Consider the following 286,253-nt stretch of genomic DNA (forward strand, 5'->3'; position numbering starts at 1 on the left):
CAGAACATGTTAGTCTACAGGACCTTAGCTTAAAATTTGCTTTAAAAATATTTCATTAGTGTGTTGCTGCTGAAGATTACAAAATCACATCTCTAAAAAATCCTTGCATAGATTTTTAGATGCACAATCTGAGTATTCATCTTTAGCCTTAGATGCTTTGATCTTCAGACATATAGCTTTTTAAATAAATCCTTCAAAAGACCACCCTTATCTAAAATACACATGCGAGCTTGGGCTGCCATGGCATAGGGGCACCAGTTTAATAATACTGTGTAGGGCCCCACAAATCCTAAGGACGGCCCTGAACTGACCATTTCAACATGCTGGGTGAAATCCAAAACTCTCAGCAGGGCCAGGATTTCACCCAGTGTTACTCTTTGCTTGTGATCCTTCGGCCAATTTTCAGTCCATGTGACTGTCCATTTGTGCACGTAGATCTCAGGGCTCTTTCTGAACATGAGACCCTATGTCATGCCCTCTACCAAAAGTCAAATATATTACATCTACTACATAGCCTGCATCTGCTACATTTATAAATGTCTCTCTCTTTATTTGGCAAGCTTCACTCTTTATAAACCAGTGCTGCTTCTTGGTTTACAGTTCCACTATTCTCCAGGGCATTAGCAGATTTCCCCTTCCTATTTATTCCATTTCTTCACTGGGTTAGTTAATAATTCATTGGCTGGTAATTGCCAGAGTCACCCTTCTTTTGTGTTCTGATGACCCGTATCCTGAAACCTGGGGCCAGGAGAAGGAGGACGGATGTCTTTACTTTGTTCTGCTGTTGGGCATACTTTTACGCTCCTCCAGCTCAACAGTTTAAAGTACTGCATTTTATTTAGGCTAGGACAGATGGACATCCTGTTTTCCAGCTGGCTTGTTTTGGAGCCTACGCAACGCTGAGGCCTGGTCTACACTTAAAATGTAGGTCGCCATAGCGGCGGTGCTCAGGGGTATGAAAAATGCCACATCCCCCAGTGCCGTAGCTTTGCCAACTTAACCCCAGTGTAGATGTAGCTAGCAATCTTCCCCAACCCAGCTGCCACCACTCAGGGAGGCGGAGCGTCTACAGCGATGCTTTACATTGGTGTTGGCTGCATCTACACGGTGGGGTGGTGTTGTTGCCATGCTGGCCCCCGGATATTAGAGAGACAAGGCAGGTGAGATAATATATTTTATTGGACCAACTTCAGAGCTGCGGTGCTCAGCTCACTCTGATTATCACCGCCGTCTGTCTCATTATTGCTCTTTGACAACTGGCAGAGGTCTCCGAGAATGCGGGAGCCCACACCGTGCAAGTGCAGCCCCAACCCCCGCTGCTAGAGCTGGAGCGTAGCATTAACCCATTCAGTATTAAACGACACTCCACAACCACGGCGGGAGCACACCCCCCTTGATCTGAGCTGCACAGCAGGACCCCACCGGGGCAGCAGGGTTAGGCCCAGGCTGGAGAAGTGCCCATCTAGAGCGCCTGATTTAGGGGAGTAGAGTGGCACCATGAGCCTGGGATGGGGTCCACTGCAGGGCATCCCCCAGGAAGTACACAGCAAGCAGGTACATGAGCACATGGGGTGGGGTGTCCCAGCACCTGCCCCACCAAGTCAGCCGGGGACTTATGGGTGTGTCTGGGAGGACAAAGGATCAGATACGTGGGCACATCAGAAGGGTTGAAAGTCACAGACCCACCAAAGAAGCAAGATGCTTCTTTTGAGAGTGAGGATGGAGGTCTCAATCCACCCCTTCCCCTGGAGCCCATCAGTCCCTGTCACTGACCCCAGTGTGCCATTCAGCACTGCTGGCGATCCCTCCACAGACCCGAGAGGCATTCAGCTAGATGCTGTGATTCAGATCATGGGCAATTAGTAAAATACCCTAAGGATACTGAGGCTCAACCCAGATGCCTGCACAGAGCTCCAGTAAATGAGCTCTGCACAGAGGTTCTCTCTGGGTCTGGAGGGGATTGGAGCTTCACCTCACAAGCAGCCTCATCATGTACTGGGGTTTTACCACAAGACATGGTCCATCTCTGCTTTGCCTCCAAGCCTCCTGCTCCCCTCCCGGCCAACACACACCAATTCTCCCACTTTTCACTGAGCAAGAGGTACAGAGTGTGCTTAGGGCTCACAGAGGCCCTGTGTGGAGTGGGACCCAGCAGCCAGCCAGCCCCCATCTGGCTATATCCAAAAGCTAGTTTCATATTCATGTGCTGGGTGTTAGCCCTGAGGAACACATCCAGTACCCCCAACTCCCCTTCTCTCAGAGAATTTTGTCTGCTCTTCCAACACCCTTTGGGACAGCCTAGCCCGACCTAAGACTTGCACACAGAAAAGCCAGGAAGTGCGTTGTTTACTGCCCCCAGAATGGTCTTGTATTTGTGACCCTTGACCTTCCCATAGCATATACACAAGCTATTGATCAACCGGATCAAATAACAAAAAGCAGGATAAGTCAATACAGGCAATGCCCCTGTAGACAGTCCCCAGCACCACCCAACAGCTGTAGCAGCTGCAGCACTATGGCATGTGCCTAAGACCCCCAGGACCACCAGCATGAGCCTGCCCACCCTGGCTTCAGGCGCCACGAATGCCCGTCTCACCTAGTACCAAACCCACCACAAAGGAGGTTTCGTAGCACACAGAAGAAGACTGCTTATCGCACATGGCTTGGTCCCAGCAGCTAGGCTACGTCTACACTGAGAGCAGGGACCGGAGCACCGGGGCTCAGAGCCCAGGTCAGCTGACTCGGGCTCACAGCACTTGGGCTGGGTTCTGAAACCTCAGGACCAGGGAGGGCCCCAGAATCCAGGCTTCAGGCTCCAGCCCAAGCCTGAATATCTACAGTGCAATTTTATAGCCCTGCAAGCCTGAGCCAGCAGGCCTGGGGTAGCCGTAGGAGTGTTGCTGGCCTTTTATTTCAGGGTAGACATACCCTTAGGGCAGTGCTCCCCAAACTTTTCAGGGTCACGCTCCCCACCCGCACGGAGCCGGGCATGCCCCACAGTTTGGGGGCCTCTGCCTTAGGGCCCGAGCATGCCTTGCTTGGCATGGGTCTATGGGAGCACAAGCAGACTTGCCCCACCCCTGCTCCTCCAAGCAAGGCCCAGATACAGTCTGGGTGCACATAAGAACTATGTCCTCCCTCCGCCACGCAAGGAGAAAGCACCCCAGTGGTTCAAGGAGAGGAGCCACAGCCCCACTCCTTTCTGCACTGGCCTGGGGAGCTGGCCAGCTCCATGGGGGAACATAGCGCAGTTCCAAGGGCTGGAGCAGCATGTGAATGGGGAGCTTGGCTCCTGCCAGCACAGGTCCGTGCCGTGACACAGCACAGCAGTTATGCAGCACCTGGGTGGCTTACGAGGGTCCCTAACACCAGCACGGCCATGCAGAGCCGTCACTCAGCCTTTCAGTGCCTGCGGCAAGCAAGCATATTTGTGCCCCCTAAAGGTGATGGATCGGGGGGGGGGGCACATAGGGTCATGTTCCCTCCCACCACCACCACAGCTTTCTGCCTTCCATTTAGCACAGAGATTTTCAAACTGTGGAATGCGCACACATACACACCCCGGGGATGCTCCCCACTGTTTGAAAACCATTCCTCCTGCCAGGAGCCGGTGGATTGGAAGCTGGTAGGTGGCACCCGGCCTGCTCAAGCCCCTGGCTCTCCACGCTGGGGTGAAAGTAAAGCCGAAGACTTACTGGTACAGGGGCCAGCAGTAGGGAAGAGGGGTGGGGGTGAGATTGTAGAGGGCTGGGGCTATATTTAGCACTTATGTTTTACCCAACCGTACTACTGTATCCAACACTATGTGAATAGTGGCTGCAGTGAGTTGGCCAACTGCTACGATAAACCTTTGCAAACACGCATTCAGTCTGGGAGCAGCCATTCCCTTCAGCTACGTGCATCTCCCTTCTTCTTCAGTGTTCTCAGGCCTGCAGAAATGGGTGAGTAGCTGCGTGACAGTCTGGGTATCAGCTGTTCTCCGTGGGTGAAATTCAGCTGTGTCTAGTGAGCCAGCAAGAGTCCAGAACAGATACAATCTGCAGTGGCGTTAGTAAAGCCTGTCCAAGCCCTTGAACTGCTGGGCGTATCCCAGTCACTCTGACCCCTAGGCAGTGGAGTTCAGAGAGGCAGTGAGATCACTGCTGGAGGGAGGGTTGGGGGGGAGGACTTCTTGTACCAGTAAAGTTGCATCAGTGTTAGTGTGCAGCTATGGTGTTGCATCAGCATATTCCACCACTAGGGACCTGCGCCACTTTGCCAAAGGGAATAACTACCGAGAATAACAGGGACACACACGCTATTCCACCCAGAACAGGTGAATTCTACTGGTGCAACTCTTGTGCGGAGACTAGGTCCAAGCCCCACCTAGGCAGCCCTTGTGTCCTCTGCACAGCGGTGTGTTTCATTCTATTCTACTATACTACTGCACTGGGCAGCACAGCATGGGGAGGAGGTGACCAGCCCCCTGTGGAGAAAAGTGGTTCGGGACTATTTAGAAAAGCTGGACGAGCACAAGTCCATGGGGCCGGATGCGCTGTATCCAAGGGTGCTAAAGGAGTTGGCGGATGTGATTGCAGAGCCATTGGCCATTATCTTTGAAAACTCATGGCGATTGGGGGAAGTCCTGGACAACTGGAAAAAGGCTAATGTAGTGCCCATCTTTAAAAAAGGGAAGAAGGAGGATCCTGGGAACTACAGACCAGTCGGCCTCACCTCAGTCCCTGGAAAAATCATGGAGCAGGTCCTCAAGGAATCAGTTCTGAAGCACTTAGAGGAGAGGAAAGTGATCAGGAACAGTCAGCATGGATTCAGCAAGGGCAAGTCATGCCTGACTAATCTAATTGCCTTCTATGACGAGATAACTGGCTCTGTGGATGAGGGGAAAGCAGTGGACGTGTTGTTCCTTGACTTCAGCAAAGCTTTTGACACGGTCTCCCACAGTATTCTTGCCAGCAAGCTAAAGAAGTATGGGCTGGATGAATGGACTATAAGGTGGATAGAAAGTTGGCTAAATTGTCGGGCTCAACGGGTAGTGATCAATGGCTCCATGTCTAGTTGGCAGCCAGTATCAAGTGGAGTGCCCCAAGGTTCGGTCCTGGGGTCGGTTTTGTTCAATATCTTCATAAATGATCTGGAGGATGGTGTGGATTGCACCCTCAGCAAGTTTGCAGATGACACTAAACTGGGAGGAGAGGTAGATATGCTGGAGGGCAGGGATAGGATACAGAGGACCCTAGACAAATTAGAGGATTGGGCCAAAAGAAATCTGATGAGGTTCAACAAGGACAAGTGCAGAGTCCTGCACTTAGGACGGAAGAATCCCATGCACCGTTACAGACTAGGGACCGAATGGCTCGGCAGCAGTTCTGCAGAAAAGGACCTAGGGGTTACAGTGGACAAGAAGCTGGATATGAGTCAACAGTGTGCCCTTGTTGACAAGAAGGCCAATGGCATTTTGGGATGAATATGTAGGGGCGTTGCCAGCAGATCGAGGGACGTGATTGTTCCCCTCTATTCGACATTGGTGAGGCCTCATCTGGAGTACTGTGTCCAGTTTTGGGCCCCACACTACAAGAAGAATGTGGAAAAATTGGAAAGAGGGCAACAAAGGGCAACAAAAATGATTAGGGGACTGGAACACATGACTTATGAGGAGAGGCTGAGGGAACTGGGATTGTTTAGTCTGTGGAAGAGAAGAATGAGGGGGGATTTGATAGCTGCTTTCAACTACCTGAAAGGGGATTCCAAAGAGGATGGCACTAGAATGTTCTCAGTGGTAGCAGATGACAGATGACAGGGGGAGGTTTAGGTTGGATATTAGGAAAAACTTTTTCACTAGGAGGGTGGTGAAACACTGGAATGGGTTACCTAGGGAGGTGGTGGAATCTCCTTCCTTAGATATTTTTAAGGTCAGGCTTGACAAAGCCCTGGCTGGGATGATTTAGTTGGGGATTGGTCCTGCTTTGGGCAGGGAGTTGGACTAGATGACCTCCTGAGGTCCCTTCCAACCTATGATTCATATGATTCATTCAATTCTATGATTCTCCTATAGAACATTTCACTCATTTAGTCAGGGAGCAGAGATCCCTCCTTGTGGTCAGTTGCACACCACAAATACCCCAGAACAGAAATGAAGAATTCACAAACATCTCACAGGCTGAAATGTGTTTGCATAAACTGTTTGTTGAATAATAATGAACTAGATTTGTAAAACTCCAAGCCAGTTTGTGGATAATCTGCAAACAGATAACAGGGTTGAGGTTTTCTTGGCAGCAATCTTACCTTCCATGAATAATGCAACTAGTTCTACTCAGTGCTCTTTCTCTAAAATATAGTTAACATCCCTTTTTCAATGGTTGTACTGACCTTAGAACAATCTAGCTAAACTCAGTAGACAATGAAGCCAAAGGTTCACTTGTTTTTCCGAAATATTGAGAAATTCACGGCCTTTCTGAATTGTAGTCATTGAGAATGTTTCGTTTAAAGGTTGGTTGCGAGAGTGGGTGTGAGAGTGTGTGAAAGTTGTTAAAATTGTGCAAACTTACCTTGTGATTTCCATAGGTTGTGATGTTTGTGGGCTTTGTGCCGATGTGCTCAATGGTATATTTTCTCTTGATCTGCACTTAGCAGGTTTATCTGTGACATTACCATATTCTTAGTGTTGGAATTATGTATGTTGTATAGCACCCACAATGTGGTAGGTATAGGATTTAGAGGCAGGGATGAAGAAAAGAGACAAAACTGTCAAAAGTGCCTAAGTGAATTGGGGGCCTAAGTCCCAACTATGGGACTAGGCTTAGGCTCCTATATCACTTAGGCACTTTGAAATTGTTGCCCATACTGAGGTGATCAAGAAGGTCTCCCTGAATCTGGGGGTAGTGCTGACTATCGGTATCATTTCTGGGTAGTCTGTAATCAACCCTTGTGGACAGCAGATTGTTTGCTCTGTGTGCTTCTTGCCCAGCCTTTGTCTCCTCCACTCCTCCACGCACAATACAAAAGAGGGATGGGGGTGGGATGCCACCGAATGTGGAGGGATTGTGCAAAGGAGCAAATTAATTTGTTTCTACACCAATGCTAGGACTCTGAGAAACAAGAGGAATTGGAACTGCACTTTTACTAGCGTACATTTGATCTAACTGGTATGACTGAAACCTGGTGGGATGCGTCTAGTGATTAGAATGGGACCATTGTGATCTTTTCTGACCTTCTGTATAACACAGGCCAGAGACCTGCCCTGAAATAATTCACAGAGCACATCTTTTATGAAAACACTAATCTGGATTTTAAAATTTCCAGTGATGGGGAATCTACCATGACTGTTAGTAAATTGTTCCAATGGTTAATTACTTTCATGATTAAAAATTTCCCGTATTAATCTGTCTAGCTTCAATTTCCAGTCATTGGCTCATGTTATATCTTTCTCTGCTAGACTGAGGATCCCATTATTAAATATCTAAATATAGACTGGGATCAAGTCTGTAAGTACCTACATTAACCGTCCAAACAGAGAGAGGCGAAGGAGGACAAGAAACACCACCCCTCTAAGGACAAGTCCAAATCCTTCACCAAGTGAGCTGGCACCAGAGTCACTGGTAGCGACACTTGATTATGGGACTGCAGTGTGCCCACACTGAGCTGTCAGGATCCTCCTTGCTGTGGGGAATGACACTGGTATTGTCCTCAGAGCTGGTGCAGGAGACCTTTCCGACAGGGCACAACCTGTTACAGCCAGGAGTATACCCCATCAACATGCCATCTTGGGGACCATCATCTCATGTGTCCTATAGCCAGTCCCCTTCCTGCTGATCCAGGAAGTGGGGAGCTCAAGGTCCCCAGTGTCATCACTGCCTAGACCACTGAGACCAGAGCCTGAGACCAGCATCCAGGAGCTGGGGGAAAAAACACCAAAACCCCTAGTCTCCACCATCTCTAGACAAGGCAGTCCAACCAGCCCCAGTTGTCAACAATTTCAAGGCTTGCCAGGATCTCCTAGCACATTTTCCAGACTCCTGGGATATAGTGATGATGGTCATTCAGGAGAAGTCACACAAACCCTCTCACATGCTGACCTCGTCAGTCCCTATTAGGATTGCTTTCACATCAATGAGAGCATACTGGAGCTGGCCAGAGGCCTTTGGCACACTCCAGCCACTGTTCTGCCAACTTCCAAGTGGTGGGAGAAACGTTACTAAGTGCCCCTGAAAGAATTTTAGGAACTTCTACTCCCACCCAAACACCCAGTTGTTAGTGGTTTGAGCATTGCCCTGCTAAACCCAGGGTTGTGAGTTCAATCCTTGAGGGGGCCATTTAGGGATCTGGGGCAAAAATGGGGGATTGGTACTGCTTTGAGCAGGGGGTTAGACTAGATGACCTTCTGAGGTCCTTTCCAACCCTGATATTCTATGACTCCAACACAGGAGATTGGCCCAGGTTTAAGGAACAAGCCTGTATATTAAAGACTGCAACATCCAGTGGGGTGAGAAAAACTGCTTAGTCTAGGTGCTGCCCAGTCTAATAGGGTTGCGAGTTTAGACTGCATGCTTATATTTTATTTTATTATGGTAACCACTCTAACTTGTTATGCTTTGACTTCAAATCACTGAAAGTCTACCTTTATAGTTAATAAATCTGTTCGTTTATTCTACCTGAAGCACTGTGTTTGGTTTGCAGTGTGTCAGAGATTCCCTTTGGGATAACAAGCCTGGAATTTATCAATGGCTTTGTTAAATTGACGAACTCATAGAAGCTTGCAGTGTCCAGCGGGCATAACTAGACACTGCAAGATGGAGGTTCCCAGGCTTGTGTCTGGGACCAGAGACATTGACTAGTGTCATTCTCTTGCAAGTAGCTGGGAGCAGCTTACCTGCCAGAGGCTGTGCGTGAACAGCCAAGGAGTGGGGGTTCTCACAGCAAAGCAGGGTATGTCTGGCTTCCAGAGTCGAGGATTGGAGCGGCCTAGCAGATCACTGGTCCAGACACCACCAGAGGAGAATGTCAAAGCCTCACACTGAAGATCTTCCTAGTCACTATAACGTTGGCCCCCAGGAGAGCGAGGGAGCATCCAGAGTTTATGGCTGAACCTCCCCAGACAAAATTCCCCGGGGACAAAAGGGTGCTGAGGCCTCGCCTGACGTTCATCCCCAAGGTCTCTCCGAATTCCATCAGAACCAATCTCCCAACTTCCCTGTCTTCTTCCCAGAGCCACATCTGGGACTGGAAGAAAAGAAATTGCACCCGCTGAATGTGTGGTCAGTCCTCTGCTCTATTCCATTGACAGGACTGACCCACTCAGACTGTCGCCCCCAGTGTTTCTGACTGTAGCGAGGCATCTCCTCTCAAGGATATACAGACGGGTCACACGCTGCTTCTCCTTGTGTTACCAGCTGGCTGGAGCACCTCTCCCACTGAACAGGGAGGCTCACGCCACCAGACTTCTGCCTGCTTCAGGCCCCCACCAGTATCTGAGATCTGCAAGGTGGTGACGCCATCAAGCACAGTGCCTTGGACTTAGCTGTGAGGTCAGACGCCAAGTTCTGGAAGGCAGTACTGCAATCACACTGGGACTGATGCAGCTGAAACTCCGCATTCTCACCATCCAGGCAGGATACTGCCTGCCAGTCACCTGCAGTAGAATCACACTGGCACATACATGAAGGGGACAACTGCTTGAACCTGGGTCTACAGGGTTTATAGGTGCAGCCATGCACCAACTCTCCACCCAGCAGCCTGCTGATGCTGGCTTACCCAGGACCCATGATGCCCAGCCCCAGTCTGAGGCTCTGCCCTGCAGTCCTATTGGCAGAGTCCCCGGGCAGCTGATGGCCTGCTGGCCCTACATAAGCCAGCAGCAGGAACAGGAAGTTCTCTAAACAACTGGGCTTCATCCCATTCTGAACTGCGAGCCTCTGCTTCCTGCCCCTTCTCCCCTGGCTCAATTTCCTGGCATCCTGACCTGGCATGACCCCTGGCATCTGATTCATGGTTCTGACTTCCAGTTTTGTCTCCTGCCTCTGACTTCTCACTATCCTGACCCAACTGTCTCCTGCTTTGTGACGGCAGACTCTGCCTCTGCCTGCTAGGCCCCTCCAGGGTGACCAGACATCCTGATTTTATAGGGACAGTTCAGATTTTGGGGGTCTTTTTCTTATATAGACTCCTATTACCCCCCACCTCCCTTCCCGATTTTTCACATTTGCTGTTTGGTCACCCTAGGCCCCTCTGATGCGCATTTGAATAACTGGGTGGGCCACTTGATGATAACCACAACACTAGGGGCAGGTTTGCTCACAGTAACAGGAAAGCACTGCTGCAAGTTTGTTTTCTCTAGAAAATGCGTGTGGACATGCAAATAGGTGCAGGCCAGAGTTCCTGGAGAGGAAGCTATTGTGAATTTTCGTATAAATATTGTGGGCTCTCTTGCCAGGCGCTCAGTAAGTTTCCCCCTTCCATTTCCTTGGCCCACCCCCATGCATGCATAAGAAATACATACAAGCACCTATTTAACCTTTCTGGTAACTGGATTTCACCCTCATGATTACACCACAAAGGCGCTTACTTGGCAGCAAATGTTAAGGTGTCAGAGTTTAGGCTAGCTCATTATATTTCTACTTAATGACTTTCGGGGCTGAATAATTAAAATGCATTCCTTTCCTCTGGAATGTTGGCAAGCCATGTGTGTGAAGCCAGAATCTTCCTGAAGCAAAGTATGTGCAATAATTTAGCAGCTATTTGTAATTCTTCAGAGATTGCTGAGTTCCTGAGCTTAGTTTTTTTTTTATGAGATTCAGTACTGTTGATCCTTTGGTGCTCACATGCCAGGGCAACAAATATTTTTTGGAATGTTTTGGGTAGCAGCTGTTCCTAAGATTGTAATTGTGTAAGGCTAGACATTGAAATCCCCTATTTATAAAACAGTATTTATCATCATCCCAAGGGGAAAGAAATACACTGCCCTAGACTCCTTTATGGATTATAATATGGGGTTGAGTCTATAGCAGGGGCGGGCAAACTACGGCCAGGGGCCACATCTGGCCCTTCAGATGTTTTAATCCAGCCCTTGAGCTCCCGCCGGGGAGCAGGGTCCAGGGCTTGCCCCATTTCAACACTCCAGCCAGAGAGCGGGGTCGGGGGCTTGCCCCGCTCTGCACATGCTCTTGCTCCGTGCAGCTCCTGGAAGCACCAGCATGTCCCTGCTCCAGCTCCTACACATATGGGCAGCCAGGGGGCTTCACATGCTGCCCCTACCACAAACACCGCCTCCACAGCTCCCATTGGCAAGGAACTGCAGCCAATGGGAGCTGCCTGGCCATGCCTCCATGTAGAAGCCAGAAAGGGGACACGCCGCTGCTTCCAGGAGCTGCTTGAGGTCAGTGCCAACTGGATCCTGACCCCCTCCCGCGCCCCAAAACCCTGCCCCAGCCCAGAGCCCTCTCCCACACCCTGAACTCCTCATTTCTGGCTCCATCCCAGAGCCCACCCCCCCCCAACCAGATCCCTCACCCCCTCCCACACTCCAACCCCCAATTTTGTGAGCATTCATGGCTCTCCATACAATTTCCATGCCCCAATGTGGCCCTCGGGCCGAAAAGTTTGCCCACTCCTGGTCTATAGCCTGGGTTTATAATATGGTTAAAACAGGAAAAAATCCCACGTTGATCCTGGAATCCCTGCTAGACATGCTGAAACCTGATTATTGCTACCAAAATTTGCACCATGGTGTAGGGGTCTAAAAGACTCAGGGTGTCTTGAGCAATGTCCTCTTTCACCAACATGAAATGTTTCACCCGCCCTTTTTCCTGCAATGACTGCAAACATCTCTGCTTGTGTTTTTCCGTCAATGTCCAGCTCCATCCCCACCAGGAGAAACAGTCTGTACACAGAGGAGGTATCTAGAGCCTCTTCAAGAAGAGCACTAGAACTACCAGCGACTGTGTTTTTGTGGCTGGAGTTGGATACTCCTTCCCCACTAGCCTACTGCATTCTTGATTAAATCAAAAATTTTCATTTTGGAAATACGGTATTTCCGGAAGAAAAGGTGAAACCAAACTGTGAAATGTGAACTGAAACAAAACAAAACTGTTTTGGCAAAAGTTTCATCAAATTTGCAATAGATGTAGTGAAATGTTTCAGGCCATTGGCTCAGCTGTTTTTGTTGGAATATTTCCAACCCGCCCTACTTTCCTCTCTTTTTAATTTTTTTCCCACCCTCCAGATGGTTTCTCAGCTCTTTAGACACCAGATTTCTTCCTGCCCCTCTGGGTTTCTTCCACAGTGGGCAAAAGATCCTTGGATCAGTCTCCCTGCTCTTCTGTGCTGAAGTGATTTTTATGTTTCAACTCAAAACCTGCCCCTTCTCTTTAGCCTATGACTCCTAAACATCACTTTGGCAATGAAATTCTTTCCCTTTGGACTCCCATGGCATTAGTATATTATGCCTCGACATGAACTTGAGACATAGAGTCTGGATCCTGAATTGGATCAGAGGGCAGATGGCCTCTGAATTCAGAATTGTTTGGGTAGTGTCAAGCCTGTTAGAGATAAGTTTGGATAAAATAAGAACTGGGCAGAATGTCTGCCCCAAAGTGGAGTTGAATCCAAACTCAGTAGGAGGCTTGGAAAAAATGAAGCAACTTTCTGAACATTAAAAATATTCAAATACCTTTGCAATTGCTGGGTTCAACCGGGGCTGGACTTAGGGCATGGCTACACTTGCGGATGTAGAGAGCGTTGCGTTAAACCTGCCTTTGGAGAGCGCAGTAGGGAAAGCGCTGCAGTCTGTCCACACTGTCAGCTGCAAGCGCACTGGCGTGGCCACATTTGCGGCACTTGCAGCGGCACTGGGAGCGGTGCATTATGGGCAGCTATCCCACAGGGCACCTCTTCCCATTCTGGAGCTGTGGCTTGTGGGAAGGGGGCAGAGGGGGCAGGACGTTCTGGGTCTTCCCATTCTGGCCCCGTCATGCATCAGTTTTCATCCCAGCAATCCCTGTGCTTCCGTCCACATTTGGCGCCATCTTGCAAAGTTTTTTGTACTGTGCGCTCTGTCTTCCCTTGCGGTCTGCGGTAATAGAGCCCGAACTGCTGAGGAGTATGCTGATGGGTCTTGCCAGCACGTCACAGTTGGCAGTCGAGTTATTCCTTATGATCCAAAGTGACAGTGAGGACTCCGACAATGATATCGAATCGAGTAACACATATGACACGAGTTTGCTTGTGGCATTCATTTACATGCTCACCACCATGGAATGCTGCTTTTGGGCTCGGGAAACAAGCACTGAGCGGTGCAATCACATCGTCATGCAAGTCTGGGGTGATGAGCAGTGGCTGCAAAACTTTCAGATGAGAAAAGCCACTTTCATGGGACTGTGTGAGGAGCTTGCCCACACTCTGAGGCGCAAGGACACGAGATTGGGAGCTGCCCTGATGGTAGAGAAGTGGGTGGCTATTGCAATCTGGAAGTTGGCAACTCCAGACAGCTACCGATCGGTCGCTAACCAGTTTGGCGTAGGGAAGTCGACTGTTGGAATCGTGTGGATGCAAGTTTGCAGGGCCATTAATCGCATCCTCTCAGAAGTACCGTGACTCTGGGCAACGTGCATGACACTGTGGCTGGCTTTGCACATATGGGTTTTCCTATACTGAACATAGTCCCCACATTTTCTACAGGAGTTCGTCCTGGAAGAGATCTCGCTGCTGAGGGTGACCTGGGAAGCCAGGGAGGTCTTCCGCATCTAGGCATGCATGCAGCCCTAACGCTCCTTGCCCCAAGAGCCTGCACCGAATAACTTCCTTCCCAAAATAAAAGCCACTTACCGAGCACCTCCTCTGCTGTTTGTTCTTCCCCAAGCACCATCCTTTGCGACTGGCTACTTTCCTCGTAGCTTGAAAACAGCTCCTGGCTGCATGCATCTAGGGATTCCAGGCTGTCCCCCTCCTCCTCAGCACCCTTGCTCCTGCTTTCCTCCTCCTGCCTTGTTGAACTCTGTGCTATCTCTGAAGTGTCCATGGTGGTCTTTGGAGTGGAGGTGGGGTCGCCCCCAAGTATCACGTCCAGCTCTTTGTAGAAACGGCAGGTCGCGGGGGCAGCACCGGAGCGGCTGTTTGCCTCGTGGGCTTTGTGGTGGGCATTCCACAGCTCCTTCACTTTAACCCTGCACTGCAGTGCATCCCGGTCATGGCCCCTTTCCATCATGCCCCTTGATATCTGCCCGAAGGTATCGTAATTCCTATGTCTGGAGGGCAGCTGGGACTGGACAGCTTCCTCCCCCCAAACACTGATGAGGTCCAGCACCTCGCCATTGCTCCATACTGGGAATTGCCTGGCGCGTGGAAGCATGGTCACCTGGAAAGATTCACTGAGAGCACTCCACGCCTGGCTGAGCAAACAGGAAGGGGAATTTCAAAATTCCCAGAGAATTTAAAGGGCGGGTCTGGCAGTTGATCACCTGAGGGCAGGGCAGTAGAGTTCAAAGTGATGACCAGAGTGGCTAGCACAGGCATTGTGGGACACTTCTGGAGGTCAATCACAGTGCAATAACAGACCAGGGCGTCCACACTAGTGCTGCGGCTCTCCAGCCAGGGTGCAGCAAGCATTATGCTTCTCGTCGAGGTGGATTACCAGGAGCGCTCCAGCCGCGGAGTCCGGGCACTCTACGTGCCTTGCCAGTGTGGACACCTCAGGAGTTAGGGCGCCCGGGGCTGACTTAATGCGCTCTAACTTGCAAGTGCAGCCATGCCCTTAGAGCTGTTCTTGCAGGGCCTGATTGTGGAGCCTAAATGCACACTGGTGAGTGCTTCCCAGGAGTATTGCTTTGCACTCTATGGGGCTACTCATGTGAGCAGGGCACTGCTTCAAGTGGCCTCTGCACATTCATGCTGATTGGAGGCCCCAATGGTGCAGCTGCAGAGACTGTGCAGAGTCCATCTCGAAGAACTGTGGTCACAGGCAAGTAACCATTTCCCATTTGTTGAAACTTTTATGAAGAACCCCTTTTCCCTGAAATTTCCAGCCCCCCAGATTTGGACTAGCATCCCAAAATATTGACTATCTGAACTGCACCAACGCTTTTGAAACTTGCCTATCACAAATTGTATCCTGTGGCACTCAATTTATAGTCTTATTTTGTTCTGGCTGCTCCCAGTTGCACTGATCTCCTTCCAAATGCAATTCCTCTACACATGGTTTACACATTAATTGGGTACAGAGTGCTCTCCTTTGACTTATATTTGCTATCAGCCTGAGGCTTTATAGTCTCCTAAACTCTCATATTGATCACTGCCCTCCTGTTAGGTTTTGTCCTGGGTTTGGAAGGTCAGTTAATCAATGCTATTTACTTGAGCACATGGCAATAGCTTCAGCACCTTTAATAGCACCATTGATATCTCATTGCTAAAGTCTATGTTCTGGAGAGGCAGCTCACCTCCTCAGAACAGATCCTCCTTTGTTTGTGAAGTGCCCAGTTCAGGTTATCTAATCAGAATCTCAGGACCTGCTTTCATCAGTGTCTATATGAATATTATAGATGTCTGTAAGATATGCATCTCTCCATGCAAGAGTAATCTCCATTAGAGTCCATGAGAATTGAGGGTTTGCATCAAAGGGAGAACAGATGCCCTGAGGTTTTTAGCTGGCTTTGTTTTAAGGCTTAATGAAGAAAGCTGGAGAATAGAAACAACAGTAACTGGAGAAAATATTCTCTCTCCTGCCAGAGTGAAGGGTTAGGGTGACTAACCAAGCCCTGGCTCTGGATTTGAGATGAGGGAACTCGCAACCCATCATTTAGAATCTTTCTGAATTCTCGGAGGCTCAGGAGTTCTCCAAGCCTTAGGGCACTTTAATGGTTAGGGGGTGTGACGTTACTGACATAACTTGTAAACATATAGATCATTGTTGCAATCACTTTTATATATTTGCAGAAAATATTGTACAAAGGTTGTCCAGTAAGGCACCTATGAAAAGGTTATGATTTGCTAATTATGATTACGCTATCTGTGTGTGTGTATCATTTTTGTAGTTGAAGTTATGAATATTGCTCTGTACTTGTATATCAGTGTGTTTTGATCCTGAAGTAGTCTTAGGGTATGGCTACACTTGCAGATGTAGAGCTCTGGGAGTTAAACCCACCCTCGGAGAGCGCAGTAGGGAAAGCGCTGCAGTCTGTCCACACTGACAGGAACAAGTGCACTGGCGTGGCCACATTTGCAGCACTTGCAGCGGCATTGGGAGCAGTGCATTATGGGCAGCTGTCCCACAGAGCACCTCTTCCCATTCTGGCGCTGTGGCTTGTGGGAAGGGAGTGGGGGGTGGGGGGCATTCTGGGTCCTGTCCCAATGCCCCGTGATGTATCGCTTCGCATCCCAGCAATCCCTGTGCTTCCGTCCACATTTGGTGCCATCTTGCAACGTTTTTTGTACTGCGCGCTCTGTCTTCCCTTTCGGTCTGCGGAATGGAGCCCGAACTGCTGAGGGGTCTCGTCAGCATGTCACGTTTGGCAGTCGAGATATTCCTTATGATCCAAAGTGACAGTGAGGTCTCCAACGATGATATCGACTCGAGTACGCATATGACACGAGTTTGCTTGTGGCATTCACAGACATGCTCACCACCGTGGAATGCTACTTTTGGGCTCAGGAAACAAGCACTGAGTGGTGGGATCACATCGTCATGCAAGTTTGGGATGACGAGCAGTGGCTGCAGAACTTTCGGATGAGAAAAGCCACTTTCATGGGACTGTGTGATGAGCTCACCCCAAGCCTGCGGCGCAAGGACACGAGATTGAGAGCTGTCCTCACAGTGGAGAAGTGGGTGGTTATTGCAATCTGGAAGCTGGCAACTCCAGACAGCTACCGATCAGTCGCTAACCAGTTTGGAGTGGGAAAGTCAACCGCTGGAATTGTGTTGATGCAAGTTTGCAGGGCCATTAATCACATCCTGCTTAGAAGAACCGTGACGCTGGGTAACGTGCATGACACTGTGGATGGCTTTGCACAAATGGGTTTCCGTAACTGTGGCGGGGTGATAGATGGGATGCATATTCCAGTTCTGGAACCAGCCCACCTAGCCTCCGAGTATGTTAATCGGAAGGGGTATTTCTCTGTGGTTCTCCAGGCGCTTGTGGATCACCGTGGGCGTTTCATTGACATTAATGCAGGCTGGCCCGGAAAGGTGCATGACACACGCATCTTTCAGAACACTGGCCTGTTCAGGAAGCTGCAAGCCGGGACTTTTTTCCCAGACCACCGTAGGGGAAGTCGAAATGCCCATTGTGATCCTTGGAGATCCCACTTACCCTTTAATGCCGGGGCTCATGAAATCCTACACAGGAAGCCTTGACAGCAGCAAGGAGTGGTTCAACAACAGTCTGAGCTGGTGCAGAATGCCTGTGGAGTGTGTATTTGGATGTTTAAAGGGCCTCTGGTGCTCTCTGTATGGGAAGCTGGACCTGTCTGATGACAGCATCCCCATGGTTATATCCACCTGCTGTACCCTCCAAACCATTTGTGAAGAGAGGGGTGAACGATTCAGTCAGGTATGGAACTCGGAGGTTCAACACCTGGAGGCTGAATGTGAACAGCCAGAGAGCAGGGCTATTAGAGGGGTCTAGCGCAGCGCTGCAAGGATTAGGGATGCTTTGAGGGAGCAATTTGAGGCTGAAAGCCACCAGTAATGTCTGGTGCCCTGCACGGGAGTGAAGTGCAGTGGTTCCAATGTTAGTAGGAATCTGTTTTTGCTACACTGACTTGCAGGGCCTGTTTCTTTCCTGGGCTAAGGTATCTTTTACTTTATGCAATAATAAAGAATGTTTTCAAAGCCAAAAAATCCGTTTATTGAAAAGAAAATTCATTTATTGAAAAGAAACACAACAGCTTGGGAAACAGAAAGGGCAAGGGGGAGGGGTGGGGAACGGTACAATCACAGATTTGCGTATGTCCTGTTATCATACTCAGCCTTCCTGTCTGGAGTGCTGTGCAATGAGTGCTACACTTCAGGATGGCTATACTGCATGGTGATGGGGGTTGAGTGCAGAGGGTCAGGGTCGTAGTTTTCAGGGCTGGGTGGTGAAGCTATAGGTGTTGGAGGCAGCTGGTGGCGGTAGGAATCCGGATGTTGGGGAAAGTGGGTTGGAGGTGACATGGGGCCACAAGGGAAAGGGTTTGGGACAAGGGCTGCAGGAGGGGGGGTCAGGCACGGTAGTGTTCTGCCTACATGGCTACGAGTACCTGGATCTAGTCCGCTTGGCACTCTATTATGCTCATCAGTCGATCCGTGCTTTGCTGCCAGAGCACTGTGCTTTTGTGCTGGCACTCCTCATTCTGCTGGCAGATCCTCCTTTCCCTGTCCTGCCACTCCTGCACTTTTTGATTTTCATTACTGGAATGCTGCATTACTTCATGCAACATGTCTTCCTTGCTTCTACGTGGCCTCTTTCTGATTCTTTGGAGTCTTTCAACCGGTGATAAAATGGATGGCTGAGATAGCTGAGATAGATGGCTGATGACAAAGCCCTGGCTGGGATGATTTAATTGGGGATCGGTACTGCTTTGAGCAGGGGGTTGGACTAGATGACCTCCTGAGGTCCCTTCCAACCCTGATATGCTATGATTCTATGATCTCAAGGTTGCATCTGTAAAGGCAAAATGCAACACTTAACAGAGGCAGCATTGTTCACACCAGACAGAGCAATGATTCCCCCATACTTAAGGGCAAGCACAGTCTACACAATAGCATAATTTGCCCGTCCCAAAGCGAGCGCACTTAACCCACAGGAGCCCCAAAATGGTGAGTAAGCACAGGGTCAAGCGTGACTGATTGTTTCACGGCTGTACTGTCCTCTGGGTTTCTGTGCCTTGGGGAGAGCCAACAGCGGCAGGGGGCCCCTATACTGAACACTGTCCCCACATTTTCCACAGGAGTTCATCCTGGAAGATATCTTGCTGCTGAGGGTGACCTGGGAAGCAAGGGAGGGTCTTCTACTGCAATGCAGATTCCGCCCTGGCCCATATGCAGCTTGCCTGTGTGCAGCAATGGTCCCCTCGCCCCTCACGGCACAGTTAGCCTTAGTGGGACAAGGACCACAGTGGCTCTCCTGAGAAACCTGTGCAAGCGCATTGCCCAACTTCTGCATGAGACCTTTGAAGAGACCACTGAGGCCGATTACCATGATGTGAGAGAGCACATCAACACCTTATTCCGCATCTAGGCATGCATGCATCCCTAACCTTCCTCGCCCCAAGAGCCCGCACCGAATAACTTCCTTCCCAAAATAAAAGCCGCTTACCGAGAACCTCCTCTGGTGTTTGTCCTTCCCCAAGCACCGGCCACCGCGACTGGCTACCTTCCTCCTGGCTTGAGAGCAGCTCCTGGCTGCATGCATCTAGGGATTCCAGGGTGTCTTCCTCTGCCTCAGCACCCTCGCTCCCGCTTTGCTCGTCCTCCTCCCGCCTTGTTGAACTGGGCTCTGAAGTGTCCACGGTGATACACAGAGTGGAGGTGGGGTCGGCCCCAAGTATCACGTCCAGCTCTTTGTAGAAACGGCAGGTCATGGGGGCAGCACCGGAGCGGCTGTTTGCCTCGCAGGCTTTGCGGTAGGCATTCCGCAGCTCCTTCACTTTAACCCTGCACTGCAGTGCATCCCGGTCATGGCCCCTTTCCATCATGTCCCTTGATATCTGCCCGAAGGTATCACAATTCCTACGGCTGGAGCGCAGCTGGGACTGGACAGCTTCCTCCCCACAAACACCGGTGAGGTCCAGCACCTCGCTACTGCTCCATACTGGGGATCGCCTGGAGTGTGGAGGCATGGTCACCTGGAAAGATTCACTGAGAGCACTCCACGCCTGGCTGAGCAAACAGGAAGGGGAATTTCAAAATTCCCAGAGAATTTAAAGGGCGGGTCTGATGGTTGATCACCTCAGGGCAAGGCAGTAGAGTTCAAAGTGACGACCAGAGTGGCTAGCACAGGCGTTGTGGGACACTTCTGGAGGCCGATCAGAGCGCACTATAGGACCAGGGTGTCCACACTGGCTCCGCGGTGCTCCAGCGGGGGCGCAGCAAGCGTTATTCCACTCGCCGAGGTGGAGTACCAGGAACGCTGTAGCCACGGAGTCAGTGTGCTCTACGTGCCTTGCCAGTGAGGACGGGGAGTGAGCTAGTCGCCTGGGGCTCCTTTATTGCGCTGTAACTCGCAAGTGTAGCCAAGCCCTTAGTAAAGCATTTGGTCAGCTTCTTGAGAGAGGAATGTGCAAATTAAGAAACACTTCACTGACAATGGATCTTGGAAGACTCCAGTCCACATAAGAAGTCCTCCTGGGGACATTCAAGATAGCATGCAGGCAGTGGCTGCCACCTGTAAAGAACAAAGTCATGCATGGACATGTGACTTGCCCATGTAACTCCAAACTCCATTGTGGTCATTTTCCACAGTAAGAACAAAGAGGTGTTCTTACACCTGGAAGAGACTATGAAAGGCAGCTGCCTCATCTCCATCTTGTCTTCAGTCCTGCTTTATTCCTCTGAAGGGACTTTGCTACACAGAAGCTTTGAACAAAGGACTGAATGACCCATCCCAGCTGTGGATGTTCTCCAGAGACTGGATTTGAACCTGCAGTTTATTCTAGCACTGCTACAAGCCTGAACCAAGAACTTTGCCATTACCATATGTAATTGATTCCATTTAACCAATTCTAGCTCTCATCTGTAACTTTTTCCTTTTATGAATAAACCTTTAGATTTTGGATTCTAAAGGATTGGCAACAGCAGGATTTGTGGGTAAGATCTGATTTGTGTATTGACCTGGGTCTGGGGCTTGGTCCTCTGGGATTGAGAGAACCTCTTTTCTTTTACTGGGGTATTGGTTTTCATAACCATTCGTCCCCATAATGAGTGGCACTGGAAGTGATACTGGGAAACTGGAGTGTCTAAGGGAATTGCTTGTGGAAGTTGTGGTTGGCCAGTGGGGTAAAACTGAAGTCTTCTCTGTTTGGGTGCTTTGGTTTGCCTTGTTGTGCATAGAAACCCCAGCCTTGGGCTGTAATTGCCCTGCTTTAAGCAATTTGTCCTGAATTGGCACTATTAGTTGGGTCCCACCAGAACCAGCATCATTACAGGGGGATTGTTTCAGTTTTCTGGAGGGGGAGAGAGGAAGAGAATGGTTTTTCCTTTTAAAAACATTTTGTTTTCAAAACTTAAAATTGATTCAGAAGCATTTCTCCATTTTTGGAGGGCTGTTTTTAAAGTTCTCAAGGTTTCATGAAACTGCAGATTTCCCTGCCTCATCATTTCACGCTATTCTCACTAATCATTGAGTGACCAGAAACAGGAAGCCCAAAATGCCACCCTTGCAGGGTCTCTTTTCAGAGGAGAGTCACATTTTCAGTGAGATTCACCAGTGTGGAAAGACCCAATATGAGGACTAGGCACCATTTAACTCCCAGATGAGCCCAATTTTAAAGGTTTAAGAGGGACTTAGGTGGTACTCAGGCCTTCTACAAGCCTGCCCAGGGGTACATTTCACCCTGAAGAGGCTACATTGACTACATGCTATACAGAATTCAGGCTCTATGCCTGATTTCCTGCTGTTGACAGATTTTGTGAAAAGACACCTGTCACTGTTACAAATTAAAACATTCTTTATCATTATTGGGTTGAGAATCTGGGTAGTCTTTCTCCATACAAAATTCATGGTAAAAAATTAAGTAAGATGATTTACTGAATGTGAAACACACACAACACTGCTAAGAGAGTTTCATTTGGAAGCCCATTATAGATTCTTTGAAAGACTTAGCCCAATACCTTTAAAGTAATGCATACAGATTTATGGTGTAATTCTGAGCCACTAAGTCAAAGGCAAAGCTTCCTTTGACTGCGGTAGGCGTGTGACTAGACTTTCAGTCAGTGACCCTCTTGGCAATCAAGAGTGCTGTTCCTGAAACCTCCGAGAACTCTTTGCAAATGTAGAGGCTGATGTATACCCTCTAAACACCAGTAGCCAAAAATATAGTTGTATGAACACCTTCCTCACTCAAGGTTTTGGATCCTTTGATGATAATGATACATCTGTTGCTAGGGAAACCTGACCTGTTAGGGACGAGGGACTTATTTTTGCAGCGGTGCGATTAGTGTTCAAAATGTAGTGTGCTTGTTCAAACTAGACCCAAACTCCAAACCACTGGAGATTCACCCATCATGTGCTACTCTTGAGAAGAGGCTGCCAGGAGTCCAAATTGTATGGTGACAGAGTCTAAGGAGGAGATTCTTCAGTTGTGACCTTAGTAATGGTTTGAACTCAGCTCTGCAGAGATAAAAGGGTGAGCACGTGAGCCCATGGCATCATGGCCTTAGCTCCAACTCTTCTGAGTCTAAATGATGATAGAAATAATGGTGTTCAAAAATATCATTTTGCTGGCCTGGTCATTTATGGTCATAGATGGGTGGGTTTATCCGGCCAAACTTGAATCCATTGTACTGAGGACTTCACTGGATGGTTCACATGAGCCATGTATATTTTAAGAATAACAGGCTTTGACTGTACCAAATCCTTGGGAAATGTTTTACAAGTCTGTAAGGCTAATCTCAACTGCAGATGTTAGCAGGGTTCCAGTCTGCTTGTTTGTCACACACATTTTCACCCTCCTTCCCCCTGATTCCCCAGAGGCGCCTCTGTGGGTCAGCACCCGAACACATGATTTGCAGATGGCCAGAGTGCTGCAAACTATGTTCTTCAAACATGTCACAAAAAGGGGTGGTTCCTGCTGCCTTGTTTTCTAGTCTGGTCACACCAGTTGTCATGATGATGGATAAATGTCAGGTAATTTCCTATGGCTGTGCTGATCACAGCTCATCTCCTGGATGGCTTTGGTCATGTCATTTTCTGTTTGCATTACAGCTGATGTCAGAACAGTAAGTTATCGCTCCATACAATTCCTGATAGGCTCTTAACATGGAAACTAAAATGTAACATCCCCATTCTCCTTTTCCCTACTGTCAGCTTGAGAAGCTGACACAGCCTCTCCTCACCCTGCACCCTCTCACATTCCTGCCTTGGCTCAGTCCAGGATGGATCAGCCTCCATCACCAACTTGGTCCTTCAAACTTGTTCCTTTGTGCTCTTTCCCAAACTGCCCCTCACACTCAGGAGCCGGTCCCCATAAACATCCACAAAGCAAATTCCTTCTCAGCCTTCACACTCTTCTCTGCCAAGAAGCCTCCAAAACCCTTATCACGGACCAGGCCAGGGAATCATAGAATATCAGGGTTGGAAGGGACCTCAGGAGGTCATCGAGTCCAACCCCTGCTCAAAGCAGGACCTATCCCCAATTTTTTCCCCAGATCCCTAAATGGCCCCCTCAAGGATTGAACTCACAACCCTGGGTTTAACAGGGCAATACTCAAACCACTGAGCTATCCCTCCCCCCAAGGGCAAACTATGGCCCACAGGCCAGATTCGGCCTGTCAGGGCTTTCAATCCGACCTGCATGAAAGCTCCATGCCTGCCCTGACCCTGTGCCGCTCCCGGAAGCACCACGTCTCTGCGACCCCTGCCCCACCCCACCCCATCCTCAGGAGCCGCTGCCAGATATGCTTGCCATTTCCAACAGTGGCGTGGGGCCAGGGCAGGCAGGGAGCCTGCCTTAGCCCTGCTGCACGCCACTACCACCCTGGAGCTGCTCGAGGTAAGCGGCACTGAGCTGGATCCTGCATCCTGAACCTCTCCTGCACCCCATCCCCCTGCCCTGAGCCCCCTGCCACACCCCATCTGCACCCAATCCCCTGCCCTGAGCCCCCTCCCACACTCTGCACTCCCTCCCGCACCCCAACCTCCTACCCCAGCCCTACATTCATGGCCCTGTATACAATTTCCCAACCCAGATGTGGACCTCGGGCCAAAAAGTTTGCCCACCCCTGAGCTAGACCAATGTTTCTCAGATGCGGCCAGCATGGCCGCACGCAGCCACCAGGGGCTTTTCATGTGGATACAACAGCCTCCTGGGCGGTCATGGGGGGGGAAGGATCGGCCCCTCCCACTCCCTCCCTGTTGCTCCTGGATGTGCAGTGCCCTGCACTGCCTCTGGAGCGAGGTGGAGCACAGCGCTGCAGGAGCAAGGCGCATTCTTGACCCACCTTGCGGGGAGGGGGCTTGGGCAGCAGGCTCCAGCGGTGGGACTTCAGGAGCCTGGCAGTGCGGCCCCAGGCTCCAACCATGGGGCAGTGGGTACTGACCCTCCTGCCCAGCTCTGGCCATGTGGCCTTGGCCTCCAGCTGCTGGGCTTCAGCCTCCGGCCCCAGGTTCCAGCTGAGTGGCAGCAGGTGCTGACTCCTGGCTCCAGTCCTGGGCTCTGGCTACGCAGTGGCAGGTGCTGGCCACAGGCGCCAACCCCCCAGCCCAGCCGCATGGCAGCGGGCTCCAAGCATGGGGCTTTGGCTGCCAACCCGCCTCTGGCTGCAGGGCAGCAGGTGCTGACCCCCGGCTCTCGCCATGGAGCTTCAGTCGGCCTCCAGTTCCAGCCGTGTGGTGGTGGGAGCTGGCCACAGGCTCCAGCCGAGCGGCCCCAGCCCCGGCACTGATCCCCTGCCCCAGCTGCATGGCAGCAGGTGCTGACCCACAGCTCTATTCCCGGGCTCCGGCCACGCAGTGGCAGGAGCTGGCCCCAGGTGCACTGCCAACGTCTGGCCTTGGCCGTGCAGCAGCGAGTGCTGGCTCCAGCCACGCAGCCCTGGCTCCAGCACCCGGCTCCGAGTTCTGCCATAGGGTGACAGGCACTGGCCCCGGGCGCTGACCCACAGCTCTGGCTGCACGGCAGCAAGCTCTGACCATGAAGTTCCTGTTCCCAGCTCCAGGTTCTGGCTACGGGCAGCAGACACCAGGCCCTGGCTGTGGCAACACGATAGAGGGACTCATCACCCGTCCCCATCACCCCGGCCCCTGCTGCCTCCCACAGCCCTGTATCCATCTCCCTCCCCCACACACACATCGCCCCTGGATCCCGCTGCCTCCCCCGGCCCCGCATCCATCTCACCATCGCCTCTGGCCCCTGCTGCCCCCCTTTTGCCCCCCCCATCCAGGGCTTAATGGGTCTTGGGGCTTGCTGTGAAAAGTGATACTTGTATGTTTGTTAATATCATGTATCACTTTTCATAGCCTCCCAGGTAGCTAAAGTGTGCTGTGATATTAACAAATATACAAATTAGGCTGGTCGATTAATCACAGGTAACTCATGTGATTAACTAAAAACAATTAACTGCAATTAATCGCAGTTTTAATCTCATTGTGTAAACAATAGAGTACCAATTGAAATTTATTAAATATTTTGGGTGTTTTTCTACATTTTCATATATCTTGTATTCTGTGTTGTAATTTAAATCAAAGTGTATATTATTTTTTATTACAAATATTCGCACTGTAAAATAAACAAAAGAAATAGTATTTTTCAATTCACCACATAGTACTGAAGTGCAATCTTTTTGTCATGAAAGTGCAATCTACAAATGCAGATTTTTTTTTAAACTTCAGAGGCTACAAGTCCACTCAGTCCTACTTCTTGTTCAGCCAATCGCTAAGCCAAACAAGTTTGTTTACATAGATGGGAGATAATGTTGCCCTCTTCTTATTTACGATGTCACCAGAAAGTGAGAACAGGCATTTGCATGGCACTTTTGTAGAAAGGGGGTGAAGGAGCTTGGGGGGATATTTTGGGGAAACAGGAACTCCAAGTGGTCCTTTTCCTGAATCTTTGGCTAAATCATTTGGTGGTGGCAGCAATACCATCCAAGGACAAGGAAGGTTTTGTGCCTTGGGGAAGTTTTTAACTTACGCTGGTAGAAATATGCTTAAGGGGTCTTTCATGCAGGTCCCCACATCTGTACCCTAGAGTTCAGAGTGGGGAGGGAACCCTGACAATGCTTGTTAAAAAAATAATTTGTTAATTAAATTTGTGACTGAACTCTTTGGGGGAGAATTGTATGTCTCCTGCTCTGTTTTACCCACATTCTGCCATATATTTCATGTTATAACAGTCTCAGATGATGACCCAGCACATGTTGTTCATTTTAAGAACACTTTCACTGCAGATTTCACAAAATGCAAAGAAGGTACAATGTGAGATTTCTAAAGATAGCTACAGCACTCGACCCAAGGTTTAGGAATCTGAAGTGCCTTCCAAAATCTGAGAGGGATGAGGTGTGGAGCATGCTTTCAGAAGTCTTAAAAGAGCAACACTCTGATGCAGAAACTACAGAACCTGAACCACCAAAAAAGAAAATCAACTTTCTGCTGGTGGCATCTGACTCAGGTAATGAAAATGAACATGCCTCGATCTGCACTGCTTTGGATCATTATGGAGAAGAACCCGTCATCAACATGGATGCACGTCCTCTGGAATGGTGGTTGAAGCATGAAGGGACATATGAATCTTTACTGCATCTGGCTGGCATGTAAATATCCTCTGACGCCGGCTACAACAGTGCCATGCGATTGCCAATTCCAGGTAAATAAGAAGAGGGCAGCATTATCTCCTGCACATGTAAACAAACTTGTTTGTCTGAGCAATTGGCTGAACAAGAAGTAGGACTGGGTGGACTTGCAGGCTCTAAAATTTTATATTGTTTTATTTTTGAATGCAGATTTTTTGTACATAATTCTACATTTGTAAGTTCAACGATACACTTTGTGTTCTGCATTGTAACAGAAATCAATATATCAATATATTTTAAAATGTAGAAAACATCCAAAAATATTTAAATACAGTAAGCCCTGGAGGGTGGGGGGGGGGTAAAGGTGGGGGCAGCATTATTTTTACTATTGAGTCTGCCAAAAACCCTACAAATATAAATTACACAGATTTGGATGTGTATCTGTGCTTTTTTTATTGTTTTTCCTGAATTTAATTAAGTATTTTAGGGAAAAAGTGTCAGAGCATCCACCAGTGTGAGTTGGTAGCCGCGCTCGAAGGCCACCAAAACATTTGTAGTGAGAACCCCCGAGCAAGACGGCTCTTGTGCTAAGACCACTGCCTGTCATGCTGACGACTACTGTCATGGTCCAGTTGTCACGGCCATGGGCGTGGCAAATATTGTCGGTGTTTCCGTGTGCTCCCCCATCTGCCTCTCTGGATCCAGTTGTTGGCTCTTGTCTTAGAGTGAAGGCTCTGTAGGGCAGGGACGGTCTTTGTGTTCTGTGTTTGTGCAGCACCAAGCACAGGGGGGCCTTGGCCTTTGACTGGAACTCCTAGGCTCTATGGCAATACAGATAATACCTAACAAGCCAATGTTTAAATTCTGGGTTGGTTGGTGTGCAGGGTGCTGCACAGCCATTAGCTGACCATTCCCCACACGCAGGGCAGCTGAGTTGCAATGCTTGGCCTCAGTTATGGATAGGGACTCAGGCTCTGAGATGTTAAAAATTTGCCCAGGGTCACAGAGGAGTTTGGTAGTAGAGCAAAGAACTCGGCGTTTAAGGCTCTTAGCCCCACCAGCTGACACTGCACCATCTGGGCAGGCACCATGCACACGCCCAGGGCGGTGAGTTGTATGGGCCCGTGGTGCCCGGGCTTCAGCAATATTCAAGGCCCAGGGGCCCTGTTCCACCAATGTTTGGGGCCGGCTCTCCCTCCGGCCCCTGCCTGCCGCCCCCGCCCCACCTCCCCTAGTGTCCCCCATCACTTGCTGCCCGTGCGCACCTCCCCGGGGCCCCAGAGCAGAGCGTCCCTGCCTCTCCCCTGCAGCTCCATGCTGCCTCCCTGCATCAACTGCCGCCGCAGGGTCCTAGCACCCTGCATCCACTACTGCCAGGGCAGACTGACCCTGAGCCTGCCCTTCCCCCTCAGACCCTTTCATTTTCCAGTGGGACCCTCCACCAGCACAGGGGACCCCCTCCCACCCCTGCCCGCAGTCACTGCTACTGCCCCACGCTGGACAAGGGGCAGCCGCACCCTACTGAGGCTACAGTGAGGGGCAGCAGCAGGGGAGGAGATGCACATGTAATGGCAGCCCCCGCACGGCACCCACTGCAGGGGAGGTGAGGGGGCTTCCTGGACCTGAGAGGGGGTCCTAGGAGCACGTGCAGTGACAGTGGTGCCAGGTGAGTGTGGTGCAGGGGGGAAGTTGTGACGGATTTTTGTTACCAATCTGTTGCCACGTAAGGTGATCATGTTTTTTTCATGGAACTGTCCCTTTCCATGGGCACAGGCTTTGTTTCACTACCAATTCAGGAAGGAGGGTGGGCTCCTTAACTAGCCCCCGCCCCTCCTGGTTCCTTTCCTTTCATAATCACCCACGGGGTGCTCTCCTCGTAGTTGGGGGTGCTGTACATACAACCTTCTCCCCCTTCACCCGCTGGACCTCTCCTCGGTCTGAATGAGGGCCGCTATAGGGGTGCAACAAGGTTCGGCCCAAAATTGAGGATCCTCACAAGGAGAGCTCAAAGCCCTCACAAGGGTCACCCGATTCATCCCCTGTGAGGCTCACCACCTGGACCGAACGCAGAACCAATTGACATTTTAACTATTTAATTTCCTTTTTATGGCAGGCACACTGCCGTTGCGGCGTATGCTGAACATGAATGGTCAAATCGTTGACAGGTCCTTGAAGGACCAGTACTTGCTTAGCCAGTGCTTCCAGGTGGGTGCGTTTTGCCTTTTCCGCCTGGAAGTCCTGAGTCAAGGCTTGCAACTTGCGGGCATAGGCCTGGGGTTGCCGCCTGGTTAGTGATCTGCGCTTTTAGTTGCTCAATTTCCCCCCGCAGCTGTCTGGTACACACCTCTTCCCTTCTTCCCAACTCCTCTTTCCGTCCCGGCAACATTTGATACCACATGGCGGCTGCAGTCCAAATTAATCCCACAGCTGCCCCTAGGTTTTTGCCCTTTTGCTTTTTATACTTGGTATACAGGTCTAACATATCCTTTCAAGAATGCACACTGCTCTGAAGCTCCATCACGGAACCCCAGGGATTGTATCCCACCTTGGCGAGAGCCCTCTTCAGCCGGGAGAGGTCTTCACCCCCATTTGAAAGAGGCAGCAGGGTCCCGTCCCTCTTTGCTGCCTCCCCCATGGCTTGGGCATCAGGTCCACCTGCCTCCCGTGAAGCCACCTGACCAGGCAGCCGGACTACCATGTACATCTGGCCCACTGTACATCTGGCCTTGAACCCATCGTTGATGCCATCACTCACAAAGGCAGGACTCCTGAGTTCACAGCTATACTCTTCTATTTCCTGAACATGTTGTCACAATCCGTTAGTACAACTTTTAACATCATTTAATCACTTGAAATTTTACGTTGCTTACACCTGCTCTGGGGCTAACAATGCTCTCCCTTCCCAGGCCGGAGGGAGAGATGCTAAGCCTCCCTCCGTATTACTCAGTCCAATATCACCAAGGATCCATACACCAAAACCCTTCCCGGGCAGAGCAAGACACCTTCTCTTCTCCTCTTATGCCCAGTCCTACTATGATTGGGGGTGTATGCATCAAAGATTATATGCGTGGAGTGAGATTCCCTGAGTCCTCCGCACCTCGTACCCCAGGCTGCTACAGCTGGGGGGTATACCCAACTGCACCCTATCCCCGCTAACCGGGGTGGAGAGAGGAATGCTAAACCTCTCTCCAGTTCTCAGACCTGCTACAGCTGAGAGTGGGCACACCTTTAATTATAAAATCCTTAACACTGCTGGACAACTGTAAAACCAACAGTGCTGGACAGAGCAAACATGAAATACCAAGGGCAGAACAGTTGGTGCGCTCCGCAGGACTCCCCCACTCCGCAATTCTCCACCAAAACTGTGACAGATTTCTGTTACCAATCTGCCACTGTGTCAGGTGATCAGGCTGACGTCACAGGATCGTTGGCGGGGGGGGGGGAGATGACAAAACACACCAAGTGTCTAAATTTTAAAGCTTTATTAATAAAATAACAGCAGAGAGTGCTGGGAATGCTCCCATGCATTAACACCCCAAGCCCTAACCCACTTTCATACTCACACACGCACTACCCAAGACTGGCCAGGCCTGGGTGTAATGTCAGAAGAAGCAGGGCGGGGGGGAAGGGTGGACGGGAGTGATGTCCTGGGCCCAGGTCGTCCAAGGATCCGCTGTTGATCTCCAAATTGCTCCAGGTCTCAGGAGGGTTTTAAGTCCTGGGCTCCTTGGCGGGTGGTGTTCTGTTCAGGGACCTCTGCTCCTGGTGCTCTTTGTGCCAGTCGAAACCGGCTTGCTGTGACCTCCTCGGTTTCCCAAAACACCCCGGCTCTGGAGACTTTGTTTTCCCTTCTATTGGCCTTCGCTGTCACCGTCTCATTTGCTCTCACTGTTCTTGCTGCTATCTCTGCAGCTCTGCTCAACTTAGTTCTCCTCTTCTCATGGCTGGGTAGCTGCTGATTTCTCATCGAGCCCATGACCTTGGGCCAGGGCCAACATCTTATCTTCACACGGAGCTAGCTGAAGTGTTGAGTTAACCCGTTCTCTGTTCTTCTTCTTTCTCTCCCCCCTGGCCTCTCGTATTCTGCAAAGGAAACTTCCATTCTCCACTCACACACCTTTGGCCTCCCCAAAATGCTTTGCGATGCTTGCAACAGTGTTAGCCATATACAGTGCTAATCTGCCTTCCCCAGGAACTCCCCTGAGGGAGGGGGCTGTCAGGTTGTGACAAAGTGGCGGGGGGCCCTCACCCGGAGCTCGCTGCTGCCTGCGGGGAGAGGGCTGGGGGGAATCCTCCTCTCTGGGCCTTGTCCCAGGGCAGCCTGTCTGCACCCCAAACTCCTCATGCCCAGCCCTGTCCCACCCCAGAGCCCACACCCCCAGCCAGAGCCCTCACCCCCACATCCCAACCTTCTGCCCTAGCCCTGAGCCCCTTCCAATACCCCTAAGCCCTCATCCACAGCCCTCACCCCTGCACCCCAGCCCTCTTCCTGAGCCCCTCCCACACCCCAAACCCCTCATCACCAGCCCCACCCCAGGGCCCTCACATTTTTCCATTTTAAAAAATATACAGTAACTCCTTGCTTAGTAGTTCTGTTCCTGAAAAATGCTACTTTAAGTGAAACAATGTTAATCAAATCCAATTTCCCCATAATAATGAATGTAAATAGGGGGGTTAGGTTCCAGGGAATTTTTTTTTGCCAGACAAAAGACTATATTTTATATATACACACAGTATAAGTTTTGAACAAACAATTTAATACTGTACGCAGCAATGATGATTGTGGAGCTTGGTGGAGGTGGTGGAGTCAGAGGTGGGATATATCCCAGAGAATGCCTTGCTGCTAAATGATGAACTAGCACTTGTCTGAGCCCTCAAGGGTTAACACATTGTTGTTAATGGAGCCTCAGACTCTACAAGGCAGCACGAATGGAGCAGGGGGAGCTGCGGGGCGGGGGGGGGGGGCGGGAAGCACAGCATGGAAGAGAGAGACAGAGTCACAGCATGGCAGACTTTGGGACCGCAGCTGCTGCCAGCAAGCTCCCTCCATTCTGAGCCCTGTCATGTCCCGCCCTGCTCTGTGGAGATGGGCTGTGGCTGCTGGGGAGAGACCCCCTGCTCCTTCCCAGCTTCACTTCTGTGGCTGCTTTGGCAGGGGAGAGACACCCATCCTTTCCAGCCCGAGCTCAGGGGCTGCTGTGGTGGGGGAAAGAGGGAGAGACAGTCCCCCCCACACCCCGCCCCGCCTCCTTCCCAGTCCAAGCTTGGGGGCTGCTACAGTGGGAGAGAGGGCACATCCATCGCATTAGAAAGGTAAGACTACTGATATTAAAATGAGTTGTGTGCTTTTATATGTAGAACAAAAGAAGTTAATAATTAAGATTTTTTAATATGTAAGCAGTGTCAGGATGAGCTCCACCCTGACATCTGGTGGTGAGGTGTGGCAAGTTGTGGAAAAGAACTTCAGGGGCTGATCTCATTTGCATAGGCACACCCACCCCGCCTAGAATGAGGCCATAGCTGCCCAAATGGTCACTTTGGCTGCTGTGGGATCCCCAGTCTCTCTGTTATTGGGGCAGGAAGAATAAATTGTTATTATGGGAACAATTATGATAATCCCTGATTATGGGAACTGTGCTTGGAACTGTACTTGGCCTTTTGTTATGATGGAGGGACTCACCATCAACTAAGCAGCACTCGCTAGGCAAGGGTCATGGGTTCCAAAACTATGAATAGAGAGAGGCTGGGGGCAAGTACTAATACTTGGTGGCATGGGCCCTTTGGTGAGGGCCTTACATGCTAATTGCATTTTCTCCTCTCTCCACTGTGGAATATCAGAGCTAATTTTGATTCCATTAGGAGTCTAGTTACAGGCTGTTGAGCTCACTTTGGGCTAATAGTGTACCAGCACTAAGGCTCCCCTACTACAAGCTGAATTCACCAAAGAGCTGAACTGACTAAGAGCTGAAATCACTGAGCTTTGTATTAAGTAGTGGGGGAGCCTGAAGATATATTGTGGAGCAGTTTGCGGGATGGCTGGAGTGCCTTGTGGACAGGCTGGTGGAGCAGTTCATAGGACGGCAGGAGCTGCTTGTGGGACGTGGAGCGAAGCAGTTCATAGGACGGCGGGAGTGCTTGTGGGCTGCAGAGCCGAGCGAAGCAGTTTTTGGGGCGGCTGGCGGAGCGGAGCGAAGGCCTATGGAGCTGTGGGGTGGTCAGCTTCAGATCATGTAAGGTGCCCCTTACACCTCTCTCTCTCTCCCCCCACCCCCATCTCCACCCAGGTTGGGAGGTAAAGCTCCGCAGATAAACTTTCGAACTCTGGGGCTGCCCTGACCAGGGACAGAGACTTTTGGGTCACTGGACTTTTGGGACTTTGGGGTTGCTGGATTCAAGAACCAAAGGGAAAGGGGCATGCCCCAATTTGCTTGGGGTGGGTTTTTTGCTCATGGGTTGTGTTATGAAACCTGTTGGTGGTGTTTCCCCAACATAATACCACATTGTTTCTCTCTGTTATTAAAAGGCTTTGTGCTACACTCAGACTATGTGCTTGCGAGAGGGGAAGTATTGCCTCTTGGAGGCGCCCAGCGGGGGTGGTATATATTTGTCCCAGGTCACAGGGTGGGAGCTTGAGCCGGTTTGCATTGTGTTATTGGAATGGATCCCCTAGATATTGAACCCGGACCTTGTTGCTGCCAACTCTGACCGGCAGAAGGGTTACAAATATATAGCACTCTTATCCAAAGCACTTTACAATAGTTAGCTAACAGTACAAACAACATCTGGAAAGATCATTAAGTGGTCTGCCGAGACCCTCAGCAATTTTCAAGTGGTCCGTGGGGAAAAAAGTTTGAAAGCCACTGCTCTAATTGATCAGCAACATAACAAAAAACATTAACCTGGATGATTTTAAGAGAGGAGTTATTGTATGTTGGCTTACAAGGCAGCAGGACTTGGATCTGTTCTGGGCACCACCAAAAATTATACAAACCTACCGCCCCTGTACATGCCCCATGCTGCCTGGCTCCAGTAACAGCTACTGGGCCGAACTAGGGCAGAGCGAGTGGGGAAACTGCCTGCGGCACAAAGCCAGCAGGGATGGAAAAATGGCCCAGTGGCATCAGCCTCCCCTGCAGGATTGGGCCAGCAACATTGGCCAGAGCTCAGGGTGCTCAGTGCGCTCAGTGCCACTCCTTCCCTGCAGGATTGAGCCCAGTGGCATCAGCCAGAGCAGAGGGTGCTCAGCCTCCCCCGAAGGGTGGTGACCAGCATTGTCTTCTCCCCCCCCACACACACCCAGTGACTCCAGCCAGAGCAGGCTTTCCCTGCAGTGCTAGGACGATGGCAGGCAAGGTGCTGAGTGCCGCCAGCTGCCTGTCTGTGGTCCCATGTGGAGACATGTGTCAGACGTGTCCCCTGCTGTTGTCTTCCCCCGCCCTGGCATCCTGTCCATGGTGCAAGGGGGTTGCTCTCTTCTCAGGGCCTTGGTTTTCACCCTGCCAGCAGCAGCTGCCTGCCCCAGCGCCTGGGCTGGGCTCGCTTGACCAAGCTTAGGGCTGTGTGACTCCAAGCCCCGCAGCCAAGCGGAGCAAGGGAGGGTCCACTCTGTGCACAGGGAGTGGGGGGAGAGTGACCCGGCTGCAATGGCAGGACCCCAGGGCAGTGAGCAGGGTGTGACTGGGCTGCTGAGAGGCAGGGGCCCTGGAGGATGAGTACTGCAGGGAGCACCTCGGGGAGCATCTCATGGCAGCCAGGCTCCATGGACAGGGGTGCCTCCAGGCTCTTTTGAGGCAGGAACGGGCTGGGGCACGGCTCGGAGCTCTGCTGCCCGCCCTGCCTGGGGAGCGCCAAGCCATGCGGAAGCAGCCGGCCTGGGGAGCAGTGAAGGGAGAGCTGATGTGCAACCGGCCAGCACCCCAGCCAAGGGTGAAAGCAGGCCAGTAGGGGCCATGATGTGCACAAGTCAGAAGTGGCCACCAGTACCAGCCTGTATCCAGCTGGCTTTAACGGCGCTGCCCCTTTTACCCCCACCATCACTGACCTCCTGGTACTTAATGGCAGGGCCACCGACAGGGGTACAAAAGGGGCAGCGACATTAAAGTGCTGCCACGTCCATAGCGGGGAGGGGTGTGGGGGGAGCGGAGAGGGCTGGGGCGGTAGCGGGGAGGGGTCTCTGGGGTAGCATAGAGGGCTGGGGTGGTAGCAAGAAGGGGTGTGTATGGGAGTGGAAAGGTCTAGGACTGTAACTATGAGCCGTGGCTGTGAGAGCAGAAAGGACTGGCGCCGCAGCAGGGAGGGGTGTGCAGGAGCAGAGGGTTGGGGGGGAAGCGATGATGGGGGGTGGTGCGTGAGAGCAGAGAGATCTGGGGCGGTAACAAGGAAGGTGTGTCTGAAGGCAAAGAGGACTGGGGAGGTAGCCGGGAGGGGTGCATGAGAGGGTGGAGACGGCTGGGGCGGTAGCGGGGAGTGGTTGCCGTGTGAGTGGAGGGCAAGGGCAATAATGGGGAGGGGTGTGTGAGAGCAGAGAGGGTTTAGCAGTAGTGGGGAGGGGGGGTGATAGCAAGGAGGGGTGTGTGTGGGAACAGAACTAGTGCAGTAGCTAGGAGGCATGTGTGTAAGAGCAGATAGGGCTGGGGCAGTAGCGAGGAAGGGTGTGTGGGGGCGGAGAGGGCTGGGGCCACAGCGGGGAGGGGTGTGTGGGGATTGGAGAAGGCTGGGCAGAAGCGAGCACGGGGGTCCATGGGAGCGGAGAGGTTTGGGGCGTGTGAGATGGCGGAGTGGACTGGGGCGGTAGCGGGGAGGGGTGTGTGTGAGAGCGGAGTGGGCTGGGGAGGTAGTGCAGAGGGGTCTGTGGGGGAGTGGAGTGGGCAAGAGTAGTAACGAGGAGAAGTCTGTGTGAGCGGAGAGGGTTGTGATGGTAGTGGGAAGGGTTGTGTCATAGCGGGGAGGTCTGGGGCGGTAATGAGTAGGGGAGTGAGTGCAGAGGGACCTGGAGCAGTAGCGCGAAGGTGGGTGTATGGAAGCGGAGAGGGCTGGGGCTATATTTAGTACTTATGTTTTACCATAAACGAGGCCCAACCGCACCCAGTACTACTGTATCCAACACGTCATTCACTGTTTTGTTAACAATAAAATTGGTCTAAGGTTACTTAGCTCACATTGTTTTTGTGAGGGTTCATGTATGCTCACAGAGCAGTTCATTAGGTTGCCCAAACCTACCCATCAATCTGAGGTAGAACCAGGAGTTGATCCTTGAAGGCCTGTAGGAAAGATCTCTGTACTTGCCAATGAAAAGGCTGAGGAAGGTAAAGTCTCAGAGGTGCTAAGAGGTCTGAGATACCTTTCCTACTCTCACTGACTCGCTATATAGACTTGGACATGTGATTTAATCACTCTGTGCCTGAATATTATCTTCTGTAACACAGGGATAGTAAAACATGGTTGTGACATTTAGTTGCTGTTTTTACACTAATTTGAAAATCTTTAGTATTAAGAGTTAAACCTCCCTGTAAAGTTGACGGATGGCTAGCTGCGTGGTTGTGTGGATAGATGGAGTGCTTTTTGCAGGTATTGTAGTACTCTTAACTGAGACCAAAAGTAATGTTCAGAGACTGAACAGTAGCTGCACTTCGATGGCAAAGAAATGCAGAATGAAGAGAATAGGTAACGGGGGAAAATGCAACCCCTAGTGAAAACATACAATGTCTGTTTGGTATTGGAGGGCACAAAGGTATTTACATAAGGAGGTAGGATGACAGAGAAGTGGCTAATGACATTTTAAGATATACTATGGACAACTAGTTCTGCCAAAATCTTCAAGCAAACAGAGCATTGCATCTGTCTGATCGGTCAAAGGTAAGTGAACTGAAGAGGACTGCACTGGTCTGAGGTGCAGGAAGAGAACATACACTGTAGATACTAAAGACAGAAGGGAAAGATTTTGCAGAATATAGATTTGGTCTATAGGCCTCAGAAAAGGAGATATCAAGATGTGTGGTATTTGTAGCTAACCTGCTGAGCAAAAGAGCAGGTTTAAAAGGACTTGGATCATAATCCAGGACATAAAAAGGAAGAGAGAATTACTAGATGAAGTCAATTTGAATGAGATCAAATTAGTTGCAGGAAATGTGTCAAATCAGGCTAATAAGAGCAAGCTATTAACAAATTAACATCCCTTTATAATAGCAGACAGGGGCTGTTTGTACAAATAACAGGGTTAAAGCAGAGACTAATGAACTCAGTGTTCCTGATGGTAGGCATATGGGTCTCAAGGCTTTATTCCTGTAATGCAGACTTAGATACAAAGCTTCTCTCCCCAGAACACAGAGGGTTTTTCATATCGCTCATTAGTGCGAGGGAAGCGATGGGTCTTGTAATTTGTTAAGACTGTGAGGGTTGTGGTCCCTCAGCTCCTGAGAGAAGGAATTCCACTGCTCAGAGCAGGAAGGTTCCCATTTCTGCTTGCACTAGTCTCACTCTTGGGACAGACAGTTCCACTGATCTAAAAGAACTCGGCCAGCATGGTAGGTTTTGATTGTGGTCTCTGAGATCATCTGCACCAAAATCACCATGATTCTAGAGATTAAGACCAGGATTTAATGCAATACAGGATTTGCAGAATTGGGCAGAGCATTCATGGGGTCAGCAGTCGGGAAAGTGCAGTGATGTGCTCACAAGGACTCTCTCAGGCCTCAGCAGGTCCGCTGTCTTTTGTAGTACCATCCACACCCAATTTTTAGTGTCTGTTGCTTCGCTCTTAGGTGAAAGTGTGTTCACAGGGTCTGGGCCCCTGTTTAACGGCACTGCCATCTGCCTGTGAGGCTGGAGTGAAAGATGTCAGACAAGTTATGTGCTTTTTCTTGCCCTACTGAGAGTTTGATATCTAGAATATTTGGCACTCTCCCTGGAACTCCAGGAAGCACTTGAAGTAAGTCATAAGGGGGTGGTGTGGGAGTAGGCGTCACAGCTGTATCCAGTGAAGAAAAAAAGGTCTTTAGGTGCAGAACAGATAGGGTTGGAAGTTTCTAGTAGATGATGTGGAAGGTCACCACCTTTCATTTTCTCTTCATGCTCTTCTCTTTTGTCTTCCTCTAGATCTATGGAGTTCTTCTTTTGGATCAAGGGAAATCCTTCTGAATGTGAAACTCCCCTCACAGATTGCTCCATCAGAAAGCACTGTCATCGTTTTGTAAGCGCAATTAACACATTTTCTAAGAACTTGCCTGAAAATACTTAGTTTAGGTACAGTTCAACCCATATATGGCATAACATTAACCACCCCATGTTATTAATTCAGAATAAAAGCAAACCAACACACATTTCCTGCTTACAGAGAGCATTCGTTACCTGCCACTACCTCCTGGCATCAAAGTAGGAGCACAATGCACTTCTGATCCCTTGACTATATGGGCCATTTTGCATGGGCACCTTCTCTGGCTGCCCATAATTTGGAGAATCCCTTGAATTCCTGCTCCCATCCAGCCTCCCAGATTTCTCCCTTGGTGTCTCAGATGTTGTGCAAAATATAGCAGGGACTTATTACATGAGGCACATAAAGATGAGAAATATCCAGCCCTTTCATAAGGCACCACCACCTTCCCCTCATCCTTCCAAAAGAAAACAAAACAAAAAAAACCCTACACTGCTACTGACATTCTGTAGTTACTCAGGGTCATAGAGCCATAGATTTTTAAGGCCAGAAGGGATTACAAGATAATCTAGTCTGACTTTCTATCACAGGCCAGCACCTGCACACTAAACTAAATCTCCTCTCTCTTGTCCAAGTGGCTAGTGTAAGGCTTCATAAACCAGGGAAGCTGAGTCTCCCAGAATGAATCTTAACTCCATTAACATTAACAGTGTTCTGAGGAGACGTTCTTGTGCTCAATCCAGCAGATAGTCATGAATTTCTCAAGGTCTTTCCATCGTGGACATCCCCAGACCAACACTAACATGGCAAGGAGTAGGGGGCAAAGTATATGCACGTATGTCCCACCAATAGTCTCTGTGCTCTGGTCCGTTGCCAAGCTTTATGACAGGGCATAGCAGGCACCCTCCACAAGAGCCCCAACAGCCAATCTACTAACACCAAACTGATAACAATCAGTGATGGCAACGCAGCATTATGGCAAGGATAACTCAGGGTGGTGAGCTCTGTGCAGATTTATAGCAAAGTTACCCTTGTCATCCTGAAGTTCCACATCACTACCCGGTCCCACCTATCAGTGCTAGTTGACTGAGCCAGAAGTGGTGCTCCATTAAGTAAATTTGCTCCAGTTATGTGCTCTGCAGAAGTAACTAATCAGCTCCTCCTCCTCCAATAGCTGTGTCATCATGGTCGCATAAGTCCTATGAAACTGCAGTCAACTCCATCTGCCTACATGACTCAAAATGCATGAGCATCATCTTGTTCATATGAGTGACTGCAATGATCACAATATTCAACACCGGAGTCAACTATGCTGCCTGACATCAGTTCGAAAATAATGCTGGCAAAATGAATGGATGCCAAGAATCGAATCATTGGCTTGTTAGTCTGACCCAGAATGCTGAGCAGTTAATTCGAACTAACACAGAACTGAGTGAACATGATCAACCATGAAAATACTGTAACAAAGTAGTGTGAACATACTTCAATTTGCTAGTTAGGTCGTTGCATTTTATAGCAAACAGGCTACATCACCATAACATCAATGTGTAGACATGGCCAAAGAGCAGGACCTCACTGTGCTAGGTGTTATACAAACACATAAGACAGTGCCTGTCCCAATGAGGTTTCTTTAAAACCTGGTTATAATACAGTTGGATCAAAATTGTATCAGATCTGAAACGCTGAGTGGAAAGTATAAAAAAGAAAAAAAGACAATTGACAGTAACGAAGATCCATAGGGGAGAAGTGGATTATAAGTAGAATTGAGACAAATAGCTCAAAGGAAGTTGAAAAATTCTAGAACAGAAGGATTTTACAGATATCAGAATAGTCACAATAATTTACTATTCGGAGATCTGAAGATGCAGGATAACAATGAGCAATTCTTCTGCCAGCCCTCATCCACCCGATACTCTCACAGCAAGAAAATGCCTTAGGTTTGCCTGTTTACTGAGGCCTGATAACCCTGTGCTGACCTTATTCTCACAGCAGGGCCTCACTCTCCAAACTGATGCTTGGCAACACATTCTGTTACTAAGAGTCAACAGTTGCCAATATAAATAATGAGAAAAAAATGTAGCATTGCCAAAGAATGAAGCAGGAATCTCAAAAGACTGTTTGTCTAATTTTCTGTTCATTTTTAGGTAGCTCTGAGGGCTCCTAGCACCAGAGTAGGGCATGCTAAATACACAATTTACGCTTTTTCTTCAATTGTATTAATATGTTATTATAGGATACAAAATTACTTGATCATGCTTCACCCAAACTCGCTCTGAAATAAAACTAAAACAAACACACGTTCCATGTGGGCATGGTGACTCAATGGCAATCATTCTCTTTGTATATGAAAGGTTGTAGGTATTACAAGGTTGCTATCTCAACAGTCACTAAGACTATTAATAGATTTTAAGGCCAGATGAACCATTATAGCGTCTAGTCTTACCTATCTTGCCTGGTACAGTTAACTAAATATCACTACTTCTTGTTTCTCCTATCATCCCCCTCAGTAAATTGTAAGAACATAAATATACCTCGAACAAACATTTCATATTTATTTTAAAATGATTGAGTAAATAAAAAAAATGGCACATTTCAGGTGTCTGAAAACAAGTTCTTAGGACGCAGGATATTATGAGAAAACCTGGACGAAGGATCCCTTTATCCATCTCTAAAACATATATAAAGCACTTTAATTACTGCCAGAGTACAGACACCTGACATGGCAGATGTTTAACAATTCAAAACAAGAGTACAGGTGAGGTTAAGAGAAACAAAAGGAATAATTGCTTATAGAGTACATCTACACTTCCAGCAACGTGTAGAATACAGACACCGTATGCCCACCCAGCATGGGTATAAACAACAGTGTAAACAGTGAGGCATGGTTTAGGTGGGAAGAGTGGCCTACACATCTGAACCCCCAGAGTACATATCCTTCACAGGCTCTCTACGTGCCCAAGCAACATCTCCAATGCTTACACTGCTAAGTTTAAAGCAACATAGTGTCCCGTTGCCTCCCTACTGCCAGGGCCTTTCCCTGGTGCCTCTGCCTTTCACTGCAGTGCACAGCTACACACTTCAGTGACCAGTCAGCACGCAGCCTGTTTTTAACTGTGGCATGTATTCAACACATAGAAATAGACACAGTGAAATAGTGATATGGTGATCTTCCCAAAAACACCCTCCTGGACACTATGGATGTAGAAGCCCTCTACACCAACATTCCACACAAAGATGGACTACAAGCCGTCAGGAACAGTATCCCCGGTAATGTCACGGCAAACCTGGCAGCTGAGCTTTGTGACTTTGTCCTCACCCATAACTATTTCACATTTGGGGACAATGTATACCTTTAAATCAGCGGCACTGCTATGGGTACCCGCATGGCCCCACAGTATGCCAACATTTTTATGGCTGATTTAGAGCAATGCTTCCTCAGCTCTCGTCCCCTAATGCCCCTACTCTACTTGCGCTATATTGATGACATCTTCATCATCTGGACCCATGGAAAAGAAGCCCTTGAGGAATTCCACCATGATGTCAACAATTTCCATCCCACCATCAACCTCAGCCTGGGCCAGTCCACACAAGAGATCCACTTCCTGGACACTACAGTGCTAATAAGTGATGGTCACATAAACACCACCCTATACCGGAAACCTACTGACCACTATACTTACCTACATGCTTCCAGCTTTCATCCAGACCACATCACATGATCCATTGTCTACAGCCCAGCTCTAAGATACAACCACATTGTCTCTGTCTGAGGGATTGGAGCAAAACACCTACAAGATCTCTGTCAAGTGTTCTTACAACTACAATACCCACCTGCTGAAGTGAAGAAACAGACTGACAGAGCCAGAAGAGTACCCAGAAGTCACCGACTACAGGACAGGCCCAACAACGAAAGTAACAGAACGCCACTAGCCATCACCTTCAGCCCCCAAGTAAAAGCTCTCCAGTACATCATTAAGGATCTACAACCTATCCTGAAAGACGATCCCTCACTCTCACAGATCTTGGGAGACAGGCCAGTCCTCGCTTACAGACAGCCCCCCAACCTGAAGCAAATACTCACCAGCAACCACACACCACACAACTAAAACACTAACCCAGGAACCTATCCTTGCAACAAAGGCCGTTGCCAACTCTGTCCACATATCTATTCAAGGGACACTATCATAGGACCTAATCACATCAGCCACACCATCGGAGGCTTGTTCACCTGCACATCGACCAGTGTGATATATGCCAGCAATGCCCCTCTGCCATGTACATTGGTCAAACCAGACAATCTCTTTGCAAAAGAATAAATGGACACAAATCAGATGTCAAGAATTATGACATTCAAAAACCAGTCGGAGAACACTTCAACCTCCCTGGGCACTCAATTTCAGACCTAAAAGTTGCAATTCTCCAACAAAAAACTTCAAAAACAGACTCCAATGAGAAACTACAGAATTCATTTGCAAACTGGACACCATTAAATGAGGCTTGAATAAAGACTGGGAGTGGATGGGTCATTACACAAAGTAAAAACTATTTCCCCATGCTAATCTTCCCCCTATTGTTACTCACACCTTCTTGTCAACTGTTTGAAATGGGCCATCCTGATTATCACTACAAAAGTTTTTTTTCTCCTGCTGATAGTAGCCCACCTTAATTAATTAATCTTGTTACAGTTGGTATGGCAACACCCATTTTTTCACGTTCTCTGTGTATATATATCTTCCTACTGTATTTTAAACTGCATGCATCTGATGAAGTGGGTTTTAGCCCACAAAAGCTTATGCTCAAATAAATTTGTTAGTCTCTAAGGTGCCACAAGTTCTCCTCGTTCTTTTTTTTAGTGGTATAGGGAGATCTCCAACTGACACCTAACTGCTGCAGGAAGCCACATTAGCAAGGCAGAGCTAAAAACTAAGAATGCCTGGGGATGATGTTATAGCGCTACATCAGATGCTACTTTTCACCCAGAGATAGCTGTATATCTGTGTGGATGATTTAATTCACGTGTTTCAGGCCTTGTCTGCACAAAAACTTCACTGTTTTGACTAAAGGTGAGCCTTAAACCAAGTCACTCAAGCAGTGCATTGGCACTGGTAAGGAATGTTGTGTTGGCACGACATGAGGCATACGTGCTGGGAATGGTAAACAGTGCTGAGGAAAGGAAAGGTGCTGGCACCAAGGTCAGTGGCAGAGTTGGGTTTCCAGCCCCCAACTAGGCTTTCATGTAATATGTAGGGCCACTTGCGCAGCTGAAAAGGGCCCTGAATGATATCCTTCCAAAACATCTGGATTTGAGGTGAGGAAAGCATCCTGAGGTCGAGTCAGTTGATCCTTCAAGTTCATCTCCAAAGGGATGCTTTGAAGATGCTTTGAGACAGTTCCAAACCAGAACCAGAGCAGTAGGTATGGGGTGCAGAGTCAAGCAACAAAAAAGCATACAGAGGCATAGATAGTAGCCTTGACTGGTGTCAGCTTTGCTGGGTGAGGAATTCACTCTTACTACGGAGCAGAAGAGATCCTGGCCTTGAGCCCCAGGCAGCGTTGAGGACAGAGTGGTAAAGTATGTCTTCAATCGTGTGCAAGACCCCAGCATAGAGTCTGCACTTGGTACCACTGACAGGCCCAGCATACCAGGCAGTAGGTATAGAGAAGTCAAATAAACCTGGAGTCTCAATGCTGGTCTCTTCTGGTACAAGGAATGAAGCTGTTTCAAAATGCAATTGGATGAGTTGTCTCACCGAGACAGAGGGCACCAGGAGCGCAGTCAGTCTGCAGCATAATCGCTGGTGAGAGATATACCTCTTGAAGCCCTTACCAGCCTCAGGATCCAATATAGTCCCCATAAAGGGCTAAAGGCTTCCAGGTGAAAGGAAAGGCTATTTACTCTAAACTATCCTTTACTACTCTAAGCAAACTATTTACAAAAAGCCTTAAGCTAGACTAAAGGAGGCTCCCCTAAGGACACAATGGAAAGTTGTTTCCACTTTATGGCGATGGTGAAGGAACTGAGTCAGCTGGGAGGTGCTCTTCTTTATAGGGAATAGTACAATGACAACTTCACCCAAGAATGCTTGTGCACCCTCCAATGGACACATCTTTTCAAGGTAGTTCTGCAGCTCAATGCCAGGGTGCTACATCCAGCAAGTAGGAACCTAGAGAGACCCTCAAACATCTTTGTTTTGCATTAACACAGATTTTCAGCCTTTCCCTATTTTTTGTTTTTAATTTTCAAAACCTCTTAGAGATGTTTTACAAAATTTAACTCATTTTGATTAATGAACTTCAGTATTTTGATGATTGTCTAAACTTCTCTGCTACTCTCAGCATTGCCCATCTTAGGGGATTTTATCTCCCTTTACCTTGTTTTCTTAAGACTACACTCAATTGTGTTTAAAGAGTTTTTCCATCTCTGTATTTTCTACAAAAAAGTTTTAAAAAAAGGGGTGGGGGGGATTACTACAGAAAAACTTTACAATAGCATCTACCATGATACCTAATGAGAGATTCCTCTATGTGTAGGACTCCTATGTAGTTTCCAGTCATAGTCACCAACCCCCAAGCAGTGCAACTCTCCATAAAGCTTTCAATTCCCCCAAATCTACAGCTCCTCTTATACCTCTGGCTTCTTTGGTAACTTTTTTTTCCCTAAACTGCATTTTTAAACTAGTTATCCCACAAAGTAAAGCTTTAGGATATTGAGATCCTTTCTTACATTTGTAAAATTTTCCCAGGGATTCTTTTGGTAGCTGAAGTCACTAGTTACTATTTTAGCAGATTGTGGCCTTGACCTCTCTCAGCTTTGTGCACTAGTACACTAACTTGCAAGGCAATCTAGCACATTGCTATTTATGAGTTGGGATTTATTATGTAGATATCTTTTTGTGACTCAGTTAAGTTTAATGGGTCTTAAAATGCAGTATAGCTTCCTGTTTTCCCCTCTATATGGAGGTAACCTATCAGTCTGAAATTCACACAGCCTGTTTTTATGATGTTTGAATTTTCTGTTCAGTTTGATTTCTTCTGCTAGAAAATGTTTGGAACTGGGCTCTAGCTGAAGTTTGTCTATGGCTGGTTTTTTTGTTTGTTTGGGGTTTTTTTGACTGATTTTTATAAAACTAACTAAATTGATAGAGATTAATCTGGAGTAAAACAGTTGCAATGGGTAGTATAAAATATTTAAGTTTTAAGGTCTTTTTTACCATTATTCATCACAGTTGAAAATGTATGCACCAACACGTAGCAGACAGATAAAATCTTCCATCAGGTTTTATCCTAAAATGGAGACGGTTACACGCACAGCTCATAGACTTGAAGGCCAGAAGGGACCATCATGATCATCTACTCTGACCTCCGGCACATCACAGGCCACAGAACCTCACCCCCCCACAGCTGCAGTTCGAGTCTCTCTGTCAATGGCTGCATTTCTTTAGCAGGTAAAAGCTTCCGTCAGTAGATGCAAAAAGAATCTTCTCCACTAAGGAGAAAGTCTGACAGAAAAGCACAGCTGCTGAGAGAAAAAAAATCTGTTAGCAGCTGCACTTGTGACACAGCTCTAGAACCACCACCCTCTACAGGTCCACAGCCCTCACCCAACACATAACCCTTGCATAAACATTAAAACACCCTAGAAAATTAATAACCATAACTGTTTCACGGTTACGAACTACCCACAGTGTGCCTGATATAAAACCACAAAAGCATAGAAGATTCCCCCATCAACAGGCATAGGATTAAGGTTGATATTCTGCAGAATGATAGATTCCTGCAATGCTTCCTCAAGGGAAGATCGTCAGGCACCGGGCTGCTCAGAAATTCCTGCATGTCACGAGAATGCCTGAATCCAGACAGAGATGTAATACAACCAAAGTGGGAATGGAGCTGCCCACCTTCCCAATAACTTTTCCCCATCACAGAAGATTAGAGTAATATAAATTAAAGATATTCCCAGATATTAGCATGGAGTATACTTTAAGCATTCATGCACTAGATAACAGAAAGTCAGTCAAAGTACACTCCTGTGCGTAGCTAGGTCAATGTACCAATGTCCTTTTAATTTGTTTCCCCCCTTCAAGTGTAGTAATATTTTTCAATCATTAAACATTTAATACCAATCTAAAATTTTATTGGACAACAACTCTCAGTCCATAATTACAAAAAAACCACTATTAAGCTGGTAACTTTTTTTGTTTCTGTTTGAAACATATTAGTTGTAGAGTATGGTCACCTAATTTTATCAGAAGAGCAATCTTCCAGGAGCCAGTAATATATCAGAAAAGAGCAAACTGACAATACCAGCTGAATTTTAAAAGATTATTCATATAAAAGCAAAAATCCCAACAGATACAGAACATTAGCCATAATGCAGAGCCTGTTTCAATTGATGAAGTGACAGTTAAAATACTAGAAATACCGAAGAAGTGAATGCCAATATTGCTTGTTTTTAAAGAGTGAGTTAAGTAACTTATTTTATGAATTTCTAAACTGTTTTATTAAAGGTTCATACACTTGAGTGGTAAACTAACAAACATTATCACTTGTTTCAAAATGATTGAAAAGTAACAAAAATTTAGGGTCTGCTTCTAATATAAATTACACCAAAGTAAAGCTGGAATGGCTCCATTCATTTCACTAATTAACTGAATATAAAAAGAGCCACTTCAGATTTCCAATAATGTACACAAGAGTAGAATCTGGCCATTAATGTCTGTCCCTTATTTCAAAACGTCTTTGTCATAAATGTATTTGCCAAAAACGTCAGGTCTGTGCTTAAAATAAGTGATATCAAGTTGCAACTGTCCTTTACTTATTAAACGTATAGTATAATCTGTAACTAGGCTGGGCCTCATTGGACTGGTTGCCTCACAAAAAACAGGTAAATAAAGGAACTGCAACTAGATCTAGGGAGATGCCAATGTTTGATGAGAATGTTTGCTGGGCTCAGCTTGATTTCATCATAAAAACCTTTACTATGATCCATCATATAAAAAAAAAGTTATTTCCTAAAACGTTTCCAAAAAGAGAGAACACTTTGTTTAATACGTGGAAAACCAAATATATAATTAACATTTTGTACGAAAGTCTGGCAGAACATGGAAGTCATATTTGAACACGATGTGTTCATTATTTTTACTAGCCACGTTAGTTATTTAAGGGATAAGTACATTCACTGTAATCAGATATTTTTAGAATAATAAAACTCAAAAGGTTCATAAAGGGAATAATGTAAATCAGAGGTGGGCAAAGTATGGCCCACGGGACCATCCTACCTGGCCCCTGAGCTTCCAGTCAGGGAGGCTCGCCCCTGGCCCCTCCCCCACTGTCCTCCCTCCCCTGCAGCCATGCCGCCGCACAGGCAGCGTTCTGGCCTGCCGCTCCTCTCGGGCAGCCCGGCGCCATGGCTGGCTCCAGCATAGTAAGGGGGCAGGGAGCAGGGGGGTTGGATAAGGGGCAGGGGTCCCCAGGGGACAGGGAGCAGGGGGCGGTTGGATGGGGCAGGGCACTCAGCAGACGGGGAGCAGAGGAAGTTGGATAGGGGGTGAGGTCCTGGGTGGCTGTTAGGGGTAGGGGTGTGGATAGGGGTTGTGGCAGTCAGGGGACAGGGAGCAGGGGGTGGGGAGGTTGGATAGGGGGTGGGGTCCCAGGGGATAGTTAGGGGCAGGAGATCCTGGGAGGGGGTGGTCAGGGGTCAAGGAGCAGGCAGGGTTGGATGGGTCGGGGGTTCTGAGGGGGGTGGGAAGTGGGAGGGGGTGGATGGGGGCGGGAGCCAGGCTGTTTGGAGAGGCACAGCCTTCCCTACCCGGCCCTCCATACAGTTGCGCAACCCTGATGTGGCTCTTGGGCCAAAAAGTTTGCCCACCCCTGATGTAACTTGTCAAAAGGACCAATGATATTATATAAGGTAAAAATAAATGATTACTTTCAGAAACTGATCAAAATCATCTTACAGCTTGATGTCTAAAATACCTGTAATCACACACACACACGATCTTTAAAACAAAGGTGCTCTCCTCCTGAACACTAAAAAGGAAAAGTCCTGAGATCAGATTGATTCTAGTATCTCTATTATATGAATTTAAAAAAATCAGTAATTATTTTCAGGTTTATATTGGCTTAGTATGAATATAATTCATCAAGAGTGGAAAAAAGTCCCCATCAGCTAGACAGGGATAATTTCTGAACATAGAAAGGCTAATTATGAATTCAATTAAGTATCAGCAGCTCGTTTCCTGCAAGTCTTGATTAAGGTGAATAAGCTATGAATATAGATGACAAATCGTTTGTTCTCCCAATGGCAAAAATAGTTATCTGAGTGCTCCTTTCTCTGGAATGACAAAAAATGAGTTGTTTTGATTTTCAGGACAAATAATTATAATTTCAAGTCAATTAATGCTCAAGTGCAGAGCAACTACCGAGCCAAACAAACAGAAGAAATCCTTGGCCTAATTAAAACATTATACATTTAAGTATCAGTAGAAAATGGAGTTGTATTATCAGCAAGGCCCCCCATGGAATTAAGTCTAATTTTACACTAGCAGATTTTGACATCATAGAATCATAAATTATTAGGGTTGGAAGAGACCTCAGGAGGTAATCTAGTCCAACCCCCTGCTCAAAGCAGGACCAACACCAACTAAATCATCCCAGCCATGGCTTTGTCAAGCCGGGCCTTAAAAACCTCTAAGGATGGAGATTCCACCAACACCCAAGGTAACTCATTCCAGTGCTTCACCGCCCTCCTAGTGAAATAGTATTTCCTAATATCCAACCTAGATCTCCCCTGCAACTTGAGGCCATTGCTCCTTGTTCTGTCATCTGCCACCACTGAGAACAGCCTAGCCCCATCCTCTCTGGAATCGCCCCAACAGGTAGTTGAAGGCTATCAAATCTCCCCTCGCTCTTCTTTTCTGCAGACTAAATAACCGCAGTTCCCTCAGCCTCTCCTCCTAAGTCATGTGCTCCAGCCCCCTAACCATTTTTGTTGCCCTCCGCTGAACTCTCTCTGATTTGTCCATATCCCTTATGTAGTGGGGGGACCAAAACTGGACACAATACTCTAGGTGTGGCCTTACCATTATCAAATAGAGGGGAATAATCACTTCCCTCCATCTGCTGGCAATGCTCCTGCTATTACAGCCCAATATACCGTTGGCCTTCTTGGCAACAAGGGCACACTGCTGACTCATATTCAGCTTCTCGTCCACTGTAATCCCCAGGTCCTTTGCTGCAGAACTGCTGCTTAGGCAGTCGGTCCCCAGCCTGTAGTGGTGCATGGGATTCTTCCTTCCTAAGTGCAAGACTCTGCACTTGTCCTTGTTGAACTTTATCAGATTTCTGGGGCACTCCACTTGATACCGGCTGCCAACTAGACATCGAGCCGTTGATCACTATCTGTTGAGCCCAACAATCTAGCCAGCTTTCTATCCACCTTATAGTCCATTCATCCAATCCATACTGCTTTAACTTGCTGGCAAGAATATTGTGGGAGACCCTATCAAAAGATTTGCTAAAGTCAAGATATATCACATCCACCGCTTTCCCCAAATCCACAGAGCCAGTTATCTCATCACAGAATGCAATCAGGTTGGTCAGGCATGACTTGCCCTTGGTGAATCCATGTTGACTGTTCCTGATCACCTTCCTCTCCTCCAAGTGCTTCAAAATGGATTCCTTGAGGACATGCTCCATGACTTTGCCAGGGACTGACGTGGGGCTGACCAGTCTGTAGTTCCCCAGATTCTCTTTCTTCCCTTTTTTAAATATGGGCACTATATTTGCCCCATGACTGTTTGGTACGGCTCATTACATAAATGCAGTTGGTGTTTCTTTGTCCATACAAAACAGTTTTTACAGAATATCCAAGTGACACTACAAGTATACCAAGCGGTACTTTACATTATGTTAAATATTATAAGTATTTTTACTTTACCCTTTCTTTAGAGCCCTGGTGACTGGTATGGATTAAACAACTACACTTAATCTGATTTGGAATGAGAAGAGAAGAAATAAGCGGACCCATTATCTGGAAGTACATGAAATTCTGAAGATTAAAACCTTTTTACAGACAGATTATATGTACATTAAAAAAATCAATTAATCCCAACAGCTGTATGAAAGCTTTTTATTCAATGCAGTTTTTTGACACCCAACGCTACTCAATTATTTTAGAGACAGAAACTGACAACTGTATTCCTTAAAAGACCCTCCCCTCTCCAATGCTCTAACAGCAATTAAAACAGTAAAGAATGCCCCCACCTTTCCTATCTTACATAAAAAGAGAATGCTGTCTGCTGCTATCAAATGTGCACAGTAGATAAAGCCAGTCTGATCAGGGTACTGTACAGTTCTTCTGGAAGTGCAAAGGGTAGTCAAGATGCTAAAAGCTATTGCAGCACACTGTGTTTTAAACATTACTACAACCATCCTCTTTCCTATAAGCCGGGAGAGGGAGAGGGCACACTGGCTAACCACACTTTATATTAATTATTCTACACACACACAAAAAAGAAATCTGAACATCCTGCCAGCATACTATACATCAACCTTGTATGAAAAGGTTCCAAGATGACTTACAAAAATATTATCAGCATGAAAAGTGCTGTCGCACAAGTTTTAATTAACAAGGTTCATATGCTCCCCTATTTATTTTAACAGAGATAGTTGCTTAAGGTGCTTTTAGATTTTGTATTGCAGAACTGGTGCACTGAAATGGCCACGTGATAAGATTTATTAACAATTCCTAACTTAAGTCTTCAATATTGGTCCATAATGCAGCATGTTTCGACGCCTAGTTTCTAAAACGGGGCATCTGTGGAGCAGGGGCTCCCTCTACTGGGGCAGAGGATGATACAGTCATTAGCTGCCCACCATGCATTCTCTCATTCACACGTAGCTCACATCCATCCTGAAGCATACGTATTGCTATCCGTGCAATGTTCTTAGAGTCATCAAGTCCGCTATGAGGACGCCCATCATAGTTCATTCCCAGCTTTTCAAGCATGATTGTTAGCTTGGTCTGGTTTCTGGGAACCTGAAAAAGAAAATGAACCATGTTAAAGAAATCAGATAAAAAATATCTCAGCATGAAACACTCTACATTATCCTATATAAGTTCTCATACTGCAGTGGGTCTACGACTACCTAGCACTGCTGTGCCATTTTTGGTTCATATCTCAAAGCACTCTGCACACAATCAAACCTCAGAACATCTCTGTGACCTAGCAAAGGAGTATCCACCTTTTACAGATGAGGACAAAGACACACAGAGAAGAGTATTGTCTAGATTATGGAAAGTTTTGCAGAAGTTTCCCACCACTGTCAACTCTAGTTCAGTTTTGCCAGTGGTGGCAACAGTAGGAGACATGGATAGACAGACTGCCACCAGTATTCCAAGCACTGTATTATCTGACACTGCTCAGAGCAGCAGGTAACTGACATGGAGCAGATTCTCAAAAATGCCCAAGGGAGTTAGAAGCACCATGAGGGAAGATTTTCAAAACACTGGAGACTCATCTACACTTGGGTGATCAGTAATGCTGGTGACCAGTGTTAGCAATGGTGAGAAATTTTTGCAAAGATTTCCCTAGTGTAGTCAAAGCTTAAGTGACTTGTCCAAGGCACAGGGCACACCAGCAACAGAGCCCAGAAGACCATGAGTCCTGATTCCGAGTCCTTCACTTGTCTAATTACTAGATGACACTGCTGCAGTGCAAATACATAATATTCTTAATTTTCTTTAAAACGTGAAATTTGGTCTTTAAAAAAAATCCTGCAAAGTACAGGGCACTGGAAGATAGATGCCCTTCCACTTAGCACCAGCATTATCAGTGTTCTGTGTATTTGCCAAAACCTGGCAACAAGCAACTCTGATAGTGACAGTTACATAGATAATTCCTCAAAGGGATAAAAAAAATCATACATGCAAGTTGTGGGATATTTCCCTTTCACAATGATGTAGTACTATGCCAGTTCAATTAAAAAGGTAAGATACGAGATCCAGTTGTCTCCCTGAAAATTAGAGTAAGTTACCCATTACACTTTTGACATAACATTAATTATAACATCTTTACTACCTTCTACTATTTTAGATATGTTCAAGAGGAGTTTGGAAGAGATTATAAAAAAGCTTGAAATGATCTTCAACACTGCAGCCTCTTTGGATAAGAAATTGTGTGGAAATGATAAATTAATTCCAAAATTGATTTACAGTGGCTTTTACATAATCTAGTAGTTTCACTGCCATGTCAGAATCAGATGGTAAGCCAGGCCCCATTCTGATTTGAACAGCCTAACCAGGCTGCTAAACTCAGAGCTCATTAGCTCCTCAAAGGATCAAGTATAGCAGCTTAAGCTCCATCAGGATAAAAAGCAGCAGCATGGTCTAGCAGTAAATGAGATAAATATTCCTGATTTTAATCCTAGCTCTGCATAATCTGTTGCAACTTTAGGCAAGTTTGCAATCTCTCTTTCCTCCCCACGCCCCCCGTGATACTGTGTCTCAGAAAATGGGGATAATGCTGCTTAGCTACTAAAATTCACATAGGAATTGTGAGATTAGCTCTTTGTAGTGTATGGTTTTTGAAGACGTACAGCAGTAATTACTACAGTAATACTAAACATGATCACATCTGGGTGAACTAGTTCCAGTGTGGTAGAGCTACACAGCTGTACAAAAGATTGCTTCAAGTTACAACAGTGAAAACATGAGCCACGATGTTCAAAGATAGGACACTAAAGTTAAAGTCTTATATCTTTATTTAAGCACCTAAGCAGTGGTCTCATGTTCAAGAATTCAACAGAGGCTGTGGGTGCTCAAAATTAGCATTTTGTTAAGGCCCTGTGACCTAAATAAATGCTACTGAAATTATACAAACTGGAAGGTCTTACAGCTTGACCCTGAACAGTACAAAAATAATTTTCATAAATATGTGTGCAAGACTTCACTTATTCCAACTTTAGACTGATTTTTCCCCAGAGAATCTGCAATCAATTCAAACCTTGTAGAAGTTTCCATAGGATTTGCGAATGTTGATCCACTTTTTGGCAAAAGAGGGATATTTGATACGGCTGATACGGCACTGGATATTCAGAAATTTACTCATATCCCAAGACCTTGGGGGGAAAAAGCAGGAGAGAGAGAAAAAGTAAAGACAAAACTTTAACAGCAAATCTTAAATGGGAGAAAAAGAGACAATTATATGAAACATTTTCAACATAGCAAACTTGTAGCACAAGTTTTCCTTGTCTTTTCTTTGGGACAATGGACAGGAGGGAAAAGACAGTGCATGAGAAAAATTTTATCACTCGTAATAAACAACATCAGCAAAAGAGAGGGACTTGTTGGCTACTGTCTCCAGTCAACTCCAGACATTAAAGCAAGCACTCTTTTTTTAGGACCTTATCCTCACTCATGTAGGATGTAGACATGGCCCCAGGCATTTCCAACTCTGCATTCTGAAGCCAGTCACCCTTCCAATCTCATGCACATCCATCCCAAAAAGTGTGTTTTCCACCTACACAGCTGACTGATAAGGAATCCTGTTGTATCTTCTCCCCTTGAGTGAAAGTCACTTCAGGAACACATTTGAACCTATAAAGGTTACTTTCCTGAATTAAGTAATGAAACTGATTTGATGACAGGTGACCATTCAAGATCCCAAAGTATTTTTTTAAATCAATAGGGCCAGTTCCCCAACTAAGTTCTAAATCTGTCAGATTTGTGGATGAAAAGTAAATATTCTGTTGTAGGAGCCTCCTCAGCACACACTACATTTAAAGTTAGTGAAAAACTTCCATTATGTTTCCATTCCTGTTCTTGGTTTGGAGATAAAAATAATGTTAAGTTACTGAAAAGAAGTCAACTACTGAACAAGACACTGGCACCTACTAAAATCTTAGACCCAAAATAAGCTCAGCCCTCTCTGTGACATCCTTGCACATTCTTCTAGGATAACACAGGGGGGTCTAGAAGGGGAAGGGGCTGCTACTGGGACAATTTAACTTGGAAAGAAAGATTGTGTCCCATTGAAAATTAGCATTTTTAAATATATTTTAAGGCTACCTTTATACCCAGAACAGGAAAAAGACATTGGCAGAGAAAATCATTTTGCTGACCCCATGAGAAAGGGTTCTTTACTCTTTTCTCTAAATTACATGCTTTCATAGAATACATTTATTTATCTTCTTCCGGAACAATGATACAGTGATCACAACATAAGATATACCGTTGCCTTGTTAACCCAGCCTAACTGAAAACGTTTACCAGATAAGAACATGCTCATTTTGGACACTGTGATGGTGTGTCCACCCCACGTAGGACTGAAAGGGGTTAAGATGGCCAGACAGGCCAATTAACTCCACTGGCTGCACCTGGAGGAGGAGCCAAGGAGCAGGGAACTAATTGGAAGCAAGCTCAGCTGGACAGGAACAGTTGGGGCCTATATAAAGCCAGGTAGTTGGCAGCAGAAGGAAGCTGCAGGGAAGTAGGCTGCAGTCACTCCCTGAGTGGAGGGAGTTGGGAAGTTGGCAAATCCCAAGAGGGGGAAAGCCAGGAAGGTATGTGAAGGCTCAGGGGAATAGCAGCAAGGAATAGGAGTGCAGACTTGGCTGCTAACCGGATATAGCCCAGGTTCCCCTACCAGCCACTGGGGATGCGGCAAATACCAGGCAGAGGACAGTGGACTGTCTGGGACAATTTGGTCCAGGAAAGACTTTGTTACACTCCTCTCTGGAAGAGGAAACTACATAATGAGATGGCCGGAAGGCTGAGATTCCTGGAGTGAGAGAGCCATAGGATAAGAGGAGGACATGAGACCCCCCTGCCGGAGGAAGGTGCAATGCCTGGCCAGAGCTAATCCCGAGGATAGCCAGGAGGAGGCGCCTCCAGCAGAGAGTGAACCCCATGACAGATACCATTTACCTCACTAAGGTGTGCACTATGAAGCCTGATTGGGATAATGTTAAGTTTAACATTTAAAATTGCCTGTCCTGCTTATCTCATTTAAAAAAAAAAAAAAAAAAGATTGCACAGGCAGTTAACAGAATGTTAAAATTTCACAGTTAAAAAGAGACACACAATTGACTGGATGTAGTGCCCTGGCCTGCACTGTGCGGGTCAGACAAGATGATCATAATTGTTCCTACTGGTCTCAAAATATGTGACTCCATGAGATGCAGAAGTGAAGATTCCAAGACCAATGTTATGTTGTCTACATTGCACATCTTTCTAGAAACTTATAGAGTCCTCATCACCATTGTATCTGAGCACCTCAAAATTATTAATGTATTTTATTCTCACAAAATCCTTGTGAAATAAGGAACTATCATTGCTAGGAAGCTGAGGCACAGGGTAGACTGACTAGCATAAGAACACTCCGTGCAGAGCCAGGAACTGAATGCTGGTCTCCTGAGTCCAACTCCAGTGTTCTATTCACTAGGCCACTGTTCCTAAAATGTAGTATACAGCATTTTCTATTCCTGTTTTCTAGTTAAATATAAGCACATATTACAGGTAATGGTAATGTAAAGCATAAGATGTATTATGTAACCAACATTAACATTGCTTCTAGAACATCAACTTTCATATTTTCATGACTTTTAATCTAACTACACAACCTCAATACTGCATGTTATATTTTGTATTCATATTTGTTAATTTTATTAAGGATTTGAAAAGCGTATAAAGCTTTCATTTTGGGCTCACATAAGCCAGGAGAATGCTGGAAAATAATTGGTGCCACCTAGTGGATTCAAGCTTTAGTTCCTACTCAATTTCATTTTCAGAACTATAGCCCAAATGAAAAAGTACTCTAGTGTGCTCTTAGGGCCAATGTTATATTCTAATTTTGGCAATACTGGTTACAAAAAGTAGATTAATCTAAGAATTGCTTTGCAGTTTTAAAATGCATTTGAAAGGTTACTATATAAAATTTGCACCCTGCTTTCCGAGACATACCCATCAGTCAATATGGTATAGCTATACTTGGTTCCCAGCTCTCTCTGTCTCATCCACTCTACAACATTTTGTAGAACCTGAGGAAATGCATCAGCTTTGTCTACGTGGTCCTGAGAATACATAAAAACAGAAGTCAGGTACGTTTTCTAAAAGAAAATGTGTAGTGTAAGACATTACAGTTAAACAGAAACTAACACTACATACTTCCAACAAACTAAAAACATTTAAACAAAAGAGGGGCTCACAAAACCCCTCTGAGGTGGCTACGCATTATCCCAGTTTCAGAGACAAAGAGAGCTTAAGGGCCCGATTTTCATAGGTGGTAAGTACTCACAGATCCAATTACCACCACCTATGGGGAGGGTGGGGATGAAAATCAGACCTTAGAGCCCAGATTTTTAAAGATACTGAGGCACTGCTGCACTCACTGTTAAAATGCCTAGTTGATTTAGCAGGCTAAGTCTTTTTTTAAAGTGATTTAGACACTTAGGAACCTATATCCCATTGATAGTCAATTTAGGCTCCTAAATCAGTTAGGCATTGCAACACTGAAAACAACACTGCAATACTTCTAAAAATCTGGACTTAAGTGACTTGCAGTAAGTCAAGCAGTTAGCCAGTGACAGAACTTAAACTAAAACCCAGAAGTCTGGGTCTCCTAGTCCACAACCACTACCACTCATCTTGCAACCATTTAAGATTCTTTGGGCTGGCAGGAAACTGGCAGCTATAGAGGATCCACGTCCAGCCATTAGAAAGGAATTATCACTAATGTACAATCTTTATTGTTGGAAGTAAAAACAGATACCAGAAAACTCCCTTCTTTCAAAAACCAAAACACAACTATGAGTGCAGCAAGTTTTGATGTTCATCAATGTACACACTCATGAGGTCTGAACACAGAAATCAGAAACAATACCTCAGTCTATACACCAAAGACAGACTGAGCATCTACACTGAGAACAGTCCATAGTAGTTTTAAGCTGGTTTGTAAAGTGGAGAAACTTGGCTCATTACATCATTCCTGAACTAATCCAAACTAGTCAAAATATGATGAGTTCTTGGCTTTAACATGGCTGTGTAGTCGCAGCACCAGGGCTGGGAGAGAGCACTCCCAGCGCTGTGAAAAAAAACCAACCCACCCCCATGAGGGGAGTAGCTACCAGTGCTGGTGCACTGTCTACACTGCCACTGTACAGCGCTGAAACTTGCATCGCTTGGGGGGGTGTTTTTTCACACCCCTGAGCGAGAAAGTTTCACCGCTGTAAGGTGGCAGTGTAGACAAGGCCTAAGAAAACTACTAAGGACTTTAAGGGTTTTAGGACTTAAACTGTACTTACTTTAAAAGCTGTATTATTCTTGTAAGTCTCCATTTCCAATTCCCCTAAGTATAACTCTTTTAAAAACCAATCTTCAAGCAAAAAGAGCAAAGATTTAATTCTTAACAGTCATGTAATCCTTGGGCTATCTGCACAGGTTTGCATATATTTGGACTTGGAATAAATCTGTGCTTCTCCTCTGAGCTCCCAACTTTGCTGCTTGAAGGACTGATTCAGAAAGAAATTAAGTGGTGAGACGGAGAAGGGAGGGGAAAAAAATCAGGAAAGTACCGGTAAGCCCTAAAATCAATCACTGAAACTGAAGTCTAAAAACCTTGACAAAATGTAACCTTTTCATTCATACCTGTATCTGGACTCATAGATATTGAAGATGTTACCTGAGTGATTCCTGTCAGATTGATGCAGAAGTTTGAAAGCTGGGGATTAATCTCTGGTTTCACATACTGTTGAAAGGTATCCTCCTACAAGAGGAGATAAAAAAGTCAAATGTTTTACAGTGACACGGAGAAACATACAATCACAAGTCAGATTTCATAGGATTTTAGCCTTGTGCCTGAAAAGAATGGTTAACTAGCAAACAGCCAGATAATATTCATATTTGAGCCCTCTTTATTAGCCATTGTTCATCATTTGAAGTTTATAAATAATAAATAAATAGGACTGCAATAATGCAATTAATAAATGATTACAAAAATTTTGTGATATACTGTTCCAAGGTAAAAACCATTTATCAAAAATAAAATCCACATAAATATATTTTCTTCCATGCGTCATCTTTGATAGATGACTAGGAGTTGCTTGTTTTCCTTCATCAACTGAAGTTACAGGGAAGCCATGGGCTGCACTCTGATGTGATATGATTTGATTGTTGGATGACCTCTGTTCCTAAAGCTTCCTGATATATCTATCAGCTGAGATGCATATATACGCTGGGTTTCATCATGTTGCTAACCGCATGATCCTTTCTCTTTTGCACACCATCAAATGGAAGGCCCAAAAGTTAATCTTTGGCTACAACTAACTTCTGTAGGGCCATATGAAGTAGACCACCTTACCAACGCTAGCCAGTTTTGCTGGTGTAGTTATACCAGTTAGCTATACCAAAATAGTCTTTAGTGTGGATACAATTCTCTCAGTATAAGAAAGCTCATACCAGTATAACTGAATATATATTAGAGTTTTACTGGTAGCTATGTTGTAAAAATAAATAAATAAAATACATAAATAAAATCATACCTGTAACAACATAGCTATAGCAGCTAAGGTTTTAAGTGTAGTCCAGGCCTTAGAGATTATGCACTGGGGTCCCAACAGGGTAACAAGCATTTGCCTTCACTGCAGAGTGAACCTGGGCTCTTACTCAGGTGTTACTCCTCATCCAGAGTCCATCCACACACAAAGACTTCTGACCCAAAATTAATGCTGCTTTCAACCTGAACTGGTTGTCTCATCCTGGGGTACATGCTAAAGATGGAGTGAGGATTTCATTTGGGTTTGTAACCCACCCACTTTGCAGTGAGAATGCAGGCTAAACCATTAAAACGTTGTTAATATTCCAGTGCCTTCCCCACATTCCACTTGTGTGCCCAAAAGGAAAGAAGTTCTCCCACAATTCACTGGGAAAGAATCAGATCAGCTCAACTTACTACAGCATAAAGAAAAATGGGACCCCAGTTAGTGCAGCACTAATGAAGGTATAGCTTTGAATGAAGGTGTGGCTTTGCAGTGTTGCTGCTTATACTCAGGCTAAGCTAACCTGGGTGCTGATTATCTGAGTTAACTCTGCAGTGAAGACATAACACTACTGATTAATCTCTGACCAGCGCTATAAGAAAGTCAAACTGGAGAAAACTCCATGTTTAGGAACATGCTGCCTATCTTGGAGTTGGTGTAATGAACTGAGCTCAGGGCCGGAAGCCAAGAACTCCTGGCTCCTAAACCTAGCTCTGATTGGCAGTGAGGCCTTCAGCAAGTCCCTTAATCTGTTTTAAGTATCCCTATTTTATAGATGAGGAACTATTAACTAAACTGCATACAATCCTATCAGGTAGCTAAGTGAACATCACTCTGAGGATCTAGACCACCATATACACCACCAGGTATTATTCTAGTTTTGTCTCTCTGAAGATAGAGAAGATCTTAAGGGACGTTGTCAACATGGGAAGATTTTGAGGACTCTATTCTAAATGACTGTTGGTTGAACTGGACAGAGGTATACACAAAGATACAGCAACATCTACTTAAGTCACATTTCTGCCTACAATTTTCAGCATACAATTAAGACCTCATCCATTTTAGAAAATGTGCAGTGGTGAAACTAGATTGATATTAAATTGACTTAATTACAAATAGTACAAGTTTTCTAATATAGACTAGCTCCAAGATTACCATAACTGGGTAAAGAAAAAAAAAACGATTAAGGGGAAAAAAAGAAAAAAAATTATTTTATGCATTTGAGAGCACTGTTTCTCCTGTTTCCGTGGACTTTGGAGAAAAACAGACATTTTAAAAATGGGAAACCAAACAAGGGCAGAAGAACCAAGTAGTGAATTTATTACCCAGATATAAAAATGCAAAGTATAATTGTTTAAGGAACATGGTCAACTTCAAATCTGGTCTTTTTAAAAAAAATAAAAAATAAAAAATGCAGAAGCAAATATCATTCCTGACGCTCTCTCTTTTAAATAAAGAAAAACTGGCTATATTTCAAGTTAGCTGTGTCCCTTTAAACTCCAAGTTCTGTAACTATTTAAAAACTGATCAGTTCCTACTCTTTGAAGCAATGAGCATACGAGGCAAAGCAAGTAGGTCACTTACTATTTCTAGGGTACGAGTATTTAATAAAACAATAGGAAATTCAATTATTTCATGTGTAAATTCAGGCTGATTGTCCTCTTCACAGGTTGCTTCAAAGTCAATAACACAGATGTAATCATAGTAACTGTCTCCATTAGTGGGCTCCTGCATCAGCTTCTGCTTCTTATAGTAGTTCTTCAACCTCTTTTTCAGTACATCTTTCACTCCCCTGTAAAGGAATGAGACAAGGTATTAGAACTCACATTCCAATCCAATTTTGTTCATATTAACTGCTTCATCACTCCAGAAATGAAGCCAAATCTACTTCTGCTTATTCAAAACAGAGTCATAAATGATGCACAAAGTCACTATGCAATCTAGTTTTATCTTCAAAACAGCTAAATGATCCTAAAGTAGAATGATTTACTTTTCAGTATTTTGAAAAACCTTAATGCTGTGATCCTGTACCCTTGAAGTCAGTGGCAATTTGGATAATGACAGGTTTCAGAGTAGCAGCCGTGTTAGTCTGTATCTGCAAAAAGAACAGGAGGACTTGTGGCACCTGAGAGACTAACCAATTTATCTGAGCATAAGCTTTCATGGGCTATAGCCCACTTCATCGGATGCATAGGATGGAACATATAATAAGAAGATATATATATACATACAGATAACTTGGAAGTTACCATACAAACTGTAAGAGGCTAATTAGTTAAGATGAGCTATTATCAGCAGGAGAAAAAAAACTTTTGTAGTCATAATCAAGATGGCCCATTTAGACAATTGACAAAAAGGTGTGAGGATACTTTAACGGGGGGGGGGGGGGGGGGGGGGTAGATTCAATATGTGTAATGACCCAGCCACTCCCAGTCTCTATTCAAACCCAAGTTAGTGGTATCTAGTTTGCATATTAATTCAAGCTCAGCAGTTTCTCCTTGGAGTCTGTTTTTGAAGCTTTTCTGTTGCTGATAATAGCTTATCTTAACTAATTACCCTCTCACAGTTTGTATGGTAACTTCCAACTTATCTGTATATGTGTGCGTGTATCTATCTATCTATCTTCTTACTATATGTTCCATTCTATGCATCCGATGAAGTGGGCTGTAGCCCACGAAAGCTTATGCTCTAATAAATTGGTTAGTCTCTAAGGTGCCAAAAGTACTCCTGTTCTTTTTAATTTGGATAATGTTTATAATGGCAGAAGGTTAAAAACTGGAGAGAGCTTTTATTTTCTAATAAAATTATTTTTAAAACCACTGTACGGGGAGTTGCTAGCTGAGAACTGCCATGTTACAAATCAAGAGGTCAACAGACCTGTAGGCAACGCATATGTGGTCTTGCTATTGCACCACAAACACTGTGGCTGCTATGTGTCCGAGCAGTTTCAGACGTGTATAGGCCAGTGTTTGGGGGCTGACTCTGACCTCTGAGATATGGTTTATCAGTGTTGCGAATCTGTGCTGTGGTAGGGATGCTTTGGCCTCTATGGTGTTGAGATGTGCCCCAATGAAGTCCAGCTGTCGAACAGGGATTAGGGTAGATTTTCTTTTATTTTTCTGTAGCCCTAGATCCCTGAATAGGGTGATCGTTGTCTGGACTGTGTCCAGTGCTTCTTGCCAAGTTGGGCCTTTGAGAAGCCGATGGTCCAGGTATGGGAAGAGCAATATCCCTTGTTTGCGTAGATGTGCTGCTACTACCAGGACGGTTTTCAAGAAAAGCCTTGGTGCAGCGGCTAGGCTGAATGGTAGTGCTCTGTACTGGACGTGTTCTTGTCCTACTGTGAACCGCAGGTATTCTCTGTGAGCGGGGTGTATTCTCTGTGAGCTGGCTGTATTTTAAAGAATCCTTATTGAGGTTACAGGGACGAACCATTCCGATGTGTAGAAAGAATAGTAAATATGGCAGGGGACCGGCTTGGCTTAACAGTGAAATACTTGCTAATCTTAAATACAAAAAAGAAGCTTACAAGAAGTGGAAGATTGGACAAATGACCAGGGAAGAGTATAAAAATATTGCTCGGGCATGCAGGAGTGAAATCAGGAAGGCCAAATCACACCTGGAGTTGCAGCTAGCAAGAGATGTTAAGAGTAACAAGAAAGGTTTCTTCAGGTATGTTAGCAACAAGAAGAAAGTCAAGGAAAGTATGGGCCCCTTACTGAATGAGGGAGGCAACCTAGTGACAGAGGATGTGGAAAAAGCTAAAGTACTCAATGCTTTTTTTGTCTCTGTCTTCGCGAACAAGGTCAGCTCCCAGACTACTGCACTGGGCAGCACAGCATGGGGAGGAGGTGGCCAGCCCTCTGTGAAGGAAGAAGTGGTTCGGGACTATTTAGAAAAACTGGATAAGCACAAGTCCATGGGGCCAGATGTGTTGCATCCGAGAGTGCAAAAGGAGTTGGCGGATGTGACTGCAGAGCCATTGGCCATTATCTTTGAAAACTCATGGCGATCGGGGGAGGTCCCAGAATACTGGAAAAAGGCTAATGTAGTGCCCATCTTTAAAAAAGGGAAGAAGGAGGATCTGGGGAACTACAGGCCAGTCAGTCTTACCTCAGTCCCTGGAAAAATCATGGAGCAGGTCCTCAAGGAATCAATTCTGAAGCACTTAGAGGAGAGGAAAGTGATCAGGAACAGTCAGCATGGATTCACCAAGGGCAAGTCATGCCTGACTAATCTAATTGCCTTCTATGACGAGATAACTGGCTCTATGGATGAAGGGAAAGCAGTGGACGTATTGTTCCTTGACTTTAGCAAAGCTTTTGACACGGTCTCCCACAGTATTCTTGCCAGCAAGTTAAAGAAGTATGGGCTGGATGAATGGACTATAAGGTGGATAGAAAGCTGGCTAGATTGTCAGGCTCAACGGGTAGTGATCAATGGCTCCATGTCTAGTTGGCAGCTGGTATCAAGTGGACTGCCCCAAGGGTCGGTCCTGGGGCCTCTTTTGTTCAAAATCTTCATAAATGATCTGGAGGATGGTGTGGATTGCACCCTCAGCAAGTTTGCAAATGACACTAAACTGGGAGGAGAGGTAAATACGCTGGAGGGTAGGGACAGGATACAGAGGGACCTTGACAAATTGGAGGATTGGGCCAAAAGAAATCTGATGAAGTTCAACAAGGACAAGTGCAGAGTCCTGCACTTAGGACGGAAGAATCCCATGCACCGCTACAGACTTGGGACCGAATGGCTCGGCAGCAGTTCTGCAGAAAAGGACAGAGGGGTCACAGTGGACAAGAAGCTGGATATGAGTCAACAGTGTGTCCATGTTGCCAAGAAGGCCAATGGCATTTTGGGATGTATAAGTAGGGGCATTGCCAGCAGATCGAGGGACGTGATCGTTCCCCTCTATTCGACACTGGTGAGGCCTCATCTGGAATACTGTGTCCAGTTTTGGACCCCACACTACAAGAAGGATGTGGAAAAATTAGAAAGAGTCTAGCAGAGGGCAACAAACATGATTAGGGGACTGGAACACATGACTTATGAGGAGAGGCTGAGGCAACTGGGGATGTTTAGTCTACGGAAGACAAGAATGAGGGGTGATTTGATATCTGCTTTCAACTACCTGAAAGGGGGTTCCAAAGAGGATGGCTCTAGACTGTTCTCAGTCGTAGCAGATGACAGAACAAGAAGCAATGGTCTCAAGTTGCAGTGGGGGAGGTTTAGGTTGGATATTAGGAAAAACTTTTTCACTAGGAGGGTGGTGAAACACTGGAATGCGTTACCTAGGGAGGTGGTAGAATCTCCTTCCTTAGAAGTTTTTAAGGTCAGGCTTGACAAAGCCCTGGCTGGGATGATTTAATTGGGGATCCGTCCTGCTTTGAGTAGGGGGTTGGACTAGATGACCTCCTGAGGTCCCTTCCAACCCTGATAGTCTATGATTCTATAGTAATATGAAAATAAGCATCTTGGAGGTCGAGGGCTGAAAACCAGTCACCCTTTTGCAGTGCTGGAAGTATCGTACTCAGTATGACTACCTTGAACTTTTGAGCTCGTACAAACTTGTTGAGCTTCCTGAGGTCCAGCATAGGTCTCCATCCCCTATTCTTCTTCTGGGTCAGGAAGTAGTGTAAGTAAAACCCCTTCCCCACGTATTGCGAAGGCACATGTTCTACGGCACCTAGTAGTAGAACATGATCAACTTCTTGTCGTAACAGGTGCTTGTGAGAAGGGTCCCTGAAGATGGACAGGGATGGGGGTAGGGTAGGTGGGCGGGAGGTAAAAGGGATCATAGAATCAGAGAATATCAGGGTTGGAAGGGACCTCAGGAGATCATCTAGTCCAACCCCCTGCTCAAAGCAGGACCAATCCCCAATTTTTGCCCCAGATCCCTAAATGGCCCCCTCAAGGATTGAACTCACAACCCTGGGTTTAGCAGGCCGATGCTCAACCCACTGAGCTATCCCGTCCCCAAGTGGATGGTATAGCCTGACTGAACAATCTCTAACACCCATTGGTCCGTGGTTATTGATGCACAGATATGGTAGAATGGGCGAAGGCGATGACCAAAGCATGGGGACAGATCGGGTGAAGGAGGTTGTTCAGACCCTAGACAAAAACTTCAGAATTGTTGTTTGGGTGCAGCCATTTGAGATGAAAGGGTTGAGACTGAGGTGGTCTCGGTCGCTGCCAACATTATCATCTTTGCAAAAACTGGAGCTTTTCTCTGCTCCTGTTGGCTGTGTTTCTGGGTGGCCCTCCCTCAACAGTTTTTGACTTTTGCATCTTCTCTTTGCAGGTGGAGTGTAGATCCCCAAAGTGCGAAGAGTGGCTCTCGAATCTTTCATCAAGTGGAGCACCTTATCCGTCTTGGTTTAAAATAGTTTCTCTCGGTCGAAAAGTAGGTTTTTGGCTTTGGTTTGGAGTTCTTCAGGTATGCCAAAGGATTGTAACCAGGGTGCTCACTGCATAACCATGGCTGTGGCCATGGTTATAGCTGTCGTATCTGCTATGTCCCAGGATGCTTCGAGGGCTGTTCAAGCAACAAGTTGGCTCTCATTTAGAATAACCTAAAAATGTGCTGGTTTCTCTTCTGGAAGCTCCTCAGTGAAAGAGCTCATCATATTTATCATAACCATATTTAGCTAATAAAGCAGAATAGTTGGTGACTCTGAGTTGTAAAAACAACAAGGAGTCCTTGTGGCACCTTAGAGAAATTTATTTGCTTACAGTATTTTTCACTCCATGCATCTGATGAAGTGGGTTTTAGCCCATGAAAGCTTATGCTCAAATAAATTTGTTAGTCTCTAGGGTGCCACAAGGTCACTCCTCATCGTTTTTGTTGATACAGACTAACACGGCTACCGCTCTGAAATCTAAATTGTAGCGTCACCAAGGAGTAAACTTTTTGTCTGAAGAGGTCGATCCTTGTGTGTTCCTTGTCCTGTGGGGTCGATCTAAACCTGTGATCACCAACCAGTCAATCGCACTCGACTGGTAGATCTTAGAGGATCTCCCAGTTGATCGTGATCTCCGGCAGTGTACTGCGGCTGCTGCTAAGGCAGACTCCCTGCCTACCCCGGCCCTACACTGCTCCCAAAAGTGGCCAGCACCACCCCGCAGCTGGGGTTCTCCCTCCACACACTGCTCCTGCCTGCAAGCACCGCCCCCACAGTTCCCATTGGCTGGGAGAGCTGCAGGGACAGTGCTTGCAGAGAAGGGCAGTGCACGGAGCCACGTCCCCCAGGTGCGCGTTGGCCCCTTCGGGGAGCGGTGTGGGGCCAGGGTAAGCAGGGACCCTGCCTTGGCCTTGCTGCGCCCACCACCGACCAGGAGCCGCCAGAGGTAAGTGCTGCCTGGCAGAAGGCCGCACCCCAACCTCCATCCTTGAGCCCTCTCCTGGAGCCAGCATCCCAAACCCCCTCCTGCACCCCAAATCCCACCCTGAGCCCCCTCCCAGAGGCAGCACCCCATGCCCCCTTTTGCACCCTGAACCCACTCCTGCACCCCAAGCCCCACCCCTGCAACCCTTCCCAGAGCTAGTACCCTGCCCCCCATCCTGTCCCCCAACCCCCTACCCCTGCCCTCTCCCAGAGCCAGCACCCCATACCCCCTCCTGCACTCCAACACCCTGCCCCAACCCTGACCCTCCTCCCAGAGCCAGCACCCTGTACCCTCTCCTGCACCCTAACACTGTGTCCCAGCCCGGAGCTCCCTCCTGCACCCAAACTCCCTCCTAGAGCTTGCACCCCTCACCCCCTCCTCCACCCCAGCCCCCTGCCCCAGGCTCAGCCCAGAGCCCCCTCCCACACTGCGAACCCCTCGGCCCCAGCCAAGAGCCCGCACCTGCTCCCAAACCCCAACCCCTTGCCCCAGCCTGGTGAAAGTGAGTGAGGGTGGGGGAGAGTGAGCGACCGAGGTGGAGTGGGGGGGGGGGGAGGTGGAGGGTGTGGGGCTATGGGGAAGGGGCGGGTTAGATCTTGGGTTGCCCTTAGATTCCAAAAGTGATCTTGGGCGTAAGAAGGTTGGAGACCACTGACCTAAACTGTTGTTGTTTTCCGCGTTGATTAGCGGTGTCGACCACAAAGGAATTAGGAGGTCAGTCGGAGAAGAGGAAGTCTACCCCTCTGGCAGGGACGTCGTACAGGGAATCTCAGACTTACAAAACAATTCGTTCCTCAGAATTGCGTTGTAAGTTGAAATGTAAGTCGAAACTGCTTTTCCCATAGGAATCAATGGTTTTAAAGGGGGGACTGGTTCCTGAACCAAGGGTTGATGCACTATTTTCACCACAATAACCCATAATAATGTGTACTAAATGAATTATAGATGACTAATCACATATGCTTTGACTTTCCAGAACTTTTTGAAGGGCTTTTGGCTGGGGGCTTCTCTGAAGCCTGGGCTGCAGGTTTCTCTGGAGTCTTCTTGCAGTCTTAAAGTGTCCAAGGAAGTTTGGACAGATGTTCTCCTCTTCTCCTTGTAAATTTCTCTGTAGCAGCTGTAAGTGTTGGATATGCCCCTATTCACAGATGCAATGCGTTCAATGTTGGGAGACAGGCTGGGCAGACAGCCAGGCAGGCAGCTGCTCAGAATGCCAACAACATACTATGCAGAACTGGGCTTGCTTTTTACCGAGTTGCTTGTAAATAACTTTGTGGTCATGTTATAATGAATGGAGCTGGAAGGGGGTCCCTTGCAGTCTCTTCTTGTTTGATTGGCTTCCTCGGCCAGGCTAGCTTGTTGCCAGGTAGCCTTGCCGCTTGTTTTTGATTGGCTGAGCCCGGGGACGGGAGCCAATCAGAAAGCTTGAACAGTAAAATCAGTGATTGGCTGAGGCTCAGCATGTGATGCGTGCTGTTCTCCCTGCACATTGTAGATGAAACAAGTGTCGTAGGTGGTTAGGTGGTCTGTAGTAGATCCCTACCGGGACATCACCCTTGTTTCTTCACCCCTTTTATCCTTACACAGAGACATTCAACAAGTCTGTCTCCTATTTCCATCTTAACCTCAGTCCAAGTATATACATTTTTAATATATAAGGCAACAGCTCCTCCCTTTTTTCTCCTGCCAGTCCTTCCTGAGCAAACTGTACCCTTCTATACCAATATTCCAGTCATGCATATTATCCCACCAGGTCTCTCTGATGCCAACTATGTCATAGTTGTGCGTATTTACGAAAATTTTGAGTTCTTCCTGCTTATTCCCCATACTTCTAGCATTAGTATACAGACATCTAAAATACTGATTTGATTTCCCCCCTCCCGCCCCATTCTGTCTTATCTCTCCTTTATCCCTGCTATGACAGCCCATGCTCCCCCCGAAATTCCAAACCTTCTCCTAGGTTTCACAGATCATAGATCATAAAATATCAGGGTTGGAAGGGACCTCAGAAGGTCATCTAGTCCAACCCCCTGCTCAAAGCAAGGCCAATCCCCCCCAATTTTTGCCCCAGATCCCAAATGGCCCCCTCAAGGATTGAACTCACAACCCTGGGTTTAGCAGGCCAATGCTCAAACCACTGAGCTATAGACTTACCTGTGGGCTTTGGTCACCTGACCCTTCTAACCTAGTTTAAAGCCCACCTCACTAGGTTAGCCAGTCTTTTTACTTTAGACTCATATGTCCTTTTCTTTATACCAAAGACCTTATTAATTTTTAAAGTTGTATATATTCTTCTGTTTATTGTTCTGTGTATTTCCCTGGTCATCCACACTGAGGGGGTGAGCCACTGTCACTGACAAATACCTCTAGTGTATTACTCAAAATTAAAAAAAAAAAATATATTTGTTTTGTTTCCCGAAACTTCAACTATTCCGATGAAGTGAGCTGTAGCTCACGAAAGCTTATGCTCAGATAAATTGGTTAGTCTCTAAGGTGCCACAAGTACTCCTTTTCTTTTTGCATCAACAGATTGTTCTGATTGTAGAATCTTTGTTGGTGATGCATAAGCGAGAAAAAAAAATAAACAGCTTGACTTTTAAATTCCACGTTAGTTTTGCAGAGCTGGCAGTTAGGAAAGAAATAAAAGACTACAGATGTGCGCTAGAAGCCACTGAGACCCAATGATACCACTTTCAGAAAATCACTTTTCAGAGTAGTTACTTCAATACGGATCTTCAGAGTCAAAAATTCTGCAGCGAATTTAAAAGACCCCTGAAATTGAAAGTATATATTGGAAATGCTGACACACCCTGCCGCCAATTATGTCAGATAATGCATCACTGGTTCCACATAAACAGAGATTTAAAGATAATGTGCAAAAGAAAATAATTAGTCTTGTACTTTCTTTTTTCTGGATTGTTTACAATGTTTTTCCTCCTGCTTTTTTCTTTTTAAGTTAGGAATTCAGATCTTATCTTAGCCGGAAGACTCTACAGTGTCTGAAGAACTAATTAAGTGATAAGAAAAGGAGTACTAGTGGCACCTTAGAGACTAACCAATTTATCTGAGCATAAGCTTTCGTGAGCTACAGCTCACTTCATTGGATGCATTCAGTGGAAAATACCACTAAAATTTTCCACTGAATGCATCCAATGAAGTGAGCTGTAGCTCACGAAAGCTTATGCTCAAATAAATTGGTTAGTCTCTAAGGTGCCACTAATACTCCTTTTCTTTTTGCAAATACAGACTAACACGACTCCTACTCTGAAACCTGTAATTAAGTGATGAAATCATAAGAGTCAAGAGAGTTAAAGTTCACTATTTCAGAAGGAAAGGGATTTTTTTAGTTAGACTTTAAAATTTGTTTTTTTGCATTAACACCTTTTAACGTGAATGACTAATTACTATTTGGATAATGGAATTCTTTAATTTTTTTTTTTTTTAAGATTCAGTACCTTCACCCCTTTAATTACAGTGCTAGATCTCACAGTAAATATCACTGAAATCACCTGGAGGTCCCCCAGCAAAATCAGGAAAGACAAACTTTACATTCCATAAAGAAAAGGCGTACTTGTGGCACCTTAGAGACTAACCAATTTATTTGAGCATGAGCTTTCGTGAGCTACAGCTCACTTCATGGGAGCTGTAGCTCACGAAAGCTCATGCTCAAATAAATTGGTTAGTCTCTAAGGTGCCACAAGTACGCCTTTTCTTTTTGCGAATACAGACTAACACGGCTGTTACTCTGAAAACTTTACATTCCATGTATTTCAAAAAGTAGTAAGCAAGCAGAAAACAACCCTTTAAAAAATCCTTTCAACCCTTTGTCATAAAGAAAAAAATTCAATTTAAAAAAATTTCCTTTACAAGTGATCTTTAAAATAGAAAAGCAATAAAATTAATAATACCGTCATTAACATTTTCCAGTTTTCCTGCCTTCCAAATTAAGCATACTTTATGTTTTGTACTTTTCAAGAGCCTCAAAGACCCTCTTTATGGAGTGCAATTTAAAAGATAATATCCAGGCAATATCTGTTGGCAACAACAGAAGCAAGTAGGCGCAGTAGCACCATTAGTGAGAGAGAGGTAGGGGAACCAAGCCACAGTTGGTGTTATCCCTCTCAGTACTCCCGAACCCTGAACTGTGTAGGGGAGACCTCCTCACTCCAAGATCCATGGGCCCTAACCATGTAAGACTGGGGAGCAAAAACTGTTGAGGGAGGGCCACCCAGAAACACAGCCAACAGGAGCAGAGAAAAGCAGCAGCAGCTGGGACTTTTGGACAGTAATGATTTTTTCAGAGTCTGGTTGCTTTTTTCACTTTTTACTCTAAACTTTCTCTCTCTTCAGCCTCACTCCACCTGTCTTCTGTGTTCCCCTATCACCTGTCCCTTTCACGCTTTGTTTAACTAATTCCCTTCCATCACAGCCTCATTTAAAAATCCAAACAAAAAAACCAAACATTCCCTCCCTCACCATACACACGGCACAGAACCAACAGGATGCCAGCAAAACATCACATTGTTCACTTGATTGTATGTTATATGCCTGCAACACTTTATCTTCTCTATTTAGATTATAATCTCTTCGTGGCAGGGGCTGTTTCTTAATCTGTGTTTGTTCAATGCCTAGTACAATGGGGCCTTATTATGGTTGGGATCCCTAGGTAGTATTACAATATAAATAATAAGGACATTTTAAATTAATTTTCTAAACGATGAATGTTTTGAAAGATTATTTTAGAATCCTTAAAATTACTACAGTTCTTTTTCTTTGAAAAGATGACAGAAAACATCTCTTAAGAACCTTATAATTTACATGATCTTTCTATCTAATTTATGAATAAACATCACTGATTAGGACAGCACTGTTATGGGAACAAGGGTTATTCAGCAAAATGTGCTATACCTGCCGGCTTTACACAACTATGTGTAGGTCTCACCAAGAGTCTCTTTTTTTAAAAAATGCTGTCTGATAACAGAGGTTACATTTATCACTTAGATACTATGGAGATGGGATTATAGAAAACCTTAAGATAAATATTTTTAAAATTAATATTCAGATTACAGAAGGCTTTCCCTACTTTACTACAGCAATTTTACAAATGGAATCAAGAAAATGCCATGGCAATCCTTCTCAGAAATGATTAACAGGCTTATAACTAAATCTTACCTGGTTTCAAGTTTGAATTCTGCAAGTTTAGCTCTGAGCTCATCTCTACTCATTCTATTAATGTAACCATTGGTCACAGCAATTTCTTTGTACACTGGGTCACTGTAATCACTTGAACTGGAAGTGCAATGTTGTCCATTATTTTCTTCGCCATCAAGTCTACAACGCTGCTTGCCCTAGAAGAAAAAGTCTGCAATTAGTTTAAAAAAGCTAAAATGGAAGTTAAGTAATTACAACCGTCACATACCTCCATCACCAAAACTCAATGTAGCCTCATGCAGTTTTCCTCATGGATAGTATGTATTGGTTGATATAGCTAAAAATACATCAATATGCCAACTACTGTATCAGTTTTGAAAGGCCATCCTGTCTCCTTTCCATCATATAACTTTGCAATATACAGATGGTAGAAAAAAGAAGAGACTGGGATTTAAAATTGTTTTTTGGTATGACATAGGGATGTAAAATATTAAATGTTAAACGGTAAGCATTAGACTTACCATTAACCCACCCTAACCGTTAACCCCCGGACCGACTGGAACAGCCCCAGCACCAGGTGGGCGGGCAGGCCAAAGCAGTCCCAGGCCCTCTCCCTTGAATCGATTAACCAGTTCAACGATATAATTTTAATCCTTTAAACAGTTAACTTTTTTAACGATATTTACATCCCTAGTATGACATACCAATGGGGAAAGAAAGTGGGAGCAGACATCCGTCACACTTAAGCATAATGAAAGTGCCACTCCTCCCAGAAACGTAAGCTGTCAAAGGCTTAGCTGGATAAGGGAAAATATAAGAGTTTCTATACTAGTTTTGACCAAGATTTACACATTTGCCAGCAATAGTGTATAAAGTCAATATGACAACTAAGTTTTATAGTCATTCTGTTCAGGAAAGAAGCTGCAAAATCACATTTAATTCTACCACAACTCACTTTAAATCACTGTATCTAGGTGGTCATCTATACTAAAGGCTATTTCACCCCAGAAACTATTCTGCATTTTTGTACACATGATGCATTGTAACCTTTTCTGAAGTTTTCTCTGATTGTCAAGTTTGAAAGAATCTACAAGCTGCCATCACTCCTCATTTCTACAGATGGTTCTTCCAGCTCAAGCACATGGACAGAGTAATATTTAAGCTTGCCATCCTATTTTCTGTGCCATTCTAGAGAGGATATCAGTCCTCAGAGCTGTCAGACAGGCCAGCATCTTGCATTGGCACTTAATTCATGTTACTAAGTGTTTTGATTCCCCCTGCAGGTGAAGTGTACACCCTTGGTGCATTAGCTCAGATCACATTTCTCTTTGAGGCTTTGCAGAGTTTTGATGTGAAGGATGCGTCCTTCCATATTATAATCCACCCAGCTCATCAGAAATACATCACATTGTGCAAGAGACTAACACCAACAGCAATGGATTCTACCATTTGAACTCACCACACACCAAAAGTGTTCATGAAGTTTCTGGCAGCAGTGTCAGCCCACTCGAGAAGACCTGATATTTATGTGTGGATATCCATATTTCACTGACTGGTTAATCAGAGATTATTTATCCCAAAAGATGAAATATGCTTTCAGGACAGCATCAGGACTTTCCCATCATTGGGCATAAGACAAACTTGAAAAGTTCATTTTCATCACTGCGTAAGCAGTGGAGTTTATGGAGCAGTCCTGGATTACAAATCTTCTAAAGCTATCTCCCAAAGGGCAGATTCCAGACCATGCTCAAAACGATCCTTGAGTTTCAGGTAAAACCATGAGACAACTCTCTGATTTTACTTTGGACTGTTAGCATTCATGCACATAACGTTACTGTTCTAGTAAAAAATGGCTAAGTTCACTGCAAACTTGGCCAAGAACAGTTCATCAGCCCCAACTCAATTGCATGGATCTCCATACACCCTGCAAGCTGTGCTCTCCTATTGAAAAACATTGTCTAAACCAGAACATGTTTTCAAAGGCATCCACTTCACTCCAACTCCATCATCTCCTGTGGATAAAAGACATTTCAGGAATAGGCTGGGGAATTCACCTAGGTCAGTTCACAACCCAAATCCCTGGGACAGTATGGATAGCACTCGAGAAATACACAATAAAACATTATAAAAATGACAATCACTGACTGATTTCTTTATGTAAAATATGAAATTGTTTCTAAATAGTTAGGTGACTGCTCTTCAATGAAACTTAGTGGCCTGCCAAGTACTGGGGTTAACAGGAAAGACATTTTAAACAACACAGAACCAAAGTTTGAACACATTTTACAAAAGGTAAATCAATCGTATAGAAATGAAAGCATAAAATGTTTTAGCTGAAAGAATGTGCCAGGCTTAGGGCCTGTTGAAAAAAACAGGGGAGTTGGATAAAAAAATAAAATATTTACTGCAGAATACTCAGCCCAAAACACATTAGTAACTACTCTATCGGATAAACTGCAGGATTTGGGACCACTGTTTTGGAACAATATCCATATTTTCTTGGTTGTTTTTTTTTTTTTTTTAAATATACATGCAGGTCTCTGCCTTAGCAAAGACTGTCACTAATCACACAGCACTTATGTAAAGAATTTTTTTTTTTATTTAAATACATTCTCGTCATCAACTTCCTTCAAAAAGCAAGACTAGCCTAATTTAACAAGTATCTGAGGGAATGGACGTTGACCTATATAAAAAGAAAGACTAGTTACAATAATACATATTTTTAAGAGTTTTGCAAGAGATATAAAACATTGTGCTTCGGACTTAAACTGATCTCTAACTACTAGTGATCAGGAGGTGACTTCCCTGGGAGGCAGATGATCCAACTGAAGCATTTGACCGTGGGACATTGCCAGAAACAGGATATTTCAATATTTAGACCACAGGCCTGATTCAACATGGCAATTCCCAAGTTTCCTAACTGCAGTGACAAGAAACAATGGCTGTAGGCTTAATATTTTGGCGAGCTATTCTATCAGCATGAACTCATGGACAGTTAGTTGTCCTACTCCTCTCACCATGGTATCACAGCCCAGGTGCAGACTGTGCCGTCTGAGACACTTTTTCCAGTTCCCCAAATACACCACTTAATCCAACCACTCTCCAACAGGCCTCTTGGGTTACACCTCCCATATTGCCAACTACGTCACATAGCAGGCCAACTAGACTTGGACCCTGACAAAAGTCCTCCTCCAGGGGCCTGTAGCCAGTAACAATATGCAGTGACACAGGAGTATTTTCTCCAGAACAAAATATGATACATTTTGCTCAAACAGTGCACAGATCTTAGAGAATCTGTTATTTTTAACCTACAGTACCTACAAGGACACTGTATTACTTATGGCTTTCCCCATGAGTCCCTAGGTAGACATGATTTAGCCTCAGTGGCCCCTCCCCACTCTCTCTGGGCACCAAGTTACAGCTTTGCTTGTCAGCTCACGGCCTGCTGACACTCCCTCCCACCCCCATCAACACCTGTTAACAGAGCAACCCTCCCATCAGACTTAAAGCTGAGGGGTCCCTGTTTACAGCTATAAAGCTGGCTATTGTATATGAGATGTTCTTTGTCTCGGTTAATGTTTTACCCTTCTTATTTTATTTCTTTAACAACTCTTTTTGATATAATTTCACATTCATGAAGGGTGATAATCCCAGGTACAATGAAGATCATACGTAATATATGGGCTTCTGCAATACTCACTGCCTGCAAGTCCAATCCCACACACACGCACTTTTTAGTTTGGTAAAATGAAATCAGTGGGATTTTCACATTATCTGGCTCCTACATGTGAGGGTCACAGCCTAGCTAGCAGACTGCCATTGAGCAGCATATCTGGGAAGAGAAGTAGGTTTTCCTTCACACAAAGCTCATGCTCAAATAAATTGGTTAGTCTCTAAGGTGCCACAAGGACTCCTTTTCTTTTTGCGAATACAGACTAACAAGGCTGTTACTCTGAAACCTTCACACACTGGCTCTCCAAGATCCACATATGACAGATCAACCTGACTTCCTCATCCATGTCTCTATCCAGAGTCCCAAGCACTGACATCTCCCCCAAAGGTTGATCTTTTTTTAAAAAAAAGTGTTAAATCCTGTCTTCACCAGTGTTTAAAAGCCAATAGTTGAAACAGTGATACTCAGACCCCAGTGGTTCAGGAGCCAAATTAGCAATCAGCGTTACCCAAAAGAGCCACAGTAGTGTGAATTCATTGTTTCATTTGCTATTTATATTATATATACTATTCTCACAGCAAAATAACCAAGTATTATTATTTTATCAACTACAATTAGTTAACAAAAAGTAAAAGCATCCTAACTTAGATTGGTTAATAATTAAATCACATTGCTTTAACATCATGTGCTGCGAAGAGCTGCAAGAGACACAGTAAAGAGCCACTTGCAGTTCACAAGCCTCACCCTGAGCATCACTGGGTTAAAACATGTGAGCAAATGAGTTTTTAAAAGCCAGAGAAGTGGCTTAACACTGTAATGGCATGGCTACACTTGCGGATGTAGAGCGCTTTGAGTTAAACCTGCCTTCGGAGAGCACAGTAGGGAAAGCGCTGCAGTCTGTCCACATTTGCTGCACTTGCAGCGGCATTGGGAGCAATACATTATTGGCATCTGTCCCACAGGGTACCTCTTCCCATTCTGGAGCTGTGGCTTGTGGGAAGGGGGCAGAGGGTGCAAGGCATTCCGGGTCCTGTCCCAATGCCCCATGACGCATCGGTTCGCATCCCAGCAATCCCCGTGCTTCCGCCCACATTTGGCGCTATCTTGCAACGTTTTTTATACTGCACGCTCTGTCTTCCCTTTTGGTCTGCGGGAATAGAGCCCAAACTGCTGAGGAGTATGCTGATGGGTCGAGCCAGCACGTCACGTTTGGCAGTCGAGTTATTCCTTATGATCCAAAGTGACAGTGAGGGCTCCGACAATGATATCGACTTGAGTAACGCATATGACACGAGTTTGCTTGTGGCATTCACGGAGATGCTCACCACCGTGGAATGCTGCTTTTGGGCTCGGGAAACAAGCACTGAGCGGTGCAATCACATCGTCATGCAAGTTTGGGATGATGAGCAGTGGGCTGCAAAACTTTCGGATGAGAAAAGCCACTTTCATGGGACTGTGTGAGGAGCTCACCCCAACCCTGCAGCGCAAGGACACGAGATTGGGAGCTGCCCTGACGGAGGAGAAGTGGGTGGCTATTGCAATCTGGAAGCTGGCAACTCCAGACAGCTACCGATCGGTTGCTAACCAGTTTGGCGTAGGGAAGTCGACTGTTGGAATCGTGTTGATGCAAGTTTGCAGGGCCATTAATCGCATCCTGCTTAGAAGAACCGTGACTCCGGGTAACGTGCATGACACTGTGGATGGCTTTGCACAAATGTGTTTCTCTAACTGCAGAGGGGTGATAGATGGCACACATATTCGAATTCTGGCACCAGCCCACCTAGCCTCCAAGTATGTTAATCGGAAGGGGTATTTCTCTGTGGTTCTCCAGGCGGTTGTGGATCACCGTGGGCGTTTCATGGACATTAATGCAGTCTGGTCCAGAAAGGTGCATGACGCACACATCTTTTGGAACTTTGCCTCTTCAAGAAGCACCAAGCCGGGACTTTTTTCCCAGATCACCGTAGGGGAAGTCGAAATGCCCACTGCGATCCTTGGAGACCCAGCTTGTCCTTTAATGCCGGGGCTCATGAAACCCTACACAGGGAGCCTTGACAGCAGCAAGGAGCGGTTCAGCAATAGGCTGAGCCAGTGCAGAACGATTGTGGAGTGTGCTTTTGGCCGTTTAAAGGGCCGCTAGTGCTCTTTGTATGGGAAGCTGGACCTGGCCGATGACAGCATCCCCGCAGTTATATCCACCTGCTGAACTCTCCATAACATTTGTGACGGGAAGGGTGAACAATTCACTCAAGCATGGACCTCGAAAGTTCAACACCCGGAGGCTGAATTTGAACAGCCAGAGAGGAGCTGCAAGGATTAGGGATGCATTGAGGGAGCAATTTGAGGCTGAAAGCCACCAGTAATGTCTGGTGCCCTGCACGGGAGCGAAGTGCAGTGGTTCCAATGTTAGTAGCAATCTGTGTTTGCTCTGTATGATACACTGACTTGCAGGGCCTGTTGGTTTCCTTGGCTAAAGTATCTTTTAGTTAATGCAATGATAAAGAATGTTTTCAAAGCCAAAAAATTCATTTATTGAAAAGAAACACAACAGCTTGGGAAACAGAAAGGGCAATGGGGTGGGGTGGGGAACGGTACAATCACAGATTTGCATATGTCCTGTTATCATACTCAGCCTTCCTGTCTGGAGTGCTGTGCAATGAGTGCTACACTTCAGGATGGCTATACTGCATGGTGATGGGGGTTGAGTGCAGAGGGTAAGGGTCGTAGTTTTCAGGGTTGGGTGCTGAAGCTACAGGTGTTGGAGGCAGCTGGTGGCGGTAAGAACCCAGATGTTGGGGAAAGTGGGTTGGAGGTGACATGGGGCCACAAGGGAAAGAGTTTTGGGACAAGGGCTGCAGGAGGGGGGTCAGGCACGGTAGTGTTCCGCCTACATGGCTACGAGCACCTGGATCTAGTCCACTTGGCGCTCTATTATGCTCATCAGTCGATCCGTGCTTTGCTGCTGGAGCACCGCGCTTTTGTGCCGGCACTCCTCATTCTGCTGGCGGATCCTCCTTTCACTGTCCCGCCACTCCTGCACTTTTTGATTTTCATTACTGGAATGCTGCATTACTTCATGCAACATGTCTTCCTTGCTTCTACGTGGCCTCTTTCTGATGTTTTGGAGTCTTTCAGCCGGTGATAACACGGACGGCTGAGATCTCAAGGTTGCATCTGTAAAGGCAAAATGCAACACTTAACAGAGGCAGCATTGTTCACACCAGACAGAGCAATGATTCCCCATACTTAAGGGCAAGCACAGTCTACACAATAGCATAATTTGCCCGTCCCAAAACAAGCACACATAACCCACAGGAGCCCCAAAACGGGGAGTAAGCACAGGGTCAAGCGTGACTGATTGTTTCACGGCTGTACTGTCCTCTGGGTTTCTGTGCCTTGGGGAGAGCCAACAGCGGCAGGGGGCCCCCTATACTGAACATTGTCCCCACATTTTCCACAGGAGTTCGTCCTGGAAGATATCTCTCTGCTGAGGGTGACCTGGGAAGCAAGGGAGGGTCTTCTACTGCAATGCAGATTCCGCCCTGGCCCATATGCAGCTTGCCTGTGTGCAGCAATGGTCCCCCCGCCCCTCACACAGCACAGTGGCGCGGACAAGTTAGCCTTACTGGGATGAGGACAACAGTGGTTCTCCTGAGAAACCTGTGCAAGCGCATTACCCAGCTTCTGCATGAGACCTTTGAAGAGAGATCACTGAGGCTGATTATCACGATGTGAGAGAGCACATCAACGCCCTACTCTGCATCTAGGCATGCATGCATCCCTAACCCTCTTCGCCCCAACAGCCCGCACCAAACAACTTCCTTCCCAAAATAAAAGTCCCTTACCGGGAACCTCCTCTGGTGTTTGTCCTTCCCCAAGCACCGGCAGCCGCGACTGGCTACTTTTCTCCTGGCTTGAGAGCAGCTCCTGGCTGCATGCATCTAGGGATTCCAGGGTGTCTTCCTCCGCCTCAGCACCCTCGCTCCCGCTTTGCTGCTGCTCCTCCTCCTCCTCCCGCCTTGTTGAACTGGGCTCTGAAGTGTCCATGGTGATACTCGGAGTGGAGGTGGGGTAGGCCTAAAGTATCACGTCCAGCTCTTTGTAGAAAAGGCAGGTCATGGGGGCAGTACCGGAGCGGCTGTTTGCCTCGCGGGCTTTGCGGTAGGCATTCCGCAGCTCCTTCACTTTAACCCTGCACTGCAGTGCATCCCGGTCATGGCCCCTTTACATCATGCCCATTGATATCTGCCCAAAGGTATCGTAATTCCTACAGCTGGAGCACAGCTGCGACTGGACAGCTTCCTCCTCCCAAACACCGGTGAGGTCCAGCACCTCGCCACTGCTCCATACTGGGAATTGCCTGGCGCTTGGAGGCATGGTCAGCTGGAAAGATTCGCTGAGAGCACTCCACACCTGGCTGAGCAAACAGGAAGAGGATTTTCAAAATTCTCAGAGAATTTAAAGAATTCTGACAGTTGATCACCTGAGGGCAGGGCAGTAGAGTTCAAAGTGATGACCAGAGTGGCTAGAACAGGCATTGTGGGACACTTCTGGAGGCTGATCAGAGTGCAGTAACAGACCAGGGCATCCACACTGGCGCCGCGGCGCTCCCGCGGGGGCGCCCAAAATTTTATTCCACTCGCCAAGGTGGAGTACCAGGAGCAGACCAGCTGCGGAGTCAGAGAGCTCTACGTGCCTTGCCAGTGTGGACGGGTAGTGAGCTAGTGCGCCCGGGGCTCCTTTAATGCACTGTAATTCGCAAGTGTAGCCAAGCCCTAAGACTGTTTATCCAGAAATCTGAGTTTCTAGAGGTAATAGCTAGATTTTTGTAAGCATGTGTTTACATACAGAAGTTATACCAGTAAAAAGTATGGAATGACTTTAAAGCACTATAGTTACACTGGCGTAAGTCCCTGTGAGGGACACACTTACTCTGGTATAAGTGCCCTTTCCCAGGTTAGCTTTGGAAGGGTTTCAAGGCCTGGTCTACACTTAAAAAACTTAGGTTGACATAGGTACAGCGCTCAGCGGTATGAAAAATCCACAGCTTCCTGAACATCATGACTAACCTGACCTAAGCCCTGTGCAGACACAGCTAGGTCAATGGAAGAACACTTCTATTACCTAGCGACCGGCGCCTGGGGAGCTGGTGTTTCTACAGCGATAGAAAAGCCGCTTCCACTGCGGGAGTCTGCATCCCCACTACACGGCTATGTACTGCAGCTACATGCCTGTAGTCTGGACTAAGCTCATCATCACAGTGAACTGCTCCACAAAAACACAGCAAAAGCCTCCTGGCGTTATCGCTTAACTAGAATAATTCTTCAGGAGCAAAGACTGCTGACGGGAGCTCAGCACACAGGGACCAAGTGTTCGCCAAGGCTCTCCACGTGCCTTTCGGGGTGCTCCGCGCTGCCCCTGGGCCCCAGCCGCTCTCTGCTAGCCCAGCGCTGGGCTGAGAGCAGCACTGCTCTCCTCCGTGGCCAGGGCCGGGAGCAGCTGGTGGGAAGGACGGGCAGACCACGGGCCTTTCCCCGAGCAGACACACGCAGCGCGGCATGGGGGGAGACCCTGTGCCCCAGCAGGCGCGCGGGCAGACCCACAACGCACACGGCGTGACGGCGCAGGGCACCCCCCGCGCGCGCGCACACACACGGCGTGAGGGCAGGAAAGTATCCCGCCGCGCGCGCGCGCACACACACACACACACACACACACGGCGTGACGGCGCAGGGCACCCCGCGCGCGCGCACACACACACGGCGTGAGGGCAGGAAAGTATCCCGCCGCGCGCGCGCGCGCACACACACACACACACGGCGTGACGGCGCAGGGCACCCCGCGCGCGCGCACACACACGGCGTGAGGGCAGGAAAGTATCCCGCCGCCCGCGCGCACACACACTCACACACACACACGGCGTGACGGCGCAGGGCACCCCGCGCGCGCACACACGGCGTGAGGGCAGGAAAGTATCCCGCCGCGCGCGCGCGCACACACACACGCGCACACACACACACACGGCGTGACGGCGCAGGGTACCCACGCTGGGAAGCGGGAAGGGAGCCCACCCCACTGAACGGGGGCTATGGCTGCTGCGGCCAGTCACAGCCGTTGTGGCGTCACGTGACGGCGGTTAGGCCCGTTGGGCCAGGCGGTCGCGAGGGTTCCCCGCGCGCGAGCGACACTGACCGGGGTGTGGCTGGGGAGGGCGGGCCGCTCTGCGCGCGCCAGCGCCTCATTGCGGGCTCCCTGCGGCCGGTTCTCCTTCTGCTCCTCCATCGCCCCGCCGCTCGCCCCGCCGCGCTCCGCCCGCCCCGCGGCTCTCGGCGCTGGGAAGAGGCGGAGCGGCCGCTCCCTGGTGGCACGGGCACGTCGCCACGCAGCCCCGCCTCTCCAGGCGGGCGGGGCGCCGGCGGCGTTTCCCGGGCCTACACCCGGTGGCTGCGTGGGAGTCGCCGGGGCGACCCCGGGCGGTGCCCGCCGGCCCCTGGGGGAGCAGCGGGCACTGGAGGCTCTGCCCCGTGGCCCTGTCACCTCCGGCCCTCGCGTGTTCTCCCGCGCTCCCCGGGACGCGCGGCAGCCCGGCCGGGGCAGGCCTCGGCGGCGCCCCAGACTGGGAACGGCCTGTGGCCACCCGGGAGCGGTGCAGTGCCTGCCTGGCCGGCCAGGGCGGGCGGCGGGGGAAGGCAGCGCGGCCAGCCGCGGGTGGCTGAAACTGCGGGCGGTTAGAGCGGCCCGTCAGTCACGGCCGGGCCGGGCGAGCGGCCCCCGGGCATTCATAGAATCATAGAATCATAGAATATCAGGGTTGGAAGGGACCCCAGAAGGTCATCTAGTCCAACCCCCTGCTCGAAGCAGGACCAATTCCCAGTTAAATCATCCCAGCCAGGGCTTTGTCAAGCCTGACCTTAAAAACTTCCAAGGAAGGAGATTCCACCACCTCCCTAGGCAACGCATTCCAGTGTTTCACCACCCTCTTAGTGAAAAAGTTTTTCCTAATATCCAATCTAAACCTCCCCCACTGCAACTTGAAGCCATTACTCCTCGTTCTGTCATCTGCTACCATTGAGAACAGTCTAGAGCCATCCTCTTTGGAACCCCCTTTCAGGTAGTTGAAAGCAGCTATCAAATCCCCCCTCATTCTTCTCTTCTGCAGGCTAAACAATCCCAGCTCCCTCAGCCTCTCCTCATAAGTCATGTGTTCTAGACCCCTAATCATTTTTGTTGCCCTTCGCTGGACTCTCTCCAATTTATCCACATCCTTGTAGTGTGGGGCCCAAAACTGGACACAGTACTCCAGATGAGGCCTCACCAATGTCGAATAGAGGGGGACGATCACGTCCCTCGATCTGCTCGCTATGCCCCTACGTATACATCCCAAAATGCCATTGGCCTTCTTGGCAACAAGGGCACACTGCTGACTCATATCCAGCTTCTCGTCCACTGTCACCCCTAGGTCCTTTTCCGCAGAACTGCTGCCTAGCCATTCGGTCCCTAGTCTGTAGCGGTGCATTGGATTCTTCCGTCCTAAGTGCAGGACCCTGCACTTATCCTTATTGAACCTCATCAGATTTCTTTTGGCCCAATCCTCCAATTTGTCTAGGTCCCTCTGTATCCTATCCCTCCCCTCCAGCATATCTACCACTCCTCCCAGTTTAGTATCGATGTACCAGTTTAGTCTGATGGTCCCTTTGCTCAGGTCCCTGTGTTTCCCTGTGTGACTGGTCTGGAGCACTGGGGGACCGGCTGGGCCATATGCTGGTACTGAGGGAAGAGTGACAGCTGTCCATGGGGAGGTGGACTGGCCGAGATTCGGGCACCTTAGCCGAGATGAGAGGGGACCACCGAAGGGCATGGGAGTCAGGTACAGTGGTCAGGAGTTGGCATTGCTGCAGCCGGAGACAGACAGTGTGTGCCGATGGGCTGTCAGCGGAGGAAGGGCGTGACTGGTTTTGTCACACTGCTGAGACCCAGGCCAGCTGGGCTATTGGCAGGCGTTGTGGTGTGAGTGTGGGAAGGCTGGGTGGGAATTGCCCTGCCGCAGAGAGAGATGGAGACACTTCTCAGGAAGTCACACGCAGCTGCTACTTATTGCTCCTTCCCACACTAGCGCTAGGGAAGGGGCTGAGAACGCCCTTGTGGAGCGGCTCCACCTGACGCATGCCAGTCCCACCGCAGGCACCGTGTGAAGGAACCATGGGTGGCTCTGGCTGGGTTCTGGGCACTGTCACAAGGCAGGCATGCACACCAGCCTGCAAGCACCGCTCCTGGGACTGGCTGGCCAGCGGAGGTGGGTTCACTGCCTCTTTTGCAGATGATCCCAGAGCAAGGGGTGAGGAGGTGGGCTTGTCCTGCCCGTGCCTATCATGGGGAGTACAGCTCTCCCCTCCCTCTTCACTGTGGGGCTGTAGAGTCACCAATGTGCGGGTAGCACTCTGGTCTGCATCAGACACAGCAGTGTCTGTGCTCTGCTGCATCCTGCCAGGCTGGGGAAGGATTTTTCCCCTGGCTGCAGGAAGCTCTGCAACCCCCTCCTGCTTCCTGCACCCATCGCTCCTCAGCTGCAGGGGGAGGGATACCTGTACATGGAGCTGCTGCCCCATCTGCCCAACCCCTGTGCATCCAGATCCCCTCATACCCAGATCCTCCCACCAAGCCTCACCCCCCTGCACTCAGAACCCCACGAGGAGCCCACTCCCCCTGCACCTGGACCACAGGGACGAGCCACCCACACCCAGATCCCCACTCCACCAAACCCCAACCTGAATCCCCACCCCACTGAGTCCCACTACCCCAGCATCTGGACCCCCCACCACTGAGTCCCCCACACCCAGATCCCCCCGTGCAGAGCTCTATCCCCTCCACACCCAACCCTGCTGAGCCCCAACCAGCTGCATTCACCTGGACCCCCCTGCAGAGTCCCATTACCATTGCACCCAGAACCCTCCAACAAGCCCCTGTGCATCCAGATCCCCCCATACCCAGATCCCCCACTGAGCCGCCCAAACACAGGTTGCCCCATGCAGAACCCTCTGAACCCATGCATGGATCCCCCCACACTAAGCTCCTCCATACTTGGATCCTGCCTTGCTGAGCCTGCCTGCCCACACCTGGTGCACCTGGCTTGGAGGGGCAGGGCCCCAAGGTGCTTCTGGGACAGGCCCAGTCCTTGCACTGTGTCAGGCTTGGGTGCAGCCTCATTACTGAGTCAGGGTCTGTACAGTGATCTCCCACCTATGTGCAGCCAGTGGCCTGTGCTCCCCAATGCCATGCTGGAGCCTCCCCATTTATTTGACAAATACAATTTGCAGAATTTTAAAATATTGTGCGCAGAATTTTAATTTTTTTGGTGCAGAATTTTTAATTTTTTGGTGCACAATGCCCTCAGGAGTAAATGGGTTGGATTGGGAAGTCAGCTGGGATCCATGCCCCAACCTTTGCAAACATAACCAAAGTTATATACATAGAGCCGCCACAGCCTAGATGCCCCAGAGTGATCCACTACAGTGACCCACTACAGCAGGGCTTGCATATTTGTTATCAAGGAGAAACAGATTTGGAACCTGGCTGGCTCTTTGGGAGGATTCGGAACACAAAAGACAATTAAAAAGCAGGCCTGCTAGTGAGTAAAACCTGCTGTTTGCTACTGCCTGTTAACTCAGTAGGTGTCACTGGAGGCACATGGAACAAACAGCCTGCAGGCGAAAGGGCATGAAAATCAGGCGGATAAGAACACACTGTGGGTCCTTTACTGCACTGTGGGGAGCTGGCGCGTATGCTGGCAGACCAGGCTCATGACTTGGCTCCATCACCCGGTGACCTTGGGAGTTCCCCATTGCAGGGTCTGGCCTCACCACAACTCCATTCTCCGGAACTGCTGTTGGCAGGGGAAGCCACCAAGCCGCCTCCAGCCCCAGCTGAGGGCGGGATCCACCCAGGTTCTGTGGAACATTTCAGCGAGTGACACTGGCTGGCGGCACAGGCGATGGACAGGTGTTTGCATAGCTCAGCCAGCCAGTTCACTTACTGTTCTGGGGGACACATGGCGCCTCTGGGGAGCACATCGCATTTCAGAGTGAAAGGGAGCTCTGGGAGGCTGGTCAACTAATCCTTCAAGACAACAGCCAGACACTGGTGTGAGGTTCCACTCTGCCAAGCTTCCTAGCCCCCGGGCAGGGGGAGGAGCCGGCAGCACAGCTGCCACCCTGGCTTGCCCGGAGGAGCATGTTGAGACAATGAGGCACAATAGATGCTGTGGCTGCAAGGCTTGTGTACGAGAAGTGACGGACTCAAGGAGGACTGGCCTGGTGAAATGTCAAGATGCGTAACAGGATGTAGAGGCCAGGTTGTTAGCAGTAATGATCACTGTGGTGGAGTGGTAGGGAAAGCCTCCAGTACAAATGGAGACTTGTCAAAGGGTCTCTTCTAGCAGCAGCAATGACAACCACAGAACAGGCTCCAGAGCGGCAGCCGTGTTAGTCTGTATCAGCAAAAAAAACGAGGAGGACGTGTGGCACCTTAGAGACTAACATAAGCTTTCGTGGGCTAAAACCCACATCTTCAGATGCATGCTGTGGAAAATACTGTATTTTCCACAGCACGTATCCGATGAAGTGGGTTTTAGCCCACGAAAGCTTATACCCAAATAAATTGGTTAGTCTCTAAGGTGCCACAACTACAGAACAGGTACTATCCCCATGTCGATCCCAACGCATCGCTTTCAGCTACTTAGAACTTTCCAGAACTATTAGCTTCCCAGGTCTGGTCTTTTCCTGAACATTCCCCCCCACCCTCCCAAATTTGAGAAAACTGGATTGTCCAGCTGCGGGTGTGAGATTAACACTAACAATAAAACAGTTCTCCAACCTCTCTTTGAAAAGCTCTAGCACTCCAATGGCTGAGAGCAGGAAATGGAAATCTGGCAGGGAAATAGCTTCCCTTCATTTGCAAATTGGATACTATTAACTTAGACTGGGAGTGGCTAAGTCATTATGTTAGGTAACCTATTTCCCCTTGTTTTTTCCTACCCTCCCGCCCCCCTCAGACGTTCTTGTTAAACCCTGGATTTGTGCTGGAAATGGCCCACCTTGATTATCATACACAATGTAAGGAGAGTGATCACTTTAGATAAGCTATTACCAGCAGGAGAGTGGGGTGGGGGGAGAGAAAACCTTTTGTAGTGGTAAACACCCATTTTTTCATGGTTTGTGTGTATAGAAAGATCTTATGTACTTTCCACAGTATGCATCCGATGAAGTGAGCTGTAGCTCACGAAAGCTTATGCTCAAATAAATTGGTTAGTCTCTAAGGTGCCACAAATCCTCCTTTTCTTTCCTTCAGAAGTGCCTTTGCAAGAAATGAGGTAGAGATTATGGCATAGAAAGGAAAGGACATGAGAATGGAACATGAGGCCACGAGCGGGAGAAGATACCAGACAAAGACCTTCCAACATGTGAGATGTGAGCGGACAATAAGATGTGACCAGATAAGGGCCTTTAGGGTGAGCAGCCTTCTCTCCACCCCCATTTCTGGGCTTTGGAGACTTTCGCTAAGCAATGTTAGTCCCCTCAGTTTTGTCACCTGACTGAGGGTGGAGTAGGGCACTGTTCAGCTGAACGCATAACTCAGAGTGAACAGATGGCTCCAGATGCAGCTAGCAGAAGTAGACTTTTTTTTTTAATGGCGTAACAGAGTTTAGTCGGGAAAACTGAATTCAAGATTTAAGCCACAAAGCTCTCTGGGCCACAGTGTCCATTCATAATAGTGCTCAATGGAGGGTAGTGAAGGGTAAGATCATCCTATTAGGAACCATTGCTGCAAGACTTGCCCCACACATTTTCAATTTGTCCTTGCAAAAAAGGCGGGAGCTCTGGGGGCCCCAGAGTCCTGAGCTAGCTTCTGAAGCCATATCAGTGCATGACACCTGGCTGGGGCCAGCAGACTAGTTAGCTGAAGTCTGATATAATCGCAGCAGAAGGGCTCTTCTTTTGGCGCACCACATCTTTGGAGCTGCCATGATCTTTCAAAGGCCTGATAGACGTCTTCCCAGCAACATCCCATCACGGTATCACTGAAAGCCAAGCTGCAGCCTTGCAATGTTAGCTGAAGCCTTTCAGCATAGATTGGTAGTGACCAGATGTTCTTACATTTGACTTCTGCTCTCTGGCCTACGAAATGAGTTGGTGCCTCCATCCAGTTCCTGCTGGACCGGCTTCCACAGAGGTGAAGTAGCCAGTTAGCCTGAGCACTGACCTGCCCAAGGCGGGTAGCTCCACAGTATGTTGAAGCAAATCAGCATGTACGTTGACTGGCAAATGCCCACGGCCCGGGCTGTGCTTGTTCAGTGAACGGATAGGCTCTCAATCCAGCACCTGCAAGCAAAACACAAACACACATGAAATGTCCCAGATGACTCAAACAGCTGCTTGGAAGAGCTGGAGGATAATATTTTTGCAGAGAAGTTGAAAATTATTGCACCATGTGTCATGATTGCCATGGAAATGTTTTATTAATAAATCCAAGTGGAGACAGCAGAAAGCTTGGTCCGGGAATCATGTTTACTGGGAGGCTGGGGGTAGGGAGAGGGAAGCACCCTCTGGCTGCAGGTCCCTCACAGCAGGACAGTAATGGTAATTATCTCAAGTTGCAGTGGGGGAGGTTTAGGTTGGATATTAGGAAAAACTTTTTCACTAGGAGGGTGGTGAAACACTGGAATGGGTTACCCATGGAGGTGGTGGAATCTCCTTCCTTAGAGGTTTTTAAGGTCAGGCTTGAGAAAGCCCTGGCTGGGATGGTTTAGTTGGGGATTGGTCCTGCTTTGAGCAGGGGGTTGGACTAGATGACCTCCTGAGGTCCCTTCCAACCCTGATATTCTATGGTTCCATGAGTGTGGGATGCCATGAGGATTGCCTGCCCACACCCTTTGCTATGCCCCAGAAGACCACTCAGCCTCTTAGTCCAGACGTGTGGAGAGCAAAGGGGACAAAACCACCACTGATTCTGGGCTGCAAGAATGTTCATCTGTCCATCCTTTTCCCAGAGATCTCTTTGGGACTGGTCTTCCCTGAAGGTTCGGTAAGTTAGCCAGGTGTCCGCCTCCATTGCGTGTCACTCGTCATTCCTTAGCACAAAGGAAAGACTGCTCCTAAATCAAATCCCAAGAGAGGGGAATTCCCACTATGCATAGCGAGGACCCATCCTTGCCAAGACAGAAGCCCCTCTCTGAAAGGGGTAGGGCCTCTAAGGAATCCCACACTTACCTGCTGACAGCCCTAGATCATTACTAACAGCAATAAGAGATGTGCACTGTTCCCCATCTACATCCTGCTTCCCACTTACAGAGAACAGCTGCATAGGGACTGGCAGCATGTGCGTATCCCTTGCTGTGCCTTGACCAGATCTCTCCCACCTAGTGCCGGGTTTTTCAATGGAGCCAGGCCCAGGCTCAGAAGGGGCCCCGGCCTGCTCCGCTTGCACTGAGCCCCGAGACCCCGCTGGCTCCCCACCCCCGCCCATCATTTGCTCCTCTCAGCCTGCTCAGCAGCCAGCCAAGGGCTCCTCTCCACCCCGTGGCCCCCCTGCCAGCTTCTCTCTGCCCCCTGGCCGGACCCCAGTGCATCTTCAGCTGCAGGCCTGTGGGGCCCCACTTGTCTCCCTGGAGCTGAGCTGCCTGGGACTGATGCAGAAGCCTGGCCAATCTCGGCCGGTTAGGGAGGGCACTTGGGGGGAAGGGGGGGCTTGTCTGGGCCCCTCCAGGCAAATGGGTCCTGACAGAGCCCGGCAGGGGCAGATCCTGGCCTGGCTGATCGTGCCACTTCTGAGGGGCCGGAGTGATTCCCCGCCCCAGGTCCAGCTCTGGCTGCACTGGCGGTTCAGCCCAGCAGACACAGTCAACTCCCAGCAGGGCCGGTAAGTGGGGCCGGGAGGCAGGGCTTGGGGGAGCAGGTCTCTAGAGGGCCTGGCCGGGGCAGGTGGAGGTGTGCTGGGCTGTGTGTTGGGGCACAAGGGAGTGGGGGATCTGTGGTGTTGTGCTGGGCGCTGTGCATTTGTGGCAAGGTCTGGGGGGGAGGCGCTGGGCATAGCGGGTCCGGAGGGGCTTTGGCCATAGGGAATCGGGGGGGGGGGTGTTCTGGTGTTGGGCAGGGGGGCTGTGTGGCATGGCATGGGCCCACCCCCGAGGGGAAGGGGCACACTGGCAGCACAGGGCTGGGTGGGCCATCGTGCATCTGGCAACTGCTGGTTTGTAAATAGTGCCCTGCACTGGGCGGAGCGGGGCTGCCCCTGCCATATTGCCCGACTGGCTCCTCGCTCTGGGGACCGACACCCCCCGCCCCATGCTCGATGCACCATTCCCCCACCCGGGGGGGCCCACAAATATGTTTGGCACCAGGCCCACCAAAGGTTAATCCGGCCCTGCTCCCACCATGAGAGAAACATCTTTAGGCCTGGAACCTGAGCGGTTGAAAGTGGCAGTTCCAAAAAGCCATGGCAGGGTATTATCAATTGATGTGAATTATCTTAATGGATTAATCTATTTCTGTTACAAATTCAGTCAGATGCCTGTAGCTCCCTCTTTACTGCCATTGGGCAGGGCCCCTCAAAATGTGAGGATTCCAGTCTGTGTGACGGAGTTTTTCAGTATTATCCAGGAGTACATAACATCCAGCATGTTATCCTCTACGGGTGCGTTCCTGCTTTAACCACAGCTCTGCCTCCGAGCCGGCTGCACCAGGACAGAACTCACTAATCTAATCTAGCTGGCTGAAGCCAGAACCTAATTCCAAGCCTGGTAGCTGGACCCAGACTCGTTACCAAATGCCCAAAGCCCAGTGGAGACTGGAGGTACCTTTCTAGGTGCGTGGAGCTCATGGTTTCTCTAAACGTTACCTTTTTCCTGTCCAGATTTTTATTGCTGATGCCGTTGCTCTTCTAGCCATTTAGTGCCTGGGATTGACTCTAACATAGGAAGTGAGAAGCAGGAAGAGAAAATAATGCTACTGTTCCCTCCATTTCAAAGAGGGAAACAAAGGTCAAAAGTCTAGAGAGATGTCATCACCCCAGGGCACCGGGGTTTGATGAATCAGAGACACACAGGGCTATCCTAAGGGGCCCATGAGTGGCAAGAACAGGTTTCTAGAACCAGAAACACCTCTATATGATTGCCTGAGCATTGCTTTCCAAGTCTGTGATCTCAGCACAAATGTCTCCCTAAACCGGTCAGTAACATTTAGTTAACCATTTCTCCTACATAATCTTGCTGTTTATACATTAATCCTTGTAAAAGTCTGGTAGTGAATTAGGAGCAACTGACCTGTATTTGACAGCCCGCCTGATCTCCTGCTGGCAGGAGAAAAGCAGCATATGCCACCCTCATTTCACGCTGGGCTGGCGGCCTGGCTTGCACTTTAAAGGATGAAACTGCCAGGAACTGTAGCTGCAGGGTCAGGGGAAGTCTACAGCCACTGCAGAACCAAGCCAGGGAGCGCAGAGCATGGGACAGGCTCTTCCCAGAGCTGGGAGCAACAGGACGTGTACACCTTCCCTCCTGACGCGACACATCATTGGCTCCCAAGATGTAATCCATCTAGATACCAAGGTGTCGGTGTGTCCCCGCTTGCTGTTGTCTCTGAGTGCCTTACAACACCTCTGAGGGAGATGCCACTGGTCCCAGAGATGTGACTATGTGACCTTGGGCAAGAGTCTGTGGGGAGATGGAAAGTGACCCTAGGTCTCCAGTTCCAGGCTAGTGTCTAACCACTGGGCCATGCTGCCCTCCACAGATCACCAGTGGCCCCTGGGGCACTTGCAGGTTGTCCATGGCAAGCTGGCTGGTCACATGGTATGGCTCTGCCTGTTTGCATCTGCTGCCCCACATCCCTATCGGATGTCATTTCTTCCCCAGGAGGAGGGCAGGAGGTCACTGCAGCCCCAAATGGGAAGGGACGTGCCCAGGCCATGAGGCGGCAAGCCACCGACAGCTGGAATTTAGATGACAGCCCACATTGGTGAAGTTCACCCAGCCAGGCTCCCAGTACCCGTCACAGTTTGGAGTCTCTGCCCTGGCTCGATGCCTAGGACAAACTGCAGAGGGAGGCTGACCCAGTCTGGTAAATGCCTCTGAAAACATTTATTCTGGCCATAATTGTGCCACCCTTTAGCTTCCTGCCCCGCGTGCTCCCTGCAGAAGGAGGGTGCTGTGGGTGGCAAACCCCCATCCCCATCCCTGCACAAGGTCCCCCTCCGATTCCCCCTGCAGACAGCGGGTGCTGGGGATGCCAGAGCCCCATCCCCATCCCTGCACTGGGTGCCCATCCGATTCCCCCTGCAAGACTGGGATCCCCCCCTCCTTCTTATCCTTGCATTTGGCTGCTCCCCAGCCCTCCCTTCGGGGCTCTTCTCCCTGGGGGCACGGCTCAGATTCCCTTAGCTCCTGCAGGGATGAGCTGCCTTGGGCAGAGAGAACCTGTATCCCCCAGAGCAGCTGTTGCCTGGAGAAAAGGCTCATTCCACGCTGGCCAAGAGGGAATCTCAGGGAGTCTAAGAGAATCTGTGCCCCCAGGGAGCAGAACTCCGCCGGGGGGATTGGAGGGGGATCCCGCCCTGCCCCATATAACCAGGACAGCCAGAAACCCCTTGCCAGCCCCCTACCAGCCGAGAGACACCAGCATGGGAGGCAGTGACCATGAGATGGTCGAGTTCAGGATCCTGACACAAGGAAGAAAGGAGAGCAGCAGAATATGGATCCTGGATATCAGAAAAGCAGACTTTGACTCTATCAGGGAACTGATGGGCAGGATCCCCTGGGAGAATAATATGAGGGGGAAAGGAGTCCAGGAGAGCTGGCTGTATTTTAAAGAATCCTTACTGAGGTTACAGGGACAAACCATCCCGATGTGTAGAAAGAATAGTAAATATGGCAGGCGACTAGCTTGGCTTAACAGTGAAATCCTTGCTGATCTTAAACACAAAAAAGACACTTACAAGAAGTGGAAGATTGAAAAATGACCAGGGAAGAGTATAAAAATATTGCTCGGGCATGCAGGAGTGAAATCAGGAAGACCAAATTACACCTGAAATCAGCTAGCAAGAGATGTTAAGAGTAACAAGAAGGGTTTCTTCAGGTATGTTAGCAACAAGAAGAGAGTCAAGGAAAGTGTGGGCCCCTTACTGAATGAGGGAGGCAACCTAGTGACAGAGGATGTGGAAAAAGCTAATGTACTCAATGCTTTTTTTGCCTATGTCTTCACGAACAAGGTCAGCTCCCAGACTACTGCACTGGGCAGCACAGCATGGGAAGGAGGTGACCAGCCCTCTGTGGAGAAAGAAGTGGTTCAGGACTATTTAGAAAAGCTGGATGAGCACAAGTCCATGGGGCTGGATACGCTGCATCCGAGAGTGCGAAAGGAGTTGGCGGATGTGATTGCAGAGCCATTGGCCATTATCTTTGAAAACTCATGGTGATTGGGGGAGGTCCCAGAATACTGGAAAAAGGCTAATGTAGTGCCCATCTTTTAAAAAGGGAAGAAGGAGGATCCTGGGAACTACAGGCCAGTCAGCCTCACCTCAGTCCCTGGAAAAATCATGGAGCAGGTCCTCAAGGTATCAATTCTGAAGCACTTAGAGGAGAGGAAAGTGATCAGGAACAGTCAGCATGGATTCACCAAGGGCAAGTCATGCCTGGCTAATCTAATTGCCTTCTATGACGAGATAACTGGCTCTGTGGAGGGAAAGCAGTGGACATGTTGTTCCTTGACTTTAGCAAAGCTTTTGACACGGTCTCCCACGGTATTCTTGCCAGCAAGTTAAAGAAGTATGGGCTGGATGAATGGACCATAAGGTGGACAGAAAGTTGGCTAGATTGTTGGGCTCAACGGGTAGTGATCAGTGGCTCCATGTCTAGTTGGCAGCCGGTATCAAGTGGAGTGCCCCAAGGGTCGGTCCTGGGGCCGGTTTTGTTCAATATCTTCATGAATGATCTGGAGGATGGTGTGGATTGCACCCTCAGCAAGTTTGCAGATGACACTAAACTGGGAGGAGAGGTAGATTCGCTGGAGGGTAGGGATAGGATACAGAGGGCCCTAGACAAATTAGAGGATTGGGCCAAAAGAAATCTGATGCGGTTCAACAAGGATAAGTGCAGAGTCCTGCACTTAGGACGGAAAAATCCCATGCACCGCTACACACTAGGGACCGAACAGCTCGGCAGCAGTTCTGCAGAAAAGGACCTAGGGGTTACAGTGGACGAGAAGCTGGATATGAGTCAACAGTGTGCCCTTGTTGCCAAGAAGGCCAATGGCATTTTGGGATGTATAAGTAGGGGCATTGCCAGCAGATCGAGGGACGTGATCGTTCCCCTCTATTGGACATTGGTGAGGCCGCATCTGGAGTACTGTGTCCAGTTTTGGGCCCCACACTACAAGAAGGATGTGGAAAAATTGGAAAGAGTCCAGCAGCGGGCAACAAAAACTATTAGGGGACTGGAACACATGACTTATGGGGAGAGGATGAGGGAACTGGGATTGTTTAGTCTGCGGAAGAGAAGAAGGAGGGGGGATTTGATATCTGCTTTCAACTACCTGAAAGGGGGTTCCAAAGAGGATGGCTCTAGTCTGTTCTCAGTGGTAGCAGTTGACAGAACGAGGAGTAATGGTCTCAAGTTGCAGTGGGGGAGGTCTAGGTTAGATATTAGGAAAAACTTTTTCACTAGGAGGGTGGTGAAACACTGGAATGTGTTACCTAGGGAGGTGGTGGAATCTCCTTCCTTAGAGGTTTTTAAGGTCAGGCTTGACAAAGCCCTGGCTGGGATGATTTAGTTGTGGATTGGTCCTGCTTTGAGCAGGGGGTTGGACTAGATGACCTCCTGAGGTCCCTTCCAACCCTGATATTCTATGATTCTATGATAAACTCAGCTTCCAAGACAATCCAGCCGGAGAGGGACCACCCAGCACTGCTGCTGCTTTCTGCTCAGTAGCTGGGATCGGCCTCTCGCCCAGCACAGGTTGATATAGACAGAGAATTTGCCATTGAATTCTGTGGACATTTTGTTGTGTGACATTTTTGATGCCTTTTGAATGCTCAACTAGCAACATCTAGCGACTTTCCAGGGCTTCTCTGGCAACTTCCTGCTGTGTGGAGTTGGCTCAGACTCCTGCTAGTGCCTCAGACATCGCCAGACTGGGAACACGGGCAGCCCGGCCTTCACAAGCAAGGGCAGCGAGGAGAGGACATATGTCCCAGGACCTTCATTCCATAGCCTTCGCTCTCCCACCGTGAAAACACCTGCCCCCGCCCCTAATTCCTGCCAGGGTGGGACACGGGGTCAGCATGGCGGAGAGGAACGTGCCTGGGAAAGGCACCGGCAGTGAGCGCTCTCACTAAGCCCTGCTAAGTGATGCCGGAAGCAGGGATCGAGACCGGGCTGGTAGCAGCTGCAGATACAACAGCTCAGCTGTGGAGCCTGCCTAGCACGCAAGGCTGCAGAAGCGAGGTTAGGGCAATGACAGGGGTGAGGGAAGGGGGGGCAGCAGGGCCAAGGGGTGGCGGGTGCAGAGGCAGCAGGGGCCAGGAGTGATAGGGAGGTGGGGAGAATACAAGTGCAGTTCTCCTGCAACTGTGACTGATGTTTTATTTCCTTGTTTCGGAAGGCACTAAGCCAGCAGAGAACTTACATGGGAAGTCCAAGCACTTGAGCAGGTCCAATGATGTCAATGGACCATGCCGCTGCTTATAATTGAACATATGCTTACAAGTTTGCTGGATTGGGGCCTTAATGTTAGAATATATTATAATAAATAATAATAACTGGAAAGTCACACTCAAACTTTGTAATGTTAATAGCAAAAGGGGGTCAGTTGTGAAGCTTTGATCCAAATTCCAGTTCTTAAACTTCGGATCCAAACCCACCCGCTTCACAAAGAGGGTTGGGATTTGGGGTTCTGAACTGGCCCATCATAAAATAAACCTGAGTTGTGAAGTTGAAATCTAGAGCTGACCTTCCTTGTGGTTCTCAGTGGTTTAGATTCTGTGTCCTACTTTCAGGGTCCATCTCTAGTTAGAAATTAACTGTAGAGAGAGAATTGAATTGCAGGAAAGCTCAGAAACCTGCCTCGAATGTCACTGTTAATTGGCCTAGGCACATGCAATTAACAGAGATTTCTGTGCTCTCTTTACTTTCCAAAAAACCTTTCAAACCACTATTCTCCTGCTATGAAATCTGTTTTTCCAGGTTTGCTAATGATGCCATACATTCAGCATTCTTTGATACTACAGCTGCCAGAAGAGACATCACAGCCACCAGGAGGGTTAGCAAGAGATTTCTGGTACTTGTGATGACCAAGAGAGCTCAGGTCTCCTTGTAAACCCACAAGAGCGAATGGATTCAAATGGAGAGGCAAAATAATTTGATATAGTTACATTGGAACAGATTCCCGACATAATTATTGGGGGCAGTTATTATCACAAGAGCTCAAAAAGGATTGTTTGCAAATATCTCTGTTCTTCAAATCAGCGGCTCTCAACCATTCCAGACTACTGAATCCCTTTCAGCCACGGGCAGCAGGGCTCAGGCTTCAACACGTCTCTCAACTTCGTAGGGCCCCTGCCTGCCAGCCTGGCACTTCCAACCCCTGAAACCCATCCCACCCACCCCCCAGGTTGAGAAACACCAATACTGTATATACAGCAGTATAAACAAGCCATTGTCTGTATGAAATTTCACTTTGTACAGACTTCACTAGTGCTTTTTATGTAGCCTGCTGTAAAACTAGGCAAATATCTAGATGAACTGATATACCCCCTGGAAGAACTGCTTCCAACTGATAATATGCCAGTACAATCCAGAGCTGCTTCAGAGCTGTGCAGCTCTCTTTTAGAAATGTCTCCATCTGCTATTACATAGTATTGCAAATCATGACATCAAAAGTAGCTCTAGAAATCAAAACTCCTTTGTCTCGATTACCTGCAGACCACCAGAACCTTTAAAAATTGTGCCCCCCCCATATCAGCAGTTACCAGGTGCCTCTGCCTGAACACCTCATCGATTATTAATCTATCCCTCCCATTCTTTGTGGCTCTGATGTCTCCTTCAGTAGAGCTCAAGTTTTAGAGATTGTACGTGCAGACAATCTCTCTACACTTACTGTGAGTGAGTGCCATTTGGAGGAACAGCAACAAAAAGAGGTGGAGTTTATATGTTCTCTAGTATTTAGATATAGGAACAGGGACTGTGGGAGCTCCAGAGGGCCACACATGCTGTTACAGAACAAGTGTTTGCGGTCTGTTGAGTTATATGATCTATCTGAATTTGAATTTTACCACAGTAATTAGTACTCAGCCTCTGGCTCCACCATCAAATCCCAGTTATGCAGGATGTGCATCAATCTTCTATGTTCATAGTTCAAAAATATAACTAGGACCTGGGTCTTCAAAGCCAAAAATCAATTTTTGGGGGTGAAAAGTGATGGAAATTCTGAGTTAAATGAATGGGAAGAGTTTTGCTTTGTTTCAAGTTAAGATCAGATTTATTTTCAATCTTTTTGGCGAGGATATTTTTTAAATTTCTGCCCAGTTATGGAGATTAATGGATAACTGTAGCTGCAGCATCAGCTTTACACCACCACCACTTGCTGTTCTTGCAAGAGTGCAAATCACAAGGTCAGTTCCCACAGAAGCAAGTGAACCTTTTAGGAAGGAAAAACACGTGGGCAGTGCCTTGACACAAACTACCACAAGAGGCACAAGCAGAAGACAGAACAGCCTCAAGGAGAAGTTTCTGGCCTGGGGGGACCTGCCTGGTCAGAATCGTTGCTCTTGTGCTTACTGGAGTAGAAATTTTCCTTTTCCTGAAGAGCCTGACACAGGTCTTTCAGTGATGCTGTCCCAACAGGATCCAGCCTGGGGTTGCAGCAGCTGAGCTCCCTGGGAGTCTGGCTGTAAAGTTCCTAGGTGAAGAGACAGAAAGGAGCTTCCTGCACAGAAGGTGAATGTTCCTGCCCAGCGAAGGAGCATTTCCAATTGTTTGTTTCTTCAGCCATTCTCACACATTTCCTGCACCCTGCCAGCACAGCGCCTGTCACACCTGGGCACAGGCTTTGCCACTTCGGCACGTTTAGGTAACAGCACACAAAAAAAATTCACCCTGGTATGACCCCCATTGATCAGAAACCCTATAGCAGGGACCAGGCATGCGCATGTCCCCAGAGAAGCTGAACACATACACCTGCCTTTACTTTTAAGGTTTACAGTTACACGGGGGGACTGCCCAAGGGAAACCATCTCCTTTGGTTCTGACTCCTGTTGCACAAACCCTGAGCTGCCTTCAGAGCCTGCAGTACAGACAAACCCGGTTAACCCTAATTAATTCTTAGACATCAGCTGTATTCAGATTTAAAGCGGAGTCCTAAAGCATTTAACAAAGGCCGAACCTGGAGAGAACAATGCACGTTGAAAAGGGACTAGTCAGCCCAACCCTGGCCTTAGCCTAAGCAGTCAGCGGAAACTGGGGCTATGGAGCCAAACTCCTCTCTGGTAAGAACTCCAAAGGTGTCAATGCAGTTACAACAGGGAGGTATGTGGTCCAGCAACAATCCAGTATTGCAAGAATACTCCAGATTTCTCACTGTACAAGACATGTAAAGTAAAATCCACTGACAGAGTTCCCACCTTCCATGCTCTCACTGATTACGTACATGTAGTTATGCACATTTTCTGTCAACACACAAAGTAAGCTGCTGCATTTGAGCTTCATTTAACTGGAACTGCCTCTTCAGTGCTGGGATTCTGCTTTTAAATGCAATATAAGATGCTACTGGTCACATCCCAAAGAATAATGGTGCTGTCTGCCTCCCATTGTTGCCCCAAGGGTAAATGATTTATTGGTTTGCCCTTCTGAACTGTGCTATTTATGTAGAACACAGATCAGACAGCAACCTGAAGACTGGCAACCGGTTAGTGAGCACAACATTCTGCTCTCTGGTTGAGAATGTCGGCTTGACCACAACAGTTCATTAACTCCCAAGCATAGTATGACAGTGAGGAGTGTGCATGCAGGCTGAAAATGTATGTTTCCCTGCCCACCTTAGCACCATCTCCTCCATTACGAGGTCAGCGACACCAATTTCACTGATCCTTGGCCTGTGATTAGTCACAGATTATTTTCATTGAATGCCTAGTCCCCCTGCTCCTGGCCATTGTGCTGTGTTGAAGCATGGCACTTGGAAGTGAAGGTATTCCCAAACTAGTATCTTCTGGCTGCCTTGTTCTGCCTCAGGCTGGGGGGTTCTTTTGGGTTTCTTGGAAGTGAAGAGAGACAGGGATGATTAACATCAGGCAGCATATCCTCACCGCGGAGAGGGGAGAACGTCCCCAGAAGCAGCCGCTCCTGTGAGCTGCTCAACAGTGATAGTCTGGAGTGTACTTGGTGAGCTAACATTGTGTGTGAGGGACACAAGAACAGTGATAGATACTTGAACATATCGACAACAAACCAAGAACCCACGGACTATTTGACAGGGCTACCAAGCAGAATATTGCACCCAGTGGTCACTAATGCTAGAAGCTTTAAACTGTGTAGAAAATTAAATGGTTTTGCACATTACAAAAATAAAGACAAACCACATTGTTCCACACCAGTTAAGGAACAGCAGTGAACTTCAGGTGAATGATCCCGCTTCCACATGAAATAGAAACAAACTGGAGTGCTCTAAATACTGCCATCAATCCCAACATTATGGCTATTTGTGTACAGCAAACAGAATCCCTGAGAAGCCGCTCACACAGTTCGTTTGTCAAGCAGCTCTTCCTTGGAGGATGATCATGATTCTAAGGTTCAGGTGTAAAACATTTACTCAGTTCTGCTTTACCAAGCCACGGCATTTATTCCTTGAAAACATCTGAACTCTTCTTGTTAGTGTGTTCATAGATCACGCCGAGTTATCAGGAAACGGTCTTCCAGCTGGGAAAGAGATTCAAGTCCGGGGTTTTCTTTTCCTCACTTAACATCACAGCAACAAATCACTAGTTTCTTCCTCTGGGGAAAATAGAGAGTGATAGACACACATCAGTGGCAGTGAAGAGAACAGGAGAATGTTTCCAAATGTGTTAAATGATGGGAGATCCTTGCTATTTATCCAGCCCCAGCGCTGGGCCCAAACAAAGCCTATATCCATGTGGGCATTCTGTGCCTCTCCTGCCCCCTCCAACCAGTGACACTGAGCTCCAACAGCTGGAGAACATACAACCTGTAAAACTGGCCTTGTCTCTATGCCCCTTTGAATATCTGTGTCCTCCCACTCCCCCAATATTTGCAGGTGAATTTAGTTCACTGGTGGGTTTTACGACAGTGCTAAGTAGACCATCACTGGAGAAGGTTTCAACATTAACTTGAAAAGACAAGTTTATGTAGATTAAATTACTGTGTCAACAGAGCGCTGTCCCCAAGCCATTCTGCTCCTGGAGAAACCTCCTTTTTATTGAGCCAGAAGATTTGGAGGTTTTCCCCAAAACCAGAGGTAGGCAGTTCTTAGCCCAGACTAGCATTCCCAGCCCTCTCATGTTGGAAAGGTTTTGCCAACACCTAATACACACTAGCTGTTGCTGATAAGATCACTCAAATAGTTAAGCTATTGTAAAGAAGCTAACTAAACTTGTTTACAGTTAAAATAACGTAAAGAAAGAAAAGAAGCCAGCTACACACTGCCCACTGACTCTGGCTTGTAGGGCTTCGACTGGTCATGACTAGAGATTGGTTCAATGCAAAGCTCCATCTGTGAGTGCCTGTGTTGCCGACTTGCGGGTGCCCAGGTCTTTGCAGCTCAAGCTCAGGTTTAAGTATGGGACTTCCAGAGAAGCTGAGGACTCAGTATTCATCCAAACCTGACCAGCACCAGCCGTGGCACAGTTCATGGGAACAAAACACCAAACTATTCCTGAAAAGGAGGCAAGGCCTTCCCATTTCACTGTGTGCTTCGTGGCTCTGTAACATGTCTCGAGCTCTCAGCCACAGGGGCACTCGATACTCCAGGGGGGATCCTGCGCCACTGCGCATGCACAGAAACATGCCCCCCCCCCCGATTCTCTTCGCTTCCTTGCAGAAAAATGGTTTCTGTGGGGAAGCAAAGAGAAGCTTTCCCAGTGCTCACTGTGACGAAGCGGGGATTTTTCCCTCTTATGTTGTATGTGAGCCGATGTGAGTCTTACTGTTTTGCATGAATGCTGTGTGTGCCTCAGTTTCCCCATGTACTGCACCAATGTCTAGGTGGTGGGAATAAGGGTGTGTGAATTATGCGGTGGCTGCTCCAGCTGCCTGCATGGATGCCATGGCCATCCCCTTCATAAACTGAGTCCTAGGAGGGGGATGTGACCAGTGACTCTTGGCATGGAAAGCAAGACAAAGACCGGAGGAGGAGCAACAGGCAGGGCAGCGGCCAAGCAGCTGGAAGCAAGTCAATCTCAGGTGACTTGGGGGAGGGCCAGAGCCTTAGCTCTGGGCTCTCCACCCCCAAGATGGACTTGAATGAAAGTCACTGATTTCTGTGCTAACAAGTTCTGTTCTACGCTGTGTTTCTGTCAACTAATAAACCTTCTGTTTTACCAGCTGGCTGAGAGTCACGTCTGACTGCGCAGTTGGCGTGCAGGGCCCTCTGTCTTCCCCAGGAGCCCCGGCTGGGTGGACTCACTATGGGAAGTGCACGGGGAGGAAGGGGATGCTGAATGCTCCAAGGTCAGACCCAGGAAGGTCTAAGCTGTGGAAGCTTCTTGCCCTGGTGACAATATGCTCAGAGAGAGGAGGCTCCCACAGAGTCCAGAATGGCTTCATATGGAGTCATTCCAGAGCATTGACCCGGTGACTCCGTGACACTCACTCACCCCTCCGTGGCAGTGCGGACACATCGGTTCGGGAACCTGGAGCAGCCGTGGGAGAGACAAGTCAGCTGGGGGGAAGAGTCCAGATGCATGGGCGTTGGCCAGACAGGGGGAGCAACTCCCCATACAGTGATTCTCCTGCCATTTCCTGGCCCCATCACTCCTCAGCCAGGGGGGAGCAGTCCCTGTACAGGGAGCTTCTCCCCCTATCCACCCAACCCCCATGCATCTAGACCCCCCTCCCCACACCCAGAACCCCCACATGAGGCCTCCCTGCATTGGGAGCCCCTTGCAGCCTCCAACCGAATTCCCACCATGCTGAGCCTTACCCCTGCATCAGGAGCCTCCTGTACCCAGACCTCTCCACACCCAAATCCCCACCCCCCAGAGACTCACCCCATGCATTGGGAGCCCTCCACACCCAGACCCCCTGCTGAGCCCTAATTACCTTCACCTGGACTCCCCTGCAGAGTTCCATTCGCCCTGCACCCCTGTGCATCCAGATCCCCTCCCCCACACCGAGCTGCCCACACCCTGATTGCTCCACATAAAATCTGGCACTCGAGGGAATTCTAAACCAAAATTTAAAAAGTGTGCCAAAAATTAAAGGTTTTAAGATTCTGCAAAATTCTGCATATTTTATTTGTCAATATAATCACATCATTTTCAATTATTTTGGTAATTTATTTCAAAATACTTGTCAGCAAAGAACTGAAAACAGTGTGATGACATTGCGTTATTTTGACAAATACTCTTTGCAGATTTTTGAGAATTTTAAAATAGTGTGCAGAATTTTTATCTTTTTGGCACAGAAGTCCCACAGGAGTAACTCAATGTGGGGTGCTGCCATGGCATGCCGACTCAGCCGTTGTCTCTGCGGGAGCACCTCAGGAAGCCCTTGCAACCGAGGTTTCTGGACTTCAGTGGAAAAATCACAACATACCGATTACCTTCCACAGCACAGACATGTTTAAACTGCAGCTTGAGGAGTGTAGCGTAGCAGCTTTACCTTCAAGATCAGCACTTTAGATGCTACAGAGAAATCATTTTTACTACTATAAAAAAACCTCTTCATTCAAGCTGGCTGGAGCTGCTCAGCAGACCAGCACTCCCCTGGCCACGCACACGATCAGTGCATTTTACATTCGTGCTGAGCAGTGCAGTGGCCTCCAGCGCCCAGGTGGCTCACTGACTATTTGATCAGACATGGAGGGTCGAGGTCAGCCTACATTTTTCTTCTCCAAGTAGCTTCCTAGTGACAACCCCTTCCCGGCTCTCACAGCAAGTCCACATCTCAGTAGTGCTGAACTGCTCTTTCTGGTATCTGGTTATTTCAGGGGTCACCGACCCCAACCGATCTTTGTTGTTTGATAGGCCAGGATGAGCCTAAAATGCTCCAAAACAAAACCATGGAAAGCACCACGGTTAGCACAAGGGAGACAGAGCACTCGGTTTTAGGGCAACGCTCCCAATCCTGCAGACTCTGAGCTATGCAGAGTGGTTCCCTGTCCTAGAACAGGATGGCCATACTGGGTCAGACCAAAAGGTCCATCTAGCCCAGTGTCCTGTCTTCCGACAGTGGCCAATGCCAGGTGCCCCAGAGGGAATGAACAGAACAGCTAATCATCAAGTGATCCATCCCATCGTCCATTCCCAGCTCCTGGACTCATTCCCCAGCTCCTTTTATGTTTGTTCTCTTCTCTTCCTACCAAGTCCCCGTTCCCCCGCCCCGCATCCTTCTCCACAGGAAACATCCAGGTGGGAAGCCAATCCCTCCCCAGAGCTGTGGGGAAGGGTCCCCTCAACCCCACTATGATCCTGTTCCTGGAGCCTATGCAGGGGTGTTTAGGGTCAGCCTTCGGTGGGTTCTAGATCATAGAATCACAGAATATCAGGGTTGGAAGGGACCTCAGAAGGTCATCTAGTCCAACCCCCTGCTCAAAGCAGGGCCAATCCCCAACTAAATCATCCCAGCCAGGGCCTTCTCAAGCCTGACCTTAAAGACTTCTAAGGAAGGAGATTCCACCACCTCCCTAGGTAACGCATTCCCGTGTTTCACCACCCTCCTAGTGAAAAGTTTTTCCTAATATCCAACCGAAACCTCCCCCACTGCAACTTGAGACCATTACGCCTTGTTCTCTCATCAGCTACCACTGAGAACAGTCTAGAGCCATCCTCTTTGGAACCCCCTTTTAGGTAGTTGAAAGCAGCTATCAAATCCCCCCCTCATTCTTCTCTTCCGCAGACTAAACAATCCCAGTTCCCTCAGCCTCTCCTCATAAGTCATGTGTTCCAGTCCCCTAATCATGTTTGTTGCCCTCCGCTGGACTCTTTCCAATTTATCCACATCCTTCTTGTAGTGTGGGGCCCAAAACTGGACACAGTATTCCAGATGAGGCCTCACCAATGTCGAATAGAGGGGAACAATCACGTCCCTCGATCTGCTGGCAATGCCCCTACTTATACATCCCAAAATGCCATTGGACTTCTTGGCAACAAGGGCACACTGTTGACTCATATCCAACTTCTCGTCCACTGTATCCCCTAGGTCCTTTTCTGCAGAACTGCTGCCTAGCCACTCGGTCCCTAGTCTGTAGCGGTGCATGGGATTCTTCCGTCCTAAGTGCAGGACTCTGCACTTGTCCTTGTTGAACCTCATCAGATTACTTTTGGCCCAATCCTCTAATTTGTCTAGGGCCCTCTGTATCCTATCCCTACCCTCCAGCGAATCTACCTCTCCTCACAGTTTAGTGTCATCTGCAAACTTGCTGAGAGTGCAATCCACACCATCCTCCAGATCATTAATGAAGATATTGAACAAAACCGGCCCCAGGACCGACCCTTGAGGCACTCCACTTGATACCGGCTGCCAACTAGACATGGAGCCATTGATCACTACCCGTTGAGCCCGACGATCTAGCCAACTTTCTATCCACCTTATGGTCCATTCATCCAGCCCATACTTCTTTAACTTGCTGGCAAGAATACCGTGGGAGAACGTGTCAAAAGCTTTGTTAAAGTCAAGCAACAACACATCCACTGCTTTCCCCACATCCACAGAGCCAGTTATCTCGTCATAGAAGGCAATTAGATTAGTCAGGCATGACTTGCCCTTGGTGAATCCATGCTGACTGATCACTTTCCTCTCCTCTAAGTGCTAGATAAACCCCTCTGCTTCAATCATAGAATATCAGGGTTGGAAGCGACCTCAGGAGGTCCTCAAAGCAGGACCAATCCCCAATTTTTGCCCCCGATCCCTAAATGGCCCCTCAAGGATTGAACTCATGACCCAAGCTCTCTCTCCCCTCCTGTCCCACCCAGGGACCTGACAGCTGACAATGCAGGCAAGAGGTCCGCTGTCACTCTGCTCCCCCAACACAGCTCGCAGGTCTGTCTTTGATGCTACTCACAGCTTTGCCAAGCAGCAGAGTGAGGCTGCCCCTATTCTCGGTGATGTTACTGCTGCTCACAGCTTCAGGAAGGCAGTTCTGCACCACGCCCCGCACAGAACGTTGCTGCGAGTTTCCCTTAGGAACTACAGGGGTACAGCCCTCATGAGCAGGAAGCAGACCCTTATGGTCTGCAGAAGCTGAAGACACTTGGCAAAGGGAGCCATGGGTTCCTCCAAGCCCTGAGCTCAAGTCTGTGGCTGAATAGCCCTGGTAGACTGCTCTTCTGCTCTTCTTCAGGCTGTTACCAGCTCGCTACACAACGTGACCGCACTCCGTGGCTCCCTCTGTGGAACAGCGACTGCACATGTGAGTGCTCCACAGCAGCTGGTCAGTCTGACACTCCTGCCACGTGTGCCCACACCAACAGATCTGGTTCCAAAGGTGCCCGAGAACGGGGAGTGTGAACTTTTCCAGCCCAGCTCCCGAGGACAAGCCCAGCCTGGCAGCTTTCAGGCCACTGTACGGTTTGCCGAGTAGGGACACACGACTGGCAGTGCAGACCCCAAGGGAGCTCCAGTTCCCAGCCAGGCAGTAATTCTGTCAGGGACTTCAATGATCAAGTCCGGTTCCTTGTTTACAGGAGCAGGCTCTCGCTGAGCAAAGTTTTCAGGAGGACACCATGCATTTGTCTGGGGTTAAAATGCAGGAGGGTTCGCGCAGCAGCCAGCCCTCTCTTAGCAGTGACAAAGGGAGTGTGAAGGCCTGATTCTCCCCACTTTCCTAAGCTGGCGGCATTTCACACCTGCTCTGCATTGCTGTAAGTGGCTGCACCAAAGGCAGGGCAGGGTGAATCGGCCCCGGCCCCTCCCCTCCCAAGATAGCTCCTAGGACTCCATTACACTAGTGGAGCTGTGCGTCCTGCCTAGTGAGAAACTGCTACTTCCTTTTTCCACCTCACCCGTTGGCAATGGATGGCCAGAGCCCAGCACACACAGTGTAGGACTCTTCAGCTGTAAGATGGCAGTTGCAGCCCCCGCAGGCCAGACCGCCCCCTAGTGGCCCACCAGGAACAGGAGCCAGCACTTTGCTCTGGGTAGCAAAGTGTCATATCCGGCAGCACACCCAGAGGAACGGGGAGAAGAGCTTTCAAAAGCATCTAGGTCTCATCACAAGGCAACAGTGTTTTTTCCTTTCCAGAAAGCCTCAGTGAATTTTAAGAGCTTCCAGTCAATATCCAGCTGATCCCTAGCCTGTCCCTGTCAGACACAATACTCAGGCACACTACGGGGACTGAATTCATCCAGTCTTCTGTGCAGTCCCTGCAGGAGGCTGATGGAAACTCTGTTAGAGTCTGCCTCCTACGAACACATAAGGAAACCACATTCAGAGAGGCAGTTCCCAACAGATTAACCAAACCAGCACTTGGAGGAGTCTGAACAGGTCTTTGTGGGGGAAATGTAGAATTGCAGGGGATCTCTGAGCAAGAAAGGATTCCTCCTGCTCTTTAGACTTCACCAGGCAGCCCATCCTCCTAGCGAACACACATTTTAGCTTTGCTATTAGCTTTCCTGTCCTGGCATCATCTTCTACCAATCAGATCAGCATAGTTACCATAGTGGGATCAGTAAAGGGTAATGTTACTAGACACTAAACTGGGTTTGGGCACATGCAACCGAATAGGTGAGCCAAGCAGACCAGTTCACATAAGACGACCTGACTCTAGTGCCAAAGAGCAATGCTTGCAGCTTCTGAAAGACTCCTGTCTCTCCCCATCTCCCTCCCCCAGCATGATTTGTGAGGAACCTACTCCATGGGGAAAATCGGACAGCAGCACAGGGGCTAATGTAAGGAACGCCACACCAGTTAAATCCCACACAGTGGCTACACTGGGAGCCACTGGCAGTGCAGCCTAATAGGGATTCTTACACATCCCCTACAAACCAGAAAGGGTCTCCAGGCTGGCTCCACAGGCTCCAGCAGCAGGGGGGTGAGGGCACAGATCTGTAGTGTTTACACAGCTCCAATGGCTGCGATACCCTGCTCCACCGGCCAGGAGATGCTATAATTGCGCTCTGGATATCACCTCTCCTGATGCTCAGCGCACGACCAGAGCACCCAGGCAGTATGTGGGCAGAGAAAACTTTATACTAGCTGGCGCATTCAGTATTTATCAGCCATGGGCAACGGCAGCATGCCTGCAGCTCAGATCACCATGTGCGAGACACATCCGGAAGGGTTCTCAGGAAGGGCGTAGTTCTGCTCTGATCAGTGGCTGAAAATGGCATTGTGCGGCTTCCCGTTCACTGTGCTTCGATGGGTCTGCCCCAAATGCCCAGCGTCTGAGCACTGTGGTGGGTAGCCAACCGCCAGCCCTGCAGGGGAGCGAAAGCCACGCACTCTGCCTGGTAAACCATCGTCAGCACCAGAGACCCACAATCGGAAGGGTTAGACCAGTGTGTGTGATGCACAAGCTGGAAGAGAACCCATCTCACTCACCCAGAGGTAAAGCACTCATTTGCCACTGAAATCTGGGGACGTGTCTGACCAATAAGTGGCGCTTTTGCAGTTGCTTTTCTCAACACATCTGCACGCTGAGGAGGAGGAGAGGAGCAGTAAGAAGCCCAAGAGTTGTCTGCCTTAAAAGGTGACTGACAGGGCCCTTTGGAGGGAGTGGAGTCAGTCATATTAAGCCGGCTGTGGTGGTGTTCTCCCCTATGTTAGCCCATGTAAGATGGGGTAGTAGCACCTAGTGGTCAGTCTACCCCACCCCCTGGGATGGCCCTTTAAGGATCTCAGAGTAGCAGCCGTGTTAGTCTGTATTCGCAAAAAGAAAAGGAGTAATTGTTTCATGTTCTCTGTGTATATAAATCTCCCCACTGTATTTTCCACTGAATGCATCCGATGAAGTGAGCTGTAGCTCACGAAAGCTTATGCTCAGATAAATTTGTTAGTCTCTAAGGTTCCACAAGTCCTCCTTTTCTTTAAGGGTCCAGCACATACAGAGAGAGACCTAACCAACTAAAATCTTCTACTGCCCTGGAGTTGTGTCCCACCCCCACTGACTTGGCTTCCCCTAGATGGGACAAGGTGGCTCATGCTTCAGCTCTGCCCTCCCCTCCCAGAAGCAAGGAGAGAACTGGGAGGGAAGAAAGAGAGCTGCCTTTTTCAGAGATGCTATTGCCCCCTGCCATCCACGAACAATGTACTGCCCAGCAGCTTCCTCCATACTCCTGCCACCCCTAGCCAGTCTCCTGGCAGCTCCAGTCCTTGCAGGGACAGGGAAGACAGGGGAAATCAGCATTCACTGGGAGAGGGCAGCCAATGTTAGCAGTGTGGAGGAGCGGATCGCCAGTATTCACTGGATGGGGGTGTGGAGTGGCACATTGCATTCACTGCAACGGGGTGTGGCATCAATATTAACTGAGCCTGCATGGGGCACAGACATGACTTGGAGGTGAGGGAGAAGAGTGCTTGTCTCTTAGGAGGACACTGTAGATATTAACTCAGCTGCAGCCAGTCATGTAATGAGGTTGGGCTTAGAGCCAGTGAACACTGATACTCATAAAAGCAGTTCTGTAATGCCAGCCAGGAGATGGGATTTCTGTTCTGCAAAAAAGTTGAGTTTGAGGGAAAGTATCATCCCGAATCAGGACAAAAAGCCACAAAACTTGAATTTTTTGTGGGGATGAAATTCCTAAATTTTTTGCTTTGGAAATACTGACACATTCCCTCAGTGGCACCACTTCAGTGTTTCCAAAACAAAATGTGTTCCCTGGAATCACCTGCTCTGCGGTAGCCGAAGGAGCTGACAGTCTGGGAAGCCCACCAGGTGAGCTGCGGAGAACAAGGGAGCCCCAGTGGCCAGTCTGCCTGCCTGGTGCCCAGCAAAAGTGCTGGCGGAATCAGCCTGTTCCTGCGGCACATTCCGATCCCACCAAACCAGTCCTTTCCGATGGAATGTCCAGCCAGCACTCGGAGTTTGGTGGGGACCAGTAGTGAATGGAGGATTCATCTCGTAAGAGAGCAGGTGGAACTGAGAAGGGCAGGGGCATCTTCCTAGCCCCGTACCAGTGAGTGTTGTTTGAATGGGAAGGGTTAGGATAACATCCTATCTCTACACCATAGTGAATTTAGGAGAGGATTCAAAGTAACAGATCTGACTGATATTTAAAGAACTTCAGTTCAAGGTTCACAGACTATTCCTCTTACAAATGCCACAGAAAGCAGGATACGTACAGACAGTGTGTGGGTTTGTGAAGCACCAGCATGTCAGGGACTTAAAACACGTAGCTGATTGGTCAGCTGCAGTTCAGTTGCTCCTAAACTCAACCTGCTATAGACCAAGCATCATGTGTCAACTATAACCTAGCACATGCCAGCCCAGAGCTGAACTGTCCTCTTATTCCATCTCAACCTTTGATATGTGAAATCCACTCGCGAGTGAATTAGGTTCACGTACATTTACAACCTCATAGTTAAAAAAGGCATCTGCAGTTAACTGTCCGGGACAGTAATTTTGTTACTGGAATTCATACCATGTGAAACTCTATTAACAAGCTGCCCCAGTCCATCCCTCCACCAAATTATGGGAGGAACATTTGTGCCATAGAGTGCTACGGTGAAGAGGAGCCAGATCCCACTGGCCTGCTCTACCGGTCTGCTTTTAAAGTGATCCGATACCTACATGCACGCTGTCAAACCCCACGGAAACATGTGACTGATGCAACCCCAAACACTCACCTGTATGGGAGCAACTCCAGGAAGCTCCACAACAGCAAGTCTCAGCTGACTTTTCTTCAGTTACATCTGAATGAAACAGTACTCAGAACATTTTTACATTCATCAACAGGTCCAAATGGGTGCACAGCAGGTAATCGAAGGGTCAATAGAATTTCAATCCCAGTGTTTCATCTCCGGCCATTAATGATGCCATCTGATTGCTGCAAGACTATTGTTTCACATCACATCTGGTCATCAGTGACCCTCAGATTGCGCTGTACACTTCAGTTCTCAAGGGTATCTCAGGATAGACACACTTAGCTGTGTTCCCACTTCAAATAGTTCAGAGTTCCAAAGTCTGGTCTTGCTGTAAAGGCAGGACTCCAAACCCAAGAGAGACAGTAGCCCTACAGATCCTTCAGCCACACCACGGTTTCACACGCCGCCCGATATAAAACCTTTAGCACTAGCATTGTCATTCATCTGGAGGAGAGAAGGACAAAGAAACTGTCACGTAGCAGCAGTCTTTCATGGCTTATAGTGTTCATCATGAACAGATTAATACACATTCTGTTTTCTTCCAGTTGCCAAATATGGTGAGTACTCAGTCTAAATAAAATGGCTCTTTTTCAGAACAGACAGTGCTTCTTTTGTCATAGGTTTGCTGGCAAATGAGTCACCACCACAGCTACTATGGACTGGGGCATGAGTGTTAGATGCTGCCTAGGGCAGACTGAATATTTGAGGGACAAGCCTTACAGTGTTTGTGTTCCATCTCAAACTGTTTAGTTTGAGGGTAGAAATGTATTTGCTTCCGAGATCTAACACAGTGTCAAACAAACAAAAGGAGATGTGGTTCAGGGGCTTCAGGAGATGAAAGGTCTACAGACAGAGCTGTGTTTGAAAACTGCATTAACACACAACTCAACACAGTTTCCCCCCTCTCCCAAGCTGCTTTAAACACAGTTGGTCCATTGCAGGGAAACAAGGGCAAACTGTGCTCAGAACTAGTTTCAGATGGTGAACAAGACCACTGAGGATCTAAAAGCAGGAAAGAACACCAAGGTTGGTACCCAAGATGAGAACAGCTGGCCACATACCCAGCTGACATTCTTTGCACATCTTTGTCTGCTACTGTTATAGAGCACACCCCTCCCCACAAGGGGGCACACATGAAACATGAATCTCTGAAGAGGGACTCAGCAAAAGGTTTGGGAACCTCTGCCCCACTGCATCCAGAGAAGCAAAGACACCATTTTAAAACCTGGACCTTTCTATCAAGTGATGTGTGGTTCCTATCTGTATTCCATGCATGGGGCAGGCATGTGCCCTATGCGCCCAAATCCAGAAATTTTAACAAGCAGCATCAGTTGGTCCGCGCACGCACAGTAGATCTCCTCATGCTCCCGAACAAGGGTACAAGAGGCAGTGAGAGTCGATGCCCCCTCAGTTCCTCTTCCTGCGAATTTAACCAAAGCTGAAGCAGAGGGGATGGAGGGTGGGTCGTGGAATACAAAGAGGGACAACACATCTCAAAGAACTTCCCATTACAGTCAGCAACCTCCATTTCTTCTTCAAGAGCTGGTCCCTACATGTATTCCATGCATGGGTGATTGGCAAGCAGTCCTCAGACTGGAGGTGGAAGCAAGGAAGCCGGCAACAAAGATGCGTGCACTACTGCAGATCCCACTGCTGCATTTGTAGGAGAGGTTTGGACTAGTGCGTAATGTATAGCAAATGTGTGTCTGGAACTCCAGGTAGCTGCTCTGCATATGTCCTGCATTGAGACTTCCTGCAGGGATGCTACCATGGCGGCCTGTGCTCTCGTGGAGTGTGCTATTATGCCTCCGGGAGGCGAAATGTGAGCTAGAATGTAGCACTTGATAAGCAGCCAGAAACCCAACTAGAAATCCTTTGAGACAATATAACTGTAACATTCTACACCTTGGGGGAGCGTCCTGGAACCCCATAGTCCTCATTTTTATATACTTGTGATCTTATATCTAAAGCATGACTTGTAAGGTATCAGGGGAAAGGTTATGATCTGCTGAAAGTCATTTCTCTATCCATACATGTGTATCATTAATGTATATGAAGTTATGAGAATTGTGTTGTATAGTGGGCACTAATACAAGCTATAAATTGGGGAATCAGCCAAATATTAGCTCCCCAGAGGCAACAGCAAGAAAAGTAATCAACACCCGGGTGGGGTGTCGAACAACCCATCAACAGCCATTGTCCAGCAAGGGAGCTACTATGCAATGACTCACCTGCATGAGGCCACACCAGGGAATTGTTCAACCTTGCTTGGAGACTCAGCAATGCCCCCAGTCATGCTTGGACTTGTGTTTTCCAAGCACATGAACTGAGGTTATAAAACAGACAGAGTGGCCATATGTTTGGCCACTTCTCCTGCCCCCACCTACACTGCAAGCAACTAAAACACTGAGAAGAAGACAAGATTCCAGCAGAGGATATCAGCCCAGGTTTAAGGAACAAACCTGTATATTAAGGACTGCAATATCCAGTGGGGTGAGGAAACTGCTTAATCTAGATGTTTCCCAGTCTAATAGGGTTGAGAGTTTAGACTGCATGCTTATATTTTATTTCTTTTGGTATCACTTAAAATCACTTAAAATCTGACTTTTGCCTATCACTTACAATCTATCTTTTGTAGTCAATACATTTAACTGTTTACCTTTACCAGTGAGGTTGTAGGAAGCGTGTGGCAAATCTGCTCAGGATTGACAGAGGCTGGTGTATATCCACTTTCCGTTGATGAATTGGTGAACCAATTAATAAACGTGCACTGCTCGTCTTGCGCAGTGCAAGACGGTATATTCCTGGGGTACAATCCTGGGAGCTGGGGGGATTTGGCTGTGGTGCCTTTCCTTGTGTGATTCATGAGTGGCTCTGGGAGCATTCATGCAATCTAGGTAGGTGTGGGGCTTCACATGCTGTTGTGCTGAGTGATGACAGCTCCTGGAGCGGTTTGCTGCTGGTCACTAGCAGGGCATTATGAGAGACAGCCCAGGCTGGAAAGAGTTCAGGAGCTACAGTGGTCCCAGAAGTCCCAGACTGCACCCTGGGGATCCCATCACAATAGCTTGACCTCGGGATCTCTCAGCTATCATGATAGAGTGCCTTGGTGACTTTCTGATGGGTTTAGTTCTTTGCAGGTAAAAAGCCAGTGAATGCTGGACATCAAGGGAGTGAAGTCTCTTCTCTTTGGGAGAAGTGTGGAGTTTGGGAAAAGAGACAGGTAAGTGAATATGCTGGTTAAAGGTGAAATTCAGAGATTAGCCTGGGAAGAAATTCAGGGTGAAGGCAAAGCGATACCTTGTCCTTCTGAAATACCGTAAAGGGAGGATCTGCCATGAGGGCTCCCAATTTGTTGACCCTCCTGGCCAAAGCGATGGCCACGACACCACTTTCATGGATGGTGGCACAGGGAGAGGGAGTAGAGAAAGGGAGCAGAGAAGCGTACCTTTTTAGGGTTTGACCATCGAATGAAGGAGGCAATGATCCTGGTGAGAACCCTGGAGTTGATGTGGTCCTTGTTGGGTGAGTAGACTGAGTTGAGCCAGGCCTGTAGGCAACATAGATGAAGTCTGGCAAAGTGTCTCACATTAGAACACGCTGCCACATGGCCTAGCAGCAAAATGCACATTCTCATTGTAGCATTTGGTCTGTGGGAAATTAAATAAATCAGGTTGCATATCATTTGAAACCTTTCTGCGGGGAGGAAGGCTCTTGCAGAAAGAGTCAATAAATTTTGTCGGCTTCATGAGGGATAAAATGGATTTTTCTCTGTTCACGCAAACCCCCAGTGCTGTGAGAAGCTGAATGAGGAATTGAATAGCTGATGTGATCTTCCGTCGAGAGGGTCCTAAAAGGAGCAAGTCATCCAGATACAGAAAAACTGTATGGCCCTGACATCTCATCTGTGCTGCCACCACAGAAAAAAATCTTTCATAAACACTCTGGGTGCTACCACTGGTCCAAACGGGAGGACCCGGAATTAGAAGTGTTCCTTACCCACCATGAACTATATGAGCCTCCTGTGGCAAGGGTGAATATCTATATGAAAATATACATCCATTTTGAGAGCTACGACCCATCTTTCCTCTACTGATGCCAACGTAACCATCCTTTATTTTGACTTTCCAATGAAGATGCTGAAGTGCTAAAGATCCAGATTGGGTCTCTACCCTCCATGTTTTTAGGGACTAGGAAGTATGGACACTAGAACCTTCTTCCTTGATACTGAGGCAGGATGTGTTCTATTTCCCCTCAGTATAACAGAGATTCTACTTCCTGTTGAATGGTCATCTAGTGAGACTGGTCCCAAAGAGGGACCGGAAAGGGGCTTGTGCGGAGGGAAGGGGAGGAACTCTGTGGAGTATCCCTGATGGATAATCTCCAAAAACCCAACCAGCTATCGTGATTAGCTCCCAGTTCCAGGCGAAAAGAGTAAGATGGCCCCAAAAGGTGATGGAAAAAAGGGTAGGTGGCATCAGAGATGGCATTTAGGTCTCAACTAAAATGTCAAAAGTGGTTCCTAGCAGTGGGCTGGGAATGGGTAATGGTTGAGGTGGTAGAGGGGGCTTAAAAGCAGGGCCTCTCAGTCGTCTGTTGCTTGCATGGAGGCTCAGCAGGATGCTGGTAGTAGAAAGCATGAGGAGGAGGAGGCGGCGGTCTTGATTTATAGGTCTGCCTGTAGTGCTTCCTTCTTGGGGCTGGTGGGCAGATCCCCAAGGAGCAGAGGGCAGACATCAAGTCCTTTGACGAATAAAGAGAGTCATCAATTTTTTTCATTGAAGAGGTTCAACTTGTCAAAGGGAAGATCTTGGATAGTATTCTGCACTTCCCTGGGAAATCCTGAGGATTGCAACCAAGAATCCCTCCTCACAACAATACCAGTGACCAAGCTTGTTGATGCTCTATCCACCGCATCAACTGCAGCCCAAACAGCCATTTTTGCCACCAACTTGCCCTCCTTTAGTAAGGACAGGAATTGGGCTCTGTCACCAGGGGAAAGTTTGTCCTGAAAGGCCACCAGCCTAGAGTAGTTGTTGAAGTTGTACTTTGGTGATGTGGAATTGCAAGCCCACAAAGAAGACCTTTCTCCCCAGGAAGTCTGATCTCCTGAAGCCTTTGTGTGACGGGATGGTCCCTAGGTATAGTGCCCTAGTCCTTTCTGTAGCAACCTGGACCGCCACAGAGTCTGGAGCAGGGTGGGAGAATAAAAATTTGCCTCCCTTTGGTGGGACCAAAAAGTGGCTGTTGGCCCTCAGAGATGTGGGAGTACAGGATGATGGGGTGTGCCAATCTTACTACTTCCAATATGGCCTCATGAACTGGGAGGACCACCTCACTTGGGCCCTGAGGCTACAGAATGTCTAACAGTTGGTGTGGGCCTTGGGTTTCCTCCAGAGGTATCTAGAGACAATTAGCCACTCTTCACACAAGTTGTGGTATTGCTGATGATTGTCCAGTGGGGATGGGGAAGAGGAGATTCCCATTAGGACTATCTATACCTGTAGTTCTGGTTCGACAACCTCTTCCTCCTCATACACCAGTGAATCTGATTGTGGGTGAGAAGGAGAAGAGTGGAAAGTCTCCTGGGTGAGTCCCAGGCATCTGCTATCAGGATCCTACAGTCCCCAATAAGGCCAGAAAGAGGGGCCAACTGTTTGAGGGGGACCCTGTGGCATGGGAAACTGTCAGTCCCTAGGAAAGTCACGACTATACAGGTAGCAACTGTAAGTCCTGGATTGCCTGTTTGGGCTTGGCTGTCTCGGGGGTGGATGGGGTGGGGGGTGTGAGAGAATGAAGGAAGAGCCAGCTCATCAGATTAATCTGAATCTGAAAATTGCTCCTGTTGGAACGGCAGAGCTGGCAGCACCAGGCCAATGCTGCCAGATGGTTGTAAGTGAGATGGTTCCTGGGACAACAATGTACTGTCATCTTCTGGTCTAGTAATGTCCTCAGGAGGGTTGGGCCAGAGAAGAGGGGAGACTGTGGATAGGGGAAAAAGGTATCCTCTGGTGTGTTGTAGGTCTGAGTATGTCCCAATGCACGGGGCGTTCAGATGGTCAGCACCAACAGTACGGGTACATTCCTGGGCACGATGAGGTCTTTGGGGAGGTAAGTCAGTATCAAAGAGTCTGGACCGTTGTGGACAGGACCAGCAGATTGCTGTCTTTATGTTTCAGTGCCAGAATCACAAGTGCATTCTTCTTCCTACATGCTTTACCCTCAAGCCTGGGTTGTGTGTGGTTTGTCTTTTTGTTTTTGTCGTGGGTTTTTGTTTTGTCCGTCAGAACTGGTTCTTTAGGATATGTAAGGGTTTGCCTGACCTCAGTGGGCTCAGGGAAGGAGCACATCTCTTATGGACAGTCACTTATGGCGTCTGTCCTTGTGCCCATGAGTGCCCCTTACTTTTGTGGGAAGCCCTGGAGGACTCCACTCCTAAGCATGTGCTCATAAGGGCGCTGCTCATTTGTTGAGGCCAAAGTACATGGGTGTCTCCCTGGCTGGATCAGAGAAGGGCCTCATGGCCTTCTTCATCAAGCATTCCTAAGGCAAAGCTGAAAGGCTTTGTGATTTCTCAGTGGAAACAAGCGACAAAATATGCATCTCACCCAAACAGTAGAGGCAGCATTGCTATTTGTCACTGGCGGAAAAGGATCTAGGGCGGGAGATGCAGTTTTTGATGCATGGGACTCTGGACATAGTCCCAGACCATGGGGAAGAAGTCCTTGGTCCATGGAAACAAACTACTCTAGATATAACTGTACTAAGTTATACTCTATAACTGTACTAAGCTAAAAAGAACAATTATTCACCAACCATTTTATTTACAGATTTTCTGAAAAGCTGAAGAAAGAGAAGACACTGGATTCCGACTCAGGACATGTGGTGGTTAGAAGGAACTGAGGTGGCATCTACCTGCACGGCCTCTGATCTCCTCGTGCTCCCAAGTTGAGGGTATCTACTGTGCCAAAGGACACTGCTTGTTAAATTCTCTGGGCATGGGAAGACAGTGCGCATGTGTACCCACACATGAAATATGCACACAGACCAGCACTCAAAGAAAAATCACCAGTTAGTCAAACATTTCCTTCATTCAGCAAAACAAACAGAGGATTTTGCTTTACTGTACCTTTATTCTGAGAATGGGATGTCCACATCCCACTAATAATTAGAACAGTCCCTGGGCTCTGTGGTGGCTAGTTTTCAAAAATGCTTAGCAAGGGCTTGTCTTATGTAGGGTTTTTGGCGTGTACTGAAATTGGGGGTCCGTGCGTCTCTCAGAGCTCACTTGGAACAAGGGCTGATGACTGTCGGGGTGGGGGGGTAAACCAGCGCAACATTGACTCGCTCGCTGCCATTCCTGGGGCAGACGATCTCCGTCACTCCCTCTGGTCTAGGCTGACTCAGCAATTCTCCTGAGAGAGAGAGAGAGAGAGAGAGACATTGAGCATCACAGCCATATTCACAAGACAGCTCATTTCACAAAGACTCATAAGGGAGGCACCTAAGACCAATGTCATAAAATGTTCTATAAGGAATTTTATTTTTCAACCCAACAAAATTCTCATCTGCATAACCATGATGGTGATTATAGCTGGAATAATGTTGCTCCAGACAAAGGCAACATCTGCCATTACACCCTGCTCCCCTAACCTGCATCACCACAGACGGACTCCAAAGATCTTTAGCTAGACACGGTAAATTGAAGTGGGTCTCTAGAGTCTAATGAGGCAAGGACTGCAGAGTAGGTGTTCCTAATTAGGATTCAAGGGCAGATGGGATCTGAAATTTACCTTCCAACAAAGCTCTGCATACACTATATGAATTGCAGGTGTCAGTAAACCAGCTGGCAGATCAGTGGAGAGAGCTATAGTCATCTCCCTATTATTTGTGTCTATGCAGTACAATGATTGGTACTCTAACCCGCCACCCCCACCCCACAGAGAGATTACCCTATCATGGAATAAGTCCGTACAAATCTAGCTATGGGATTCTATGACTACCCGATGGAGACTCTATTCCTTTGCATAAACCAGCAGTGGCCAAATTTGAGCTTCATTAAAAATTTAGATTTGGGGATGCAACATTCCCAGGGGCTGCTGCTCTCTAGCTCAGAGATCATGCTGCACCAGGCTGCTGGCTCTTTGTTAGCTGGCTGGAGTACATGTCCTACGCTCCCATTAGAGCAAAATGCTGTGTGTCAAATCCTGCTCCCAGACGCTCCTGCACAACCTTCCATGCAGTCAATGGGAGTTCCAGGGGTGCATTCCAAGGCAGAAAGTGGGCCTCTTACTTTGACCTTTGCACAAAGTACCCATCTTCTGCATTGGCCCTTACGGAATTAAGCAAATACAAGAGCATTCCGCAGCTGCCTGCTGAGGGGCAGTGGTGGTGCATTTCTACAGCTGACCCATTCACCAGGGCTCCCTTCAGCAACTATGCCATGAGTCAGTCAAGTTCATTTGTTTGATAAAAAGCTACTCCTGATTAGCCAGTTCCTGATACCCCAAATCACAGAGAAGTCAAGGGAGGACCCTGCACCAGCTACAATCATGTGACAAAGATATAAGTGAAGAGACAAATGGACCAAGCCCTGAGTGTTTGATCCTGGAATAAAGAGCTGTTGTAGCAATGTCCCTTTATCCTCAGGGATGCACCATTTAACACCCCTATCTGGAACCATGGTCTGCACTTGGATCTAGAACTGCAGTTCCCAAACTGGCCCAGGGAGTACCAGTGGTCCGCAGGGAACTGCTGTTCTAGGAGAGGTGGCTGATCACAGGGTGCCAGTTACTCTGCATTTTCAGCTGCTAAATCACATTAAAAGCAGCTAAAAATACATTAAATAATGTCCCTCATTTTACCTTTCCATGTAAGCAACAGCTGCTGATGCCAGCGGGACCTTACCTGATTGCTTACGGCAGCAGCCCATGCCATGGTGAATGGGAGGGCACCTGGCCAGGCGATGCTCTCTATTAAGATGTGGTCTGTGGTATGGAAGTTTCTGGGACCCTCAGGTTTAACCCCTCTACTCCCATCTCTGGGAGCAACCGCTGGGACACTGAGCTGGGTTTCACCATTTGTAACCAGCCCATTAAACAACACCACAGACATTGATGATCATTCAAGTGAGAAGAGAGAGAACAAGAAGAGCCCATACCAGGCTCTCTTAAATGTCCAGTTAAGAACAATAGACTGGGAAAGACACATGCACTTGCTTACACATTAAGTAAATGGGGGGGGTGGGGGGGGGGAAGGAGAGAGAGAAGAGAGCGACAGGAAGGCTAAATCAGAAATAGAACAAAAAGTCACATCTCTGGAGGTTTGCCCATCTCCATTAGGAGAGAACTCTTACTTATTTTCCAAGCCTCACCTTTAGTCTTTAGCTTGTGCAAATAGCCTTCCCACAGCACGGCTCTCATTTGTAACCTCTCTAGCTTCTCTAAACTAGGAGTGATAGCTGAGTGATTTCAAGTCTAAAAGTTCACATCATGCCATCCTACTGTAGTGTTCTCTTCCTGGGCATTGCTCCTGACCAACAAAAGTCTGATTCACAGCCCAGGGTAAAACTTGGCATTAAACTATTTCAGAATAGTCATGTCTAATTCAGGTTTCCTTCACCCAGTAATGATTATCTAAAGCACGACTACAGTCCCAGGTTTCAGGCCACAGATGCAATACACCATTAACAGTTGCCTAGTAATGAGAGATGTTGGACTGAGAGCACTATAGCGATATCGTGCAGACATCAGCACTGCAAGTACCCATCCTACTTGACAATGTCTCCACTGTGATGTAGTGGTGACCGTTTTACCAGTGATAAGGTATATCAGCGTCCACTAAGCACTTTGCCTGTTTGCCTAGACTGCTGACAAAGATGCCAACTGTCCCAATGCTGAGGGTTGTGTGTGTGTAAGTCAGACAACTGTACGCCAGCAACAGGACTGGGATTACCAGCTCATTTTACAAGGCCACCTGTCAGACGGTAACAAGCAAGTTACTACTGACCTAGATCAGAAGTGAAGTACTGATGGAACAAGATGGCAATTTCCTGCCATATCCTGGACAAACCTAACTGAATTAGGTTCAAGTATCTTAGGAGTTTGTTATATTAAAAATGTCAGTGTTTTTATGTATTATTATGGGTTTGTATATAACAGGGGTGGCCAAACTTACTGACCCTCTGAGCCACATATGACAATCTTCAGAAGTTTGAGAGTCAGGGCTCAGGGCTTCAGCTTTGTGGGAAGAAGGGTTTTGGGGCTGAAGCCCTGAGACACCCCTCCCTGCTGCACAGAAGTCATTCCTAACCCCACCACCCCACCGCAGGGTGGAAGCCCTGAGCTCTCCCTCCCTAGTTTGGTAGGCAGAGAATGGGGGGAGGGGCCCTTGGCAAGCCACACTAACTGTAAAAGCTGCAGTTTGGCCACCCCTGGGATACAACATCTCTAGGAAGACATGACTGATGTAAACCCTGGGAAACGGTAAGAGTGTCAAAGGGCTACGTGAAACAAAAGGCCAAGCTAGAAGGAACTTTCAAAGTGAAGTGGGTGTCCCAGGAAATCTCTCTGTGTATGCACACAGACCCCTTCCGGCTATGCAAGAACTCAGCCTTCTGAATCTTTGCCCTTAGGAAGGGTTCACTGGCTGCTGATCAGCTGTTACACGAGGACAAGATCAAAGGCCCAAAAATGGTATAAAGAAGTGACCCTCAGATTCCTGGGGTGCTTGTTCTGAGCCAAGTGGTTATGTGCTTGTAACCACAGAAAAACCTTTTGGTGGGGTCTGAGAGATTAATCACCAGCCAGAACCCTTGCTGGAGTTCAGGGAGATCTCTCTCAGCTTGTTGAGTAGTTTCTTTTATTGGCTTGAATATGTGTTGTCTGCAACACTTGTGACCCTCAGAGCGGCTCAATGCCAGCTGGCAGAGGGCCCACCATACTGTAACTCATGTCAGGCCTGACACACTCACTATCCCCCCCCCCCCCCCACTTTCTGTTGTCATATCAGGTATCACATGTAAACCCATTACACACTGGTCTCAGAAGTCACTGCGTGAGGTATGTACAGGTGGTATTCAAGAGCTTGTGGGTGGGCTGGAAATATGTTCTTAGAATACGTTTGGGCGGCAGTGCGTACACCAAGCCTGACAGAGGAGTCTGGATTCACCTCTCTGACTGGCGTGACCTGAGGAAGAGCTCTGTGTAGCTTGAACGTTTGCTTCTTTCATCAACAGAAATTGGCCCAATAAAAAAATATTACCTCACCCATCTTGCCTTAGTTACTGGCAGAGAACAATGAAAGTATATTTACATATAGGTAAACAAAGCCAACAAGCTATCAGGCTGTGGGTCAGAGTGTTTCTGGCTCTTGAGGCAGAGGATAAAAAGGACATTTTAGTTACTCATCGCTTAGAGAACAAAGGGAACAGCACCCTCTCATTCTGTGAACATTGGATCTTCTGACTTGGAGGGCTGGAGATGCTGGTAACATGAGGTAAATGAGAAAATTGCTCAGACAAAGATTGTAACTTACTAAGATCACGGTTCAGTCACTAGAAAGCTGGTTTGGTTGTTTGTAACCAGACCTGTCTCTTTTTCTCTTGCTTAATATCACTTAAATCTCCTTGTTAATACATTTATTATTGTTTTCTTACCAAACCATCTTAGTGCTGCTATTCTGAATGAAAGCTTGAGTCGTCAGCTAACCTAACAGGCTGATGTGTGCGTCGTTTCCTTGGAGGAAACACACAATTTCTGTGACTGTCCAGTGAAAGGGACACTGCAGGGGGGTATCTGAGGGACTCGAGAATTGGGATTTGCTGGTGGCTACCTGCAAGACAAGGGTTAGACTGGCAGAGTCCCAAGGAGTTTACTGGCAAGACAGACAGACTGTTGTGTCCAGACAGACCCTCACCGTGGCAGAGCTGGCGGGATGACTCATTTGAAAGCACTGAGATATGCAAAGACCCTCCACACACTGAGAAAGCAGAAATGATGGCCGTGCTGCAAAGCCACAAGCAGGTATCTTCTAATATGCCAGGGATGACGCCACTTTCATCTTAAGCATCTGCCTGGGACAGCCTATGAGGAGGAGGCAAAGCAGGCTGGCTGAGGCAGCCTGACTTGCTGGAGAATACACAGTATAGGCAGGGAACTGTGTAGCCTGGGAAAACCCAGTCCGGAGGCAGAAAGAGGCAGGCCTCTGTGCAAGAGAGGTGATGGCAGGAGAGCAGGGTGGATTGATTTAAATACCCAAGTGGAAAGCCTCAATTTAAATCACTGATGTTAATCAACTTTTCCATTTGTACTTCAGTTTCTAAAAAGCACTCTCACAACTTGATCTAGCCATTAAAACATGCTGATTTACAAGTGGAGCATTTACGCTAAATTTGGTGCATCTTTTTGCTACCTAGGAGGGTCCACTACAACTATATACATTTATTTAAGCAATTATATAGCTTAACATTTTCAGATTCTTCCTAATCGTACACTTTAGTGTGTTAGAAAATGGTAAATGATATATTGCTTATTTATCAGTTAATTAACTTTTTGCTCATGATTTGGGTCAAGCTGCAGTAGCATGGTAACTGGAATTTTAATTATACACACAAAACAGCACATCAAATTTATTTTTACTACAAAAAGCCATTAACACAGTCCAGGATTTATTGTGCCATATTTATAAAGCTTGACCTCAAAAGTCAGATTTTTTTCTGATTCTTTATATAGACAAGCGGCCTTTAAGTCAAAGATTTTGATAGAAACTCGTGGATTGAGCATATTTATTTTTTTTATTTAAATGTTTTAAGAGATTATTAGTAGTTTATACACATTTTGTATTAAATTCAGCTTTTATTTCAAAACAGATTAAAAAAATAATTTAAATAAAAAAACCACCACCACTGATTTTTTTATCCACCCTCTTGAGAAGCCAGGAGCCTAGAGTGGGTGCCTGGCTGGACCACGGGGGGGGGACGGGGGACGGACGGACAGGACGCAGGTGCAGTTGCTCTGAACTGTGACACTGACATCATCCACATGATGTTATCCACTATTCTCATTTGCTAAGCAGCAACAATGTGCTGACACGTTCCCATTACCAACCCCGAGCCATCTGGGCCCAAGAATAAATTTATTCAAAGCATTCTGCTGATAAATCTTGCTGTTAAGTTTAAAAAAAAAAATCCTATTACAAAAGATACCCCCCGCCCATAAAAGCCAAACAGAACAACTACGCTGGCAGTGACTCCAAAATAAGCACAGTGAAATTTAGCGCTGTTCTTACCGCATTTTTTTTCTGTTGTGGTTATCTTCTCCATTTTTGTGAGCAAGGAGATGTACAAAATTCTTGGTCTTTACAAAACAATCAAAGCAGAATTCTTGTAAATTTCAGTTCGTTGCTTGAAAAAGCAGCTGGTTTGCAAAGTGCAGTAGAAAGCACACATGTGCACCCTGAGTTTGATACGATCTATCGCGACTCTTCCCTTCTCTTCTATCATCCTAATGAATAGCTGCTAATTCAAATGTTTCCCTGACAGTCTGTATAGTGACCAGTTAAATTCAAGTTAATGGAGTATTTACATAAGTTTCTCACCTATATTTTATCTTCAAAAACGTTAGTTGCTTTTAAGGCGCACCCACTTTCCTGGAATAGAAGAACATTACCTTCTAATTGAAATTAAAAGTTAATTCTAAAACTGTGCCGTCAATTATATGAATGAAAAGTCCTAGGTTAACCAGGATATAAACTAGAACAACATACTAAAGTGCACCTGCACGACACAATTCCAGACCCATTTTTGAGCACCAGGGCAGCGGCAATGCTGTTAGCAGTGGTACAAGCTCTAACACAGAGTGTAGATGTTCTCAGAGCCATCAGGAAATCAGGTCAGGTACAGAGCAGGGGTTCTCAACCATTTTCTCTCAGAAGACCCCCTCCACATGCTATAAAAACTCCAGGGCCCAGCAGGGGTAGGGGGGGCCTTGGAGCAGGGGCCTTGGGCATAGGCATAGTTTGACTTCTATTTTGGGGGGCAGGGGCCAGCGGGGCTCAAACAACCTCTGCATGCGGGGGGAGGGGTGTCTAGGGAAGGAGCACCAAATCCACCCCCAACTCACCTAAGCAGGTCACCAAGCCTGTCTGGGTTGGGGGAAGAGGGAGCTGCAACCAAAAAACTGAAAAGGGGGGGCTTAGTTCAAAAATTTGAAAACAGCCAGGTAGCTAGGGACTGTGTGCAGGCACAGGAGTAGCTCAGGGTGCAGGAGGCAGTAGCTAGGGGATGTGCGCGGGCAGGAAGTGTAGCTCAGTATGCAGGGAGAGGGGTAGCTAGGGGCTGTGTGCAGGCAGGGGGTAGCTCAGTGTGCAGGGAGAGGGGTAGCTAGGGGCTGTGCGCGGGCATGGGGGTCGCTCAGGGTGCAGGGAGAGTAGCAGCTAGGGGCTGTGCGTGGGCAGGGGGTAGCTCAGGATGCAGGGAGGGGTAACTAGGGGCTGTGCGTGGACAGGGGGTAGCTCAGGATGCAGGGAGAGGGGTAGCTAGGGGCTGTGTGAGGGCAGGGGGTAGCTTAGGGTGCAGGCAGAGGGTAGCTGGGATTCTGTGCGGACAGGAAGTGTAGCTCAGTGTGCACGGAGAGGGGTAGCTAGGGGCTGTGTGAGGGCAGGGGGTCGCTCAGGGTGCAGGCAGAGGGTAGCTGGGGTTGTGTGCGGGTGGGGGGGTCGCTCAGGGTACAGGGAGAGAAGCAGCTAGGGGCTGTGCGTGGGCAGGGGGTAGCTCAGGGTATAGGGAGAGTAGCAGCTAGGGGCTGTGCGTGGGCAGGGGGTAGCTCAGGATGCAGGGAGGGGTAGCTAGGGGCTGTGTGAGGGCAGGGGGTAGCTTACGGTGCAGGCAGAGGGTAGCTGGGGTTCTGTGCGGGCAGGAAATATAGCTCAGTGTGCAGGGAGGGGGGTAGCTAGGGACTGCATGCAGGCAGGGGGTAGCCTCAGGGTGCAGGGAGGGCATAGCCAGGGTGCAGGGAGAGGGGTATTAGGGGCTGTGAGATGGGAAGGCTCCCCTGCGGAGGGGTCTGCCAGCCACAGAGCCGGGTCTCTCCACCCGGGTGACTCTTACTGGCTGCCTCTGCGGGAGCAAAGGGTGCTGGGAACTGAGGAGCAGCTTCAACTCCCAGCACCAGCAGGAGATGAGGGAACGCTGCCGCTGCCTGCTCCATGGCACCAGCTGCCCTGCACTAGCTGGCTCTGGCTTCAGCGTCCTGCCTGCGACCTGGCCAGGGAGCGGGGGAGAGGAGACGGGGGAAGGTGTGGTGCTACCCTCAGGACCACTATGCTCTTGCGCTGCAGTTTGTGGGGGGAACGCCCTCCATGTCCCCAGCTCTGCCCATGGGCTCTGGGCTTCTGCCCTGTGGGCGGTGCCAGGGATCAGGGCTTCAGCACCACGCCTCCCAGCTTCAGCACAGGGGGCGCTATGGTTCAGGCTCTGGGTTTCAACCATGGGGCCCTGCGGCCCCCTTGAAAGTGTTCACGTTCCCCCAGGGGGCCATGGACCCCCGGTTGAGAACCGTTGGTATAGAGGATTCAAGCAAAGTCGACAGAAGTGGTTTCTCTTTCTTTCCTATAGCAGTTTTCTCTGTACAAGTGCAAGTTTTAAAAGGTGCTCCAGTGGGTTTCAAATAAATTGAGTTCCTTCTCTCTACTAGACTAATACCCACATGCTTTCAAGAAACTGCAATTGCCCATGAATGTGCAGCGAAAAGTGGGTTACTTGCCTGTAACTGGAGGTTCTTCGAGATGCGTGGCCCTTATCTGCATTCCATGGAGCGTTATGCACATGCACCCAGAGCCGGAGCTTTCAAAAGTAGTAGTGTCCATCGTTCCGCACACGCAGCCTTGTACTGCCTCACGTTTTTGACCGAGGCGACAAAGGGTGAGGCAGACCAACTGCACCATCAGTTACTTCTCTACTGCAAATCAACCAGATCCACAGCAGAGGGGAAAGAGGGTGGAACTGGAATACAGGTAGGGACCAGATATCTCCAAGAGCCTCCAGTTACAGGTAAGTAACCTCCTCTTCCTCGAGTGAGGGTCTCTACTGCATTCCACTGAGAGTGATTTAACAAGCAGTACCCAGATAGGAGGAGGGTGCAAGGAAGATGATGGAACCATGGAATGGAGAAATGCTGCACTGAACAAAGCATTCGTCACAGAGTCATGCACCAGGGCATAATGGGGAGAGAAGGTGAGTATGTCTGTAAGAGGCATGTCACGAGCAGGGCCAGTTAGACAGGCAGAACTGCGGGGTCTCAATGTGTGGATGAGATGATGGTGTAGGGGTTTGGATTTATTAGAAACTGGGGAAGCTTTTGGGAAAGCGGGAGCCTATACAGGAAGGATGGGCTCCACCTAAACCAAAATGGAACCAGATTGTTGGTACTTAAAATTAAAAAGATCATAGACCAGTTTTTAACTGGGGCTGGGGGAAAGCCAACCAGTGCAGAGGAGCACGCGGTTCGGACAGAGACATCCCTTGGGGATGATCTACTCATGGAGACTGTCTATGTCCTAGTAAGGAGGAGGGGATGGAAGATGATAAAAAACAGGTAGGATCTGATGAGAAACAGTCAAATAAACAAAAGTCTCATTCAATTCTATCATGTAATGGGAGACAGCTAAAAAGTGACATGTTTTTAAAGTGCTTATATACCAATGCTAGAAGTCTAAATAATAAGATGGGTAAACTAGAGTGCCTTGTATTAAATGAGGATATTGATATAACAGGCATCACAGAAACTCGGTGGAATGAGGATAATCAATGGGGCAAAGTAATACCAGGGTACAAAATATATCGGAAGGACAGAACAGGTCGTGCTGGTGGGGGAGTGGAACTATAAGTGAAAGCAAGTACAGAATCAAATGAAGTAAAAATCTTGAATGAACCAAACTGTACCACAATCTCTAGGATAGTAATTCCATGCTCTAATAATAAGAATATAGCAGTAGGGGTATATTACCGACGACCTGACCAGGATGGCGATGATTGTGAAACACTCAGGGAGATTAGAGAGGCTGTTAAAATAAAAATCTCAGTAATAACAGGGGATTTTAGCTATACCCATATTAACTGGGTGCATATCACCTCAGGACGGGATGCAGAGATCATGTTTCTTGACACCTTAAATGACTACAGACTAGGGACCAAGTGGCTAGGCAGCAGTTCTGCAGAAAAGGACCGAGGGGTTACAGTGGATGAGAAGCTGGATATGAGTCAGCAGTGTGCCCTTGTTGCCAAGAAGGCCAATGGCATTTTGGGCTGTATAAGTAGTAGCATTGCCAGCAGATCAAGGGACATGATCGTTCCCCTCTATTTGGCATTGGTGAGGCCTCATCTGGAGTACTGTGTCCAGTTTTGGGCCCCACACTACAGAAAGGATGTGGACAAATTGGAAAGAGTCCAGCGGAGGGCAACAAAAATGATTAGGGGGCTGGAGCACATGATTTATGAGGAGAGGCTGAGGGAACTGGGATTGTTTAGTCTGCAGAAGAGAAGAGTGAGGGGGGATTTGATAGCAGCCTTCAACTACCTGAAGGGGGGATCCAAAGAGGATGGAGCTAGGCTGTTCTCAGTGGTGATGTGACAGAAAAAAGAGTAATGGTCTCAAGTTGCAGTGGGGGAGGTTTAGGTTGGATATGAGGAAAAACTTTTTCACTAGGAGGGTGGTGAAGCACTGGAATAGATTACCTGGGGAGGTGGCGGAATCTCCTTCCTTAAAAGTCTTTAAGGTCAGGCTTGAGAAAACCCCGGCTGGGATGATTTAGTTGGGGATTGGTCCTGCTTTGAGCAGGGGGTTGGACTAGATGACCTCCTGAGATACCTTCCAACCCTGATATTCTATGATACTCAAGATGGTTAAGTCCCAAGCAGACTGCAAAGATCTACAAAAGGATCTCTCAAAACTGGGTGACTGGGCAACAAAATGGTAGATGAAATTCAATGTTGATAAATGCAAAGTAATGCACACTGGAAAACATAATCCCACCTATTCATATAAAATGATGGGGTCTAAATTAGCTGTTACCACTCAAGAAAGAGACCTTGGAGTCATTGTGGATAGTTCATAGAATCATAGAATCATAGAATATCAGGGTTGGAAGGGACCCCTGAAGGTCATCTAGTCCAACCCCCTGCTCGAAGCAGGACCAATTCCCAGTTAAATCATCCCAGCCAGGGCTTTGTCAAGCCTGACCTTAAAAACTTCCAAGGAAGGGGATTCCACCACCTCCCTAGGCAACGCATTCCAGTGTTTCACCACCCTCTTAGTGAAAAAGTTTTTCCTAATATCCAATCTAAACCTCCCCCACTGCAACTTGAGGCCATTACTCCTCGTTCTGTCATCTGCTACCATTGAGAACAGTCTAGAGCCATCCTCTTTGGAACCCCCTTTCAGGTAGTTGAAAGCAGCTATCAAATCCCCCCTCATTCTTCTCTTCTGCAGGCTAAACAATCCCAGCTCCCTCAGCCTCTCCTCATAAGTCATGTGTTCTAGACCCCTAATCATTTTTGTTGCCCTTCGCTGGACTCTCTCCAATTTATCCACATCCTTCTTGTAGTGTGGGGCCCAAAACTGGACACAGTACTCCAGATGAGGCCTCACCAATGTTGAATAGAGGGGGACGATCACGTCCCTCGATCTGCTCGCTATGCCCCTACGTATACATCCCAAAATGCCATTGGCCTTCTTGGCAACAAGGGCACACTGCTGACTCATATCCAGCTTCTCGTCCACTGTCACCCCTAGGTCCTTTTCCGCAGAACTGCTGCCTAGCCATTCGGTCCCTAGTCTGTAGCGGTGCATTGGATTCTTCCGTCCTAAGTGCAGGACCCTGCACTTATCCTTATTGAACCTCATCAGATTCTCTGAAAACATCCACTCAATGTGCAGCAACAGCCAAAAAAGCGAACAGAATGCTGGGAACCATTAAGAAAGGGATAGTTAATAAGACAGAAAATATATTGCCTCTATATAAATCCATGGTACGCCCACATCTTAAACACAGCATGCCAATGTGGTCGCCCCAGCTCAAAAAAGATATATTGGAATTGGAAAAGGTTCAGAAAAGGGCAACAAAAATTATTAGGGCAATGGAGTGTCTGCCATATAAGGAGAGATGAATAAGACTGGGACTTTTCAGGTTGGAAAAGAGATGACTAAGGGGGGATAGGATAGAGGTCTATAAAATCATGACTGGTGTGGAGAAAATAAAGAACGAAATGCTATTTACTCCTTCTCATAACACAAGAACCAGGGGTCACCAAATGAAATTAATAGGCAGCAGGTTTAAAACAAACAAAAAGAAGTATTTTTTCACACAACGCAGTCAACTCCTTGCCAGAAGATGTTGTGAAGGCCAAGACCATAGGCGTGTGTACAGGGTGTGCCCAGGCACACCCTAATGCAGGGGTCGGCAACCTATGGCATGGGTGCCAAAGACGGCACGTGAGCCAATTTTTAATGGCACGCTGCTGCCTGCCGGGTCTCAGCTGTTGGCCCCGCTCAGCCCACTGCTGAACCTAGGCCAGCAGCGGGCTGAATGGGGCTGGGAACCCGACAGGCAGCAGCGTGCCATTAAAAATCCTGCCCACCCCAGCCTGCTCTTCTCTGCCCTGTCCCCCCCCTCCCCCCCCGCAGGGGCAGGCAAGTTCCTTCCCCCCCAGCCTCTTCCCCCAGCGTGCTGGGTTCCTGTCCCTCCTCCTCTCCCTCCCTGCCACCCATCAGTTGATGACCCTTGCGAGGGAGGGGCAGAAGCGGAGCCGCAGTGCCCTCGCTGCTCCAGGGAGAAGGCAGAGAAGAGGTGGGGACGGGGCCTTGGGAAAGAGAGGTGGAATCAGGGCATATCCCCTCCAGCCCCCTGCTGTGAGCTGCTCTGGGCAGGGGGCTGGGGGTGTGGGCTAGGGTCGTGGGGGTGCTTCCAGCCCCCTGCATTGATCCCTACACCCCCACACACACACTCCCAGCCCTCTGCCCTGACTCCTGCACCCTCCTCACACACCCCCAGCCCCGACTCCTGGACTCCTCACACATACCCAGCCCCCCCCCACACCCCATGCCCTGACTCTTGCACCCTCCCACATTCCCACCCAAACGGGAGCTCCTGCACACCCCACCCCCACATTCCCACCTCCATCCCTCCCACCAAATGGGAGCTGCCCAGGCAAGCACTTCACACCCAAACCTCCTGCCCCAACCCTGAGGTTGCCGACTCCTGCCCTAATGTCTCAAAAAAAAAAAAAGTGGCTTTGTGTTTTAATTGAATTGCATGATATGCTCTTTTTAGTTTTGCATGTTGTACAATGCAATAAGCACCGAATTGCGTAATCTAGATGTTGCAGAAAGGTATAGAAAGCCCGCATTCGCTTGCAGTATGCACCCCCTCTACTGCGGCGCGGCATTACCATTGGTCCTCCCCTCCCCTCCGACTACTATTCTAGAAAATTCTTTGACCTATATAAGCGGCCACGTCAGGTGTGCCCAGAGCAGTGTCTACAGTGTCTGTAATCTTTGTCGCGTGTACTCTACTGAAATACATAACAAGCCCGTGGCTTTATGTTTGAATTCAATCGTATGATACCCCCTTTTAATTTTAAAATATGGATCGGTTCGTTAAGATAAGGAAAGGAACAGACAAACTGAATTATAATGAATGTGCTGACCGTAGTGAAAATACCTCGGACTCCTCAGTTAAGAAATTACATGAAGATAATGCCGCCACCAGTTCCAGTGCGTGCAATAAACTGAGTAATGACCAACAGAAACAGACTTTGCCTCTTAGTTCAGGTCACTGCAGTTCCTATTCAAAGCCATCAAACATTCCATCTGATGACCCGGTCTGTGATATTCCAAAAAATAGATTAGAACACCAGTCTCGATTACCTAGAGGTTCTTATCAGCCTAGATTGAGCATGTTTCCTAGAAGTAAAATAGGGAATAAACAAAGAAGTTTTCAGTCTGATTGGTATGAAAAGTATAGGTGGTTAGAATATAGCCCAAGAAAGGACGCAGCGTTTTGCTTTTACTGCCGTTTCTTCTCCTCTAATGATGCAGCAAACAAAGGTCACACTGATCCAGCATTTATTGGTAAGGGATTCAGAAACTGGCATAGGGCTAAAAAATGTTTTAAAAATCACCAAAATCTCATGTGTTGAGCTGTTCTTCATGGTCAAGTTTTAACGAAGGGAAACCTATTGATGTATTTATTGTTAGATGAGGGCAAGCAGGCTTATCTGTCTAAACAAGAAGAACAACGGTGCCATAACCAAAGTGTAATGGAGCGACTGATTGACATTGTTCTGTGTTTGGCGAAAGGTGGGAGAACATTCAGGGGTCACAGTGAAAAGGTGACAGTTGTGAGAAAGGTTTATTTCTAAATCTTGTCAATATGCTCCAAAAATATGATCCCATAATGGCAAAGCATGTGCAACAATCTCCTCGAAACGCTACCTCTCTGAGTAATCGCATCCAAAATGATTTAATTGTAGCCTTGCACAACCTTGTGCAACAAAAGATTGTGTCTTCTTCACTAAATGGAAAAATGGTCTCAATAATTGCCGACGACACTACTGACTGTGGACACCATGAACAGATGTCCATTGCGGTGCGGTATTTTGACAATGAAAAACATAGTCCAGTTGAACATTTTGTGTCTGTTCAGAGACTATTAACAGTTGATGCTCAGTCTATTTTTGACCAGTTAAATGATGTCCTTGGCATTCTTAAAATTGACTGGTCATCAGTGATGTCTGTCTGTTTTGATGGCATCTACTATGGCATAGTAGATGTTTTGATGGCATCTACTATGTCTGGAGGTATGGCGGGAGTTCCAATGAAATGTAAAGAAAGAAACAGTGAAATACTCTATGTGCATTGAACCTTATCCTAGTAGATGCATGCACTTCAAGTAAACAAAACAGAACTGTCTGATTTTTTTGGTGTTATTCAGACTCTTTATGCCTTCATGGAGGGGAATCCTGTGCGACGTGCAGTAATGGAGAAGATTTCACAAGAAGTAGGATTCCAGTTGAAGACTTTGAAGTTCCTGTCAAACACAAGATGGGCATGCAGAGCAGAAACAGTGGCTGCTGTAAAACAACATTACTCCACCATTTTACAAGCTTTACATGAGATTATAGAAACAAAATTTGCCTTGCTGACGCTAAAATAAAAGCCAGGGGCCTTATCCATGAACTAAATTCATTCAAGTTCATCTTTGCCCTTCACATGATGCACCCTATTCTCCAGATAGTCGTAAAAGTGAGTAAGACTCTTCAAGCTCCAGATCTCAACTTACTTACTGCAATGACAGGGGTGAAAAGCTTGTGTAACTCTTTGGCTGCGATGAGAAGTGGCCCAGAATATTTTCAATCTATTTTCAATGACTGTGTGAAAATGTGTGCAAAGAATGATATATCGATTCCTCCAGTTAAGAAGAGAAAAACGTCCACTCGTATTGATGACGCGTTTGAGTCCCAGCATCACTTTGATACAAAAGAGGAGCAGGAGAGAATAACTTCATTTTACCCACTCCTAGACTCAATGATTACCAGCATTGACCAGCTATTTGAACAGGAGACTTGTAAAATTGTGACTGCAATGGGAAAACTGCTGAGCTTAGACATTGGCAGGGACAATATGAGAATCGTTGCCAAAATATTTAAAGTATCCTTGGATGAGTTGGAAGCTGAAGTCAGATTGCTTCGGGGTTATGACGGATCTGTTCCTAAAGGTAGCATTACGAACACCACCAGAGAGTGGCTTGATTGGCTAAAGGAATCTGATCGGTCTTCCATGTTCCAGGCCTTTTACAAACCTATTCAATGCTTTGCAGGCTTACCTGTTAGTGTGAAAGCTTTTTTGAAACTAGCACATGTAAAAGACAAACTAAGAAGTACAATGTCCCAACAGCGCCTAGACTCACTCATGATTTTGTACATTGTTAATCACTTCGTCAGTTAATTACAATGATGTGATTGAGGAATTTAAGTCCATAACACCTGATGAGCGATGTCTCATTCTCTAGGACAGGAAGATGAAGAAATGTTAATCTGCTTTGGTCAATTTGGATTAGCTTATTATCTGGTTAAAGATAAAGATTGTGAAAATTGACTGTATCTTTGTATATGCCTGGATATCACGACAGCAAAAATTTGGTATTTTGTGTCTCATTTTTTAAGTTTGTATTTTTTAAGTAAAGTTTAGTTGTTGAGTTTAAAAAAATTAAGTTTAGTTAAGTTTTAGTTTCTTTAGTTTGTTCGATGAATAAAAATAATGTCCTTTATGACTGAGTATTCAATAAATGTTCGCCTTTCAAAAAAAAAGATTATAGCAGGGTTAAAAAAAACCCCTAGATAAATTCATGGAGGATAAGTCCAACAAAGGCTATTAGCCAGGGTAGGCAGGGATGGTGTCCCTAGCCTCTGTTTGCCAGAAGCTGGGAATGAGCGACAGGGAACGAATCTCTTGATGATTCCCTGTTCTGTTCATTCCATCCGGGGCACTTGGCATTGACCACTGTCAGAAGACAGGATACTGGCTAGATGGACCTTGCTGCTCTTATGTCAGTAAGTGTGGCAGTAATTGATGCTCACGCTCTCATAGAGTGGGCCCACATCCCACAGGGATGAGACTGATATTTAACTGATAGTAGAGTGTAATGCACCCCAAACCCACTTGGAAATCCACTGAGTGGCGATAGCGTGGACCTTATTTGTTTCCGCTATGGCAATGAATAGCCTCAGAGACTTCCAGAATGGCCTCGTCCTCTACAGGTAAAAGACTAGGGTCCTATGGACATTGAGGGAGTAAAGATGTCGTTCCTCTTCTAAGGTGTGTTGCTTCGGAAAAAAGACACGTAAAATGTAGGGTTGGAAACCATGTTTGGCAGAAAACTTGGTTGTAAATGCATGGAAAGTTTGTCCTTAAGGAATGTGGTGAAAGGCCCCTAGTTCACCAACCCTTCTTGCAGAGGTAATAACTCCCAGGAAAGCGACCTTCATGGAGAGAAGAGAAAGGGAGCAGGAGGCCAGGAGCTCGAAGGGCGAATGCTGTGAGGACTGGGAGGATATGTCCACATAAGGCCCTTCCACAATAGAACAGTCAATGGGTGAGTGAAAACCGAGTGCCCCTCCACAGGGGAGTGGAAAGCACTCGTGGCCACTACATGCACCTTGATGGAGCTCAGAGCAAGCCCCAACTCTTTCAGAGACAAAAGACAGTCCAAGAGAATACGGACTTATGGCCTATGAGGAAGGCCTTTCTCTTGGTCCCAGGAGGTGAAACATTTCCAGTTGCCTTGATAGAACTGCCTCATGGATTCCTTCCTGCCACTTGAGAGCACGTCTCACGCTGCAGATGAGCATTCCCAAGTTAGCAAAGATGCCCACGGAGACCTCACCTCGTCCAGGGCAAACAGTTCATGAAACAACTCATGAGGTTCAGAGGCAGATTCATGTCTGGTCCATGGAGGGAACCAGAATGGGAAGCTGCATCGGAACGGATGATTCACAGGACTTCGGCTGAACTGGTGCAAAACGGATATGCTGCTCAGGCACCAGGACTAGCAGATCTGGCGCGTGGTGCAACGTTTTGTCATGTTTGTGGGCCTTGGAACGCACCACTTCTCCGTGGCTGGAACTCATGGATTATGAGCCATCTTTCTTGAGCCTTGAGGAAGACTTACTGCCATACTTATGCGCACGCTTCCTTGCCTCATGTCTAGGCCTAGCACAGTGTTGATAGTGCTGGTACCAGTGGAACTGGACGGGAGCTCCGCAATAGGAGGGGCACTCCTGGATTGCTCAAGCTGATGTACATGGGGGTCCTTGCCCAGGATCTACTGCGGCCTCAGGGCAACCTCCTTGAGGTGCTTCTCAAGATGAAGAGCCCGGCCTCCAGGTACAAGAGGCAGATACTGCTCCGGGACACAACAGGGGCTTCCCCCAAGGAGTACAGATGGCGTTGGTGCTCATTGCTAATCAAAAACAAGTGAGGGCAGGAAGCACAGATCGTGAAACCCGGCATCTTCGGCATAATCCAGCACCGAGATGCGTCACAAGGGACGAGAGCTACGACTCAGCCCATGCGGCTGAGAGAAGGAACTGAAGGCGCGGTTGATCTGTCCCCACCCCCATCCCCTCAGTCAAAACCATAAGGCAGTACAAGGGCACATGCATAGCCCAATGGACATTTCTATTTTGAAAAGCTCCAGCTTTGGGCACATGTGCATAACCTTCCATGGAATACAACTGGGACCGTCACTCGAAGAAGAGCGCAGCTGAGCACAGAATGACTGCTCCCTGTGCTTGAGCTTCAGGACCAATTTTCAACTTGCTGGTTTGAAAAGTAACTCTCCCATGTTAACAACCCTTAAGGATGGACTTACTGAATGGAAAGTACAGTTAACTATAAATTGGTACCTCTGTTCGTGTCCACACTGTGTTCCTTGTGTCGCTGGAACGCATCCACACTAACAGCTCTTGCATCAACACAGACAGCAGTGCACTGTGGTAGCTATTACCCTGCAACTGGCCGTGCGGTGCTTTGGAAAGGGTTTGCAATACCTTATGGGGCAGGTACCGCATCACATGATGCGGGTTTCTCAATCACATTGTCCAACGGGCATCCTACTAGATTGACAGCCGCTTTTCAACTGAAGTGTGCGTGGGGAGGGGGAGAGCGTGAGAGACAGGGAGCGTGTGGCGGGGGGAGGGAGGAGAGTATGTCGGCATGCTGTCTTGTAAGTTCAGACAGCTACCCTGCTGGAAGCAACCAGTCCTGAGGCAGGGGAAAACCCTGACATCAGACACGACCACCCCGCCTCCCTCCCTGGCTCTGCACAGCAGAGAGGCTCTCTGTCTCACACACATCCACCCCAGCCTGCCTGCCTCTGTGTTCCTAGTGTGGAGAGAGCAAGAGCATCCCATGTTGATGATTTATTTCCCGTTGCAGAGCAGCACAGCAGATCAGCGGGAGGAGGAGCGCATGCCTGCTGAGTTCAAAACAAGGAGCAGAGTGGTCACTGCAGGTTTTGTGGGACACCTCCGAAGGCCAACTGCAGCAATAAAAGCAATCAAGGTGTTTACACTGGCACTTGGGGCGCTAAAGCCTCTACCCAGAAAGCCTTACCCTCTTGTGGAGGTGGTTTTACTGCCGCATTGCAACTGAGGAGTTTCTTCGCAAGAAGTGGCTTTGCAGTGGGTACACCTCTGCTGCTTCAGCGCCAAAAGCTGCCTTTTGGCAAAAAAAGTTGGCAGTGTAAACCAGGCCGTAGATTGATGTGTGAATCGCAGTTACATCTCCTACAGCAGGCTAGGACTCTACCAGTCACAGGGAAAACAGACACAGAAAACAGTTACATACCTTTTCGTAACTGCTGTTCTTCAAGATGTGTTGCCCATGTCCATTCTACGGTAAGCGTGCGCGCACCCACGTGCGGGCGGAGATTTCTGCCCTCGCAGCGTCCGTAGGGCCGGCTGCGGCACCCTCTGAAGCGGCACGCTCATGCGGCAGTACTTCAGGTGCTGCCGGTCCTACACACTCTCAGTTCCTCCTTGCCAGCAACTCCGCCAGAGGGGCAGGAGGGCGGGGCATGGAATGGACATGAGCAACACGTCGCCAAGAACAATAGTTATGAAAAGGTAGGTAACCGTTTTTTTCTTCTTCGAGTTCTTGCTCATGTCGATTCCATTCTAAGTGACTGACAAGCAGTATCCACAGAGCTGGGCTCAGAGCTCACAGCTTAGCGGCTTGCAGCACTACCGAAGCCAGCATCGTCCCAGGCCTGCCGGGTAAGTGCATAGTGGGGTGTAAAGGTATGATCAGACAACCAGGTGACCACTCTACAGATGTCCTGGATAGGGATAGGCACTTGGGCCAGAAAGGCTGCCGAAGAGGCTTGTGCCCTTGTAGAGTGGGCGCTGACGACTGCTGGGGCAGCATCTTCACTTGATCATAGCAGAAGCGAATGCAGGCAGTGATCCAGGAGGAAATCCTTTGAACGGATACAGAGCAACCCTTGATCCTGTGAACCACAGCGACAAACAATTGTGTCAACTTATGGAATGGCTTGGTCCTGTCGATGTAGAAGGCCAGAGCCCTCCAGACATCCAGCCTATGCTCCTCTTCCAACTTGTGCAGCTTTGGAAAGAAGACTGGTTAGTAAATGTCCTGGCTCGAATGAAACTGAGAGACTACCTTGGGAAGGAACGCCGGGTGCGATCTGAGCTGGACCTTGTCCTTGTAAAAGACTGTGGAAGGTGGTTCTGAGGTGAGTGCCTGAATCTTGGATACTCAGAGGCCTGATGACACAGTGACCAGGAATGTGACCTTCCAGGAGAGGAGGAGGAAAGAGCAAGAAGCCAGACGCTTGAAGGGGGGACCCATGAGTTGTGACAGCACCAGATTCAAGTCCCACAGAGGAACAGTATCCTTGACATGCGGGTAGAGGTGCTCCAGACCCTTAAGGAATCTGGCCATGATAGCCTGAGTGAAAAACCGACCTGCCTTCGAATGGCCGCTGGAAGGCTGAGATGGCCCCCCAATGGACATTGATTGATGAGAGGGACATGCCCTGGAGCTTGAGACGCAGGAGGTAGTCTAGCATGACCTGCAGCAAAGCTCACTTGGGACGGACACCTTTATCCACGGTCCAGAAGGTGAACCACATTCATTTGACCAGGTAGTCACTCTGGTGGAGGGCTTTCTATTTCCCAGTAGGACTTGCTGGACCTCAGCTGAGCACCGCTGCTCCTGTGCGTTTAGCCACGCAGCAGTTAAGCCCTCAGATGTAGTGCCGCCAGGTTCGGGTGCAGGAGACTGCCATGGTTCTGGGGCAACAGGTCTGCCCTGAGAGGCATCTGGAATGGAGTCGCCACCGAGAGGTCCAGCATAGTGCTGAACCAGTGTTGGCATGGCCACGTTGGCACTAGGCGGCTGACCTTCACCCTGTCCTGTTTGAATTTCATGAGGACTCTGGGTAGCAAGGGCACCAGAGAGAAAGCGTACATCAAAGCCCCTGACCACGGGAGCAGGAAGGCATCTGACAGAGATCCTTTGTCCATGCCACGAATTGAGCAGAAAACGTGGCATTTCCTGTTCTGCCTAGATGTGAGTAGATGGGAGTTCCCCACTTGTGGAGGATGGAACTGACCACCTCCGGGTGAAGGGACCACTCACGGCGAAATGAGAATGTCCTGCTGAGGCGGTCCACCCAAGCATTCCTGGCCCCTGGGCCGTGAGCAATCACAAGATTGATGTCGTGTTGCAGACAGAAGTTCCAGAGCCGGAGGGCTTCCTGGCAGAAGGCAGACAACCTGGCTCCACCTTGCCTGTTGATATAGAAGACTATGGCCATGTTGTCCATCGTGACCTGAACCACCATGCCTTGTATGTGAAGCAGAAAGGCTTGACAGGCTAGGCAAACCGCCCTGAGCTCCCGGATGTTGATGTGCAGGGACCAGTCTTGACTGCATCAACAACCCTGAGTACTGAGATAGCCCAGGTGGGCTCCCCAACCCAGGTCTGAAGCATCAAAGATGAGAGTCACTGACGAGACTGAGGCCGCGAACGGGACTCTCACCAGCACCGGCATGGGATCTTGCCACCAGGTTAGAGACGACAGTACGCAGTCTGGAATCGTTACCATGCTGTGCCAGTTGGGGACATAGACCGACACCAGCCATGCATGCTGAACCACATAAGTGCATGCCGCCATGTGGCCCAACAGCCTCAGGCACATGTGGGCAGCGGTGAGCAGGTGTGCTCGCAGAAGCAAAATGAGGTCCACCATGGCTTAGAACAGAGTCTCGGGGAGGATGACCCTGGCCCGAGTGGAGTACAGTACCGCCCTGGTCACAATAGGTGGAACAGACCAGATTGAGATGCCTCTGCAACTGATCCAGGGACCGATCCTTTATCAACCAGTCGTTGAGGTACGGGTAGATTTGGACTCCCTGATGTCGTAGGTAAGTGACCACTGGCACTATACACTTTGTGAATACTCTCGGGGCCAACGAGAGACCAAAGGGCCGTGAACTGGAAGTGGTGCTGGCCCAACATGAAACAGAGTAAATGCCAGTACCCCGGGAATATGGAAATACGCGGCCTTTAAATCGAGGGCGGCGTACCAGTCTGCCGGATCCAGGGATGGAATGATGGAGGCTAGGGAGACCATGCGAAACTTCAACCTCTTGAGAGACTTGTTGAGGTCTAGAATAGGTCTGAGGCCCCCTTTTGCCTTCAGAATTAGAAAGTAGCAGGAGTAGAATCCTCTTCCATCCATGTTCTGAGGAACCTCTTCCACTGCTACCAGCCACAGGAGGTTTTCGACCTCCTGGACAAGGAGTTGTTCATGAAAAGGGTCCCTGAAGAGGGACCAGGAAGGAGGTTGGAAGGGCTGGTTGGCTATAAATTGTAGGATATAGCCCCAAACTGTGTCGAGAACCAAGCAGTCAGAGGTGATATGGGAGCAGGCCGACTGGAAAGGGCAGAGGAGGTTGAGGAAGACAGGAAGCGGATTCGGTGAATTGACTGGGGTGTCGTCCTCGGGCGCACCCTCAAAATGCCTGCTTCTGGCTGCGTTGGTCCCTGGAAGGACCAGGCTGGGCAGGGGGACGAGATCATGATGGGTGGCACCGCTTAAAATCCTTGTGTCTGTCCTTTTTGTAGGAGCTGGCCCAAGGGGTACCCCCCCAAGACCTCAATGAAAGCGGAAGAGCAGTGGGCGGAACGGCTTTCTGGCCTGCTGAGGAGTATGGAGACCCAACGTGTGAAGGGTAGCCTGGGACTCCTTAAGGCCATAGAGCCTTCCATCAGTAAGCTCTGAGAATAGCCCCGTTCCCTTGAAAGGGAAGTCCTGGAGGGTGGACTGAATCTCCAGGGACAGCCCGGAGGTCTGTAACCAGGAGCTGTGCCTCATGGTTATTGCAGAGGCAACCACCCTGGACGCAGAGTCCGTGGCATCCCAGGCCATCTGGATAGCACCTCTGGCCACAGCCTTGCCCTCTTCCACCAGAGTGGCAAACTCCTGTGCCCAGTCCTGTGGGATGTTCTCCTTGAACTTGCTGGAGTCCCACAGGTTACAATTGTAACTGCAAAGTAAGGCCTAATGGTTAGAGACCCTAAATTGGAGGCTGGCTGTTGAATACATCTTTCTGCCAAGTAAGTCCAGCCTCTTGGCATCTTTATTTTTGGGACTATCACTCGCCTGCTCCCTCATTGACGGCGACCATGACCAGGGACCCCACAGGAGGGTGCGTCTACGGGTATTCAAACCTTTTTGTGGGGATGTAGTACTTCTTTTCCTCCTTCTTAGATGTGGGCGGAATGGAAGATGGCGTCTGCCATACAGACTTGGCGACCTTTAGGCCCCTGGGTGGACAGGCCGTGAGACCTGGGCTGGGGCGGAGGAGGGGCTGACACTGAAGAAGTCATTGGACTTCTCAGCTAGCTCCTCAACCTCCGAATACAGGTTGGCTGCCACCCTCTTGAGCAGGGCTTGGTGTTCACTGAAATCATCGGGGGGGCTATTGGTTTGCGAGGGCCCCGCCACTGCCTCATCCGGGGATGATGAGGACAACTGCACTGCTGGAGGGTGGGGAGCATCCCCTTGCTCAATTGGGGACCACTCTGCAGCCACTAGAGACTGCCGCGAAGCTCCCACGTCAGACTCGGCACCATGCTCCGACTCCGGTGCCAGATGCACTGGCCGGAGGTTGTCTGATGCAGCCAGGGAGGAGCAGTGGGAGTACAGTGCCGGCATAACAGGTACACACCACAGGTTCCAGTACTGCCCCTGGGTGGGCCACTGCCCTTGACCCCATGCTGTGCGGCAGGCACTTTGGCGGGTTCCCGGCTAGGAGACTATTCGCCCTACACGGGGGCAGAGCTGAACTGGCCCTCCAACCCTGACCACTGGCCTTCTGGTGACCAAGGCTGTCGAAACCTGAGCTTGTCAACTGATCCTACTCGGCAACCGGTGCAGAGAAGGCGAGGACCGGCACCTGCCCGCAGAACGGTCCCGGGGCCCCGGTGACCGGTGCCGCAACCAGGATCCTGTAGGGGATCGAAGCTTGGGAGACTTGTGAGGCGATAGTGATTGGCGCGTCCTGGCGATCTCTGGAGGGAGGTTTGACAGTACCATGAGTACGGGGATCAGCGTCGCGACTCTGCGGTCCCATGTCTTGTCAGTGGGGACCATGGAGTCAGAGATTTGGGCCTCCTGTCCAGAGACTGAGACTGTGGTGCCAGAGTCCTGGCTGCAGTGAAGGGGAACGATGCCTGCGGTCCGCAGACGCTCTACTGCCTTAGGGGCCGGGACCCCCTGCAACTCTCCCGAATTGGAGTCGGGTCCCTGGCTGGGCTAGGAGGTCTGACCACAGTGGCAGACACAAGGCCTAACACAGGTCCTTTGCCCAAAGTTCCCTTCTTGTGCATTACCTGCAGACCAGTCGACTTAGACGGCTTCTTCAGTACCGGCGAGGGGGACGGTGTCAGGCGGATTTCGGTGCCGGCAGTGCCCTGCAAGCTGAAGTGCCAGGTGTGGAGTCTGAGTGCGAGGGCTCCAGTGCAGTCTCAGAGCAGCCTCCATGAGGAGAGCTCTCCATCAAAATGTCCTGCTCTTTCTGAGTCCGGGGACGGACATTTTTGCAGATCTGGCACTTGTCTTTTCTATGCGATTCCCCCAGACACTTTAAACAGCTATCGTGAGGGCCACTGATGGGCATCGGCCAGCTGCACTCAGAACAGAACAGTGATTTTAAGAGCAGCAGCAGAGCAGTTATGTTCATTATTATGTATGCAAAAACTCACCCTTACAGTGCTCCCCTCAGCAGAGATTCTCTCTACCTTCACACATGCACACACTCATTTTTTAAAGTCTACACACCTATACTATTAACTAATTTGTAGTTTATTTTTTCCCCATCTCTCCCCTTCTGATTGGACACACACATCCGACAGCATACTTTGCTGCTTTTCCACCAAAGCACTACTTTCCTTTCTGTTTGCATGTCTTCCTGATGAGAGCCCATTTCTGCTGAGAAAGAATGCTTGTGTTGGACCAAAATGGAAGTTTGTGTCATACCAAAATGGAGGCTTGACACAAATTCTTTGCTGACAAAGAACTTTTAAAGTCTATTTAATGTTAAAACAATTTTAGGACCCCACTCAAGTGTAACTCTTTAGTATTTCAATTCCTTACCATTTCTGTTTAGAGTTGTGATGTTCTTTGAGCTGGAGAAAATACTGATATAAAAATCTTTCTGTAGGAAGCAGGACTGGTGGGATGGGATGAAGTAATTTACCGTGCTACTATTCAGTAAAACCAGACCACTGGCATGCCTGTTTATTTGGGGTTTTTTAATCATAAAATCCTACACAGTCTGAGCAGCCCCCTCTTCCTGGAGGGATTATTCTGTTCTCGTTTATTTCCATGAGGGTTTTTCCCTCTCCCTCGTTCCAGTTCCGAGTCTGCCACTTGGCTGGTTGTTTGGTGCCAAGGGTTATATAAATATAAACCCACCTAAGAAAGGAAACACACGCCATTTTCCTGTTCTGTGGCATAAAGTTCCTGTCACTTGGCGACGGATTAGACATGCTTTATGGGGCAGCAGTGCCAGGAGAGGGTCACTTGGAGTGAACATGCCCCTCCTCTCTCAAAGCACAAGAAAAAAGAAACCCAGGCTTTTGCTGGCTAAAATGTTTAACCAGTCACTCTGTATTTTGATGGTGCATTCTTTCAGCAGCATGTCACACGCTCGTTATTGGAAACTTCCCCTCCTACCCCCCCAAAGAGTCATACTGCAACAAGCACATACATAAAACATTCACCGACATATTTTTCCTATTCTCAGAACCGCTTTCCTCTTAACAGTAATATACAGAGAGTAAATTAAAGCTTTGACCTTAAAGATTGTTGGGTAAAATGCTGTCTTTAACAGTGAGGATTAATTAGATTCTTTATAAAAATTAAAATGATCGATTTCTAGGAATTAATTAAATTTCTTAACAGGAGCAGAGGTAACAGGAGATTTAGGTAACATTTTCAAAAGCACACAAGTGACTTAGAAGCTTACATCTCATTTTAAAATGCAACTTAGGTATTTAGGAGCTTAAGTCTCACTGAAAGCCAAAATTACTTTTGCAAATGGGATTTAGGTGCTTTTGAAAATGTTCCTCTTCGCAAACAGAAAATGGGGAATACACAAGACTACCATCACAGAACTCTGCTAACGCACCTGAACTTTGCCATGCATCATCACTGCTGTCCTGGCCCCAAGCCTCCCAAGCAGAAACTGAATCACACACAATTGCACATCAGTGTCTGTGATATAAATGAAGACTGACTATGAAACCACTGAACTCATTTTCAGCTTCGACATAAGCCATATATGAATCCATGCATTCACTGCTTTAGCTTACCGTTCCACTAGACCCATGCATTTGTGGAAACAGGAAAAATTTCAATTTTATATTTCCAAGAAAAAGTTTCATTTATAATTAGTGGGGCTGTCAAGTGATTTTAAAAAAATTAATCGCAATTAATCACACTGTTAAACAATAATAGTACACAATTTAAATATTTTTGGACATTTTCTACATTTTCAAATATACTGATTTCAATTACAACACAGAATGCAAAGTATACAGTGCTCACTTTATATTTATTTTTATTACAAGTATTTGCACTGTAAAAAACAAAAGAAATGGTATTTTTCAATTCACTTAATAAAAGTACTGTAGTGCAATCTCTTTATCATGAAAGTTCAACTTACAAATGTAGAATTATGAACAAAAAAACCTGCATTCAAAAATAAAACAATGTAAAACTTTAGAGCCTGCAAGTCCACCCAGTCCTACTTCTTGTTCAGCCAATCACTCAGACAAACAAGTTTGTTTACATTTGCAGAAGATAACGCTGCCCGCTTCTTGTTTACAACGTCGCCTGAAAGTGAGAACAGGCGTTGCCATGGCACTGTTGTAGCTGGCATTGCAAGATATTTATGATATTTCTTTTGTTTATCATTTTTACAGTGCAAATATTTGTAATCAAAAATAATACACACTTTGATTTCAATTACAACAAAGAATACAATATCTATGAAAATGTAGAAAAAGATCCAAATTTTTAATAAATTTCAATTGGTATTCTATTTAACAGTGCGATTAAAACTGCGATTAATGGCGATAAATTTTTTTTAAGCGCGATTCATTTTTTTCAGTTAATTGCGTGAGTTAACTGCTATTAATCAACAGCCCTAATAATTAATATACTGCTTGGCATTTCCTTACCACCTACGATATTGCAGAAGCAGCAGATATCTATTTGGGAGAGGTTTGAGGGGGTTCTGCTGAGTTTATGTGACACAAAGAATGGTTACTTGCTTTACAGTAACTAGTTCTTTGAGACGTTTTGCCTGTGCAGATCCCACTAAAGGTGCATGTGCACCTCCGGTGTGCAAGCCCCTTGGACTTACCAGATTCGTGTACACCACAAGCAGGATCCACACAGACAAAACATCTCAAATAAGAATTTTCTGTCCCAGCTCCTCTAAAATGAAGACCACACAGACAGACCGGAGATCACCAAGAAAGCTAGTGAGCCACCACACTGAAGGTCGACAGTCACACATTCCAAGCACTGAACGCAGCCCTAGAAGTGTTTTAATCTCCACTATTGTTACTTAGGTGACTGAACGAGTGTGGCACTTCAAAGCCCATGCCTAGGATGTGCAGGGCTTCACACCCAGTACTGTCATTTTGGCAGCATTAATGAAATGAGCCTTCTAATTGTTCTGCATTTCACAGATGGGACACTGAGGCACAGAGAGGCTATCACACTGCAATCCTAACGCAGCCCTGGAGGCAGAACCCACACTTTGTGCACTTTAGCACCCTAACCCCAATCATCTCCTTGACCCATCCCATCTGATCTCTCTTACAGCTCCCTGTGCCCGGAACAGCCTCTGGAACAACAGCCACTAACAGCCCTCCAATTCATATTAGCACAGCCATACCCCCTCTGTGTATGGCCTATACAGCCTATACAGACTGCAGACTGCGAAGAGCTACAAAAGGATCTCACAAAACTGGGTGACTGGACAACAAAATGGCAGATGAAATTTAATGTTGATAAATGGAAAGTAATGCATGTTGGAAAACATAATCCTAACTATACATATACAATGATGGGGTCTAAATTAGCTGTTACCACTCAGAAAGATCTTGGGAGTCACTGTGGATAGGTCTCTGAAATCATCCACTCCATGTGCAGTGGCAGTCAAAAAAGTGAACAGAATGTTGGGAATCATCAAGAAAGGGATAGATAATAAGACAGAAAATATCATATTGCCTCTACTTAAATCCATGGTACACCCACATCTTGAATACTGCGTGCAGATGTGGTCGCCCCATCTCAAAAAAGATATATTGGAATTGGAAAAGGTTCAGAACAGGGCAACAAAAATGATTAGGGGTATAGAACGGCTTCCATATGAGGAGAGATTAATAAGACTGGGACTTTTCAGCTTGGAAAAGAGGCGACTAAAGGGGGTATCATAGAAGTCTATAAAATCCTGAGTGGTATAGAAAAAGCAAATAAGGAAGTGTTGTTTACTTCTTCTCATAATACAAGAACAAGGGGCCACCCAAATGAAATTAATAGGTAGCAGGTTTAAAATGAACACAAGAAAGTATTTTTTCACGCAACGCACTGTCAACCTCTGGAACTCCTTGCCAGAGGGTGCTGTGAAGGCCAATACCATAATGGGGTTCAAAATGGAGCTATACAGATTCATGGAAGATAGGTCCATCAATGGCTATTAGCCAGGATGGGCAGGAATGGTGTCCCTAGCCTCTGTTTGCCAGAAGCTGGGATTGGGTGACAGGGCGAGGATTACCTGTTTGTTCATTCCCTTTGGGGCACCTACCATTGGCCACTGTCAGAAGACCGGATACTGGGCTTGATGGACCTTTGGTCTGACCCAGTATGGCCATTCCTATGTTCTTTGCTCGTGTTTTTAGACTGCCAGCCCTTCTGGTCAGGGCACTGACCTCCCCCTTGTTCACAGCAGAAACAATTGCTGGGAACAGACCATGCTTAGGAGATTCTTGCAGTAAGTAAAACACACAACAAAGGAACAGGAGAGAGGGAGACATTTTGAATGCTATAAATTTAGGAATACAGTTTCAATACCCTACATAATGAGGCCTATTACTCCCCATTGTCATTAGTATGCCTCATGCAGCTGAATCCCTATGATTACTGTTGAGAGTGTATGCCCCAGAAATACAACTCTCACTGCAACTGTTTTCGCTGTTCATGCGAAAGCTTGTTTTACAGTATAATTCAGCCTGGTGGGAGGCTGCAGTCCTATATACTGCAGACCGTAGAACCATTTATGTAGGTTGCAGTCTGGAAAATACTAGCCTCTATAGGTTAAAAGATGTTGCTTGTTACAGATTTAGCCCATTACCTGATGAACCTGAACTGCAGTGTAGGATGTTAAAAAATTTAAATTGCTGAAGTTGATGCTATTCAATTTGACAAGCAACAAAGTGGTATGTTATAAATTTAACATGTTTTCTGTGTTGCTCTACAGAACTAACTTAAGAATTTTTGGTTTTGGTGTATGGCCTGAAAAAAGGCTTGCAGGCAAGCACCAAGCCTTTATTTCACTCAGGATTGTATACTTGCAACTTAGAATCATAGAATCGTAGAACTGGAAGGGACCTTGAGAGGTCATCTAGTCCAGTCCCCTGCACTCATGGCAGGACTAAGTATTAGCTAGATCGGGGTGGGCAAACTACAGCCCGCAGGTCACATCCGGCCCTCAAGTTCCCATTGGGGAGCACCCAGGGTCTGGGGCATGGCCCCTGTCCGGCACGCCAACCAAGAAGCAGGGCCTGTGGCTGCTCCACGTGGCTCCCCTCCAACTCCTATGCATAGGGGCATCCAAGGGGCTCCACTCTGCATACTGCCTCCGCCCCAAGTGCTGCACCCGCAGCTCTCATTGGGAGCTGGCCAATGGGACCTGCAGGGGTGGTGTCTGTGGATGAGGCAGCATGTGGGGCAATGTGCAGAGTCGCCTGGCGACACCTCTGCGTAGGAGTTGGAGAAGGGACATGCTGCTGCTTCCGTGAGCCGCTTGAGGTAAGCCCCACCTGGAGCCTGCACCCCTGAACCTCCCCCCAAACCCCAACCCCAGCCCTGATCCCCCTCCTGCCCTCCAAACCCCTCAATCCCAGGCCGGAGCACACCCTGCACTACAAACCTCTCATTCCCAGTCCCACCCACAGAGTCTGTACCCTCAGCCGGAGCCTGCACCCCAACCCCCTGCCCCAGCCCTGATCCCCTTTCTGCCCTCCAAACTCCATGGTCGCAGCCTGGAGCACCCTCCTACACCCGAAGCACCTCATCCCCAGCCAGAGCCCCCACCTCCCCGCCCCAGCCCGGAGCTCCCTCCCGCACCCTGAACTCTTCATTTCTGGCCCCACCACAGAGCCCGCACCCCCAACCAGAGTTCTCACCCCCGCCCACACCCCAACCCCAATTTTGTGAGCATTCATGGCCCGCCATACAATTTCTATTCCCAGATGTGGCCTTTGGGCAAAAAGTTTGCCCACTCCGATCGAGACCATTCCTGACAAGTGTTTGTCTAACCTGCTCTAAAAAATCTCCAATGACAGATTCCACAACCTCCCTAGGCAATTTATTCCAGTGCTTAACCACTGTGACAGTTAGGAAGTTTTTCCTAATGCCCAACCTAAACCTTCCTTGCTGCAACTTAAGCCCACTTGCTTCTTGTCCTGTCCTCAGAGGTTAAGAAAAATATTTTTTCCCCATCCTCCTTGTAACAATCTTTTACATACTTGAAAACTGTTTTGTCCCTCTCAGTCTTCCTTTTTCCAGGCTTAACAAACCCATTTTTTTCAATCTTCCCTCATAGGCCATGTGTTCTAGACCTTTAATCATTTTTGTCGCTCTTCTCTGGACTTTCTCCAATTTGTCCACATCCTTCCTGAAATATGGCACCCAGAACTGGACACAATACTCGAGTTGAGGCCTAATCAGAGCAGAGTAGAACGGAAGAATTACTCCTTGTGTCTTGCTTACAACACTCCTAATACATCTCAGAATGACGTTCGCTTTTTTTGCAACAGCATTACACTGTTGACTCATATTTAGCTTGTGATCCACTATGACCCCCAGATCCCTTTCCACAGTACTCCTTCCTGGGCAGTCATTTCCCATGTTGTATGTGTGCAACTGATTGTTCCTTCCTAAGTGTAGTACTTTGCATTTGTCCTTATTGAATTTTATCCTATTTATTTCAGACCATTTCTCCAGTTTGTCCAGATCATTTTGAATTTTAATCCTATCCTCCAAAGCACTTGCAGCCCCTCCCAGCTTGGTATTGGCCACAAACTTTATAAGTGTACCCTCTATGCCATTACCTAAATCATTGATGAAGATCTTGAACAGAACCGGACCCAGAACAGATCCCTATGGGACCTGACTTTTTATGCCCTTCCATCATGACTATGAACCACTGATAACTACTATCTGGGAATGGTTTTCTAACCAGTTTTGCACACACCTTATAGTAGCTCCATCTAGGTTGCATTTCCCTAGTTTGTTTATCAGAAGGTCATGCAAGACACTATCAAAAGCTTTACAAATAATAGAATCAAAGAAGATTAGGGTTGGAAGAGACCTCAGGAGGTGATTTAGTCTCAAAGCAGGACCAACACCAACTAAATCATCCCAGCCAGGGTTTTGTCAAGCCGGGCCTTAAAAACCTCTAAGGATGGAGATTCCACCACCTCCTGAGGTAACCCATTCCAGTGCCTCACCACCCTCCTAGTGAAACAGTGTTTCCTAATATCCAACCTAGACATCCCCCACTGCAACTTGACACCATTGCTTCTTGTTCTGTCATCTGCCACCACTGAGAACAACCTAGCTCCATCCTCTTTGGAACCCCCCTTCAGATAGTTGAAGGCTCCTATCAAATCCCCCCTCACTCTTCTCTTCTGCAAACTAAATAACCCCAGTTCCCTCAGCCTTTCCTCAAAAGTCATGTGTTCCAGCCCCCTAATCATCTTCATTGCCCTCCTCTGGACTCTATTTGTCCACATCCTTTCTGTAGTGAGGGGCCCAAAACTGGACGTAGTACTCCAGATGTGGCCTCACGAGTGCCAAATAGAGAGGAATAATCACTTCCCTCGATCTGTTGGCAATGCTCCTACTAATGCAGCCCAATATGCCGTTAGCCTTCTTGGCAACAAGCGCAAACGGTTGACTCATATTCAGCTTCTCGTCCACTGTAAATGCCAGGTCCTTTTCTGCAGAACTACCGCTTAGCCAGTCGGTCCCCAGCCTGTAGCGGTGCATGGGATTCTTCCATCCTAAGTGCAGGACTCTGCACTTGTCCTGGTTGAACCTCAGATTTCTTTTGGCCCAATCCTCCAATTTGTCTAGGTCACTCTAGACCCTATCCCTACCCTCCAGCTAATCTACCTCTCCCCACAACTTAGTGTCATCTGCATATTTGCTGAGCGTGCAACCCATCCCATCATCCAGATCATTAATGACTATGCTGAACAAAACCAGCCCCAGGACCACCCCCTGGGGCACTCCAATATCTAGTTGGCAGCCAGCATCAAGCGAACTGTTGATCACTACCGGCTGAGCCTGACAGTCTAGTCAGTATGGATTGGATGAATGGACTATAAGGTGGATAGAAAATTTTTTTAACTTGCTGGCAAGAATACTGTGGGAGACAATATCAAAAGCTTTGCTAAAGTCAAGATATATCACGTCTACCGCTTTCCCCATATCCACAGAGCCAGTTATCTCATCAGAGAAGGCAATCAGGTTGGTCAGGCATGACTTGCCCTTGGTGAATCCACGTTGACTGTTCCTGATCACCTTCCTCTCCTCCAAGTGCTTCAAAATGGATTTCTTGAGGACCTGCTCCATGATTTTTCCAGGGACTGAGGTGAGGCTGACTGGCCTGTAGTTCCCCAGAGCCTCCTTCTTCCCTTTTTTAAAGATAGGGCACTATATTTGCCTTTTTCCAATCATCCGAGACCTCCCCCAATCGCCATGAGTTTTCAAAGATAAGGGCCAATGGCTCTGCAATCATATCGGCCAACTCCCTTAGCATCCTTGGATGCATTAGATCTGGACCTATGGACTTGTGCATGTCCAGCTTTTCTAAACAGTCCTTAACCTGTTCTTTCACCATTGAGGGCTGCTCACCTCCTCCCTAAAGTCAAGATATACCACGTCTACTGCTTCCCACTATCCACAAGGCTTGCTAGCCTCTCAAAGAAAGATATCTTCTTCTAACTTAAGGGAAAGAAATGAAAAACAAAAAAGGTTAGACCCATTGTAACTGCTATGCCATCTTTCTGAAGAGGGCATATCACAGAGTCAAATAAGATACCCATAAAATGCCACATAAACCTCTGATTGGCCAAGGTTAAGAGGAAAACATGTTCCAACAATGAAAACTGCGTATTGACAAGAGCATTAAATTACTGCATCCTGGCACCTGAGCCAGCCAGACGCCTCCATTTGGTAGTCTCTAGTACACAGAAAGTTTATAAACAGGAAAACGTGAATTGACAAGTGAAATGCTTCCAAAAAATAGAGTTTACAGATGGTGTGGGAAATCTACATAAGTCCCCACCTTCCCCCAACACACACATGCTACTGATTTCCAGAGAAACACCAAACAGCACGAAGTTCCCTATGCCATTTATTCTGTATTGTACTTACCCTTTTGTGTCATCAGGTTGTAAATTCTTTTCCACAGGGATCTGTTCAGCACATTCTCCCCATTGTACAGCTATGTACACATCTATGGTTTTATATAAGTAAACATCAAGCTACCACTGGGTCACAGCCATGATACTACATGTCACAGATTACTTTGCATCTTTACAAAAGTACTGATCGGTTGGGAGATCTTGCAGGTGAACTATCAAAGAGACAGATAGGTGCTTAGCCGAACAACCACTGAGGAAATAGTGGGGTCCCATGGATAGGGCACTTAGAAGAGGGGTCAGGAGATTGGTGGATCCATCTCCCCATGACCTGTGACTTGCTGTGTGATCCAAGGAAAGTCACTACACTTCTTTTCCTCATCTCTAAAACTGTGAAATGAGGTAAAGATTGTTTTTATTATGGGGAGCCCCAGATAAAACCTCTGTGCACTGTTTGAGAATGTTCTCCCTAGATACTGATAAATGATAGCAATAGAAATGTGGGTCATTTATGATCTCACATTTCTTATCTGGATTTGCGTAAATTATGCTCAACAAGTTTAAAAGAAAAAAAAAAAGTCAAGTTTTCCAAACCCGGGTGCCTAAAGTTCACCTATTGAATCCAGATTTGACACCTACATAGAAGCAACTCGGTTGTCAGAGAATGTTGAGTACCTGTCGCTCTCACTAACATCAACAAAAGTTGGGGTTCCAGCTGGGATCAGTGGGCTCCTCTGAAAATCAAGTTGGGGTGCCGAAATATGGATTCAGGAACCTACATTTAGGCACCCAGGGTGGAAAATTTGACCTAAGAAAATGGCTTGCCTTAAAAGCTGTACTACACAGCGATAGCTTTGTTCAGAACACACAGGAAAACAGAAGCACTTATTTCTAACTATTATACTGAATCTTCTGAAGTCAGAATTCAGATTACACTATGACACATGGCTTGCAAACAGCTAATGCCCAGCATCCTACAAAAGGATCAAACCACCACTACACAACTTCAACAGTTAACACTTACAGTACAGGGCTGTTCTGATTTTGCACTAGCAGATAAGTCAAGGTAAGACGCTGCCCTTTACATGATATTCTTCTGCCACCATTAAACGGCTTTTAAAAAGTTGGCCTTCAGCAGCAGCAACACTATCCCTAATCAACAGCTTTCAAAAGGATTTCATGGCAAGTGCGTGCTGCACTCCGAACACCAGTTCTTCCGCCTTCAAAATGAGGAGGGAGGGCAGCCCACAAAGCACAGAGGGAGACCCACCACCGAAGCCTATGGGGGACACACTGGTTCTTTTGCCAAGACAGCTCACACACGCCTTTCTTCACTCCATGCAGTGTTCTGCAGCTAGAGGAGTGTTACCCTCCAGACACACTAACCATGTCACACGTGTGGACATACACACGCCAATGGGCCCCTTGAAACTGCATAAAGTTCTACCTCATCTCCATTTACTGTTCTGCACAGCTCTGCCTGCCTATATCCCATCCCTCCCTCGCTCTGCCCACTGCTCTCCTGCTCCTCCACCCACATTCACCTCTGTGCTTTCTACATGCTGATCCCTAGGTCCAGAACAACCCACCTTTGCCCGTCCTCCTAGGCTCCACACTCCTCTGCCCTCTTCCGCCTTGCCCCATTAGAGCATGGCGCCCTCATCCCACCTTAAACGGCAGTTCTTCAAATATCAGAATTCAGGAGCATTTTTTACAGTATAATGCAGCCCATGCTACCTTTGCTTGTTCCACCTCGTCTTCCCCCCCCTCCCCTGTACCCTCCCCCACCACTACCTGTTGCTGATTTCCTGAGTCTGACGCAGACTGCAAGATCTGCAGAACTGGCATCACATCTCATTTTCTCTCTCTCCCTCTCTAGCCCTGCAAAGAGATGACACGAGAGAAGCACTTTTCCTCCCATTCTGAGCTCTCCATTATAAATTATATACCTCAATAAGGCTTGGCCCCCAAGAACAGCCACAGAGAATGGGATGCACTGGAGAGGCCAGGCCCCAGATTCCTTAGTGCGGCTGCTCCTAGCTAAGACAATGAACGTGATCCAGGAGGTAAGCATTGGCGTCACCACACCAATGACCACACAAGTGCTGATATCATCCCACTGCGAGGAAGCTTCTTGTAAGATGTGCACCAGATCAAGTAAAGCAATAAATAGGGCAATATTCCTATATTTGGAGAATAACCTAAAGAGACAGGATGACTAATTTTATACACCCTTGCGGCTTATATTGTTCTGTATGCTTTTAAGATCAAGTTAGTGGTCGTGAGAAGAGGCTGTTTAACTGCAAAGTGTAAGGAAAAAAATCTTATTAAAGCCACTATAAAAAGAAAAAAAGAAAAGGAGGACTTGTGGCACCTTAAAGACTAACAAATTTATTTGAGCATAAGCTTTCGTGAGCTGCAGCTCACTTCATCGGATGCATTCAGTGGAAAATACCACTGAATTTTCCACTGAATGCATCCGATGAAGTGAGCTGCAGCTCACAAAAGCTTATGCTCAAATAAATTTGTTAGTCTCTAAGGTGCCACAAGTCCTCCTTTTCTTTTTGCAGATACAGACTAACACGGCTGCTACTCTGAAACCTATAAAAAAATAAAGTTGATGATTTCATGTTTGTTTCTTTTTTAATCTATGCAGGGTAGGGATAGAATACAGAGGGCCCTAGACAAATTAGACGATTGGGCCAAAAGAAATCTGATGAGGTTCAACAAGGACAAGTGCAGAGTCCTGCACTTAGGACAGAAGAATCCCATGCACTGCTACAGACTAGAGACCGAGTGGCTAGGCAGCAGTTCTGCAGAAAAGGACTGAGGGGTTACAGTGGACGAGAAGCTAGATATGAGTCAACAGTGTGCCCTTGTTGCCAAGAAGGCCAATGGCATTTTAGGCTGTATAAGTAAGGGCATTGCCAGCAGACAGAGGGACGTGATCGTTCCCCTCTATTCGACATTGGTGAGGCCTCATCTGGAGTACTGTGTCCAGTTTTGGTCCCTCCGCTACAGAAAGGTTGTGGACAAATTGGAGAGAGTCCAGCGGAGGGCAACGAAAATGATTAGGGGGCTGGGGCACATGACTTACGAGGAGAGGCAGAGGGAACTGGGGTTATTTAGTCTGCAAAAGAGAAGAGTGAGGGGGGATTTGATAGCAGCCTTCAACTACCTGAAGGGGGTTCCAAAGAGGATGGAGCTTGGTTGTTCTCAGTGGTGGCAGATGACAGAACAAGGAGCAGCGGACTCAAGTGGCAGTGGGGGAAGTTTAGGTTGGATATTAGCAAGAACTATTTCACTAGGAGGGTGGTGAAGCACTAGAATGGGTTAGGGAGCTGATGGAATCTCCATCCTTAGAGGTTTTTAAGGCCCGGCTTGACAAAGCTCTGGCTGGGATGATTTAGTTGGGGATTGGTCCTGCTTTGAGCAGGGGGCTGGACTAGATGACCTCCTGAGGTCCCTTCCAACCCTGATATTTTATGATTCTGTAAGCACTACAGCAGTGCAGCTCCATCGATGACACTGTAGCACGTTGGTGGAGACACCCTATGCTGACAGGAGTGAGCTCTCCCGTCGGCATAATAAAATCACCTCTGCAAGCGGCATCACCTATGTTGGTCAGAGCAGCTCTCCCGCTGACTCAGCGCTGTCCACACCAGCACTTAGGTCGCTATAATTTGCGTCACTCAGGGGGGTGGTTTATTCACACCCCTGAGCGACATTAAGTTATATCGACTTAAGCCCTCAGCATATGTCTACTCTGCAATAGAAGACCTATGGCTGACCCAGGTCAGCTGGTTCGGGCTTGCGGGTCTAAACACTGCAGTGTAGACATTCAGGCTCATGCTGGAGCCTGGGCTCTGAAACCCAGCAAAGACTCCAGCCCCAATGTTTACACTGCAGATTTTAGCTTTGCAGCCCAAGCCCCACAAGCCCAAACCAACTGAACCGAGCTCAAACTCTGTGCCACAGGGTTTTTATTGCAGTGCAGACATACCCTCAATGACTGTCTCTACACAGGCAAGCTTGTTCCTCCAAACATCCCATGGGAGAACTCCCTTTGCGCTGGTGGTTATGCATTTTTAATATACTCCTCACAATACTGTGCACAAGAGTTAGACTTACATAGATTCTACCCAAGCAAGCCAATGCTTCCTGCTTTTCCCTTGAGTAATATTTGGTTGTGAGTAAACATGGACAATACTGAACTGAAGGATTTGTTCTTCAATGAGTAGAAATCAGTTTTTGTAAAATTTCATTGACTACTGAAGCATTTGTGGGGCATGGATTTAAATCTTGCTTTTAGGGCACCAGCATGCTCAGAGTAAAGGAGGTAAGCCATCACTTATAATCCTTTAGACTCGTCACCAACTGGGGTTGTATTAAATTAAAAAAAAAAAAAAAAATCTAATCTTCAAGCACATTAAAGCCAGACCGCTGGTTACTGCTGTGAGTGACTGCACTCATGAGGTCATATCAACCAAATTCCGGCGCTGGATGGAGGCAGTCAGCAAACTTCTCCTAACATGTAGGTCTCTTCCCAGCAAAATTGTACAGTTTTCTAGAGCTTGCATCATTTCATAGGATGTAAAATATTTGTAGAACTGCACAATAGTGCCCTCCACCTACTCCCTGCAGCCAAGGCTCTGCCAGAACTTGGTGACTGATGTGCGTCACAGCACAGCGCATGCCAAGATATTAATCAGAGCAGGGCCCAGCAAACCAGGGTGAGGCAGGACATGGTAGGAACTCACGTAAAAGTTGTTTTAAGATAGAAATCTGTGGAATGACTTTCTCATCCTGGCAACTTGAGGAGTACTTCTGAACTACTCCTCCCAGCAAATACCCTGGATTTTAACTCCACTTAACCAGGTTTAAGTCTCCATACTACGTATGTGGAGAGGATGTGGGATGTGCTCACATCTGTCAAAGAGTGCTATTCTACACAAGTAGCTGTTTCATGTAAATTTATGTTTTCTTATCATCAGTTGTAGGAGCACGCCTATAAGAGTTGATTTTTACAACCCCACCCCCAAATATACAAGATCGACTTCCGCATATGTTAACAGAAATTACAGTGAGCACCAAACACAGAGCATTATAACCATACAAACATAAGCACCGGAGGAGGTAAAGATAAAATAAGAACTGTCCTATTCACAGACAAACCTCCCACTAGTAGAAAAATTCTTCTCATGCTAGCCAATTATTTCAAGCAGTTTATCACCGGAAAAAGCAGTCAGCTGCTAAAAATTAAACAGAAATGATGGTTGTACCCAGTCCCAGCGTTAGAGATGTGAGTAGCACGCTGAAAACAAATCAGTATGTCATTAAGGCCTTCCACATCAGAGCCATGACTGCCTTCTCCAGCTCCAGCCCACATAGTGATATCATGCATAATGTATGGGCTGAGAGTTCACAAACCGCTGTTCTACTTTCAGGTGAATTTCTATGGTAGAAAGAAAAAATATGAAGTCAAGTAGAATTGCAGAAATTTAGTTTCCATATAGAACAAAATGGCTTCTGAAAGTAATGTAACTCAGGAGCGTATGGTTAGACTATTTTTAAACACATTTTTCATCCACAGACACACAGCGCACCCCCCCCCCCAATGTTATACACCTGCATATACTGCATGGAAACATACGTAGAACTGGCTATAACTGCTAATTCTGCTACTAGTTCTGAAACCGAAATCCACAAATAGGCTAGCAAGCCATTAGCTGAAAGATTCTGTAATCAAAGACATCAACTGATCAGGCATTAGTAGCATCTTTAGAGAAACAATCATTTCATTCATTTCGTTAGGAATACAATCTAATTTACACACATCTTTCTTTAGCATATTCTGCTGTCACACAATCTCTCCTAAATACTATTAAGTATTCTGTACATGGAATACCACACTTTGATACAGTACACTATTATATTTACATATGGCAGTTTATAATGTGATTACTTTTGGCAGTATTTCCATCACTAAAACTAGACCTTTTCTTGTTACTATTCCATGAATGGTGCAGCACAAGCCATCAGCTCAAATGCAATTGTATTTAGCATCTAACAGAAATGATCCTTGACATATTTTGCCTCTTTTTGATTTAGAGCACCGAAGACAGCAAAAAGGTCATAAATTCGTAGACATCAATTGTTGTAACCACTGAAATCCTTAAAAGGGATTAATTGCTTTGCCTTTGCTTCTTCCTACTGGTCTCTATAATCATTGCAAACCCCCTCCTCCCCATCACTCTCTTTTCCTATTTCCCACATCCACCCCTCTTCCAGATCCCTCCAGGTTACCTAGAATTTCCCCTTTTTTCCCCACAGAAAATACTTTGCCATGTTTGTCTGTGCCTCAGTGATCCCATCTGCAAAAATGGGGATATACAGACTTCCTGCCTCCTATCTACTGCTAGTCTTGTTCATTGAGGCCCCAGTCCTGCAGACACCCGAGTAATCCCATTGACCTTAATGAGTGCTGTTGGATGCTTAGCACTTCTGAAAAGCAGGTCAGTTATTTGCACTTCGGAGCATGACTGTAGAATTGCAGACAATTTTAAAAACTTTCCATAATGGGAACCTAGACACTTTCCCCCTTTTTTAAAAGAAAGGCGTTTCAGACAGCAGTGACTTCATACTCACAGTTACATTATTTAACGAACTGAATTTCTGAGCACAAACGTAATGCCACAGTAACCTGTGGGTACCGTGCAGAGCTGCTCCCATCTGCATGAGGTGCTTGGTCTCTCCCACGGAAGGATCATTATGACTACAGACCCTTTTAAAGTGGTACTTCTGAGCCTGTATATTTAGTGCAGTGGTCACCAACTGGTCAATCGCGGCTGACCCCAGAGGCTCTCCCAGTCGATTGTGATCGCTGGTGGTGCAGTGGTCCTGCAGCTAAGGATCCCACACTGCTCTTGGAAGCGGCCAGCACGGCCCTGAGGGGCGCAGGGATCTCCCTTCACACGCTGCTCCTGCCTGCAAGTACCACCCCGGCAGCTCCTATTGGCCGGGAACAGGGAGCTGTGGCCAATGGGAGCTGGGGAGGCAGTGCTTGCAAAGAGGGGCAGCACGCAGAGCCACATGCCCCTCGCCACCTCCCCCAGGGGCTTCAGGGGTGCGTTGGCCCCTTTTGGGAGTAGCGTGGGGCCAGGGTAGGCAGGGAGCCTGCCTTAGCGGCAGCCATGCTGCACCACACACCGGGAGCTGCCGGAAGTAAGTGCTGCCCGGTGGGAGGCCACACCTCAACCCCCAGCCCCGAGCCCCCTCCTGGAGCCCAGCACCCCTTACCGCTCCTCAACCCAAGCCCCAGCCCTGACCCCCCTCCCAAAGCTCGCACCCTGTACTCCCTCCTGCATCCCAACACTGTGCCCCAGCCTGGAGCCCCCTCCTGCACCCAAACTCCCTCCCAGAGCTTGCACCCCTCACCCCCTCCTGCACTCAACCCCCTGCTCCAGGCTCAGCCCAGAGCCCCTTCCCACACCGTGAACCCCTTGGCCCCAGCCCAGAGCCCGCACCCCCTCCCAAAGCCCAACCCCCTACCCCAGCCTGGTGAGAGTGAGAGAGAGTGGGAGAGAGTGAGCGACAGAGAGAGGGGGGATGGAGTGAGAGGGGCAGGGCAGATCCTGGGTTGCCCTTAAATTCAAAAAGTGGTCTTGGGAATAAAAAGTTTGGAGACCACTGACTTAGTGCAACTGCATGGTCAACAGAGACCTAAAACAACCACCACAAGCAGACTAGCAACAGCATCAAACAGACATATATGTACACAGCGTGCAATAGTCGTGATTCAAGGCTCTTAAAAGAAGTCAGCATGAACACAAAAACAGAAACAGCAGAAAGAGAAGCTCTACCATTAAACTGTTTGATAAGCCTGATATAAGACAAGGCTCCTAGGTTTCATCAAGGAGTATCAGATGTGAAACAACATGAAGGTATTTAAGAAGCCAGCTCAAAGAGTTCCTCCTACACAAACATTCAGGTCTTGAGCAGTCCAGGCAAACAACGCACGTTACAACAAAGCTTAAACTTGTTCTTCACAATAATTTTAAAAACAATACTAGTAGCCTATTTAATTTTAAAAACAGCAAAAAATATCCACCTCCCTTTCCATTTCTTATAAGGAGTCTTGAAGTTTAAATCTCCTCAGTGTGACAGAAATGCTTGCTTTGATCTGCTTAGCTCTTGGAAGTCCAGGGGCTCTGGGCTGCTGGCCCTAGGGACAGCTCTGTCCGCCATTAGGGATTTTTTTTCCCCGAGAAGTCCCTGTAACATTTTGTGAACCCCAGTTTGGGAACCAATGCTCTAACATAAGGCAGCCCAAGGCTGGGACTTCCTAGCATCATTCCCCAGAAGGATGCTGTGAATAAAGCTCATCAAGGAAGGTACTTGTCTGTCACAAGAAGCAGACATAATCACCAGTCCATTTGCACGCACTTAATCAAAATAGTTAAAGCAATACAATGTTTAAAAATGTAACGATGCTGTTTTGAGAATGCAGAGTGCAAGGGGAGTGCTGTCTCTCAGCATTATACATTTCATGGCAAAGGACTGAACTAAAAAGACCCTCTTAAAAAAAACCCTGAGCACCTAAATCAGTAAGAGCACGTGCGAAAAGGTTTAAAAACAAACAGTTTAAAAAATCAATGCCTCCTTTGCCTAGCAAGCCCTAGAGTGCAAGACACCAAGAGCTGAAAGATGTGTACCCAAGTACTTACCTCTTGGGCACCCTCTCCTGCTTATGCAAACATTAAAAGAGCCCCCAACCTGTTTAATGTTCTCTCTCATGCGTCTGCACACACACGCGCCAAGGCTTGCATTAACTACAGTAGGGCAATTGCTATCATCACTGGGACTGGTGTAATGACTTCCCTGGGGAACACACAAGCTGACGGCAGGAAGGAGGTGTCTATGAGAGCCCTGTGTGGTTTCAGTTCCCAGCCCCTCTCTCCTAAAGGTTCTGGAACATATTGTCAGGTAGGGAATCAAGACATGACTGGTGCCGTGATCTGATCTCTAATTCCCTTTGAGTCTCCTGCTCAGGGGCCTTGTGCCAGCCACGAGCCCAAGGTACCACCCCCGAGCACAGTGCTCGTCCCACCCAGGTGCCTGTGTGCATTTGTCCCTCTACGACTGCATCTAGGGTTGCCAGGCATCCAGTTTTCAGCCAGATCATCTGGTAGAAAAGGGACCCTGACAGCTCTGGTTAGCACCGCTGACCGGACCATTAAAAGTCCAGCTGGCAGCAGAGTGGGGCTAACGCAGGCTCCCTGCCTGTCCGAAGTCATGCAGATCCCAGAATGGACGGCATGTCTGGCTCCTAGGCTCAGGGGCAGCCGGGGAGGTTCCACGCGCTGCCTCCACCCTAAACACCAGCTCCGCAGCTCCCATTGGCCTGGAACTGCAGCCAATGGGAGCTGCCTGGCATGCCTCTGCCGCACATGCCAGTTGCTTCCGGGAGCAGCCTGAGGTAAGCGCTGCCCGGCTGGAGCCATTATCGCAAACTCCCTGCCCCAGGTCAGAACCCCCTGCCCCCGCAACTCCCTCCCAGACCCCGCACTCCCTCCCACACTCCAAACCCCTGCCCCAGCCCTGAGCCCCCTCCCTCATACCAAACCCCTTGGCCCCAGCCCGGAGGCCCCTCCTACACTCCAAAACCCTCATCCTGGCCCCACCCCAGCGCCCATAACCCCAGCTGGACCCCATACTCCCTACCGCATCCCACTCCACTGCCCCAGCACAGTGAAAGTGAGGGAGGGGGGCTGGGCTTCAGAGAAGGGGCAGAGCAGGAGGTAGGACAAGGTTGTTCTGTTTTGTGCAATTGGAAAGATGGCAACCCTAACTGCATTACTGCACACTCATGCCACAGCACTCCTCCATGACAACTCTGCAGGAGGGCAAGGGTTAGCCATCACTCCAGGTCACTAGTGCCAAGCACCAGAGCAGCAGCTGTCCTCCTAAACCCACTGGTACCAAACTTTACATTATTAACATGGTTGCTAACCTCTATTTTATTGGCAGCATTCGGGTTTTCATAGAATATCAGGGTTGGAAGGGACCTCAGGAGGTCATCTAGTCCAACCCCCTGCTCAAAGCAGGACCAATCCCCAATTTTTGCCCCAGATCCCTAAATGGCCCCCTCAAGGATTGAACTCACAACCCTGGGTTTAGCAGGCCAATGCTCAAACCACTGAGCTATCCCTCTCCCTCTCCCCTTTGCTATGTAGAGATACATGGCAGTGCAGCCCATCAGCTAAGCATGCTGGCTTTCCTTCCCCTCCCTCAGCAGAGCCTGCCCTCACGCTTGCAATCCAGCACAGCCAGCAGCATCCTACAAGCTGGGTGAGGGACACTGGCTGGGAAGCAGAGAGCCAGGCTGCAGCTAGCAGGGGCCTGCAGCTTACGTGATAAGCAACAATAAGCAGGAGGCATGGGGCACCCACTATGCGTGACTCCACCTAGGAGAACTTACAGATCTGTACTTAGAGGTAATTACCCCCAAGTACTGACTCAGCTCTGTATCTGCTATGGGGCTACAGCCTAGGGGAGATTTAAGCTCTACTCTGCCCCTTCTGTTGTATCTGACTAAGCCATTGAATCAAGGGGGCATTTGCCCCCTTTTCTGCATCTCTTACTTCTAGCTGGCTGTGAGAGAGCTACTTGGGAACCTGCCAGAGTCATCGACAAGACCCCAAGGGCGACAGCACCCCCGGGATGCTACCAACTAACCACAAAGCAACCCCGCCAGCCAAAGGGATCAGTTATTGTACCTCCATTTTTACTGCTACTAGGATTGAAATAAAAGCAAAAACAAAAAAAGATGGGGAAAGAAGAGAACAGAAAGTTAACAACTAGAGCTGGTTGAAAAAACCACAGTCTGTCTTGGAAAACTGAGGTTTTGACATTGTTCCCATTTCCCCAGCGTCAAAACAGATTTCTGTTTTTCATGAAATTTTGCATAACACTGAATTTTTACACAAGTTTTGTTTACTAAAAATCCAAATCTCTGTAAGAAAACAGTTTTTGGCGAACAAAGAGGTTTTATAATGGTTTGGGTAAACGTTTTGGTAAAAAGATGGGAGGAAAATGTCATGAAAATAGAAAATTGCAGTAACATCAAGAATTTATCACACAGGCCTTTTCTGAGCAAAAGCTTTCAATACAAAAACCCAACTCTGTGAAGAGCCCCTATTTTATTATTGATCCCCCTCACTGCTCTCTGTACCACCGTGCCCTGAAGCACTATCCCTGGAACCAACTCTACAGAGCTCTGGCTAATCCTGCCCTCCCAGTGCCAGAGGAACAGGAAGAGCAGCGCGGCTGCTTCGAGTGCTGAATGCACATAACTCGAAGCAGCCATCTCCAGAGCATGCCCACGCAGCGCCATGCTCGAGCTGAACAGCGGCATCGTGGTCCCTACTCTGGAAAGATGTGCATCCTACGTTTAATTATTTCCCTTTGCAGTTTCCACAGCACATGTGCAGCTATTAAATCAGGTGATGCTAATGCAGGATCACAATAACTCAAAACCAGACACATGACCATCTGTGAAATGAGGCACAAAACACTCCAGTTGAGAGCAGACATGCCAAATGCCAGCCTGAAAGAATTAACTTGCCTATTTAATGCCAGAACAAGTAGTAATCCTACATTTCCACCCTGTGTCTTCATATTTGGTCCTTGCAATCCCTCATTCACCACACATTCCCAGCAGCCCAACTTGCTCTTGTTGTTCTTCTCAGAATTATCCTCCAATTTGTCTATGTGTAAAGTTTTAAAAAGCACGCGTTTTAGGGGACAAGCTGACATTAAAAGGCACTGACAGTTCGGCTTTCCAGCCATCTCTGAGATGGGACTTTTGAAAATTTTACCCTACATCTCTCTTGCTATAGCACGGTAGGTGTGATCTTTTCTTAGCCACCTGGGGAAGGACTATTACCTCCTTGCTCTGGGATGACACCACTGCATTATTGCGCAAAGAGGTGATACAGTTTGAACACTGCATGGCTGGAATGCCAGCATGAACAGTACTTTTCCAGACCATCTGGAGAACTGCCAGAAGCTAAGAGAAGAACACTGAGGATTTTTCTATTCTTACCACAGATGCCCTCTTCATAAGATGCAAGTCTGAAAGTGTATTTCTTTCATGCTACCAGAAACTACACATGCCCGAAAGGGCACTACTCTATTTGGACCTAAAAGGGTTCTCACTTTTCTTAACATACAACAAACTGATTTAACTGCAGCCCATGCCAAACTACCTCCAACTCTCTGGAACGAAAAAACCCTCAAAATGTAAGAACGTGACTGGCCCATAATAGCTAAAAGGAGCTGGATGATGTGATTTATTATGTGCTGACAAGTTTGGAGTCCGTCTTCTAGCAAGCTGTATAATTGGCTTTACAGGTATTCCTGACTCTGACACAATCACTTGTTGGATTTTCCTTAATATTTTTAGTTTGTAGGTACAGTGGTCTCCCCTTTATACAGTGCTTTCCATTCAAAATGATTCCAAAGCACTTTGGGTGGACTGATTTAAAGTGAAAAGCCTCAATTTAAAATCAACTTCTCCATTTGTATTTCAGTTCATTTCTAAAAACGGTGCATTGTCATTAGCTGATCTAACCATTAAAAAATGCTGATTTACAACTAACTAGAGCCTTTACACTAGATTTGGTGCATCTTTTTGCTACCTAGGAGGGTCCACTACAACTATATACATTTATTTAAGCAATCATATACCTTAATATTTTCAGATTCTTATAACCTGTACATTTTTAGTATGTCAGAAAATGGTGAATGATGGGTGGAGTCATAAATATTCATAATTTCAGAACTGAGAAAATCAGAGCTCAGATGGGGAGAAGCTATAAAACAGGAGTATGAGACTCCAGGTGGGCTCAGTGGGTGATTCTGATGAGCTAAATGACGATGTCTCTTAGAGTCAGAGGCCAGGTCCCAATATCTCTGATGACTTTTCCAGCCTCTTGCTCCGAAGAGCACAGCCTCTGGGTCCCCCCACAGGATCAAGCCCTTAACACAGCACATGACCTATTGTGCCATATTTATAAAGCCTGACCTCCAAAGTGAGACGTTTTCCCCCAATTCTCTCTTTATACAGAAAAGCAGCCTTTTAACTCAAGTTTCTGACAGAGGCTCATGGGTTTAACAAAGTTTATTTTTTATTTAAATGTTTTAAGAGATTATAATAAATTCAGCTTTAACTAATTTTGTTTTAAATTCAGATTTCATTTTTTCTTTCAAAATAACTGTGTTTAAACATATTGTAATTTAAACAAAAATAAAAAAATAATTTGTTTTTAAACATTGATTTTTATCCACCCTGCCTTGCAGATTCATTAGCACACAAAAGGATCATTTAATATAATCTAACAGAAATGCAACCACCTCCAGTGTGGAGCACCCAGGACAGGAGGAGTAGCAGACCATGTCCTACTGAAACTCCATGAGTAATATAGATAGGCAGAATGCAGTTACCCATATTCCTTTTACACAGAGAACCATGATGTCTTTAAATGGTCAACTGGCAAGTTACTTTTCTGCGAATTGGGATAGGGAGATAGAGAAGAGTGTGTCAAGTGCTAAAATTCATTTAAAAAAACATCATGCCCCAGCGCGACTGACCACATCTTCTGACACATGAATGGGAGACTCTTACCTATGCCTGCACTGCGTTAAACAGAACAGCACCACCAGCCAAGCTTCTCCAGCACACACCCTGCACAAGGGCGTGGCAGAACGCAGGTGAGGAGCCCAGACATTGCACAAGACCGCTTTAGCCTCATGGAGGAGAGCATGGCGAGAGGACATACCAAAGCAAACAGAAAAGCCAACAGAACGTTGCAGGGGCAAGAGGGGTGCACACTCACAAACTGGTGGGGCTCCCTCTGCAGTGCATGAGCTGGGAGTCCCAGGAGGAACATGGGCTGGGTTGGCTTGCATTCCCTGGGACACCTCCAGCAGTATAGCCCCAGTCACACCACCCACATACGGGCTGGAGTCCTCCCTCAGCTATTACCACATTCACGTAGAGCTGAGTCTAAGCTGCATTCAAAAAGTCAGTCCCCACCTCCAGACCAAGTGTAAAACAAGATGCCAAGTACAAAGTTTAACTCTCCACCTCAGCAGTCTGTGTTCTCGGCCATGCTGACAAAGCCCTAGACCCCCCTCCCCTGCCCTTCATTCAGAAAGTATGCGCCCTTCCCCCACTCACCCGCTTGGGGTGGGCTGAGTGCATAGCCTCTGTTGCTGCTGAGTGAATTAAAGGGCTTTCCATTCTTGCTAAGAGTTAAACATCCCCCCTCCCCCACTTTCGGTGGGCTGCAAAGATAACGGCTCCAATCCTGAAATCACTGCTCTCTCTCTCTCCCCCTTATCGCCAGATCCCAGCGGTTTGCATGCAATCCATTTTACTTTCGTCAATTATGCATTCCTAACAGCTCTAAATGCAGGTTTTTTCCCCGTCCCCTGAAAAGCAATGGAATACAAACATTAAAACTGGAGAAATCTCAGGCACAATGCTGGGCATTCCTGAGCTGGATTATTTGGGACAGTCCATGCTCCCTCCTTACACTAAGGAAATTCAGGAAAACGTGCATGACTGTATGTTAGAATCAGCTGCTAAAATAATCAGCCGAATTAGAGAAAATGTTTAAAAGACTAATTCTGATTTTAGGTTGCATCTACTAATTTTCATGAACAAAATTTGATGAATAAACATCTAACGAAAGCTATGTGATAAGAAGCCACCTATTTAAAGGTAACTGGGAGAACCATATATTCATGTAAGATGCAGTGGTTAATTCTTTATTTGTATGGCACATACAGATGCTAATAGTCTTGACTCCCAATGTGATTTTTTTAAAATGCACTCCATAAACACTGTATTCTCTTATTGTTTAACTACAGAGAAAGCTCTCCATTATTCACACTTGCAAAGCACAGTGGAAAGTCCTCCACAAAACCACAACAGCAATCTCTCAGGGGTTGTCTACACTGGCAGTTTACAGTGCTACAACTTGCCCGCTCAGGGGTATGAAAAAAAAAAACCCCTTGAGCACCGCAAGTTTCAGCACTATAAAGCGCTAATGTAAACAGTGCACCAGCACTGGGAGGTGCTCGCTGGTGGAGGTGGTTTTTTGAGAGTGCTGGGAGAGCTCCCTCCCAGCGCTCTGCCGTGACTACACAAGCCATGTTAAAGCGCTGCCGTGACAGCACTTTCGTGTTGCCAGTGTAGACTAGCCCTCAGATTTCACCCAGAACTCGGAGCAAACCCTGTTATTCCTTTGCTATTATATGGGAAAGAATTCTGAATACTTAGCTTAGAGCTTCTCATTTGAATCCAAGATTTTAATTAAGTTACAACAAACCACGTCTTTATCTGGATAAAGAAAAGGAGTCCTTGTGGCACCTTAGAGACTAACCAATTTATTTGAGCATGAGCTTTCGTGAGCTACAGATCACTTCATCAGATGCATACCGTGGAAACTACATACTGTGGAAAGTCTGCTGCAGTTTCCACGGTATGCATCTGATGAAGTGAGCTGTAGCTCACGAAAGCTCATGCTCAAATAAATTGGTTAGTCTCTAAGGTGCCACAAGGACTCCTTTTCTTTTTGCGAATACAGACTAACACGGCTGTTACTCTGAAATTTATCTGGATAGTAATTCACCTTTCTTCAGGAGAGGTTAGGATGACGAGAGAGCTCTATCTTCCGATAACAAAACACGACAACGACAGAAAAAAAGCAGTCTCCCTCTACCTGGCACTGGTACTGGGTGCTCACGTTATGCAGTGCAGTGTGGGGGTGGCTTTAGCTGCCCCCCAGCTCTCAGTGATGAGCAATGCAGACAAAAATGTTTTTTCAGTGAGAGAATTTTCACCTTTAAGACAACATTTAAAAGTATTTCCCAAGTCATGCATTGAGCTATTAATTTAGGTCAGGGGCAACTGAAAGGATAGCGTAAAGAAACCCCAGAAGGTTGCAGTGCTCTCCACACCCTATTCATGAGTCATCTGAGTTCTGCACTCAAGAGGCCTCCCCTCGCATGGCACTCAGACTTTCAACTTAATCTGGGCAAAACAAGCCTTCGCGATCCTGGACTGTCCCCAAACCGCTTCGCTCATGGTAATGACAAAGGAAGAGATGCAGAGGTGGTAACGAAGGTCTAAGTTGCCTGTGCATCACATGACCAGTGCCAGCCAAACCTGATATGTCTCTGTATGAGCCACTTGTTTCATGAAGTGTAACAGATGCCTACTTAATTTCTCTTTACTAATCCAAATGCAGCTACCTGCGCTGCCAGTAGGTTTACTTTGCTATTTCACATTTCTCATGAAACATGAAATGTTAAGAGCACTTATGTGCTATTCCCACACTCAGCAGTTCATTTTCCAGAGTTATCTGGTGCGGAGGAAGGGGATTGTGATCATCCCCAATTGGGGTGGGGAGGGGGAGAAGGGAGGAAACAAAAACAAAAACTGCACACCTGTCCCCTCCCCCAAGACAAAAGAAAAGGAGGTAAAAACCTGAAAAAGCAACAAGGGTGTTTATGAAATGAAACACACACACAATATACGTAACTGTCTCGTAAGAATATTTTTCACACATAAAAGGGAAACAGACTGCCCATAACGAAAACTAACAATTCTGACTGTAAAACACAAGAGTCCACCCAGCTGAACTTTACCATTAGCTAACGCCCTTGGATGCCAACACAGTTTCCCATGGTGCTCAGGTTCACTAACAGCCACTCTGAGAGCAGTATCAGAACGTGTGTGGTTTCCACAGACCCACTATTTTACACAAAGTTACAGGACCATATCTGTATTGGGGTCTTCAAATCCTGCAACTTTCCTTACCCCACGCTTTGCTGCTGGACTGCCCTCCACCCTGAATATTCTGGATCCCACCCCCAAGGGACCCTATCTCCAGATTAAGATTGCGAAGGCAAAAACATGCTATTCCCACACAGTCAGCATCAGCCAGGGTTGATTTGGAAATTCCCAGAGCAACGCCCTCCCTCACGAAGGGAGTTCTGACGTAGACACTGGGTTTAGTCTTGAAATCTGTGATAAAGAGCTTTCTATCTCCATGTAAATCCAGACAGTACTTTCTCCAAGCACACCTTCGCTAAAACCCATAGTCTATTAGACAGGCCTACTAGTGTGTGGAATTAGCTACATCTAGAGCATGCAGCTCTCCAACACATGCTGCACGTCTCCATTCCATGATCCGCATTCCTTCCTTCCAATCGCACAGACTGACCAGAGATGAGAACTTCCCCCAACTTCAGTGCAAATCCAGGAGTTCCAACTCCTTTGCAGGGTGGCTGAGACCGGTTTTAGCTCAGCCGTTTCTTTTACGCAGAGACAGCTTAATGAGCCACAAGAGCTGATATTTCACATCTAACAGAAGCAGCTCAATCACTTTTAAAAGGTACTCAGTTTCTAGGAGATTTAATGAATATTAAAGCTGTGTCTTTTTAAGACACCTCTAGCAGGCTAGCAGAATCGTACAATTCCGGCTCAGGCTAGGCTGCCCGACACCCAGTGGGACAGCTCACTGTGTATTGCCTTCCCTCCCACCGCTGTATGCAAGCGCAGACTGCAGCGCTCCCTGCTGGGGCACTACTGTGCTAGGACAGTGCCCCCATAGCCACCTGCATGAACTGTTCTTCTGAGCAAGGCAGCCCTCACCCAAAGGCTGCAGCAGCTCTTTGGGTCTCCTAGCCCAGCAGAGTGGGTCCTTAGACCTCTCCCGCATCCTGCGAGCCTCCCAGCCTTCACCTGTCTCCCCCTTGTATTCACCCCCTTCCCAAGCAGGGCAACTCCTGCAGCCCCTGCCCCTCTGAAGGAAAGCAAGTTGGCAGGCACAAGGAAATGCATGACTGGAGTAACCAGATTTGGGGGTGGAAGACTGAAGGGAACAAGGGGGTTAAGGGGAATGACTGGAGAGGCAGAAGCACACAGCATAAGGTGGCAAGGGAGTTAAAAAGAGGGAAAAATCAGGAGAGCTGAAAATCCCACAGGTGACAGATGGAAAGAGGCAAGCAGACACAGGAGGAAAGAGAAAAGGGAGTGAGTGCACCGAGGGGGAGAAGGCCAACCAACGAGGGTGGAGCAGCAAGTTCAATATATTTACATTGGCATTGGTCTATGAAACCAGGTGTTACCGTAAATGACACTATCCCTTGGGGTACACAACTGTGTCAGAGAGAGGACTGGGAGACCTGGCTGTAGTGAATACACCAGTGGGGCCCACAATTTTCCTTTCAGCCCCCCCTCCCCCTTACCAGTCATGGAATCTGTTCACCCCCCACTCCATTACTGCAGAGGCACTTGGGCTGAAGGCAGAGCTGGGGGCAGAACTGGGCTAGAGGCAGAGCTGGCCTGGGGGCAGCGGGGGGTAGGTGGCACTGCCTCCCCATCCCTTGTGGAGGCTGGCCTGGGACCCACCACGCGCCTGCCTGAACGTTCGCCCACGCACCCCTACAGTTTGGGGACCACTGGAATAGACAGATTTTAAGCTCTTCAGGGCAGGGATCACATTTCTGCTGTTTGTGCAGCACCTAGTGCAATGGGATCCTGGGGCTCCTAGGTGCTACAGCAATACAAATAATAATGGATGGTGCTTTCCTTGGGCGGGGGGGTGAGCGGGGGCATGGTTTAAGCCTTTGGGTGCTCCAGGTGTGTTACATACTCTAATTTTTCCAAAGGGAGAACCCCTCCAGAAGTGGTTTATCATTTCTCCAAAGTCACTGGATACCTTGCAAGCTGCTCAGATGATGTTGTGCAGGCTTCTTGTACCAACCAGTCCAGCCATAAACAGATCCTTGCGGCTGGCACAGTGCAGAGTGCTGTATTACAATCCATTTTTCATAACTTGGCTGTGCAATAACATAATTCATTAACATTTCAGAACCATGTTAGCTGAAGTTAAATGGGCACTGTTGGCATTACAGTCTAATCTAGCAGGCTCAGTGAAAACAATCATCCCCAAACAGAAACAGGCAACAGAGTAATCGTGCCTAGAATCTGCATCTGGGTTATTTCCCTACCCTAGACACCATTAGCTCAGAATCTGCCAAGACAAAGAATCAGAACCCAGGCCAACCCGCAAGAACAAGCTGACGGACTCTCATGATGCTGCTACTTAGTCACCCACCAAAGACAAAACACAAACTACTCAACACACACCCTCCACCTGCACGTTGGACATTTCTGCATGCAGCCAATCCAAATACTTAACTCACATTAACTACGAATCCAGATTTCCCACACAATGCATAATCCCCAGACAATGCAGTCTCCAGATCTTAGTGCGTGTACCTAGCCTTTCTTTGGGACTGTAGGAATGCTGCATCAGTTACCACTCATGGAAAATGGTCTGCATTACAAAATGCTATTGTGTTATTAGAAGTTGAATTAGCCAACACGATTTGCCATGGTCTAGGCAGAGGGGTTAGTCAGGGTCAGCAACTCGCCATCTAACTTGACTCTTGGCAACTGGGTTTGGACACATTTTGTACCATACAGAAACCCCTATGGCAGCGACAATGCACTCAAGCATTCTGACACAAGGAGAACCCACTGAACAAGAGCTGAGTTAAAAAACTGTTTCAAAGCATCCTTAAGTCCTCAGTGACTAAGAATCCAATGGACTTCTACCCTTATACAATAAATGGGCACAGCCAAGGTTGCATCCCTACCTCTTCTAAACTGAGAACAGTGATGCAAACTCCTGAGACATTTCTTCTATGAAACTCACAGAAAGTTTTAATTAACAATGGCGTTACATGCTAGACACAAGTTCGATCACGAACGAGAAGCATTCACGAATAACCTGAAATAGTTATGCTGTTGAAGATATGATTGTGACGCTGGCAGATGAGGTGCCAACTCAGGCCAAAACCTCAGGCCTCACTGAATGTTACAAATGCTCAGCTGGGAGGCAGGCCAATTCCCTTGCGTACTAGTATAGATCAAAGTTATTCTTAAATGTACAAGAATGTTGTTGGTGTTTAAAATTCATGAAAACTAATGAGTCTCTGCATGCATTGTTTTCACTTATCTGTACCCTGTTATAAAGTAATAGCAAACATTTACATTGTATATACCCCTGTAACTAAAATAAACCATCAAATGAGAAAGAAGCCTTGTGTAACTCAAATGAACTTTAACTGGAAAGGGCTATTTTTTGCACATTTGACAGCAAGTGATCATTGTGTGTGAGGATCAGAGATCAAAGACTCTAAATGTGCTCCTCTCTCCCCGCTTCAAAGAAAGAGCTGAGGCAGCTTGTTTGTGAGAAGCAGCTATAAGTATGGACTAGGGCTGTCATGTGATTAAAAAAAATTAATCTCAATTAATTGCACTGTTAAACAATAATAGAATACCATTTATTTAAATGGTTTTGGATGTTGTCCACATTTTCAAATATATTGATTTCAATTGCAGTAACTCCTCGGTTAACGTTGTCGCGTTGCTGATCTAGCAGGGAACAGGCACATTTAAAGTTGCACAACGCTCCCTTATAATGTCCTTTGGAAGCTGCCTGCTTTGTCCACGGCTTGCAGGAGTCTCTGGAAGAGCAGCCCCTCCCTTGTGGGGATTGGAACCAGGGGACTGGCAACTCCCTCCCCCCTCACCTCCCCTAAATTCCCTGTAAGGTCTGTGGCTGGGCAGCTGCTCAGCAGCAGTTCAGCTGTCCCTCCCCCCACTGCAGTGCTGCCCTGCCCTGCCCTGCCCTCTGCCTTGGAGCTGCTCCCAGGAACTTCCTGCTTGCTGGGAGGGGGGGAAAGGGGTGCTGATATCAGGATGTCCCCCTGCTCTTCCCCGCCCCCTGCTCCGTACCCCCTCTCTACAAAGCAGAGGAGGGGGACAGGGCTCAGGGACAGAAAGGAGGGAGCTTGCTGGAAGCTGCTGCTTCCTGTCTGAACTGGCTGATCTACTTAAAAGGGCAACGTAGTTGAAGTGGGGTCAAGCACTTAAAGGGGCAATATACCTCACTCTCTCTGTCAATCTCACTCATGCACACACCCCCCAGCACTTTGAAGAGTCAACACCTGTGCAGCCGTGCATGTGCCGTCAGGAGGAGGGAGTGGTGCGCTCCAGCTGGATAGCGTGGGCTCATCATCATGTTCAGTTTTTGCAGGGAAGTATTTGCAGCTACTGCCCTGCATCTGTTGTTTCCTCCCTCCTGCGTCAGTCCATGCTGCCTTGTAAAGAGTGAGGCTACATTAACAACAGCGTATTAACCCTTGAGGGCTCAACTGAATGCTAGTTCATCATTTAGCAGCAAGGCATTCCCTGGGAAATATCCCACCCTCTTACTCCACCACCTCTACCAAGCTTCACAATCATTCATTGCTGTGTACAATATTAAACTGTTTGTTTAAAATAGTTTAAAACTTATACTGTGTATGTATATAATGTATTTTGTCTGGTGAAAAAAATTTCCCTGGAACCTAACCCCCTCCCATTTACATTAATTCTTATGGGGAAATTGGATTTGCTTAACATCATTTTGCATAAAGTCGCACTTTTCAGAAACATAACTACAACATTAAGTGAGGAGATACTGTACACCACAGAATACAAAGCGTATAGTGTTCACTTTATATTTATGTTTGATTACATTTGCACTGTAAAAAACAAAATAGTATTTTTTCAATTCACCTAATAAAACTACTGTAGTCCAATCTCTATCATGAAAGCTGAACTTACAAATGTAGAATTATGTACAAAAAGTAACTGCACTCAAAAACAAAACAATGTAAAACTTTAGCACCTACAAGACCACTCAATCCTACTTCTTGTTTAGCCAATTGCTCAGACAAACAAGTTTGTTTACATTTGCAGGAGATAATGCTGCCTGTTTCTTGTTTACAATATCACCTGAAAGTGAGAACAGGCATTCACATGGCGTTGCAAGGCATTTACATGCCAGATGCGCAAAAGATTTATCTGTCCCTTCATGCTTCAATCACCATTCCAGAGGACATGCATCCATGTTGATGACAGGTTCTGCTCGATAATGATCCAAACAGTGCAGACCAACACATGTCCATTTTCATCATCCGAGTCAGATGCTACCAGCAGAAGGTTGATTTTCTTTTTCGGTGGTTAGGGTTCTGTAGTTTCTGCATCGGAATGTTGCTCTGACTTCTGAAAGTCTGCTCCACACCTCGGCCCTCTCAGATTTTGGAAGGCACTTCAGATTCTTAAATCTTGGGTTGAGTGCTGTAGCTATCTTTAGAAATCTCACATCGGTACCTTCTTTGTGTTTTGTCAAATCTGCAGTGAAAGTGTTCTTAAAACGAACAACACGTGCTGGGTCATCATCCGAGACTGCTATAACATGAAATATATGGCAGAATGTGGGTAAAACAGAGCAGGGGACATACAATTCTCCCCCAAAGAGTTCAGTCACAAATTTAATTAACGTATTATTTTTTTAACAAGTGTCATCAGCATGGAAGCATGTCTTCTGGAATGGTGGAAGAAGCATGAAGGGGCATATGAATGTTTAGCATATCTGGCACAAATACCTTGCAATGCCAGCTACAGAAGTGCCATGGGAACATCTGTTCTGACTTTCAGGTGAAGTTGTAAATAAGAATCGGGCAACGTTATCTTTGGCAAATATAAACCAACTTGTTTGTCTGAGCAATTGGCTGAACAAGAAGTAGGACTAAGTGGACTTGTAAGCTCTAAAGTTTTACATTGTTTTGTTTTTGAGTGCAGTTATGTAACCAAAAAAAATAAATAAATCTACATTTGTAAATTGCACTTTCACAATAAAGAGATTGCACTACAGTTGTAATATGAGGTGAACTGAAAAATACTATTTCTTTTGTTCATCATTTTTACAGTGCAAATATTTGTAATAAATAAAGTGAGCACTGTACACTTTGCATTCTGTGTTGTAAATGAAATCAATATATTGGAAAATGTAGAAAAACATCCAAAATATTTAATACATTTCAATTGGGGTATTCTATTGTTTAACAGTGTGATTAAAACAGTGATTAATCACAATGAATTTTTTTGAGTTAATTGCGTGAGTTAATTGCGATTAATCAACATCCCCAGTATGGACACAAGGGAAAATTCTTCATATCTGGACTGTTTGGATACTAACAGGGCAGATTAACTGAACAAGACTATGGATATCCCCAGAGTTATTCTGGGTAGCCCTGAGAGACTTTTGGGAATACTGGCAGATTACTATATCTCTGCTACCATTTGGAATTATAGACTGACTCACCTGTATACATATTTTACCTGATTTAACCTCTCAATAACTCTCATTCCTTTTTCTTAGCTAACTAGTTAGTTTACTAAGCACCAGCAGTGGCTTTCGTGTGCGAGCTAGGATACAAACCGACCTGGGTGACTGACTGATCTCTTGGAACTGGGAGTAACCTGAAATATTCATGATTTTTGGTGTAAGTGACCACTGATCACATTGTCCAGCTTGCCTGGGTGACAAGATAGACAATCCAGTCTAAGGGTCTATGAGTGTCTATGGCTCCATTAGAAGACTATGCTGGTACTTTAGGAGCTCACGTCTATTACTGGTTTAGGGCTTGGCTACACTTACATTTTATAGCGCTCCAATTTGCCAGCTCAGGGGTGTGAAAAATCACCCCCTGAGCGCAGCAAGTCAGAGCGCTTTAAAGCGCTAGTGTAAACAGGCTCCCAGCGCTCGGAGCTAATCCCCGCGTGGAGGTGGATTACCAGCACTCTCCCAGTGCTCGCGCACGACCACACTCACACTTCAAAGCGCTGCTGGGGGAGCGCTCCCGTGACAGCGCTTTCAAGTTTCCAGTGTAGCCATGCCCTTAGTGAAATCTAATTATAGAACATAACCACCCGTTTGGGGTCTCTGCCGTGCCTTTGACAGCCTGCCCCGGAGGTAGGCACTCTCAGTCGTGAGCCACTTCAGATGGCATGACAGAGCTCCAATGTATTTATTTTACTTACACACATTTAAGGCACACTGAGGTTATGACACAAAAGAGAATATCTAAATTTAAGCTTAAAAGCTTCTCATTAATTTGCTTGTTGGAATCTTCTCTCTCTCCACAGTGATGTTGCCTTAATTTTTAATTACCTGGCTTTCGACAGAGGGGGTGAGCACACACACACACACTTGAACAGTTTTTCTTGTGACTAAATAAACTTTTCCCTGAATAAGATAACGTGGCTCTATAGCAATGGCCTTTGCTGCAGGGCCATTCCAAAGCTTAAATGTGTTTAGTAAGCAATTGATCCGTCAGACTGGGGTTTTCCTAAAATTCACGGTTGTCCTGGCTTTACTGAATAGCATTGTGTTCACTTTTCTCTAATTTATATAACTATATTATGTATGTCACTTTAAAGCTATTTTGGTCCATCTTAAAGCTATATTCAGGGTTTTAACTGAATATATTAAGATTTATACAGACTGGGCAGTAGAATATGCAGCCAGTCTGCTTGATAACAGTAAGAAAATTCTTTCCCCTCATTATCAGTTGATCTTTTTGCCCAACTTAGAGGGACACAAAAGAATCAATGTAAAAGTTCTGTCTAAACTTTTAGAAGTAACATCTAAAATGACCACTTAACTGAAAAAGTAGAGAAAAAAACCGAGTTTATTTTGTGCATTTGTTATCACTTTGTCTAGTCAGTTTCCCAGTTTCCTATTTGTACCTGTAGTAACAGAACCTACTGTTGAATGACTCAGACTGAATTCATGCCTTCATTTTTTCTATCAAGTCTTCTGACATTTCAACTAGTTACTCAGCAACATCATATCTGAATAGCGCACTCTATAGTTATTTCTGCAGCAGCAGAATTGTGCATAGGCAGACATGAGACAAGAGCCTATCCTGAAAAGTTTACAAGCCAAGTGTCCGGTTCTCCAACAACTTAGAGAGAGAAGGAACTTGCTGGATCAAGACCTCAACCCTGACAGAAACAGAATGGAATTCTAACTTGCCTTCTTCACTTGCTCAGAACCTTCTCAAATGTAAAATTTAAGTGCAAAAAGGAACTTAATGTGCTGAATTAATGTCCCTCCTCTAAAGCGGAGAGGGCATAGCAGCATGGGTCCCTTGTCTCGTCATAGATCTCTCTTTAAACCTGACTTGTCAAGGCACTACCGTACAGTAATCAGCGTATGCAGAGAATGAGGCATCTCTCCATAACTGTTCCCAACAAGCTGAACTAAAAATGTACAGAATTCCTTTAAGTGTAGGGGCACAGCTGGCTTCTATGCCAGATGCCTCTCTCCCAATCCAGCATAGGGATTGGGTAGGGCATGCCCACACTACACCACTTCACAGACTACATCTATGCTGCATCTAAGGCTACATCTATGCTGCAAATCTTTTTCGGCAGCATGTAGGGTATGAATAGCTACACACCGCAGTGAAAAACAGGCTACATCCATCCTGCTTTGCATAGCTACATGTGTCAGTGAAAGGCTGTGGCAGGAGGGAGGCAGAGGAGAAAGGCTCCGGCACCTCCCCATCGCAGGAGCCTTTCCTTGCAGTGAGGAAAGAATCCAGCTGCAGGACGCTACACTGCTAAAAATACCAGCGTAGATGAAAAGGCAAGGCTTCGGCAAGTAGAGAGTTCTGTGGGTATTTACTTGGGTACATACCCACAGGCTCAGGAGTGTCTTTACTTGCCTAAGCAGAGCCTCACCCCTACACTGCTATTTATACACATGGGAGGAGAGAAGGAGAGGGGAGGGGTATGTAGTGTATGTACTATGCATTCATGGGCAACGAGTATAATAGGCCAGAGGAGGCTCTGCCTCCTCCAGCACTGCCGCAGCTGCCGGACCCCCAACTGCAGGGTTTGGCAGTGAAGTTTTTGCTTTATTATGCCCCATGCAGGTTCCGGGGTGGTTGGGGAGCTGCCCTCAGCTGCCCTGGAACCTGCATGGGGCATATCAAAAGTATCTTCTAACAGATGCTTTTCCCCTGCGTGGGATGGGTCCAGGGAGGGGAGGCACAGCATGGCTTCTGCCAGCCCTGAGCTACTCCAGGCAGCGGGGTTGGGCTCCTCCGGGGGGGAGGAAGGGGAGGGGAGCAGAGCCGGGAAGGTGGCGGGGAGGGGGTGGGCTCCGGGCTTCGCCAGCCTGGGGCTCCTGCAGTTGTGGGGGGAGGTGCAGAGGGTCTCGGGACTCCAGCCATGAGGAGAGCATGGGCAGAGGGGTGGAGCCGGGGTCTAGCCTCCCCAAAGCGAGGCTCCACCTGCTGCCCATGTGGACATTCCTCTGAAAAGAGTGTGCCGTACAGACATTCCCTAAGCTGCTCTAACTTACACTGATGGGCCAGCAGAGATACATGAGAATCAGAGAGGTGAATCTTGCTCCATGTCCCTTCCGAACTCCTGTACCAAGCCTATGTCAAGCCTAGAGTCTCTCCCGCACTGTCTCCCTATGTGGCTCTCTTTTTTCTAGACGGAAGGTGGCTCTGCAGTTCACATGGTACTACTCTCACCGTGAGACAAGCTAGGCACTGCACACACATCTACAGTACCCCTTTACCCGTAAAGCCCTTTGTGGAACGTACCCTGTTGGACTGTGCAACACTCCCAAGAACAGGCAACTATCACCGCCCCATTTTGTGACTGTGGAAATTGAGCCATCCCCCCACACTCTCCTCTCAGTGCCACGGTTGCCGATGCAGAGTAGAACCGCTGAAATACATGGGGTTACACTCGACGTACCCCATCACGAGGCAGGGCAGGATTTAGTCCAACTCTCCTGTTCACACCAGTGAGACTCCACGATCAACTGTGCACTACTATGCTACACGGCTCCCCTCGCAGACAGGTTAAGGTGGCAGATTTCCACAAGAGCTCAGCACCAGGCAGTTCCCGGACAGAGGAGCTCTTTTTAAAACCTGGCCTAGTATCTTCTGTTTGAAAGCATTTCCTTCTTTTGCCTGTTGCCTTTTAATTTCATAAACAAACTGCTAGTCTTGTACTGAAAGAAAGGGTAAATAGCTTCATTCTATTTGTCCTCTAATACCAGCATTGTTTTAAAAAGCTTATAAAATATCTCCTCCTATTTGTCTCCTTTCCAAAGGGAACAGACCTAATCTTTTAAATCCCTTTTTGTGCTGAAGCCCTAAACCCCAATGTTTCCAATCAATTCACCGTCCTTCTCTAGACGTTTCCATTTCTGATGTCTCTTAAGATGAGGTGACTAAAACCAAGCTCTGTAGTCAGGCCAATGATGTAGCAGTTATTTAGAACGGCATTTTCATACTTCCTGCATTATTCTTTATTACCTTGACTTTACAAGGTAACATCTTACTCACTTTTGACTGATTAAAAACAAAAACAAAAAACCTGAAAGTTATGGCCACTTAACTCTTCTGAGACAGAAGCTGTTTTTAAATCAGTAAGTTATGTAATTTTAGACAGTAGCTAAGCTACTTTGCTCTTTAGTTCCTCCAGTATTCTCAGATAAAGGCCATCTGTTCTGGGTCACTTAATGCAATTTTTTTTCTTTTGCTTTAAGATCTCTGTCTCCTACGGCATCTCATCCTCATTACCAGAAGAATAACCTCGAGAGCAGTCAATAATTCATCAGCCTCCAAGGCAGGTGAAATCTGATGCCAAAGAATCATTTAGCTCCTTATCTTCTGATTGTGCCCCTTCCACCCTCCTGGCTTAAGGGTCCCCATCTCTCCTATGGGATTCTTAAAAAGAAAAGGAGTACTTGTGGCACCTTAGAGACTAACCAATTTATTTGAGCATAAGCTTTCGTGAGCTACATCACTTCATCTTCACTTACTCACTTCATCGGATGCATACTGAAGTGAGCTGTAGCTCACAAAAGCTTATGCTCAAACAAATTGGTTAGTCTCTAAGGTGCCACAAGTACTCCTTTTCTTTTTGCGAATACAGACTAACACGGCTGTTACTCTGAAACCTGTCACTATGGGATTCTTGTATTTATTCAAAACTTAGCCTGGCTTTATAGCTATATGATTTGTTCTTCAAACTGTCTCAACCTCTATTTTACATTTTGCCTGCATGTTTTATTAGCGTCATTTAGACAGGCGATCCATTTTTAGAGGGACATTTTTGTAGCTAAATAAAGTCATGAACTTTCATGCAAGCATGTTTGGATTTGCTTCTTTCTACACATTCCCCCTTAGCACCAATACAGCATTCTTAAGACGCTTCCCTGCTGATTGTGTGGATTTTTGCTTGCCAACTTCTCCCTTCAAGCTGTTTCTATCTTCCTCATTTTAAAAGCCCCCCTCTCCCCCCTTTGAGGTTTAGCGTCCAAGTGCCAGTGCAGAGGACGATTACCCTGGGAAGGTGATAAGCAGCTGAATTATTCAAGGAAGAGTGTTATGTAGTGGATCAAACATAGAGACTTTGAGAACTCAATCCTATTGGCTATTTGGAACTAAACCAAGGAGTCTCTCCTCTTATGCTGCAGAATTCCTTACCCGTTAAATTAATGGTTCTCAAACTTTTGTACTGATGACCCTTTTCACTCTGAGTGCAACACCCATTATAAATTAAAAACACTTTTTAAAATATTTAACACTATTATATATGCTGGATGCAAAGCAGGGATTGAGGTGGAGGCTGACAGCTTGCAATCCCCTATAGAATAACCTCGCGACCCCCTGAGGGGTCCCAACCCACAGTTTGAGAACCCCTGTGTTAAATCTCTCTGTGGCAGCCCAGAGAGCAAATACTACAGTCCTGCCAGGAGGTGGAAATGGAAGAGAACACAATGCTCATGTGAAGTCACCCGGATAAAAAGGGCTGCCTAGCTGGCCCTACTCACTTTGGGAGACAGGGCTACAACCGGAGCTGCAGATCTTGACCCGCCTCTCAAGCTGGAGCGAAGGTTCCAGCACCATAGGCTATAGAGGCAGCATGCATAGATAAGGGTCATTGAGAAGTCTGTTTGTAATGACTCACTTTTCTAGGTGACTGCTTCTTCTGCTGACCACCATAAGAACGGCCATACTGGGTCAGACCAAAGGTCTATCTAGCCCAGTATCCTGTCTTCCGACAGTGGCCAATGCCAGGTGTCCCAGAGGGAATGATCAGAACAGGTAATCACCAGGTGATCCATCCTCTGTCGCCCATTCCCAGCTTCTGGCAAACAGAGGCTAGGGACACCATCCCTGCCCATCCTGGCTAATCGCCTCTGATGGACCTATCCTCCATGAATTTACCGAGTTATTTTTTGAACCTAGTTATTAGTCTTGGCCTTCACAATATCCTCTGGCAATGAGTTCCATAGGTTGCCAGGATTGCCTCTGGAGCCTTTTTAAAAAATTGGCGTCATCTGGTGCAGAAGCTGATCTAAGTGATAGGTTACATATCACAGTTAGCAGTTCTGCAATTTCACATTTGAGTTACTTCAGAAATCTCAGGCGAATACCATCTGGTCCTGGTGAGGCATTACTGTCTGGTTTATCAGTTTGTTCCAAAACCTCTAATGACACCTCAATCTGGGACAGTTCCTCAGATTTGTCACCTAACAAAAATGGCTCAGGTTTGGAAACCTCCCTCATCCTCAGCCGTGAAGACCAATGCAAAGAATTCATTTAGTTTCTCTGCAATGGCCTTATCATCCTTGAGTGCTCCTTTAGCATTTCGTTCATCCAGTGGCCCCACTGGTTGTTTAACAGGCTCCCTGATGTACTTAATTTATTTGCTATAACTTTTTGAGTCTTTGGCTAGCTGTTCTTCAAATTCTTTTTTGACCTTCCTAATTATATTTTTACACTTCATTTGTCAGAGTTTATGCTCCTTTCTATTTTCCTCAATAGGATTTAACTTCCACAGATTAAAGGATGCCTTTTACCTCTCACTGCTTCTTTTACTTTGTTGTTTAGCCATGGTAGCCCTTTTTGCAGACACTCTTTTTTTAATTTGGGATACACATTCAAGCTGAGGCTCTATTATGGTGTCTTTAAAAAATTTCCATGCAGCTTGCCTTTTAATTTCTGTTTAACTAACTTTCTCATTTTTGTGTAGTTCCCCTTTCTGAAATTAACTACCACACTGGGCTGCTGTGGTGGTTTCCCCGCCACAGGGATGTTAAATTTAATTATATTATGGTCACTATTACCAAGCAGTCCAGCTATATTCACCTCTTGGACCAGATCCTGTGCTCCACTTAAGACTAAATCAAGAATTGCTTCTCCTCTTGTGGGTTCCAGGTCTTACCTACTCTAAGGGCTTGGCTACACTTGCGAGTTACAGCGCATTAAAGCAGCCCCGGGTGCCCTAGCTCAGTACCTGTCCACACTGGCAAGGCACGTAGAGTGCGCTGACTCCATGGCTAGAGCACTCTTGGTAATCCACCTCGGCGAGAAGATTAACGCTTGTTGCGCCTTGGCTGAAACGCCAGGGCGCCAGTGCGAAAAAGGTGTTGCATTACTGCGCTCTGATCAGCCTCCGGAAACATCCCATAATCCCCTTAAGTCGAATGGCCACTCTTCTCATTGTTTTGAGCTCGCTGTAGGAATGCGGATATGCCCTTTGAAAGCTCCGTTTCTGAAGGTTGGCATTCTTATCTGCTCCGAGACAAAGCAACCATTAGTGTGGAATGGTGTGTGAGAGAGAGAGAGGCGGGGTGGGGGTCTGCTGCTGTCTGAACTTACAAGACAGCATGCTGACATGCTCTCAGCCCCCCAAAAACCCACTCTCTCTCTCCCCACATACACACAAAACACTCCCTGTCACACTCCACTCCACCCCACCCCCATTTGACAAGCAAGTTGCAGCCACTTGCATACTGGGATAGCTACCACAATGCACTGCTCTCTGTGGCTGTTGCAAGAGCTGCTAATGTGGCCACGCCAGTGCGCTTGTAGCTGTCAGTGTGGACACACTGCAGCGATTTCCCTACTGTGCTCTACGAAGGCTGATTTAACTCAAAGTGCTCTACATCTGCAAGTGTAGCCATACCCTAAGAAGCAGTCATTTAAGGTGTCAAGAAACTTATCTCTGCATCCCGCCCTGAAGTGACATGTACCCAGCCAATATGGGGAAAGTTTAAATCCTCCATTAGTATTGAGTTTTTTATTTTTATAGCCTCTCTAATCTCCCTGAGCATTTCACAGTCACTATCACCATCCTGGTCAGGTGCTCGTAGTATACCCCTACTGATACATGCTTATTATTCAAGCTGGAATTACTATCCATAGAGATTCTATGATACAGTTTGGTTCACTTAAGATTTTTACTTCATTTGACTCCATGCTTTCTTTCATGTATAGTGCCACTCCCCCACCAGCATGACCTGTTCTGTCTTTCCGATATATTTTGTACTCTGGTATGACTCTCATTGATTACCTCATTCCACCAAGTTTCTGTGATATACCTATTATTATAATATCAATATCCTCATTTAATACAAGGCACTGTATTTCACCCAATGTTGACTTCTAGCATTTGTATATAAGCACTTTAAAAAACTGTCCCTTTTTAAATGGTCTGCCATTATGTGATGTAATTGAATTGAACTCTTTCATTTGAGTGTTTCTCTTCAGATCCTACCCATATTTTATCTTTACAATCTTTACCACAATGAGGGTCACAACTTGCTATGGGACACATCGTTCTATGTTGTGCCTGCAGGCACCTGTTCTCACGTGCGGGTCTCATTGTCTACCCTAGTACTCCTCTGGACCTACCAGCTCTCCTCCATCAGAATTAACTAGTGTTTGCTGCCAGCTCGCTGGTTCACATCTGGTTAAGATGGAGTCTGTCCCTTCGCTATAGATTCTCCTTTCCCTAGGCTTTTCCTTGATGTCTAAAGCATAAATCTCATCCTCTCTACTTTATCACCTCAGCCTCCCATTGACAGCAACTTTCAGGGAAAGCAACCACAGAAACCCGAGCTTCTTTATCTTTAGCTTCTTCCAGTTTGTTGCCCATGCCTACACATGGCTACTTGGCAATCAGCAATAATTTCTGCGCTCCATCCTGTGCTAATGCTGGTGACTTGCCCCACCCACATAAACAGCTGCTGGCCTTCTCTGCCCTCAGCCCCCCTAACTCCACGAGGGTTTTAGCTCAATGGCTAGTTCTTAAGGAGGTCAGGAAACTAACTAAGCAAACTTTGTTTATTTTGTGGCTGGCTGAGGTTCATTTATTTCTGATGGCTAACCATGAAGTCTCTACCTCCCACTCAGGGCCAATGGACTCAATCCATTTCTACTTTGCTCAGTTGCTGGCCTCGATGGTCCAAGTTTGGGTCAAGAGTAAATTTCCCCAGGCAATACACTAGCCCTGAAGCGGTGACACATCAGCTCAGCCTCAGCTCCAGGGATCAGGAAGTGAATTCGTTCAGTAGTCAGAGTTTCAGGCCAGAAGGGAACACCAGATCATCTAGCCGGACCTCATGTAGGCCACGGGCCATCCCCCAGCACCAGCACACTAAAACCAACAACCCAGACTAGACCAGCATACTGCAGCCCATAACTGTGCCACTGGCCGAGAACAGAAGAGACCAAGGTGTCACCAACGCCTGAGGCCCCCACAATGGCAGGGAAAGGATTAAATGAGATGTACCCAGATAATCCTGGCAAGTGACAATCCATGCTGCAGAGGAAGGCGAAACCCCCTCCCCCAGATCGCTGCCAATCTGACCGGGAATGGGGGGTGGGAAGGGGCGCAAATTCCTTCCCAACCAGACATATGGAAGTCAGTCAGAATTAGTCTGGCTGGCTATATAGAGTTAGGTTCTTCCTTTCTCCTTTCACATACAACATCATCAAAATCCACACATGGGGCTAACTCATGAAACTCCCAGTACAGACAGTTTATTGACTGGATATTAGATACACGAAACTTTAGAAAACAGGATGTGAATACAGAAAAAGAAAAAAGTCAAACCACCTAATGTTAGACATTAGATTCAGCACTGAGGCTCCCTAAACATGCTGGGATAGAGTCCCAGAAGGTATGCACACCCTAAGCAAACAGAGGAAACTGAAAGGCAAGGGGAAAACCCTAATATGATTAAATGGTTAGAATCAAAAGATTATGACACAAACAAAAATCCTCCGGAAACTAGAAATCCAGCCCAAATGAAGTCAAGAAAAAAAAGCCTTAGCAAAGGCAGGTAGAATGTCAGAAGGAAATTAGGAGATTCAGAGTTGGAAGAGCCAAAGGCATAAAAATGAACAAGCAATACTATTGGTGTATCAGAAGCAGGAGCCAGTGAAAGAACTGGTGAGCCTGCTAGACCACTGCAGAGTGATAGGAGCAGTGAAGGGGGTCTGGCCATTGCAAAGAGGCTGAATGAGATCTCTGAATCTGTCTTCACCACAGGAAAGGTTACAGACATACCAACCCCGGGCCAACTCTGTGTAAGTAGTATTGATAAGATACTGTCAGGCTGACATGTTGAGAGGGGATTGAACAAGCTGATTAATTGCCACTCAGTCCTGGGGAGTCTGTTCAAAGAATTCTGAACAATCTTAAAGGGGCTAAGCTACCAACAAAAATATGCAGTCTTATTAAAATGAGTGACACCAGAGGTCGGCACAACATTTGCTATCTGTGTAGGAGACACTGTGGATGACCCTAGGAATTACAGGCCGGTTAATCTTACTTCATGATCCAGTAAACCGGTGGAAATAATCAAATTAAAATGATAAAACAGATAGATGGACAGGCTAGGATAGGGTCTAACCAACCAGCCACTGCAAAGGAAAATAGTACCACTACTAGAAACCAAGTAGTCATGGGCTAAGAGGCAAAGTAATGTCACTGAATAGAAACAGCCTCGGGAGAAAACCGGAAGTAAGAATAAGTGGTCAACAGGAATCATTTAATATAGTAATGATCTTAAAAAGAGGGGTAAGCAAGGAAGCTACAAAGTTTGCAGATGACAATTACCTAGGTTGGTAAGAACTTCAGAGGGACCTAATCACAGTAGGTGAACAGCCAGCACGTCAGATGAAATTCAATGTTGCCAAACTCAAGGGAATGCCCACTGGAAGGAATTAATGAGAATATCCAAGTTATTTTAGACAGGATTTTAATAAGCAGCAATATAAGCCCTCATGCTTCAGAGCACGAGCCAGCCACGACCTGACGGGTTAGGAACAACCTACCCCTTCCTATGGGCAGGTTATTAAGGGGAAGATTTTGAAAACCCAAGACACCTAACTCCCACATGCATCTACAGGTTCTTTGCACCGTTCTTTGAAGCATTTGGCCCGTTAGATACAGGACTAGATGGACCTCAGATCTGACCTGGGATGGCAATGCCTATGCTAACACCACATTTTATAACTACATCACTGCTTGCCCAGGTACTAAGCATAGTAATCCTTTTCCCCCATGATCTCACTCTGCCACATCTGCCTCTGCCTGCCAGCCTAGTCTCTGTTTAACTACAGGACTGAGAGGGCAGTGTTCCAAGCAAGGCAAAGCTTTATTTTTTAAAAATAATTTCTGATTATAGGAGTTTTAAATCTTTTGGTGCTGACAAGCAGATTAACTGACTCAGGCACTACACAACTAAGGATAAAGCACGACAAAGACTAAAACAAAAACACAAGTTCATGTTTTCTCAGATATCTAATAGCCACAATTTTTCAAACAATTCTCAATCCAAGTGTCTACATGAAAGCTCAGAGGGGGATTCTGTGTGCTGTATATGTTCCAAAGAGCAGACCCACGTACAACCCAGTAGTCTGTTACAGTGCAGCCAGACCCTTTACAGGTTATGTCTGTACTACAAACAAACTGTTGCACTGTGTCTCAGAGCCCGGGTCAACTGACTTGAGCTTACGCTACAGGCCTAAAACTACTAGTGTAGAAGTTTTGGCTCGGGGTGGAGCCTGGGCTCTGAAACCCAGAGAAGAGGAAGAGTCTCAGAGCCCAGGCTCCAGCCTGAGTCAGAACTTCTACACTGCTGTTTTTAGCCCCATACCTTGAGATTTGCGAGCCCAAGTCAGTTGACCCAGGCTCTCAGACTCACTGCCGCAGGTGGTTTCGGGTTTTTTTGCTGGGTGAACGTACCCCTAGATAGAGTCTGGATTCCTCCTCTTTTTTAAGAGTCTAAAGACTGTAGTGAAGAATGAGAACTAGGTGCCACACTGGAGCAGTGGGTGGTCCAGCATATTGGTAATGGATTACAGAGCCCATCATCTCCAGAAGGCCAGTGTAGCTACCCAAGTTAGTAATGACCTTGCTGCCACCATCCAGCTGCTGACTCACAGCCAATCTGAAAGGAGTTCGTGGTCTCAACAAGCTTCCAAAACCTATCACTAACACCCAACATTCTCATTAGCATTCTCAACAGGACAGGGTTAGGCCAATGGGACCTGACCGGCTTTTAACAGCCCAGTCGGCAGTGCTGACCAGAGATGCCATGACTCAGTGCCTTACATTCCCACGGTTTGAAAACCACTGCTCTAGACTGTAAACTCTCAGGCAAAGGATCATGTGTGTAGAGGGCCTGGCATAATAGGACCACAAACCTGGTGGGGATCACTCTAGTTCAGCACAAAGTTATTGGGCTGGGTGCAGGAATCCCTAAGCAGGATTCTCTGGCCTGTGCTATGCAGGCTAGATGACGATCACAATGGTCCCTTCTGATCTGAACATCTATGAAGCTTTGGCACTAATGTAAAGCATGTAATAACATGCTCTAGAGGGAGTTCTTCCACATCAGAAGCAAGCAGGAAGGGAACGCTTACAGTACTCCTGCTGCCAGAGCTGCATGTAGGCTAGGGAGAGAGGCTTGACATTCCCAGTGTTGTCAGCCTGGTATCCATCACCTGGGGTGTGAGCGTGGGTATTTTAAAGTGAGAGAAATTGTAACGTACAGACAACTCCACTTCACCTTTACCACAGTATGAAAAGAGGCGACTACAGGGGATATGATAGAGGTCTATAAAATCATGAGTGGTACAGAGAAAGTAAATAAGGAAGTGTTATTTACTCCTTCTCATAAATCAACAACAAGGGGCCACCAAATGAAATAAATAGGGAGCAGGTTTAGAACAAACTCAAGAAAGTATTTTTTCATGCAACGCACTGTCAACCTCTGGAACTCCTTGCCAGAGGGTTTTGTGAAGGCCAATACTATAACAGGGTTCAAAAGGGAGCTAGGTAGATTCATGGAAGATAGCCATTGATGGACCTATTAGCCAGGATGGACAGGAATGGTGTCCCTAGCCTCGGTTTGCCAGAAGCTGGGATTGGGTGACAGGGCATGGATCACTTGATGATAACCTGTCTGTTCATTCCTTTTGGGGCACTTACCATTGACCACTGTCAGAGGACAGGATACTGGGCTTGATGGACCTTTGGTCTGACCCAGTATGGCCGTTCTTATGTTCTTTTTGAAGCCAATGCTCCAGTCCTCAACAGTGCTATGCTGAACACCTGAATTGTACAAAGAGATAACATTCTGTCCCAACACTGATTTATTCCATTAAAAGGACAGGTAGACAACACTAAATCAAAAATCACACGAACAACGAAAACAGCAAATGTCTGCTCTGACCAAAGGCTGTTTAGTCAACACTACTTCAGCCTAAAGAACTTTATCACAGTGCTGTATTGCAATTTCTAACACTTGCATGATCTTGCTTTGTTTGGCAAAATGTTCTTAATGTTATATATATTCAGAGTGTCTAGAGAGAAACTAAATATAATGCATTAGGCTCTCCAGAAGGCAGACTTCTGCTGGGGGAGGAACGAGTAGTTTACTTCATAAAGGCCAAGGAAAAAGTTAAGAATAACAGACACCTTCAAAAGAAGAAAGGGCTCTAGGTAGATTTCTGGAAGAAAAAGAAAAAAAATTACTTCCTATTCTCCCACAGGAAGACTTCAAATTTTAGTTAATCAAATATACAAAATAATTCCGGGCCAAATGCTTCAGTGCGTGTATATGCACAGCGCCCTTTGAAGTCCATACCCAGCAGCAACAGACTACGTAGGCAAGGAATGTTTTGCCCACACAAGCACAGCATCCTTGACACAGTTAGTTAAGAGAACAAATACAAATAAGGATAATGTTTGCAAAACATCAGTTTTTATAAAGACATAAGAGCCAATTTCAGCCCTTCAGCAGATTTAAACCAGAAATAAACTTGGCCCAATAGGCTTTAGGATGGCCACGTCTTGCATTACTATTTTCCCTTTTTATATGGTGGTTATGAAAAAGCTGAAGTAACTGCTAGAACAGAAGCAGCATGAAAGAGGAGACAGTTCTTTATTACAAACGACTGGTTCTGTATCTACTTGTGTTTTCTGTAACAATTACTGATCTAAAGAAATGGTTCTCTCACTCCTGAGTTACCTCCTTTTCTTTCGTCTTTTCTTCAGAGATTGCTTGGCACCCTAGCAACTGCTCTACGTCCTGCACTGCAAGGCAGTATCGAGGGCACAGCCTGCAGTACTGAGCCGCTCTAGCTGCAAGCTCTCTTTCATTTCCGCCACGCACAAAGCCAGGTTTGGCGGCGGGGGGAGGGGGAGGCGGCGGGGGGGAGGAGGAGAGAAGGTCAGGCAAAGATGCTTATCAAGAATCTCCCTTTTCTGGCACACTAAGGCTCAGAATCTCCCTCCAGTCACACCTATACTGATTTTCCAAACAGTCTTAGCACTTAGGAAACACACAGTTCTTGCCACGACGTTCTAACACAGTCCGAATATGCTAAGTCAATGAGGCGATTCAACAAGTTTGCAAATTCTTGATCTAGGACTTGAGTGAAATTCTCTGGTGAGAATATCTGCAGCATCTAACATAGTCATGTCACCAGACACACTGCAGTATACACACACATTACCTATCTGTAAGGATATAGTAGTGATGAACCATCATTAAACGCAAATGCAGGTTTCAGAGTAGCAGCCGTGTTAGTCTGTATCTGCAAAAAGAAAAGGAGTACTCGTGGCACCTTAGAGACTAACAAATTTATTTGGGCATAAGCTTTTGTGAGCAGTATCTCCCCACTGTATTTTCCAGTGAATGCATCCGATGAAGTGAGCTGTAGCTCATGAAAGCTTATGCTCAAATAGATTTGTTAGTCTTTAAGGTGCCACAAGCCCTCCTTTTCTTAACGCAAATGCAGTGCTCCTAATGCACTGCTATAGTCAGAAAATAGGCTAAAAAACTAAATTGCAAGGTTGAAAAGCCCTATGACAACTCCCTGGAGCTCAACACACAGCCCTATTTCAGAACTGGAAATCAAGGCCCCCTGAACTCTATTTTTGTCACATACCGACTATTTCTGCATGCTGTTCCAAGGTTTCACCATCAAAGTAAGATCATCCGTTAGCTTAGAATTGGTTCAGCTTGGCATACTGGATCAGAATTCCAGCTGCCGACCTTCCATGCAAGGCAGGGAAGATGATGAGTTTGGGAAAAGCGTGAGGTTGCTATTCGTACATAGGGAGAGACAGACCAGAACTGATGAACTGGTCTGGAAGAGGTTTGTATTTGCCTCGTTAACAAGATTCATAGAATCCTAGAATATCAGGGTTGGAAGACACCTCAGGAGATCATCTAGTCCAACCCCCTGCTCAAAGCAGGACCAATCCCCAATTTTTGCCCCAGATCCCTAAATGGCCCCCTCAAGGATTGAACTCACAACCCTGGGTTTAACAGGCCAATGCTCAAACCACTGAGCTATCCCTTCCCCCAAATGATCCCTCCTCACCCATCCAGAAAATAACCTGACAAATCATTCCCTCTAAACTCTGCTACCACCGCAGACTGCAGCTCAGAGGTTGGCAGCACACTGTGTCCCTCACAAAGCCAAAACAGCCACCCAGGAGTTCAGGGGTAGGAGGAGACACTCCTGGCTACTCTGGTCCATACTTCTGCCCTTCATACCTCCCTGTCTTTCTCCCTTTGCAACTTTGTCTATTTCCTTCCCTCTTCATCTCTGTCTCTCTCAATCCCTTCGCCTGCTCCCCACAAGTGCAAAAGAACCCCAAATACATAGTGAGGCACACCCTGAGCCATTAGTGACCTCTCCCCCACTCCTTCCAGCAATCGCTGCTGTGAGCAAGAACAGCTAAAACTACTCCAGCTCTGGAAATGTTTGCTCTATTCTCATCAGCACCCAGATGACCAAAGCACCAATCTGAACAAGTTCTTCAGACACAGACCTAGCACAGGAGTAGATGGGGAACTCCCAACACTCAGGAACCCATAATGTAACTCTGTAAGCTATGAGATTCAAGAAGCCTGTATTCAGAAGTGCTTCCATTAATCACAAGCATTAAAACACTGAGAATCCAAGTCGCTCCCAGATGAACACTATGTCTGGGCCAAGTGCTTTCCCAACTCTCAGATGGTTCATAGCCAAATCTTGCATACTAGAATAATTCACCTAATTTTCATACATTAAATGAAGTAATTAGTGGATGAAAGACAAACTGAATTGGAGCCTTGACTGGTCCTTGAGTGTTCCTATTTTATACAGTATTTTACTACTCCTATGTATCGCCTCAGGTTTCCCAGGAGTTTGAGTCTGGCAGCGAGAGATAACGTGAAGGCAAATAGTTGCTATTCTGCCTGCACTCGGTACGAACGCTCCCAGAACCTTGGACCTGAGAACCTGTGGTACTGGAAGATGAATTGTTGGCAAAGGCACCAGGGTATTTTTTTTTTTTTTTAAATAAAGTATGCTCTTTAAAGATCCTTAAATTCCCCTGGTGAGAGTCAGGGTAGACTCTAGTTTAATGATTCTTTGAAGGCCAGCACTTCTAAAAGTAAAGCAGCACTGCCATGCAACTCGGTACCACGCTAACGCAAGCACTGGTATGAGCTGAAGCCCTCGCACCCCTCTTCCCCCCTAAACACACTGACAGAAATTAGTTATCGCTTAGGATGTTGCTATCTTTTAGTGCTTTCCCAAACTACATTCAGCTGTCAAGTGTCAAAATACTGCACCCACCAGAGTACACAATCTCAGAAGCAGCAACATGGTTGTGCTCTGTTAGATCATTTCCCTACTTTTTTGTAGCCACCTGTAACCCAATGGACCGGGTTTATCTAGGTGTTTTCTGTGGCTAGAATATATGCTGCTCCTGAAATGAGTCTCAAATCTCTCTCAACTGGACAGCTTCAGCTTGTGCTAAAGGAAAACACAGATTTGCAGTAAGAGAGACATGAAAACCTGTCCACTTATATAACATTTTTTAATTAGTCCTGGTGCTTTCTGCAGCCTCTTGTCTTTGGATATTTGTCACTGAATGCCATGGTTCAGTACTTCAGCTTTGACTGCTACTCTGCTTTAAAAATCCATCACTGTAAGACTGAGAAAACAACAATGCAGCTTGGAGAGGGAATTCAAATGGAACATTACACTCTTTTGCTTCCTGCTGTAACACGCAAACTTTTTCAGACAACTATTTCATCCTGCAAGCTAGTTCAGGTTGGACCAGTTGTCTTTCACACTCAATTAGAAGCTTTCCTGAAGCAGTATATTTAATCTAAAGGCAATATAAAGCTCACCAGGGTATGCAAGTAAAATCCCACTTCAGATGAAGTCACTGAAACTTCCCACACCATCCTGTACTTCCTATAAAAATCTGGGTTCTCCAGACCATGACTTCTTTGTGCAGTAGTGATCATCTGACTCCTATCTTTGACTGATCACTTGATATATTAATGAATAACCTAGAGTGACACCAACATGGGATCATTCACAAGAGACAATGGCACTCTCATGGGGTTTACTACTCGCCCCTGGGGCGCCCTCATGTGGCTCATCTGGGGATTAGCTCTCCCCAGATTAAGGGGATTATGCCCCCTCCTTCGGTTGCTCGCCCTGTGGTCGGTCTCTCTCTATGCACTCAGGTTACTCTCTCTTTGTGACACAGCCTTCTAGCCAGGCACTACAGCCCCCCCCCTTCCGGGATAACAAAGGTCTACCAGCCAAGCACGATCTGCAGACTCAGCCTTCCAACCCACTGGCCAGTCTGTGCCACTTTCCCAGTGGCGGGCAGGGGAACCCAGACCCACCCATTTCTCCAGATTCCAGCCCAGGAACCCTAAACCCAGAAACCACGGTCTGCTTAAGCTCTAACTTTGTCGCTTTTCCCTGGACTCTTTCTTACCTTTCTTCCCTATCTTCTGGGCCTCCCCCCGGGTTACCACTGGAGCTTCCTCTACTCCCTGAGGCTACTGCACCCCACTCAGGTTCTTGCCAGAGTCTGTAGTACAAGGTAGGATCCCAGGGGTCATTCTCCCCTAGACCGCCTTGTATCTAGCCAACTCCCTGCTCTCTATGAAACGACTGCAGATCTCCTCCCTGCAGCCCCTGCTTGCTCTACACTTCTGGGTTTTATATTTGCTCCGCCTGCCCCTGCAGGGCTTCATCATCCACTAGGTCTTCTCAGCCCTGACTCTCTTCCCGGGGCAGCCCGTCACAGGTTAATTGGCCCTTTTTCCACTCAGGCCTTGTGTGGGGTAGACACCAGACCTCAGGCACACAGTGAGGAGGGAGAACGAGAGGAGGACTGTCACAGGGGTTAGGGCAACTGCCCCTGTATTCCCACTCCACGGTCCACCCCGGGCACCTACTCTAGGCTCCCAGCCGTCACCTCTGCCGTGCGGAGATCCGCATCTCTCCTCCTCCCCACTGGGGGTTTTAAGGCTGCACAGCTCCCTGATCTACATGGATAGCCCCTAAACAGCCTGGCTTTCTCTGAGGACATGAAACAGTGTATTGCCTGCAGTTAAAAGTTAGTGCACAGCTCCTTCTGAGCAAGCACACATATTCTTAAGGTGAAAACATTACATAGAAAACACATTTTAATTGCAAAAGAACCTACATGCATGCTGAAAAGCTTACCAGAGGTCACACTAAACTGAAACCTACCAGTGCCCTACGTTGTAGTCTTTCACAATTGTAAGTGGGTTTTCCCTGTGGTTACAAAGTTCACATCCATCTGCGATCCAGAACCAGAACCAAGGCTGGGCAGAACGGTTATTTCTTTATGCTCCTTGGGCAATTTGATCTTGGCATTGTGTAACAAGTGATCAGCAGATAATGGCTCTCTCAGAGCAGAGCTTCAAAAGGCTTGGTTTTTACATAACCAGAGCGGGGGAATTTGCATTAACTTTCCTGGGGAATCCCTATGGAGAATCCTCTTAACACTTATTGTCCCAAAGTCCATACTCGTCTGGCACATTTTCAATATGGTCATTTGTCACATCTCCCCCTTAGAGAAGTTACACACAATCTGGGCCCACAATAATACATAAACTTAACACAACAGGGTCTTTCAAGAACACTGAAGGAAGCAGTCATATCTGTCAGACTCCTCTCATATTTTAACAGCTTAAGGCTCTCCATAGTTTGACACCAATTAACCACCATGCAATCTGTCAATAGTTTGTAAACATGTACAACGAACACTCTGAATTACCGGTGTTCAGGGTCTGGGCTGGTGGTAGGCGTCTCTGAGTGCAGAATCTGTCGCACTCAGCTCCAAAAGGCTGCACCATGGACACACCAGAATAGAAGATTTGGTTCTCATATGGCGAATTGCCTCCCTCATTGCCATTCACCTAAGCCCAGTTACATTCTCTTAGCGTGCTCATTCAGCTAAGTTGTGACAGGGGAAAGCAGGAAGACTTCCCCACTTATTATCTGCATCTCCGGGCCACCTCGCGCTGGGCAGTGTTAGTATATAGGCTTGTTTGTCAGCCTGAGATAGAATTCTGGGTTTGACTTTTTGATACTCTTATATCTTATACGAATACGTGTAAACAAAAGGACAAAGACACTGTGTTACATCTGCCCACAAGCAGATGGGGGTGAAGAGAGATAGGAGATGGAATTAAAGTGTTACAGGCTATGGTAGGAGTTTAATATTTGGGAATACACTGGAAGGCTGCCTGACTCTTCTCTCAAGGCAAGGTCGAGCAACCAGTCGGGAGGGACAATGGCGGATTGGGGTGGAAGGTATAAAACACTAGAACGCCAAAGAAATGTCTGTCCATGACCGTAGCACCACCTCACTCCTCACCCCTCCCATAGGATACAAAAGAGGTGGAACGAAGACCCTAGACTCACGACTCTCCAAAATGGAACATGACCATAAGTTGCGTGGGGTGGGACTGAGGGCATGCACTGTAGGTATATTTGGGCCTGCTAAGGGGGGGGGGAAATTGGAATGGTGGAAATGGGGACACAGGGCAAGGCTCTGTGACGTCAGAGCTGGGAAGCTGGGGGGAGGGATAAACACTCTGTGGCATCAGAGCTGGGAAAGGGATACTGGGAAACAAGGCTCTGTGACGTCAGAGTTATGGGACACATGCTTGCTGGAAAGTAATGCCAATAAACATCGCATTGCCTGCACTATACACTTCTGGTCTTCTGTTTTCTGTCTCCGTAACATGAACCAGGGGAGGGGCGAAGGGAAAGTCCTTTAACATGAGGAGTACAACACAACAGACAGGGGAGCACAGGGTAACGATGAGATGATTGCTGCCTATGGCAGCCATTCCAATGCCCCTTTACTCGTAAGTGTGCTGTCTTCCTTGCTATTCAGACCTTCATTTACAAAGAATCTAATACATTAGGGCTCTAAACATTTTCTGACTTGAACGGTAATAACCCCATTTAGCACACAGCATCTGTGCTACTGTACACTTATCTCTAGTGGTAATGCACAAAAGGAGGTGGGTGCCTAAACCCCAGTCTAGGGACCACTGTGATGCATATAATTCTTGCTGAATCCTGTAGGCACTTAAACTCATTTGGCACCTAAGTTTGTGCAGTTAAAGTCTCCTCAGCACCCACGCTTCTGCCTCCAGGTATGCACACTGCTGCCTCCCTCTAGGCACTTGGGTAGCTATTTCTCACCTACGCCCCACAGCAATTCACAGAATTCTCTGGCCCAAATTACTCTTTAAAAGACAGAGCACACAGCTATAGAATGACTCCGCAGCCTGGGGGTTGCAGCCTTCACCTGGCAGGTGGGAGCCCCAGGATCCAGTGCCCCGCTCCAATCACTCTGATTATTTATCCACAGTGCAACAGCTTCAATAGGAGAGACTAAGGGAGCCCCATGGTTCGAGCCCGCCCCGAGAGGAGACAGAGCTCTGTTTCAGCAGTGGAGGACTAGAAATGGGGCTCTCTCACATTCTAGGCGAGTGCCCTACGCACTGCGCCAGAAGTTCTGCGGGAGCTCTTCCTCCTCCCAGCTTCTTGCCAACAGGGTAGGCGCCTACCGCCAAGGGAGAGTTTGCAGCTGAGAATCCCAAGCAGAGGGATGTGCCTACGGAACCTAACACCAACAGAGGGGCAAGGCTTAGCACCCACCCCCTCGTTGCCATCTCTCACTGTCTACCTTAAGCAGCTCCCCACGTAGATGCTGGCTTTTGTCACTCTCAATCTAAGACACCTCTTTCCCCCATTCATTGTATAGGAGCTTAGGCACCTAACTCATCCTTTGTGAACTGCAGTGATTTTCTAGGCACTGTGACACTGAATCACAATGCCTAACTCCTTTTGTGGGCAGTGGTGTTGTAGCCATGTGGGTCCCAGGATATTAGAGAGACACGGTGGTGGAGGCAACAGCTTTCACTGAACCATCTTGTCTCTCTAACAGACGCTGGTCCAATAAAAGATACTACCTCCCTCATCTTGTCTCTCTAACTCCTTTCGTGCATTCAAGCTACAGGGACTATTCAGTATTTCTGCTCCGCAATTAATATGCACTAACCATTGTGCTTATTTGGAGTGTAAATGCAGGAGTGACTATCTCTGTACATGATTTGACATCTTAGCTGCCCTAATTGAACTTCAAGTCACCATCTCCCACCAGGCTACTCCTGGAGCACTGCACCAACCAAGCCCTTCAGTAGATGCTCACTGCACCGCCATGCACAAACCCTAACCATGAGGCATTTCAAAGCTTGGGGGGGGGGGGGGTTTTGCAGGGGAAGCGGGGGAAACCTGGCCAGAACACACATCCGATAGGCTGTGACTGAGCTGCGTGCTGGTTATACAACTCTGAAAACCTACACTAAAGGCAAATTCCTGAAACATCCATCCGGGGGGCCGCTTTCCCTGATAGCCCAGAACTGCCAGAGCAGAGGCAGAATACAATACTGAAATTCAAAAGGAAAACGTGCCCCTCTGCTCTGCACAAGCAGAAATGAACATGCAGACAGCCCCAGGCCACCCAGCAAAGCCCATCTTCCACCGCAACGCCAGCTGCAGGACTATTCTCCTTGCAGGAGACAGAGGTATTCCGCCCTTCCCCCGCTGCAGTTCTCTGGACAGCTGCTGGAACTGATTTCAGTGCCCTTAGCACTCAAATGAATCCCGCTCGTGAGAATGGTGTAGACCCTTCTGCCACCTTGGTCTTCTCCTGGCAGCTCTACGTTTCTCGTCTGCAGCTCTCATGGCAATGTTTGTCTGCAACTGACTGTCCCTGCAAACACCCAGGAGCCCAGGCTATGGGGACCTGGAATTTGCAGAGTTCAAAGGATCATGGCTGCATATAAAGTCTAAAACACTGGCTCAGGCCCATCCCTCCACCTACACACATGGAAGGGGACTGATCTGGAGTGGGCAAGGGAAAGGCATGAGTACCAACTCCAGGACATAGCCCTCTCTTCTGCCATGAGCCACGCCAGCAGAAAGTCATCAACAGGAGCTCCATGAAGTTCAGACTATACAGGGCAGGAGGGACTGGGCATTTTCTGCAGCGCTGCCCGCCTCAACCATACAGAAAATATATGAGTAAGTGAATGCTGATCCGTCAAGAAACACCTTACTCCCCTTCCATGCTCTGAGCCCCTTTCTCCCACCAAGAATCTCTCTGCTAAAAGCCCAGACCTTCAGCAGCTCTCCTGAGATCTACAGGTGAGGAGAGCCGAACCCCTCCTCTTCTACAGGGAAAACTCTTCACTCCCCCTCAATGCTCCCTTAAAAGGGACAATCAGCTTCCTGAACTCCATACTTAGCATTTCCAGTACCCTATGAAGTAGAATGGTGCCCTTACTTCATTTGATTTATTCTTGCATTGGACTTCACATTCTTCTTTCATATTTGTGCAGATCTCTGAGTGTTTCACTGAGCACCGTGAGGCTAGGCCCTCATCTCATGAGACACCCAGTCTGCTCCTTTTCTAGATTTTAAACTTTGATCAGTATAACTGGTCCCAGTGCTGTGGAGGGGGTGAGGAAACTACTCACTGCTCTGCAACACGCTGAACTAGGTAACTGCCCAAAATGGGAACTCTGACATTTTTTAAATTGCTGAAGTGGAGTGAGAGCTATTCTTTGCTTCCATGAGGGATTTTCATGCTGCATAGAAAAAAAGATACCAGTGAAATAACCAAGCAAGTTAGCAAAAAGAAGAGGAGGACTTGTGGCACCTTAGAGACTAACCAATTTATTTGAGCATAAGCTTTCGTGAGCTACAGCTCACTTCATCGGATGCATTCAGTGGAAAATACCACTCACGAAAGCTTATGCTCAAATAAATTGGTTAGTCTCTAAGGTGCCACAAGTCCTCCTTTTCTTTTTGCGAATACAAACTAACACGGCTGCTACTCTGAAACCAAGTAAGTTAGAACACCCCTTTTCAGTCCAGGCCAATCCTTAAGATAAATGCTGCTGGGGAAAACAGGGCTGGTACATTTTTAATGAAACACATTAACAACATGCGCAGCTTTATGGCAGCATGATCTGTGTCACATTGCAGTCTAATGCTCACTAAGTGGTACTAGTAACAGACATCTTTGTCACCACAGCACGGAGCACACTGAGCCACAGGATGCGCACCTGACGGAAAAACATTTCCCTTAATAGTCAGCCAGTTACACGGTGAAAGTCCTAAAGAGAAATTATAGAGGAATAATGCTCACATTAGGTGCCCCAATGTCCAGTTTGTGTTAGTTACATTTGGCATGAATTTTATAATCAAAGCAATTTTTATATTCCTGGAATTTCCCCTCGGCCCCATCCCACCATGATGGTTCTTGATAATTATTTCCTTCCTATTACACGTCTAGTTGGTGGGACTCTGAAACCTCATTACAAAATAAGACAGAAAAGCATCAGGGTAGCTTTGGGTCCCTCATCCGTGGCACAGCCATTTCGTCATAACAGACAGCGACTCAGAAAGTGCCATCTTGTGAATGGTACCAAGAAGTTATAAGACGGTAGCTACAAAGCAAGTTTAGACAGATGTACTATAATAGGGTGAGTTAATAGTGAAATCCCATTAAGTAGAGCTTTGTCAAAGCACGGCATCATCTGAACTAAACGATTTACTTCAAACTAAAATCAACAGTGCCAAGTTATCTGAATTAACGAACACTGAGGCCAGCATTACATCCAAATGGCTGCAAGCTGAAGCTAGACAAATTCGAACGGACGTGTTTGTTTTCCACAGTGAGAGTAATTAACCACTGGAACAATCTACCAAAGATGTGGCTGACTCTCTTTCACTTAAGACCTCCAAATCAAGTTTGGCTGCTTTTTTAGAAAGAAACTCTGTAGCTCGCCCAGGAGTTGTTGGCCTTGATGCAGAAGTCACCAAGTGAAACTCCATGCCTTGTGCTATGCAGAAGGTCAGAACAGATCATCATAATGCCCTCCTAGCATCAAATCTATGAAGCCTCATCACTTCACAATGAGAAGATGTTCTCACTTGCACTATCAGCTCTCTGGTGTACATAAGGAGAGCTCCTACTTAACTGCGTCTATTTGGAAGTTTTTTTGTTATCTACACCATATGAAGTCTGCTTCCAGACCAAAAGAAAAATCTCACCAAACGCATAACCTGAACTCCAACTTAATTATCATCATTTACTAAAAGTGACGTTTGGAGCTCTCAACAGACTTTCAGCTTTGTAATGGTTGTCTGAAGTTAAGGTTACACTTATACCCTAAACAGCATTATAAAGTCTAGAAATGTGCAGAATACCATCTGAACAACCTTGGGGCTCTGCTAGTCTCTGGCCAGTCTTGCGTATCAATCGCAATTTGCATTTTACATGAGCTGTATCTGATGGGCTTTGGGTAGCATTTCCACAGCTGTGAGCGGTGATCCTCAGTCTACTGCATTTTCCACAGTTGGCCTGTGGAGTCAAGGAATTACGAAGTCCACGGTTTCGGGGTATACATCTTTATATGACACACAGGTTAGGTGGCCCCATCACCCAACACCCCTGAAATGTAAGCAACATTTTAGTCCAGTCCTCAAAAAGCTAGCATCACCAGATGCAGTAGGTATGTGCCAAGTGGTACTTAGTAGTACTTCAAGATAGTCCTTTGAAGGATGCCAAGTCTCCTCATGTTCACAGCCAGACGTTTTAGAAATGCACAGGAAACAAACAGGTGTGGAAGTCTGAACAAGCCTTTCATTCCAAGAGCCTGTCCCCACTACAGTCTCCCCAAATCCGAGACACAAATGCAAGAAAAGGTTTGCGCTCCTGGCACAATGTAGAATTACCATACAATGGAAACTCAGCCAGCCACCCTCGGAGTCTGATTGGATAAAGGATATCAAAAACATAACCCCACTGGAGAGAGACTACTGCTCAGCTACAGAAAATACAATCGAATTCACACACAGGGCAGCACTGAATGCTCATGGACCCACCTATATTCCCACAGTTCTTGCCTTCCTCTTGATGAACCTAAAGCATCATGGTGATTGCATCCTGGTTTGCATGCCCTACCTTTAACAACTTCAGGAGTCTTTCTGAAGGAAGGACATTAGTCGTCTCCCATAGCCCATTTCCAAATGCCCATTCTGTTAGAAATTCTCCACCTACTCTTTGTTGTAAAGCTAAAGACCATGATTTTGATCATTAATTTCTTATTGGAGGCATTAACCAGGAATCAGCTCTGTTTTATCTAATTCTCTTTATTCTCCTTTAAATCAAAGAAGGATCATTGGCAAATTCACATTAATCTGCCATATTACAATCCCATCAAATTCCAATGACTGACTCCTTAAATTAAAATCAGGTCCTTTGTTTATAGTAAAGTGCACTATGGTCGGAAGTGCTTCAAACCAGTTACATAATTTTCTTAAAAAGAGAAATATTCATACCTAGCCGCAAACCCCAAGGTACCAAGGTGGTTGGTTTGCTTGTACATTTACATGATATTTTTAGGACTCCATTAAGCTTTCTGTCAGGGTGGATGTGATTTAAATCACTACTCAGGAAGCCTTGATTTAATCATGGATTTCTACATAAAAGCGCATTCTTGTTGGTTGTTATAACCTTAGTACATATTGTTCGCAACTCAGAGACAGACGTAGGTTTCATTTTTAGAAGGTACACACTATACATTTTTAAAGTGATTTATTTTGAAAACTTTTCAGATTAGTTTTACAGCTATATCAGAAAATGAATGATTGTTTGGTCATTTCATTTACCAAAGGTAATTGAAGCAGATATTTATGAAGTCATTGGGAGGTGAACTATCATTAATATTTGGAGGATTTTCTTGCTATGCTGTATTAGGAGGAGAACATCTCCAGACAGACATTTAAATTGTTTTATTTAACTAAAACAACGTTACGTATTCTGGATTTTTTTTTCTTCAACAGCAAACATATAACATTTTAACAAAACAAGAATATGAATTTTTGAATTTAGTTAAACATTCAAGTTTTTTAAAATCAGGTTTGTATTTGTTAAAACTGTATTTACCTAAAACAGTTAAATGAAGTTAAAAGAAATTAAATTGACTATGTCAGCCAGGTCAACATGAGAAACTTAAAATATTAGCTTCTGCAGCTAACTCAGTCTCTTCACCTTCATATTCCTGTTTGTTCACAGTCTGGAAAAGAGAAACAAGCTTTCCTGCTTTTTCAGGTCCCAAACGATTTCTCAATTTGGAATGAATTAGTCCAAAGGAAGCAAATATTCTTTCTACACCGGCAGAAGAAGCAACTGCTGTTAAAAATGAGATCATCACTTCAACAGTCTCTGAATCCAAGTGCTTAAGTGACTTCCACCAGCTCACTGGTATGACTTTCTTTAAAACATCATCAGCAAACATATTTCTTGAATGGTTCTTATTCCCAAACTCGGTTTCTTTTACGGCCTGCTGCCATGATAGGTTCCCTTCTAGTGAGAGAATGGTATGGTAGATCTCAAATCAATGAAGGCTATACTCAAAGACCTCAAGGCTTCTGGAATATGCTGCTCAAACACTTCACTTTTGTTTCTACTGCCTGTCCCTCCCCTCTCACATTTATCTCCAGACTTCTTCTCCTTGTCCAGATCTACTCCACCCCCAACAATCTTCTATTCATTGAACTTTCTGAAACTTTGCACTTTTAGAGAGAGGTAAGGGATTGTACACAAATTTGCAGAGGGACAACAGGGTTGAGGTCTGTTATTTCTCACCTCTATATATTATTTCTTTTAAAACATTTTTGCTGTTAACATGCATATCATCTCTGGAGAGATAAATCCACAGTTTGAGAACTGCAACACTAAGCATCTCTGATGGTACCTTCTAGTCTGAGCACTGAGTCCCATTGGGTAGATAGAAAGATTAACCTAAATAATCTATACAGAAGCCCCTGGAAGCCCATACAATTGGGTCCCTAATCCATGAACTATTGGAACTCATTTACAAAACTTTTCTTAAACATTACATTAATATATTATCTTATACTTTTGAATTAGAATTTATAATCTCTATTCCATGATGAGGTATCTTTGAGCTATAATGTATCTTAATTAAAAACCTATCTTTAGATAGGTTTTTTCCCCTCAAAAAGCATTTTATTTAAAAAAAATCATTGATTTTTATCCTCCATGTTTTTTGTAGGATTTCGCTCTCCTTTCTGTAATCAGATGACAAAAACAGACTGAAAATAGCATAGCCCTTAATCGGTGTCCTGTAAGCTCACCTGGGCCAACAGACCCATTCAAATAGCTATTTGACTTCAGTTAGTTCTCTTAATTCTCTTGGTGGGAAGTGGGGATGGGAGATATGTAATTTTCTTATATTTAATCCAAAAACTATTTTCATTAGACAAATGTAGTTATTTTTCTGCATTCAGACTCCAATCATAACAGAAAAAAATCAAATAAAAAAACAGGACCAAGAACTTGTTTGATTGACTACTCTCTCGCTTAATTTTTCCCAGTAATGAGCCAGAAGGAAGTAAGTGACAGCCAATTAGTCTGTGCTGTCATTAACCAGAGTCCTGACTAGAGCACAGGCCAAGCTACTGTAAGCGGATAGCTGCTTAATACTCCAGCATCAAGGAGACTGCAGAGCACAAGACACTGCCCGAATGTTGGACCTGTATTGTCCATACTGTTGCACAGCTGTTTACATTTGCAAAGCACCATACAAACATGCATTAGATTATCCTCCAGTGAGATAGGTAAGAATGATCATCCCCACTTTACAGATGGGGAATCAGACACAGATGCAGGCTACATAACTCTGGCAGATTAGCACTTGAGAGCATCCAATGCCCAACTCAAATCCAGAAAGCCACACTGCTCCTTAAGTGGCATTTCAACATCTTTCTAAGCTCAGATCTCACAAACAGCAGAAAGTGGAAGAGAACAGCTGTGTCTGAAGTGATATAGCTCAGATCAGTTCCCAATGTGTCTTGGCTTAGGTGGAAAGCAGCTCTTGCTTGGTTATGCAGTGAGAATTGGATTTCCAATACCAATGAGTCGCTGCCACACAAGGTCATTTGACCAACTGTCTGTTCCTCATGTCACCTCACCACTCTCTTCACTCTCTCTAGTCCTCTATTCCCCTCACACTTCTCCCTTGCCTTTTGCTCCCACTATTCAGAGTAACACTCCACAATGATTCTGACAGTATTAATAGTATTTTCTGCTGGAAGAGATACACACAGGGTTATTATCTTTAATGCTAAAAACAAACATCTCTTCAAAGGATTTTTCACAAAACCAGTGATGTTTAAAGAAATTTGAACCTTTTCGCTGTAGCTTACGTTACAAGTTACTCTTGCTCTGCACGAGCAGATTATTCATAGATTCCTGTATAAACAGAGGCACACACCTTTCCCAAAATAATTCCTAGAACAGATCCTTTCAGAAAAAACACCCAGTCTTAAATGCAGTTCCACTCATACTGTTGCCAATGGCACGCATGTTGAAGACATGAGGTTCTAATCACACTAAGCCTACTGAATTGTACCCTAACCATGTAAATTACCACCACTAGAACTACCAATCATCACGTTTTTAAACCAAGCAGACAATACAAGATTCTGATACACCTGGTAAGAGATGGAGGAGATCACTACAGACATGCAAACTAGATACCATTAACTTGGGTTTGAATAGAGACTGGGAGTGGCTGGGTCATTACACATATTGAATCTATTTCCCCATGTTAAGTATCCTCACACCTTCTTGTCAACTGTCTAAACGGGCCATCTTGGTTATCACTTCAAAAGTTTTTTTCTCCTGCTGATAATAGCTCATCTTAACTAATTAGCCTCTCAAAATTAGTATGCGCAAAAAGAAAAGGAGGACTTGTGGCACCTTAGAGACTAACGAATTTATTTGAGCATAAGCTTTCATGAGCAAAAGCTTATGCTCAAATAAATTTGTTAGTCTAAGGTACCACAAGTCTTCCTTTTCTTTTTGCAGATACAGACTAATACGACTGCTACTCTGAAACCTGACAATTTGTATGGTAACTTCCAACGTGTGTGTGTGTGTGTGTGTCTTACTTTATGTTCCATTCTATGCATCCGATGAAGTGGGCTGTAGCTCACAAAAGCTTATGCTCAAATAAATTTGTTAGTCTCTAAGGTGCCACAAGTCCTCCTTTTCTTTTTTGGATACAGACTAACATGGCTGCTACTCTGAAACAAGTACTCCTGTTCTTCTTACTACAGAACAGTGTCTCCAGACAGTTCACAAGACTCATTAGCAGAGATGATGAAACACAGCAGAAACAAGTCTCAATATGAATGCAGTCAATCTAATCCATAAAGCAAAAATCTACACGAGCTTTACACCAACAAAATAAACTCAGAAAGGTGGTTGTTAATTAACATTTATGTAACAGAAAACAAAGACCAATTCAAAGCAGTGCATCCCTTTTACAGGTCACTTCCTGCACAAACAAAATTTCCGCAAGTCTAAAAAGTAATGCAATAAAGGCACAGAATTCTGTTTTGCTTCACTAGCCAAACTGAAAGATCCATTCAACTGAACACAGTATTACACTATCGTCACGGAGCTAGGGAATCATCATAAGGGCCTACAGCAAGAGATGACTGTCTACAAGGAATGTCATATCCTGCCACACTGGCTCAAAGACCACCAGCTGACAAGATTAAGGGAAACTTTGCTGAATTAATAAACCCATTTTATATTGTTTATCCATGATTCCTTAACAAAGTATAATAATTGTAAGTTTTCCTTATTGTTTAAAAACTTTTTTTCCTAACTGTAATTTATAATACTGTATAGTCCCTTCCTTGACAATTTGCTTTCATCACACGCAGAAATGTGGACTACTTACTGAAGTGTTATTTGTGAATTGGGGCCATCCAAACATTTTAAGAAAAGGGGTGGGAGGGAGGAGAGGGAAATAAGGGTTTTACAGCATTTATTTTTAGAAATTAATTTAAAAAAATCAAGCGTTATTTGCATTAAAAAGGCACAGAGACTCTGCGCCAACATGAAAAAGGATAGGCCACATTTCCAGACTACCAATCTTCTTTCCTTTACATAAAGAAAAGTTTTATTGAACTACTGCTTTTCTACACAGTTGTTACAGGATTTTTACCCAATCAATAATCAGCATTAAGCTTATCAAACTCCAAACAGCTTAAATGTGTAATAATTGTTGCACTGGGAACTTTTAATATGTTGGCAAGTTTCCTACTGCTTTAGTAACATTTTATCAAAGACCGTTACCTACCTTTCGGTAACTGGTGTTCTTCGAGATGTGTTGCTCATGTCCATTCCATGCTAGGAGCGCGCGCAACCACGTGCATAGCAGCAGGAGGTTTTTCCCTTAGCAATATCCGTAGGGTTGGCTCTGGCACCCTCTGGAGTCCCACACTCATGTGTCAGTATATGGGGTGGCATCGGCCCCACACCCTCTCGGTTTCTTCTTGCTCCGACAGCAGGGATGGAGGGCAGGTCAAACAACAGATAACTAACTATTCAACTATTTACAGGAAACAACTCAGAGTCCAGAAACAACGCTAAGGCCACTTGCAAGAGCAAGGAGTGTTCCAGCCACCATCACTGGTGGTAAGAGGGAACTGAGAGGGAGCGGGGGTCAGCAGTGCCCCATATACCAGTGCATGAACGCGGGACTCCAGAGGGCTCCAGAGCTGGCCCTACCAATACTGCTAAAGGGGAAAACCTCCGGCCACCGTGCACATGAGTGCACGCCAGCGGATTGCCCTGACAGGCTGCAGGTTGCTACGAAGACCAGAGTTACGAACTGAGCAGTCAACCACGCACCTCACTTGGCACTGGAAGTATACAGTCAGCAGCAGCAGAGTCAAATAAAAAAAAGCACACAGTACTGTAGTGTGTTAAATATAAACTACTAAAAAAATAAAGGGAAAGTTTAAAAAAAATTGAAAAGGTAAGGAAACTGTTTCTATGCTTATTTCATTTAAATTAAGATGGTTAAAAAAAGCATTTTTCTTCTGCATAGGAAAGTTTCAAAGCTTGTATTAAGTCAATGATCAGTTGTAAACATTTGAAAGAACAGCCATAATGTTTTATTCAGTTACGAACATTTCAGAGCTACAAACAACCACCATTCCAAAGTGTTCGTAGCCCTGAAGTTCCACTGTATCAAGGAATCCATGAAGTGCTTGGCACAGTAACTTTAACCCAGGGGTCGCTTTCTAAAAAGTATCAGTATTTTTACAAATAACTTGTACATTTCTGCCAACACGTGCAGCAAGTTCATCTGCATTTTCCATTCCCTGTGGTGTAAGCTCAACAGAGACACCTTTACCATGGATAATCTGGGCCTCAACCCTGAAAAGCGGTAGCAACCAGTAGTTCTTTCTCCCAGTGACTTTTAGTGCCAGCTGGCAGCATGAACAAATACAGATATTTTTTTAACTGAACAAAATCTGATTTAAATCAAAAATCCAATTTTTTAATTTAAACACAGGTTTACTTTTTTGAAATAAATTTATTTCAGATTTGAAATTATGACAATCTATACTAATGCCTACATTTATTGTAACCAATTAAAATAATTTAAAATAAATACAAAAATAATATTAATGTTTGCTGTCCCGTTTTAAAGAAAGTCAGACCACTGAACTGGTGGAAGTCTCGGGCTAAGCACCTGGAACCAGAGCTTGCTGAAGGGCTACACCAGCTTTTGACAGCAGTAGCCTCTTCTGCAGCTGCAGAGAGAGTATTTGCTTCATTTCAGTTTATTCAGCTAGTTCATTCAAAGTTAAGAAACCAATCTGGAGTTGAAAAAGCAGGAAATCTGAATAAACTATAGGAGGGATAAATTCTACTAGCTCTAAAATCTTGAAGGACGTGGGGATCAGAAACAATTAGTTCAATTCATTAGCTACAGATATTTTCCTTGCTTAATAAATCAACTAGTTTTAAATGCAAAATATGTTTTGATCAAGTTTTTTTCCTAGAGAGAGAGAGCACGCGCGCAAGAGCAAGCACACTTTGGAGTAATTTTAACAAAAAAATAAAATGCTAGCTGTGTATTTTTAGTGGAATTTTATTTTCCATCCAAATAGGGCTTCACAAATTATAAATAAAAAAATTAATCTAGTAAATAAGAAATGCATTGTTCACCATTTTCTAACATAAAAATATAAACATTAAGATGAATCATAGTAAGTGAAGCTATTTAATTGCTTAAAATAAATGTAGATCTAACATATCCTCCTGATCAGCAAAAAGAACCACCCTGTAGTGTAAAGTTTATATTTAGTTGCAAATAACATGTTTTAATGGTAACCAAGGAGAATCAACCTTTCTTCAGAAAAAAAACTAAAATGTACAAGTGCAAAACATGATTAAAATCAATGATCTAAATCAAGCTTTTCTGCTTGCTGATTTAAATCAATCTACCCTGCAAAAGCTGGGGACCTAACTGATCTCTGCATTTCTGACAATCTCTCCCATAGAATATGTGGGCTTTCCCAATTTTCTCCTCTTTAATAAATCTAAATGAAATATTACAAACATAGAACAAAAATACATCATCCATCCCAGGTGCTGGGCATCCTCAACGAAACGTGAAATTCATAGTATGTATGTACAGTTTGTGGTGGGCATTTTGGCTTTTTTCCTGTAGATCTGATTGAAGTCTTTGGGGAAAACAGAGTAGTTTGTATCCCATTATTTATAGCAAACTACATTATCCAAACCCAACATTCAATAGTAGGGAAAACCTGAACACATTTAACTGAACTGTAAAACTCTAGTGCTGTTTCTTACATTTTACAGCTAATCTTCTATCCTCTTAACCCAACTCAACAGAACTGATTCAGCTTGATCCGTGACTTTCCACAGTCTAACCCTTAAACACCCAGTAGTTATATAAAAGTAAGCCTTGCCCCACAGATTTAGATGAGATTGACCTCTTGCTCCATTAAGACAAATAACATCCTTTAGAAGAATGCAAGTCTAGGACAAAACAGCTACAGCAGCTATCTTTAAAATAAGGCAAGAAAAAAGCCCACGGCAGGCTATGTAAATGCTGCCACATGCTAGACTCAAGCTCTATTACAGGAGATGTTGCTGCACAGCAATTGGGTCTATGAAAAACAGCAGCCTAGAATTTAATAATAAATAAAGGAGAGCATGTTGACTCCCGATATTGGGCTTTCATTCAGAACCAACTCCAATTTTCAAAGTGAACTTCAACATGAGTCACCTGGTGCTAAATCTTCAGAAGAGCTCAGCTTCCAGCAACTCCCACTGAGAATGACAGAGTTTTCTCCCCTTCACCCACCTGAGAACAGCAGAAGCTCCTAGCCACTGAGCATCTTGGAAAACATGGGTCTGATCCAGCCTGGCAATTCCAGATGACTTCAGGTGGCAGTGAGCTCACATCTTGCGTGAAAAAGTATTTCCTTTTTGTCAGTTTTGAATTTCCCAAATTTCATTGCACATCCCCTTTTAATTTTAATTTCATGGCACGTCCCCTTGTTCTTGTGATCGGAGACAGGAAGACCAAAAGTTCCTGATCTATCTTTTCTAGAAGACATTTCATTATTGTAGGTACATTTATCCTGTCCCCTTCTCATTCATTTACTGTCTAAGAACAATCCCAGTCTTTTCAATCTCTCTTCATGGGAAAGTTTTTCCAGGCCCTTATTCATTCTCACCCCTCTTCTCTGAGCTCTTCCAGTTCTATAATAGCCTTTTCAAGATGAGGTGACCAATACTGCACACAGTATCCCGAAGAAGCTTCTGCTTACCTTTGGCCATGATGAAAGTTGACCATTTCATCCTGTTCTTTGCTTTCTGTATCCTAGCTAGGCTTTTTCCCCCTCCATGAAAATTTGGCCAATTCTGTCCCACCACTACCATGTTTGACCAGTTCTCTGCAACTGATATAACTGCCAATCTGAGACAGTCTTGAGCTGTATTAATGTGGACTTGAAACGTCAGCTTAATATGCAAAAACACAGACTGCTTTCCAGTAATGAAACTTAGAGAGTCCCCATAGGCTCCTCCATGCCACTTAAACCCTCATTAAGGGTTTGGAAACTCACCCAAAGTATGTAGAAGTATCCTACATAAACTGCAGCTTGGATGAATGCTAGCTGGCTGAGATTCAACCAAGACCAGCACAAGACTTCCCCACTTTGAGAACAATGGAACAAAACCAAATCAGAAATAAGATGTTAAATCACACATTCTCACAAATACTCTCCAAAAGCAAACAGATCATTTTAATTCTTTGATGTCTGACAAAGGTTAGCAAAGTAACCCCCCCAAATGACACAAATTAAGGCTTGGTCTCCACTACAGCTTACTTTGGTATAATCCATACCCCTGAGAGACATAAGTTACACCAGCCTAAGCACCGATGCGGACAGCGCTATGTCAGCAGGAGAGCTTCTCCGACCAACATAGCTAGTGCCTCCCATGGAGGTGGAGTTTATGCCGAGGGGAGAGCTCTCTCCCACTGCACAGAGGGTCTTCACCAGACACACTACAGCAATGCAGCTGACTTTGATAAGTCAACTTTTAAGAAAACAATACTTGAATTTTGTCGACAGCATATCATTTCACACAATCAGAAGAAAAACACACACATTACAACCTCTGTAGTAAAACGCAGAGACCAACTTCTTTAAAAAAAGTAGAAGCTTTGAGTCAATGGGCCCTGCCAGGTACATAGCTTTTTGAAAATCAAATAACTCTGGATCCTGGCTTTGGGCAATTTTGAAAATCTGGACATAGTGTTTTCTTGGGTGTCCAAAATTACATTTTAACCTACAGAGTGTAGAATACTCTTTTGCCTTGTAATAATTCTTAACTGAACAAAAAGCTGCCATATCTCTCAGTCTTTCCGGTTCATAGGATACAAATTTCAAATATTTTTAATCTATTTCAAACTGAAGACTGATCCTGTTAAAATTTTCCAAGTAGAAGAAAGTATTTCAATTACAATATCTAATCTTCTTAGAGTTGCAACAGATTCTATGAACATACAGGAGCCATTCCAAGCACCTTTTAACTAGTCAAAGGATTCACACAAAAGAGTAACACACACAATTTATCAGTATTACTGATGCGAGTTTCTTGGAATCCTTATGTGTACGCAACTGAGATTTCAATTAATGTACTCTTTCACACAGCTACAAAAGAAAAAAGTCAGGGGAAAAATCAGAGTGCAACAATTTCAGGAGACTAAACACAAAGAGGAAAAGGGATTTTTTAGGTCTGAGTGGGGGTTTTGTTATGCCTCCCACTCCGGTTGGTAGAGAGTACTCAACACCTGTTGCCAATATTGAGAGAGAGAGAGGGGGGTTTTCCTTTGTACTTGATGTTTAGATGCATCTAGTTCACCTGACAAGTGCTGGAAGCGGAGTTCTCCATTTATCAACACCACAGTTACAGCCCAGGAATTATCGCTGCTGGCCCAAGCAGGGACCAGGATGGATCATGGGGGAGGGTTAGCGAACACCCACCAGACCGAGATGCAGGCACAGGCAGTGCTTACGGCTGTTATTTGTGCATTTTACTTATGTTTTTTGCAGTTAATTTTTTTGCTTTGCTTTTAATTAATTCAATTTAGTGTAAACACCAGATTGGTCAGCAGTCAAGGAAAACTGTACTGTGTGTCCACACAAGTCCAGGTATGCACCTCATATTTAAATAGCTATCAATGGCTCACAGAAATGGAAGCTCACGCTCTCCCTTCAGTCACTTACATAACTTAAAAAGAAAAGGAGTACTTGTGGCAAATTGGTTAGTCTCTAAGGTGCCACAAGTACTCCTTTTCTTTTTGCGAATACAGACTAACACGGCTGTTACTCTGAAACCTTACATAACCTAATACACTGAGTCAGAGACGTAAGTGACTGAGCCAGGACATAGGCTGGGACACAACGAGCAGCTCTCTGCTTAAGAAATGTTTAAATTGTCCACATTATACCACATGAGCTGAAGCAGCAGCCCCACTATCCTCAGTTTAAGTACTATTCCACCTCCTTTCCAATTAAAAATCTTTATAAATAAAATATATTGCAAAGTAGTTTCATTATTGGGGGAGGGGGAAAGACAGCAAGAAATCTCAGAGCATTGCTTAAGGTCGAGAGTTTACTTTGATTTTATGCCAGCATATGCACAATTGCTAATGCATCCTTTTCTGGTTCTCTTTGAGGCTGCAGTAGTAAAGGTGGCAACAGTTCTATGAAGTGAGATAGCAGCATCTGCATACGTACTAAATGAAACAGAATCTAAACCAGACACCATCTGAAAATTTCTGTTACCTAAATATGTACTATTGTGATACTATCACCTCTTTCAAACATTGGTTTTAAAGCAGAGGTGGGCAAACTACGACCCATGGGACTGTCCTGCCCGGCCCCTGAGCTCCCAGCAAGGGAGGCTGTCCCCCGGCCCCTCCCCCGCTGTCCCCCTCTCCCGCAGTCACGCCGCTGCGCGGGCAGCGTTCTGACCCACCGCTCCTGTCAGGCAGCCTGGCAGCGTGGCTGGCTCCAGCATGGTAAGCGGGTGGGAAGGAGGGGGGTTAGATAAGGGGCAGGGGGGTCCCGAGGGGCAGTCATGGGACAGGGAGCAGCTGGATGGGGCAGAGGTTCGGGATGGGGGGCAGTCATGGGACAGAGAGCAGTTGGGGCAGGGGTGTGGATGGGGTCGTGGCAGTTAGGGGCAGGGGGTCGGATGGGTCGGGGGTGGATAGAGGGCGGGGTCCCGGGGGGCAGTTAGGGGCAGGGGGTCGGATGGGTCGGGGGTGGATAGAGGGCGGGAGCCAGGCTGTTTGGGGAGGCACAGCCTTCCCTGCCTGGCCCTCCATACAGTTGCACAAGCCCGATGTGGCCCTCAGTCCAAAAAGTTTGCCCACCCCTGTTTTAAAGTTTCACATATATTTTAAAGCATCAATGAAAATTTGTTTTAAAAAATGTTTTGGAGTTATTCTCCAAACAATGACTCTCAAACCAAGGTCTGAGACTCACTTCTAGGTGGTCTGCAGAGCTACTTAACAAAGATGATGAAGCACCCTTCAGTATTCAGGAAGTGACTATTCCTCCTAGATCTAGACAGGAATTTGAGGTTTCCTGAAGGCTTTTTTTAAACAAAAAAAATTAAAAAACCTTCTTTGCATTCATAGCTTCCTTTTTTGTTTTTTTGAGTATGTAAATTCAAACACAACTGAGTTACAGAAAGCCCCAAAGTGAAGGGGAAGCAATAAAATGTGAACACAAAAATGCAGAGTAGGGAGCACAGGCAACTTGGGGGTTAAGTCTTACTCCCTGAAGACCCTATCCTGAGGGACAAAAATAGACCATACAGCTAGAAAAGGGGGGACAAAGGGAAATATGACCATGCAGCAGCCGCACATCTCAAATTAAGTTTATTTTGATCCTGTTTCGTTCAGACCATACTAATGTTCCCTCATGTAACCACGTACTGTAGTTGTGGGGAAGGGATGGAATTAGGCTGGGAAGAGAATTACCCCCAAAAAGTTACCCAAAAACCAAACAGCTTTGAAAACCAGTGCTCTGAAAGAATGAGTGATACTGAAATTATGTAAAGGCTTCTAAAGCCAAGCTGCATCACACCTTACCTGGGAAAGCGTATGGGTTTGGCGATCCTCTTTTAAGGCACTTGGAACAGAGGACGTGCACGGTGTAGTACAGACCTGGCCATTCTTGAAGCAGTACATTCAGTTCTTCCACTAAGGGGGTAATAGCTTGCCAGGCTGTCCATATATTTGGTAGAGATGCGTGACTAGCAATAGACAGAGTGTCTGGCTGCTGAGTGCTCCTAGCAGGCCTGTAACTCACCACCACAGGTACCTTCCCCCTGTAGGCATAAATCTGGTATTTGCCATCGGACCGCTGAACCACATGGCTGTTAATCTGGACACTGTAGCGTGCAAATAACCCAGATGGGAAAATGAAGGGGAAGGTGTATTCAATCTGCAACTGTTCAATGACAAGAGACTGTCCGCTCAGGTTGGTACCATTAATCCATGCCTCTGCATGGGGCACCTCGTTCTTCACATAGCAGGGGAACTTGTACCAGGCAGTGGCCCCATTCAGGGGTTTGCATTTGGGCTTATTGATGCAGTAGCAGAGCCCCATTTTCTCCAGCAGCTCCAGGATAAGCTGCAGGTCCTCCCGGCTCTGGATATGGGGTTTGAGAAGCAGGCGGATAACATGGGCAGGAAGAAGCCCATGCAGCAGGAACCCTTCCACGTAGTGGTGGAGCTGGGTGGTTCTCAGTTCATCTATATGGGTGTCACTGAGCAGTTTCTGGAGCAGCACCGTGGTGTCCCGCTGGCAGAAGACGTTGAGGATGTCAATGAGCCCAGGCAGATTGTGGAATACGTACTCCCGCAGAGTCAGATGTTCCTCGAAGTACAGGAGCTTGCCACTTTCATGCAGATAGGACAGGGCGCTCTGGAGTCGGTCCTCGGTCAGGCCCGCCTGCAAGCCCAGCCGTGCCGAATCCCACCAGCTGAGCCACAGTTGCTGAGCCTGCGGCTGGAAGTGCAGCTCTTCCAGCACCTGCCAGGACTTGGGTAGCACCCGGTGCAGGTTTGGGAAGATGTCCCGGTGCTCAGCTACTGACAGAAGCTTGTCCCGCAGGCGGCGCACCTGGTAGTGGTCCTGGCAGCTAATGGGCAGCACCGGCGAGAGGATCTGCAGCCGGTGGTTGAGCAGATACTGGAACTGGGCCTTCTTGCGCCGCAGGTTCTTGTCTGAAACCCCATAGAAGGCAGTGTGGGGGCTGGAGCAACGCAGGTCAAAGTCCTGTCCCAGGGCATTGTCCACCTGCTGGGCCAAGCTCTGGAGTCCCTCGGCATCCCGCTTCTCCTGAAGGGCAATTTGGTGGTGGATGTCCAGGCACTTCTCCTCCAGTTCCCGCTCAGCACACAGGTCAGCATGCGTGCCCACCATGCACATTACAGCATGGGGCACTTTGGCGCCTAGCCAGTGCAGGAAGTAGCCCACTGCAGGGTAGAAGCAATGCGGGCTGTAGGCACTCAGGTTCACCACCAGCACGTACAAGGCTCCCGGCGAAAGGAAGAAGGACTGGATCACGTCGTAGCTAGGGTCACCCGCCAGCTCATACACAATGAAAGTCAGACCCCTCTCTGCATCTGCTGTCCAGTCCGTCACCTCGATACCCTGTCTGGTGCCGGTCAGGCCTGCTACCAACGGCGTTAGGGGGGCATCTCGCTCCAGCAGCATGGGGAAGTGTCCTATCTGGGCTTCCCCATTAACTTTTGGGGATGGAGACAGGCAGACGTCCTGGTGCTCTAACCTGATTTTCCCAGCAACTTTAAGGGACGAGGACAGCAATGGGTCCTGCTGCTCAATGGAGGTATGTCCTACCGAGGAGCCTTTTGAAGTCGAAGCATCTCGGGGCTCAGTGATGGGGCTGTGTCCTAGCTGTATTTTCCCACCACCTTCAGGAGTCAGGCCCAGAGCGATGTCTTGTTGCTGCTGGGTTCTCCCACCATCTTTGCCAGCTGCAGCCAGGGGAGAGTCTCTCTGCCTCTCCTCCTCCATCAGGCACCTTCTCAGCAAGGTCTTGCCAGCATCCTTCAGGCCCATGAGGACCAGCTTGAGCCGGGGCTTGAGAGCAGGCTGGGAGTGGGCCAACTCCTGCTGGTAAGCAGCAATGTAGGGGATGCCCTTCATGCAAACCTCGTAAGGGGGCTGAATGAGCGGGTTGTCCTTGATCTTCCAGAGGGTGACCCGGGAGAGCTGCCCAAAGCCCTCGGGCAGGATGGCGATCTGGTTGCCCTGCAGCACGAGTTCCTCCAGGCTGTGGAGCTGCACAATGGAGTCGGGCAGGTAGCGGATCCGGTTGTTGTCCAACCAGAGGGTGCGGAGCTGGTGCAGCTGGCAGAGGCGGGCAGGCAGCAAGGGCAGCTGGTTGCGGCTCAGGTAGAGCTCCTCCAGGCTGGGCAGGGCGAGCACGGCCTCGGGGAACTCACCCAGCAGGTTGGAGGAGAGGTTCAGCATCTTGAGGCGCTGCAGGCGGCCGAAGCCGGGGGGCAGGACCCGCAGCTGGTTCCCATCCAGCATGAGGCTCTCCAGGGCGCCCAGCTGGCACAGCCCCTCGGGCAGCGCGCCCAGCCCCGTGCCGCTCAGCCACAGGATCTTGAGGCAGCGCAAGGCGGCGATGCCCTCGGGCAGCACGCGCAGCTGCCGGTTACCGGAGCAGTCCAGCTCCTCCAGCGCGCCCAGCTCCAGCAGCGGCGCCGGGAAGGCGGGCAGCTGGTTGTGGTCCACGTCCAGCGAGCGCAGCCGCGGCAGGCGGCCCAGCGCCTCGGGCAGGCGGCGCAGGCGGTTGAAGCTCAGGTCCAGCTCCTCCAGCCGCCGCAGCGCGCCCAGCCGCCCGGGCAGCGCCGCGCCGTCCGCGCCCAGCTGGTTGTGGCTCAGGCTCAGCTTGCGCAGCTCCCGCAGCGGCGCCAGCGCCTCGCCGTCCCCCAGGCCGCCCAGCCGGTTGTGGCTGAGGTCGAGCTCGGCCAGGCGGCCCAGGTGGCGCAGCGCGGCGGGGAGCCGGGACAGGCGGTTCCTGCGCAGGCTGAGGACGCGCAGGCCGCCCAGCGCGGCGCCCAGCCCCTCGGGCAGCTCCTCCAGGCCGCGCCCGCTCAGGCTCAGCGCCGCCGGCTCGCCCGGCCCGGCGGGCAGCGGCGGGCGGCGCGGCGCGGGCGGCCCGGCGGGCTCCGGCTCCTCGCGGGGGCCCAGGCTCAGCTGCCGCAGGTTGCTCCGCAGCTTCCGTGCGCGCAGGGCGGCGTCTCGCCACCGCCGGGCCGCCGCGGGGGGCTCGGGCTCGGCCATGGCCCGCCGGGGCGGGAGTGCGGCTGCCCTACCGGCCGGGCCTGGCCGCGGAGCGCTCGGCGCAGCCCCCTCTCGCCGCCGGGCCGGGCCCTCCCCAGCCCGCCGGCGCCTCGGCAGCCGCCAGCCCCATGCTCCGCGCCCGGCCGGCTCCGGGAGAGGGGCGCGCCGCGCTGCGCTGCGCCGCCCCGCCGGGGGAGGGGCCCAGGCCGGCCCGCCCCCTGCCGGAGGCGGGACACAGGCCGGGTCCCAATCACCGCCCCGGTCCCCCGGCGCCGGGAGCTGCGCCCCTCCCGCCTCCTTCAGCGCAGCCCGGGCTCAGCCTCCCGCACCCCGGCCGCCCCGTCGCCCCGGCCGGTCGCCCCACGCCCCAGCTGCTCGGGATCCAGCGCACCGCCCGCTTCCCGGGCTGAGGAGCCTGCCTGCAAAGCGGCGCCGCCGCCTGCGGTCTGCTCAGCGAGCGCCTCGGCCGGGGGCGCGCCAGGCTGTTGGGTTCGCGGCGCAGCCTTGGTCCCCTGGACTTAGGCAGTGACAGGGAGCCCCCCGGCGATGCTCGGGAACGGCGCTGAATGAGGCCGGTCAGGGCTCTGGTGGAGCGAGCCTCCCTGCTCTGAGCGCAGTGTCTTCAGGGCCGGCGCCTGCCCGGCGTCGGCCCTCCCGGGTCTGAGCTCAGAGCCTTCAGCATCCCGGGGTCACCGTGCGCTTCCCGCGGCGAGCCCGCCTGGGCTGGGCAGGGCTCCTGAGGAAGCCGGTGCGCCCTGCGCCCCAATTCCGCAGTCAGCCATGGCTCTCAGCCAGCGAGTAAAACCGAAGGTTTATTAGTCCAGGGGAGCACACCATAGCACAGAAATCAGTGATTTTCAGCCAAGTCCATCTTAGGAGAACCCCAGACATCCTGGACTCCCCTCTCCTTCAGCCCCGCATGGTAGACTGCCCTGGACCCTGCTGCCTGGGCTCTGACATGCCCATTGCTCCTCCTCCGGTCTTCGTCCTACTTCCCAGGCAAGGTGTCACCTGGTCGCATCCCCCTCCTGGTTCTCAGGTTAGGAAGGGCACCGGCCATAGCTTACGTGCAGGCAGCTGGAGCAGTCTCACCTGCCCTGAGGGCCCCAGCAATAGTCACACACCCAATTCCCACCACCTAGGCATTGGTGCAGCACACAGGGAAACTGGCCTACACACAGTGTTCATACAGGACAGTAGGATTCACATGCAACATAACAAGGGGGAAAATCCCACTTTGTCACACAGGGGTTGTAGAATCAGGCTGTCACTTTCTCTGCACCCCAGCTGCTGGGGGTGGGGGAGTGACTTTTGCCACATATATATAATGATGGGGTCTAAATTAGCTGTTACCACTCAAGAAAGGGATCTGGGAGTCATTGTGGATAGTTCTCTGAAAATATCCACTCAATGTGCAGCAGCAGTCAAAAAAGCAAACAGAATGTCCCTGGGAATCATTAAGAAAGGGATAGACAATAAGACAGAAAATATCCTATTGCCTCTATATAAATCCATGGTACCTCCACATCTTGAATACTGCGTGCAGATGTGGTTGCCCCATCTCAAAAAAGATATACTGGAGTTGGAAAATGTTCAGAAAAAGGCAACAAAAATGGTTAGGGTTATAGAATGGCTTCCGTATGAGGAGAGTTTAATAAGACTGGGACTTTTCAGCTTGGAAAAGAGACGACTAAGGGGGGATATGACAGAGGTCTATAAAATCATGACTGGTGTGGAGAAAGTAAATAAGGAAGTGTTATTTACTCCTTCTCATAACACAAGAACTAGGGGTCACCAAATGAAATTAATAGGCAGCAGGTGTAAAACAAACAAAAGGAAGTATTTCTTTACTCAACGCACAGTCAACCTGTGGAACCGGTTTCCAGAGGATGTTGTGAAGGCCAAGACTATAACAGGGTTCAAAAAAGAACTAGATAAATTCATGGAGGATAGGTCCATCAAAGGCTATTAGCCAGGGTGGGCAGGGATGGTGTCCCTAGCCTCTGTTTGCCAGAAGCTGGGAACGGGTGACAGGGGATGGATCACTTGATCTTTGTCCTGTTCTGTTCATTCTCTCTGGGGCACCTGGCATTGGCCACTCTCAGAAGATCGGATACTGGGCTAGATGGACCTTTGGTCTGACCCAGTGTGGCCATTCTTATGTTCTTATTTGTCAACAGATCTTTGAGCCTTTGTCCACTGAAACATTAACTGATCAAAATCCCTCTCCAAGGAGAAGCTGGCTTGTGAGTGAGTCCTTGGGACTCTGCTGAACCTGCCCCTATTACTACCTCCTGCGCTCACCCTGCTCTAGCAAGAGGTCACTCCCAGCTGCTGAGCAGAAAGCAGCAGCAGCAATGCTGGGCGCTCCCTCTCCGGCTGGATGGTCTTGGCAGCTAGTTTATTTTGTTATCACTGACTATTTCTATTGGCACCTCTCGGCTGGTAGGGGGCTGGCAAGGGCTTTCTGGCTGTCCTGGTTACACAGGGCAGGGCTGACATTTGGCTGCCCCTCCAGCCCTCCCTTTGGGGTTCTGCTCTCTGGGGGCATGGCCCAGATTCCCTAAGCCTCTATGGGGATGAGCTGTCCTGGGCAAAGTGAACCTGCCTCCCCCAGAGCAGCCATTGCCTGAAGAAAACGCTCCTGTGGAACTCATTCCTCGCTGCCCAAGAGGGGCAGTTTGGTCTAAGGGAATCTAGGCTGCACCCCCAGGGAGCAGAGCCCTGACGGCAGAGCTAGAGGGGCAGCCCAGCATGGGCGGCAGGTACCATAGGCATGGGAAGACGTTGCCTTCCCAAACAGCCTGATGTCCCCCCACCCGTGCTCCACCCCCAGGCTCCATCCTGCCTGCTGTTCCCTGGAGCAGGCACGCTGGGGGCCGCCCCACGCCGCTCATCCTCCCGGCGCTGGGGCCTTGCTGCCTGCCCAACGCTGGGGCTGGGGGCACTCTGGCCACGACGCCTGCCCGAGGCCGGAGGCACTCCGGCCAAGCTGCTTGCCTGCCTGCCCACTGAGTGCTGGGGCGAGGGAGGCCAGCCGTCCAGGGGTCAGGCCGGGCAGCATGACCTGGGGAGGCTGGGCCATGCTGCCCAGTGCTTTGGGGGGCGCTAGCCTGGAGCAGGGGCCAGCAGCCACAGTGCGGGGGGGCTGGGGGCACTGGGCAGGGGCCAGCGGCTACAGTGGCGGCTGGGCTCTGGTGGGCGCAGATGGGGCAGGACCTCAAGTGGAAGGGGAGGGGCTGGGGAGCTAGCCACCTCCCCATGCTAGGGGTTTCACCCACCACCCATGCAGCCCAGTGCCAGGTTAAGAAGTAAGGGGGACCCCAGCCCTGCCCCGTGTAACTAGGACAACCAGAAACCACTTGCCAGTCCCCTCCCAACTAAGAGACATCAATAGAGCCAGTCAGTGATAACAAAATAAACTCAGCTGCCCAGCCGGAGAGGGAGTGCCCAGCACTGCCGCTGCTTTCTGCTCAGCAGCTGGGAGCAGCCTTTCGCCCAGCACAGGTTGATATAGACAGAGAATTCGCCATTGAATTCTGTGGACATTTTGTTGTGTGACATTTTTGATGCTTTTTGAATGCTTAACTAGCAACATCTAGCGACTTTCCAGGGCTTCTCTGGCAACTTCCTGCCGTGTGGAGTTGGCACCACTGATCTGGAAGAATATATAAAATCATTTCTGGGAAAGTTAGGAGCTGTCACGCAGATTGATAGAATGGTAAATAGTGAGAAGGACAGATCAGTCATACAGAAAGATCTGGATCATATGGTAAGGTGGGCTAACTGTAAGTTCATAAATCTAAGAGCCAAAAGTGTAGGCCATGGAAAGAGGACTGCATTCTGGAAAACAGTGGCTCAGAAGAGGACTTCGGGGTCATGATGGAAAGCAGTTGACCATGAGCTCCCTGTGTGGTGCCGTAACTAAGAGAGCAAATGTGATGCTTGGATGAATAAACAGGAGAATGTTGAATAGGAAATGCGAGGTGGTATTACCACCATATATGGCATCTGTGCGACCAGTACTCGATACTGTGTCCTGTTCTGGTGCCAACGCTTCCAAGGATGAACTGATTTTTCAACTAGTGTGCTTTAAAATATATTTGTGATTTTCAAGTCAATGCCCGTGTTTTGAAGAGAGAAAAAAACAAACACGATTTTAGCTTGTGCCTTTAAAATATCAGTAGAGATCTGGCTTAAAACAAAAAAGCCAGGAAATTGAGAGGTTATTTGGCAAAGATAAAAGTGTCCCACACATCAGGTAGTCCAGAGACATCTACGCATGATGGGACACCGTCAGTACCAGGTTGAGTAATCGAGAACGCCAGTCAGGGAAATAACCCACTTCCTCCCCTGATGAACCCCACCCATGTATTTATTCACTACACCAATACTGACTTGGACTCTAAATACATTCAGTGGGTGGCGTACCTGAGACCACTTATCCACTGACATTTTAAAAACTCCCGCAACCCAATCTGGGTCTATGCTGGTTATGTGTTATGTATGTATCCTGTAATCTTGTAACCAATACTTGTAATCCCTCAAAACTCAAGCCTGATCCCAGATGTATAGTACCTTTCCTCTTAACTTGTGTAAATTTGATTTTAAACATTAGCTTTAATAAACTTTTAAAATCTGTTCTTATCAGTTTAAAACAGGGGTTGGCAACCTTTCAGAAGTGGTGTGCCAAGTCTTCATTTATTCACTTTAATGTAAGGTTTCACGTGCCAGTAATACATTTTAACGTTTTTTAGAAGATCTCTCTCCCTATAAAAGTCTATATATTATATAACTAAACTATTGTTGTATTGTAAAATAAGCAAGGTTTTCAAAATGTTTAAGAAGCTTCATTTAAAATTAAATTAAAATGTTGATCTTATGCCGCCGGCCCACTCAGCCCGCTGCTGGTCTGGGGTTCTGTTCTCCTAGGCCAGCAGTGGGCTGACCGGGGCCTGTGGCCCGGACCCCAGCTGGCAAGGGGCCGACAGCCAGAACCCCAGACCGGCAGCAGGCTGAGCAGGGCTGGCGCCTGGGACCCCAGACCGGCAGTGGGCTGAGCGGCTCAGCCCGCTGCCGGTCAGGGGTTCCATCTACCAGCTCCTGCCAGCCGGGATCCCGGCTGCTGGACTTGCTCAGCCTGCTGCCAGTCTGGGGTCCCGGCCCTGCCCACATAGAGTAGGTACCTACCTTCTCCTTGGTTCTGGCCCATTCTCTTCCTCTCTCTCTGCACTGAGCTGAGGGTGGGAGTGCACTGAGCACAGGGCTGGGGGTGAAGGAGCAGGCTGGGGGTTGCGGTGCAGGGTTTGGCCAGGAGCTAGAATGTGGGAGCGGGCTCAGGGTTGGGACAGGAGGTTTGGATGTGGAGTGCTTACCTGGGCAGTTCCCATTTGGTGGGAGGGGTGCAGGTGGGAATGTGGGGGGGGTGCAGGAGCTCCCGTTTGGTGCTCAGGGTGGGGGTGGGGATGTGGGGGGTGCAAGAGTCAGGATGTGGGGGGTGCATGGGGTGTGGGGGGCTGGGTATCTGGGGGGGTGCAAGAGTCAGGGCAGAGGGCTAGGGGCCTGTGGGGAGGGGTGCAGGTGCTAGGGCATGGGGTGTGGGAGGCCTGGGTATGTGTGGGGGTGCCAGAGTCAGGGCTGGGGTTGTGACGGGGGTGAAGGAGTCAAGCAGAGGGCTGGGTGTGTGTGAGGGGGGTACAGGGCTCAGGGCAGGGGCCTGGGAGGTGTGCGGGGCTGCAGGGCTCAGGGCAGAGGTCTGGGTGTGTGTGAGAGGGGGTCGGGGCAGAGGGCTGGGGGTTTTGGCTGGGATCGTGGGGTGCTCCTGGCAAGGGGCTGTAGGGGATATGCCCCGCTTCCACCACCCCCCTTCTGCAAGGCCCTGCCCCTGCTTCTTCTCTGCCTCCGCAGGGAGCAGCGAGCATGCTGACCCCACTCCTCCCTCACCCCCTCGCAAGGGCCATCAGCTGATCAGCCATCAGGGAGGGACGGAGAGGAGGAGGGGGGGGCAGGAACACAGCACACTGCGGGAAGAGGCAGGGGAGCCAGCAGGACCAAGCTTCTGCCTCTTGCCTTGCCCCCTGCCCCTGCGGGAGGGGGCAGGGGGCAGAGAAGAGCGGGCCAGGCAGGGCAGGGCAAGATTTTCAGCAGCATGCCATTAAAAATGGACTCGCATGCCATCTTTGGCACGCCTGTCATAGGTTGCCGACCCCTGGTTTAAAAGTTGATACATCCTTTATTGAAGGGTTATATCCTGCCGGAACAAGGAAATGGTTCAATGATCGAATAGATCTTTTTCTTTTCTCACTACCATTGCCCTAGATTTTGTGTCCCAATTCACCTGTTGTGTCTAGATATTTTAGCTCCTATTAAATGTAAGACCATCCTGTATTCTAAGTGTCCCTTCAACTGATGTCTATGCAAGCTGCACAGCCTGCTGCAATGGGGTGAATTAAGAGAGAAATCTGAGCCATTATGTAAGTTTCCTTTCTTTCAGAATCAATATAGAATCATAGAACTGTAAGGGACCTCGAGAGGGCATCTAGTCCAGTCCCCTGCACTCATAAAAATACAATAAAAGCTTTGTGATCCAGCATGTTGGGGACATGGGGGGTGCCGGTTAGTCACAAATTCTGGTTAACTAAGAGTTATACTTGCCAATGAAATACCAATTTTCAAAGAATCACAGTAAAATGAATAAAGTATAAAATAGTATACAGGTACTCACCAATCCAGTAGTAGTCCTGCACTGCAGCGTGGTTGGTTTCTTGAAGCACTTAAGCATATACAGGTAAAGTTTTCTTGACACTGCATATTACTATGGGCAGCACATGGCATACGCCCAGGTCACTAAAAATACACAACCCTAAAACGATATTGAATATAATTTAATCTTTCTTTGATGATTCAGAAGGCTCTTCAGGATCTTGCAGTGCCTCAGGGTCGTCATTCTCAACATCGATTATCATTGTAGATGTAGCAGGTGTAGGAGATTGGGCTGAATCGGTACTGACCCTATGACACAACCTGGAAGCTGCTTTTTTGAATAAATCCCTGATATCAACTTGCTTACTTGTCTTTTGTCTCTTTTGCATAAAAGGAGAGTTCAGAATGTGCAATTGCACAACCTCCTGGGCAGTATGCTAGTCCCAGTTACTAGATTGAAGAATTGTATTGAGAGATATCAGAAATGCCAGTTAATAGAGCTTTCCGGTTAATAAAGTGCTGGATAACACAGCTTTTACTGTAGTCTGGTGAGAACATCTCTATTTAGGAGTACTTTATGGGAGTGTGTGTCTGTGTTCAAGAGTGCTCAGTGTTGGCCTAACTGCTCCAGTTGATTTCAGTGGCTGTTTTACCATTCATGTAAATGGGGCCAGGATTTCACCCCAGGTCTTCAGTAGAGAAACTGCCCTTTAAGTCAATGGGAACAACAGAGTTGGGCCAATCCTGAGTGATTTTGAAAATCCCATCCCTAAAAGTGTATCTATGAGCCAAAGGACACAAAAGTCTACTAACCTTACTAATACTTCTAAAAAGTATTATTATGGAAAGATTTGACTCTCCGTAACATTTCATTTTTCTAGGAATAAGGGATTCCAGTTTTCAGTTTAATCTGAAAACAGCAGATATAAAATGATGATAGTGTTTCAAGAATCGTTTTTTAAAAGAATTTAAAGAGGAGAATTTCTTGAAAGGAGCTTTCACTGGAATTTAGTTCTGGTTCATGCTATCCACTGCAGCTTATGTAATGTCTTATTCCTTCCTACTGCTATCACACATGATGCTCGTCGTAGTTCATTTCTGGGTTACTCAGAATAACTCATCCTTATCCACTGTGTGGGAATGGAGAGGCACACATTAAATGAGATTGCTTATGAAGGCTCCAGAGTATTTTTGAAGCTTTTGTGTTTGAAGCAAGCGTTTTGGTTTTTCAGACATGTATCGAGTTGTAATTCAAATACACCAATCATTTTTTTTCTAGGATTTTTTTCCAATCCTGATTGCAAAATGCTAAAGTAACTAAAAATAAATACAATTTTATTGTGTCTGTTATTTTTTATTCCTAATACGAGGGTAAAAAGAGAGTTCTGGGTATTCAAAAATGTTTGCAAGTTGTATTTTATTATATTTCCAATTCTTTATTTTAGTCTTTGAAAAAAAAATTAAACCCTTGCCATTTATTTGTACCTTTGACTGGTCTAGAACTATTTCTTGCAGCCTCTGCTACTGAGTCATTGTATGTTTTTTTCTACATTTTAAGCTATTTTTAAATAAATAATTTGATGCGTTGTTAGAAATATTGAACAAAGTAAAATTTTGTTTGGTGAATTGTATGCCTGTTTAAATAGTAACAGTGACGATGATGATGATTTGTATAACCAGCAGTATTACAGTAGCACCCAGAGGTCCTGTCTGAGATGAAGCCCTCAGTGTGCCAGGTGTTATAGATACAGATAGTAAGAAACAGTCTCTGCCCAGAAGAGTTCACAGTATAAGGTCACAATCCTGCTCATACTTATATACATGCCCAACTGTAAGCACATGAGTGATTTCAGCGGGGCTACTCACATGCATGGAGTTAAACCTGAGCATAACTGTTTGCAGGATTGGGGTCTAAACAGCCAAAGTGTGCGGGAAAGGAGTATGGTTGTACCCACCCTTAACCCTTTTGAAATGGGTAGGACTAGTCAAATGCGTAAAGTTGAGCCAGGATCAAGATCTTACCATGAGCTGGGGATTGAAGCCAGACCTCTTGTGACCCTAACCTTTTCTGTATCTGTGCAATGCATTTGCAGGAGAGGTTCGGAGATGCAAACATCGTATAATACTTTTTGCATGTGTTGGGTCAAACTCTGCACCATCTTGCACACCATGCTACTTCACTGGAGTCAACAGGAAAACCTGAGGGGCTGCCAGAATTTAGCTGTAACAATCCCCTCCCCCTTCCATTTTAACTCTATTATTTAGATTCCAATCTGCAATGTCTACAGTGCTGCATCTCTTTTTACCCAAAAAGAAAAGGAGGACTTGTGGCACCTTAGAGACTAACCAATTTATTTGAGCATAAGCTTTCATGAGCTACAGCTCACTTCATCGGATGCATTACCCAGTTAGTCATACAGTGCTGCAGTTGAACGCTGGGGGAGCACTTATTCCAAATAAATGTCACCATCGGAGCCCCAGAAGAACATGCACTTTGCTGCATGCTTTCTATAGGCTTCCTGGGCTGAAGATCTTTAGCAACTATGTTTTATAAATTCCATGTCATGTGTAGAGATTATTGATAGAACCAACATATTTTGTGAAGTTAAAAAATGTTTCTAACTAGAGAAAAAAACCCTGCCTTTCCTCATCCTGAGATTCATGTCACAGTGGTATCTAGGGCATTATAGAATGAAAACTAAATCAGTCTACAATGCCACGAGGGACAACAGAAACAACCCTCTTCCCAGGTAAACACCATGCCCACATAGGGCAAATCACCGTGGCTCTAACCCCAAGTCAAGCAAATGCCATATTTAAGAGATGTGGCTCCCAACATGCTCCAAACACATAGGACCAGATTCAGAAGTGGTGCATAGGATGGTGTCAGACCCCCTTCTACTAATTTAGGCTCCCTTACATCTACTTACACACATGCTGCCAGTGCCTAAGGTCTGGTCTATACAAAGAAGTTACACCAGTTTAACTACATTGGTTTAAAAAATTATCTAAAACAGAGCTGGTAGGTGCAGAAAACAGGTCCCCTCAGTCAGGTCCATCTGGGTGGGTGGGTTTTTAAGGAATACAGCTCCTTGTATAAGGCAAACTAATAACCTTCTGTGATTTAAAATTAAACAAACCCTACCCTGGGTGCTCTTTTGGCTTCTGGGAAAGGCTGTTGCTTCCTCCCAGGGGCTGCAGAGGGAGGAGTTCAGATAGGGATGGGACTTTGCCACCTCCTCTATCCCACACTAACAGCTCAGCCCCTCTGCACCAACTGGGGCAGGAAGCTGAAGACTACAACTCCCAGCATGCTGTGGAGTAAGAGTGCGAGCCCAAGGAAGGCACTTGGGTGTCCTGAGTAGATGGTTGCCAACCCTCCCGGAATCGGCTTCACTCTCCCGATGGCTACTGAAAGTCATCCGGCAGATTTTAATAGGCCAAAGTCCAGTCGGTGGTGCTGCGGGGCTAAGGCAGGCTCCCGACCTGCCCTGGCTCTGTGCGGCTCCTGGAAGTGGCTGGCACGTCCCTCTGCCTCCTAGGAACAGGTGTAGCCAGGGGGGTCTCTGCATACTGCCTGAGCGCTGATTCCGCAGCTCCCAATTGGCTGGGAACAGCAGCCAATGGGAGCTGCGGGGGCAGTGCCTGGAGGCAAGGGCAGCACACTGCCATCCGGCTGCCCCTGAGCTTAGGAGCCGGAGGGACATGCCGGCCGCTTCTGGGAGCCACCCAAGGTAAGCGCCACCCGGCTGGAGCACGCACCCTGAACCCTCTCCTGCGTCCCAACCCCCTGACCTAGCCCTGAGTCCCGTTCTGCACCCAAACTCCCTCGCAGAGCCCGCACCCCTCATCACCTCCCGCACTTCAACCCCCTGCCCCAGGTCAGAACCCCCTCCCACACCCTAACTCCTTCTAAGAGCCTGCACCTTGTCCTGCACCCCAACCCCCTGCCCCAGGCTCAGCCCCCTCCCACACTCCGAACCCCTTGGCCACACACCCCAGCCCAGAGACCACACCCCCTCCTGCAACCCAACCCCAATCCTCCACACTAATTCCGTCTCAGAGCCCACACCTGCTCTTGCACCCCAAACCTCTGCCCCAGCGCTGAACCCCCTCCAGCACCCAAACTCCCTCCCAGAACCGGCACCCTGAACCCCCTCCTGTGCCCCAACCCCTGCCCCACTCCTGAGCTCCCCCACACCCAAACTCCCTCAAAGAGCCCACATCCCCTCCTGCACCTCAAACCCCTGCCCCAGGCTCAGCCCCCTCCCACACTCCAAACCCCTTGGCTTCACCCCCCAGCCCAGAGCCCACATCCTTTCTTGCACTCCAAACCCCTGCCCCAGCCCAGTGAAAGTGAGTGAGGGTGGAGGACAGCGAGCAACGGAGGGAGGGGGGATGGAATGAGCAGGGGGCAGGACCTCGGAGAAGGGGCAGGGCCTTGGAGAAGGGGGCAGAGAAAGTGTTTGGGTTTGTGCCATTAGACAGTTGGCAACCCTATAGGCAGTTGTTACTGAGGAAGATGCAGGTGGGTCTGAGCACTGGTGAGTTGGGATACAGAATTGGGGACTGAGGAGGTGGGCAATGATCTATGTTCTGCGGGGCATGGGACAGGGCTCTGGGGCAGTTTGAGCCCCAGAGGGTTACGCCTGTAGGAGACTGAGGGAAACATGTTTTGCCGAAGCCCTAAGGTGCCCCGTCCTGGGGCGAAGACAAGGGAATGACACCCCCAGAAGGGACCCTGATAGAGACCCCATTGTGTTCATTAGCGATCCCCAGGCAGCTTCCCCCACAGGGGGAGCTGTAACCCTGGTGTCCTGGCTGAATCCCCACTGGGATGATTCTAAATGTTCCCTACAGTTTCAGCTGGAAGCAGGATTATCTTTCACTTCCTGGCCAAAAGGCTTGTGTGGCATGCTGTTTGGCTGTTAAACAGCCCCTGCGCCCTACCCCAGAGGCAGCTGCATCTCAGTGCTGGACGAGCAATTCCCATATAAATACCTAGGGATGTAAAATAGCTGGAAACTTTGAAGGCTTGGGAAAAACATTCTTTGCTGCTTTTGGGCAAAATGGAAATGTTGGGAAAAATTGAAATATCTGCAGTAGTTACTTGCTTATTGAAATTAAACTTTCTTTACTTCTTTAAGAATGAGACATATTATACATAGTTAGAACATACAAAAGGCCTGCTTGGTGTATTTATGAACTAAATATAGATTAATTAGTTCTGATTCAAATAATAATGACAAAAATACCTAGTATTAGGGCTGGAGTTGCAGCTGCACAATAAGGTACTTAAATGGTGGTGGTCCAGGGGGGGCGGGGGCGGTTGGTTTGTTTGTTTGGGGTTTTTTTGTATGTTGGTGTGATGTTATTGACATGAACTGTGACAGTATAGAGAGTGCAATTAATCCCATGATCCAGATCATTAATAAAGATTTTGAAGAACACCGGCCCCTGTGAGGGCACACTGCTGACTCATATCCAGCTTCTCATCCACTGTAATCCCCAGGACCTTTTCTGCAGAACTGCTTCTTAGACAATTGAACGAGTCTTCCAAATCTGTGGATGTACTCCAGAGACTTGATTTAAGCCTGCAGTTTATTCCATCACTGCTACAAGCCTGAACCAAGACCTTTGCCTTTCTTGTATGTATTTGATTCCATTTAACCAATTTTAACTCTCATTTATATTTCTTTCTTTTATGTATAAACCTTTATATTTTAGATTCTAAAGGATTGGCAACAGCATGGTTTGTGGGTAAGATCTAACTTGTATATTGACGTGGGTCTGGAGCTTGGTCCTTTGGGATCGGGAGAACCTTTTTTCTTTTACTGGGGTATTGGTTTTCATAACTGTCAAGGTTCCTTCCCCACTCTGAACTCTAGGATACAGATGTGGGGACCTGCATGAAAGACCCCCTAAGCTTATTCTTACCAGTTTAGGTTAAAAACTTCCTCAAGGTACAAACTTTGCCTTGTCCTTGAACCCTATGCTGCCACCACCAAGCGTGTTAAACAAAGAACAGGGAAAGAGCCCACTTGGAGATGTCTTCCCCCCAAAATATCCCCCTAAGCCCTACACCCCCTTTCCTGGGGAAGGCTTGATAAAAAATCCTCACCAATTTGCATAGGTGAACAAAGACCCAAACCCTTGGATCTTAAGAACAACGAAAAAGCAATCAGGATCTTAAAAGAAGAATTTTAATTAAAGAAAAAGTAAAAGAATCACCTCTGTAAAATCAGGATGGTAAATACCTTACAGTGTAATCAGATTCAAAACATAGAAAATCCCTCTAGGCAAAACCTTAAGTTACAAAAAGACACAAAAACAGGAATATACATTCCATTCAGCACAGTTTATTTACCAGCCATTTAAACAGAAGGAAATCTAACGCATTTCTAGCTAGATTACTGACTAACAAGTTCTAATACTCCATTCCTGTTCTGTTCCTGGCAAAAGCATCACACAGACAGACAGACAGACCCTTCGTTCCCCTCCCCCCCCCGCTCCAGCTTTGAAAGTATCTTGTCTCCCCATTGGTCATTTTGGTCAGGTGCCAGCGAGGTTATCTTAGCTTCTTAACCCTTTACAGGTGAAGGGGTTTTGCCTCCGGCCAGGAGGGATTTTATAGTTCTGTATACAGAAAGGTGGTTACCCTTCCCTTTATATTTATGACAATAACCATTCATCCCTATAAGCAGTGGTGCTGGTGGTGATACAAGGGAACTGGAGTATCTGAAGGAATTGCTTGTATGACTTCTGTTTGGCTGGCTTGGTGTGGCTTAGAGGTGGAGAACCACCAGCATGGGGCTGTGACTGCCCTGCTCTAAGCAATTTGTCCTGAACTGATACTCTCAGTAGTGTCCAGCCAGAGGCCGTGTCATTACAGTTGGCAAACAGGAAAAAATATAAAATGTTGACAAATGGGAATGGGCAACAGGGGATGGATCACTTGATGTTTCCTATCTGGTCATTCCCTCTGGGGCACCTGGCACTGGCCACTGTCAGAGGACAGGATATGGGTTAGAGGGACCTTTGGTCTGACCCTGTATGGCCGTTCTTATCCATGTTTTTGTGAACAGCAAGGAAGGTTGTATACTGTGGGCTCAGAAATGGTGTGTAGATAGACCCGACCTGACACTATGATGCAGGCAGAAGACACTCATGTTTCTAAGGAAACATTTTATTCATTTTAAATACTGATTAGTTATTAGTAGAAAACATTTTGAAGGGGTGAGGGGCAGCAGTAACAATGCTATTTTAAACATTACTCTAAAATGTCTTCTACTGCTTTTTGAGAGACAATATTTCATATGCCATTTTCTTTTCAATTTTTCCCATACCAGGCTTCAGAAAAAAACATTAAAAGTTTTTTTCCCAAGACAGTTTGCGTTTTTGGGGGGGCCCTCACATCTCTATAAACAATCCCCACACCCTACCCCAGAGGCATCTTGCTATCTGCACCAGGTGGGTGAGGGATCCCTGTAAAAACAGCCCTTGTGCCCCACCCCAGAGGTGGTTGCAAATCTTCCCCCTAAACCTTGAGAGGTTCCTTCACTCCCCATTAGCAACCTTGTTCTGCATGGAACAACAGAATTGAAGGAATTGCTAACAAAGCAACAAGAAGTGCCCCTGGGGTTGTCCCACAAACGGAGCTCCTCTGGGAGTCTGCAGAGCAGTGAGACTGAAAGTTCACACCTGGATGTGGGAACATTCATCCGATAAAATCAAGGACCCAAATCTGTATGTAGGGCTCATTTTAATAATTGTTTACCTTAGAACATAATTTTGGCCCCATTACTATTGCTCTTCCCCAGTGTGCCTGGCATTTTAACCGCAAAATATTATTATTATTACCAGTTTTAAATCTCAACTCTATTTTCTGCTTAGACTATCAATCCTCTGTGGGTGGGGACCCTCTTTTTGCCCTGTCTCTGTACAGTGCCTAGCACAATGGGGTCCTGGGCCACAACTGGCTCTCCTTAGAATCATAGAATCATAGACTTGAAGGTCAGAAGGGACCATTATGATCATCTAGTCTGACCTCCTGCACAACGCAGGCCACAGAATCTCACCCACCCACTCCTGTAACAAAACCCTAATCTATGTCTGAACTATTGAACTCCTCAAATCGTGGTTTAAAGACTTCAAGGTGCAGAGAATCCTCCAGCAAGTGACCCATGCCCCACGCTGCAGAGGAAGGCGAAAAACCCCCAGAGCCTCTGCCAATCTGCCCTAGAGGAAAATTCCTTCCCGACCCCAAATATGGCGATCAGCTAAACCCTGAGCATGTGGGCAAGACTCACCAGCCAGACACCCAGGAAAGAATTCTCTGTAGTAACTCAGATCCCACCCCATCTAACATCCCATTACAGGCCATCGGGCTTATCTACCGCTAATAGTTGAAGATCAATTAATTGCCAAAATTAGGATATCCCATCATATCATCCCTACCATAAACTTATCAAGCTTAGTCTTGAAGCCAGATATGTCTTTTTCCCCCACTGCTTCCCTTGGAAGGCTGTTCCAGAACTTCACTCCTCTGATGGTTAGAAACCTTTGTCTAATTTCCAGTCTAAACTTCCTGTTGGCCAGTTTATATCCATTTGTTCTTGTGTCCACATTGGTACTGAGCTTAAATAATTCCTCTCCCTCCCTGGTATTTATCCCTCTGATATATTTATAGAGAGCAATCATATTGCCTCTCAGCCTTCTCTTGGTTAGGCTAAGCAAGCCAAGCTCCTTGAGTCTCCTTTCATAAGACAGGTTTTCCATTCCTCGGATCATCCTAGTAGCCCTTCTCTGTACCTGTTCCAGTTTGAATTCATGTTTCTTAATCATGGGAGATCAGAACTGCACACAGTATTCCAGATAAGGTCTCACCAGTGCCTTGTATAATGGTCCTAACACCTCCTTATCTCTACTGGAAATACCTCTCCTGATGCATCCCAAGACCACATTAGCCTTTTTCATGGCCACATCACATTGGCAGCTCATAGTCATCCTGTGATCAACCAGTACTCCGAGGTCCTTGGTGCTATCACAATACAAATATTCTCTAATATGCTGCTTCCTACCAGAAGATGATGAAGAAGAGAACACACAGTTTTCAGCACACCAGTTCTTCTGGTCCCATATAGAGGTTATATTTCCATTGCTTTAATCTGACATACTGGGAAGTGTCTGCTGGATGATTAAACTCCGAATGGTTTTCACTGTTTTATGGCAGAGTCAGTGTAATTAATTTCTATTGCACTTTGACATTCAGTGATACATTGGACCTCCCTTTAGCAAACATATGGGATGATACATTATTCATCATCGTTAATAGTTACATCTGTTTCACAACAGTCTGTGCTCTTCAATTGGAAGTGAATCTTCAGAGCACCCGTACAACATGAGTAGTGTAAGTATCAGTGTTGGCTGTGACATTAGAAATCAGTGTATTTCCTTGGGGATGGTTCTGAGCTCTGGTTGGATGATATGGTATTACACGCCCTATACAAGTGTAGCTTATTCATCAAAATCTGACGTGTTTCTGTTCTCAGGAAAAGTAAACAATAGGCCAGCAATCATTCTTGGTTAGTGAGGAAAAAAAGTTACTCATGTATCATTTTTCAAGCTGAAATTTTTATTAAAACATATTTTATCCATTTGCCACATAGTCACCTGAATTTTTCTCCTTTGCTTACTCCAGGAGTAGATTTTGGTGGTATGTTATTAGGAAGCCAGTAATCTACTTTGATTCTTGTGCTAATAATCCCCTTGTCCTGTCAGTAGAATGTCCTTTTCTCATTTACAGTAAGTATTGCCCACGCCTATGGCTCAAATGTTAATTGGAGCAGAGATTAAAATATGTTTATTGTGGATGGCATCTTACTGAGTGTTAGTAACCTGGATCCCACCCTTCCATTCCCTCCTGGGCAGAGACAGCCCCCTCCATAGGCGCTGACTCCGTGGGTGATCCGGGGCTGGAGCACCCATGGGGAAAAATTAGTGGATGCTGAGCACCCACCAGTAGCCCTCCCATCAGCTCCCTCCTTCCCCCCAGCACCTCCCACCCACTGGCGGGCCCCACCAATTAGCGCCTCCCCCCTCACTCTCTGCGCCTCCTGTCCACCAAGATCAGCTGCACACTCAGGGGAGGGGTGGAATGGGGTGGAAAGTAAATAAGGAAGTGTTGTTTACTCCTTATTACACAAGAACTAGGGGTCACCAAATGAAATTAATAGTCAGCAGGTTTAAAACAACCAAAAGGAAGTATCTCTTCACACAACTCTCAGTCCACCTGTGGCACTCTTTGCCAGAGGATGTTGCGAAGGCCGAAACTATAACAGGGTTCAAAAAAAGAACTAGATAAATTCATCAAGGATAGGCTACTAGCCAGGATGGGCAGGGATGCAAAACCACATCTCTGCAGTCCAAACTGTGGGGCAGGGCAGGCGTAGCCCTGAGTTACACTTGCTTCTCAGGGCTTCTCTGTACAGGGTAACTATGACTCCGTGTGTGGATGCTCTTATTTCTGGAATGAGGCCTTTTATTCCGTATTACTGTAATCCACTTTGGAAATGGATTGGGTTAATCCAGGATAAGAGCACTCGCACAGGGAGTTAATGAGGAATAGCTACTCTGCTTTAAATTCACACTTACCTTAATCTGCATTAAATTCACTGTAGACAGGGCCTTAGTCTCCAGACCCTCCACTTCCCCATAGGTTCAGGACTGAGGCTTTTAACCATTTCCAAGTTCTTTAGTGTTTTAGTGTTGGTGATGAGCTGTCTACAACCATTATCTGCCTTCTTGCAGATGTAACTCTACCTGGATCTTAGGGCATGGCTACACTTGCAGATGTAGAGCGCTTTGAGTTAAACCTGCCTTCGGAGAGCGCAGTAGGGAAAGCGCTGCAGTCTGTCCACACTGACAGGAACAAGCGCACTGGCGTGGCCACATTTGCAGCACTTGCAGCGGCATTGGGAGCGGTGCATTATGGGCAGCTGTCCCACAGAGCACCTCTTCCCATTCTGGCGCTGTGGCTTGTGGGAAGGGGGTGGGGAATGCGGGACATTCTGGGTCCTGTCCCAACGCCCCCATGATGCATCAGTTCGCATCCCAGCAATCCCTATGCTTCCGCCCACATTTGCCGCCATATTTCAACGTTTTTTGTACTGCGCGCTCTGTCTTCCCTTTTGGTCTGCGGGAATAGAGCCCGAACTGCTGAGGAGTATGCTGATGGGTCGAGCCAGCACGTCATGTTTGGCAGTCGAGTTATTCCTTATGATCCAAAGTGACAGTGAGGGCTCCGACAATGATATCGACTCGAGTAACGCATATGACACGAGTTTGCTTGTGGCATTCACGGACATGCTCACCACCGTGGAATGCTGCTTTTGGGCTCGGGAAACAAGCACTGAGTGGTGGGATCACATCGTCATGCAAGTCTGGGATGATGAGCAGTGGCTGCAAAACTTTCAGATGAGAAAAGCCACTTTCGCCCACACTCTGAGGCGCAAGGACACGAGATTGAGAGCTGCCCTGACGGTGGAGAAGTGGGTGGCTATTGCAATCTGGAAGCTGGCAACTCCAGACAGCTACCGATTGGTCGCTAACCAGTTTGGAGTGGGGAAGTCGACTGTTGGAATCGTGTTGATGCAAGTTTGCAGGGACATTAATTGCATCCTGCTCAGAAGAAACATGACTCCAGATAACGTGCATGACACTGTGGCTGGCTTTGCACAAATGTGTTTCCCTAACTGTGGCGGGGTGATAGATGGCACACATATTCCAATTCTGGCACCAGCCCACCTAGCCTCCGAGTACGTTAATAGGAAGGGGTATTTCTCTATGGTTCTCCAGGTGCTCGTGGATCACCAGGGGTGTTTCATTGACATTAATGCAGGCTGGCCCGGAAAGGTGCATGACGCACGCATCTTTCGGAACGCTGGCCTGTTCAGGAAGCTGCAAGCCGGGACTTTTTTCCCAGACCAGAAGATAACCGTAGGGGAAGTCGAAATGCCCATTTTGATCCTTGGAGATCCCGCTTACCCTTTAATGCCATGGCTCATGAAACTCTACACAGGGAGGCCTGACAGAAGCAAGGAGCAGTTCAACAACAGGCTGAGCCGGTGCAGAATGACTGTGGACTGTGCTTTTGGCCATTTAAAGGCCAGCTGGTGCTCTCTGTATGGGAAGCTGGACCTGGCCGATGACAGCATCCCCACTGTTATAGCCGTGTGCTGTACCCTCCATAACATTTGTGAAGGGAAGGGTGAACAATTTGCTCAGGCATGGAACTCGGAGGTTCAACACCTGGAGGCTGAATTTGAACAGCCAGAGAGCAGGGCTATTAGGGGGCTCAGTGTGGGGCTGCAAGGATTAGGGATGCTTTGAGGGAGCAATTTGAGGCTGAAAGTCACCAGTAATGTCTGGTGCCCTGCACGGGAGTGAAGTGCAGTGGTTCCAATGTTAGTAGGAATCTGTGTTTGCTACGCTGACTTGCAGTGCCTGTTTCTTTCCTGGGCTAAGGTGTCTTTTACTTTATGCAATAATAAAGAATGTTTTCAAAGCCAAGAGATCCATTTATTGAAAAGAAAATTCATTTATTGAAAAGAAACACAACTGCTTGGGAATCAGAAAGGGCAAGGGGGAGGGGTGGGGAACGGTACAATCACAGATTTGCATATGTCCTGTTATCATACTCAGCCTTCCTGTCTGGAGTGCTGTGCAATGAGTGCTACACTTCAGGATGGCTGTACTGCATGGTGATGGGGGTTGAGTGCAGAGGGTAAGGGTCGTAGTTTTCAGGGCTGGGTGGTGAAGCTACAGGTGTTGGAGGCAGCTGGTGGCGGTAAGAATCCGGATGTTGGGGAAAGTGGGTTGGAGGTGACATGGGGCCACAAGGGAAAGGGTTTTGGGACAAGGGCTGCAGGAGGGGGGTCAGGCACGGTAGTGTTCTGCCTACATGGCTACGAGCACCTGGATCTAGTCCGCTTGGCACTCTATTATGCTCATCAGTCGATCCGTGCTTTGCTGCCGGAGCACCGCGCTTTTGTGCCGGCACTCCTCATTCTGCTGGCGGATCCTCCTTTCACTGTCCCGCCACTCCTTCACTTTTTGATTTTCATTACTTGAATGCTGCATTACTTCATGCAACATGTCTTCCTTGCTTCTACGTGGCCTCTTTCTGATGTTTTGGAGTCTTTCGGCCGGTGATAACACGGACGGCTGAGATCTCAAGGTTGCATCTGTAAAGGCAAAATGCAACACTTAACAGAGGCAGCATTGTTCACACCAGACAGAGCAATATTCCCCTGTACTTAAGGGCAAGCACAGTCTACACAATAGCATAATTTGCCCGTCCCAAAACAAGCGTACATAACCCACAGGAGCCCCAAAATGGGGAGTAAGCACAGGGTCAAGTGTGACTGATTGTTTCACGGCTGTACTATCCTCTGGGTTTCTGTGCCTTGGGGAGAGCTAACAGCGGCAGGGGGCCTCCTATACTGAACATTGTCCCCACATTTTCCACAGGAGTTCGTCCTGGAAGATATCTCTCTGCTGAGGGTGACCTGGGAAGCAAGGGAGAGTCTTCTACTGCAATGTGGCTTCTGCCCTGACCCATATGCAGCTTGCCTGTGTGCAGCAATGGTCCTCCCGCCCCTCACGGCACAGTGGCGTGGACAAGTTAGCCTTACTGGGGCAAGGACCACAGTGGCTCTCTCGAGAAACCTGCACAAGCGCATTGCCCAAGTCCCGGATGAGACCTTTGAAGAGAGATCGCTGAGGCCGATTACCACGATGTGAGGGAGCACATCAACGCCCTATTCCGCATCTAGGCATGCATGCAGCCCTAACCCTCCTCGCCCCAACAGCCCGCACCGAATAACTTCTTTCCCAAAATAAAAGCCGCTTACCAGGAACCTCCTCTGGTGTTTGTCCTTCCCCAAGCACCGGCCGCCGCGACTGGCTGCTTTCCTCCTGGCTTGAGAGCAGCTCCTGGCTGCATGCATCTAGGGATTCCGGGGTGTCTTCCTCTGCCTCAGCACCCTCGCTCCCGCTTTGCTCCTCCTCCTCCCGCCTTGTTGAACTGGGCTCTGAAGTGTCCATGGTGATACTCGGAGTGGAGGTGGGGTCGGCCCCAAGTATCACATCCAGCTCTTTGTAGAAACGGCAGGTCATGGGGGCAGCACCGGAGCGGCTGTTTGCCTTGAGGGCTTTGCGGTAGGCATTCCGCAGCTCCTTCACTTTAACCCTGCACTGCAGGGCATCCCGGTCATGACCCCTTTCCATCATGCCCCTTGATATCTGCCCGAAGGTATCGTAATTCCTACAGCTGGAGCACAGCTGCGACTGGACAGCTTCCTCCCCCCAAACACCGGTGAGGTCCAGCACCTCGCCATTGCTCCATACTGGGGATCACCTGGCGTGTGGAGGCATGGTCACCTGGAAAGATTCACTGACAGCACTCCACGCCTGGCTGAGCAAACAGGAAGGGGAATTTCAAAATTCCCAGAGAATTTAAAGGGCGGGTCTGGCAGTTGATCACCTGAGGGCAGGGCAGTAGAGTTCAAAGTGATGACCAGAGTGGCTAGAACAGGTATTGTGGGACACTTCTGGAGGCCGATCAGAGCGCACTATAGGACCAGGGCGTCCACACTGGCGCCGCGGCACTCCAGTGGGGGCGAGGCAAATGTTATTAGCTCGCCGAGGTGGAGTACCAGGAGCAGACCAGCCGCAGAGTCAGTGTGCTCTACGTGCCTTGCCAGTGTGGACAGGTAGTGAGCTAGTCGCCTGGGGTTCCTTTAATGCGCTGTAACTCGCAAGTGTAGCCAAGCCCTGAGTCAGATCTGTGCACCATGTAGCAGACAGCATGACTATCATTGAATAGACCGAGGTAGAGATATCCACAAAAAACAGATTTTCCATGTTCTTAACAGCATGTTTCTGGAACCATGCCAAATGGCATGTCTAAAGTGTATTGGGGCACAAAATCTACCTGGAAACAAAGCTTAACTATCATGTGAAATAGAAAGGGCTGAGGATGACTTTTCAGGCCTGACTGAACACACATAACTCCATAGAGAACACAGGTTTTGGATGAGCATAAACTGCTCCTCCTCCATATCCGTCTCATGGGGTTCTCTCCTTTTTAGGACAACCTGTGAAGAAAACGACTGGTCAGGTTTCAAAGCCAGTTGCCTTCCATAGCTAGTGGTGCTTGTGCAATATTTTATCAACAAACCCCCCAATAGCCTCAGTACCTAAGGAGGGGGAGGAGGATGGTTTTCTCTTCAGTGCCCCTTCCTCTGCTCAACATGGCAGCTGAATTAACAGCTTTGCAGTTGGCAGATAGTAGTTACTAGCTTGGGATAAGAGTACAGAGCATGCAAGGCGCTCCCTGTAGAGACAGCGAACACTTCTATAGTAGCTACCAGGCTTTCCTTTCCTTTCCTTTCCTTTCCTTTCCTTCTCTTTTACGAAGAGGGCCATGGCTTGTTTTGTGGGAACTAGGAGCCTTTGTCTGTTCTCTCTCCTACAACAACCTTCCCTTCAAAAGTCTGTTTGTAAAGAACTCTTCCAAGAAGTCCCCTAAACCAGGGATTCCCAAACTGTGTGTATACCCCTGAAGGTATGCAAGCCATCTCTGGGAAGTATGAGGGGAAAAATTGTATAATGGTGGATTTTATTTTATTTACTGCATTTTTATACTAGGCTACTCAGCCGAAGCTTTAAAACTGTGTGAATTTGTTGTTTAAAATACAGTCGTTAATTTACTTCAAGGTGTCCCAATAAGATCACAGATGCTGACATACACCTCAGTCACCATATGGCGGGGTTCAGTTGCTCAGCAATTGTCCGGTCTAACTGAGCTCAGATCTTAGTGAGGGTTGTGTCTTTTTTTTTTTTTTCTGGTTGTATACGTCGCACTATAACTATCTGCACATAACAGTGAAATAAGAGCAAATGTCTAAAGACAGGTGTGTTAAGAAGAAGACACAAGGTATCAGTGATGAGAAAGGTAGGAGTACATCGGCAACTGGTAACTCTGGAAGGGGGTAGGCAATAAGAAAAATTTGGGAACCTCTGCCCTAGACTGACCAGTGCCTACATTCATTGCTCCATTATTGCATCCCAGATGCACATAAGCTTCTCTTCCTTCTCCCAAAATCCCAGTAAGGCCTCCACTAATCCACTTGACTCATGGACCTCTAGCGGGTGAGACTTCCATATAACCCTAATGTAGCTATGCTTTGGGGAACTGTTGCGCCAATGTTCTTCCCTCTCTTTCTAAACTTAGAGAGCCTTTCTGGTCCTGTAGTTCCCAAAAGCTCTGTCAAGGCTGAATCCCCACTCTGTCACTCTGAGTGCAGAAGTGGGGGTGTAGTGGAGCAGTTACCCCGCTCCTGTGAAAGGCCAGGCTGATTGGGGAAGCAGCCAGAGCTGGGGCCACGCCCCAATCAGGCCAGAGCTGAGCCTATAAAAGGGCTGTGAGCCAGGAGCTGGGTCAGTATCTCTCCAGTGGTGGAGAGAGAAGGATCTGGCTGCCTGGGAGCAGGGTACCAGAGGTAGAGTAGTGCTGGGGAGCTCCAGCCTGGCAACTCCCCAGAATGCAGGCCTTGTGCAAGGCCTAAAGAGAGGTACTGGGCTGCAGGGAAAGGCAGCAGGTCCAAACCCCCCTTGCCAGTGATGAGTGGTTTACAGACTGCAATCTGCCCCAGTGAGTGGGGGCTAGATAATGACTGGCAGTAGCCACTGAGGAAAGGTGGGGATAGAGGGTTGGGGGTTCCCCTAGGTGGGGAGACCCAGATTGTGGGTTACTGCTGGGGGCAGGACCCCAAGGGAAAGGGCACTGGGACATGGGGCCAGCGGTAAGTGAGACACTGGCCTGCAGAGGGTGCTCCGTATGCTGGAAAAGAGCTAATTCCCAAGACAACCAGCAGGAGGCACCGCACTGGTGAGTCTTGACTTTGCTACAGGGGGCCTGCAAGGATTTTTAAAGCTAATGCTTGCCATTCTGGGCTTGTATTAAACTCCCAAGGTTACAGCTTTTCTCTGACCTTGGTTTGGTAAATGTTGCCACCACCCAAATGCAAAAAAAAAAAAAAAAAAAAACAACCCTTTTAACCCAGGAAGGAGAGCTTGGGAATTTCTCCCTGTGGGGTACCCTCAAGCCCTTTCACACCCCCCTCTGGGGAAGAGCTGAGGGGAAAAAAAAAACAAAGGAAATTAGCTGTGGCTACCAGCTAATCAAAGAACATGCACAAACCCCTTAGGACACCAAAAATCCAATCCTGTTTTTTAAAAAGGTAAAGTTTATTAAAATAAAAAAGAAATAATTACATCTAGAACTTAGGCTTATGCTAGATTTTAAAAGAGCAATTCCAAAACTCAAGCACCGAAAATGGCTTTCTTGGGGGTTCAGCTTAAAGGTTACAAGCAAACAAAAGCATCTGGGGTTAGCACAGAAGAGATCCACAAGCCAAAATAAACCTGATTGTGTCTGTCTAAACATTCCCTATCCAAATTTCTTCCTGGTATGGAAGATGAATTTTCATACCTGGTTCAAGCCTTACACAGCATTGCTGCTCTGTCCCTACAGCCCAGAGAACAACAAAGGGTAAGTTTTTTTCCCCAAATGTAAAAGTTCTACCCCATTTGCTCTTTTTGGTACCTACTTTTTCTACCCTACTTTTTTTCTTTTACCTGTGGCCTTGTTAACCCTTTACAGGTAAAGCAAACAGAGAACAGACCCCAAGAGGGATTTTATAGCTAACTGGCTGGTGGGGTGCCCATCAAAGGGAGCTACTCCCCTGCCCCCCCTTCATGTATTACATGGTCTGAGCTGGCAACAGAGAAGAGAGCTAAAGACTGTGAGAAGTCCAAAATGCCAATAAGGCCTCACTATACTAACCTAGTATACTTTTTCAGGTTCAAGTATTTTATCATATTCTGTATATGCTTTTAAAATGTGTATTAATGTTTCAATTTCAAGTCAAATTTCCAACCAATGACTAAATTGGCAACACTACGTGCATGTAACTAGTTGATCACTGGGAAGCGGGGGGGGGGGGGGTAGGGAAACTCCTGAAAAAAACAGTTTAGGTGTATTTCCCTGAAAGGTCTTTGTGGGATCACATGTGTGCACACAACCATTATGCTGTCTAGGGAGACACCTAGTGGGGGTAAAATCCCAATGAATAATTGATCATATGGATGGTCTCTCTGAAGCAATTTTGACATTCAGATTTAATGTGTGCCATTTTTTGCCTATTTTGCTGGGAGTGGGATATCTTGCTTAGTGCAAGTCTGATCTGTTACTGAATCATTGAAAGCAATAGATGTATGTTTGCTGTCTTAATTCAAATGTGCTGCTAATATAGTGTATTTTGTATTGTTTTCTTATTTATGTCTGTTACTTGGGGGGGAAAACAGGCAGAAGCCTAAAATGCTTTGTTTTCAGCTTATGAACCATTCTTACAGTTACATCCCAATCCTGCAAACACTTCGACACCCGAGTTTAGCTACGTACCTGCGCGTAGCGCCAGTGAAGTCAATAAAGTTAAGCACCTGTGTAGGCGTATGAAAGGTCAGAGTCTTAAGAGGGTTTTAAGTCACATATGGCCTTAATTATCTGTCCTAATTAAGATATTTTCTGCTAACTGCACACATATAAATATCTGCTGATCTGAATACAGCATTTACAGTTTCTTCATAAACAATGTAATGAACAGGAGTACCTTTCTGATTAAATTACATATAACACTTTCTTAAGCAATTATAAGTACTTTGATAAAAATTAAATATTATTTAATATTTTATTAGCTGATAAAGCTACCCACTTAGCAGTATATCTTAAAGGAAAATATTTAATTAAATTCTGAAAATCAGAATAACAAAAATATAGTCTTTTAAAAAACAGTCCATGGGTCAGAGTTATGGCTGTTGTGTCATGATGCCTTTTAACAAACTCATAATTACTTGCATGCATGAGAAAATGTTTTGTTTTAAACTTTAAAGAATCTGAAAAAAATGGATATGTCATTTATGACCTGATCCTGGAACCAAAGAATTAACACAATTCTAATCTTACCTTACAATAGAGTGGAAGCTGTTTTGTGTTACTATAAAAGCTGAAGACATCAAAGCATTGGTCTCCAGAGAAATATAGGCTTATATTTCAGTATTTTGAATTAAGCCACTCTAACTTTACATGGGCAACTAGCAGATAGATATTTCTCAACTCCTCCAACCGACACACCATGTGAATCTTGAATAAATATGCCATCAAAGCCACTCAGAAAAGTGCACATTTAAGTGGACTGAAAAGTAGTTAATAGACAACTTTGCTTTTGCTTTAAATTGTTTACTGACCTTACATTTAACCATAAATAAGACTGTCAACATGTAGCACTGGAAATTCTAACTCCTGGCATGAAAGGATTAATACCTGCACAGGGAAAGGTCTCTCACAATTTCAGCAGACAGTCACTGATAGTTTGTCTACAAAGAGTCTCTGTTGAATGCTGGAATAAATGGTTTACTGGGACACAGCCAATTAACATTCTTGACTGTTTTAGTACATAGATAAGTGGAGGAACTCAATACTGACTGCTCTTCAAGCCAGTATTTTGAAAACAACTATGTATCAGGCTACCCCGAAAGGTATTTCAAGCTTTTCTTCACAGAGGATTTGTTTAAATAAGAAATGCTGCTCTCATGGACTTTGACTTGTCAATGAGGCTTCTTAGCTCTCTTGCAACTCGGAATGGTTTCATTCTGAAAGAAAAATAACAGCATAAATGTCTGTCTGTGCAACAACAGGGTATGAAATGGCATGGCAAAAACCACTCAATTCTTTGTGTGTACATAGTAATAATGTGTGCCTATATAGTACCTTTCATCATGCCCAAAGCACTTTACAAACACTTTGGGCTAGATCCACAAAAGGATTTAAGTTCGAACTTCCACTTTAGGCAGCTAAATTCAAAATATAGAGCCTCACAACCCCCATTCAGCTGCTGCCTAACCCTGTAGTGCCTGAAGTCCTAAAGTCCCTCGGTGCCTCTATAACCCACACACCTCCTGGGTGTGGTGGTGTGTCCCATTTAGTGGCACTGAGACCACTTAGAGATAAAATGATCTGCTCTAAATCCTTAGCTAACAAGCAGTTGGCTTTTAGTTCATGTGGTAGAGGCTCCTGCACTAAGCTCCAGAGGTCTCAGGTTCGATCCTGCCCACTGACGACTGGGGTCTGTCAGTATTACACCTACATTTCTGCCAACAAATCTCCTGTCCCCTAGGTGCCTAAAAATCTGCCAGTGGGCTTCGATAGAGCTGCCCTAACTCACACCTAAATCCCAGCAGCATTCTCAGATTAGGCATTCCTTTGCCTGAATCCACGGGCTAGGCCTGATCTGGCAGGTGTTCTCAGAGGCTGTCTTAAAGCACATCTGCTGAATCAGGCCCTGCCTAAAAGATAGAGGGGGTGCTAGCTCTCTTATAGCAAGTTGTTAAAGCTTTCACCACCCAGGATGTGGGAGACCCAGGTTTTATTCCTACACCTGCCTGCTTTGGAGCAAGGATCAGAGCATAGGTCTCCCGGGTAGGACTCTAACCACTGGGCTACAGGGTGTTCTGGGGTGGGTGGATTTTCAGTCTGTCCTGTTGAAGCCATTCCACTCATAATCAAACAGTAACTAGAACAGGCCCTTGAACTCTGGCCAGTGACAATTTAATTGGACAAACTGGAATGTCTTCAACAAGAGAGCTGGGGCATGCTGCATCCCAGAATATCCCATGGCCCAGGGCACTTTCCTGAGACATGGGTTCAAATCCCTGCTCCAAGTCAGCCAAACAGGGGAACTGAACCTGGGTCTTCCTAACCACTGGGCTAAAGTGTGTAAGGGGGATACTACCATGTTACCTCCTCTAGGGAGAGAGGGTTTAGGCATCTAACTCCAGCAGAGGGTTCACAGCTGTGACTCCTGAGTGGAGATGGGCACCACCCTCCAATCCAGACTTAAGTACCTAAATCTCTTTGAGGGGCAAGGCTTAGGCCACATCCATCTCCTCAGCATTTCTTATTGGTTAGCTTAGGTGGCTCCCCATTCAGCTGGTTTTTGTGGATCCTATTCTCAGGTGCCTAACTCTCCCAATGTATTGTATAGGGAACCTGGGCACCTAACTCCTGGATTCCACAGGTGGTCAGGTGCCTAAACTTAGGGTCTGCAACACTAAGCCTAAGCCACCCTTGTGGCTCTAGCCCTTAACTCTCACAGCAGCCCTTTGTGGGGTAGAGAAGTACTATAACACTCATTCTGTGGATGGGTTAACTGAGATACACTTGGCTGGTGCATGGAATCACAGAGCCTGAATCTGGGAGGAGTTGAATACCTTCAAGATCTAGCAGGAGCCAGTATTTTATGAAGATCAGAACTGGTTGTGCTATTTGTCTGATCAGGAACGTAATGTCCATTTTGTTGTCTATAGATCATATACAACCATAAAGGCACCTGGAATTGGCACACCCACTGAATGATTAAGATTAATGTGTTCTAATTTTTGCAGCATCTGCTAAAATGAAGCTATGTTATAGATTTTTTTTTTATTGCCTCAGGGCTTAGCTATATGGGCAGCTATGTAGTTCAGTTATCTTCACTATAAATTTCTACACTTTCATATATTTCTGTTTCTTGCAAGTTTATCAACTCTGGATTTTGTGATAATGGGACTGATCAACTGATCAAAGGGACCTTTCCGGCTCATTACTATGAAACCTTTTCCTCCTAAATTAGGTCCACAGTGATGCGCATGGTATTAAACCTAGATAGACTGGATGTAGTGGATAGCTCTTAGGATTCTGGTAGCATACCAGTATTAATGCATATGTCCATAAGGAATACTGCAGCGGAGACTTGAACTTTATTTTATCTTGGAAAACACCAAGCCCTGTGCAGAAATAAATGCACTGCCACAGAATTGCCTGTATGTATCTAGCCTTTGGGCAAAGTCACTGCTCAGTGCTTGGCAGGTATTTCTTACCGTGGTGGCTGAAGGAGGAAGCTCTGGTATCAGAGCGACAAGTTAGGGGAGGTAATATCTCTTATTGGACCAACTTCTGTTGGGAGAGTGACAAGCTTTCAAGCCACACAGAAGTTGGCCCAATAAAACATATATTACCTCACCCACCTTCTCTTTCTAATATCCTACTTGGCTACAACACTGCTCTGGTATGTCATTCCCTTGTGATCAGCATTCAGTTCATCAGCATTCAGTGTGGTCAGCATTCAACTGACTGCTAGAAGCATGCGGTGCAACAGTGAAAGACTCAACAGTTGAAAAAGTGAAGAACTCTCTCACCATGTTCAAAAAATTTGCATACATGGCTGAAGAATGCACCGATGCAAATTGGCATCAAGTATTGAGTCACTGTATACATTATCTTGATGTCAGTGGTAGGCCAGTAGATGCATTTCTAGATGTTCAAGTTACAGAAAACACGTTGGCTGCATCTGTGACAACCCACATCTTAGAGTTAAATGCTGGTCAATTGGACCCCAAACAGATGGTTGTTTGTGCATTTGATGGAGCTGCAAACTTCTCTGGAAGACATGGTGCAGTACAAGCTTTGCTCAGAGAAAAGTGTAACTCTAATCTCTCCAACATACACTGCAGAGGCCATCTACTCCAACTAGCGCTAGTACGAGCTGCAGAATCTTCAAAAGACATTAAAAAGGCTATAAATTTAATGTCTTCATTATATTCTTTTTTCAGCAAGAGTCCAAAAAGACTGAATACCTTGGAAAATATAGAAGATACACTGGGACTGAAGTTCAAATTAGTCCAACCTGGGAAAACCCGCTGGCTTTTTCATCAGCAATCAGACTGCTGCGCTGGGCATCACAACATGGGGAATAGATGGCCAGCCCTCTGTGGAGAAAGAGGTGGTTAGGGACTATTTAGAAAAGCTGGATGTGCACAAGTCCATGGGGCCGGACGAGTTGCATCCGAGAGTGCTAAAGGAATTGGCGGCTGTGATTGCAGAGCCATTGGCCATTATTTTTGAAAACTCGTGGCGAACGGGGGAAGTCCCGGATGACTGGAAAAAGGCTAATGTAGTGCCAATCTTTAAAAAAGGGAAGAAGGAGGATCCTGGGAACTACTGGCCAGTCAGCATCACTTCAGTCCACGGAAAAATCATGGAGCAGATCCTCAAAGAATCAATCCTGAAGCACTTACATGAGAGGAAAGTGATCAGGAACAGTTAGCATGGATTCACCAAGGGAAGGTCATACCTGACTAATCTAATCGCCTTCTATGATGAGATTACTCCTTCTGTGGATGAAGGGAAAGCAGTGGATGTATTGTTTCTTGACTTTAGCAAAGCTTTTGACACGGTCTCCCACCGTATTCTTGTCAGCAAGTTAAAGAAGTATGGGCTGGATGAATGCACTATAAGGTGGGTGGAAAGTTGGCTAGATTGTCGGGCTCAACGAGTAGTGATCAATGGCTCCATGTCTAGCTGGCAGCCGGTGTCAAGTGGAGTGCCCCAGAGGTCGGTCCTGGGGCCGGTTTTGTTCAATATCTTCATAAATGATCTGGAGGATGGTGTGGATTGCACTCTCCGCAAATTTGCGGATGATACTAAACTGGGAGGAGTGGTAGATACGCTGGAGGGCAGGGATAGGATACAGAGGGACCTAGACAAATTGGAGGATTGGGCCAAAAGAAATCTGATGAGGTTCAATAAGGATAAGTGCAGGGTCCTGCACTTAGGACGGAAGAACCCAATGCAAAGCTACAGACTAGGGACCGAATGGCTAGGCAGCAGTTCCCCAGAAAAAGACCTGGGGTGACAGTGGATGAGAAGCTGGATATGAGTCAGCAGTGTGCCCTTGTTGCCAAGAAGGCCAATGGCATTTTGGGATGTATAAGTAGGGGCATAGCGAGCAGATCAAGGGATGTGATCATCCCCCTCTATTCAACATTGGTGAGGCCTCATCTGGAGTACTGTGTCCAGTTTTGGGCCCCACACTACAAGAAGGATGTGGATAAATTGGAAAGAGTCCAGCGAAGGGCAACAAAAATTATTAGGGGTCTGGAACACATGACTTATGAGGAGAGGCTGAGGGAACTGGGATTGTTTAGTCTGCAGAAGAGAAGAATGAGGGGGGATTTGATAGGGGCTTTCAACTACCTGAGAGGTGGTTCCAGAGAGGATGGTTCTAGACTATTCTCAGTGGTAGAAGAGGACAGGGCAAGGAGTAACGGTCTCAAGTTGCAGTGGGGGAGGTTTAGGTTGGATATTGGGAAAAACTTTTTCACTAGGAGGATGGTGAAACACTGGAATGCGTTGCCTAGGGAGGTGGTGGAATCTCCTTCCTTAGAAGTTTTTAAGGTCAGGCTTGACAAAGCCCTGGCTGGGATGATTTAATTGGGGATTGGTCCTGCTTTTGAGCAGGGGGTTGGACTAGATGACCTCCTGAGTCCCTTCCAACCCTGATATTCTATGATTCAATCCTTGGCTGTTGTCTTAAAATTACTCCAGCCATTATTACTGGCTTTGGAAAGTATCTACCAAGATGGGATGGATCTAAGTAGTGGGGTTGGTGGATTACTTTTGCTACTACATTCAGAGAAGACTATTGCCATTCTCTCTCTTGTAAGTCTACTGTTGAAACCACTTGGGTCATTAAACAATGCCATCCAGGCATCTGCTACAACAGTAGTAGATCTTTGTCCAGCAATAGAAGCTGCACTTGGATCAATCCGAGAGCTATCCATTGAAAAAGTACTGGAAGAAGCAAAGACTTCAGTCCAGAAGTTGATTAATGAAGGCATTTATATTGAATCCTTAAGTGAAGAGGACAAGAAGTGTTTAAGACAACTGAAAAAGTACACAGACTTGAGTCTTAAAAATCTATAACAGCGACTTCTAGATTCTACTCAACCTCTACATAGCTTTTACAGATCCCTGTCCTATAAAACACCAACAGTTGAGTGGAGGGAGGCACTCCAGCAATGGGGCTGCCCTGTGCTCAGGACAGAATAGAGAATTTGAACACAGCGTGGAATATCATACCATGAATGAATGAAGATTTGACTTCAACTTCTTTTTTTATCATCACTAGTGGCTCGACCAGATCTTTGTGTTATGTTTCCTGGGATGAAAGAAGTAGGAATTCATCTCTTGCTACTCTGCAGTTAAACTCTAAGAAATCTCTACTGAGCATGTGCAAATTGAAATTTTTCAGAAGCTTATAACTTGGCCAAATATGGGTGGATTGTCATGAGGCTGGCAAAAGACACGTCTGACACAAAGGCCACACCCTGCCAAATTTCAAGCCTCTGTTCCAAAGCATGAGGATATAGAGCTTCTCAAAGAATTTTAGCCTCATTCTCCGATACGGATGAACTGTTTTGGCTGAAAATTTTCAGAAAAAAATATAGCCTGAGGCATGGAAAATTTCAGCCCCAATAGTTAGTTTTTGGCAAAGTTATATACCAGGGTGGCCAAACTGCAGCTCTTTTACCATTAAAATGCAGCTCATGGAGCTCCCCACTCCCCTCCCCACACATACACACACTCTCTGCCCACCAGAATAGGTGGGAGGGGAGAGCTTGGGGCTTCTGACCGGTGGTGGGGCTTGGGGCTTTTGACCAGCAGGGGAGGGGTTCTCAGGGCTTCAGCCCCACAGGGCATGGCTGACGGGGCTTGGGGCTTCAGCAGGCTTGAGGCTGAAGCCCTAACCCCCAGCAGGCGCCTCCTGTGCAGCTGAAGCCCCGGCAGGTGAGCCCCAACTCTCAAACTTTAGAAAATTTGGCCACCCCGTTGCATACAACTGAAAACAGGGTCTTATAATGGGAAGCAACCGTAATAATGAGTGGTGCTAGCAGTCCTGCCTATAATAAAATGTCACACTTGTCACAGCATTGAGCAACTACCACCATCTCCTGCTCAGAAGAGAGGCAGTGCAGGACCATGCTGTATGGACTTGGATGCAGAAGAGCTTGGTTCAGTTCCTGGCTTGGCCACAGTTTCCCTGTTGTGAGCTTAGGCATGTAACGTCATCTGCTCTGTGCCTCAGCTTACTCTCTGTAAAATGGGCACCGTGCCTTCTTGCCTCGTGGGGTGCGAGGAGGTCAGCTGCACTGATGGCTGGGAGGTGCTAGGGACTGTAATAAGGACTTGGACAGCTGGCATCTCTCACAAAGGGAATCACTGAATTTTGTGGGGTGGTGCACCAGGATGCCTCTACCCAAGCCAGCCGGGGGGGAAAGCTGAGCTCGGCAGCAAGGTCCCTGCTGGCTCCTTGCCCTGTGGACTGCTGCCACTGACCCCCCCCCCCCATTCCCATTGTACTATCCCCCCACCCACAGGAGCCACCATCCCCCTACTCCTATTGGAGCCAGCACCCCACCCCAACTGGTATCCCAGCCCCCTACCCCACAGAAGCCCCACCTCCTCTCCTCACTCCCATGGGCACCACTGACCCTGCCCCCATCCCCCGGGTGGGGGGGTCTCCGGGGGCGTGGTCGGTGGTGCAGGGTGGGCGGGGCGAGCTAGGACGCGCCGTGGGGGGGGGTCTCCGGGGGCGTGGTCGGTGGTGCAGGGTGGGCGGGGCGAGCTAGGACGCGCCGTGGGGGGGGGTCTCCGGGGGCGTGGTCGGTGGTGCAGGGTGGGCGGGGCGAGCTAGGACGCGCCGGGAGAGGGGGGGGGGGGGTCTCCGGGGGCGTGGTCGGTGGTGCAGGGTGGGCGGGGCGAGCTAGGACGCGCCGGGAGAGGGGGGGGGGGGGTCTCCGGGGGCGTGGTCGGTGGTGCAGGGTGGGCCGGGCGGGTTGTGACGCCAGGGGGCACGTGCCCTATAAGCGGGCGGCCCGCGCCGCCGGCCGCTGCGTGCGGAGATGGGGGTGCGGTGTCGCGTCGGGCGCGCGACCGCTCTGCTGCTGCTGTGCGGGGCGCTGGCAGGTACCGGCCGGCCAGGTGGGGGTGGGGGCGGGGGCGGTTGCCGTTGCCGTGGTAACACTGCGCTCCTCTTTCCTCACAGGGATTCTCCTGCCGCCGCCCGCGCGGGCCGCCGCCGCCGCCTGGGTGAGTGGGGCCGGGGCGTGTGTGGGGGGGGGGCAGCCCGCGGCACCGCCCAACACCCCCGGGTCCCCAGCGCCCCGCACTGCCGCTGCCCCGCTGGGTCCCGCAGCATCCTGCCCCCCTCCCAGCGCCCCGCCCTGGCACCATCCCCCGGCGGGTGTCTGCGGGCAGCGGCAGGGGCCCGTGCCCATCCCCCCGGCACAGGGCAAGCCCCGGGTGCGCCCCCCCCTTTCCGTCCCAGGGAGCCCGGGCTGGGGAGCCAGGCCCTGAGCGCCGGGAGGCCCTGAGCGCCGGGGTGCGCTGCCCGCAGTACGGCGAGGGCAGCCCCCCACCGGGAATACCCAGCGCGTGGGGCCTTCCCCGGCTGCGGCGCGGGCAGCCCCTGGCCCGGCCCAGCCCGCCTCGGCGGGGAGCGGGCCGCCAGCTGGCCGGGGTGGCTGGGGCTCTCGCCGCCTTGCGGGCTCTGTACGGCGGCGTTTCCGTCGAGGCTGCCCTGCGCCCCGGCTGCCTGGGCTGGCGGGGCTTGTCTGGCTCCCCGAGGCCCCTCAGCCGCCGCGCGTTGTAACCCTGGCGGAGACCAGGCCGGTAGCTGCTTCCTTCGCTGTAGTCAGTGCTCCGCGTCCCCCTCGTCCCACCTGAGCTTGACCCCCGCTAGCGACGTCGGGATAAAGATTTTACAGCGGGGTAGTGGATGCTTCAGCTAGGGATATGTCTACACTAGTTACTGCGTGGTAGCCATGCCAGCGTAACCTGAAATGCGGACACGGCCTGCGCCTGCAGGGGGGGTTTCCCCTTGGTGCAGGAACACCATCTCCCTGGGCCAGAGCCGCTAGGCTGCTGGAAACCTTCTTCCACTGCCCTAGCTATGCCCATAGCCCGGGTTAGGTCAGCATGGGATATTTAGCATGTGGCTTTCTCACCTCCCTGACCAACATAGCTGTGTTGACTAACAATTTAAGGGTAGGATTTTATAGCAAGATAACTAGCTCTAGATAGCTTATTCTCATTATAAAACCTCCTATTCTGGCCCTAAAATGTTATGCGAATGTGATTTTGAATGGATTCCATCTTACAGTACGCTGTTGATTTGTTAAGTGACCATGTCTTCACTGCTAAAAATGCTGTGGTGGCTTTTTTAATCTTTCAGGGTAACTGAAGTGCATGAATGATCCTGAGGTAAAAACAACAGTGAAGACAAAGCACTTCAGTTTTACCAGGAGGTAAATTTGTGGAGGCCAGCCTTACACACCCAACTTGGGTTGACCTCTGAGTTTATTTCGTGCAAAAACTAAAACCTTTTGTCTCCACTGTACTTCTATTTTGGGAGAGCTGCTGTGCCTTAGTTATCCCAAGGTTAAAAAACACTCCTTTTTTAGCAATGTTGACTAAGGTCCCCTTGACTGTTAAGCAAGATAAGTATTTAGCTAAGTAATGGTAGGGAGCAGTTAGTATGTGAAGCCTGAAGTGATACATTTCCACATAACTAGGAAAGTGATGCAATATCTCACAACCCCTCCACAAATTTTTATGAAATGTTGATTTTAATTTTGTATATAAGTACATTGGTATGCCATTGGAAGATGGCAGGATTTGTTAAATTGCTTAATCCAAAAAAAAAAAAATCAATTAAATTGCTTAAAGGTTTCCAAAATGCTGTTTTGGAGTTGCTTATCCTAGACTGTTTCATAAGCTTGTTTCCTCTCTAGCCAAAATGCTACTTGTATGGTTTGCCTGGATGTCCAAAGAACTTTAACCCAGTTTGTGGGACTGATGGGCACACTTATCCAAATGAGTGTGCACTTTGCCTTTCAAACAGGTAATTGTGTAACTTGGACACATCCTATCTTTTTTTGTCTGAAGTATAACAAACTTTGCACATAAAGTAGTGACTCTCTTTCATTTTCCAGGCTGCGTTACTGAAACAGACTTCAGCTCTCTCACACTTCTTAAACTGTATGTGTAGGAGTATTTCCTCAAATATTGATCTCCTATTGCATACTTTTTATGGTGTCACATGCAAATGATATAGTTTGGATTCTGTTAGCCACAGATGCTGCACGCTCACTTATGTATCCTGCAAAACTAGTGGCTTGTGGGAATTTTATTCTGTTGTGTTACATAACTCCTGCTCACTGCTTGATAAGACCCAACACCCTACCAGCTTATCATAGAATCAGGGACCTATAGAACATGAAAGGTATCCCCCAAGAGGGAGTGGGATGAAGCTATCCCAGCCTCAGAGATGCTTTTACTATAATCTTTTTTTTGGGGGGGGGGCTCTAGACTTAAACTGTTCATAGTTTCTTATGCAGGGAAAGTGGCTGAGTGACGAATGTTGAGGGCATAGATGATACTGGAAGGGCACAGTCTAAAGGGGAAGATGTGACTGCCCCACATGTCTCCTGTGCCTGGTGTCATCCTCGCCCTGAGCCCAGCCTGGAGCTCCTGTGCTCTCCCCACCCCACCAGAATTACCTGCAGGGGGAGCTTTTTCCTTCTTCTGTTGTGCCTCTCTTCCCCCCACCCCCCTTCCCCCAGCATGTTCAGCTGCTCTTCCTGGCAGCCAGGCCTGGGTGGGGAGTGGGAGGGAGCCACTTCTCACAGCAGCTGAAGGTAGTCTGGGTCACTGACTCTGTGCAGCATGGTGGCTGCCTGAGAGAGAGCCACTCTCCCCTCCCCACCCCCCTGGCACGCTTCTGGCTCACTCAGCCCCTGTCCCTAGCAGCCAGGCCTGGGCAGGGAGCAGAGGGGGCCAGGCAGGCCACCACCTCAGCCAGGCTCTCTTGCAGGCAGCTGCTGCTCTGCACAGAGCAGTGACACAGAGCAGCCCACATGGAAAGCAGCTGGTCCCACCCCTTCTGCTCCCCACACGGGCCTGGCTGCCAGGGACAGGGGCTGAGCGTGCCAGGGGCAGGCCCAGTGGGAGAAGGACAAAGCACCTCTTCCTCCCCCCCCACCCCCCTTGTAGGCCAAGCAGAAAACTTGGGGGGGGGGGGGAACATGACCCCACATACCCGCCCCCCATGCATTGCCTATGGTTGAGGGGGGAAATATTTTCATAGAATATCATGGTTGGAAGGGACCTCAGGAGGTCATCTAGTCCAACCCCCTGCTCAAAGCAGGACCAATCCCCAATTAAATCATCCCAGCCAGGGCTTTGTCAAGCCTGACCTTAAAAACTTCTAAGGAAGGAGATTCTACCACCTCCCTAGGTAACGCATTCCAGTGTTTCACCACCCTCCTAGTGAAAAAGTTTTTCCTAATATCCAACCTAAACCTCCCCCACTGCAACTTGAGACCATTACTCCTTGTCCTGTCCTCTTCTACCACTGAGAATAGTCTAGAACCACCTCTGAGGTAGTTGAAAGCAGCTATCAAATCCCCCCTCATTCTTCTCTTCTGCAGATTAAACAATCCCAGTTCCCTCAGCCTCTCCTCATAAGTCATGTGTTCCAGACCCCTAATCATTTTTGTTGCCCTTCGCTGGACTCTCTCCAATTTATCCACATCCTTCTTGTAGTGTGGGGCCCAAAACTGGACACAGTACTCCAGATGAGGCCTCACCAATGTCGAATAGAGGGGGACGATCACGTCCCTCGATCTGCTCGCTATGCCCCTACTTATACATCCCAAAATGCCATTGGCCTTCTTGGCAACAAGGGCACACTGCTGACTCATATCCAGCTTCTCGTCCACTGTCACCCCTAGGTCCTTTTCCGCAGAACTGCTGCCTAGCCATTCGGTCCCTAGCCTGTAGCTGTGCATTGGGTTCTTCCATCCTAAGTGCAGGACCCTGCACTTATCCTTATTGAACCTCATCAGATTTCTTTTGGCCCAATCCTCCAATCTGTCTAGGTCCCTCTGTATCCTATCCCTGCCCTCCAGCGTATCTGCCACGCCTCCTAGTTTAGTATCATCCGCAAATTTGCTGAGAGTGCAATCCACACCATCCTCCAGATCATTTATGAAGATATTGAACAAAACCGGCCCCAGGACCGACCCCTGGGGCACTCCACTTGACACCGGCTGCCAACTAGACATGGAGCCATTGATCACTACTCGTTGAGCCCGACAATCTAGCCAACTTTCTACCCACCTTATAGTGCATTCATCCAGCCCATACTTCTTTAACTTGCTGACAAGAATACGGTGGGAGACCATGTCAAAAGCTTTGCTAAAGTCAAGAAACGATACATCCACTGCTTTCCCTTCATCCACAGAACCAGTAATCTCATCATAGAAGGTGATTAGATTAGTCAGGCATGACCTTCCCTTGGTGAATCCATGCTAACTGTTCCTGATCACTTTCCTCTCATGTAAGTGCTTCAGGATTGATTCTTTGAGGACCTGCTCCATGATTTTTCCGGGGACTGAGGTGAGGCTGACTGGCCTGTAGTTCCCAGGATCCTCCTCCTTCCCTTTTTTAAAGATTGGCACTACATTAGCCTTTTTCCAGTCATCTGGGACTTCCCCTGTTCGCCACGAGTTTTCAAAGATAATGGCCAATGGCTCTGCAATCACAGCTGCCAATTCCTTTAGCACTCTCGGATGCAACTCGTCCGGCCCCATGGACTTGTGCACGTCCAGCTTCTCTAAATAGTCCCTAACCACTTCTTTCTCCACAGAGGGCTGGCCATCTACTCCCCATGTTGTGATGCCCAGCGCAGCAGTCTGGGAGCTAACCTTGTTAGTGAAGACAGAGGCAAAAAAAGCATTGAGTACATTAGCTTTTTCCACATCTTCTGTCACTAGGTTGCCTCCCTCATTCATTAAGGGACCCACACTTTCCTTAGCTTTCTTCTTGTTGCCAATATACCTGAAGAAACCCTTCTTGTTACTCTTGACATCTCTTGCTAGCTGCAGCTCCAGGTGCGATTTGGCCCTCCTGATTTCATTCCTACATGCCCAAGCAATATTTTTATACTCTTCCCTGGTCATATGTCCAATCTTCCACTTCTTGTAAGCTTCTTTTTTATGTTTAAGATCCGCTAGGATTTCACCGTTAGGCCAAGCTGGTCGCCTGCCATATTTACTATTCTTTCGACTCATCGGGATGGTTTGTCCCTGTAACCTCACCAATTTTGTCCCACTTCATACCATCTATACTGAAATCACAATGTGATTGCGCTCTAGTAGTTAGCTTTGGTCCCAAAACAGTGAAGCTGCAGCAGGGCATACTTCAGCATGGACTCTACAAGGCCACCTGGAACACTGGATAACTACTTGCAGGCCTATCCCATGTTGAAGTGAGTGCTGACACAGCTTCACTGGTCTGGGACCTGAGCGAGCTAGATTAAAGCTAGCTCTGATATGTCTACTCAAGACATACTATCAATACCAGTCAGGGTGGATAAAAATCCATGATTTAAAAAAAAAAAAAAACCCTCCCAATGATTAGTGATTTAAATCAAATCTAGCCTGATACCAGTACTTATATAGTGAATATCTTAAAGGAAATTTGTTTCCCTTCTGTATTGTCTGCATGTTGTCTCAACTTTAATACTTAACGAAAATTTTCTCCTGTTTGCCACTTAGTTCCAACATAGTTCTAAATAGGTGAAATTGAGATTTGTAAATAGGTCACTGCACAGCACCCTATCTTGTAAGGGTACAGAGAAATCCAAAAGAAGTTTCTAAGCGAAGTCCTGATTACTTTCCCTGCGTCTATTAAGAAGTAATTTATGATGTCTAGTGATGTATACTGCTCATGTGTAATTTTTATATGGTTTTGTGTGTGCATTATGGGATTGACACTTCATATAAATGAAATGGTACCTTAAACCCTCATATTTGATGGCTTATGAAATGCTCAAAAATGTCTTTTGGATTGAAGATTCATGGGTATCAGCTTGAAGGTGGATTTTTTTTTTTTAAGTTTCATTACAACCCATTTGGCAGTTTGCTTACTTGGCTGCTTTGTAGCACACTGATCGTTTGAATGACTTTGTTTTAAAACTTTTGACTTTGAAATCCTTATTCATCAGTATGTTTATTCATACTTCCCTTGTTTAGCTTTGAAAAAAACAGTTATGGATATATGCAGTAGTCACTTAATTTCAGAAGAGTGCAGTGTCCAAATCTTCCAAGTTTCTCAGGAAGGAGAACAGTGGGAAGAGCTCTTACTTTCATACAGGAAGCTTGTATACTCTCTGACATGTTTGTTGCTTGACTTTCGTCCATGTGAGCTCTGCTTATTGTGCTTTCTCCTGCACTAGTTACCTGCCACCCTCAACTTTGCTTAATTTAACTTAATGTCTGTATAGCAATTTGTAAGATGTTTACAGTGACTGGTATATCTTAAGTGGCTGAAATGACTTCGCAGATAGGTAAGTACATCCTATTTGAATAAGAAATAGGAGTTAGTAAGTTGCAACTAGAGATAGTATTCTGACTGCAATGAATGGCTGCTTTGCAGTTCTGTTGTATCATCTATCAGAAGATCTACAAAAGCTTTGCAAACAATACTTTTAAGCTGCAAATACCCTTGTAAGAGAGTTGACAGAATGGGAAATTGACGCATGGAGATTGCATGGCAAGCCCAAGATTTTACAGGAAGTTCGTAACAGAACCAGGGATACATCCCAGATCTAAAAACTATAATCAACATTGTACTAAAGTGTGGTTATGGTCAGGAAAGTTACTATACAGAAACACCTTATTCCTTGTATCTCACTTACACCTGTTTACTAACTAAAACAAGTTTTTACTCTTGTCAAAATGGAAGCTAGGGTCTGCTCTGCTTTTTTGACACAATTGCCAGTTCCAATTGTAAAACCTCATCACTTTAAGAGGTGGGAAAAAAAGTCCAGCTTCTAATTCCTCTCATTTTCAGTGCAGTCAGAAAAACTTGATTTGTAAACAAAGCAAATTTAATATCGTACCCCAAAACAAAACTCTGTTAGATCTTAACTTTGCATTCCCTGGTTTGCTCCCTTCAAAATGCTGAAGAGGGATACAAGTGTAAAAGAGGCAGGGGAGGGGGAGAAATGACCACCTAAGATGGGAATGCACTGTTCAGAAGATGTACCCCCTCCACCACCATTCTCCAGTGGTTTTTTGGACGAGGCCAGGCAGTTTTGTAAGGTTTAAATTTGGCTCTTTTCACTCCATGCATCTGAAGAAGTGGGTTTTTTACCCATGAAAGCTTATGCCCAAATAAATGGAGGACTTGTGGCACCTTAGAGACTAACCAATTTATTTGAGCATAAACTTTCGTGAGCTACAGCTCACTTCATCAGATGCTGTAGCTCATGAAAGCTTATGCTCAAATAAATTGGTTAGTCTCTAAGGTGCCACAAGTACTCCTTTTCTTTTTGCAAATACAGACTAACATGGCTGCTACTCTGAAACCTGCCCAAATAAATGTTAGGTTTTTAAGGTGCCACTGGACTCCTTTCTGTTTTTGTGGATACAGACTAACACAGCTATCCCTCTGATACTTTGCAGGGAGTGTGAGCCTGTCCTACAAGATAATATTCTTGGATTATTGACATTTTAGCATTCATTTTAAGCTTTCTCTATCACAAGTTAAAAACTCCTCAGGTTTATAAACTGTTACCAAGTCGTGCATGGATGACAGATTCAAAAGTAAGGCGTTCTCTAATAAGTCATTTAAGCATGATGTATAAAACTTTATATTGTAGTTTTGCAGTAAGATTTGCTGAAAACATCACTGAATGTGATTCTACTTGTAAGATGTAGAAAGAAGCTGAATACAGTTCCACTGTGGATAGTGTGTGTTTTGTTTGCCACTCTATTAGAATCTATCTTCTAATGTTTTTTTTTTTCTTTTTTTTTTGTTCTGGTTACAGGGAAAATAGGAGGGATGTCAAAATTCGCTGGAAGGGATACTGCTAATACGGTAGTATTAAACTTGAAGAACATGGAACAGAGGAAAGCCAGATTGAAGAGGAAACCGTGTCTTAAATTTGCTGTCTGTGTAGTTTAGTCTGATTAAATAAAATGCCTATTTTGCTCTTATACCACTTTTGAATAGACATAATACCATTATTTTATTAAAATAGTAGTCATGTTTATGAATGTACCTGTAAGATTCATTTTTATTCTCATAGTCTATATTTCCTTTTTTCTTTGGAAGATACTACACTATTGAAGATTTCTGAATTTAATTTGATTTTATTATCTATGTAGAATTTGTCTGAGATGGCATGGTTACTTCATAGAGCAGCTGAGGCAGCTTGGTATGTGGGGATCTTGCAGGTTATACTATACCATTGCTGCACCTCTATGTGTCTAACCTCCCTAGGTGTGGCATAATTTTTACTTAGAAGACCAAATTTCTAAGCGTGCTGTATGTTCCACATCATCCCCTACCACTGCAAAGTCACTGGTATGAAGTTTATTTTATTTTTTAATTAAAAAGCCAGGATAACTTGTTCTAGTTACAAAAAACTTTTACCTCCCCTGAGATCTCGGCTGGCTGCTATAGGCAGGGGACTGACTTTTCCACACTGAATTTGCAATACAGATTCTTCTTGGTGGTGTGTGGGCCCTAGCAGGAATACAGCTTACCTGCTGCCCACAATGCTTAAACTTGTTTTGTAACCATTTGATTCTGTTGTTGAAAGCCACAGTTTTTAATTGTCAGTAAGTTTTATACCACACCTATTTTTAGTTTTTATCAGTCTACACACTGCAAACTGCTTATGCACGCTTTTCACTTTGATGTATGATTCCATCTTACTTTGAATAAATATCTTATTTCTGCATTAGTCAGTAGCAAAAGCAAAGTGCCAACTTAACATTCCCCACATTTAATTCTCACTATTATCAAATAAGAACTTCAGCTTAATGCATTTCCACCTTAGTGATGTCTTATGATACTGATGTTAAAATATATAACTTTAGCCCCAGAGGGGAACATATTACAGTCTAAGCCCCTGATGCTGTATCAGGAACTGCTAGCATAGAGCATCATTGGGGTGTCCATTCACTTTAATGAGACTCTTCCTGGGCTCAGGAAGATGATAGCCAATTCCAATGCAGAGTCTAGGCATAAACTAGTAAGTTAGCTGTTTCAGAATGTTACTTGGTTGCATAGAAGGATTAAAAGTGTTTTTGGTGTTTTTTTTAGTTAGATGTTGTCTTACCAAGATTTCTACTGTTAAACTGTAACATTAGTTATATAGGATGATTATTAAATAGTTTCATACCCTAGAAGTGGGAACCTTGTTAATGAATAAGGAACAAAAATTCAGACCAATAAAAATAAGTTCTTTGAATATGTGTCAATGTGGCTTCCACTCTAAGTTGACCTGTGCCCCTTGTATCCAAGCTCAGAAGCTTTTGAATAGCAGTGTCCTGAATGTTCTAGTTCCACCCACACCACCCAAAAGCACAAAGAACAGAGCAGCTGCAGCCATCCCTTCGTTCCTTCTTACCACTGATGGCAGCTAAACAGAACAAGTGGAGTCCTTGCATTACCCTTAACCAAATCTACTTCTAGAGTATTAGTTAGGGGTAATTCCCCTCAAAATATTAGCCTCTTTTATTATGTTGTTCTGGTCATACCAAGAAAACCGAACAATCTAAACTAAATTTGGCCCTTGGCTCCTCTATCCTCCTTGCTGGGGTGTTTGCTCCATATAGGTGAATAAAGAGTTACGTGTCTGAGAGCTGAGTTAGCTCACCTGACTGCACCTAGTGTGTCAGGCTTGATTTGTTGTTAGACCCAACTGGAGAGGAGCTGGGTCACTTTCATAAAATAAGGATGTGGACGCTATAGGGAATATGCAGGAGAGAGGAGGTAGGGAGTTCCCTCTCTGGGAAGAGCCTGGGGAAGGCAGACAGAAGGAGGTCACAGGAACAGAATCAATCCCTGTGATGGGCCCTGGAAAGAAGCCATGGTGAAGGGCCAGCATTCCAACAGAGAATGGAGCTGTGAGGACCTAGGGAGAAGCCCAAGGCTTGGGACCCAGAGCAGAGGCTGTGTTATGCTCAGACTGTAGCGAAGCAGAACAAGGGACTTGGAGATAAGAAGCAGCACAGGGAAACAGCAATATGTATGAAGGAGCAGACATAGCTATTTCATATGGGGTCCCTAGTCCAGAACTCGGAGCAGAGGTGTGCCTGGATTCTCCTACCAGCACTGAGAAAGGGGCATAGAAGCCCAGTGTAAGAATTATGGAGCCCAGAGCAGGGCAGAGGACTAAATCTTATGGGGAGGATGAGGAATAGTCCAAGAGGGGTCAGAGGATCTTTTTCATCCGGGCATTTTTTGACTCTTGTACTTTTACATCTCCAACCTCGTCTCTCTAATATCTCTTATTGGACCAACTGCAGTTGGTGAGAGAGGCAAGCTTTTGAGCTTACTCTTCAGGTCTGGGAAAACTTTTGTACATTTATTACCATGGATGAGCTGGGACTAAAATGTGACCTGGCCAGAGGGCCAAGTCCTGAGATGAAGTGGATCATCACAGGACAAGAGTGACCAGCGGCGGGGGTGCTACAGAGGAAAGAATGGCTATGCCAGCAGTTGGGGTGGGGTACCAACAGTGAGTCTACTAAACCCATGACAGAGTTGAAGCCCTCTGGCTTAAACCTCTGTCCTATGCCAGTTTAATTCCACCCCTTTACAGCCACAGCTGCTGTCTGTCTTGTCTTGATAAGAGCCATGTGTCAGTGGTTTTGAGTAAGAACAACTCCAGGGACACCCATTTGAAGCTATATTGCCTCAAACAGTGTGAGGTGAACTTCAGACCCTCAAGAGGAAGCATCAGCTTCCAAGGCAGATCTACTCTCTTCTGCTCCTCCAAATTTGAGGCACCTCACTGCCACCTGCCCTTCACATGACGCAGTTTTGCAAGAAGGTGGTCAGGGAAAGTGTGGGACCATTGCTGAATGTGGGAGGCAACATAGTGCCAGATGATGTGGAAAAAGCTGAAGTACTCAATGCTTTTTTTGCCTCGGTTTTCAAAGACAAGGTCAGCTCCCAGACTGCTGCACTGGGCAACACAGTATGGGGAGGAGGTGAGCAGCTCTCAGTGGTGAAAGAAGAGGTTAAGGACTATTTAGAAAAGCTAGACATGCACAAGTCCATGGGTCCAGATCTAATGCATCCGAGGATGCTGCGAGAATTGGCTGATGTGATTGCAGAGCCATTGGCCATTATCTTTGAAAATTCATAGTGATTAGGGGAGGTCCCGGATGATTGGAAAAAGGCAAATATAGTGCCCATATTTAAAAAAGGAAAGAAAAAGAACCCAGGGAACTACAGACCGGTCAGCCTCGCTTCAGTCCCTGGCAAAATCATGGAGCGTGTCCTCAAGAAATCCATTTTGAAGCACTTGGAGGAGAGGAAGGTGATCAGGAACAGTCAACATGGATTCACCAAGGGCAAGTCATGCCTGACCAACTTTCTATGATGAGATAACTGGCTCTGTGGATATGGGGAAAGCGGTGGATGTGATATATCTTGACTTTAGCAAAGCTTCTGATAGGGTCTCCCACAGTATTCTTGCCAACAAGTTAAAAAAGTATGGATTGGATGAATGGACTATAAGGTGGATGGAAAGCTGGCTAGATTGTCAGGTTCAACAGGATGTGATCAACGGCTCAATGTCTAGTTGGCAGCTGGTATCAAGCAGAGTGCCCCAGGGGTCGGTCCTGGGACCAGTTTTGTTCAACATCTTCATTAATGATCTGGATGATGGGATGGATTGCACCCTTAGCAAGTTCGCAGATGACACTAAGCTGTGGGGAGAGGTAGATACTCTGGAGAATAGGGCTAGGGTGCAGAGTGACCTAGACAAATTGGAGGATTGGGCCAAAAGAAATCTGATGAGGTTCAACAAGGACAAGTGCAGAGTCCTGCACTTAGGACAGAAGAATCCCATGCACCGCTACAGGCTGGGGACCGACTGGCTAAGCAGCAGTTCTGCAGAAAAGGACCTGGGGATTACAGTGGATGAGAAGCTGGATATGGGTCAACAGAGTGTAGCTCTGAAATACGTTAATAGTGAAACAGTTGTAAGTTTACTATCTAAGGAGAAGCTTTAAGACCTAGTGAATAAGGACAAGAAGTGGAAACAACTGTTTACGTGTAAAACAAAGGGTATAGCACACTTCTTAGAGTCAAAACCTTACAGGCTAAAATCCTTGTCTAAAGCAGCTTCTCACCTTTCTAACGCTTCCTTGCACTGTCACGAACACCCCTGGCTGGGATCCACTGCTCATGGATACAAAAACTGCTGTCCTTTTAATTCCCAGTGATGGATAAAGGGGAGTCCATTTGCCTTCCTCTTACAGTCCAGTAAACCCGTTGAAATGAACCCCCAACCTAAGACTTTTCTCCCCTAGTACTTGTTCTCCAGTGTATTCACATCCCCTGTCAACCTGTTTTCCTGCTGACTTCACATGCAAATAGGGTGTCCATTGTGTTGGCTTTACAATGCTTAATTTACATCCGAAATAGCAATAGAGGCATAGACATGCTTTGGCTGGCAGAAAACTTGGCTTGTCCACGCTGCCTTGTTACAGATTGTATACATATTGCAATTGTTTTGCACAATTTCTTATATAGTGTCAATAAATACATTGTACAATGATATTAATGAGCAGCATGTCATTGGCTTTCATTTGATACCTTACAAGACACTTTGTGGATAAGCACTATGAAAGCAGTGTATTGGGTGAGTGAGTTTGTCAGGCCTGATACGCGTTGCTGACATAGAATAGCGAACCCTTTGCTAGCTAGCACCAATGCGCTTCTGTATCATGTGCCCCCTGCTAAGCCTCTGCCAGCCAGTTTGTGTTCCCAGGGTCAGTATCACCTAAAAATCCTTGGTATTGTCAGGCAATGTCTCTACGCTCGGCACTGCTGTGTGTTCTCGCATTTTTGGTACTAAGGTAGCTTCAAAAGTCGGCACCCCCTCTCTGTGGCTACTCCTCATCTCCATCACCAAGACACACCTTTTCCCCTCCACCCAGCAGGGAGCCTTCCTCTCTCAGCTCTTACAGGTCAGGCGAACGTCTCTCTCGTCTCTCTCCTGTGCTACAGACCAGAGCTCTCAGTTTAGAGCTCCAGGGCATTCATCTCCAGCATGGCAACGGCCTGCTTAGCTCTGTCCAAACCAGCCTTTCCTTCAGCCAGCCTCTTAAATGACCTGTGGCCTTTCCCAACCCCATTCCTCTCCAGGAGATAAAATCCACACCTCACCCATTTCAAAGTCCTTGTTATATTACCAAGAGAGGGAGCTTTGTTCTGTCTTTTTATTGCCATCCCGGGTGCTTCTAAGGGTCAAGCCATCTTGTCCCAGAGAATATCAAAAGGGTATACAGTTTGCTATCAAATGGCAGATATACTTCTCCCTCCACATACTAAAGCTGAAGCAGCATCCCAATATTTGGAATTTGCAAGGTTGCTACGTGGAGTAATTCCCTTGTTTCCTCTAAGCAATGTGCCCTTGATCTGGCCGCACGAGCAGATGCCAAGCTTGGTAGGTCAGCATTACAATCGTTTAGTTAGTGACAGTCAGGAGGGACTTCTCAATCCCACGTTCCAGACGGGCTCTGCTTGTCAGTCTCCTAGAGTTGGAACCACACAGCTGCAGAATTGAACAGGGACAGCCCCAGAAATTTTTCACTTGGTACGCACAATGCATGGTGCCTCCGGGTTCCAGCCCAAAGTTTCTTCTCCAACAAAATCCTGTCCAGAGCAAGGAAACAAAACAGAATCACACACTGAGACCCATCACTGGGGCCTAGGCAGAGCCTGTCATGTCTGCCTCTGCTCGCCCTTCAGGGCGCCCCACTGCCCCTCTCCCAGCCGGGTCCCTCACTCAGACCCTCACCGCAGCACCTCGTCCTTGCAGCAGGTCTTGAGGCTGACACTTAGCAAATCCTTTTGGCAGAGTGGAGGGGACACAGGCTGCTGGAAGTGCAGCAACGCCATCCAGACCCGCAGGTGAGCCCTTGTGCAGGATCCAGCCCCATGGCAGGGGCGAGGAGAAGCAGCCCGGGCTACCTCCCTGCCCGCTCAGGTTTGGCCCCGGGTCCTTCCGTCATGATGTGGGGGCAGCAGGGCCAGGACTGAGTGAGCAGCATTGTGATCTGGTGCATAGGGGTTGCAGTGCTGCTCAGGTTGGGGCCCATGACCCCTCTGTCAGAATTGGGGAGGGGCGGTGGGGCCAGACCTGAGCGGGTAGTGGACATCGAGTGCTGCAGCTCCTGGTAGCTGCCATGGGGACAGCTCTGCCCCTGCCAATGGTACCCACTGTGCATCGCATGCGTACAGCTGTGGGAACCATGGACTTGAAGAAAGGTTACTTACCTTAGAGTAACTGTGGTTCTCGGAGTGGATCCCACAACCTACCCTATAGCCTGGCCTTTATGGAGTCCCCTTTATCAAGGCTTCTGAATGAATGAGGGAACTGAGGGATCCCTTTGTTCCTGTGGGGGGGCACAAGAACATGCCCAGTGCAGGCACAGCCCAGCACACCCTGCTGTTCAAAGACTGTGATCTTCCATGCCTGGGGTGCATGTGCTCCTAGTGTGGGATCAATCCAGCTCAAAGAGACCCCATTACGCAGCAAGGTAGAGAAGTTCCTGAACAATTGGAGCCAGTGATCTGTTGGTGCCAGAAGTTGAATGTCTGTGGTAGATTGAAGGCCTCTTTCTGCTGTATAACACTGTAGTTCTATTTGGAAAAACTTGGGGGGAGGGTGTCTGTGGAAGACTCTGTCCTCATCACTCCCACCATTATTGAATGTAGCTGGTATTTTTGGAAAGATCTCTGGTTTTCGCAGTAACTTGAACAAATCACAAGCAATGGATATATCCAAAGGACCAGTTTCAGCATTTTTCCATTTCAAATATGCAAGGAAATAACTTATGTAGGTGTTAAAATTTGTCCTAGTCTTCCCAAAATTGTTTCTATAAATATGGACTATCTATTAAAAGAAATTTTCAAGGATGTAGAGACGTGGCATCTCCTCCTTCTATTTACTGGGGAGAACAGAAGTAGCCAACATGAATATCTTCCCAAAAACGACTCACATCATTAGCCTATTGCCTTTCAAGGCCTCTCCCCTCCTCTTTGCTGAAATCAATAGGCTTAGTATGCCATTTATATGGGATAAAAACAGCCTTGCTTGTCATACAAGATCCTTAAAAATCTTGGGCAACTGGAGGCATGGGGTTGCCAGATTTGTATCTGTTATCTAGCATTCCAAATGTGCCGCCCTGTAAGGTGGTTCCCATCCAGTAGTTCTGCATACATTCTGGCCTGGTTTGAGATGGAAAAAAGCTTAGCTGTGCCATTTGGTTCCCTCTCTTCTGTTATATACCTTAAGAGGCTACCCACACCTTAAGGAAAAATCCAGTCTTTGCATCTACGTGGGGCATCCTGCAACGCGATACGATGATTACAGCATCCGATCTTACTAATTATCTTCTCGTACCACTTTGGGATAACCCGTGCCTCAGGATCAAGGCCAAGGACAATTTGGATAGAGAAAGAATTCACAAAAATTAAAGATGTAATACAAGATGATAGACTGGGCTCCATCAATTACATGTGTGACAAATATCAGCTACCGCTGTCTCACGGTTCCTTCTTTCAGCTGCTGTGCTCAAGGATTCATGCAATAAGAAATATGAGAACAAAAGTCACTTTGCAGGAATTATTTCTCAGTGGCTTAATGCTTTGCATTACCCCCTCAGTTTGTCGCAAAGCAAAATGGAAAAAAGAACTTGCCTTACTGTCAAAACAGAAACTTGGGAGGAATCTGGCTTCCTGTGAAAGATCCTTCAAATGCTTTCTCCTTGCGAGTCTTCCAGAACAAGACATTAACCAGGTGCTACTGGACTCCAGAACGTTTGTTTAAGGCAAGATTGGCGACATACTGTGAGTGACTGAGATGCAAATAGCTACATGCCAACCTTCTGCACCTCAGTAATCTCTATACCTGTCAAACATGCATGTGTTCTGCATTCATAGTCAGTGCTCTCTGTCTTTCCTTCTCCAAGCTTGTGTGTTTTAGGGTGCTGGATGAGTCAGTGTTAACATTAAGAAATGGAACTTGCAGTAACTAATTTTAGTAGCCAGAAGAGTTATTCTGAGAAATTGGAAATCTGCAATTCCTCCCTCATGCACAGGCTGGCTTAGTGAGCTCTCTGCTATTGCATTAATGGAAAAAATGACGCTCTCTGACAGAAATGCTTGGAAAAATAGGAGTATGTCTGGTCACACAAATTACTTTTGCAGTATATATTAGTCCCAATACTCAAAGGCCATTTCTCACTTATTTATCTAGTTAGTCACTGTAATAATTGATGCCCTGCATGACCTCTATGAATTCGGGTTGGGAGGGGGGATTGTTTGTTTGTCTGCACAATATTTATATTCCAAGTGATTTATTTTAGAATTATACAGTAAAAATGAAAAGTCAGCAATTTGTCAGTAACAATGGGCTGTGACACGTCTGTATTTGTATGTCTGATTTTGTAAGCAAGTAGTTTTTAGTGAGGTGAAACTTGGGGCAGATAGCTTAGACTGCTGAAAGGGGCACAGTCATCTGGAAAGGCTGAGAGCCCCTATTGTAGATTAGCTGCCTTGTGTTGAAATGTTTTAGACTCTCTACAGTTCCCTCTGAGCTCACAAAGGCAATTTAATGCCTTCAGAATGGAGTTTACTGTGACAGGCAGTCACTGGCGAAACTATAAAGATAACTGTAAACTGAACACTCATAGTATTGTCTAGGTTTTTTGTTCTTGTAGGCACACGCACCTCCCAATGAACCAGGTCCCCAGAAGTGTCCTATACCAAGGTTGTTGCTTAACTGCATAAAGGAATAATATAAATCGCCCTGTGCCAGACTTTATGGGGGGCTACCAACACTTACACTGTTATGAATATAAAATGATGTTCAGTCTTCCCACAAGAAGCCTGCTGATCAAAGGGCCAAAATATTTTCATCCTCCCCTCCCCACCCACACAAAAAAAGTATAACACTGAGATTCTCACCACAGGGTACTCTTATGTAAATCTGTGAATCACTCCTATAGACACCTTTCAATTAAGAAGTATAATTGACTTTGTACCATAAATGGAAGGTTTTTAATACAGACAGTGTTTTCATGGTCAAGTTCTAGATCCAGATCCTCAGCTAGTGGAACTCAGCCTAGCTCCATTGATCTGAATGGCGCTAGGCTGGCACACTCTAGTGGAGAACCTGACCGCTAGTTCTGAAAGAGAGTGTAAATGGGGGTTGTCGCTGAATATGCACTTTTCAGAGAAGAAGAAACATGGATCTGAGAAATTTGTTAGATGTCCTGCACTTGCAAGTATTCCGTGGAGATTTATTTGTGTTCTTCTGATGCCCCTGGTACACCTATCTCGAAGATTTGACTATCTTTTTCACCAGAACTGCTTTGTTTATCATACCTGACAAATAACTCCTCTCATGTCTATGCCTGTGGACTTGCCTATGGACAGAACTCTGAGGTTTTTCCAAGCTATGTGATGGACAGCTTGCCTTTGGAACAAAGAAAGAAACACCACCTGGCAAGAGACTATAAAAGGCTGATGCCTCATCTCCATCTTGTCTTTGAACCAAGGACTGAATGACCCATCCCAGCTGGGGATGTTCTCCAGAGACTTGATTTGAACCTGCAGTTTATTCCATCACTGCTACAAGCCTGAACCAAGAACTTTGCCATTACTGTATGTCATTGATTCCATTTAACCAATTCTAGTTATCATCTATGTCTTTTCCCTTTTATGAATAAACCTTTAGATTTTAGATTCTAAAGGACTGGCAACAGCATGATTTGTGGGTAAGATCTGATTTGTATATTGACTTGGGTCTGGGGCTTGGTCCTTTGGGATCTTCTAGAGAACCTTTTTTCTTTTACTGGGATATTGGTTTTCATAACCATTCGTCCCCATAACGAGTGGCACTGGTGGTGATACTGGAAAACTGGAGTGTCTAAGGGAATTGCTTGTGTGACCTGTGGTTGGCCCGTGGGGTAAAACCAAAGTCCTCTCTGTTTGGCTGGTTTGGTTTGCCTTAGAGGTGGAAAAACCCCAGCCTTGGGCTGTAATTGCCCTGCTTTAAGCAATTTGTCCTGAATTGGCACCCTCAGTTGAGTCCCGCCAGAACCAGCATCATTACTGTTGTCCTGCCCCTGAAGGAGGTGAGGCAGACAGCCAATCAGAAGGGGGCTTCCCCCCTTCATTTTCCCCTTCCCAGCCCCCACTCTGTAGGACTCACATTTGCTATCTTAATCTGGCTTTTGGGGAATGGAATGTGACTCAGGCATGATATTTGAAAGGGGCCACATCCCAGAGAGCAAACATACAGAATGCCATCTGGCTCTGACACCAATTAAAATACAAGGGAAAGATTTTTGTTCTCACATGGAGTTTTTCAAAAAATTGGAGTATGGAATTTGTATGGGAATCTGAAGTCTGTTTGCCATTATTAACATCATTTGGAACAAAAAAAAGTCCTGAAACAGAGTGCTTAATTCCTTAAAGGACACATTTTTAATTAATTGGAACACAAATTAGTGGATTGATGTGTAAATTCTTAGAGAATTCAATTTGTACTCAAAGTACTGTAAGATGGGGAATGTTCATGTCACTTTATGAAGTAGGTGCCCACCAGTCAAGGTGATGGGCACCTTATAAATATGCAGTGTATAAATCCAGTGTTTAGAGCCTTATGACTTTCCCTGCATATCAAATTTCAGCCAGTGACCGGAGCATTAGAAACATAATAGCAACTGTTACCCTGCAGTTTCCTATAGGACTTTCAATGACATTTACTGCTGCTCATCTCCCTCACATTTTACAAACACTAACCCCTCACAGTGCTGCTGGGAGACAGGCAAATCTTATGCTCATTTTCACAGAGGCGAAGGAGTTAGGGCTTGCCCAGTCCCCAGGGTGGGAATCAGTGTCAGAGCTGCAGTTTCCACGGTATGCATCCGATGAAGTGAGCTGTAGCTCACGAAAGCTCATGCTCAAATAAATTGGTTAGTCTCTAAGGTGCCACAAGTACTCCTTTTCTTTTTGCGAATACAGACTAACACGGCTGTTACTCTGAAATCTGAGAGCTGATGCTGGAACTCAAGCTGTCTTAGTTAAGTCTCTGCTCAAACCACACTTCTTTTTTAGCTCAGATAATGCTCTGAAGTCAAACCAGTCAAGCTCTGCATATCCTTAGGGAGGGCAGTGGTTTTTCAGTCTTCAGTCAGATAAATGGCACAGCAGCTAAAAGGAGCCGTGCCTGTCTCTGTCGGAAGTTTGATGGTCGTTTCCTGTTACTCCCAAGGGCCTGTGTCTGTTAACATCATCTGACAACAAACCCACCGCAGTTTGAGAGGAACCAGAAAATGACCTTTTACAAACTACTCTGAAAGCAGAGGCTGCATTACCAAACTGGCATCGCTACAAACACGTCTACTGAAACTATTGATCTCTTTCTGCATAGTTTGCTTTGTGTACATTTTAAAATACTCATTGTACATTCTGGTTTTATACCCTGCTGTGCTGGCATATTCTTATTTGTCCCCTTGGGCCTTATCTTCTGAAATTTAACATCAGAGTTTTAATAGTCATAAGAACATAAGAATAGCCATATTGCGTCAGACTAACGGTCCATCTAGCCCAGTATCCTGTCTTCCAACAATTGCCAATGCCAGGTGCCCCAGAGGGAATGAACAGAACAGGTAATCATCAAGTGATCCATCCCCTGCTGCCCATTTCCAGCTTCTGGATCCTGTGCTCCAGTTAGGACTAAATCAATAATTCCCTTTTCAGGACTAGTTGCTCCAAGAAGATATCATTTAAAGTGTCAAGAAACTTTATCTCTGCATCCCGCCCTGAGGTGATATGTACCCACTCAATATGGGGATAGTTGAAATCCCACATTATTGTTGAGTGATTTTTTTTAATAGCCTCTCTAATCTCCCTGAGTATTTCACAATCACTATCACCATCCTGGTCAGGTGGTTGGTAATGTATCCCTACTGCTATATTTTTATTATTAGAGCATGGGATTACTATCCTAGAGATTCTATGGTACAGTTTGGTTCATTTAAGATTTTTACTTCATTTGATTCTACACTTTCTGTTATGTATAGTGTCACTCCCCTGCCTGCACGACCTGTCTGCCCTTGAGATATATTCTTGCTAATCATGTGTGAACATGCTAAAAAATAGCCTCTCTCTAACTGCACTCTGAGCCACTAATTAATGCAAGGCTACTTCCAGCCCCTAAATAAAACAATTATGGGGGAGAGGCTGGGACCCAGGTACCCCTTGATGCCAACTGGCAGAGGGCATGGAGGGTTCATGGGTTACTACAGGATCTCTCTGTGTCGGACAGCTGCACAATAGTTCGCCAAAGAATGGCATGTGAGGTCTCTACTGAGAGCCAATAGCCTGCTGGGTGCCATAATCATTGCAGAACGGCTGTATAGCTAATACTTAAGGAGTTATGTGGCCATACTGAAAATTATACTCGTAAGGTCTGGGAGTTCAGGCAGGTCACCAAGAGGTGACATACATTGACACTGTTCCATTTACGCAGAGGGAATCAACACCTGTCTCCCTGTCTGGCCATTGGTGTATTGTAGGCTTCATACAGTACACCTATGTGCATATAGAGCCAGGTGCAAATTGCGATGAGGAAATCTACAGGCAGAAACAAACAGCAGGGAGTGTCCAGCCCAGGCATAAAGACAAAGGGTTGGTTTTGTATATCTTGGAGTGCAAAGGGACATGCTGAAGCTGTCACCTGGGATGCAAATGGACAGCTTGCATGTCTCGTGAAAGGAGGGTCCCGGTCAGCCTGGGCACCACGTGCTGCCAGGACGCTGGATGAGCAGTACTGGATTAGCCATTGTTAATTTATTAACTTGTTAATAAGTCTAGGCTCTAGACTGCCTGTTATGGTTTTATTTGATATGTACCCCTTTGTTTCCAACACCTGAATCCATGTGCTTTGTGAAATAAACTTATGCTCGATTCCTCTAGAAACAGGTCAGAGCGCTGTGTGTTCAGCAGTGTGGTGAGTGGGGTGGAACCGGGGAAGCTGGGCTTTCCTGTTTCTTTGGCAGCAGCAAATCTGTGGATTTCCAGTGGCCCAGAGGCTGGGCACTCCAGGGTGATGCTTAGAGGCCTCGAGTTGGGGGTGCCTGTCGCTAACCTGCAGCATTTCAATGGAGCCTGCGGTGGCCTGGAAGGCAGCGTGTTTGCTGTCTTCGGAGAACTGACCAACAGCTAGGGTTGCCAACTTTCTAATTGCAGAAAACCTAACACCCTTGCCCGGCGCCCTGCCCTGCCCCTTTTTGGGGCCCTGCTTCTGCTCTACCTCTTCTCTGAGGCCCCTCCCCCACTCATTCCATCTCCCCTCCCTCCGTTACTTGTTCTTCCCAACCATTACTCACTCGCTCATTTTTAACAGGCTGGGTCAGAAGTTTGGGGTGCAGGAGGGGATGAGGGCTCCAGCTAGGCATGTGGATGAGGGTTTGGGGTATAGGAAGGTACTCCCGGGCTGGGGCAGAGGGGTTTGGAATGTGGGAGGGGATGCCAGACTGAGGCAGAGGGTTAGGTTGCATGAAGGAGTCAGAGCTCTGGCTGGGGATGCGGGCTCTGGCTCGGAATGCAGGCTCTGGGGTTGGGGCTGGGGATGAGGGGTTTGGGATGCAGGAGGGGGCTCCGGGCTGGGGTGTGGGGCCGAGGGGTTTGGAGTGTAGGAAGGGGGTCCAGGCTGAGGCAGGGGGTTGGGGTATAGAAGGGGGTACAGGCTCTGGACTGGGGTTGTGGGCTTTGGGCTAGGGACAAGGGGTTCGGAGTTTGGGAGGGGGCTCAGGGCTTGGACAGGGGTTGCGGGATCCAGGAGGGAATTAGGGTATGGGAGGGGTCTTAGACCTGGGGCAAGGGGTGTGGGCTCTAGGAGGGAGTTAGGGTGTAGAAGGGGGCTCATGGCTGGGGCAGGGGGTTGGGGTTTAGGACGGGGTTCAGAGTGTGGGTCCTGGGTGGCACTGACCTCAGGTGGCTCCCAGGAAGCGGCCAGCATGTCTCTCCAGCTCCTAGGCAGAGGCGTGGCCAAAGGGTTCTGCGCACTGCCCGCGCCTACAGGCACTGCCCCCACAGCTCCCATTGGCCCTGGTTCCCAGACAATAGGCGCTGAGAGCCAGTTTATGCCTGGGAGCCAGAGTGACATGCCGACCACTTCCCTGGAGCCACGCTGACCCAGTCAGGGAGCCTGCCAGCCCCGCTCCAACTGGACTTTTGATGGCTCGGTCAGCAGTGCTAACCAGAGCTGCCAGGTCACTTTTTGATCAGATGTTCTGGTTGAAAACCAGACACCTGGCAACCCTATCAACAGCAGGCCCAGACGAGGCTCCCTCATGCTCAGGGAAGGTGATAGCGCGGTGTCTCACAGCCATGGGACCCCACAGGTCCCTTCTACTCAGTTTACTCTGGTCCTACATTGGACATGGCAGGGCAAGGGCACAGAGCTGAGGTTTCCCTCCTCCTGGTCTGGAACCCAGCCCACCCTCCCAAGCCCAAGATCACTGGGCTGAAGCAGAGGGAGGTCCCATCCAGTCTGGGACCAGTGCTGGAAAGCCCCTTTCCTGCCACCCTCACCAAAGTGTCTTCTCTGGGGGTATGTCCCCAGACCCAACCCCCCGAGAACAGAGCTATGGGCATGGGGACCCTCCTCCCACCCCAGAAGAGGACTCTATAGCAAAGCCCTCTGCTGGAGTGACAGCAGATGAGGCTCACAACCCCCAGACCTCAGGTGTGGTGGCTGGGTCCCCCCAGGACACCCTACTTCAGCCAGTGACAGTAGCAGCAGCCTCTCCCCTAAGAGCAGTGGGGGTGCTGGAATCATCTCTGCAGGCTTGTGAAGACATCACTGGGAAAGGATCCTTTGCAACCGTAAGAACTTTCCACCCCCACCTCCCCATGCCCTTTTTAAATGAAGGTGGCAATTCTGCAGAGTTTGATGGCATTCACCCAGGACAGAGCCCAACACACCCTGGGCAAGTGGGGTTTTCAAGCCCTGAAATCTTTAACACTGAACTGGGAGGGACCACGTGCAAGAGCTAGAAACAGGAAACTAAGTGCCAGGAGACCAGGGTTCTTTTGCCAACACTGTCCCGACTCACTGTGAACTTGGACACATCACTTCACTGCTCCGGATCTTCATTTCCACTTCTACAAGAGAAGGATAAGAACACCCAGCTTTGGGCATTTCTGAGGAGCCGCTATCACTTGGGGATCAGCCTATCAGAAAGGGAGTCCTCGAAGCAAGAGACCACTCTTACTGGCTGCTGCAGTGGTCAGCTTCCCCATGGATTTTCCCCAATGCCGCTTAATTACCGGAGCAGTGACCCTGGCCCAGCACCCGGTTTGATCTTTGAGGCAGCTATTGTCATTGAGAAGCAATCATAAACTGCCATAACATGGGTATCCGGTTCATGCTGCAACGTGTAAAAACCTGCCTGTGTCTTTAAAAGGTTACTGAAAACCTGAGCAACCACAGAGCCCTGGGCCACTCTGAAACTGGTGGCCTGCAGAGCAGATAAAGCCCTCTTGCGCTGCATGTAAGCAGGCCAATTTCAGCTGCCCCCGAGTTCTCCTCACAGGCACTGGGAACATTTCCTGCAGGCTGAGGGAGCTGCCAGCAAAGGCAGGATGGAAGGAATCAGGCTGAATGTTTCAGAGGCAGTTATCAGGCAAGTTCTATTAACCAGTGGCACAGCCCTTACTCGTGTGATTATTCCTGTTGTCTTCAGTGGAACTGCTCGTATGAGCAAAGGCCATAGGACCTAGCCCCACATGGACCAAGTAAACAATTTGGAAACAAACTATGTTCACCTGCAAAACACTAGTCTGTCTATTCAGAACGGGCTCTACCCTAACATCTGGTGGTGAGCTGTGGAAAAGGACTTCAGGGGCTGATCTTGTTTACAAGGGCACACCCACCCTGCCTAGCATGATGGGACCGCTTGCCCAAATGGTCATTTTGGCTGCTGTGGGATCCCCAGGCTCTTTGTTATTGGGGCAGGAGTAATAAAGCGTTGTTATCCTGGTGAGGTGAATCAAGGACAGTAGAACTGTACAGGGCATTTTATGACAGAGGGACCCACCCTCAACTAAGTAGCACTTGCTAGGCAATTGAGAAAGGTTGGGGATAGGTATTTGTATCTGGTAGGGTGGGCCTTAAACACTACTTTGACTTCTCCTCTATTCCATGGTGTAATAACAGAGCTAATTTTGATTCTATTAGGAGTCTTGTTACATGCTGCAGAGCTGAAATCACTGATATCTAGGTCTAAGCATTATTGCTAAAGTTCCTAAGAGGTGAAATCACTGAGAGCTGTGTTAAGGGGGGGGCCTGAAGACATATTAGTGAGCCACTAGCAGGATGGCTGGTGGGGAGGCGCGGCTGGTGGTGAAGATTGCAGCAGAACCCCAGAGAGAGGCGTGGCAATTGGCCGTTAACATAAGCAGTGTTAGGATATAGATATTCAGGCCTGTCTGCAAAGGCCTGTACTTTAAGAATTTAGGTGTATTCTTATCACTTGGCTAGTTCTAGAGGTATAAAAGAAAGAATCAAAATCACTGTCTGCTGGTGTAAGGGCCTTCTCTTACTGTGACAGTCTGAGGCCCTGTTCTTAGGCTCAGGCCTTTGGCTAAGCAACAGAGGCAGCCATAAGCTAGGAAGCGACCGGTCACATCCTCACATTCCAAACTAGTCACATTGAAATAAGGTGCTATTGGGCTGTTAGGCACTATCAGGACAGGATTGTATCCTATCACCTCCAGAGAAAGGGAAGTGCCTAGAAAATGTAAAAGGAAACTTAGTTTGATAGCATCCTGTCTGGCAAGAACTCACTTATCAGTACTGGGATGTGAAATCCTTATAGTTCCCACTTTACTATTGTTTGTCTGTATAATCTCTGTCTGGTTCTGTGATTGTTCCTGTCTGCTGTATAATTAATTTTGCTGGGTGTAAACTAATTGAGGTGGTGGGATATAATTGGTTACATAATCATGTTACAATATGTTAGGATTGGTTAGCTAAATTTCAGGAAAATGATTGGTTAAGGTATAGCTAAACAGCACTCAAGTTTTACTATATAGTCTGCAGTCAATGAGGAAGTGAGTGGGTGTGGGTGGGAGGGGATGGGAACAGGGAATGGGGGTGCAGAAATTGAAATCATGTTTTGCTAAAGAGGGGAAATGGGAACAGGGAATAGGGGTAAGGAAATTGCAATCATGTTTTGCTAAAGGGGGAAATGGGAATGGGGGTAAGGAAATTGGAATAATGTTTGGCTAAGGGCAGGAATGGGAACAGGGACACAGGTGTAAGGCTCTGTGGTGTCAGAGCTGGGAAGGAGGATACTAAGGAAGGAAACTGGAATCATGTTTGCTGGAAGTTCACCCCAATAAACATCGAATTGTTTGCACCTTTGGACTTCGGGTATTGTTGCTCTCTGTTCATGCGAGAAGGACCAAGGAAGTAAATGGGTGAAGGAATAAGCCCCCTAACAAGCAGCGGAGCATGTAAGGTGCCCCCATACCTCTCCCCCACTTCCACACAACCTGGGAGGTAAACTCTGCAGATGAAATTCTGAACTCTGGGGGGGCTGCACTGACCAGGGACAGAAACTGTGGGAGGGATGACTTTTGGGTTGCTGGACTCAAGAACCGAAGGGAAAGGACACAGTCCAATCTGCTTGTGGGGTGGGTCTTCTGGTTCATGGTTTGTGTTTATGAACCCTAGCTGTGGTGTTTTCCCAATTTAATGCTGAGTTGTTTACCTCATGTTATTAAAGATTTTTGCTATACCGAGACTCTGTGCTTGCGAGAGGGAAAGTATTGCCTCTTTGAGGCACCCAGGGGTGTGTGTGTAATTTTCCCAGGTCACTGGGTGGGGGCTCAAGCCAGTTTTGCATTGTATTGTTGAAAGGGAACCCCTATGTACTGAACCCGGCCCTTGCAGCTGTCAACTCGGCCTGGCAGAAGGGTTACATATATATATATATATATATATACACCCCTTCCTATTCTGTCTGGGGCTAGTGTGATTAGATACTGTTCAAAATGCTTTAGAGAGGAAAGATCCAGTCAGTCTGGTGTATACCATGTACATAGCTATGATCTCCATGCTGAGTTGCAGAGCCACAAAAATTTTATTTGACTGCCTCTAATCCTGCCACTAATCCTTCTTCCCTGCGTCCAACATTGCTGAATAGTTTCTAAGAGCCACTTTTAGTCTAGTATATACAGGTTTTTATACTGCACTCATCACCATAGTATCGAAGCATCATCCGTAATGCACTAAGCAACATGACTAACCACTGTCATGCCTTGTTTATTCTCTCTTCCTCTCCCCGGGGGAGAAAGGTGTGCAGTGAAATCTTTTCTTTGGAATATTTTTTCCATTTGTGTATATATAGATAGAGAGAGAGAGAGAGAGAGAGAGAGAGAATGAGATTAAATTAGATTACATTGGTGTGTTTATATTAGAGAAGGCAGGTTGGTACAGTGCGCCCGGCACCGGGAGTGAGAGATGGGGAGGTTTGTGATGGTTCTTAGTTCCTATGGGAGCTCATTCCACAGTCTCGGCCCGGCCCCTGGAAAAGCTGTCTCCTGCACAGACAAGCATTACCATTATTGTAGAGACTTCCACTGAGCCAGAGCAGCATTGCTGTCCGCCACAATTTCCATCCCAGAGCTTTAGACTCTTTTAGGTACCTTGGGCCCAGGACATGGAGCGCGTTAAAGACAAGCCCAGAGATGTTGATCTTGATTGGATATTCTGTGGGAAGCCAGTGTAGGTAGCAGAGGACAGGTAATTTGCAACAGAATGTGCAGGCTGGGGAATCGAGGTTCCTAAGGAATGGTTAGACAGGCTGCCTGTGAGGAAGTGTGGTCTAGGAGCATAGCCATTGGTTGGAGAGGCTAGAAGCATGTCTTCCTATCTTTGCTCTGACACGGATTTGCTGTGTAACCTTGGGCAAGTCATTTAACCTCTGAGCTTCAGTCTCTCCGTGTGGAAGAGACAGATGGCATTTAACTTCTTCATGGTTAAAGGTCTGATCTTGCAGGAATGCCATTGGAACCAATAATAACTGTAAGAAAAAAGGAACACGATGTACTTTAAAAATGTCATTGTAATTTGTTCACCTGGATTTGTTTATTGTAACTATGGCATTACTGTGACAGGCATGGTAATTGCAACACTTCTTCTGCCTTTGACAAGCTACCCTTGCAAATGAGATCATGTATCTCCCTACAGCTATTCTGGGATGGTTGAAACTGACGTAGATTCTCAGACAATCCAGGGTAGAATGCTTAAGCTTGCACTTCCAGCAATTCATTTAGAGTCAACACCACGTGCGCCAGCTGTGGGCTGCATGATGGTGTGGTGTCATAGAAGAGTTTTATCAGCACTCCTTTGAGATGGCTACATTACTCCTGAGTAGCCAAGCCATAAGCCACTCGTTCCCTCTTCTTGTTCTTGCCCTCAAAATGCTGCATAACTCTACCCTGCCCTAGTTAGCTGACACTACTGTGTGTTTGACAATAGCATCTGGAAGCCCCAAGAGAGACAGGACTCCATTATGTTAGGTACTGAAACACCCCTGGCCCATAGGACTGAATGGCTACATGGACAAGTCTGATAAAAGGCAGGAGAGGAAACAAAAGGCTAGAGAGTGAGGAGACTTGCCTCAGGAAGAGAACTCAGGGATCCGGCATCCTCCTAGTCCAGTGTCCTATCCCTGGACTCCACTGCTTTGTATCCCAGCTCACCCTCTGCTCTCCCAGATAGCCAGCCTGACCCATGGCTTGGCTGTTTCTCCCACAAGTAGAAAAGGAGTACTTGTGGCACCTTAGAGACTAACCAATTTATTTGAGCATGAGCTTTCGTGAGCTACAGCTCACTTCATCGGATGCATACCGTGGAAACTGCAGCAGACATTATATACACACAGAGATCATGAAACAATACCTCCTCCCACCCCACTGTCCTGCTGGTAATAGCTTATCTAAAGTGATCATCAAGTTGGGCCATTTCCAGCACAAATCCAGGTTTTCTCACCCTCCACCCCCCCCCACACAAACTCACTCTCCTACTGGTAATAGAGTGGTAATAGAGCAGGAGAGTGAGTTTGTGTGTGGGGGGGTGGAGGGTGAGAAAACCTGGATTTGTGCTGGAAATGGCCCAACTTGATGATCACTTTAGATAAGCTATTACCAGCAGGACAGTGGGGTGGAAGGAGGTATTGTTTCATGATCTCTGTGTGTATATAATGTCTGCTGCAGTTTCCACGGTATGCATCCGATGAAGTGAGCTGTAGCTCACGAAAGCTCATGCTCAAATAAATTGGTTAGTCTCTAAGGTGCCACAAGTACTCCTTTTCTTTTTGCGAATACAGACTAACACGGCTGTTACTCTGAAATCTCCCACAAGTGTCTCTGCACCTTTGTTCCTGCTGTCCTGTTCCCTGGAGTGCCCTCCCCACACTGGTCCCCCAAGCCACGACCTGGCCCTCATTTAAATCCCTCCCCAACACTCACTTCCTCTGGGACGCCTTCTACCAAGACTGTTCACTATCACATATCTAGCTTCCTTGCTGGGTGTCACGTGAGCAGAACCAGCCAGATGGTCAGATGTTGAAAGGGAGTGACTGTGTGACCGTCACCTGTTTCTGCTGTTTGTAACACTTGCTTGCTTTGGCATGCCCACAGTTTAGACTGTAAGAGCTTCAGGGCATGGACCGTGCCTGTCAATGTTTTTTACTAAGTGTCTCACATTCTTCTGGGTGCTTTAAATTAATGGTAAGAATAATTCTACCACCTTCGTGCTGCACCATGCCAGCATGGGCCCCAGACTTTCTAGGCAAACAGGTTGCAGAATGAACTATTTCAGGCATCCTTCCTCCTGGAAAGCCAGGGGGCTTAGCTGACTCTCCCGCTGTAGAGGGAGCAAAACATTTCAAGGAATTTCCTCTAAAATGGCCTAAATGAGCTTTTGTGGTCCCAAAGAGCTCTCATGATTTTTGTCATAGAGGCAGAGCTAGCAGTCTGTGCCCTCTCTGAGTGCCATCTCCCATGATATCAGGCCTCATGCCTTCAGCTTTTCTGGGGTGGAATCATGCAGTGTTCCCACTCCTAGACCCAGTCCTCCACTGCCGTTCCTGTGTGTCGAGCAGACGTCTCCAGCTGATGTGTTTTGAGATGCTGTAGTTCTCCCCCCGTGCTTTGGAGAAGGAGTTTGACATTCGAAAGGGGGTAGCCTTTGTGTCCGGGATGTGCCTTTAACTATCCCTGTACAAATCAGCCCAAATTTGGCCAACTTATGAGCCTCTGGAAAATCACAGTTCATATATGCTCAGCTAAAATCTTCAGAGAGTCCATCCTCACTGAGCGTGCTCAGTCCCCTCACAGCTCCTAGTGCTGCCTTGACTCTACATGTGCCATCCCCGCAGTGTATCTGAGCGTGCACCACCCCATAGACTACAGGATTTCCCTATAATTTCTGCTCCCAATTACTCTGGGTCAGGATGAGGCTGGGCACTGGAATAGAGTGCAGGGAGTCTTGTTAGCCATGTGCGCTCAGTGACCGCCTGCTGGCATGCAGGCAATGTGTAGGAGGAAACAAATGTATTTGAATGCAGAGGGGACAAAAATTGGACTTTGGAGAGGGAAAGGAACAGTGTGGGGAATGGAGGCTGGTAAGACGGAGGGATTGGCTACACATACAGCACGTCTGGTGAAGACGCTCTGTGCCGATGGGAGAGAGCTCTCCCATTGGCATAATCAAACCACCTCTGCGAGCAGCAGTAGCTATGTCAGTTGGAGAAGCTCTCCCGCTGACATAGCACTGTCCACACCAGGTCGGGGTAACTTACATTCCTCAGGGGGTGATTATGCTGACATAAGCTGTAGTGGAGACATGGCCTGAGACTGGAGTTGGATGGGGAGCTTGGAACTGGTGCCAGTGAGGGAAATGAGAGCGCGACTGGGACCCCAGTTGAATGGAGGGGTCACAGAGATAAGACGAGAGTTAGGGGCGAGGGTGAGAGAGTGGGACCAGCTGGACAAAGACACTGGCATTAGGAACCACTCTTGGGAGGAACAGGGGCAGAGGAAGAGGATAGACAGATCTGATAAAGATCATTAGTGCTGAGGGAGAACTGGGACTGGCTGGACAAACAGACGGGGAGGAGTGCAGGGGAGAGACAGTTTGGATGAGGCATTGGGAATGAGGAATGGGGACTGGCTGGGCAGGAGCCTGGGACTGGGTGTGAGGAGAGGGAGAGACTGGGAGTCGGGGGATATTAGGACTTGTACAGTGAGACTAGCGCTCAACAAGGAGAGACTGAGCCTGGGATAATAAGCCTGAGGAGTGGAGACTGGGACGGGGTAGGTGAGGACTGGGACAAAGACAGGGTGTCTTTGACCTGGGGCAGAAGGGGTCAAACAGGTGGCAAATGGGCAGAAGAGTCTGTGCCCTTTGGAGAACACTCCCTCCAGAGCCTGGAATGGAACCCAAGAATCCAGAGTCTCACCATTCCTCTGCTGTCAGCAAATAGCTGTGAAACCCGCTGGCAAAATATGTGCCTCCCCTCTCCCCGACCAGTGTTGATCCACAGAGAGGATGATAACCTACCACTGCTATCAGTTCCTCCATTAGCTCAAGTGACAGAGGGCTGTGTGATGGATCTAAAAATTCCAGCCTTACCAAAAACCCACATGGGTGTCAATATGATGCCACATGATGGAAATTCTGTTTTCTCAAGTTGCTATTTTAGAACCTAGGAAATTATGCACAAGAAAATGTTAAAAGAACACTGTGCATTGAATGAATATGAGGTCATATGGCAATGTGATCATGTAATCATGTGATCATGTAATTAAAGACACTTACATAATGTCTATACACAAGGGGGCCAAATTAAGGTTGCATGGACAACTGTAAATCTGGTATTTCCAAACCTTTGCATGCTTGACTTTAGAACCTTCATAATGTTCTTTTAACAGAGTTTGTGTGTGGGATATGTAATAAAAGGGTATCACGTCGGAGTGCTACATGACATGCTGTCAAAAGGCAATTTGCTATACTCTACTGTATTTGATTTTGTTGCATTTTGCAATCTCAAGTGATTTATTGGGCTAGGGGTAAGAGCCTGGCTTAGAATGGTTCTAATCCTGTGAAAGTTCTTGCAGTGGGCACGAATATTATGTCACATTAAAATTATGCAGGGATCACTGAGTGAGGTCCTCTGGCCTGGTTCATGCAGAAGGTCAGTCTAGATGATCCTACTGGTCCCTTCTGGTCTTAACATCTATGAAAAATATAATTTAATAAAAAGAACGTGGCCAAACAAGGTCCCTTTTCATCTCTTCCCGTTCATACTTTCTGATCAGCACATCTTTCATTGTTAGGCCACATTAACCCCAGTGCCTCCTTCACAAGCAGCTCTGACAGAAATGGCTATTGGAGGAAATTAAAACCAAATCCCACATCAAAAAGAGGGCCCCTCCGGTGAGCCTGCCACAGCAACATGACCATCACAGCTGCCAAAAACTGCATATGCAAAAGCACCCTGCCTCCTCATCACCTGGAATTCAATTGCAAGGTGTTTTCTTGGTCATAAAAGGAAAGTTCCCCTTCGACATTCCATTGTGAAGGGCTCTCCCACTTCAGAAGGTGCAGCTATGCAACATGGAGACCAAGAATAACTGAGCCAGACCTTGAAGAGGGAAGAAAACATGAAGAGGCGATAAGAAGCTCAGCGTAGGCTGCCTCTCACTCCTGCAGAAGGCCATTGTGTTACCGCCCCAGTGAGATGCTCCTGGCACTTGGTGATAGTGAATATTGTAGTGAAGGTTCCCTACAGACTGAGTTTATAAACTGTAAAACTGGGGAAATGGAGTGACTTGCCTGGGAAGCTCTGTGTGCTAGTGGACTACGCACAAGACGGGTAGTCAGCCAACACTAGCAGGGCTAAACAACCTCAAGTGAAATGCTAGAGTCAATGGCAAAACTCTCATCAGCTTAAATAGGGCCAGGATTTCACTTAAGATAGTTAAAACCTTGTCTACTTCCACTAAAAAGAAAAGGAAGACTTGTGGCACCTTAGAGACTAACCAATTTATCTGAGCATAAGCTTTCGTGAGCTACAGCTCACCTCATCAGATGCTTTTCTTTTTGCGAATACAGACTAACACGGCTGCTACTCTGAAATCTACTTCCACTGCTGCTCCTGCTGGATCGGACTGGGTCGTTTGTTCTGGAATAAATTGTTACAAACATTGGCACCTGTAAGTTCTCTGCTCCATCTTGGGGATATTTAGACATTTCTCCCTACGCCTCATGAACTTTACTAACTCTGAGAGTGTAGCTGATGGAATCTGCAAACTCCACCAGCCAAATGGGCTGGACCGAAGGCATTTACAGATTCTGCAAACACAGGGCCATGTGTTAAGAATAAACTGTGAGGTGTTGTTGTCTCTGGCCCAGGTGGTGAAGGTTGGAAAGCATCTGGTCTCTGGGCCTTAATTAGTGACTGGTCTGGCAATTTACAAGCCAGTGTGTGGAGTTTTCTTTGGACCAGTGGAGATCTGTGGCCTGCAGTGGTAAGCAAGGGGATGAATGGTGATCAGGACTATGCAGGAGAGTTAAGGTTGACTTGGGATTGAGCATGTCCAGATTTTCTGGTTGTTTTGTTTTCTTAAAAATGTGGCTTACTGACTGGCCTGGGAGTTTGTACTTTGGGACCCCAGTAAGTGAAAAGCACTAAATAAATATAAACGATTATGTATTATCATCACCATTTTGGGCCAGATTTTTACCACCCTTGCTCATCCAGAGTAGTACTGTACTCCATGATATCTACACTGGTTTAAATGGGGCTACTTGCAGGGTACTCTGTAAATCCAAGGATGGCAGAATCTGGTCCTGTATTGTCTGTTATGGGTCATGTCTACTAGTGTGTTATTCTTTCAGTAAAGCTGTCCTGTAACACAAACCTGCCAAGTTAATTCTTATTCCAGAAGGATAAACATAATCTATTTTGCCAAGTATACCCAATGGCAGCCAGTAGCAGATTCATTGTGTCTGCATTATAACACCATAAAAATGCAGGCTCTATCATGGAGACTCTGGTATAGGATTTATTTTAACAGAGCTATCCAGCACACTGTAATGAGTCTCACGCTCAGGGTGTCTAAAAATGTATCCACCTTACCTATTGGCAAGAAAAAACAAAAACCATATACAAGAAAAAACTCGACTCAACGCATTCAGCCAGCAAATTGGACTGAAAGTCAATTGCAATAAGATCGATCTCATGACTTTTAATATTGCCTCTCCATCATCAGTATGGATAGAGGATTATGTTCTCACCAATGTAGAAACATTCACATACTTGTTCCACCATCCTGGCTGATGGTGCTGCCCAAGCCAGGACATCCGGAACAAAATCAGTAAAGCCAGGAACACCTTCAGGAGCTTAAATACAGTCAGGAAATCATCAAAATACAACACCAAAACCGAAGTCAAGATTTATCAGAGCTGCATACTTTCAACACTACTTTAGAGTGCAGAATGCTGGGGAATGAGAAAGTCTGACATGTCCGAACCGTCTTCATCCCGTACAACCTGCCTCAGAAAAATCCTCCGTATCTTTTGGCCCAGAATGATCTCAAACCAAGATCAATTGACACAGTGCAGCCAAGCGGATCTGAGCACCATCATTGCCAGGAGGCATTGGAGATGGATCAGTCATGTGCTTCGAATGCAAACTGATTCCATCACCAGGGTAGCAATAAGATGGACACCTGAAGGCAAGCGAAAAAGAGGCTGCCCGAAAACAACATGGAGAAGAGCTGTGGAAGCCAAGCTGAAAAACCTGGGGCACGGCTGGGGGACCATTGAAAGACTCGCCAGAGACAGACAGGAGTGGAGTATCAGAGGGGTAGCCATGTTAGTCTGTATACACAAAAACAACAAGGAGTCTGGTGGCACCTTAAAGACTAACAGATTTATTTGGGCATAAGCTTTCGTGGGTAAAAACCCACTTCTTCAGATGCATGAAGTGAAAATTACAGATACAGGCATAAATATATTCGCACATGAAGAGATGGGAGTTACCTTACAAGGGAGGTGGAGCTGAGGATCTTCATTGCTGCCCTAAATGCCAGAGGCATAATGGGATCATCATGATGATGATTACCCATTGGCAGAGCCTTTTAGAACCACAATGGTATTTCTCATCTCTGCAAGCAGCCCAACTTTCCAAGACCAAATGAATGGTCTGTTACCTCTTACAATCTTTCTCCGGGTCTTAGGATTTCCAGTGAGAAGCCAGTGTTTCTGTGAGCTGGGTCAGGCAGCCAACTCACACGTGTGCATGTGTGGTATTTAGCATGCTTCCTTGACCTGCTGGGGCATGCTGTGCCTAAGGATGACAACAGCATTGTCAGACGTCTCCTGGCAGGGAGCTGTAGACTCTGTATGCATTTTAGTCACTCAGGAGCATGCCTTAAAGGTGTTGGGGGAAAGGATCTATATCAGACACAGCCTACAACTAGAAATGCCAAGCAGAGGACTCGTTTGTATGTAGCCGAGCAGTAAAAAATCCCATGCAAGCAGCTGGGTTTAAGGTGCAGGTACCAGCAAGGGCTGGTGGCCTGTGATATACAGGAGGTCAGACTAGATGATGGCTCTGTATGGCACATGGCTGGGGCAGAGGGAAAGGTGCGCTCCTAACTGCAGGGCAAGGGACATTTCGGAGAAATTTGCATCTGCTTGTGTAACCTCTGGGATAGGCCATGCAGTGAAACCCAGGCCGCTATCTGTCAAATAATAAAATCTTACTAAAGAAACAGAAATCCAGAAAAGAGAATTGAGAGGTGGGTCATTGTGCTTCTGCTCAACATTTGGTGGGTAGTATATAGGACCCTACCACATTCACAGCCATGAAAGACACGTCACAGACTGTGAAATCTGGTCTCCCCAGTGAAATCTGCTGGGGAGGGGGAGAGCTGGGGGCACCCAAACTGGGGCTCCTGCCATGCCCTGCCCCCCAAAAGAGTGATGACCCCCACCAATACCATGTCACCCTCCCATCTGCGCTGCCCACGGCTCTCCGGCTGCCCAGTTCTGAAGGGAGCGCCTCTGGCAGCAGCTGCAGCACCCCCCAAGTAAGGGGGGCAATGCCATGACCCCCCTCCTATAATAGCCCCACAACCCTTTTTTGGGGTCAGGACCACCAGTGTTATAACACCATGAAATTTCAGAGGTAAATACCTGAAACCGTGAAATTGACCATTTAAAGAAGCCTGTGACTGTGAAGTTGATGAAAATGGACGTGACTTTGGCAGGGTCCTAGTAATATACAACCACTCCAGCCATGAGCTAGAACTTGCCATACAGCAACAGACCTAATCCACCCTACGCACTTCTCTGAAAGTGGCCAAGGACAAAGGTGTCACAGGAAGGTATAGCTCACCTTGAGAACAGCCCTGTGGCCCCAGTGGGGGCTCAGTGCATTTTGGCCAGACACAGACGGACTGATAGCTCCTGCAGCTGTATCTTTGCCAGTGCAGGGAGTCCTGCAGTTCTCAGTTATATCCAAAGGCAGAGACTTTGCTCAGCTGAAGTTAAGTTGTTTTCCCCAATATCACTTACTTCAGGGGGGATCATCATAAAATACTATGGTAGTTTTCTGAAAAAAACACAACTTAACATTAGGGAGCCTGGAAATAAAGGTGCAGGCTCCATGTTAAAAATAAAGCAAACATCTGAAAGTATGGAGAAACTCAGTTAAAGATCACTTGGCCAACTTTCCATCTGCCCTTAACCCTGCAATTCTCCCATCTTACCCCAGCAGACAATTTGTAGAGAGGGCCAAATACTGTTACATGGGCGCAAGCAACTGCCCCTGGACTACCCAAATGGGACTGCTCAAAGAGTCATTTCAAAGGGACTTGCAAGCCCATAACTGAGAGCAGAATTTGGCCTGGCTACAATGCATAAGATGCAGGCTTTTTCTGGGGAAGGCCTATTTCAGAATAGGAGTACTAGTGGCACCTTAGAGAATTAGTCTCTAAGGTGCCCCAAGTACTCCTTTTCTTTTTGCGAATACAGACTAACACGGCTGCTGCTCTGAAACCTATTTCAGAATGTTTGTTCTGAGGGCGTGCAGTGGTGTTGTAGCCGTGTTAGTCCCCAGATACTAGAGAGACAAGGTGGGTAAGTAATACCCGGTACTGACAGCCAGTTACGACCCGACGTGGTAGTCACCGACAAGGCCCAGAAAAAGATCATCCTCGTCGACATCACGGTCTCCTTCAAGAACAGGACCCCGGCCTTCCGCGAAGCCCAAGCTCGTAAGCTGGAAAAAGACGCCCCTTTGACCGACACCCTGAGAGCGAAGGGCTACAAGGTGCAGATGGACACCCCGAAAGTCGGGGCCCTGGGCACTTGGGACCCCTGCAACGAGCGTGTGCTGCGGACCTGTGGGATCGGTCGACGCTACGCACGGCTCATGCGGCACCTCATGGTCTCGGACACCATCCGATGGTCCAGGGACATCTACATCGAACGCATCACCGGCCACCGACAGTACCAGGAGGTGTGAGCCGGTACAACATCGTGCATCCACTATGGGAAAGGGACTGAGAGGCTTTTTCCATTGGACCATATGAACTGGAACCATAAACTCACCGAACATTAAATCCCACCAAATGAGGGTAGATCCATCCTCATCATCGTATCCACTCATTATACTCCACACCTGAACATAGCCATTATATGGACAACATACCCCCGTAGCTCAATGTCTGTACTTTGACCAGTTAAACTTTTACCCCCAATCGGGGAGATTGCAGATTATGTATTCCTTATGCCACCCATTCCTAAACCGAATTTCGCACCCCTTGATAATCTGTACCTTATTCCCTGATAAGCAGAATCTTCTATGCTTAAACTCTGTACCATTTTCTTTTTATTTCAACATTATCTTAATAAAATCTTTTATTGGACCAACTTCTGTTGGTGAGAGTAACTTTCTGAGGGTAGCAGTCACTGGTCCTCCAAATCTCCTAATGCTCCTTTGTGAGCTTTTCAATGGAAAGAGAGATGACTCATCAGATGAATTATTCAAACCTTCCCCTTTGAGTATCCCACACACAGCAATTATGTGTAACCTCCTACAAAGCTAATGGCAACAGATTTACATCCTGCAAAATCACATCTGACTGATTTCAGACAGGACTATTCAGTAGAGCTGGTCAGGAAATTATTTAACAAATCTGAAAATAAAATACTTTTAGTTTACATCAAAATCTTGTAGGTTCTTGTTAATACCCAACACCCCCCCGATGAAAAATTCGGGGGAGGGATTCAACAACTGAAAAACAAAATAAAAGTTGGCCTTGGAGGGATTATATTTTTGACAAAACCTGAATTTTTGACAAAACTGGAAATTTTTTTGAAAACCCTGCTCTATAATTGAAAAGCCATTGTTTGTCAAAACAAATCTTTCAGATGAAAATGGGTGACCAGCTCTAGTGTTCAGAGGAATATTGCTGAAATAATAACTCTAAGTTTACAACAACAACACTTTGTTAAACTGAAATAAATCTCTGCCGAATGCCCTGTCCCCGCAAATCAGAGGCCTGCTTGCTGCAGATCAGGAGGTGAAGGAAAAGAGTTCCTGCTGCATTAGGGGTTCCTTCCTTTCCTAGGAAGCAATAAAGAAGAAGAGAGAATCATAGAATCATAGAATATCAGGGTTGGAAGGGACCTCAGGAGGTCATCTAGTCCAACCCCCTGCTCAAAGCAGGACCTATCCCCAACTAAACCATCCCAGCCAGGGCTTTGTCAAGCCTGACCTTAAAAATATCTAAGGAAGGAGATTCCACCACCTCCCTAGGTAACGCATTCCAGTGTTTCACCACCCTCCTAGTGAAAAAGTTTTTCCTAATATCCAACCTAAACCTCCCCCACTGCAACTTGAGACCATTGCTTCTTGTCCTGTCCTCTTCTACCACTGAGAATAGTCTAGAACCATCCTCTCTGGAACCACCTCTCAGGTAGTTGAAAGCAGCTATCAAATCCCCCCTCATTCTTCTCTTCTGCAGACTAAACAATCCCAGTTCCCTCAGCCTCTCCTCATAAGTCATATGTTCCAGTCCCCTAATCATTTTTGTTGCCCTTCGCTGGACTCTCTCCAATTTATCCACATCCTTCTTGTAGTGTGGGGCCCAAAACTGGACACAGTACTCCAGATGAAGCCTCACCAATGTCGAATAGAGGTAGACGATCACATCCCTCGATCTGCTCGCTATGCCCCTACTTATACATCCCAAAATGCCATTGGCCTTCTTGGCAACAAGGGCACACTGCTGACTCATATCCAGCTTCTCATCCACTGTAACCCCTAGGTCCTTTTCCGCAGAACTGCTGCCTAGCCATTCGGTCCCTAGTCTGTAGCGGTGCATTGGGTTCTTCCGTCCTAAGTGCAGAACCCTGCACTTATCCTTATTGAACCTCATCAGATTTCTTTTGGCCCAATCCTCCAATTTGTCTAGGTCCTTCTGTATCCTATCCCTGCCCTCCAGCGTATCTACCACTCCTCCCAGTTTAGTATCATCCGCAAATTTGCTGAGAGTGCAATCCACACCATCCTCCAGATCATTTATGAAGATTGAACAAAACCGGCCCCAGGACCGACCCCTGGGGCACTCCACTTGACACCGGCTGCCAACTAGACATGGAGCCATTGATCACTACCCGTT

The 286,253-nt window shown here is 47.2% G+C and overlaps 3 protein-coding genes across 10 annotated transcripts; 1 reads left to right on the forward strand and 2 right to left on the reverse strand.

Moving 5' to 3' along the window:
- Positions 1-49,675: 49,675 nt before the first annotated feature.
- ERI1 (exoribonuclease 1) lies at positions 49,676-80,672 on the reverse strand. Of its 2 annotated transcripts, none has more exons than XM_077814812.1 (7): positions 80,500-80,672; positions 70,656-70,831; positions 59,679-59,886; positions 57,239-57,322; positions 55,522-55,631; positions 52,565-52,679; positions 49,676-50,598 (listed from the first exon to the last, which is right to left on the reverse strand). In XM_077814812.1, the coding sequence occupies exons 1-7, from the start codon at positions 80,587-80,589 to the stop codon at positions 50,356-50,358; spliced, it is 1,026 nt and encodes a 341-aa protein (XP_077670938.1). In that variant the 5' UTR covers positions 80,590-80,672; the 3' UTR covers positions 49,676-50,355. The 2 variants fall into 2 exon arrangements, with proteins under 2 accessions (XP_077670938.1, XP_077670939.1); XM_077814813.1 differs by lacking the exon at positions 80,500-80,672 and adding an exon at positions 72,094-72,606.
- A 15,143-nt stretch (positions 80,673-95,815) lies between these two features.
- Positions 95,816-213,694, reverse strand: MFHAS1 (multifunctional ROCO family signaling regulator 1). Of its 7 annotated transcripts, XM_077814816.1 has the most exons (6): positions 210,424-213,694; positions 185,442-185,564; positions 115,609-115,735; positions 111,769-111,870; positions 108,303-108,764; positions 95,816-98,335 (listed from the first exon to the last, which is right to left on the reverse strand). In XM_077814816.1, the coding sequence occupies exons 1-5, from the start codon at positions 213,656-213,658 to the stop codon at positions 108,761-108,763; spliced, it is 3,591 nt and encodes a 1,196-aa protein (XP_077670942.1). In that variant the 5' UTR covers positions 213,659-213,694; the 3' UTR covers positions 95,816-98,335; positions 108,303-108,760. The 7 variants fall into 7 exon arrangements, with proteins under 7 accessions (XP_077670942.1, XP_077670945.1, XP_077670941.1 ...); XM_077814819.1 differs by lacking the exon at positions 185,442-185,564; XM_077814815.1 differs by lacking the exon at positions 185,442-185,564 and having other exon boundaries at positions 111,769-111,970.
- Positions 213,695-247,240: 33,546 nt separating this feature from the next.
- Positions 247,241-256,689, forward strand: SPINK2 (serine peptidase inhibitor Kazal type 2). The gene is made up of 4 exons (XM_077814292.1): positions 247,241-247,328; positions 247,408-247,451; positions 249,155-249,264; positions 255,259-256,689. The coding sequence occupies exons 1-4, from the start codon at positions 247,265-247,267 to the stop codon at positions 255,302-255,304; spliced, it is 264 nt and encodes an 87-aa protein (XP_077670418.1). The 5' UTR covers positions 247,241-247,264; the 3' UTR covers positions 255,305-256,689.
- The last annotated feature ends 29,564 nt before the right edge of the window (positions 256,690-286,253 follow it).

The sequence above is a fragment of the Eretmochelys imbricata genome, chromosome 4 (assembly GCF_965152235.1).
Source record: "Eretmochelys imbricata isolate rEreImb1 chromosome 4, rEreImb1.hap1, whole genome shotgun sequence".
Taxonomy (NCBI): Eukaryota; Metazoa; Chordata; order Testudines; family Cheloniidae; genus Eretmochelys; species Eretmochelys imbricata.

Coding starts and splice junctions, on each gene's coding strand:
- SPINK2 (XM_077814292.1), top strand. CDS start 247,265: ATGGGGGTGCGGTGTCGCGTCGGGCGCGCGACCGCTCTGCTGCTGCTG. Junction 247,452..249,154: donor GGGCCGCCGCCGCCGCCTGG/GTGAGTGGGGCC, acceptor TTTCCTCTCTAG/CCAAAATGCTACTTGTATGG. Junction 249,265..255,258: donor GCACTTTGCCTTTCAAACAG/GTAATTGTGTAA, acceptor TTCTGGTTACAG/GGAAAATAGGAGGGATGTCA.
- MFHAS1 (XM_077814814.1), bottom strand. CDS start 213,658: ATGGCCGAGCCCGAGCCCCCCGCGGCGGCCCGGCGGTGGCGAGACGCC. Junction 185,565..210,423: donor AAACCCATACGCTTTCCCAG/GTAAGGTGTGAT, acceptor TGTACAATTCAG/GTGTTCAGCATAGCACTGTT. Junction 171,519..185,441: donor TCCTCTGACAGTGGTCAATG/GTAAGTGCCCCA, acceptor TTCATGTTATAG/CAGTCTCGGATGATGACCCA.
- ERI1 (XM_077814812.1), bottom strand. CDS start 80,589: ATGGAGGAGCAGAAGGAGAACCGGCCGCAGGGAGCCCGCAATGAGGCG. Junction 59,887..70,655: donor GAATTCAAACTTGAAACCAG/GTAAGATTTAGT, acceptor ATTCCTTTACAG/GGGAGTGAAAGATGTACTGA. Junction 57,323..59,678: donor ATACTCGTACCCTAGAAATA/GTAAGTGACCTA, acceptor CTCCTCTTGTAG/GAGGATACCTTTCAACAGTA.